Raw genomic sequence first — 288358 nt, 5'->3', positions numbered from 1 at the left:
AGCAGCTGTTGAGGCCTGAAGCCCTGTGGCCAGGGTTCTAGCTTGTGCTAAGAAAAACTAATGAGATGGCTTGGAGCTCACAATGGGAGAATATGCTCGTATATATTTAAATGAGCAGTTAAACATAAGCTGAAACAGACTGGCAGATCCAAAGTAGAGAAAGTGGCCTTGAGCAGCTTGCAAAAGAAAAGGAAGTAAGTGACTGTGGTGTAGGGAGTTATTTCAAGAAAATTAGGAGGAACCAAGTATTAATGAATATTTGTCCTTTATAGTATTTAGCCTTGCTATTCAAGGTGTTGTCCTTGGACCCAGAGTCACAGCATTAGCTGAAAGTTTATTAGAAAGGCAGGATCCCAGGCTCCTTACCAGACCCACTGAACAATCCTCTATCTGCCTTTTTATAAACACTGGGTGTGGTTCACATGCACAGTACTGAGAAGTACTGTTTTGTGGAGTTTCCTAGTTAACTCATTTGAAAATGTAGAACACTATATTTCCTTCATGTGAAGATGAAATGAGAGAGGATTATTTCAGCTGCTTACTAGCACAATGTCTGACACACAGTAGGTGCTCATTGTATAGTAGGCATCATTATTAAAAATCACCAGTTTTAAAGCAAAATTAGAAATAGAAAAGAAGTAAGCTATGGTCCTCTTCAGCCTGTCAGGATCCTCGTCTTTCAGGAGAGCTTTGGGAACTCTGTCTACCTCCTTGACGACAATGCTAAAACATTTCTTGTTCCATTGGAATTTCTTCTGATTCTTGTGGAATTACCAAGACATCCTCCTGTTTCATTGCAAATGGCCCATGCTTCTAGTTTATTGGAGCTTTAAAGAAGCATTCTTCTGCGGGTTGGCCTGGAAATGTAATTTCATTTATCACATATTTTTCTTCTATGGAAAAATGTATGTCGCCTTCCAAATAATTGACTTCGGAATGAACTTGGAGAACTAAGCCTGCCTATAGGGTAGAGGCTGCTGTTCGTGGATAAAAACCAAACCTAGAACTTCAGAGATGCAAATCAGAAATACTGGAAGGGCTAAAGAGACCGTTCTTCCATTGGTAAGGTGCTTGTTAGGCAAGCATGAGGGTCTGTATTTGATGTCCATAAAAATAGCCATGTGTGGTGGCCAGTGCTTGTAATCACAACACTGGGGAGGCAAAGGTAGGTGGCACTTTGGGGCCAGACAGGCTAGCCTAATCTGTGAGTCTGAGGCCTCAGTGAGTGATCCTGTCTCAAAAGTGAAGGTAGTTTTTTTTTTTTTTACTGTACTGTCTTCCTTCATCCCTGTTCCAATTTCTCCTGATCATCCCTGTTCCCATCCCTACTCACCTCCAGTCCACCAGCAAATTCTGTTCTATTTTCCCTTCCCACGGAGATCCATACATTCTCCACTTGAATCCTCCTTTTTACTTAGCTTCTCTGGTCTGGGGGTTGTAGCATGGTTATCATTTACTTTACAGCTCATAGCCACTTAAAAGTGAGTAATAACATGTTTGTCTTTCTGGGTTCCCTCAGTCAGGATGAGTTTTTTTTTCTAGTTCCATCCACTTGCCTGCAAATTTCTGGACATCCTTGTTTTAACAGCTGAATAATACCCCATTATGTAAATGTAGTACATTGTCTTTATCTATTCTTCCATTGAGGGACATCTAGGATTTTTTCTAGGTTGTGGTTGTTACAAATAAAGCTGCTATAAACAGTCGAGCAAGTGTCCTTGTGGTAGGATAGAGTGCCCTTTGGGTACATGCCCAGGAGTGGCATAGCTGGGTCTTGAGGTAGATTGATTCCCAATTTTTAGTGATAATTACAGAGCTTGGAGGGATCAGAGCTAGATCCTCTGCATATGTTATGGCTGTGTAACTTGGTGTACTTGGAGGACTCCTACCAGTGGGCATGGGGACTGTCTCTGACTCTTTCACCTGTTCTTAGCACCCTTTTCCTCCTACTGGGTTGCCTTGTGAAGCCTTGATATGAAGGTTTGTACCTAATCTCATTGTAACTTGTTGCGCATGTTCAGTTGCTAACCCTTTGAGGCCTGTTCTTTTCTCAAGGGAAAAAGAGAAGGAATGACCTGGGGGAGGGGAAACTGTGGTTGATGGCTCCTGAGAAACAAAGCCTGAGGTTTACTTTGGCTTCCACATCAATGCTCACACAGAGATGTACCCAGACACACTCAGTCACACACACACACACACACACACACACACACACACACACACACACACACACACCTAAAAGAAGTAGTAAATTGGGCAAACAGATCAATCTCAGTCCATTCAGAGATTCAGAGAGCTAATAGGAAGGGAGCTATATCTCAAGGTATTTTTAAAAGCAGGAACAATGACAAACAGAGCATTTTCTACTATATTTTGTAAGGGGCCCCTAATCAGTAGCTTAGGCTTTACAAATAGTACTAGAGGCTTTATAGGTTCAATCCCCAAAGGAGGCACCCTTTTCTTGCCATACAAGCAGCAGCATGTATGGGCAGCTACCCCAGTCCTGTTAACTCCATACTCTGGCATCCACCCTTCAGATTAAGTCAACTTCCTTCCTCCCTTAACCTGTCGCTTTATGGCACCTTGGAAAACCAGTGTAAATTTTCCATACAGAAAGGAAGAAGACTCCTATATTGGGTACAATGAGGCTGGCCAATAAAAGTGTGGTCCTGGGATGAAGAGAAAATGGAAAGCTAGTGAGGAAAGGCCATGAAAAAGCGAAGGAGTTCAGTATCTTCTCCCTGAAATTGGTTGTAATAAAATGAATTGTATCTGAAAGAGCTCTGTGTTAATGTGGCAGCAAGCGAGCAGGGTCTGACAACCATTATTTATGAATACCCATTAAAATAGCCATGAAGTTGTAGACAGACACTAAAATTTGTACTAGCTTAGGAAACATGGGTAAAGTAACCTGGTGAGGACGGGGTTTCTGCCAGATGCTGTAGGAAGATGGCACTGGATTGAAGAACATAGCTCTGGCCTACTTAGACTCTACTGTCTGATCAGAACATCAAACATACTGAAGAAAAATGAAGAACACTTTTGATTCACTTCTACCAACCTGCTTTCTTCAGCCTTGCAATACCAAAATTGTGCTGATGAGAACACCAGAGTCATGTCTTCGCAGAAAATATTTTTGAAGGCAACCAGAGTTCTGATCCACTTCTTTCATCATCAACTATTCTCTATAAGCATTTTTAGAAACTACTATTTGAGCATTCCATATGGCTGGTATCAGTGGGTATGGGCCAGAAGTTGTTATCAGCAAAAGCTCTAAGTATAAACACACTTGAAGGCATCATATCTGAAATAACGTAACATGACAAACTGCAGATTCAGACAACCCAGAAGAGCAAAGACAAAATTTTATCTCAATCCAGGAAAACCTAAATGACTATATTATTAACTGTTGCCATTTAATGTATAACTGTCATATTCTAGATAGCAAATTAAATACTTTATATATTATACATAATCTTACTTATCTCTCATATCAAATAAACATCATGAAATTTGTTTTAAAAGTTCAGGTATAATGACATGTACCAGCTATTGAACACCTACTATGCTCTGGGCATTAAGTTCTACACTCACTAGCTCATTACATGGATGTTTAAGAGGGATTATAAACTGGGCTGGAAATCCAAGAATAGTGATAAATATCTGTAATCCTAGTTACTAGGGAGATAAAAAAAAAAGGAGAACTTCAAGTTCAAAACCAGTTTGGACAACTTAGTGAGGCTCCATCTCAAAAATCATAAGGCTGAAAATAATTAACAAATGGAACTACATGGAACTGAAAAGTTTCTGCACACCCAAGGAAACTACTGGCAGAGTGGACAGTACAGAACAGAAGAAAATCTTTGCAAGATATACCTCAAGTTAATATCTATAATATATGAAAACCTGCAAAAAATCACACATGCACATACACACATACTCAAACACATAAAACATGCCAATGGACACATAGGCTTATTAAATGGATAGGTTTTTTCAAAAGAAGAAAGACAAACAAATGGGCAATAAGTATTTTTAAAAGTGTTCAACAAGCTTAGATATCAGAGAAATGCAAATTAAAACTATTTTCAAATTCTATTTCACCCAGTCAGATTGCCTATCATTAAGAAAATAAGTAAAGGGGGTTGGGGATTTAGCTCAGTGGTAGAGCACTTGCTTGCCTAGCAAGCACAAGGCCTCAGCTCAAAATAAATAAATAAATAAATAAATAAATAAATAAATAAATAAATAAATAAAAAAAATAAAAAAAAGAAAAGAAAATAAGTAAAATCAAGTGCTGGTAAGGTTGAGGGCAAGGAAGAACCTTTATTCACTGCTAGTAGTAGTACAGCCTAGTCCAGCTGCTATCAAAATCAGTGCTTATAGTACCCAAAGGACTACCACACAGACACTTGCATATCCATGCTTATTGCTGCATTATTCACAATAGAAAGTAAATAGAACCAGCATAGATGTCCATCAACAGAAGAATGAATCATAAAAAATATGCCATATATATACATAGTGGCATTTTCTTGTTGTAAATAAAAATCATCAAAATTTCAGGGGAATGGGTGGATCTGGAAAGTATTTTAGGCAAGGTGACCTATACACACACAGAAATCACATATGTGTACCCTAGTTTATAATATTTATATGTATGCAAATAAGGTGGAAATGAATGTGAGTATAGACTATGAATGTAGAAAGGAGATCACAAGAGAGGAAAAAGAGATGTTGAGGAAGCAGGGAGGAAAAGGACAACAGGATAAAAGTGACTCAAGGCATAAAGTAGTGGAGCTCTCACAGTGGTTGAAAAGTGGGAAAGCTTGAAGAGTATTGACAAAAACATAGTGCTTGAAAATGTATTAATTAGTAGTGGAACACACCTTTAATCCCTGTACCCAGGAGGCAGAAGCAGGTGGGTCTCTGAGTTTGAGGCCAGCCTGGTCAACAGAGTGAGTTCCAGGACAGTCAAGGCTACACAGAAAAAAAGGAGGAGGAGGAGGAGGAAGAGGAGGAGGAAGAGGAAAAGAAAAGATGAAAGAGAAAGGAAGGAAGGAAGTAAAAGGAGAAATGCCATAATTAAACATAATACTGCACGTACACATACTAATTAAAACTGTAAAAAGAAAAATCAGAAAGCTGGAGAATGTACTGCAGGGGTTCAGTACTGGCACCTGATTTTGAGCACCAGGCTGAGGGGATCGCTCAGTTGGTAAAATGCTTGCTCACAGTACATGAGATTCTGAGTTCAAGGCCCAGCACCACATAAAAGCAGATATGATGAAACACAGTGACAGGAGTTCCAGATCATCTCTAGCTAGCTAGCGAATTCGAGGGGAGAGAAAAGAAAGAAGAAAGAGGAAAAATAGATTCAAAACTACTTTAATCTTCCCAATTGATTCGATGTTCAATTCAATATTCCCCTTCCAAAAAGCCTTCCTTGAATCTTCCTATGTAGATTAGGTATACCCACTTCGTATTCTTTCTACCAATCCTTGTGCATCTTGTCATCACTATCTTTATTAAATATATGCTGTGAATGGTTCAAGAAAAGAGCCTTTGTTCCCACCCAGAAGACACACATACATGCGCGCGCGCGTGCGCGCGCGCACACACACACACACACACACACACACACACACACACAGAGAGAGAGACAGAGACAGAGACAGAGACAGAGACAGAGAGACAGAGAGACTCAGGTCAACACTAAAAGTTCCAGCATATATATATAGACAACAACTGTGTGTGTGTGTGTGTGTGTGTGTGTGTGTGTGTGTGTGTGTGTATACATATGCAATAACATTTAACCTCCACAAAACAGTTCCAGAGAGATCAGGATAAATGTGTTAATTTGCTTCATTGAAGAAAAATATTTCACATTTTGTATATATATAACAGAACATGACATGTATACTGTATATGAATTTTGGTCAATTATGCCAAAATAAAACATAGGAGAAAATAAACACGACTATGAAGGGGAAAAGACACACATGCAAAAAGTGTACTGATTCCTGTCTTACAGACTCAGAATTATGAGCTCTGAACCCATAGGGGACACGGATGTCATGAAGCTCTGAGGGTGTGGGCTGCTTTCTTCAAGCAGCTGACTCCGATGCCCTGCACTAGTGTCTCTGCAGTCTTTATCATGAAAAGGATGCGAACACTCCCAGGTACCCAGCCTGTACTTAATAAAAGGCAGGAGCCTCAGGTGTTAGAGTTAAGGATCAGGGGTGACCTGAGTGTGCCACCATACTAGTGGAGCCTCAGCAAGGGGGCTTTGTCATCAAAGGATTTGCTTCTGCACAATGTCTAGAGAACAGGAAAAGAGCTAAAAGCAGAGGCACTGCGATGTCAACAATAGCCGCCTGTAGTGGGAGTCTGTGTTCTCCACACTATTAAGTTTGTGTCAGGAAAATGCACAGACAGAAGGGGAAAGCTGAGGGAAAACTTGCTCTTGGATGGCAAAGTGGTGGGTGAGCTGTGAGGATTCATCATCCCATCCTACGCCATCAGTTTCCTAAAATCATCTTGTATTGCCTTTCCAATAAAACACTTCTTTTATATGGGTAAACCATGGTAACTCTGGCAAATGAGAAAACTTAAAAAAAAAAAACTCTCTCCTTTCATTCTTTTTCTCCGACACCCAATTTCCCCTCTAGAAGTGAGCACTATCAACGCTTTAGTTGGAAGCCTTCTACATGTGAGCCATGCCAACTTAAGCAACAGAAAAACATGTGTGAATTCTGCGTGGAGCAAACCTTACTTGTGATAGAAGGCTGAAAAATCACCAACTTTGGAGTAAAATGAAGAAATATTTAAAGATCCAAGTTTCTGGCTATGAGAGGCTGTGACTTCTCTGAAGTCTGCTGTCCTGCAAAGAGAAAAAGGAGTGGGGAGAAGACAAGGGTATTTAAAAAGTCAAAATTCTTGAAAAGAAGGACTTGATGACACTCTTACACTATGATTCTCATTACTACTTCTACTTTCATGATTTTTTTTGAGACAGGGTTGCAGCTGTACATTCCTAGCTGTCCTAACTATCTCCCCCTCTCCCTTCCCCCCCCAGACTGGCCTCAAACCCACAAAGACACAAAGATTCTTTTGCCTCTACCTCCTGAGTCATGGATTAAAATTGTACACCACCAAGTTCAGCTACTTTTATGATTTTAATCTATCATAATGGTAACTATTCGCTTCACTCAATGAGGAACGGAAAGCAGTCTTCAATAGAAAGCAAGAAATCTGATCTGCATGAACACTTACACACTTTTTATACAGTTTCCTCTCACCCATACAAAACCATATGCAAATGTCATTTCCCACATTTGCAATATCAACAAATGCATATCAAAATTAGGTGGCATATTTCATAGAAATATATCCACAACCCCAATAATGCAAATATTTTGTATATATTTAATTTTACCTCTCTTAGGCATTTTAACTTGTGTGTTTTTGCTCCGTGTGTGTGTGTGTGTGTGTGTGTGTGAGAGAGAGAGAGAGAGAGACAGAGACAGAGACAGAGACAGAGACAGAGACAGAGAGAGGTCTCAAGTGTCACTCCACAGCATCCACCTTGGCCGAGACAGGTTCTTGTGGTTCACCACTGCATTTGTTATTTGGCCTGTGGGCTCCTGGGGCTCCTGTAGTTTAGTATCTGACTCTCTTAGAGTTCTTGTTGATGTGACTGGAAACAAAGACAGTTTGTGGAGGAAAGGGTTTATTTTACCTTACACTTCCAGGTAACAGTCCATCATGAAGGAAAGTCAGAGCAGGGACCGCTGCTTACTGGCTTATACACCTGTAGTTTGAATGAGGATGACCTTCAAGTATATGGGCTCATATATTTGAATGCTTGGTCCCCAGTTGGTGGAATGGTTTGGAAAGGATTAGGAGGAGTGGCCTTGTTGGAGAAGGTGTATCACTGGGGATGGGCTTTGAGGTCTCTCTCTCTCCTCCCTCCCTCCCTCCTCCTCCCTCCTCCCTCCTCCTCCCTCTCCCCTCTCTCTCTCTGTCTGGCTTGTGCTTGTGGATAGATGTATGCTCTCAGCTACTGCTCAGTGCCATGCTGTCCTGCCAGCCTGAGGCCATATTCACGACTGATGTTTACGAATCCTAACCCTTTGAAATTGTGAGCAAGCCTCTTCACAGCAATAGAAAAGTAGTTAATGAAGGAACACCCATTCAGAGCCTGCCCCACATGTGGCCCTTCATATACAGCCACCCAATTAGACAAGATGGATGAAGCAAAAAAGTGCAGACCGACAGGAGCCGGATGTAGATCGCTCCTGAGAGACACAGCCAGAATACAGCAAATACAGAGGCGAATGCCAGCAGCAAACCACTGAACTGAGAATAGGACCCCCGTTGAAGGAATCAGAGAAAGAACTGGAAGAGCGTGAAGGGGCTCGAGACCCCATATGTACAACAATGCCAAGCAACCAGAGCTTCCAGGGACTAAGCCACTACCTAAAGACTATACATGGACTGAACCTGAGCCCAACCTCATAAAAGCAATGAATATCTAGTAAGAGCACCAGTGGAAGGGGGTGGGTCCCTGCTAAAGACTGAACCCCAGTGAACTAGACTGTCAGGGGGGGTGGCAATGGGGGAGGGTGGGGAGGGGAACACCACATAGGAAGGGGGGAAGGAAGGATGTTTGCCGGAAACCGGAAAGGGAATAACACTTGAAATGTATATAAAAATACTCAAGTTAATAAAAAAAAAAAAAAGTTAGACAACATCCTAGGACCACCTACACAGAGGGGCGACACCACCCACAATAGACTGGGTTCCACCACACCATCATTAATCAGCAAGTATCCCACAAGCTTGCCTTATGGGGGTATTCTATCAATTGAGTTGCCTCCTTCCAGATGACTATAGTTTATGTCAACTAACAACAACCAGAACAACAGCAACAAAAAAACCTCACTAACACAGACTCCCATTTTCCTGTAGGGTACAAGAATGGCAGAGGCATGCACTACTGAGTTAAGTTTTATGTGGGTTCTCAGGATCTGAACTTTGGTAGTCAGACTTGTATGAATAGTGTTTTCCCAACTCCCTAACCCCTCCATCCCTTTAAAAAGTAACATCTTGTGTCCACTCTTTATTTTTTATTTAATTTTGGTAATTTAATACACGTTTGAAATGTTTTGTTATGCCTGTGTTTATGTCTATGGGCCACCTATGTGCACATGTATCCTCTGAGGCCAGAAGAAGGCATTGGATCCCCTGGGACTGGAATTACAGATGGCTGCTCACAGCCTTGTGGATGTTGGGAATCAAAGCCCTATTTTCTGAAATACACCCAGTGTTCTTAACTACTGAGCCATCTCTCCAGCACCCCATCACTCATTTCTCTATGCAAGTAGGCCCTTTACTTTTAACACAAGCATATTTATTATACCTTTTAATTTTTATGTAAACACAGTAAAATTCTGAGAATTTTAAAAATGGGTGGACACTGAGATCATCTGGCTTATGCTTCTATCATGGATTACACTTACATCATAGTATTTGAGATTTGTCTATTTTCTATTTGATGTTCCCTAAGTCGTTCCGCAGTTGCCCATCTCCATATTTCATTTCTCCTTAGTCCAGTAATCAACAAATTTCTCCTTGAGCACTTGCCAGACCAAAGCACCATGCTGAGCCTGACAAACTCAGATGAGGAGGCTTGCTGCCAACCATTGGACTGAGAACAGGGTCCCCAATAGAGGAGTTAGAGAAAGGACTGAAGGAGCTGACGGGTTTGCAAACCCATAAGAACAGCAATACCAACCAACCAGAGCTCCCAGGGACTAAACCACCACCCAAAGAGTACACATGGACAGACCCATGGCTCCAGCTGCATATGTAGCAGAGGATGGCTTTGTGGGGCACCAATGAGTGGAGAACCCCTTAGTCCTGTGAAAACTCGTTTCCCCAGTGTAGGGGGATGCTAGGGCAGTGAGACGGGAGTGGATGTGTGGGTGGGGGAGCACCCTCGTAGAAGCAGGGGAGGGGGCAATGGGATAGAGAGTTTGCAGAGGTGAAACTGGGAAGGGGGATAACATTTGAATGTAAATAAATAAAATATCCAGTAAAAAAAGAAAGAAAAAAACGTGTGAAAACAATGTAAATATCCAATAATGGATGAACGACTAGCCAAACTTTAGAGCAGGAGGTAGAGTCCAGTTGGTACAATGCTTGACTAGCATGCATTAAACCCTGCTTCTAGCTCAACAGCCCATAAGCCAGACGTGGTAGCACATTCCTGTAATACCAGGAGTCAAGAGCTAGAGACAAGATGATCATAAGTTCCAGAATCAGCTTCCCAGTGAGTTCAAAGAGTTCCAAGTTGGAACTCCTAAGTCCCTGTTCCCCCCAAAAATGTGTATGTATTCACGTGAGTGCATGCTTGTATGTATGTGTGTGTATTTGTATGAATACGCGTATGCACATGTGTTTATGCTCACATGCACCACAGGGAACATGTTTTGATTAGAGGACAACTTGTAGAAGTGGTTCTCTCCTACCATGTGAGGCCTGGCTCTCAAACTCAGGAATCCAGGCTTGGTGAAACCCATCTTTACCTACTGATCTGCTTTCTCAGCCCCAAGGCCTATCTGACCTATTAATATTGTACAGGGGTGAGATGTACTTAGATGAAAAAATACTAAATCTTCATTTACATCAATCTCCAGCTTAAATTATATGTTTCACTTACAAAGGCAAAGAACAGATCATAGTGTTATTACCAGAGCTATGGTTTTCATCAATAAAGTCAAAAATAATTGCATGTCCATGTACATGTGTGTATTACCCATGTGTGTGTATGGGTAGAAGTCAGAAGTTGTTTTGTAGATCGCGTACTACTTTATCCCTGGTTCCCTCACTGAACTCTTGGTTAGAAAGGCTGACCAGAAAGCTTTGGGGATCCACCCTCAGTGCCTCCCTTCCACCTGGATGCTGGTCTCCAGACTGCACCCACCTCCTGCCTAGGATGAGAGTATTGTGGTAGCATGCTGCCAGGTTTGTTTGTTTGTTTGTTTACCATGGATGCTACCATGCTTGCGTTTTTATGTGGGTGTTGGAGATCTGAACCCAGGCCCTCATGCAGCAGGCACATTACTGACTGATGCATCTCTCCTGCCCCAGAAATAATTCACAGTTTTATGTCACATTACTATTATCTGGAGTATCTTTAAATATATTCCCATCCAGCATTCTGAAGTTATGACAGTTATTAAAGCTGCATCTAGAATATTGTGCTTGTTATATTAACAGGCACTTATATAATTTTCTATTTTGTTGTTTTTAAAGTCTGCACTTCAGTATAATTGATTTCCTTTGTAATACTGTGTGTTTTATTTTACCTAAAAACACTATTCTGACAAGGTGTTCATAAGCTTCCCTATCCTGTCATAATGATGTGTGGCACAAAATTGAAAAACAAAAATGTTATGAACAGCCTGATCTAGATTTTGTACCATTACCAATTTTACAAATCTGTGATACAAAGGTGTGTGGGTTTTAATGAAACTGATTTCCCCCTGTGAGGAGAAGCTAACAAAATTAAGTATTGATGATATGAAATGAACTTGCCTACAACTCCCTTGGAAATATTGATTTGAGCCTAACTAGACTATATGTGCTTAAAGGGGAGCTACTTACAGTCCAGGCGTGCTGCAGCTTCTCTTTCTAGCTCAGTTTTCTGCTATATTAAATGAGAATGATGGCTGCATCTAACTCAGAAAGTTGTTGGGATAATTAATTTGGATGATACCATATAAAGCACTTAGCATAATACCTGGCTCATGATGGCCCTTCAAAAATCCAGCTATCATAATGTTATACTAAGGTCATCAATTTCCTTCTTGGTGCCTCACGGTATAAATAAAGCCTTTCAATATATTACGCAGTAAATCATTGGATGCATACACACCTCTACAAGCTTCTTAAAGCAGATATTATAGTTTGTAAATCTTTGATAAGCCTTCATTTAAAAAGTCACCTAATGGATAAAGAACATAAGCTCTGAAGTTAGAAAATTGTAAATTCAAACCCTGACTCCATCAGGGATTCTTTGTGGAACCGGAGAGCATCTTTAATTTATCCAAGTTCACATCATGATCTAAATCATACCTACTTCATAGTATTGCTGTGAGAAGTAAATAATAGTATATACACATATGTATATGATTTGTGCTCATAGCATTCAATAAATGATATTTAATCTTTTCTTAATAATTATCTAAAGCAAGACAGATTTGTGAGGCAGATAGATTTGTGGTTCATTGATTTTAGTCAGGCTCTTTTACAGAGCCCAAAGTCACTTTGAGTGTGAGATTGGAGGTGTAAGGCACCACACTAGGCTCAGGGCAAAATTTTCTTTAGTGCTTCACGCTGGGTCCTCTAAGACATGGGCTCTGAATCTCTTTCCAACTCTCAATGTTTATCTCTCCCATTTTTATTCTCTAGTAACACAAAACACTTTTGAAATTCACACAGGATCACAACACACTATTCTCATGCACAGGCCTCACTCCACTAGTCCCTGGTTTTCATGAATTCTACTTAACAAATTTTGTGTTTTATGATGGTGCAAAAATCAATATGTATTCAGTTGAAACTTCCACTTCTAATTTAGAATTTGCATGATGGGCAGCTCCCAGTAAACCACAAGACTAGGAGGGTCATGTGGACTCCTGTGTTGCTAAACTGTGGTGCTCAGTGAACTACATATAGCAATTTCATTTTTTATTTATGATATTTTCAGTTCATGATGGATTCATTAAATTGGATCCATACTGTAGTTCAACCAAGGATCATGTGTGGATTGTCCTTCCATCCCAAAGAAAACCCCCCTTCACCTTCTCTAGCACAAATCACTAAGGGTCTATCATTTACCACTTGTAGTGGTAAGCTTGGGCTTTGTTTCTTATTTTTTTAAGGTGCTCGATTGGACGTAGAGCTTTGTTCACGTTACACACGTACTCTGCCATAGAACTCTATCTCAACCCTTAACACACATGCCTGCGCTGCAATGACCTTGAGAGAGATTGAGTCACTCAGTTGTCAGGATGGTCTTGAACCTGTGCTTACTGCCTTAGCCTCCCCAAAAGCTGGGGTTTCAGGTCAGTGCAACAAGACTCAGCGTGACATGTACTATTTTGTCTCTCTGTATATCTCTTTTCCCAGCTAGATTAGGAGTTCATGGCAGGAGTTTTGAGTGTGTATTTTATTTTTCTCTGAATTTCCATTAATGCTGTACCTGGCTCAGAACAAGTGTACAGAAAATGGCTGTTGAATTACTCTAAGAAGTAGATGTGTTTCTTCTCCCCCTATTTCTCTCCACCCAAAAAGCCACCATCTTTGTCTGCTAGTGTCCCAGACTCCTGCATCCTGTATTTATGCAAGAACATTTGCTTGGAATCTCTCCATCCAATACAGTGTATGACAATAAAGCAAGGCTTCACAGAGGAGAGCCCAAGAGGCCTGTCCAGTCAACCTTCCCTCACATAGGTATGCAGTCTGTCAACACAAGCTGGACTTGTGTGCACATAAATGCCAGCTCTCTGAACTCTATCTCTGTACTATTTAGACTTTGCTGTATCTCAACTATATTTGCTCTTGATCAGCCTTGATATGGTGTGCAGATCTGTCCCGAATTATTAACAATACTGCTTGAGAGCAAGGACTGCAACAGGGAAATGTCAAGGGGACAAAAATCTTGAATTTAATGGTGCCAAATGTCAAGAAGGAAATACTTCCACCAGGGCCTCATCCCCAAGGTTACACAAAGATAAGAGGGCTCAGGCAAACACAGAAGCAAAAGGCCTAGCTGTTCCCAAAACGCAAATAAACATTTATGGAACTAATCTATTTTATTATAAGAGTTAACATAAAATAATTATAAACAAGGAGGAAAACAATAAACACTGTAATTAAAAATCAATTCAGAAGGCTATAAGTCTACTCAATGCAGATGAAATTTTATATTCTACTACCTCTTCTGGCTTTTATCCAAGAACATTTTAAAAAGAGAAGAAAGAAGAAGGAAATACAAGAAAATGACGTGATGGGCTTTTAAGAAGAAAAAAATAGAAGTTTCTTAGTCTGTGGGGACGTGTGTATACTCTGTTATAGTGTTTTATGTAGTAGCCACCATTCCCTTTCATCCTGGGCTTTGGGAACGGGAAATACAGCAGGATTTGGGGTTTCTAGCCACTATAGCACAGAGTACTGCCTTCCCAATTACCCATATTTTGGCTTCCATGTAACAGCCCCAAGGGTGGGAACAGGAATTAGTTGGCTGCATTTGCTCCTAATTAATTTCAGGGTGGCTTGAAGTCTCGTTTTATATGGGTTGGATTTTTTTTGAGATGATCGATCTCACTGTTTAGTTCAGGCTGGCCTGACTCTAGCAAGCCAGCTTCTTTGCGAGTTGCTAGAATCATCAGTGCGCTCCGCCACGGTCGGCTAGGAAATTTCGGACTATTTTAGTCACATTTACCCTGGTTCAGGCAACTGGAAGTTCAATTTTCTTGAAACAGAGCGACACTTGCCCCTGCTTGGCATCCCAATGGATCCTTCCACCGGGAGCGGACACCTGTAGTATCCCGCTGAGCGGCGGAACCTTACACGGGGACAGAAAATAGTTCAGGTTTTGGGCAGAAGATGGCAGCATATACTGCTCTATTTCAAATGCCCTGGGTTCTTGAATGAAGCGAATGAAGGGAGTGGAAGGGGGTTGGAAGGGAGTAGGAATGAATAGAAATTTATTTGAGTTTTATACAAAAACTGAATCTTGTGAACAGGTTTTAATTTCCCCAAGAATCAAAAAAATGAGTGTTCCACACTCAACGCATTCTAAGTTCTGAGATACTGTAAAAAGCCGCCTTTCTTGGTCACCTTGGACGTCCCTGCAGCTCAGACAGCAGGGGCATTAACCCAGGGTGGCCCCTATATGTGCCCTTTCACTATACCTCCGCCCGGGGTTTATTCTCCCAGATCCCTCCGCCGCCATCACGGGACAGACGCATCACTCGCCTTCTGGCTCTGCGTGCGTGCAGACGGCTGGAGAAGTCTCTGGAAAGATCGACGGAGACCGATCACCTGAAGTAGCAGGTAAGGGGGTTCTTTCAGAGGCGGGAGGACGGGTTTGGGGGAGAGAAACCAGCAAAGATGAGTGAGGAGAAAGAGGGGGTGCTGACGCGAGGTGTGGGGAGAGAAATAAAATGAAGGAAATTAGAGGGAGGGGCCAAGGCCGGGAGCGGAGAAATGGAGCGAGGGCAGGTTAGACAGGAGGGAGCAGGAAAGGGGGAAGGGGACAAGATGGGGGAGAAGCAAAGGAACAAACCGACCAACCCTGTGAGGAAACTTAGAAAAAAAAAGGCGCCAAATGAGGAGAAATAGCGGAAGAGCGGAGACGCGCGGCGAGGGAGAAAGGGGCAGGCCAGGGGACGCCCGCAGCCCGGACAGCAGGCCCTGAGGAGATGTGGTGTCGAACGAGGGCACAGGGGGCTGAGCCAGGAAACGAGACGGAGCTCGAGATGGGGTGACAAGTGAGGGAGGAGCAGCTCGGGGGCTCAGGGGACATGGTTTGTGAGTTTGGAGTTGGGGCGTTTCTCAGGTGTTCTTGTTTTCTGGCACTTTCTGGGGGGCTGTCGCCGCCGGCGCTACCACTGAGTCCAGGGCTCTTCCCTCTCTTGGCACTTCCCGAAAAAAAAAAAAAAAAAGCCGGGCTGCGTGGCGGGCGGCGGTTTAAAGGGCCGCTCGGACGGCCGCCCGCTGGCTCGGTGGCTCCCGGCAGGCCGCGAGCGCGCCGCTCAGGAGCCACCCTGGGAGCCAGCCGCCCCTGCGACCTTTGGCCCACTCTGGAGAGCCCGAGACCCCGTGCGGTGAGGGGGCGGGGGCGCTGGCGCTGCGTGGGTCTCGGGCGCGGTGGGGGGCGGGGAGATAGCGAGAGACTGAGGGAGAGGAGACAGACGGAGCGGAGACAGACAGTCCTGTCGCCCGGGGAGAGACACAGAAGAGCCGCGGAGAGCCGGAGGCGCGCGCTCCTGGACGTCCAACCGCTCAGTCGGTGAGCGCCAAAGGCACCCAAGGCTGAGGCGCGCGCCGCGAGGAGCGGCCGAGGCGGGCTCCACAGGAGCGCGGGCGGGCGTACGGCCGGCCGGCCGTGTGGGAGCTGAGGGAGGAGAACTCCGCGCGCCAGGGGGCCCCCTCAAGCTCCGGCCAGGGAGGCGGCGGCGGTGGCAGAGGCGGCGGCAGCGGCGGCGTGTCCTCCGCCTGCCCCTCGGGGCTCATTTACATGCTGTCACGGCCCGGTGCGGACTCTGGGGCTCGCGGGTAGCTCACACGCTCGCCCTGGGCTGTCGCCACCGCGCGATCCGCGGAGCCCGCGGGCCGGAGAAGCAGGGCTGCCGCTGAGGGCGCGCTGCGGCTCTCCCTGGCCGCTCGCCCTTCCTGCCGCCTTGCAGGTCCGCCGGGAGCCACGCTCGCACTTGGGAAACTTGGGAGTGCGCTGGCGTTGGGGGGCACGCGCGCGTGGGAGCTCCGGGGGAGGGGAGCGGCGCGGGGGAGGGGGGCGGCCCGGGCTGCCCGAGCAGGGGGAGGAGGAGGAAGTGAGCCCGCGGGAGCCGCTGGGAGCTGTTTGTCCAGCTGTTTCTCTTCGCACCCTGAGCGCTACCACCAGAAGGGGGCCCGAACCGACCCGGGGCGGCCGGCTCTTTTTTTTTTTTTAGGCGCTAATTTCCAACTGTCCTCATAGCTTGTTTTTTCCGGGCACCCTGGAGTCCGAAAAGGCCAACTCCGCAGGTGCGCACCTGCCCGCCGCCCCTGACGTCCCTGAGCAGGCAGCCTCCGAGCCCCAGAAGATGGCCCAGCCCAAGATCGAGTGCCGCTCACCTGTCGGCCTCGACTGCTGCAACTGCTGCCTGGACCTGGCCAACCGCTGCGATCTCCAGAAAGGGAGAAGCGGCGAGAACAACCCGGGCAGCCCCACCGTGAGCAACTTTCGGCAGCTGCAGGAAAAGCTGGTCTTCGAGAACCTCAACACTGACAAGCTCAACAACATCATGCGGCAGGATTCGCTGGAGCCCGTGCTTCGTGACCCCTGCTACCTGATCAATGAGGGCATCTGCAACCGCAACATCGACCAGACCATGCTGTCCATTCTGCTCTTCTTCCACAGGTGGGTGTCTGGCCAGAACGGCTGCGAAAGTGGCCCTGATGGATATTCACCTGTGACTGGGGCAGGGAGGAGGTGGGGGCACTGCAGCAAGTTTGCAAGGGGGTTGGGGGGAGTCGGGCTCCTAGGCTGAGGCAGAAGGGCCCTCTGGGCTACCTAGAGCCCTGCAGAGCTCACAGCGTTCTAGCAGCTCTAAGTGTGATTTGAATGGAGCCTGGAAAGGCTCGCAAACCCTTGGGCCCAAAAGGTGGAGTGACTCCGTGGGGGTTGCACCCTTCACTTTCTATGGTCCTTCAGACGGTTCTGCCACAGGCTTCTCTTGGAATTTGAGTCTCACCCAACTCCGTGGGACTGAAACTGGAAGGACTTAAATTATTGAGTGGCACTGACAATTAGGACAAGTCGTTAACATGCTGGGCTTCTGATGGGGAAAGATCGGGCTAGCGGGATGGGAAAAATCAGAACCCTGTGGGGAGGTGGGGACCCGACACTTTGTAGATTATGGCCTTCCATTCTGAATGCAAGTGCAAAGCAACCCCAGAAAAAAAATAGTTTAGGATTATCACTTTGAGCACTTCGAGACCTCTCTACGGCAGGAGAGTGGAGGGACCCAGCTACAGGTCGGCTCTGTTGGAGTGTGTTTCAGATTGTCTGGAAACCTGGAAGGCAAGAATGGGGAAAAGGAAGAAATAAACACAGTGGGAATGCTCAGGGCAGCTGTTGTCTCCAGCAATGAGTTACTCTGCTATTAGTGACTTAGAACTCAGATAATTTAGGGGCAAGGACTTCCGGAAAACCTTCTGTGGGTTTTATGTTCTTAGAGACCGTGTGTGTGTGTGTGTGTGTGTGTGTGTGTGTGTGTGTGTGTGTGTGTGTGTGTGCGTGCGCGCGTGTGTGTATATGAGCATGTGTCTGCATGTGTGCTTGGGCACACAGGTAGTTTTTTTTCTTTCTTAATGGAGCAGGTTATGTAACAGCGTCATCCCTGCTGTGGGAGACCTGGGTGGTAGTGCAAGTTATGCTTCTATCTTTTTGTGTGAGCCTGAGAAAGTTATATGACCTCCATGCTCTCTGCACAGTGCTTTCTATCTCTCAGATTCTAGGTTGTGGGCAGGTAGTGTGCCCAAAGTGATGAGAAATGCCGAGCACTCGTTCCTTACCTGCATGGCAGTGAACTCAAATAGCACATTGTAAGGGCTCTCAAGAAATGCAGGAGGCACTCTGCTGAACTGTCAAGAATGTCTCCCAAGACAAATCCACTGTCTCCTCACTCCAGCCCCATTGATTTCTGGTGGGGACAAGCAAGGCTTAATGTTATATCAAGTCGTATTTCTGAGGCAATGCCATTGAAGCATTTTCTCACTTATTTCACGTTAGGCATTAAATTATTTCATGGTCTAGAATAAAGCCAAGCTATAGACAGAACACATTTGAAGAAAATCTTCCTTTCTGGTAAAATATTACTACAAGTGTATTCAACCCACAGACACTGAGATCCTGTAGAGCACAATCCTTAACTGATGTGTAATGATCTGCTTGCTGGCACAGCTCAGTTGGAGAGTGGGATAGGCAAGGGAGAGGGAAGAAACCTGAAGAGAGAACCTTTGCATTTGCTTCAACTGGGAAAGCAGAGGCACCTCTGGGTCTTTGGTGAAGTGAAAGGGTGATTTCTGTTTCTAGGCCTTAGGAGGGTCTGACCTAGGTGAGTGAAGTGGGAGGCTGAGTTTTGCAAGACTTCACATTGTGTCACACCTCTGGAGTGTCCTGATTGATTGGGTTTCTTGAAAGATTTCCTTTGTCATCTACTTCAGTTTTGGGTACTTGGTTCTTGACCAAGCCCGGAAATGGTACTGAATAGGAATATTAAAGGCAATGTATGAGGGAAAAGAACAAACTAGGGGATATGCACCTGACAATGATTCCTGTGACCAGAAGAATTCTGTCAGTATGCTATCTCAGAACAAGCTAGAAGGCTACCAGGCTTCATTGAAGCTCAGAAGGGAATGACATAATAATTATAACAGGACAACACAACGCTCTTTTCCTTAATTGGTATTGGAGATCCAAAATTCAGTCTAGGCTTTGCACATGTTCTTTGTGAACTAGAAGCCTGTTATTGCTGGCTGTAGGGCTTCTCCAATGTCTAGGCTGAACAGCCTCCTATATGAACATTTCCTTTGCTGCTTTGTTTGATTCCATGGGTTTCTTCCTGTATAATTCAGCCATAATTTTTATTCCTGTTCCAATTCACAATAATACATTTCAGGTCCCTGACTGACTGTGTTTCCCATTTTAAGTTTTCAAGGCCACATCTAGTGGAGAAGCCAATCTTCCAGCCCCTTGTCTTGTAGCCTCTTCTGCTATTTCAAGGCCTCCAACATTCTTGGGAAGAAGACATGTCATATTCTTGACTTATGTCTGTCCATGTGTTTTGATCTGTCCCTATCTCCCAGCTTAGGCCTTGATTTTCTTGGAACAAAGCATGTAAGCAATCTGAGGGTAGGTCTGTGTTTTACTTGCTTGCTTTCCTCTTGGTCTTGCAGCCACTATTTAGTAAAGATGTTATATTCTAGTGATTACAGATAACTACTTAATTGGTGTACTCTGGGGTAAAGATTTCACAACTTTAGCATTTTTTGTGCGCGCACACACATTCACACAATTGTGCAGATACTCATGGAAGCCAGAGAGAATATCAGAACCCCTGGAGTTACAGATGGTCATGAGCTTCCTGATGTGGGTTCTAGGAACCAAACTCCGATCCTCTGCAAGAACACCAAGCACTCTTAACTATTCAACCATCTCTCCAACCCCACCTCTTTAACCATGTGCTAGAAAATTCTTCCTAGTGTTTAAATGTGGATTTTTCTTTTTCAGTTTTAATCACATGTGATAACTAATAGTATGGTAGAAGTTCAGATGGAGTGTTTGTACATATAAAAATCAGTGAGAATGAGTATGCAGCCTTTTGCTGTATAAATGGCACCGCTAGGCTATTTGGGAAAAAGAAATGTATTTTTTTTTTTTATTTTTTTTTTCTTTTTTTTTTTTTTTTTTTTTTTTGGAGCTGGGACCCGAACCCAGGGCCTTGCGCTTGCTAGGCAAAAAACTCTACCCTGAGCTAAATCCCCAATCCCGAAATGTATTTTTAAACACCATCCCTTCAATCTTATGTAATGTAACTAATAATCATAAAGGATTAATAGTTAACAATTCTTCTTCAATTATAGTGTATACCAAGAACAGCATCTAATAGTTTCATTTAGTATTTATAGTGATCCAACAAAACTGGTATTACCCCAATTTTCAGTTTTGTTTTTTTTCGAGACAGGGTTTCTCAATGTAACATCTCTGGCTGTCCTGGAACTCACTTTGTGGACCAGGACAAAGTAAAAAAGTTTCCCCTGCCTTTGTCTCTTGGGTGCTGGGATTAAAGCCACAAGGCTCTGTTTGGTTTTCATTTTTAAAAGAAGGAAATTAGTCTTGGAAATTTTAAGTAATTTGCCCCATGTCTCTCAATAAAGAGCTATATCAAAACTCCAACTGAGATCATAGATTCTGGGTCTATTGAATGAAAAAATATTCAAAAACTAAAAATAAATAGATAAATAAAAACAAAACAAACAAATAAATAACAAAACTAACACTAAAGAGGTGCTTAGAACACTAAAATTTAGTCTAACACTAAAATTTTGCTGGGTGGTAGTGATGCATTCCTTTAAAAAGCACTCAGGAGGCAGAGGCAGAGGCAGGCGGATCTCTTGATTTACAGGCCAGCCTAGTCTAGAGTGAATTCCAGGTCAGCAATACTACACAAAAAAACCCTGTCTGGAAACGCATATACATACGTACATACGTACATACGAAGCAAAGAAAACTGTGATTCTAGAACCTTTACAAATGGTCAAAATGTCCAACTATTCCAGTTTTGCATGGAACACAGGGCTCTCTCTCTGATGATCAAACTGGAACAGTCTCAGGGAAACTGGGATGGTTGGTCACACTATTATTAGACTTGACTTCATTTATTCAACTATGCTTCTGAATACTAGAAAGTTTAGGAGAAAGGTGGAGTACACTGGGCAATTAATCTGACTTGTTCAGTTTAAATGCAGTGTTTAAAAAATGAACTAATTTAATTACCTGACTTTTAAGGTCAAGAAGAGTGACATGGTAACTGGCAATATTCTGTTTTTATGATTGTTGTTCTTGTAACCTCAGCTTTATTTCTAAGATTTTTTTTTGAGATACAGTCTCACACTACAACCCAAGATGACTTGGAACTCAGACTGAACTTGGCTGGCCTGGAACTCAGTATAGTCCAAAGCAATCCTTCTAAATCTGCCCCTCAAGTGCTGGGATTACAGGTATGAGCCACCACACCTGACTAAATCAACCTTTGGGCCCAGAGCATATCTGCTCAGTGTCCTCCCAAATACTCTGAGTCTTGATTCTCTTTATCTCCAAAGTTTTTCTAGGAGTCTACCTGTAAGCTAACCTGCCTCCAACAGGTTCTCACACACAATTTCAGAAAATATGAAATATTTATGATAGCTTTTATGTATGCTAATTCATTTAATATTCTCTGTTGAGCTGTTATGTACTAGCATGGAGGAGGAGTTAGAGTTAGAGATCAGGTTGTTTTTTCAAGAAAATTTTCATACTATTTAAGATTCAACACTGTCATTGTACCATCTTAAAATCCTCTCTCATAGCATCAGTGGTATGTAGACCACACTGTGAGAAACCCTGAACTAGAGATTGTAAACCTTTGTCAATTAATTTACCATTTGATTTCAAAGACAGAATTCTTTGTCATAGAGAGGTTTTGAGTTTCTATGTGCCTGTCATTCTTTACCTTTGTGATTTTTGGTTTTGGTATCATGCTTCGAAAGTCCTTCCTTAGCCCAAAGTAAATTAAAATAACTATTTCCCAAGTGTCTAGTAGTCTGACAAAGAATAGGCACTCTTGAATTAAGGGAAAGCCTCCATTAAAAATACAAATGCATTTGAGAGCTTAAGATTCAGGGTTTGGATTCCTCATGAGAACCCTACCATACAAAAAAACTTGTCATTTTGCCAAGGTACAGATGTGAATTTCGTGTGCTGGCAGGTTAGTATATTGAAGCCAATCCATATGCCATATGCTGATGAGTAAGCTTAGTGCCCTGTTACCCCTGCCAGTACCTGAGTAGCTCTGTGATATATGGTGTGTGTGCATACACATATATTTGTGTGGATATTGGTCCAATACTTATTAAAATTTACCATTTTAACCATTGTTCTCACTAAGTGATAACATCCCATTCTCTCTTCTCCCCAGCTCCTAATAACCTGGTGCTTTCTGTCTCTATAGATTTGCCTATTCTTGCTATGTCTCCTATAAGTGGAATTTGTGCAATATAGGATCCTTTGTGGTCATCTGTTTTCACTCACATGATGTTTTCAAGATTTATGTTGTAACATGTAACAGTACTTCATTGAATAATATTCCATTTTATTCCTGTAGTGCATTTTTTTATGCATCCATCTATCAGAAGACACATGGATTGTTTCTACTTTGTGTGGCCATTTTGAGGAATGCTGCTATGAGCACTATAAAAGTATGCGCTGCAGTGGCTGTTTGGGATTATTTGGGGTACATGCCTGGAAATGGCATTCTTCACTTATTTTTCATCAAAAAAATGTGATCACTCATTTACAGCCATTATTTGTCATTTATTTCCTTTCGTGGAATTGTTCCTTATCTCTGTGGACAAGGTAACAGTTCATAAAAAAGTAGAGTTCAATGAGACTAGGACACAAAAGCCAAGTTGTCAGAATCAAAGTGGAGAAACTGGGCTGTATTCATAAAGACCAGGTTAGGTGGGGTACTACAATGTGGGGCACTGAGCAACAAGAGAGCACAAGCAGTCTGTCTGATAGGTTCAGCTCTTAAAGAGGTTCAAAATGGGGCCTTGATTTTATTTTCTTGTCAGTATAGCCTGGAGAGGACCTATGTGAGACCACACCTTAGAAGATAACTCTTTCCAGGGTGACCTTATTTTCCCTCCCTGCCTGAAGAGGTAGTTAACTCCCTTGCTTATATTTTTACTTCCAGATAAACTGGCAAACTCTCAATTCCAGGTAGCTTTGGCTTCTTTCCAGACTCACTCCTAAAGGCCAAGGCCTCTAAATAAATGAAGATGGATGTGTCTGGCCAAGGTTTCCAGGGTCTCTGGGCCACCTGAATGATGGAGCACAGCAAAATACTAGCCCCCAACTGTGAATTGCTTCAGAGGAATGAGGTAGTCTATGTTTGTATGTGGTGGTAGTCACTGGACTGTGTTTGCTCATTGTGAATCTGCTCCTACCTGAACTTTCTCCTCTTATGTAAGGCATCCCTCAAGATAACTGCAAAGCTGTAATCTGCCATGGCTGGCTGAGTTTACATAACAAAATTGGTTGGTGTCATGCAAGTCTTTTTGAGCCCTTGAGAAACCAGTGTGCGGAAAGAGGCCAAAGCTTGGGCTCATTTGGAGGGGCACGTTGTGTGCTCAGTGTACTCAAGGGAGAGCATTCCATGACCACAAGGGTCAGAAAGATGAAGTTTCTTTTTTAGATGAAGAGAGTAATGATGACTCAGGACATACTGTACTGTCCCAATGCCTGCAATGATGGGGCAAGGGTTAGGGCTTCATTTTCTGCCAGAGCTTTGGAATTTCTCCATGCAATCACATAGGTTAGTGGGAGCCCCACGGAAGAACTGAAGGCTAGATCCCAACTTGAGCAACCTTCATCCAGTGAGGGATCAGACTGGGAAGTTACTGCCTTAATTAAGGAATAGGAATAGGGATGAACTAGGAGAAGAAAGCAAGCTTTTCCAAATGTTATCTTAGGAAGGAGATGATTTTTATCAGCAGGCAAGGTAAGCTCACTTGTACCTTCTGGCTAGGAGTCATCCCCTAAGTAGCTATTGAACTTTTAGAAGTGCTGTAAGAGGTATAAGGTCCCAACCAACACAAAGGAGTAAATGAGAAGTTTTCCAGTGTGCAAACACTGGTCCAAGAGAAAACAAGGGCTTGGAAGCGGGTTTGGTCAGTAATGGCCAAAGCATGTTATTGTATCCCTTTCTTGGGAGTAACATTTCTTAGATAGATCAAGCCTGAATCAGTCCCCTGCCTATTAAATATCATATTGACCTTCCTAAAAGGAAGAATTTGATCACAAAATAGCCTTGAGTAGTCAATATACTTTTTTCGTCTTCTCTTCAGAAGGGATGGCGAGCAACTGCTTACAATGTAGGAGTCTGGTGGAGATTCCCACTTTCCCAACTATCCCTGAGGAAAGGGGAGTAAGAAGTGAGAGGAGGGAATACAGATCCAGTGGCTGCAATGTAGCTTAGCCCCTTAGCACCTCTCCTACACTGCTGTTTAACCTCACTTTCCAAACTGGGCTGGGCCTGTGCCAGCCTCAGGGCCCTGACTCATATCTCATGCAGTGCCTTATGTAACAGTGCCAGGTTACTGAGACATCAAGCTTCTGCTTGCTCAGTGGTGGGCTTCCCCCAGGGCCAGGCATTCCGAAGGCAGCCTCAGGTTTAAATGGAGCTCATACTTTCCAAGGAAACACTTGCTATTCCCTATGTGAGGCAAACATTTGGCTCAGAGGGAAATACCAGACGTCAAGGTGTGAGTCGCCTTACTCCCACACTTAGAAGCAAATGTAAACAGACAAGCAAGCTGGGATGGATTTGGGTTTACTGAAGTCATTTCCGAGGGGTACTGCTACTTTTTCTGAATAGTGCACTACTAAAGGAATGATGTGAAGGGGCTTCAGAACGAGTCTCAGAAAAGCCTTTTCTATCTTATTGTCAGGTCAGGAACTTTTCTGGATACCTTAGTCGGATAGACATTTAGACAGAAAGATGTGCCCCAAGCTAGAGGAACCATTTAAAGAAAAGCCCCTCACATGCCAGTTTCCTGTCCATTCCTCATAAAGCCTCAAAGTTCCTAGGTTTTCCTGAATTCACAATGATTTTTAGGTTTATTGGTTTGTTTGTGTTGTTGTTTATTTTGTTTTTGTTTGGAGGTTTTCTTTTTGCCTATTTAGAAACTTACATTACCAGCTTGGCACAACTCTGCCTTTGTAAAATTAGGTTTCCTAGATTCTGACATTCTTTTAAAAAAAATAAGTTTATATACAACACATATATCCCCAGCAATGTAATATTCCGTTGGCTCAAAGTGTGTGACTAAGTCAGTAACTCCTTCTCTTCTCCTCCCAGTGTTTGCCCCAGCCTGTTCCATTATGTTGCCACCAGGTAAGTGGCTAACAGTCTGAGGTTAGCTGAGGAGACTGCTCTATAGTCCAAGGAAAAGAGAGAAGGAGGGAAACAAGATTTTGTTTTTTTGAAGTGGCTTGGAAATCAGTAGCGTGCTGTGTCCAGAGATAGTACTCATGAGTTCTTGGACAAGACCATTATCACAGGACTCAAGAGAGCTAGGCATTTCAAGTTCTCAAGGCACATCACATCCAGAATCAAGGAAAACTGTAAAGCCTTACCACAGTTGTCACTCCTCCCTCTTCCCTCAGCCTTTATGGTTCTTAGTTGTAAGGGGAAATGGAAAGGAATAAAAAAAGGAAGGGGAAAGCATAAGAACTGCTCAGTTTTAAGACAACATACTCCGCCTGCTTGGGTGCACAGAAAAGTGAATAATGGCAGTATCTCATTCAGCCTTGTATGGAGTGACCAAACACTATATTAATCAGTCCATTTATTGACCAATGTCCTGCTACTTACTGTGCTCTGAGTATGGATTTCTTGAATTCCTATCTTCTCTGCAAGGCATGGTAAAGGACACAGGGAAGTCAGAGGCCAAGGCCAGGTCTGAGGTTGTGACCATTGGGAGTAAAGAAGCTGCCACCAAGGACTCAGGGCAAGGAAGTGTTGCAGGTTGTGAGCCTCTAAAAGCTGAGTGAAGGCTATGTTCCTTGAGAGAAAGGTCTTAAGCTTAGTAGAGCTTGGGTTGTGCCAAAGCAAACTAGGAAGGGAGAGTCTCTTTATGGCGGCAGCTTCCAGCAGAGCCTTAACGAATGGGTTGGCTTTGGCAGGTGTTTACTGGCTGGCTGGATGGATGTAAGACTTTCTGGTTGGGAGAGGAGAGGAGAAACTTGCCAACCCTGCAGGGATCCTGGTAGGAAGGGGCTGGCCTGGGTGGAAGACTTTTTAGCCTTCCTGGGCCTGAACCCAGAGTTAGCAAGCTTCAGGAACAAGGGAGAAAGGCTTACTTTGGCATTCTCCCTCACTGTTCTTTTTTGCCTCAAAACAAGCCTGACTTCTACTCAGGAACTTGGACTATCCCCGCACAGATGGAGGCATCTAGAAAATGAGAGTAAGATGATACTTCTGTCTTAGGATCACTGGAACCAAGTTTAGTCATACAGTAGAGAGTAAGTCGCAGAAAGAAAACCTGGGGTGTGACTTCATATCTGGATCTCAGCTTTCATTTCTACAAGGACGCTTTAAAAGGAGGATACTACCATGTATGCATTCATGTGTGCATGTGCGTGCAAAATTTGCCCCTGTCTTTCTGAGAAAAAGAGGCTGATGGCCCAGTAGAGTGTCATTTTAGGCTTGTTTACATCTAAGCAAACTTTTCAGATGCTCTCTAAGTCAAGACCATTGAATTGGGATTAAGAAAGGTGGGAAACTTCAAGTTAGCAGGAAAGGAGAGGGAACTAAAGTAGCAAAAAGAACCAGCCTTGGGTCAAGTGAGAAAGTAAGATGTTGTTCAAGGTCAGTATTCCATCTTTATTTTCTAGTGCTCTCTACCCCAGTAGTGTCCTGGACACTTGTACCCACAGTCCTTTCTTACTAGTGATCTGAAGAATTCATATTAAAGTTCATGAAATATTTCCATCAACAAGAAATGCTCATTGCATATCTTTCATACTCTAGGCTCACTGAGCCTAGACACTCAGGATACAATGGGAAATACATAAAAGCCATTCATGATCTTAATGGAGAGAGTTAGACAGAAACCAGATGGTAATGGTAGTGTACAAATTTCAAACTACCAAGAGGGAAGAGTATAACAAAGGCTTCCTAAGGAAGTCATTATGTGTTAAAGAAAGGAGTCTGTAGTATTGAAATTCTCATTGTCAGACACAGGCCAAAGGAAGACGTGCAGACAAAAGACTTTCTAGGAACCCTTCAAGCTATACCATGCAAATAGTTTTCACACCTCTAGAAATATATCTAGGCCACAAGTGGCCAGCAAGTCCAAAGCAGGAGGAATATCAACATTCTGACAAGTACAAGAGATAAGTTTGAAGCCCATGAGGTAACTAGCATTTAATGTCATCCTTTGCTAAAAATAGTCCATGACAGTATGGAAATGTGTAAAGGCTAGCCCTGGGAACCAGTGATAAAGTGGGTGTAGCCTGTGGGGAGGAAAATTTGCTTTTGTAAATTATTTACTAAACGGCAGCAGGAGCAAAAGAATAAAACAAAACACCCCCCCCCCACAAAACCAAAACAAAGGAACAAACAACTGAGGGGAGGTATTTCTTTTTTCTTCCTTTTTTTGAGAGCAGAGCCTTCTTCTGAACTGTGGATAATTCTTACTCTTCAGGCTTCACTCCTTTCTAGGGCCCAAGGTAATATCAGATATTTGCCTAGGCTGAACGAAATAATAACTTGGATGTAGAAGAGAAGTGGAGACTATGGAACTTAAGAGAGCACAGAAACTAATCAAAGGGTCCCAAGTAGTTTCCTTTTGAGAGAAGTGACCTCATCGCAGTGGAAAGGCAGGTGACAGCTAAAAGGTCAGTGGGATCCAACGGAAATCTGATTGTGAAGAGTCAGGATTGGGATATATATAGTACTTGCAGAGCCAACAAGAGGTAAACCTGGGATTGGAGGCACCTGTTTTGCAAAGCTAAGAAACTAAGATCATTGAAATAAAAGGAGTTTAAGGGCGGGCAGGATAGTGGAGAATAATCAAAAGACAGAAGGTTGTTTTAAAATATAAGAAAAGTCACAGCTCAGGTATGTTGACTAGGGACAGAATAAGAGGAAACAGGCCTATACTATAGCATGAACAACTGAAATTAGATAGAAAAGAGAACTTCCTGACTATATGCATCTAGAGAAGCTAGACAAAATGACCAAACAGCATTATTTTATAATTTTAAAATATGGGACAGATGTAGTACTATCAGTGGATAGGGATGGTTTAATAAAGGCCATAGCAGAGAGGGACAGACAGTTAAGGGAAGTAAAGAGATTAGAAACAAGAACTTATAAAGAAAAGGAAAGCACATGATACAGAATGACAATGTGGCAATTTCATAAAAAGAATGTTTGACTGAAGTGATAGTTTGGCCATTAAAGGCTTGTACTGCTCTTGCAGAGCGGATCTGATTCAGTTCTCAGCACCCACATTGGGCAGCTTGCAATGGCCTATATCACCAGTTTCAGGGCAATCTGACAACTCTGGAATCCATAGGACCCTGCACTCTCACACATATGCATAATTAAAAATAGTAAAAATAAATCTTTGTAAAAACAAAAATTACATTTTAATTAAAGGCAAGTCATTACAGCTAGCATATGTTCTTGTGTGACTGAGTGGTATATGGAAATGAAATAAGGAACTATTAGGGCCCTAGCTAAAATAATAACAATGGGTCACTCCTATCCCCTAAACTTAATGATTTGGGAGCTCATTCTATCCTGGAGACAGTAGAATAAGACTACCTATACCAGCTGCTTGTGGGAAGGAGACAGAACAAAACATGCCAGATTTCCTGCCACAGGAAACTTAAAATTCAGTAGTATAGATAGGTATCAAATAATAAATACAATAAATGAAGATATTGCTGTGCTTGATCACAGAAAAGAGGGAGGAAGCCGGAAAACACAGCCTAAGAGGTCTTCACCTGGGACTAGAGAATCTCCCTTCTTAAGACCTTAGTAACTGCAGTGACCCAGGTGAACATGTCTTGCCGAAATCAGTAGCAAGAAAACTAAAAAGAAAATCTAGTCACCGTAATGCCCTCAAAGGTGGATTTTGAATCTCATCGAAGCCTTATAAAAGCAACCCTCTCCATGGAAATATTCTCACTACTGAGGTCACATAGTCTTGATTTTGCAGAGTGATGTCACACAATGGCCCATCAACTGAAAATCTGTGTTTTGAAGACTTTGAAGAGTACATTACCTGTCAGATGAGCAGGATGAAGGTTAATGAAGTGAATAAAATACTAACATGATGAAAGTTTTGCTTATAGGACAGTCATGGTGGCACATGCCTACAGTCGCAGCCCTTGGGTGGTGGAGGCCTGAAGATGAGAAGTTCAAGGTCATACTCATTTATGTATGTAATATATCCAGAACCTGCTTGAATTACATGAGACACTGTCTCAAAATAAGAAAAAAGAAAAGAAAGAAAGAAAAAGAAAATGAAATTGCACTGGAAGTTTCCCCACCCCCCAAAAAAGCCTTGTCTCTAAAATTGCTTTGTCCTCAAAGCTTTGCTAAAAATTACCTTGTTTTGACTGCATGATGGGTCCAGTGCTGAAGGGCAGGTAGCTTGGTCCTAGGGATTTACAGTCTTAGAGAGGTTGGGCCCCTTTTTGTAGCACTTTTTCTTGAGAAACTAATTGGTTCTGGCCTTTCTAAAAATCTAAAGGACTACTCATCTTTCAAAAGTGGACAACCAAGTGCTATGTCTTCAGGCATTGTGTGTTCATGAGACATAAGGGCTTTCCATACTATGGACAGTCATCTAACATACTGTGAGCTTGTCAGTTTTTCCAGAAGACCTTGGTGCCATCATGTAAAAATTGGTGGCAGTATGACTAGGGAAATTAAGGGAAAGATAGTCCTAGAAGGCACCAGTATCCCAGTATTCTTTCATTATCATTAGGCACACCATATATAATAATAGAACATCCTTGCCTCCCTTTCTCCCTAAATCCTTCTCTCCTTGGCTCCTCCCCATCTACTGTCAGTCACAAACCCTCTCTTGCCCAAAACTACAACTGAAATTCAATCTGTCAAGCTTTCTCTCTAGCAAGGCTTGCTCTTTCTGCCTTCCTTCACCTTCAGATATAAAAGACTAAGAATACTGTTTTCTCTCCTGCTGACAGCAGCATGGGGTTAGGGGATGAGTAAGCCTCACATACATTTAGCGCGCACATGCACGCACACACGCAACGCACGCACAAGGGTGCCTTCCGCCATATTGCCAATTTAGGATGGAGTTCAGAGCACTGTGAGGCTGGAGATAGATAGCATCTTTGAGACCTGAACTTCCTTTCCAAGATTGGCTGATATTATCTTCTGTACCTTAGAACATAGAGGCTTAGAACTGTAGAGACTTTCTTAATCATCTAGTATGATTCCTCCTACTATAAAGGAGAAATGTGAGGTTCCAAGTAGGGTGGTACCCACCTCAAACTGAACAGCCAATTAGTGAACAGCTGGATAAAGAAATTATATCTCCTGATTCTCTGATCCAATGATCTTCCAACTTTTCATCTTTAGATGGTTGTGCACATACCATCCCAGTAGGTACACAACATCTCCATGCCAGGAGACCAGTTTGAGACCCACCAAATGCCAAAAACGTGTTTTTAAGATTTGATTTTATTTAATGGATTTGACCAGTGGTTTGGGTGTTAGGGAGCCCCAGCCTTAGAATCCTACTTCTGTTGAGGCTGAGGCTGCATGCCACAGCCACAGTCATGCAAAGGGGACAGAAAAGCTTGCTGTTCAGTTTGGAAAAGAAATCAGTTGCTGAAACATTGGTCTTTTTGAAAGTTCCAACCACAGGAGCTGGCTGGCAGAGCCTCTGTCTGGGTTCCCCGGGAGGATCTGGCCCTCCTCTTTAGTCTGGGAGTTAGTTTAGGAAACTGGCCCAAACTCCACAGAAGATCCTGAGGGCAGCACTTGCCTCAGGAGCTCCAGTTTTCCCTCAGAGCTCAAAAGCCCCCAAAGCCACTCAGGACTCAGGGCAGGGTACATCTTCCTGCTTTCACAGCAGAGCCAGCTTAGGCTGGCCCTGAGGCTCCTTGAGCACTTTTTGTTTGGAGTCTACTCAAGACTTTCCAGTTGCTCCCACCCTAGCCAGGAAGCTACAGGGAGAGAGTGAGAGGAGATAGAACAAGAGGAGACAGAGGAAGAAAAATAAAACTCTATAAAACCAAAGTTTCCCTGTGCAGCTGGGAAATGAAGGTGAAAATGCTGGAGGAATACCAGCTCATGGAGGAGGACTCAGAGCCTGGGGAGGAGGCACAATTCCTGGAGGAGTTACAGCTCGAAGTAGTAGAGAGTGGGTCGGAGTTGGATCCAGAAGATCTGGGTTCCAGTCCAGACTTTGCCACCAGTCTGATGATTGAGCTTGAGTAAGTAACTCCCTGCCCTTCTATGGACTGCTTTCCCTCCTTGTACACTTGGGGAGGGAGAGATAGGATAGTCTCTAGGGCCTCTTCCAATTCAGATATTTGGGCAGAATATGTTTGTAAACTTTCTACATGTAGGGTTGTGTTGTAGAAAAAGTTGTACACTAATAATGCTAGAATGATGTTTAAGGAGCACAAGGGATTGAGTTGGTAAGAGAGAAAACAAGTGATGAATATAGGAGTTACAACCCCCAATATATAGGCTTAACAGAATATTAGCTTTGACTTTTTTTTAGGTCGAAGAATTAGCCTTGAAGAAAGTTTATAAGTAATGGGAAGTAGGGTGTTTGAGGTCTCCTTGATGTATAGTTGCTAATAAATAACTCAACCAAATGTCTCCCAGTGGCACCATCCATCCTAAAATGCAGATACTGAACCCAGATTGTGTTTCTTGTGCTTTTTTTCCTATGTAGCTTTGAAGGAATTCTCGGTTAAACAGGAGGGAGGGAATAATCAGTTATTTGTTCACATCCAGAACTCTTGGCAAACCACAACTGTCACCAGACTCATGTTGCAAGACTCAAATCAGACCCTTTACAGAATCTAAAAGATAATAGATGACAGAGAGAGACAGACAGACAGACCCCCTCCACAGTGTGTAGCTGAGCTTAAGCTGCCAAAACCTTATCTGCTTTAGGTGTATTAGAGTTTAGGAACATGGTACTGTGTTCAGATTCCTTAAATACTGGTCATTCTGTCCTGGGTTATAAGTTAAGTGCCATAGAAGGTTATAAGGTTATAGGTCATAGAAGTAGACATTTCACTATCGACCAAAGAGCTCCTTATTATAACAGGCATGATAGTTTAAAGTTTCTAATATTATCAAGTTCTTTATTCTTCACTGCTGGGAAAACTGTAGTAAGTAGAACGGGAGCCTCCTTCAACTTGTCCAGCTACTTGTCTGCGTCCCTAGAACCATTAATCACACATTTTTTGCCCTCACTCTCACCTTTATACTTGCCTATACTTCTGCCCATCTTGGCTGAATTAATTTCTTTAATAATTTCTTGGTTGATATCTGGTCACTAGATTAATCTTAATAGATTTCTAAGATTGGAAAGGATCTTATTTCCATAGAACAATGTGTTTTTTAATAGCTGCAAAATATAAAATCCATTCTGGCAACTTAGGGACTGTGGGAAGAAGAAAAAGAATAGGAGAGTTTTACTAAGGGAAAGAGAAATGAATTTGAGCTAGAGAAAGGGAGAAGGAAATTTGGAACAAATAGAAAAAAGAGAGGTAGATTATGCTACCACTTTCCCTAAAAGGAGATTAGTATGCATGTGTCTTTAATGCTTATAGGACTTCGGTCCTCAATTGAATTGGTTTTCTTTGCCAAAGGAATTTCATGCTCCCTATATGATGGAGGTACCACATGAGTGGTACATTGAGGGAGCTCTGGAAGGTAGGGGAACCAGGTGGTCAGAGCTCTCAGCCTCCCGTAGAGCAGGTCTTCTCTAAATTCCTTGAAAGGTTTTAGGTTAGATTAGGAAGGGGGTAGGGAAGAGTGATTATTGTTTAGCCATCACAAAGAGGCATATAAATCACCAAAGGACCTTAACTCTCTAATCAAACAAGAATCTTACAAATAAATCATCTTTAAGAGGTGGAGGCACTGCCTGGCCTTGGGCAGCAAGCACTAGCACAGCACAAGCCGATTCTCTTGTTGATCAGACTTGCTTGGTATACAGCCTATCTGTTAAATCAAATCAGCATACATCCTTCTTGCACGCAGAACAGTTTGGCCTTCCAGTAATGTTCCTACTTCAGGCCTCCTTTGTTTCTTTACCACCCTGGTAGCAGGCTAGGGGCCTGAAGTGTTTCTGGCTTCAGTATTCCCAACTAGGGGTATCTTGTGCTTCATGGGGCCTCTATATGTACCACATGGCACATGGGTGGGCAGATTAGCCACTGATGTGGGCTTGAGGCACTCCAGCCTATACAGCCCCTGGGACCAAGGTGGAGGAAATCCACTCGACAGAATGTATTGGTTAAGTGACTTCTAGTGTGGCATTCTGGGCAGGGGAAATAGCTCGAGGGAAGGAACACTTGACCAGGAATAAGAGCCCTGTGTTCTGCTGCAAACTTCAGATTTGGCTGGGGCTGTCACCTGAAAGGAGAAAAATAATAACTGGCTCTGAGAGGAAGGGGGGAGGGAGCCAGGCTTAGGATGCTATCCTGGCCATTTGAGGCAGTCTAAAGCCCCACCAGCTTTACATTTGGAGAAAGAAATAAAGCAGTGCTTGTTGGCTATGGGAACCATCTGTGTGCATGATACAAAAAGCACTGTTTCTTCAAGTGTGGTAAACATACACTGGTAGTGTTCAAGATAAATTTAGGTGGTATAAGGACTGTTTTTCTATTTTTATAGCTATTGATGTAGCATGTATTGCAGGTAAATATGGCTAGTATGTACACTCTGATTTCAGAAATACTATTTCTAAGGATGAGGCATTTGTAAAAGGTTAATATGCTTAAGGTTAGTTTTGAGAAAAATATATTGACAGTAGACAAATAAGTTAAGAATATTGTACTACTACACATTGTCTTTATCAGGTGTGTGGCAAAAAAACCCAGGGGAAAACAGCCATACAGTAAGGCCTAAGGTCTTCTTTTTCATAAGCACCCGGCTCAAAATCACCCTGACAACCTTACTCCAAGCATAAGATCAACCTGCTATTTTTATATCTTTGGTGTCCTGCTTTGCCCCATGACACTCAGAACTCCAGATTAGCAGTAGGCCTTTCACTCATGGTGAGCACCTTCTTGACCACCCTTTGGTAAACATGGCTAACAAGTATTGGAAAGCTGGTGGGACTGTCCCCACCTGCCTCTGTTGATTTCCTCTCAGTATTACCCACTGGCTTGTAGATAGGTGTCTTCAGGAAGCAAGACAAAAGATTAGTATTTCTTTGAATGTGCAAAACTGCAGGAAAGCAGGAACTGTCACTGAGCAATTTTGCATAGATTAGCACTGTTTGGACAATTAGAACAAGATCTTGTGGGAATTGTGTATAAAATCAAACTAAATGAGAGACTTCTCACTTCTGCTGAAATTCTGTAATGGGCTCTGGGTATATAAGTTAGTTCACTTCCTCCTTTCAATCACCTGAGACAGAGAACATGATGCTTACAGAACCTGATGTTTAATCCTAGTTTCTCCCAGAGCCCTTCCTGGCAGATTATAAGGTTAGCAGAAACAATGAAGATTGTGGACTTGGTATATATTTCCTTATGGTTAGGTTATATTCAGGAGAATTGTGTGTCTGTCTCCTGAACTAGCTCAAGTAGAGTTGAGTGATCTTCAGAAACATTCAAGCAAGGAAATACTACAATTTTCTTTGCTCATACATTCTAGTGGTTAACTAACTACCCCTTCTCTGAGATTTTTACCACTAGTTCTAGAAGTTTTCAGTTCTCTTGACATTTAAGTCATACTTATGGTCTTTGTTAGATTTTTTCATAAGTTTGTGAAATACATTTTCTATATTTTAAATTAATTCTTTGATAATTTCATACAATGTATTTTGATCATATCTACACCAACTCCTCACAGATCCTCCCCCTCCTTACTCTCCCCCTTATTTGTGTACTTTAGAAAAACAAAAATCACATATCCACTCTAATTAGTGCTGATACATACATATTCCTGGGATAGGGCCATCTAATGACATGTGATCAACCTACTAGGAGCCACAAATCTAAAGAAGACTGACTATCCTAGTCATCCCTGACATCTGGCTCTTTCAGTCTTTCTGCACCCAACTTCCACAATGATCTCTAAGCCTGAGTATGCCACCGAATTTTGTTTTCTGTTCTCTGAGCAGTTATGACTTTGTTTGCCACCATCCATTACTCAAAGAAACACTGATGAAGTCAGAGAGCTGCTAATCTATAGATAGAGAAAGATGAATTTAGATGGCAGTTTGATATGTCCACTTAAACAAATAATAGTAATGGGTTCACCCCTGGAGCCTATGAGCTACAAAACCTGGGTTCTTGGCTGGATTTACAGTATGAAATCTACTTTTTAATAAAAACTTTGAACTAATTTGTATTTCTGTATCCTTTATATAGTTTCCAACTTTTCCAGTAGATAATTTATTCTATCTTTTAAAAAGGTTTGAAATTATAGCATGAATACCTTTACTTTTAGATAGTCAACCCAATCTCACTTTTGATCAATGAGTTACACTTATAGGATGCCAGATTTGGAAATGACTGAAAGTAACTGACCTGTGAAGGCCCAGTCACCTGCTCTAAGCCCCTCAACTAACTGTCCTTCTGGAAACTGGAGCTATGTAGGATTTTATTAGTAGCTTAATGACGGAGTATAGAAGGAAAGTGACCTCAAAGATTCTACATACCTTCATATTCAGATCATCTAGGATTATGCTCTTTCCTTTAAAATTAGTAAAGTATATAGTAGCAATTTATTGTTTCTGTTTTTAGCTATCCACCCATATCCAATTTTATATGGGTAGCAACACATCTATACTATATTCATTTGTGATTCATCCATAGTAATTCCAAAATCTCAGGTTGCCCATTCCCATATTGTGTAGCTCAATTTTAGGAACCTAGGAGTGCTTTGACATTGGTCCAAGTAGAATATAAATTAAGGATGATTTTGAAAAAGATAAATTACATACTTTTACTTGAATTCCATACTGAAGCATGGTTGAGTTTCCCATGGCAGGATCACTAAGGTAGGATATGTGACAAAGGATTAATATGGAAGAAAAAAGGTGCACTATGAGTTCCATATAGTTTAGTATTTGTGCCTTTCTACTTATTTGAGCTGATATGAAAATGAGTTTCCTTGGAGTGCATAAAAACAAGAGGAAACTGGATGTAGGAAAAAAGGAAGCTGAGACCAAGTATTTACCACAAAATACCACCAAGAAACACTTGAAAGTTGATTTTCTAGCACACAGAAATAATTTGTTTGTCTTTGGAATGTAGTATGTGGCTGTTTACCCCCCACGACTTTGTCTAGAAAGATCTCAGGAACCTACCTATTGGGACTTAGTTTGCTTTGGGGAGATAGGACCAGGCAGTTCTCAGGAAATTGATAGCCCCCTTCACCATCCTCAACATAGCCCAGTGGCTATACTCCTATGCCTGGCCTGATCATTTGACCTGCATGAGTCTGCAGAAGGTGGTGTAATCCATCTTAGGAAAATCACGTCAGAGACAGGAAGGGGCACAGCAGCCTCTTTGCTCAAGGATTTATGTATCTGTCACAGGAGGGAAGTGTGAACTGAGAAATGACTCCCAGAAGTGCAAGAATTGGCGGGGGCAGTATTGCTACCTTTAGCAGTCAGTGGTGCATTCATTGGGAATTAGGGGTGCTTCAGAAGGCCAGCATATTGACACGTTCTCCCTTCCTTCCTTGAGTCCATTCTTCCAGCTCCCTGTTCTCTTCCCTTTGGCTCAGCACACAGTGAATAAAGCCACTGATGTGGTTTAGTGTATCCTGCCACTGGCTAAGCAGTGAGTGAAGAAAGGATAACAAGGCTTTGGACTGCTTTTTGTGTGGCAATTAGAGGCTGTGGGGACTGACACAAGATGTTTGGGTCAGCCACAGCAGGCTTGCAGCTGGTGCCATGTCACCATGGCTGGCACTAATGGCAACTAATGGGGTCCTGACAGTCCTCACAGCCTACAGAAAGCAGACTAGCTCAGTTGGACTCTATCTAGTCTTAATTCTTGCTGTCTTTGTGAATTGCTTTCTGCATTTTCACTAGCCATGCATATCATTGCTTTGGGCTGTCTGCTGAGCCTGGGACTAAGTCTTTGCTTTACATAGTTTCCCCTGCTGTGAGCCTGCCAGACTGGCTCCCTTGGCAACCTCATTAGGCATTAGTGGTGTCCCTGGGAATCTAAGCTGGGCAGCAGGACTCATCTTTAGGGCTCTTATCCCCCCTGATGGCTTGTAACATCTCCAATGCAAAGGGGTCCCCTTGGAAGTGCATCCAGCTGTCTTGGAAAAGGTCTTCTCTGCTCACAGTTCAGCCCAGCACTTACTAAGACAGACTGGAGAGATTCCAGGCCTCTAGATGCAGCTATTTGTTTAACTCTTCCTTATTCTTTCTTTCATAACGATTGTTGTCATCTCCTCCTTTCAAGAAGCTTGAGGTGAGTCTTGACAAGCCTTGAATCTCAGTAAAGAAAGTAGGTGCCACCCAGACTCTAGATCCATTTTCCCTTCTCTCCAACACATGCTTCCTGTACTACATGGAAAGAGATGAAGGAATACAGTTTGAGGGAAAATTCTTCAGTGTGAAAAGAGATTTTTAGCTTTTTGATTGTTGCTAAATAGAAACCATTTTCACCTGGGATGGAAGAAGCAGGCCCATCTCTCAAAAAGCAGCAAATGGTGTAATATTTTGTTTTAATATTATCCTTTCTCCCCATTTTTAACAAATGACCCCTCTGCTTGGATTTCTCAATAATAGGGCTATAGCTTATGTTATAGAACTCTGATCTCCTGGCCACTTAACAATCCATGGATTTCTACATCTTGCTGTCTGCCAATGTTCATGTGATACGCTGATGCCAGGTAAGCTGTAAGCAGCGAGCATGCTCTCCTACCCAAGTCACACTTTTGTTAAGCCTGGCCTTTCAACCAGAGTAATAAACCAAGTAAAAGATGCAGGCTCAGCAAGGGGCAAGCTTTTTTTGGGGGGGGTATGGTTGTCCAATCTATACCCTTTCAAATCAAATTGTACAGGCACCCTTTTCATTTGTATACAAGGCCATCCTTTGCCATGGTCTTACATAGCCATACTGGTTGACCCTAGCAGAAGGAACTGGGAAAATCTTTGGCTAGGTAAAGTCCTCATTTGAAGCTTCAAAATTCTGCCTGGGTTTCTAGGAGGATTCACTCTTCCCACCAGTGAGCCAGGCACTTATAAAGAGATGCAGAGAGAAGTTGCAACTCTTCCTTCCAGTGTACCTGCTTTAGTTGACTTTTTAAATATCTGGGAGTGCAATAGTGAGGCAGTTCTTGCAGTAGCAAACCCACCTTTGCTTGAGGAAGAAGATCTGAGCACTTACAAAGGAAGGGTTATAGTCCTCAGAAAGGTCTGCTGCAAAATGATTTTTACCTCATTTGCTTTTCTTTCCTTTTTGAGTTCTGTTCCCTTCTCAGCCCCTCATGAGATCCTCTCTCCACCTACTTCTCAGTGTCTGCTCACACAGCTTACACAGGGGAAGTAACCCCAAGCCAAGTAATTCTCTCATCCAACACATTTTCCGAGATTGTCCCAATGGTCCCTCTAGAAGATCATAGACAAAGACTGTCTGGGTCACCCTCTTCCCCTCCGCCCAAGCACGCCGGAATTCCAAATGTTCTCGTTTCCTTCAAGCTCAAATGGTTTTTGCTGCTGATCCTTTGCTCTGGGTTACCCATTTCCTGCTCAACCCTGGCACAGCAAATGTGTCTCTGTAGCAGCTACCTCAGGGTAATTTGAGAAGCAGCTCTAGGCCACCACATGTGGAAAAGGAATCAGGGGAAGACACATGTGGAATAAGAATCTCCTAGAGAAAGATGTTGGGCCTTTGCAAACAGCTTTAATAATGTAGAAATGCCAGCATCAGGTGTTTCTAGAATGCCAGCTAGTTTACTCTAAGGCGATTTTTAAACAATTATTATATCCTTCCCTAGGTCTAGTGACTTTGCCAAAATCTTTGACACTCTTCCTTCTGCCTCAACGAATCAGCTACTGACCATTTTCTGGCTGTGTGACCACTTGGGCACACATACCCCTATCCTTCTTGGAGCCTCTAACTTGTTCCTGTAATATCTGATCAGTTTCTGCCGAGTCAGTCAGATATGCCCTGTTGCTGAGCCTGTTTGGGTGGGGAGGATGGGAAAATAGAACAAGCATTCTAGGAGGAAAATTCTTCTCAGTTTCTCCTCTCCAGCTCCCTAAATTTGTTCTGTCTCCCGTTTCTGGGCCTCTATCCTGATCAGACCAATTTCCTTGCCTTATAACACTAGGTATGTATTGTTGGTCACTATATTCACTTTACCACTTTGGTGTTTCCACCACTCCGCTTTGGATTAACACCCAGGGATGGTTGCAAACATCTGCCTGCCTGGCAACTGAACCCACCTAAAGATATCTTCTTGGTCTTTCCTTCTCACCATGGCAGTGTTGCTCATTTGTGAGTAGGGCCACAAATTGGAAGCTGCTTCTTCAACAGACTTATCCTAGAGGGGCACCTGGTTTCTCCTCAAAGCTAAACAAGAAAGCAGATGTGTAACTCTTACTCACCTGGGCCATGGCTTTAGGTTCTACATTGTTAATAGACTTTTTGCATGGATTTCCAAAGCTGTAATTTGATTCTAGAATGATTGAAAAATTAAGATTGAGATCTAGGAAAAGCTAATGACTTTAAACAAAAAGTGATGTTGCATTCACCTTTGCCTTTCTGTAGCACTCTCTTGCCTATCTTTCTCATGGCCCATCTTCCAAGTCCTCCAGTACTCAGCCTATATCCTGGATGCCTTCGAGAACCCTGTGTTAATCAATGGTTCCTTTTCTACACTGTCAGTTGGTAGCCGTATTCCCTTTGGAGCCTGCGGCATAGGGAATCACTGGATGGATCTCAAGGATAAATTGGCCTATCCAGTGAGGCCACATACCCCTGCTCCTAGCTCCAACCTAAGTAATCCTGCTTTTGTCTATTTTATAAATAGAGCTTTGTGTATGAAGCTGTATTTGAAAGAAGAGGTTCACTGGTTTTTTAATCACCACTCTAGACCATTCTTCATGTCAAAGTTACCTATGCCTTGGCTTCCCTCTGGTTCCGAAGTCTGCTAGCAGACAATGAAAGGGATGTAGTACTAATCAAATAATGAACCCTAAGAATGCCTTCAGTGGCTCAGGCTTGTTAAAAATGCCAGTTCCTTCACCCAGTTAAAGTGGTGAGGAGAACAGACAGGTTGACACTCTGCTTCTCATTTCATATAACTGCCTCCCCACCCATCATTAATAATAATCTCTCACATTTACATAGTACTTGACAATTTCCAAAGCACTTTCACAGGCTTTATCTTATTTGATCCTCTGAAAGGCCTATGAGTGCTGCAAGGGTAGGGGCTATTATTTATATTTTACAGACTGGAAGACTTGAGACCATTTAATCATTGACCTTGCTGAAGAGCTTAGGACAGGGAACTAGTCAAGGTGAGATGAAGGCTTAGAGAAAGGGAACAAAATTTGGAACAAGGGTTATGAAAAGAGTGGCAAAGAAGGATGATGAGAAGGCAGAAGGTATGAAAAATCTACAGTACCTCAGATCCACCAGCCCAGTTTGGGAATCATTTCCAAAGCAATGTAGAGCTTTGGGATTGGCCCACCTAATGAGGCAGAAATATGATATCTCTTCTTGATGGTGATGGCTTCTGGGGCTAGCAAACCACTGTCTCACCTTGTCTCAATTCTATTCCAAAAAATACTGATCTTGTCACATGATTTTCTTAAAACTCCTGAAGCAAGCAGTAGTCAAGTTTCAGAACTGAAAAGGCCCCTCAGTTTTCCAGGAGAGGAAACAGAATCCCAGAGACAGAAAAAGTTTTACCCAAAGTCACAATAAAGGAAACAGATAGAGGAAATGGGGAGGGCCCCCGTTCATGTTCTCTCCTCCCTCCCTCTCTCTCCCTCCCCTCCCCCTCCCTCCCCCTCCCTCCCTCCCCTCTCCCTCCGTGTGTGTGTGTGTGTGTGTGTGTGTGTGTGTGTGTGTGTGTGTGTGTGAGTGTAGGAATATGAAGGACTGTGGACAGTGTTGGGAATGTTTGTCATGAATTGCAGTAACCTGGACCTTGTATATATATATATATGCACTAACTGCGGTTAAATCCATTTATAGGGCCTGGAGTATGACAGGGTGTGAGAAAGACAGGGTTCAGGGTTTCTCTACCAAGGGGATTCACCCATATAAACTGCTCCAGGTAATTAAGATCCCAGAAGAATTGGCAGCTGCTTGCTGAACAAATTAGACTCTGCCTTTATGGGCATGTTCTGTGCTGGAGATCAGAGGGCCCTCCCTGATGTTTGGTTCATTAGTCATTGTTCCCTGTCAGAGCAAGCACTCAGAAAATTGGATGTCTGGCAACAGTCTGTATTCAGAAATTCAATAGCAGGAGCAGCAGCAGCAACAGCAACAGCCGAGTGTCTGGGACAGTGCTCCATGCACAGTAGGTGCTTGAAAAATGCTTGTTAGCTGACTAATGAACTGAGTAAAGAAAGTCTTTAGTTTTCTGTGCTATTCAGAGTGAAACAGTGTCAATAACAGATCTGATTGCCTTTCAGCTAAGGCACAGTTGAACTTTTTAACAGACAGGCTGGTGGAACTTGAGGTGGGAGCACTTGCTAGAAGCACTTGCTTGATTTTCCTATGCTGACTACACTTCATGGATCATAGTGCCCACCACTTATATGTTGCATTACATTGTTTGAGTTGCATAAATTCACTGATGCCCTGAACTAGCTTATGATTTTCTTCTATTTGAATCCAAAAGAATTTTTTTTCTAGTTCTAGGCTTCTTTGGCCAGAACAGACTATGCTTGGCAGGAAACAAAATACGGCCTGAGTGTTTGTATGCAGAGAGAGAAGTGAGCAATCTTCAAGTGACATACAGGGCCATTGAGATTTAAAATCAGTTCTTCCTTCATCACTGGCTTGCAGTAGACCAGGCCTGCCAGGTTCGTTTAGTTAGGTAGTTTGATACTGTTCTTAAATGTCATGGAGAGTTTTTTTGGTTTTGTATAATTTTTTTTATACTAAATATTCCTAGTTCAAAATACCCAGGATTCCTTGCAAAGGTCAGCTAGCATAGCAGGACCAAGAGAATTTTAGAAGCTTTTGGCAGTCACTAAAGGTCATTACTTGTGTCTTGTCCATAGGCCAAGGGAGTGAACTCTGTGAGGGATTTCAAATGTCCCAATGGACTTTTCTGCCATGCTAATAAACTATCAGGAAACTGTTTCTTCAATTCACCTAGCTATCCAGTCACTATTTTAAATCTTATTCATTGAAAGTGAAAGCACTAAGAATTTATTTGACACAGACTCTTTAAGACTGTTTGTTGGGAAGGAGGGTGTGTGTGTGTGTGTGTGTGTGTGTGTGTGTGTGTGTGTGTGTGTGTACTTTGTGGGAGTAGCTTTTTGGTAGTAATGTAGATGTATACAAAGAATCTATATTGTGTGGATAAAAAGTATAGAAAAATAAATGGTGGGTATATTTATGTGGGAGAATACGTTTGATATAGGACAGCCAGAAGATAGGGCTGATGTTTCGATGTATACGACTTCTGTAGACTCTACCTTAACTTCTTGAATATGGGACTCAAGAGTCAGGGTGACAATAGTATATATGAAGAAGGTACATGTGTCTTCCTATGTTGGTGTATACATAAGCGGGGTGTGTGTGTGTGTGTGTGTGTGTGTGTGTGTGTGTGTGTGTGTGTGTAGATGCATGTGCGCACACCTGTGCATGTGTGTTTATGTGGTATAGCCATGTATGTCTAAATCCTCAGGTCTTCTGCTTTGAGAACTATCTTGACTCCTCTTTCTTTTTCTGTTACACACTCCCAGGCCTCTTTAAGTTTCCTGTCTCTGCTCCTCCTTCTTAGGGAGATATTTACTATCATGAAGTCTTTCCCTCCCACATTTCTGTTTTTAGCCTCTCCCAGGCTACCCTGAAGTCTTCTAACAAAGTAGGGGTGAGTCTACTAGTGAGAAAGACAACATTCAATGATTGAGAAACAACTTTCAAGCCAATGAAATGTCTGCCTAAAGATTGTTCTTGGATCAATGGAAATCCTGTGGGTCACTCTTGGATCAACTAACATTGTCAAGAAATGTAATATAGATATTCAATCCTTGAGTTTTAGTGAATTAATTAAAACATTGTTTTTAGTTCTGTTGAGAAGGAAAATCATTTATTATCTTTAGCCTGGCCCTATGCCTTCAAGAGAATTCTCATTCCATGAAAATAGAGGCTGAAGTAGGCAATTCACACATACTTGTGGAATCTAAGCACATTATCTCACCAGTGGCTATAACTGTAATAAATTACAGTGACCTGGGTTTAAATAAACAAATATTTGGAGCTGGCAATTGAAGTATAAACATAACTCTAATTAATGGTTTGGTTAATAGAGAGTAGTTCAATTTTTCGAGATAGTAAAAAGTTGTCTTTGGTTATAACATGGGTTATGGGGTCTTTGGTTATAACTCTACTTTGAAGTAGAGTCTTCCTTTTAGAAGCTAAAAATGTCTTTCCATTTAGTCTGTTTTACTCTCCTGCTTATGAAGCAGGTGAGAAGTAAAATGGCTGTCCTTTGAAGAGTGTTTTAGAGTATTCCTAAATACTCAGCTTTCATACCTATAAATAGGGTCATCGAAACCAGTTTCATACATAAAATCAAAATAGGAGTATACCTTATTAAGCATTATTGTAGCTAATTCCTAATGATTTCCTAATGTAACTTACTCTGCAGCCACATGTAGTCACATGGTTGGTTAGATTAGATTCAAAGGAACTACAACTTCTAGAAAGCACACTAAAATTTTGTTATCCAAGAGATAGATGCAACAGAGTAGAGACTGCTAGGAAATAAAATGTCCACTAGCTCCTGTGCTAAATGGATGCTTGGTATGAGGTAATCCACCCTTGTCCCAATTGTTTATTTGTTATTTCATGAAGATGAGATGGGGAAGGGCTAGTTAAGTCAACTGAAATGCTGGCTTTGGGTGTCCCTCTCTTCAAGAATAGCTCTTTCTTTGCTGCAAGGGATACATCCAGCTGCAGATTTCTGTCATCATTGGACACACTTGCAGATGAATTCAGAAATTATACTGGCCTCTCCAGTTGTTGCTGAGTTGAACAATCACCATTGAGACCATCCTCTAACCCACACCACTGTTCTGGGTGCCACAAGAGGAGGGGGAGGGGAGAAAACTACAGAAGGCTTGCTCCTAACCCTCAAGAGCTTTAGATTAGGTTAGTTAGATGAGATACACAGACATAAATCTCTCAGGAACAATAACAAGGATATATTGTCCATAGATATTAAATAGTACAAAACAAAATGACAGCTCTGTATTAGGTTAAATTAAGTAAGTTACTATGTACAATCTTGATGAGATTATCGTGTGTGTAAGGTCAAAGAGGACTTTGTTCTGTTACATGTGTACCACTGAACCTATTCTAAGGTATGTTCCACAGTATGTGTTTAAGTGCTCAGAGTAGTAGGCATGATTATTTTTCATGCTGAGTTCTTTATTTTAATGGAGCTTATAACAGATATCCAGATGCCCTTACCTCAGAACATGATGTCTACTATTTTCCACTGTCAAAGTGAAGGGCTGCCAGCTTACAAGAATGGAAAGTTGGTCATACCACAGAGGACAGGTTAGGGAGTGACCTCTGCTTCAGCCGGTGCTCAAAGCTTGAGCACAGACTCGTTTGATTATAATGTTGGCCTAGGCACACTGAGATCCTCATTGTAGACCTTTTGATCTGCTGCATTCTGACCCAGAACTTGCTCCTCATCCCTCCTGGTACTCCACCTATCTACGTCCTCTTCTATGCTCCATTCCAGGCTGCACACAGGCTTCAGTCAGTCAGAGTATATATATGGTAAGAACATACAAATTGGGCTCTGACTCTTCCCTAAAAGATGGTCAGAGTTACACCCCTGGGTTTGCTCCACATTGTCACTACCCAACCAGTGGGAAAAAAATAGGTCTGGCCTTCTACCTCTTTCCAGAGCTTGAGCCCTCCATGGGAAGAATAGTCCAGAAAGGATGAAAGAAGGAAAGAACAAAGTCCCTAATCCCATTCAGGTTTGATATTTTTTTTTTTAGTCAAAATACACTGCTCATCTGGCCCAACAATGTTGCCAAGCATTCCAATTGACAAAAAGTGTAAGGCTTTGAGTGCTCCAGCCCCACTATACCATTCTAGCCTGCCTCAGTTGACACTAAGTTGCACTGTCTACTTAAGCTCTATACATGGGTCTAATGCTTCTACTCCTGATATTCCTACTTGTTCTTACCTTGGTATATCTTTTTCCAGCTTTTCTGATAACTAGCAGAAATCTCATTTCTACTGTGGGATTCACTTTCCCCATATGGAAAATGTAAACATTGGACTCCATTATGCTTAAGGTGGCCTTCTAGCTCTGTCCTGTTTGTTTAAATGCTTTCTTTGTTTTCATGAGGTAAACATTTACAGGGGAGGTGTTTGAGAACTTCCAGTTTGGAAGCTGGAGCAAAGTTCCCAGGCTGGGTTTGTTCTGTGTCATGTTTGCTTCTTCCCAACTGTTTTTTCCCACTGCCAAGTATGAAGGGCCACTCTGGCTTGGGCTGCAGATGGGTGAGGTACAACAGCAGGTCCACCAGGTCAGTGGTTCAGGGCCACTCTGGGAACATACCTCTGTTGAGATCAGGTGCCAGAGCCCCTTATCTCAGAAGCATTACCACTGACCTGTGAGGTGGCCTGAAATCTTTGATAGTCAGTCAGGTAGCATTGTGGGGTCAGCTGCCTGTGGGACGAGGAGCTGTTTTCAGGGTTCCTGAGAAGCGAAGATTTCCATAGAAGATATGGAGATACCATACTGATCCCTGGATGGGATCATATTCATATCAAGAATCTGGAAAACTTGCATGGAAGCCCTGAGGGAGCCAAACTGTGGGCCTGGTTGGAGAAGTTCTGCCAGTAAACTATAAATGGGAGTGAGCAGGGGCCAGGCGACAAACATTATACACTCTGTTTCTCTGAGGGACCTTGAAGCCAGGCCTTGCAGCCTAGCTTTTCATATTTGAGAACTGTGGAGAATAAGGAAGAGAGGCCTCCATAAAGCCACAGGACTGGGGTTGCAGTGAGGGAAGATTTGTTCTGTGTGATCATTTCATGACACTAGGACTCCACTATTTTCATAGTCCTTTTGAAGAAAGCATTAGTAAATTGGAAAGAAACTAGGATGTAGTGCCACACAGAAAGCATTGTCATGTACAACAAATAAGCATAGCCTCCCAGACAAATATACAGTTTTATTTACAAACGCCTTCCTACTATACATACACATGCACACACTCAAATACACATGCCAACAAACATATACAGAGGCTTCACTGCACACTCATCCCACACCCTGAACATGGTTCTATCACACTAATTTTCTGTGAAGATGTCAGTGACCCAGGCAACATCAACCACAAGTAGAATTTCACTTTGAAAGTTGTTAGAAAGTGACAAGTTCCTTGGGATAGTAGGGACATTTTCTAATACTTAAAAAAAAGTCAGGAAGAAAGAAAAGAAAACAAAGAAAGGCTGAAGTCCTCCCACAGGCAGGCTTGTGCTCTGGGTGTGCTTTCGCAGGCCAGAAACTACAGAACTGGGAGTACTGCCAAGTGCTTTATCAAAGGAAACAGCCTGCCCAACAGCTGGAGATGGTCTTCTGCCAGCTGTGCGTGCCTCTTGGTCTCCTTCTTTTCACCCTTCTCCTATCTCCATCTATCCATCTCCTATAGCCTTTCACTTTGCATTGGTGAATGCCATATAAAGATATCCTTGGACCAGAGAGAAATCTTCATGCTAAGTACCTAAGCAGATCACAATCCCAGCTGGTCTAGAAGAGGCTGTTTTGAGAGGGAATGTGTTGCCCAGAAGCTGGTCTCTAGGAATAGAGCAACAGGTATGCACTGTGGGAGCTCCTTGCTACACCTGGAGTCCTGGGGAGATACAATCCAATAGTCCCTCCTTAGCCTCCCTGTCAAGCCACAGTGGGTGGTAGGTGCCTTGGGAGATTGTGTGTGCTGGCAGCAATAGAATATTTTCCAGCAACCTCAGCAACTTTACCATCCATATTCATTAATTAGTTACTTGGATTCACTTCTCTGAGCTTTAAGTTTCCCACTGAGAGAAGAGACAACAAAGCTCAGAAGAAAGGTGTTCTCTTTCTGGAGGTGGTAGGACTACTGCCAGACACTAAGGAAAAAAGGGTCAAAGGGGACCTCCTGTGACCTCACTTCTTTTTCCAGTCTACATCCACTTGAGACTTCTGTTTTGGCAGCTGAAGTGGCCAGCACCAAAAGATGTACATTGAGATGCATTTGTGGAAACAACCTCATGAAAATGAAATCCTCTGGGGCTGCTAAATTCAAAGACATTACCGATCTCTGTGTGCCGAAGGCAACAGTCACACTCTTAAGGGAACCATAGAGGATTCATTCTATTCTCTCACCACACAGCCTATACCTCTTGCCTTAGTCGACCCTAAAAATGACTCAAGAAAAACCTGATACCCACCTGGACATGCCCCAAGAGCAGGATCCCTGTTATGTTCATCTCTTTCTATCCTCAAGTGGTTTCCATATGCTGGCTGCTTAAGTAATCAATGACCTAAACACCAAAGATACTCACTTTAAAGCTTGGATTTAAATCAGTAAACTCGGTATGTGTGTATTGCTCAAAGTCACCACATTGGCCTTCTTTGTTCTTTAGCCAATTTTCACTGAGTACTGATGAACAAAAAATGTGAATGGTCTTGGAGCTGGCATCTCATAGGTATTCTACTGCCCATCATCCCTGTTGCACTTAACATTATGGTTCTTCTCTCTTGAATCTTCCTTCTCAGTCTTCCCTTTCTACTTCCCTGAAGCTTCTTTTACAAATGAGAGCACTCTTACTCTTAGTCACAAATGGCTCTGAAGCAGAATAAGCATACACTTTGGGGCCAGACCTGAATCCTTAGTCAAGTCACTTCCTAACCCTAATATAACTGTGAGCTAGTTATTCGCTCCTCTGAGCCTCAGCTTTTGTCTGTGTGAATTACAAATGGTACAGATAATATTAGCCATAAGACTTTGGGAAGGTCTAATTGTGATTACATATATATCATATATAAAGTGCTTTGGACATTATTCAGCACAAAGCAGACAATGATTACTAGCTGATGATTTTTATTACCATTCCTCTGTATTTGTGTAATAATGGACAGGGTTGGTCCCACTTAGATGGGATGATAGAGCTGACTTTATGAAAAACCAGAGACCCTGACTAGGATATTTTGAAGACCTTTCAGTAATTCCATTTGGCCAACCCTGGCAGCTATAATCTTGAATGAAGCAAGGAGTAATAAAGTAGGGCCTAACACTCAGTTCAGTGTTTGCCTGATCATGTCCATCCCAAGTAATTTCTCCTTGGGCTACATAGACTACACTGACTCCTAAGTTAGGGGTCAAATGTTTTCTAGGAATTTCGTCCTCCACCAGAACCTCTCTAACCTGGCTTACTTACTTCCCTCAATTTGGGGTCTCATCTGTTTCAACTCTCCATCGTGCCCTGTGTGCTAATAATAATACACATTACTTGCCACATATTTCCCAGTGTGTGGTTAAGTTTAAGTACATCTTAAAGTACCAGGAATAAGACTCTGAAGGACTACTGCTTCTATCCCAACCTGTTTATTAGAGTATGTGAGTGTGTGTCTACAGCATTGGAGTGTCAGTTCCTCCACATAGTAAACTTTGTGACAGCAAGAATTCTTGTTCCTAACCCAACTACAGATTGTTTAACCTGCCATTAGCAAGGGCCTCTGGAGAGATGAATGGTCAGAAGGAGGCCGACATAGAATTGATATGATTTGTCTTCACAAATGGAGGTTTGAGGGACTTGACTCCTCCACATCCCTCAAAGAGTACTTCTAATGGTTGGCACCGGCAGCATTCAGCTGTGGGGAGCAAATGGCAAGAGGGAAGAGATTTCAGGTCTGCCTTGGCTACCACTGATTTCTTATTTCCTCTCCTTTTCTAGTTTGAGAGCATTTGTTGCTGTCTGAAGGACTGGGCAATGCCAACACTACAATAAACAGCTTGTCCAGTACACACAAGCTCTTTGGACCCTGAAATGTCAGCTGGCCAACTGGCGCACAGCTAGACCCTGCTGCGTGCTGTTTGCATCCGGCCCCAACAATGCCACTCAGCACTTGTAGAACCATGTGTCATAGCAACAAGGCTAGGAGTAGGTTACCCACAGGGACCTGGCCATAGCTCTGGGAAGCCAAGCTCAGGGACCACACTTAGGGCCTCAGATAAAAATGACTGCCTTAATGATCCAGATCTGCTAGTCTTAGACCAGCAGTGTGGCTAATCCTTCTCCATCCTGTCCCAGGCTTGGCTCCATGGATAGCAGCCAGACAGACTCCCTATGCCCCATATGGCTGGACTGCTGACTGATGTTGAACATATCACCCAGTGAAAGCTTGTGGACTGTGGGATATGTGCCTCCAGGGTGGTGCAGACTGAGCATAAAGGGCATGAGAGGAAAGAAAGCAGCAATGGGGTCTGGTGGCAACAGTGCTAGGCCAGGATCCAGGAAGCCTGGGCTGTGCTCCCAGCCTCTGCCACCAACTCCCTTGGTGTCCTTGAGCAAGATCACCCAGAGGGTAGGGTTGGGGGACTAGGCACAGGGCCAAAGCCTTGCCTAGGAGATGAGCTACAAAACCTTGTTCATACATCTCAGAGGTGGAGGTTGGGTGTTCTATCAGGAAGTTTTATCCAGCTACTCCATTGCCATTAAGTAACTTGGATGTGTTTTGACCATTAACACGAGCAAGCTTGAATCAGAAGACATAACAGAAAAGATCAGGTAACTCCTTTCCAAATGCTTGTCCTTTGATTTTCTTTGGAAGTCAGCAGGCAGAGATCTTGCTGTCAGAACTTAGGGCAGAGAGTGCAGTTGTTCCTTATCCATGCAACTCTTTGATACTATCTTAACTTCTGCACATCACAACCAGACAAGACAGCTTCTCTGGGACATTAAACTTGAACCTGGTGCTGAGAATTTATATATAAGGATCATCTCCTACCACACCACTTCAAGTGCCTCTGTTCCAAAACTCAGGGACTCACAGCATAGCACATATTTAGTCCCAGGACCTGTTTGACATCTCATCTCTTTGAGTTTCCTCTCAAACAAGAGATCTGTTTATCAAGTCCTGTGGGTATTCTGTGGTAATGAACTCACGGGGTGCTCTAGTATTCAATTGCACAAAAGACAGTTGATAGCAGATACCAGTGTCTGACACTTAGTAGATGCTCAACATGTATTGTCAAGTGAATACAGTCTAAAATAAATGTGTAATATTCTCATGTAGAAAGGTTGTATCTATTGGTACACATTCCAGGAAGACAGGATTCTTTCTATAGCAGAACCAGTTAAGGGGGTCCAAGCAGGAAGAATAGGCCTGCCAGAAAATAGTATGGACCTACCCACCTTCTATGTATCTAGAAGAAAAGTGGGATATAACTATGTTATGGTGGGGAGGATGTCTGGGCAAAGGACTCACTGCAGTCTACTGTAGTCTGAGAGCATGTGACGCTTTGTATCATAGGAAGGCCACCATGATGGTGTCTAATTGGTTTTGGGCTCTCTTAGGGAATCGAAGTTTCAGTGTGACAAAGCTATGTTAAAACTGAGATTTTAGCTTTGGTCTGGTGCTTTGGGAAATTCACTATTATTATTTCCAACCAGATGTCAGGAAGTACCTTGGAGTTGGGAAACACTTCCTGGGGGAATCAAAAAGGTGTTTAGGTCAGGGTCCTCACCAACTAATTATAATAAACAGCATAGTCCAGGTCTTCATTGCTGCAGGACCTCTGAGAGCTGTTTTTCTGTATTTGCAGTTTCTTACACTAGATTTATGTGTTGTCTATACCTCCACAAAGTGATGGGTAAGAGTGACTCAAAAGGAGGAGGGAAAACAAACAGAAGAAAGGTCTCCTGGTCCTTTGGCGTTATAAGTGCTATTGATTTTACAAGAATTTTCCATTGGGAGGACAGTGAACTGATCTCATTTTGCAGCCAGCTTGAGTCTTGACACCACTATCTAGGCCATAAGCTGAAAAATCACAGAGGCTGTGAATTTATTTCAACACGGTTGATAGTCACTACTCTCCCCTACAAGGCAATACTGGGCCTCCCGTGAGTGGGATATAGTTTGTATGTGATTCCAGGCATTCCCCACTCCTTCTTGTTTCCCCAGAGATGTCATGTAAACCTAGGCCCACATGTTCTAAACTCTTTATCAGTGAAAGGAGATTTTTCAAGCATGAAGGAGCTGAAAAAAAATGATGTTGAGGCAGCAGAAAGACGCCTGAACGAGCATAGAGCTTACATTAGTGACTTGTACTTGTGTCCCTGCTATGCCACAGAATTAACCTGAATTTAGACAGTTTGCTTCTCCTCTCCCTGTCTGTTTATTTTAACTTGTTAATAAATAGGTAAAGAGATTCTTTCATCTCTAAAAGTGAAAAAAAAAACACAGAATCAGGAATGGAAAAAGTTTAAAGTAGAAAGGGATTCAGATTGAAAAATTTGTGGACAGTACAGAAAAGGGAAAACTGGGGAAGAAAGAGGTGTCATGATGGAGTGGGAGTGGCCCTGAATGGAAACTCCATGACCTAGATTTAGTTCTCAATTATATTACTAATGAACTTTATGACAATAGGCACGTGACTTAACTGGTTTTATATTTTGAATCTCATGCCTGTGGTTCCTTATTGATGATGGATGGCCTGCTAAAATCTGACACATAAGGAAGAACAGAAAAAGAACAGTGGTTCTGGAATCAGGCAGACCTGAATTATTTTCCTATTTGCTTGTATGACTTTGAACAAGTCATTTTCTCTACCCAAGTTAAAATTTCCTCATCTATAAATGGAGGAAATTAAGCTAGTTGACCACGAAGGCTTCTTTAATTTCTTTGAATATATAAGAAAACAAAACATAATGAAAAGAAGCCAGAAGATGCCAAGTAAGCCAGAGGTGGGGGAGCATTGTGCATTCAAGGAAGCAACAAGCCACTGTGGATCATTTATAGCAGGAGTTAAAGAAAAAGATGGCATTCTCAAAGCAAAACTTGGTGAAAGACAAGGATGCAAGGTCACCTCAAAACTGTTGGAAGAGATGTTGCTGCATGTTTAGTGAGGGAAGACTTAGCTGAAACCATGCTGATGAGGAGCCACCACCTGGCATTGAGATATGAAATGGGTTCTAGAGTCAGAAGTTGAAGAGGGTGCTGAGTGCTACAGCAGACTCAACAAAAAATGAACCTCAAATGGAAAGTAAGAGAGGTGGAACACTTTGGACTTAGCAGACGATCTTCCACGGCAGGAGAAGGGAGAGCATGCAGAACTTGTTCAAGGAAGCTTCATCATATATTTGACACTTTTAGATTTTATTCTTCTATTGATTGATTGAGTTTTGAGGCAGGCTCTCATGTAGCCCGTGCTAGCCTTGAATTTATCTATGAAGTTGAAGCTGACCCTAAACTTCTTTTTGATCCTCCTGCTTCCACATCCCATTTATGCAGTGCTAGATGTTAAAGCTAGGGCTTCAGGCAAGCATTCTACAAGTGAGCTACATCATCAGCCCACTATTAGCTTTTATTCCTATAGAGACAAAGTCTGTGTGTTTATGGGTGCAACTTACCAAAAATCCTGTAACAATTTCATGGCAGAACCAGGAGCAAAAGTTGTTGGAGTATTTATGTGTTATTCCTTTTCCATCAACTGGGTGTTCTTAAACAAACCCCAAGGTGAAATGTTAGCCTATCAGAAATAACAGTAAAGAAAAACACTTCCAGGTTAAACCCCCCCCCTCCTTCTCTCTCTCTTAGGCCCTTAAAAGGCCAAGATAGAAAAGCTGGAACTTGATGGGGTTTTTTTTGGTGGGGGGTGGTCACAAACCTGAGGCTGGCACAAGCAACAAGGGATAGATGAGGGAGAAGAGGGGAAGAATGAGAGCCTACAGTTAACTGAATCTTTAAACCAAAGCTCTGGTTTTGTAATCTTAGGCTAGTTAAACCTCTTTAGGTTTCTGTTTCCTTATTTATCATCTGTGTTTTCATTTGGGTAATTATAAATAAGTGAAATAATGTGTGAAAAACATTTAACATAATGCCTATTATGTTGCAAACTTTCAACAGTAGTAGCATTACCATTATCATCCTTTCTATGATTACTCCTACTACCACTACTGTCAATAAATATGACAGTTTATTTTCTATCTTGCCAACATCCTACTCACTTCTTCCCTTGTATTCTTCAAAATTCTGTCCTGCAATACATCTACAAGTCACAGCCCTGTTATCTCAGGACCACCTTTTTAACTCCACCTTCTTAACTCCTTTATGACACCAGCATTCTCAGGCAGCTTCTCTAGAGTGTTCTACTTCCTCCCAACCTGCCTGTAGTGTAGGCCCCAAAAGGAGGTCGAAGGTTGGAGACAGGTGGCAGGGGACAACCAAATGAGTTCATGTATTGACATCCTGTCATCAGTTTTCTGGCAAGACCTAGTAAGGTCACCTTTTGCTTCAAATTTCCTCCTTTGGGGAGAGGAAGGTTAAAATGTAGCCCAGAGGGAGCACAGATAAAAGCAAGACCTTTGTCCTAACGAGGTAGGAAGAGAATAGGGGCAACTCTCCAATATTTTCCAGTTCAAGAGACGTTTCAGACCAAGGGAGTGCCTTTAATAGGAGCAGGATTATCATGTCTTGTTGAGCTGTGATGAGACTCATTCCCCTATTTATCCCTAGGCCAAAACCCCAGAGCACTTAATGCTAGGTGAGAAGTCCTAATTGCTTCAGATGAGAAAGATTTGTGGATGTGATGCAGAGGTGTAGATGATTGCTTGTGCTGAGGAAACTCAAGAGTGTGCTCCATACTTTGTCAGCCTCTCAAGATCCTGGAGGAAAGGTGAAGTCACCAGAGAAACTCAGTCGACACTAGATCAGCGAGAACTGAAATCACATCGTAGCATGCAGGTCCTAGAAATTAAGTAAATTGTCCCATTCTCTGCCTTGAGAACTGAAGAGGAAAATAGGTGGGAAGGTCAGACAGGAACGTAAAGGTAGAGAATGCAGTTGTCTATGGCTGGCAAGATTTCAGAGAAACCAAAACAGTCTCTACCAAAATGTGGAGTCCCCCCAGCCCATGTAACCAAACCTGATGTGTTTCTTGAGCACATGCTGAGTGTTCCCCCATTGTGCTAAAAGCCTTTGTAAGGTAATTTTCCAGTCTAGTCCAGTCAGTACTCCCTAGAGTCCCTTCTTCTTTAATGCTTTGATAACGAGAGCCTTAGGTCAGTGCTGGGAAAGCAGGGCCATAAAGTTAGAGAGGTAGAGAATATGGCAAGAGGTTTTCACAAGGTAAAGGAAGGCCTGAAGGGACAGGATAGGTGGGAAGAGATGTGAGGGTCAGGCAAGAGATGCTCTTAAATAGAGTGGAGGTACACAGGAGATCAAATGTGCTAAGGCCAGCACTGAGACGAGGGAAAAGTTGGGAGAAGGACGAAACAGGCCTAGGGACATGTGGTAGGGTTTTGGTGCTTGTTGGTTTGTTTAAGCTACTATCGTGAATCATAGGCAGGGGGAGGCAGCATATCTGATACTCATCCAAGGCCTTGCCCTTTAGAAAATCTCTGGGTCACTTGTTCTTTGGCTGGCACATTCTTCTCTCTCTCTCTCTCTCTCTCTCTCTCTCTCTCTCTCTCTCTCTCTCTGTCTCACACACACACTCAAATCTTCATTTTCATTACAGCCCTGCTAAAGTGGATAGGGCAGAGATAATTATCTCCATTTCACAGAAGAGGAAACTGAGACACAGATTAAAACACAGACATCACACAGATATATATTTTTTTTCTTTTTTTTTTTTCGAGCTGGGGACCGAACCCAGGGTTTTGCTAGGGCTTTTCGCTTGCTAGGCAAGCGCTCTACCACTGAGCTAAATCCCCAACCCCACACAGATATTTTAATGGCAGATATGGGACCATAACTTTGGTCAAAGGGAAGGTAAGATTTGGTCTAATGAGTGGCCTCCTTCACAGTATTGTTTCAAGAATTCTGGGAAGGATGTCTGCTCAGTCAAAATCAATCTCTCTCCCACTCCTTTCCTTGAATATACTTTAATTTCAGTCCCAAGTGCTCCTTCTGTTTGGATTTAAACTGTAGCCCTTTAGAAATGAATGAGGATAGGTGAAGGCAAAAGTAGAGGTGGCAAGTGAGACTGTCTCAGTACCTTAGAATCTAGGGGTTCCTAGGGGTGGGCCTGAGCCATGGTTCCAGAGGAGTAAGGCAGGGGTTATATTGTGAGGGAAGGAACACAGTGGTGGCTGGCCAACCTCCACCCATTTGCATAAGGAGTGGAGTTGTGTCTGAGTAAATTCAGGCAATACAGGCAAGTCTGTCCAGAAGCAAGGCTGGTCTCTGGACAGCCCTAAAAGGTAACTGCACCAACCAGATAAGTCCCTGGAAAGAAATTTGGGGAAGACGTTTATGTAGCCTTTGTGTGGGGAAGGGGAAGGGAAAAAAAGCCTTGGCAGTGGCTTGAGAAGGAAGCAGATTGGCCTAAGAAGCTGGAATTATGGAGGGGCAGAGTCGGGGAGCTATTCAGGGAGCTGGCCTGAAGCCAACGGCCAGTCCCAAGAGGGTGAGCAGAGGCTTGAGAGCTCCGGGACCCCATCCAACTTCTGACCTTGAGTCACCATGCAACTGGGCACTTTTCCTACTTCAGCCCAGACACCCATCAGATCTCTGTTATCTTGGCTTCCCGTTTTACAGAAAACTATGTAGAAGTTACTCTCCTGGCTTTTGTTGACTGACCCCTGACTTTCCTTCAGCCCTTATATCATCCTTTCCACCTAGTCCAGCATCCCTCAAACTTCTTGGGCTGCTAGAAGTTTGTTCTTGTTCCTTTGGTTCCAAGAAACTATCCATGAACCAAATGGCACAAACAAGTCCTGCAAGCAAGGGCCTGACCATCTCACCTTATTTTGGACCTTTTGATTTAAAAGTATACCTGAAAATCACTGCATTTGAGGTCATGGCAGATAGATAGAGCTGCTGTCAAATTCTTTTTGTTGAGTGTATTCTGTATGCCAGATGCTGCTGTGGGTACTGAGAACATGCCTGAGTTTATAGATCTCAGTCTACATAGGTGTGCCATTTATGAAAGAAGCACCCAAACTGTATAAATTTGCAGCTCTGGCCCTCTCATCTCACAGTTAAAGGGAATTTGGACCCAAACTGGTTAAAGGACTTTTCAAAGTTGTTTTGGTAGCCAGAGACAACCAGGCCCAACTCAGCTCTCCTCACTACTATTCCAGCACTATTTGTACTATGTACTGGAACGAATATAGTACAACTGTAACAGAATAGTATTTATCCCTGTACATATACTTAGGCTTACCTTCTGTGAGAGTATTGCATGACTTTTTAGCAATATTTAAACATCCATTCATATGCACTCTTCACCATTACCACTCTCACCTAAATCATACCATTGACTTGCCTCTTGGATTAAAGCACCTGCAATCTGACCAGGGAGAACACAAACAAATTTCTTTAATTTGTTCTTTAGGGCTAGCCTAAATGCTAGGTACATTTGGTTTATGGATGGTAGACCTGGAGTTTTACTGGATGACAGCATTGCTGTGGAGAGGCCAGTGCTTCCTGAAACAATCCTGAAACTCCCAGACCTTGCAAAGGACAAGGACACAGGTTGCCTGGGGATAAAAGCAAGAGGAAGGTACCTGAAAAGGAAGCATTAAAGTTCTAATACAGGCTCCTACTTGAGTTTAGCCTGGGTGTGGGGGTAGCCCTGCAAAGACACTGTGATGGGTGACAGTTTGTTTCAAAGTACATGTTTACCTTTGCTCTTTCCTTATATTACATTTATACTCAATCATTTTCCCTTCTCTAATCTGGCCTTCTGGGTAATTTGCACCTGTTTGTCTTTACCAAGGGGCTGGTCGCTGCATTGAAATGCAGAGTTATTCCATCCTAGCCCCCTAGAGGGGCTCACTTGGGCTCACTTGTCCTGGGTGCTTAATACTTTGAGATTCCTCCCTGATCTTGATAAGGACTCCTTTCCAATCCCCATGCAGCTGAGATGAAAGAAATTTCCCAAGAAGTGACATTGGGTGTGAGTCACAGTCACTGCCAAGAATACAACTGTGCCTGAACACCCTCAAAAACAAGATATGAGGGACTAGAGGTATAGTAAGTTAGTCATACAGTGCTTCACAGCAAATGAACCAAAACTCACAGCGTGCAGTTAGAAACAAGCCAATGCTTTGGAATAGAAGTCCAGAGATTGTTAACTGGCCTATGCCCCTTACTAGCTCTACAATTCCAGGAAAGTCATTTAACGAGTTGACATCTCTGATTCTCATCCATACAATAGGCCTCAGATCATATAGTACCCAGCTACTAAGACTGTTTACAAGACTCAAAAGGCTGAGGGAATAAAATAGAGCCAAAGAGGTAATCTGGAAGGCAGAGCTGTTGCCTGTATGCTTTGGCCAGGTTAGGCTTTAGGGTCCCTTTAGGTCAGGGCCTTACAGATCTATTTACTCCTTATATCCATTTTGCTTTAAACAAGACCCACCTGCAGGGCATCCCTTTGCTGGTGATTCAGGGTGAGAAACATTCCACTCACCTATTTTAAGCTGTTCTACATTTTCTACCCCTGAGGTAGATGTGTTTTTGCAGAGGAGGACAGTCCCAGTCAAAACAAGATGAAAATACACTGCTGGCTGGGAGCCCCAGGCTAACTGGTTTCAGGTCCTCTCCCAGCTGTCAGCACCTCACAGCAGGGCCCTAGGGGTGGGAGGATACCCAAACTACTATTTGTCTCCTTCAGCGCGTCCATCTGGGTCTGATGTCTTCTGAGTTATCTCCAAGGTGGGTTCAAAAGACTATAAAGTTTATCGCTTTCACAGCTGCCCCTGAAAAGTAGTTTGGTTTCTTGACCACTAGTCTTGAATACTTTGGCTCACTTTGTCAGGTAAGCAGTATTCTTTCTAACTCGGACCAAGTTAGGATTATTACCTTCCTTCCTTGTGAAAAACTAAAGGTTTTCTTTCTGAAAGGCTTTTCATTTTAACAAAGTGCTTGAAGGTTTCAAAACCAAGGGTGATGTTAACAGAGAATTTCCTTTATCTTAATGGATGTTAGGATATATTTATCTAGATGGATTTTGTCTCTCCCTCCCATTCCATCATCCAAGTTATACCACTGCCTGCTAGCTCTAAATCCCTCTTTGATATTGGTGCCAATTGAGATTTGGCTTCCCTGCTCCTGAACTTTTATCACCCTCTACTGCTCCCTGTGGGTGACCTGTTCCAAACTGACTTAGCCCCTTTAGCTAAAGATGGAAACTGACCAGAGAAACAAAAGTACATAGTCAGGCAGTCTGTCCCTTTTATTTAAGTGGTTGGAACTTACAGGTATCAGTGGCCACTTACTCAGTTAAACTATGTTTTAGTTTGCTAAGAATGTTTGATTTGCAAAGATCTTTCAAGTATTAACAGTAGAATTATTCTGAGAGTATTTCTAAGTTTACATGCTAATGAAAGGCTACTACATTAATTTGCCTACATTTCTTCCTCACTGAAGCTATCAGCAACGTTCTAACTTTGCATTTGTATGCAGTTAGAATAGTCACATTAAATTTTACATTTTCAGTATTGAGAGTTTTATGCAGTTCTACATGAACAAAACAATCCGTGACAGAATTAGCACTAAGAAAACAATTAGCTTTACATCCTCTTTCATAACTTGTGTCTATTACCTACATTCAGTTCTTCCTCATCCCCCTTGTTTTTAGCCTTTCTTGTTCTCTTTTCTTCAGGTTACACTGTTCCCACATGTATGTTTGTTTACATAGATACATAATATCGTTGGCTAAGCTCTGTATATGAAAGAGGACTCGTGGGAGGGGGTTCCTTTCTGAAGTTAACCTTGGTTGATATACATTCTAATTTACATATAAATGCCATTTTCATATTAATTCCTCAAACCACTCCCCTGTGTGTAAGCTGTGCAAATAACTTCTGAAACCATGAGAACAAAAATATAAAATGAACAGAAAGTTTGAAGCAGCACTGAAAGGCTTGCACAATTACAGAGCAATTTTTCTAGATCATGGAGTATATCACATTCACATGTCCCTTTTCACTCTCCAACAAATTAAGGGATTTGACCACCTACACACACACACACACACACACACACACACACACACACACACACACACACACACACACACCCCTACCCCTCTACAACATCTTTGCTCTATTAAAAATAAGCAGAATTGTCTCTGTTACCAGATCTTAAGGTGTCCATAACATAGTCCCACGAGGCATAAAAAGTTTTAAGAGGAAGAATATAGTTTTGTTTTTATGGGTGAGGATCTAGAACACAGGGTATTTAGAAGCCATCTATGTAATCTTCCAGGTAGCCTGTAACCAGTATGGTAAAAGTACTCTGGTCTCCTGACAGAATTTTCTTCCTGCTTGACAAAGTTTATTTAGAATGGGTATTAGAATATCTCTCAAGAAATACATTAGGGGAATACTTCTTTACTCTTCTGTCATTGCCATCTGTCTGAGAGACCAGTATCTATATGTATGCAAATCTATTATTGCAGTTGCCTATAGAGGAATCATTGGTAATATGTACAGATACTTCTGTATTATCTCCTAACTGTACTTATACCCTGGTTTCTCAGGAAGTCCAGGGAGTAACTTTAAAAATCACTTCTTAGACATAGAGGTAATACTACTTATACTGGGCTATTCCTCAGTTTCCATATTTACTTTAGTTCTCTTGCAGCTCTGTCAACAAACTCCAAAGTATTATTAGTTTCAAACAAATACCAGGATACCAGAACTTGTTGACCAGGATTCATTAGGTTGCTGTTAGAGCACTATCACAGGATAAAGGGGCAAGTGTTCATCTTATTTTCAAAGTGTATGAACTTTGGCAAGAAACTTTTCCAGGTCAGGCCCACCAGCTCTGTTGTCTGTAGGTCTTAAAGATTTTGTGCCCCCAAAATCTCCACCCACAATGATCCAAGCACTTCTGGTTTTGCCTACTGGTACGAAAACAACTATAAATTAATGTAAAAAGATCTATGTGGCATTTTGAATTCTCCGTTTCTGTGCTTTATCCATTCAGCCTTCTTGTGGCCTTTAAAAGAACTCTGTACTTGATGAGATGACTTCTTAGCATGCATGTTGTTAGGAAGGGCTGAGAACTAGTTACAATAGTACTTTTCATTGACACCTCACAAAATACCTGAGAACAACTACAAATCCACAGTGTTTGGTTTTTTGATTCTGAATCTATGGCTAGTCAGAACGACATGGTGGCAGGAGCATGTCGCAGAGGCTACTCACCTAGTGGTGGACAGGAAACTATAAAAGAAATGGATGAGAAATGGGTATAATCCTCAGATGGCAGGCTAACATGACCTCCTTCTTTCCAGCTATGCCCCTTTTCCTCCTGAAATAGTGCTATCAGTTGGGTACCAAACATTCATTCAACATATGCGTCTGTTGGAGAAGTTTCATAGTCAAACCATAATAACTGGTATTTTAGGCTGGTCCTAAGATTTTCAGGGTTTTTGACCCAAAGTATCTCTCGTTTTAAGCCTCACCCACAATACTGTTTCAAGGAGCAACAGAAGAGAAAAGGTTAAAAAGATTACTGTTCCTGGCAAGCAACCAGGAAATCCAAGCCTTGGGGAAAAGCATAGCCTTTGCTTATTTCTAGGCCTCAAAAAACAGCAGTGAGAAATAAAAATAAAAAAGAAATACAGTGCCCAAATAAAGGTCACAGATCAGATGCATATCACAGAGAGCAATGAATTCCCCTCATTCTACTCCTTGAGAGGAAAGAGTTTGGTGAACAGTGGGGGCAGCCTCCTGGCCAGGGACAGGCTCATAAATAATAGCTTAGGGTGATAGTGATGATACAGGTGGGAAGTTTCAGCCTTGGATCAGGGTAGGGATGGGCATGTGTGCAGCAAAGGGTCCTCAACTATTATTTTGTAGTCATCCCTAGCAAGTTGCTGATTGGGAATGAGTTATATCCCTTCAGCAACAAAGGAAACACATTTGATTGGGTAGATGGCAAACATGGACCTTCAGTAGAGAAGGTCCATTCTGTAAATGGAGTTAAAGTTGGTTCATTGACTAGACTGATGTTCAAAAAAGTCATACCCCTCCTAACATCTGGCCTGAGTTCGCTCTTCCCCATTGTGATGCCCCATTTCCAACCTCAGCTTCATGGGCTGATAATTCCCAAAAAGAGCTGTGAAGTGCCTTAGAATCTATTTCTCGTAACAACGAGGCAAAAATTCTCCAACATTTAGATATAAATCAAAGTACTTCAGGAAGGTTGGCCATGGTGGCACACCCCTCTAATCTCAGCACTCAAAAAGCTGAACCAGAATGATCTCTGCAAGTTCAAGGTCAACATGGGCAAGTTCCAGTCAAGGCTGTATACCAAGAAGCTGTCTCAACACCCCTGACCCCCTTTAGAAAAAGACATAAAACAACAAAAGAGGGGAGTACGTTTGGGATTATCCCTCTAATAATAGCTCGGTCTGATGAAGTTTCTAAGAGTAGAAAACATGGAAAATTAGGCAACTGGCCATGATTTGAGCACTGACTTGATTTAAAGTGCCCTGTCTTGCTATATTGCCACATACTGTGGCCTTATTACCTTACTGAGAGTCATAAGGAAGTTGACAAGGCAAAAGGGAGATGAAGCCCCTCTCTGGCTGCTTATCTCTAGGAATCAGATTGTGTGAAAGGCTGGAGAAGGGGGTATTTGCATAAGTGGTTATATGTGTGCTTTGTGCTTCTCTTTGTTTCTGATAAGATATGTGCATTCTTTATCAGCACCCCTTAGAAACAGTTCCTTAGACCAGTGTAGGAATTGCATTGAAATCACATTAAAAACAAATAACCTGCCCTTTTCCTGAGAAGTCTCACTAGTTAGAGCTAGAGCAGCTAGAGCAGCTCACTGCAGTCAGTAGCCATCACTTTCCCTCCATGGCCACATCAGAAGACTTACTTGTGAGTCTAAATGGTGTTCTTACTACACACACACTGGATCTACAGAAAGTATTCTATAATTTACTCCTAGACTGAAGCACTTCTCTTAGTGGTGGCATGCAGCACATCTTTAGGGTTTTATTTCCATTGGTAAGGAACTTTTCTAGTTCCTCAACTTGTAACTCCAAAAGATATCACTGAGAACCAGACTCATGACAATAATGTTCGTCTTTAGGCAGCACAGTTGCAAGTCTGGAAAACAACTAAGACAAATTTTTTTCCTCTGGCCTTCAAATCACACTTAGAGGTAACCAGTCACAGAAGGCACTTACTTATGCCAGGACTAGCCCTAATTAGAACTGTCCTCAGTAAGAACCTGTAGAGTCATTCCTCAGGCATCCCATATGATTTATTGTGCACAAATGGCACCTGTCTTTATTTCTCCTATATTTCAAAGACTTCATTATATGTATGTAACTTTGAAAACTAGTCCTGGCAGTGCTAAGGATTTCCTGTTCCCGGAGTGTAGTGCTCAAAGATGGTTTCTCTAGTGACCATCTGAATGCTACGCCAAGTTTCTTCTAAGATCCTGTCACCTGTGACTTCTACACCACACATAGCTAGCTCTGAATATCAGAATAAAGGCCATGCATTTTGACACTGATTCAAATTCTAGAATTTGTCATCTTGTCATATCTTGTCATCTTACTACCTTTTTGAGGACATAAGGACGCTGGAAACCGCAGAAAAAGAACAGAAAAAGAGGAGAGGGATACTGTGGAAGGAATGTTCTTTTCCTGTGTGAAAGATACAGAAAGGGGTGTGTGTGTAGTGTAGTGTTGTGTGTGGGGGGGTGTGGGGGTGTGTGTGTGTGTGAGAGAGAGAGAGACAGAGACAGAGAAACAGAGAGAGAGAAATATGAATGAATGAATATGAAAGTTATATCATTTCTTAAAACAGTTGAGAGGCCTTCCTTAAGTGCTCCCATTACTCCTTTGAGTGTTCTCCAGCAGCACAGTTTCCATAGTTGGGGGTGGGGTCGGGTGCTGCCCAAAGAATAATTTGCTTTATTTCTTGCTTTCTGTTTTAAGAGAAGTGTACCCCTACTTTCCAAACGTTCTCTGTATTCCCACCACTGCCTCCCACTCCATCTGGACTACCTCCTCACCATCCAGGAAACCCAACGGTAGGGTAGGACAGATTAGACCCTTTGAAATCTGCATAGCCAAAGTTGTAGAGTTCCACAAAAGAAGCCCAAGGAGGTGCCTCAAGTGAATGTTGTTGAATAGCTGTTGTGATATAAAGGGGGCTGTACTGAACACAATGTGAAACCTATTATGGCTTCAGGAGCCAAAAGCCCTAAAGAGGGTGGCATTGTTAACCATCCTTATATTTCTGAGAGAACTCGTATCACTTCAAAGATCATCTGTTAAATTGTGGGACACATAGTGGAGCCTCTGCCCTCTGCCCTCTTCACAACTCCTTGCTTGCTAGCTCTGCCTCCCTGACAAAAGTCCTCTGCCTTGTTACTAAGCCTCTTGTCTGTTGGCTCTGACACCCTAACGAAGTCCTCTTCGGTTTTGTCTCCTAAACATTTTTACTAGCCTCACGTCCTTGATGTACCAATCAAAGTAACCTTGGCAACTGCTAGAAAAAATGATTTGGAATTTTGACTCTCAGGATTCCTTCATAGAGTTATGTGGGTAAGAAGAAGGCACTGCCATCATCTCCTTGGCCTGTATAAACTGAAGCAGATAAACAAACATGCTCATCTGCCATATTATACTCTTGTTTTCCCCAGTCCTTGTAAGGTTACAGTGGACCAAGATTCTCAGAGAGCAGTTACTTGCCTTTGTGAACAAGTCTCTCACCCTGGGGGTAGGGATTCAAACAACCCCCTTACCAACTTCATAAATCATATAGAATGGAAGTAAGACTGAGAGCTGGCCAAGGGAGAAAGGCCAAGCATAAGGCAAGGAGAGGTGAACTCTCTGTTGGCCTTGGATTACAAACTCTTCCTGGCACTATCAGCCACAGTGTCAGAAAAAAAAATAGGTCCTACAGAAACTTCATATTCACAGGCTCTAGGTAAGCAATGGCCAAAGAGAGGACAGGAAGCAAATAAGAAAAACTCAGCCCTCACTATGGAGTGAATTTAGACCCAGAGATGGGAGTGGTAAGGTTCCCATGAACTTCAAGCTACACTCCTGTGCCAAACACTTGTTCTTGTTTGGTTTGGTTTGGTTGGTTGGTTGGTTGGTTTGTTTGTTTGTTTGTTTGTTTGTTTTTCCCTTTAAACAAACCTTTCACTATGGTCTAACAATAGGGAAAACTTCTGAACTAGCCACAAACTTAAGATATTCTAGAAGGAAGCATAATGTATATCTTGTATTACCTAGTTTGCTTTTACCTGGGTTAATTTTACAAACTTCCTTTTTCAGGAAGTTTACAGATTGATTATTGGTAAGGGGGAAAAGGAGAAGACTTACAATATTGGTGGAGATTGATAGTGCCAGCCCCAAGGCATCAAGGGAAAGGAGACAGGCATAAACACTAACACAAGGTTCATGAAATTTAAGATCCACTGAGGTTAAACTGAATTCCTGAATAAATCTTCAACATTTCTAGTCTTGCTGACACTTAATACAAGACATCCCGAAAAGTTAGCCATCAAAGTTGGGGTAGTGAAGGTGGTTTGACAAGAGCAGTTTTTACTTCTGTGAATGATGGCCAGGGGAGAGCAGAATGCCTTTTTAAAATGGAGTTCAGTTTTGCCTACCATCCCTAGTGTCGCTCAAAGATTGTTTGTGAAGCTCACTCGGGACCCTGTCCAGGAGGGAGCTGAAAGGCACAATTCATTGCTTTTGCCATCATCCAGTGCCAGGGTGTGCCCCAAATCATTTGCTAGAGCTGCTTCTCCAAGAGAGTATCTATCTTTCTAGCAGGATTCTCCTTGCCCTTCCCCCACACCATTGCCTTCAGCATTTGCGTCTACATCCTCCCCACTTTCCTGCCCAACAAAGTTAGGGCTCTTGAGCCCTGGCCATGCAAGGCAATTCACAAGATCTACAGAGAACAGGGCACTTTCTCTGTCACCGTCTTTTCTTCTTGCTTCCCTCCTTCTGGACTTTGGGGATTTTCCATCGAGTCAAAATGCTATGTAAGTGGCAGTTGCCTTCCTGTCTATAGTCTCCCACATTGGAGTGGAACCAGAGGGGAAGAGAGAATATAAGAAACAAGGACAGATTATACCATGACATTTCAGCCTCCTTATTCTCCCAGCCTCTTCAGAAAAGGGGACAAGTAAGTAATAAGAACTAACTAGATAGAGCCTCAGATAGGAGGGGGTTGTGGTTGAAGAGTAAATGGGGAGGGATGGTTTTTGACCCATCCCATTAACACTGTACTAATGCTTAGGCGCTCAATATCCTTTTTATATTTCCCTTTCTAGCTCCTAACCCAGTGTTTGTTTTGTGGTTGATCCCACACCTCTCGCATCATGTCCTTTTCCGCCTCTCCTGACATAGGACCCTGTGTTTTGCTGGCAATATTGCTGAATCCTTGGGTGGAACATTCCCTGTAGAAAATACGGAAGACTTTCCTATAAATAGTTTCCTTCTGGCTATGTGGTACACAATGCTTCAAGTGTGACAAAAAGGGAAGTAAGATGTTCCCCCTCACTGCCTCCTCCAACCTACCACACCCACCCCAGCCTGCTCTCCACCCCTTTTCAGCATGCTTCGATCCAGTGTGAGACTTCTGCTGCTAGGATTTTTCCCAGTAACCCATCTACTGTGTATTGTCGGAACCCCAAGTAGCAGGAGCTCTTGTCCTGATGACTTTGGCTTTTAAAGTAGAACAGAGCAATGGGAATATGGTTGCATTCTCCCAACCCAAACAGTACACTACCTTTCAGGGGCTCCAAAAATGAAGTGAGTTGGTTTGGTCCTCACTACAACACTCTCCTTTAGGAGGTCATCCCTGAGGGAGGTATGGCCAGTTATGTCTGCTTCCTTGCAAAGTACTGTGATTAGAGCTAAAAGTGAAAGCCAGTGAAGGGCCTAGCTCATCAGCAAGTGTTGCTTGTATGCTGGCTCCATATCTAGGTTGTATTCATAAGTTGTGGGATATAAAAGGCTTAGAAATATTTCTCAGTATTGATGTTGCTAGGATGTTGAAGCCTTAGGTTACTAGTTCTTTTATGGAGTCCATTTATGCAGGACACAAGGATAAGATTTTCTCAGAAGTATTAGAGCAGATAATGAATATACAGTGCTGTGCAATCTCCCACCCTACTCCAAGGTTTGGTGCCACTGTTTTGAACAGAGGAATTTTCTAGTGTGCTGAGAATTAGCCAGAAAGTGAACCATTTAGGTTCTTTCCCCTCCTTCAATCTTTCTTGTCCTTGTTACTAGAAAATCTTTGAATGGAGACATCTAAGTCAGTTGTTTTCCTTCATCTAACCCTGGGATTCTGTCATTCTTTGGAAACTGAGATAAAGCCTACTTTTCATAGAGCAGAACTATGGGCATATACAAGAAGAGAGACTGGTCTAAGTGTGGGCTGAATCTACAGGATAGTAGATTTTTCAGAAAAAAAAACTAATTGGTATAAGCTTGCTCCTTCCTTTTCTCTCTCCCTCCCTTCTTCCTTCCTTCTCCTTTGACAAAGGTTTGCTATGTAGCTCTGACTTTGTTCACCAGGCTGGCCTTGAACTCACAGAACCCTTCCTGCCTCTGCTCCTGCCTCTTGGGGTTAAAATGTACCATAATGCCCAGCAAAGCTTGTTTTCTTACTGACCTCATTTTAAAGACTTGGTAATAGCAAGAATAAGAAAAAATAGAGATTTAATTGAGGATGCCAATGAGTAGGGGCCCAAAACTTTAAGGTTTGATTAAATTGTAATTGTTAGTATAAGACTACATACTTTATTTGGAATAGTATAGCTCTGGAACTATATATTCATTCCTTTCTAGAACTACCAAGTTAGATTAGTGGCTCCCATTTCTTAAACTGACATGATTTTGAGGACTCCACAACAACTGTGTTTTGAATTGATGTGAATGAACATGGCCCTCTTATAAAGCTCTTAGGGACACTTTGAATATTTTCCCCATCCCTAAATGTCAAAAGAGCTGGCTATGCTTAAAACTGAAACTTGGCCTTAGAACCTTTGTATACCACTGATGTTTGCTGGCATCCTAGAGGCATTTTCTCTTCACCCTTTCTTCCTCCTTACCTGTAGCTGACACCTCCAAGTCATTTCTCCAAGTTTGTAACCTCTTTTTTCAGTAAACCCACTTCTTGACCCACAATTATTCAATAGCTGGTAGAGTAGAAAATAAACTTAGTTTCTAGGTCAGTAGATTTGGGCTGCAGTGTAATTCACCATCTTGGGGAAGGTAGCCAAACCCTCAATTTCTTCATTTGTAAATGGTAGTGACCATGCCTGTAGTGCAGGGTTTGTGGTACAGCCAGCACAATGTCAACTCATAGCTGGTATGCTATTAATGGTAACTATTACAGTCAGTGAGTCTCAAACTCAGATTATTTTTTAATTGAAGTGTAATTAATTAGGGAGCAATTCAGTGCAGTCTTGTGGGCAATCCCTATTTCCTTCCTTCTCTTTTCTCCTCGAACTACCTAAGTTTCTCTGTCACCGTTTGCAAATGACAGAATCTGTGCCAAAATGATTATTTTACTTCTGTCCTTTACCCCATTTTCCTGGTGTTATTTTGCCTCTGCCTACCTGTCTTATCCCTACCTCCCACTGTCTTCCCACCATCTCCCTTGGAATCTTGAGGGGAGTAGCAGTAGTTTAAGAATAATTAACAAAGCAATAAAAAAATCAATTCAGAGGCCATCTCAGACCAAGAAAGCTCTAGGTGGCAGGGGGGGGCAGATAACAGATCCAGAACACCAAGAACAGCTAAGTTGCTCATTTAAAAAAGGGGGCTGGGGGTTGGGGATTTAGCTCAGTGGGAGAGCGCTTGCCTAGCAAGGGAAAGGCCCCGGGTTCGGGCCCCAGCTCCAAAAAAAAAAAAAAAGAAAAAAGAAAAAAAAAAAAGAAAAAAAGAAAAAAAAAAAAAAGGGGGGCTGGTTGGTTGGTTGTGTTGGGTTGTTTTTTTTTTTTTTCTTCAAGATGGTTTCTCTGCTTAGCCCTGGCTAGCTGTCCTGGAACTCACTCTGTAGACCAGGCTGGCCTCAAACTTCGAGACCACTTGCTCCTCCTTCCCAAGTGCTGGAATTAAAGGTGTATGCCACTACCACCTGGCAAAAGGCTTTTTTCTCTCTTCAGAAAACATTCCTGATGCCCTGTAAATACTATCTATACTTTGTTCTTCCTGCTGTATACCTCTTAGTTGCAAATACCAGGTTCAAAGAGCCTGAAGTTTTAAATGTCCTGAGGTTGGCATTATCTCCCACTTAAAATGGTCTGAAATGGGCTTATGCAAAAGGTTTCCTTGGAGAGTTTATTGTTCATCTCTTTGCAACTGCAGTGAGAATTGAATATATTACCGTTAAAATCTGAGCCATATTTCATAGCTGAAAACCGTGACTATTAAGTCATAATGTACTAAAAGCCAAGAAGAGGTCAAGGCCTTCAGATTGGGCTCGGCTGGGGCCTTGGCCAGGATGTCAGTACCAGGTACCTGTTTAAGAGAAATAACCTGAAGCAAATAATTACCTCCTTTGCTGATAAGAGGTCCCAGTACTTTTCCAATAGCATGATTGCACTAGAATATTTCATTGGACCATAACTTGTGGAGCACTGATTTATGGGTACTTACCTTAACATCATGCAAACTATTGTATATGTTGGTGGAACCTAATGTTCCTCTAGTTCTTGGTTGGTTGGTGTAAACAGTATTGGTTATTGCATCACTTAGTCCTTTCTCTGCCCATGCTGTTTCTTATGTTTGCAGTTCAGATTTTGTCCACCAGGTGGCCCTTCCTAGGAAGGAGCTGGAGAAAAGAACCTCAAGGCTCAGATGCCACCTTCTTTTTCATTCCTTCCTTCCTTCTTTTCTTTTTTACGCCAAAACAATGAAACTGTATTTTAATGCAAACATGTAATTTTTATTAGACAACAGTAACCTTGTATCCTTATAGTATCATTAACTCTTCAATGGTATATGTATAGTTGAACACATTACTATTAGACACATAGGTCTATAACATACCATCTTAGTTTGCTTATATTCTAGAAAAAACAGATGTTGGTAAATATAAGTGGATTTGTTCATAGTTTGGGAAATTTTCTTCCTGGGATGGAGTTTCTCTTTGGATTCTCTGTATTTTTCATTATTTCATATTTTATAGGAATAAGGAACCAAAAGTTAAAAGAAAATCAGGAAGTCTGCACATGTAGACAAAACTGTTATCAGCACTTTGAGATTCCTGGGAGGCATGTCCCTCTTGGTGTCGATACTTCAGGGTTTTCATTTTGGGAACACTTGGAGAAATCCTAAATCTTGCTTTCTTCGGGCTCCTGTTTACACTGTTACATCATCACAGGAAAGGATTTTCCTGAGGCGCAGTTTATGTGTCTCTTTGGATTGTAGTTTTCTTTTCAGCTTGCTGTTTATAAAAACTAACAATTTTGCTTTAAAAAATTAGTCCAGTCATGTTGCTGTATAGCTATAATCCCGGCATTTAGTCTTGTGTGGTCAGAGGCCAGCCTGAGCTATATAGACAGACCCTGTCTAGAAAGAAAGGAGGGAAAGAGGGGAGGAAGGGCTGGAGAAGTGGCTCAGCGGCAAGAGCACTGGCTGTTCTCCCAGAGGACTGGGTCGATGGCCGCGAGATTAGCTCACAACCTTCTGTAACTCCAGTTCGAGAGAATCTAACAAGGCACTCATATGGTGCACAGTCATTCATACCAGCAAAAGATCCATACTTAGGAGATAAAAATAAATAGGGGCAGAGCGCTCAGGTAATGGTGTTGAATGCATTTTCTTTGCAGCATAGGATAGAGAGATCAAGGAGAAAGGGAACAGTCTCTGTTGCCACTCCATTGCTAACTCCAGTACCCTGTCAGCTTTCAATACCCTCTTTCTTCCACCTACTGCTTCCTACTATGCGTCCATCCCATATCACATGCAGACCACCTATTATTCCCATACCTGTACTTTTCAAGGAAGAGATGGGTTGAGTGGGTTCTAGAATTTGGACCAGTCTGGGTAAGCATCTGGCTAGGTGAGGAGACAGATGCGTTTCTCAGTGAGTGAACGTGCACGTGGAAAATCTGTTTCCAAAGAAAGAAATTGACTGAGGGGTTAGTCGGCTGGAGGAAGTGAAGAATAGTGGGAGTAGGCATTCAGAGTGTGACTGGAGAGCACCACAGAGCCAGTTAGAGCTTGCTGACTGGCACCCAAAGAGCTTTTAAATGCAGTATCGCCCTCTGCTGAATGCTTTCTACCTCCTGTTAGAGCATTTCTTCTTTCTCTAGAAATCGGCTCTGGTTTGCCTTTTACCAGCCTCCAAAGTCCTCTTTGGAAATGCCAATTGGCACAAGAAAGTGCTGAACTGTTTACAGTCCCTGACTAAGGTTCAGGGAGGGGATGTGGTTTAACTGGGCCACAAAGCCCAGTACAGGACTCATTTGCATGGCCCCTGACGCCATGTGACGCAGCTGGCTCCTCCTATATAAAGAAGCAGGAGCCGAAATTATCTCTGAGTCTGGGTTGGACTGGCGGCTGTGGAGTTTGTGACATACTAGGTGACACCCTGGAGCCACTTCCTTTCAACTCCAGCTTGAAAGTGCCTGCCTGGCTCAGGGTCTGCACTGCAGCCTACTCCTAGCTCCAGGGTTTGACTGCAGCGCCAGAGCCTATCCTGTAGCAGCGCGCCAGCAGCCACTCAAACCAACCACAGCTCCCCGGCAACCCGAATCATGAACACCGAAATGTATCAGACGCCCATGGAGGTGGCGGTCTATCAACTGCACAATTTCTCCATCTCCTTCTTCTCTTCTCTGCTTGGAGGGGATGTGGTTTCCGTTAAACTGGATAACAGGTAACCACTGGCCCTAACTCGAGCGCTGAAGTGAGGCAGGGAGCCTGCGGGAGCTGGGCTCAGAGGTGGATCTCAGAGCTAGCTAGCTGGTCCCTGTTCCCCGCGGTGTAGCATCCTGGGAAGGGGCGGGGGTAGGGGACGCAGGAAGGGGGGTCACCTCCGCGCCGGGATCCGCCGGCGGAGCGTCCCTGCGGCTGCTGCGTGGTGAAAAACAGCAGCTGCAGCCGGGAAGGCAGAGGGCCGCTGAGCTAGTCAAGGCTGGGACAGGAAGAAGGCCAGAAGCTTCTGAATTGAGAAGGAATTCCTAGCTAGGTTCGGAGTTCGGTAGGTTTGCCGGGACCTTTGGGGCCCACAGTAGGGACTTCCCTTGGGCGCGCACTCCATTGTTTGCAAATCGCCCAAAAGCAGGCCGCTCAAGCCCGGGAGCCCCAGAAACCTCGAGGCTCCAATCCATTGGAAGTCAGGGCGGAGCCCACACAAGGCTTATGGGGGTTGGGGAAAGTGCAGCTTCCTGCAGGGGCTAGAAAGGGACTAAAAACTAAAATGCCTGGACTTCAGGCCAGGGAGGCAGAAGAGAGGAAGACGGTAGGCAGATGGAGGACTTCGGCCACAGCCTTCTTGTATGCTTAGAGTGACTAATGGGTGGCTATGTTTTTTTTTGTTTTTTGTTTTTTTTTTTTTTTTTTTTGTCTTTCCAGTGCCTCCAGAGCCAGCGTGGTGGCCCTAGACAACAAGATTGAGCAGGCCATGGTGAGTAGCATCACTGCGCCATTGCTGCCCTCGTACTTAGCTGCAGCTTATGTAACTCTGAACAGGTCTAAGGGCATGGATGCAAAAGTGTTTAGCCAGGATCCTAAGGAAAATAACTGCTAGCTTCCCATCCTCATTGGAAACCTTAAAGTACAATTAGCAGGATACTCCCTTTTCACTCCACCATCCCAGGGCTTTACAGCTGCTTCTGGCTCCCTCCTGAATGGTGCAAAGGGAGAGCTATGACTCTTGAATTTGTCTGCCTCCTGCAGTTGGCAGGGGCCAGAGCTCATTGGATGCAGTTGCACTGCAGTGCCTCTGCAGAACCTGGGCTAGGATCAGGAGTTGGGAGGAAACAAAAAGCAAAGCACCCCACCCTTTTGCTGGCCTGGTTCTGACTAGGTAGAGGTTATACTCCACCAAGCAGCAAAGATGCTCCAGAACCTTGAGACTTGTTTTCAGTAATGTCACAGTTTCCTATCCGTCAGTAGATTCAAAGGGTATAATGAGCTCTGTCCCTCCCCAGAACGAGGTTCCTGTGTCCTGTCTGAGTCTGCAAGACAAGCTGTAACTCTGTGTGCTGGGTTATGTGCAGAGGAGGAAATGCGGAAACAATTTCATATTCTTGGAGAATATTTGTAAAGCAGACCAACAATATGGGGGTGCACTATAGGCTTACCCCAGATTTGTGCCAGCACCACGGCAAACTGAGAGTCCTTACCCTAGTCAGAATTGAAAGACATTAACAATTTTGAGGGAACCTGCCTGGAACAAAACTGAGCTCCCAACCCTGGTATGACACAAATCCTGCAACTCTCCTGGACAAGAGTCTTAAGTGATTTGGAGAAGAGGGTGTGCAGAATTGAGCTTCAGGCATGATATATTGTAGGAAGGCTGCGTGATGGTGGCATAAAGACCAGTGCAGCAGCCTCATGGGGACAGTGCTGCAGACGGGCTGTGATGGCTAACGAATAGCTTTGTTCCTTGGCAGGATCTAGTGAAGAATCATTTGATGTATGCTGTGAGAGAGGAGGTAGAGGTCCTAAAGGAGCAGATTCGTGAGCTGGTTGAGAAGAACTCGCAGCTGGAGCGTGAGAATACCCTCCTGAAGACGCTGGCGAGCCCAGAGCAGCTGGAGAAGTTCCAGTCCCGGCTGAGCCCTGAAGAGCCAGCTCCTGAAGCCCCAGAAACCCCAGAAGCCCCTGGTGGTTCTGCGGTGTAAGTGGCTCTGTCCTTAGGGTGGGCAGAGCCACAACTTGTTCTACCTAGTTCTTTCCAGTTTGTTTTTTGGCTCCCCAAGCGTCATCTCATGTGGAGAACTTTACACCTAACATAGCTGGTGCCAAGAGATGTCCCAAGGACATGCCCATCTGGGTCCACTCCAGTGACAGACCCCTGACAAAGAGCAGGTTTGGAGACTGAGTTGCACGGGGCCTAGTAACCCCAAGCCAGTGAGCTTGTCGTGCCACCGGGCCCTGGGGGCTCCCAGGGTCTGGGCAACTTAGTTCCAGCTGGCCAAGGAGAAAGTAGTTTTGAGATGGAATGCCAATATGCTCCAGAAAGTGTAAGGGGTCTGTTTTCATTTCCATGGACATCTTCCACAGCTTCACCTGACAACGACTGTTCCTATGAAGAAGCCACTTGTGTTTTAAGCAGAGGCAACCTCTCTCTTCTCCTCTGTCTTCCAGACGGGGACAGAGATGGGAGAGATTGAGCCAAATCAGCCTTCTGTTGGTTAATATTGTATAATGCATGGCTTTGTGCACAGCCCAGTGTGGGATTACAGCTTTGGGATGACTGCTTATAAAGTTCTGTTTGGTTAGTATTGGCATAGTTTTTCTATATAGCCATAAATGCGTATATATATACCCATAGGGCTAGAACTATATATTAGTGTAGTGATGTATACATATACACATACACATACATGTTGAAGGGCCTAACCAGCTTTGGGAGTACTGACTGGTCTCTTATCTCTTAAAGCTAAGTTTTTGACTGTGCTAATTTACCAAATTGATCCAGTTTGTCCTTTAGATTAAATAAGACACGAGATATAAGGGAGGGAGAGGGAGACCAGCCTCACCATGCGGCCACAGATGCCTTGCTGCTGCAGCCCTCCCCAATCTGTCCACTGAAGACATGAAGTCCTTTTGAATGCCAAACCCACCATTCATTGGTGCTGACTACATAGAATGGGGTTGAGAGAAGATCAGTTTGGACTTCACATTTTTGTTTAAGCTTTGGGTCGTTTTTTTTTTTTTGTTTTTGTTTGTTTTTGTTTGTTTTTTTTTTTTTTTTTAAGTTCTTGTAAAACTTTGGGATTAGTCAAAGGATGGAGTCCTGTGGTAGACGAGAAGAGTAATAGTTTTGATCCCTTCGGGGCCTGGAAAATGTACCCAGGAAGCTTGTGTAAGAAGGTTCTGTGACAGTGAACACTTTCCACTTTCTGACACCTTATCCTGCTGTATGTCTCCAGGATTTGGATTTTGATTTTTCAGATGTAGCTTGAAATTTCAATAAACTTTGCTCTTTTTTCAAAAAATCAATTTGATGTCTGACTGTATAACTAAGGCAGATGAGCACCTGGTAGAAAGAAGCAGGCTCTTTTCTAGTCGATCCAATCTCTGTTGGCTACCTGGTAAGGCCAGACCTGTGCTACATTCACGATGCTTTGTCGTTCATATGGTCCCTACATGAAGAACATGCTTGTGCTCCTCTACCTCCCTGCCCCAATAAAGGAAGCAGAGACTCAGCAAGTTTAAGTAACTGTCCAGAGTCACACAGTTCTTACAAAAACTTGGCCTCAACGTGGCAGCCTTCCTACTCCGTCCTGCTCTTTTATAAGAAAGCTACAGAATGAATGACTATTAACACCTAACTTTAACTTGAGGGGAAATTTGAAAAAGATACCCCCCAAGAATGCTCCAAAGAAACAGGCAGGGCATACTTGTGACAGAACAGAGGAACCAAGTTAATACAGGTGGGCCTGTCTCTTCCTGCTTCTGAAAGGGTCAGCACAGACTGCATTTTAATAATCCACTTGGAGCTCTTGAGCTTGACAAAGAAAGTGTTTTGGTGGGAAAAGGGAGATAGTGTGAGGTGGAAAAGCTACATTCTTCCAGTCTGCTTTCCCAGACCCACCCTTAAAAGATAAGCCTCAATGCCTGCTTCTCCGTCAGTCCTTGGAGTTCTCTGACCAGCTGTGTGGGCAAAGTCTATTCCAGCTTCCCTCTGCACCTCTTAAGGACTACTTACTACCATCTTCCCTGTCTGCATTTAAATGCACTTTGTCTGACCAATTAATGAACATTAGTATCTCTTCTGACGGACTCTCCAATGGACATATACTACAGCAGGCCACTTCTGAACCTCACATGTTCCCAAGGATCTCATCCCATGTCAATTATTTCACTTCATCTGTGCTCCCTGTAGAACACACAGCTATCATTTGGACACATGCAGTTGAACAGAACTTGTTCTTAAACCATGATCCTCAAAGTGACCAAGATGACTTGGCCCAATGACTATCCAAACTAATTCAAAATGATTGCGGCTTTCTCCAGCAGATTCACACTTACTGGCCTTTTCCAATTGTCAAAACCTTTTAACCTTAAATACCTCTGCTTGCTGGCCACCTGAGCCCCAATTTCCCTACCTTATTTTGATCATGCTAATCGGGATGTCAAATTCATTGTGTACAACCTGTCAGTTTGGTCAGGGTACACAGAATGTGTAGGTTCTGTCATAGATCAGCCACTCTGGGTCAGCCCCCAAGCAGCCATCCCTCATCTGACCTGGCTTCTTAATCCTCATTCCCAAGCCCTCTAGCTTTACCTTTAAAGCGAGCTGAAGGCTTTTTGGACTTTTCAGGACAACTATAGACTTCACACCCCTGTGTGAAGCTGAAAAATAGCAAAGGAAGGTTTGGTCCATAGTGCCACATGATTGGGGGTGGGCACAAGTGGTATTAGCGAGTGGGGGTACATCTGTTATAATTTCAGCACCTGAGAGGGGGAGGCAAGAAGTTCAGAGGACAGCCTGGACTACATGAGACCTTGTCTCAAAAAGGAGAGGGGATATGAAGAGAGTAAGAGGTCTGAGGGTGGAGGGGCAGAAAATGGCCTATCAAACCCTCTGGTCAACAAGCACTTTCTGTACAAGAAAGGGGAAAAAAACTTGTCCCACAGTCACTTAGTGGTAAAGAGAACAACTTTGTTCCCTAGGCAACCACACCTAAACAGAGACAAACACTGCAACCTCTGAGGCCACAGCAGTTACTAGACCAGATAAGAGGAACTTTAGCGGTTCGCTATTCACACAGGAGCAGCTCTTTGTTATTTGTTATTGTTGCTCCACAGAAAACCTGCTATGGTGGAGAAAGGCAGAAAAACATATTGTCCGTAGACATTCATGGCTTTTCAAGATCTGGCTCAGCTGGTCGAATCCAGACCCAGATACAAGGGGGAAAAAAAAAAACAATGAAAGCTGCAGCAGTAATCTTTCTGGGCATGCCACCTTGCCGGGTGACCTATGATCTACTATCTCATCTAGTCTCCTCCTGGCAGTCCTACTGACATAACCAAAGGGATCACAAAAGCACTGCTCTGTAACCCTACTGAAGAAGGCAAAGCGCTGTGTTTCCTGCCCTTACAAAAAGGCAGTTACAGATTAGTTCCATTAAACAGACAAGAAAACTGGGAGCTGTGTTTCCTGCCCTTACAAAAAGGCAGTTACAGATTAGTTCCATTAAACAGACAAGAAAACTGGGAGCCCGAGAGCTCCATGCAGCTCCCAGAGTTCCCATGGGTCTCGGGAGACAGCAGGCCACCAACCCCCAATGTCAAAAATACTCTGAGAACCCCTCAGGTCCATGGTAGTTGAAGTTTTATTCTTTACTGAGAGGAAGAGGGAAAAGGAGAGGATGAGAGAGAAAAAACAAAAGTATTTAATTTAATGTGGCTTTTAAAAGAATTGCTTGTATTTGCCCTGAAAGCTGGAAACATCCGTTTGAATACTAAAGCAGTAATGCACATGTTAACTAGCTAGGTTTAGCTGAAAGACAAGAGAAAAAGCACACAAGAAAAGAAAGTGCAGAGCCCACCAGCCCTGTGGTGTTTGAACATCACCCTACTTATTCAGGAAACCCTGCCTTCTCCTCTTAGGCTAGAAATTGATGGGCCAAGGACAGAGACAGCTCAGTCCCTGGGCAGGTGTGCAGAGAAACCCACTCAGGCCGGGACACTGAACTTTTATATCACATACCACTAAAATCTCCCCAAACCTCTGAGGTATGTCCTATTAAGATCCCTGTTAATGGGGTTGGGGATTTAGTTCAGTGGTAGAGCGCTTGCCTAGCAAGCGCAAGGCCCTGGGTTCGGTCCCCAGCTCTGAAAAAAAGAAAAGAAAAAAAAAAAAAAGATCCCTGTTAATGCGCCACCTAGGGGTTTTTTTGTTTGTTTGTTTTTTCTTCCAGGAACTAAGGACCAAACCCTGGGCCTTAGTGCTTGCTAGGCAAGCGCTCTACCTGGCAAGCACTCTACCACTGAGCTAAACCTCCAACCCCCTTTAAGAGCCCTGTTTAGGGATAGTGTGCTCAGTGGTAGAGAGCATACCTCGTACAAATAAGGAAGGCCCTGGGTTTAATCTCTAGTTGCAAACCCACCAATAATAAATGTTCTCATGTTACCAATGAGAAAATGAGAACACTATGTGAGTTACAGAGAAGTTAGGCCCCTTGGCCAAAGTCATACAGCTAGTCCAAGGCCAAGCTTGGACAGATGCCTGAAGAAATAGGATAAAGGACTTCAATGGTTTTCTTAATTTCTCCCTTGTAGTGTAATGCTTCCAAATCCAATGGATGGTAGTTATAACTCAGAGAGGTGGGAAGGAAAGGACATCAGCCAAACTAGCAGAAGCTACCATTAAAAAAAAAAAAAAAATCAGTAAGCTGGGTGGTGTGGACCTCATGGTGACCACTGTTGCTTGACAAAACTCCAGAATATCAATATCACAGATCACTCGGGAATCTGAACCCCACTGGAACTGGACTCTGGCAGTTGGGGAAGGATGGAAGTGAACAGAGGAGAAGGAAAGGGGAAGGTGGGAAGCTGGCTCGGCTGGCCCCAAGCCAAATGCTTTTAGGTAGCATCTATCTAAGAGGTCTCAGGAAAGGGTCCGAGTAGGGAAATTATGTGAGCCAAGAATCAGTTGTAGACGATGGAGGCTGGCAGCTCTGGAGAACAGGGAAAAGCTAAGGGTAGGCCTGCTGCCGTTATACTCCAGGTGTGAGGTGATAAGGGCCAGCCCAGGGAAGGCTGAGAACAGAAGCCAGGAAAGAAAAGGATTTCTCAAGTGTGGTCTGTAAGCCAACCCCTGAGGACTCCCCGGAAGTTCCAAATGCCGATTGCACTCCACTCAGGGAGGCTACAGAGCCTACATCTTTCACAAGTCCATGTCGCTGGTGAGTCTCCACGGTGGAAAACTTTGAGGCTCTACCAAGTGAAAAGTTAGCATGGCCTAGGAGCAAAGGATCCAGGTAGGGAGGAGATAACAAAGCAGTCTAACTCAAAGATGCCATGGATGCTGGTTTTGTATGATTTTACATATATAAAATTATTTGCCAGTTCAACCAACTTTTTTTTTTACAATTATAACTCAAGGTGACCAAGCAATCGAGATGTCTGTGCCTACACTTTCTGAATGCTAAGACCACAGATATGCAACACCACACCCAGCTTTAAAATTAAAAATTATTCATTTTATGCATATGGGTATTTTGCCTATATGTATGTCTGTGTACCACACTTATACCTTGGATATTAAGACTGGTGTGCAACCATCACCAACACATCTCCAGAATGGATCAGTATCCTAAGTTGGCAGGCACTGTGTCCCCAGGAAACACTCCCCCCCACTTTACTTACATCCCACCATGAAAATGATGTCTGGTAGATTGAAAAGGCTTTGCAAAAAAGAAGGTGAATTCCAATTTGCATCTCCAGCTGAGCTAAGCATATTTGCATATGGAAAGATCCTGTAAGAAACTGGGAGGACAGAGAATTGTGAAGGCCAGGGCTGAAGCACATGACTTGCCCATGTCTACATGTCATCTGAGCTGAAATGCGGCAGTCATGTGAATGGACATAAGCCACCACCTCTGGGAGAAAAGACTGCAGAGGAAGATGAACAGAAGGCAGAAAGCCCAGGAGGGAACCAGGCTGGCTGTGATGCTGGGGAAAACACTAATGTATTTTGACCACCTCGCGTCTTTAACCCGTTGGTCCATTCTTTCTGATGTTTCTTCTTCAGAGGTCTCCTTATCATAAGCCCTGCCAGCCTGTAAAATTGAGGACATCTCTAAAGGTCACTTTGAGGAGCTCTGAAGCCACTGAGGTATTCCAGGAAGAGGCAGCCAGGAGTTCTGACTAGCAGTCCTTCCTTGTCTTTGCACAGCTAACATAGTCATATATGACTGTGGCTTTGCATTGGCTTCTCTAGATCCCAGTTTCACAAGCTGCACACAAACTGCTTCCACTGGATCCTTTCTAAACCCACTGCCCAGTAAGCCTAAAGACAGCTGTCTGGCTGCAAAATTTGTAAAATTTGTATGGATTACCAATTTGCTCTAGGGACCTCGGTTTCCCTTCCAGCCTGTACTTCCTATTCATTATATCAAGTTATCCAGTCGTTCAGTTAAGATCTCTTTAGAGCTCTATGCAACCGTATATATAGCTCCTTCCTTCCTTCCTTCCTTCCTTCCTTCCTTCCTTTTTTCCTTTTTTCCTTCCTTTCTTTCTTTCTTTCCTTTCTTTCTTCCTTCCTTCCTTTTTTCCTTTCTTTCTTTCTTTCTTTTCTTCCTTCCTTCCTTCCTTCCTTTCTTCTTTCTTTCTTTCTTTCTTTCTTTTTCTTTTTTTCTTCTCTAGGGTGCTGGGATTGCAGTGTCATTCACCATGCCTGTTTTATGTGGTACTACAGAGCAAAGTCAAGGTTTCACACATCACTGTATTTTCTTTTTTTTTTTTTCACTGTATTTTCTAACAGCACATAGGACAACTCTCTGAGCAATTGTTACTTCCTCACGATGGCACATACATTAATTCTGTACTCGAATAGACTAGGTTCTAGACTACATAGAACAGTGAAGAGTATTTTGGGGAGAGTTCGGGGTAGATATATTTTAATGGCCGACACAATACCAAGCATGGAGGTGAAGACCTGGATATCTAGGATTTGGAAGACTGAGGACAATCTGTGTAAAGCAAGCATGGGCTAAACAACAGGCTCTAAACTAGCCTGTGTTACACAACCAAACTCTGTCTCAAAACCAAACACAATAACAAAAACCTCTATTGCACGGCTCAGCCTTTGCCTCCTGAGTGTTGGGATTAAAGGTGTACACCACCACACCCAGCTATTTAATGGTCTTAAACACCATCCCTTGACAGTGGCTCCAAAATCTGTCTAGTGTCAGTTTTTCCTTTGAACTTTTGGAAATGGGTTTGCAAAGCTTTCCTTCTCACTTTCTTTCGTGAGTTTCATAATATCTTATAAGACCAAAATTGAAGTCTTGACTCCACATGGAAGTATGCCTCAACAGCTGTGATCCCCAACTACATAGCTGTCCAAGTCCCAATATATATGGAGGGAAAGGAGAGGAGAGAGAGAGAGAGAGAGAGAGAGAGAGAGAGAGAGAGAGAGAGAGAGAGAGCCGCGCTTCTCTAGCACCATTGCTTAAGCTCCCCTCACACAGCCTCAGACACTGGGGCTCCCTGCTTCCACGCTGGACTCTGTCCATCCCACGGAGCAGCTACGGCGACCTTCTTAATGCCAAATCAGATTGTGGCGTTCCCTTACCTTAAGCTTATCAATGGCTTATCATCATACTTAGACTAAAGTCCAAACTCCTTCCCAGGGCACACAAGAGCTACATGATCTAGCCTCCACTGACCTCTCTAGACTTTTCATGTGCCACTTTGCTTCTCTGGCCAACCTCCAACCCTGCTGAGCCCCCTCCTTCCCAGCTACTTCTCACACACTTTGGTATGTGCTTCTCTGTGCAGAATTATCCAGCCGTCTGGCAGCCTACTTGCTTATCACAAGGTTTCTTAGTCTTGTTTCTTAGCATTCTCTCTCTCTCTCTCTCTTTCTCTCTCTCTCTCTCTCTCTCTCTCTCTCTCTCTCTCTCTCTCTCTCTCTCTCATTTTTCCTCGATACCCTCTCCGAAGAAATGTCTCCCAGAGACGGCAGTTATTACAATTGCATGACATTATTTTGTTTGTGCCTCATGGCTCTGAAAGCTTTCCTTAGTAAAGACACCTCTTCTACAGAGCTTAACACAATCCGTGGTACACACCAATCGACAAAAGAAACCTCTGGGTGTTTTTTTTAGATACTTTAGCCAGTGATGGAGGTTGGGCACCTAAGCTTGATGGAGGTGGGCTGGTGGATGTCTCAAACCTTTCTTTTTTTTTTTTTTTTTTTTTTTTTTTTTTTTTTTTTTTTCCGAGCTGGGGACCCCAAACTCCAGGGCCTTTGCGCTTCCTAGGCAAGCGCCCTACCACTGAGCTAAATCCCAACCCGTCTCAACCTTTCAAATAACACAAGTAAACTGGTCTGTTGATGGTGTCAGGTATAAATTTCTTGCTCTGCTGACAACTTTTAATTGAGCTCATTCTATGAGTCTGTCAAGCAGCAGGCTCAGCACTGGGAATATGCTGTTTAAGCCAAAGAGTTATAGAGGAGGCTTTTTAAGGGGTTACTGCAAAGGGAGATGGCAGATGTCTGTGCTGTTACCCTAAACACTCTGTCATTTCCTCCCAATTCCATGTTTTGACCTGGAAAACTTCTGCTGTCTAGAGGTGTTGGTCAAGCCACACCTCTCTGGAAGACAGGGTCATAGTTGTTGGAATTGGCTCTGCCTATTATAACAAAAACAGCAGCCGCAATTGCATTTAAGGGATATTTACTTATCAATCTCATAATAGACGTCTGAAGGTAGGCAGCCTAGAGGGGTGGGTACAGCAGCTCCATAAAGTCACCAGACTTTACAGTAGCTAATTGTTTTATTGTCAAGATGGCTGCTCATGCTCTGGCAAATCTACCCACAGCAAAGGCAGTGGAAAGGGCAGGGAAACCACAGCTCATTTCTGAGAACTCTTTCTAGAATACTGCACAACATTTTTTGCTTACAACTCACTGGCTAGAATGTGATCTGCTCACTCTTCTTTATAAGAGAGGCTTGCTTTTATTACCACTGAATGTTTACACCAGAGAACGCAGACACTTGACCAGTGGCAAGCATTTCTGCCCAGGATGCATGGGTTGCACAGAGGTGTTCAGTTCTGGAAAATGTGTTCTCTGAGAATGTAGCTCCTGTGTGTGTGTGTGTGTGTGTGTGTGTGTGTGTGTGTGTGTGTGTGTGTGTGTGTGTTCATTTTGAGGTGGGATACTGTATGGCGCCCAGATTGAACTTCACACTCTGTCTCAGTTAGGGTTTTACTGCTGTGAACAGACACCGTGAACAAGGCAAGTCTTATAAAGGACAACATTTAATTAGGGCTGGCTTACAGGTTCAGAGGGTCACCCCTGTATCATCAAGGTGGGGAGCATGGCATCCAGGCAGGAGGAGCTGAGAGTTCTACATCTTCATCTGAAGGCTGCTAGCAGTATATGGACTTCCAGGCAGCTAGGATGAGGGTCTTAAAGCCCACAGATACAGTGACACACTTATTCCAGCAAGGCCACACATTCTAATAGTGCCACTCTGTGAACAGAGCATATTCAAACCATCACACTCTCTTTCCCTACTTTCTCAAGTGTTGGGATTACAGACAAAAGCCACCACACCAGGCACATGCTCTGAGGTAATATAGCTTTCTTTCAGATTTTAAAGATTTTCTCTGTGTATGAATTAATTATGCAATAACAGCCAGTTCCCCAAACCTAGCAGTACAAAGCAGTCAGGACCATACAGAGGAAGACAGAAAATAAGGTGTTATGGAAGGTCTGATGGTTCCCCATAATTTCCTTGTACCACTCCCTCCGGAAACTTCAACATGATCTTAGAAGCTTCAAGTCTGCAAGAGAGGCAGAAACATGTGCTTCTTTCACATTTAGAAAAAAGGCAAGAGGCCAAGTGTGATGATGCACAACTGTCATCCCAGTCCGTGAAAAGCAGAGGCAGGGGAATCACTGTGAGTTCCATGCCAGCTAGAATGGGGACTATATCATGAGTTTGAGGCCTGCTTAGTCTATGTAGTGAGACCTTGTCCCCAAAAAAGAAGTGGAGTTGGGACAAAATGGGGAGGGAGGTAAAAAGGTAAGGGTCAGCATAATGAAGAGAGTCCATGTCAGTACTGTAAAAGATAAAGCAGGTGGGTTATGGCTGCAGGCCCACCTGGACTGCACAGCCTCAGCAACAGTATGGAGTGTGTGTGTGTGTGTGTGTGTGTGTGTGTGTGTGTGTGTGTGTGTGTGTGTGTGTGTGTGTCTGTCTGTCTGTCTGTCTGTCTGTCTGTGTGTCTGTGTGTGTGTTTTGCAGGTCAGAGGCTCTTTAGCACTTGGTCTCAAGGTCTCCCAACTGACCTCTCTTCAGTACCTCCAATTTCCCGGCAGGGCTTAAAGCTTAGATGAGTCTAACCTTCCCTGTACTGCCTAGGAAATGGGACACCAGGGCAATGTTACAAAGGTCTGGGGAAACTAGGATTTCAGGAAGGTATTTACCCTGCCTCTGGGCAGGGCCCTTTCTGGTGCCAGACCTAGCTATGGAAGTTTGTCACCTGACCCTGTCTTTCCAGTGAGCAAGAATTACTCAGGCAGAACCCAACTCCCGCCCCTCCCTTGAATGCTGAACATTCTGTTTTTTGCCCTTCGAAAGGAACTGGTAAATAACTACATTCTCTTCTCCCAGTTGCATTCCCTTCCCCCACCCATCCTCCGCCTTTATAAAATCAAGGAACTGGGTCATGTTACATAAGTCTGTGTGGTTTTGACGGGCTGAACATCAGGCTTCAAATTGTTGTCCCACACACATGTTGGAGCACAGCCCCTGTTCTCCTGGATAACACGAAGAGAAGCTGCTGAGTTCCAAAGTTTGGTGAATTGTTTTTCCATACACTTCAGGCCAGTTTAACCCATGTGACCCATTTGTGCTTTTCTCCTACAAGGGTATTAAACCCTTAGGAGCAGTCACAACTCGCCTAGACAGGTACCCCATTGTGGGATGGGCAGGGGAAACTTACCAGAATCTGCCATCAAAGCATCAAGGCCAAAACCCTCCTTCTGTAGAGTCAGCCATTCCACCAGGCCTTTGTTCAGTGAACAAATCCTTAGAGAAAACCTCTTACATACATGGTGCATGGACAGGTTAGACTCCTGAACTCGTGTGGTCTATCCTAGTAGAGGAAGACAGAAAGAAAGAAAAGAAAGAAACAAGTAAGGAAAGCATCAAATGTTAAGGAAACCAAGGCTAGGAGGGATGAAGAGGACGGCTCTAGATCTCACAGCCCAGGTCTTATACTGTCCAATGTCTGTTTTCTGTCGTGTGTTGTTGTCGGTGGTGGTGGCCACATATACTATGTGTTGAACATGTAGTATCAGGCCCTGAAGACAAAAAGGAACACAGTTAAGTAACTAGGGTATGGTGGTGCAGGAAGTTTGGAGTTCCAGGCTACCCGGGGCATCATAGTGAGACCCTGTTTTTTCAAAAAGAGATAAATATTTTTGCTCTGGAAAAACTGTATAATCATGGAGGCAAACTGAATGAAGATACACACACACACACACACACACACACACACACACAGAGGAGTTCTGGTCTGACATGGAAAAAGGTTAGGTGGCTCAATGTGTGTGTGCACTTGTACACAAGCCAGGGAACCTGAGGTTGGGTCCCCAGAACCCATATCAAAAACAGGACATGGCCATGTGCCCTCCTATAAGCCCAACTGTGTGGAGGACAGAGCCAGAAAACTCACTGGCACTTGCTGGCCACTCGTGGAAAAACAATATCAATGACGATGACGATGACAATGATGACGAGGTTCAGCGAGAGACCCCGTCTCCAGAAAATAAGTCAGACGATGAAAGAGAAAGATACCTGAGTTTCTCCTTTTCTGTGGGCGCACACACACACACACACACACACACACACACACACACACACACACACACACACACACACCCCAATCTGGACATACAAAGTCTCCATACAGTCCTAACAAAAGAAAGGCTATAAAACCTAAAACTTAAAGACGTGCTTCATCCTTCTTTTGCATTTGAGACAGGGTCCTGCACAGTCCAGACTGAACTAGAACTCTTGTTTATCGCTAAAGATAACCTTGAACTCCTGATCTTCCTGTGAGTAGTGGTATTCCAGACAGGTGTCCCTGTCCTAGTTAGTCAACAACACAACACTTGTAAAATCCACAGGGCAAACCACCTCCACACTTATAATGACAACCTCTCAAAACAAAAACCCTTGCGCAGAGGCCAGTGCCAGGTCAGAAAAGCCCGGACTGTAATTGACAATTTGCTGGAGGCTGCGGACAAGCTTGAGAGTTCCAAATTCTCTCTGCAACCCTCCCTGGGTAGCACCAGGCGTTTGTTTTGCCTCCAGGAGCTTCACCAGCTCACAGCCAGTATCAGAAACACCCAACCCTGGCTTCTGGAAGGGGGCGGGGGAGAGAAAAGAAAACATTCTGAAATATGCCAGAGCATTCTGTTCTTCTTTTAAAGGCCCCAGGAAAAACAGTTTTACTAGAACTTAACTTGCTGACAGGACAGCAGCAGAGCCTGACCAGCCTTAGGGAAATGGCATACTCAAGTCTAGCTCTCTGGAGCCTGCTGCATGGATGGTGTGTGTGTGTGTGTGTGTGTGTGTGTGTGTGTGTGTGTGGGTAGGTGGATGGAAGGAGTAGGACTGGGAGACAGAGCCATCTCCAGGCTCCCCCAGCCATTCTGCCCTGCTAAAGGGACACAGACATTGAGAGACACTAGGGAAAGTGACATGATCCGCCAAAGAGAAAGGAGACTCTTCACTCAGCTCATAAGTTCACACTGTTTGAGAGAGTCGTTACCATGACAAAATGTGTACAAAAATCGACCTAGACACATACCTTACATACATGACAAAAATAGCTCAAATACAAACTACTGGAGGGCAACACTGAGTGATGTTATAGAAAGAAAGAGAGGAGGGGGATATGTTCTATGGGGTTCTGGGGGAGGGGGGTGCAGGCCCATGCTGAGACATCCCTTCCCCCTGAAGGACCAGCCACAGGATGGCATAGTATAGAATAGAGTTTATTTGGGGTATGGGGAGGAGAGTTAAGAGGGTAGTAGGGCAAAGAAAGAAAGAGAAGTAGAGAAGTAGAGGCCGGCCATGAGCACGTGGAGAGAAGTGGGGAAGGGAATGGGGAGGGAAGGGACGAAGGGGGAAGAGGATAAGAGAGTAAGAGAGCAAGAGAGAATAAGAGAGTGAGGAGGGGGCAAGCAGCCCCTTTTATAGTGAGTCAGGCACACCTGGCAGTTGCCAGGTAACTATGGGGCAGAGCATACCTGGCCGTTGCCAGCTAACCGTGGGGGTAGAGCTTAGACAAAAAGCTAACACCGAGAACACCCTCAAGGTTTATCCCATCTCTCAACACTGTGACAGCATATTATCCATAGAGCTCACGCACAGTAGTGTTACATAATTACCAACAAAACAAATCCATTTTTCTTTAAGATTAGAATGCTGGGAGTTGTGCTGTATCTATAGCCATCACTGCATGCAAAGATTGGGTGTGGGGTGACTTTTCAAATGTAACACCAAATACATGATTTGTGAAAGAAGTAGTTGATGAACTAAATTTTATTCAAATTAAAAGCCTCCAGGCATACATGCCTGTCTCCTCAGAACTGGAGAGGCTGAGGCAGAAGTATCACAAATTCAAGGACAGCCTAGGATACTGAGTTCCAAGTCAATTTCGGCTGCACAGTGAAAACTGCTCTCAGAAACTGATGAAGATTCAAGGGAAGGAAGGGAAGGAAGGAGGGCAAAGTGGGGAGGAATGCTAAGGTGCGAGGGGAGAACAGGAGCACAGAAAAAGATACAGAACTCCATACTTGTGAGGGAACTGCAAATCCAAGAGAAAAGGATAATCTAACCATAATATTCTTTAGAATTTGCCTAGATAACCTGAAAACTTAGATCTGTACAAAAGACTGGGAAGAGCTGTGTTTGTATCAGCTTTATCCATTAGGGCCCAAACCTGGAAGCAACCAGGACATCCTTGAGCAGATGAAATGGACAAATAAATGGTGGTAAATTCTGTTGGTGGATTCTTCTTGTTTTCCAGGTTGTAAAAAAGGAGCTGTTGAAACCACAAAAAGACAGCACAGCAGTTCTCAACCTGTGGGCTGTGACCTGCTTTGAGGTTGAACAACCCCTTTCACAGGGGTTAGCATATCAGACATTTCCAGTACAATTCACAACAGCAGTAAAATTACAGTTATGAAGTAGCAATGAAAAATGTCATGGCTGGGGGTCACCACAACATGGGGAGTTGTCATGGCATTAGGAAGGTTTGGAATCACTGACACAAAACAACTTTAGATTCCTTATGTGCAAGAAGCCAAAGTACAAAGGCTACAAGCTCTGCGGACCTGATTAGGAGGCATTATGGCTACCTCAGAACTTCAGGGAGGGTGAAAATAGCTAGGATTGCTGGGAGTTGGTAGGAAGGAGAGAGAATAAGTATCATACAGAAGATGTGTATGTGTGGTGGGGGGGGCAACAAAACTATTTAGTGTAATATTGTCAGGGAATACACAGCTCAACATTTGCTGAAACCCATAGGATACACATACCAAGTTTGAGCCCTAAGGCAAGCTATGAAGCTGGCCTTTGGGCAATGAGACTACATCAGTGCAGGCTCATCAATTTTAATGCATTTTTCCACTCTGGTAGGGAATGTCAAGAGTCAGTCATGGAGAGAGGTATGTGTGTGGGAGGACAGGGGATGAGTGACAATTTTCTGGACTTTCTCATAAACTGTGCTATGACCCTGCAAACTGCTGTAAAATAAAATGTAAGTAATGTAAGCTTCATTAACTATTTCCAGAAATATGGACAGTTGAGTTGTCAGGCACCCAGGAGACCATCGGCCACTACAATTTATTTGGTAGATAGAGCAGCTGAAGCTCGGGGAGTGGAAGGGACTTGCCCAAAACAAACAGAGCAAGTGCAATGCCAGGGTTAAAGGCATGTACTGCCTCACTGTTCTATACGGGTCAGACTACCACGAACCAATAATCACCCCCATTGTTTTCTGTTAGACTGTGAAGAGTGTATGCTCTTGTGGAGTAAGAAGACAGAAAAACCATGCCAGGCTTCCGGGCACACACCTGTAATCCTAGCACTTGAAAGCTTGAGGGAAGACGATCTAGGGTTCAAGGTTAGCCTGGGCTACAAGACCAACCAACATACAAAGCAATAACAGCACAAGCAGACAATAACAACAGTCCACAAATTCAAGTTGTTGGGAGTACCAGGCCTAACATCTGCCGTAAATTCTTCTACACCTTTAGGGCTAGAAGTGAGCTGGGAGGAAAGAACCAGGAAAGGAAACTAAGGCCTTTCCCTGAGGCCTGTTCTCCACCCTCCTGCTCCTGGCTGAGGGCCCGGGCAGGACAGAACATTAACTAAACTCTACGTAAGAGTGTGTTTATTCACTGTAAGATTCAGAGGGGTTTTGTCGCTGTTGCTGCTGCTACTGCTGGGCCACCATCATTTGTTTGAGAGTGATTCTTGGCATATAGCCAAGGCTAGCCTGGACTTTCAACTCTTCCTCCTTTCACCTCCCAAATACTGGGGTTCCGGATATAAGCCAACCCACTCAGTTCCTAAATATATATATTTTAATTGACATGTAATAATTCAAGGCTGGCTCAGTGGCAAAAAAAGCACTGGCTGTTCTTTTCCAGAGGTTCCTTGAACTTCATAGCGCCACAGGGTGGCTACAGCCATTGTAATGAGATCTGATGTCCTCTTCTCCAATAGAGTGCTCGCATGTACAAATAAATACATCTTTTAAAAAAAAAAGAAAAATAAGGATAATTCTACATACGCAGGGAGGACAGTGTAGCATCATGATAAAACAAGTATGTGCAAAAATGATCGATCATGTACTTACACTTTTATTGTGAGGGGAATATTTAAAAATCTTCTTTAGGCCAGACTTGTTGGCACATGAAAGGATCAGAAAAGTTCAAAAGCTGCTTGTCTACAGAGTACATTTAAAGGCAGTCTAAGTACCCAATATTGAGACCCTTTCTCCACTTTTTTAACCATCCAAATCTTCTCTTCTACGCCTTCTGAAACCTACAAGTACCCAGAACACTTTTTCTTATGTTCAAGGTTCAAGCCACCATCTTCTCCAGTCTGACCTCAGTGGTCACAGTAGCCTCTTAATGAACCTCTCTTACTGGTCCCTCATCCTGTGCAATCCACACCATACACGTCTCGCCAGAGGAAGTGTCTGCAACAGAAACTGGCTTGGATCGCCTCCCTGCTCAAAATACTCCTGTGGCTGGCTTCTCCTCTCCAGTGAAATTCATACCCTGGACCACTGCCTCACAAAATGTTCAGGCCGTAGTCCTGTCTGTCCCCTCCTGTGACTCTTCTCACAAAATACCCCCTCCCACGCAATGCCCGGGTCACCTTACATGCCAAGCTGTTCTACTTCTGGGCCTTTGCTCATAACAGTTCCACCTGCCAGTAATAATCTCTCCATTAAGGTCAGCCAACCTGGTGATAACATACTCATCTTTCAAGACAGCAATAGAAAACATTCCCGAAACTCCCCGGCTAAATAAACCATTCCCTCTAATGTGCCTTATAAAGCGCCAGAAATGCCTCTTTAATACCTATTATGTATTGTTTTTCCCTCTTCGTGTAGGTAACCAATTCTATTAGTTTCTGGCTTATTCTTCTGTTTCCTTCTGTATCTACACATAGATCTTTTTTTAAAACGTCTTTTCCTTAAGCAGAAAGGAATGTAACATAGACATATTTTTTGTACTTGTCTCTGTTTGCGATGTTAGGGATAGAATTCAAGGCCTCACACATATGCTGGACAAGTACTCTACCACAGAACTACACCCCAGTCCCATGCTTGTGATTTTATTAACAAGATACCAACTGGGTGGTGGTGGTACACGTCTTTAATCCCAGCACGTAGGAGGAAGAGACAGGCAGATCTCTATTTGATCAAAGCTAGCCTGGTCTACAAAGCAAGTTCCAGGACAGCCAGGACTAAACAGAGAAACCCTGTCTTGAAAAACATATATATTTCACATGTATAATCCAAGCACTTGGGAGGTGGAGGCAGGAGGATTGTAAGTTTCAGGCAGCTTAGGCTATCTAGTAAGAACCTATCTCAAAATTAATTAAACATGTAAGGAACTAGCCTAGAAATCAGTCTCTGTGTACACAGCCCAGCTTGCTCCCTTGAGCTCTCACACCAAGCATTTCACGGGAGCCAGTGACAAAACCAATTCCCTAAATTTCAAGAAATAGTTTTTCGTATTTTATCTTTTATGGTCCTTGTTGGGGAAAAACAAAGAAAAAGCAAATTGTAGTGATTTGAAGTTAGCAAAGCTATCAATCAGAAGACAACGAACCCCAAGGCCATTACTTTGAGAATCATGGAAAGAAGAAGAGGAGGAGGAGGAAAAAGAGGAAGAAGAGAAATTTACTGCTTTTCCAGATTCAACAAAGTACCAATTGTTTGTTCAAAGGGCCTATGGGGAAGATTGAGCGTCCCATCTACAAAACAAGTATGCCATTCTATTGAGAACTATAATAAAGTCCTTTACTGTGCTTCAAGGATTCCGGAGTGCTTTCACACACATATTATCTCATTTGATCCCTGTAGTGAAAACATCTACACAGGAACAATTGCGCTGCTGGCCAGTCTTTGATGTGTATTAAATGGTTTGAGAGTTTTAACTGTGATATGTCTACCCAGACTTCAAAGGGTTAACTAACGCTGAACTGGAAACAACCTGGACTTGTTAAAGGCACACTGTTGGAGGAGGCTTGGGAGCAGGAAGTGGTCAGGAAGCCAAGTGGGCCCCAGGCTCAAATTTCCCTGACCAGGAGCCTCAGATGAATGATGGTGGAAAACCCCCAACTGCACTGGATCCTCTCCCATTAATTTAGACATTTCATAAACAGATTGCATCGTTCTCCAGAAATGAGGAAAGTTAATCATTTCCTTGGATTGAGAGTTCCAAGAGGCCCTTGTGGCTTTGTGTGGACCTTCAAAAGAACTTTATGTAGACAGAGTCTGTGAAACGTTTTATACTTGTCTATTAAATATTCACTAGGCTCCCCTGCCCTCGTTAATATCTTTTGAGAGGAGGACCAAGAACCCATCCAAGGTCTGTCAGGCCTTGAAGAACCTAAGGACGCATCACAGGCCCCCTACAGCCAACTTCCCAGCTGTCCCTGCTTCTCTCTAGATGCCCAAGTGCGCCCCACCCACATGTTCCCCGCCCACCGCCAGCAGCCTGGCAACAGACCACCCCACCACCATCAGGAGAGCTTTGAAAGAAGCCTTCTCCTGACCATTCGGCTCCTGGCATGGATGTGTCCACCTGCTTCCAGTAATATGAAACTCTAGTACTCCAAAGCGTGAAGCAGGCAGACAGGGGGTCAGACAGGACTAGCTTGTCAAGATAGGAGACAATGTGGACAGTATAAAATTTCTAAAGACATCACTTACAGAAGAAACTGTAGGATGTGCAGAGTTAGATGGACCTGAGTCCAGGCCTTAGTTCTATATTTGGTAAGTTATGTGTTCATGGGTAAATCAGTCAACACAGTTCACTCACCTTTACAGTACTGATGTAGGCTCTCATTTCTGCCATTCCAGTACTTGGGAGGTAGAAGGATTCTAAGGAGTGCATTGTAGACCTCACCTAAGCCACATACCTACAGGTCAGTCAGGTCTGCGAAGTTAGACTCTGTCTCAACAAAATAAGTTCTTGTGACTGCATGATCAATACTATGTTACAATAGCTGTCGTGGAGAATAAATCACTCCTTAATTTTTTTTTAATTTGGTTTTTGGAGACATGGTTTCTCTCTGTCTTGGACTGGCTCTGTAGACCAGGCTGACCTCGAACTCACAGAGATCCACTTTGCCTCTGTCGCCTGAGTATTGGGATTAAAGGTGTGCGCCTCCTACTCCTTCCCAAAAAAGGGTCTTAAAGCCCAGCATTGACAGCCCCTTGCCTCTGATCCTCCCAGCACTTCAGAAACAGAGGCAGGTGGATCTCTGTGAGTTTGAGGCTAGCCTGGTCTATATAGTGTGTTCCATCCAGGACAGCCAGCTAGCGCTACACAGAGAAATCCTGTCTCGAAAACAAACAAACAAACAAACAAAAAAAATGTTTAAAGTAAGATGTGGAATGAGAATGTAGCTCAGTGGTAGAGAGGTAGTCTAGGTGTCCAAGGCCCCGAGTTTGATTCCCCACCACGACAACTCCCTCCACCTGAAGAAAAAAAAAAAAACCTGAAGTTTTAGCCTGACCTTGGTTGCTAGACTATAGCATGCCACACCTAAAAAGTGGCTTTAGAGCAAGGACTTTGCAATTTTAGATGGATAATAGTAAAAGAGTTCCCCCATCTGCACCATGCCCGTGTTTTCCACCACACCAAACAGCTGTTATGGAAAGGCAGACGGGTAAGCCAGTGAGGAGAAACCTGGAATGGTGGAACCTAGGTTGAGGAGGTGGCAGTAGCCAGTTTGGCTGGCGTAGTGTAAGTTGGTAGTAATGCCCACTTGAAGGCAAAGCTTCAAGCCTCGTGAGAGAAATATTTCTAAGATCTAAAGCTTGGCGGAAACTCCATTTGGTGATTTTTCTCCCTAACTGCTCCTCAGCCTCCTCTTCCCCTAAATAACACTCCCCCCATGCATCGGGAGAGGCACGGTGTTCATCTTCCTTGGGCTGCTAGCAGTGCGTGAGTGGTAATCAGTCGCATTTCTACAGTTATCTGTGACCAGGTGTGGCTGGAGGAGCGAAGAAACTTGTCTCTCATAGTGGAGGGAAGTTCTGAGAGGATCCTCACCACCCCCAACCCTATCCCACAAAGACAAGCGAGGGAGGGGCCAGCAAGAAGCTGCAAGGTTGCTGCGCCTCCTGTGGCCAGCGGGCTCTTGAAGTGGTGTGTCAAACAGTAGCTAACCTATTGCAGCTCCGCTCCTCTCCGTGCCCCGCCCCACTTGACCCTCACGTGCCCTTTCATGAGGTTTCCTGTTTGCTTGCTTTGGGACCCTAGGCACTGGGAGTTCTGCTCCAGCTCAGCACTTCACAGACTCCCCAGGCAGGGAAGGAACTGGCCTGCCCTTAAGAACAACGCAGCTCCTGTCTGAGCAAACTGCCAGACTAAACAGGGTTGGGGATGTAACTCAGGGGCTGGTGCTGGCTGGCTTTACTGCACCCTTACACTGTGGAAGCACAAAGCACTTTGAAGAACATATACCATATGAGACTCTTTTTCTTCCCTTTCTGGGCATCTCTGTTTCCAGAACTCCACATTTCACAGTGCACCTTCGAATTATCGTGCCACAATCCACTTGGCTTTTCCCTCCATAGTTCTCTTACTAGCTTTTTCTTTAATGAGCGACTAGAAACAGAAGTGAGATGACCTTGGGCGAGCCACTCCCTATTTCTGGGCTTCATTATCCTCATCTGCAAAATGTGTGGGCCCAACCCACAGTCCAGTTTCAATAGCCACCAACTTAGTGTAGTTCACCATCATAACCTCCTCACATATCTGTCCGGTCAACCCGGTACCAACCGACCCAGCAGCCAAGCTACCCTGTACCACTGAATTCCCAATTTCGAATTCTCCCTTTCGGCAATTTGCAAAACCCAAATCCCCAGCCTGATCCACAAAGTCTTATGGAGTCTGGCCTGTAGCTAGCTGCTTATGGTTACCTCTGGCCTCCTACTCCCGTGCTGTCAGAATATTGAGGGATGCCTCTATGGCCTTGAAAGCAATTTGGCTCACAGTCATTCTCGACCCAAGTGTAAAAGACTTTGGCCTCATAGTATCTTCTAGAATGGTTCGATTTCTACTGTTCAGCCCCAACAGTTTCTCTGAAGGTTTTCCACAAAGATCAAGCTTGCAGCTCCACAAGGGTCAAGCTTGCAGCTGCCTCTTGACAAATGGCTCTTCTGCTCTGCCTGAATACTCTTCTCCTTTTACTGGCCTATTTAACTCCTGGTCAGGCATGTGGTGTCATTTCTAAGTCACTTCCTTGGATTCTTGGGCAAACCCTTCTTGCAGTCCTGCTCTACTGCCACAAGCAAAGTGGACATTGCCCTTCTTTCAGAGTACTAGTTCCTACTGTACGCATTTAACATCCATCGCTCTTGCTAACCTGTAAGCTGCATCAGTGTGACTACACGAGTCACATATATTCTCTTCCTGTGTTTTGTCAAGGTGCAGGGGTAGGGGCAAATCTGACTCTGAAAAGGTTTCATGTAATCCAGGCTGGCCTCAAATCCATTCTATAGCCAAAATTGCCCTTGAACTTGTGCTCCTCCTTCCACGAGCTTGGAGTTCAGGTAGGAGTCACCAAAGCTGGCTAATTTTCACCCATGGAGTGCCTAGTAGATAAGAGGAACACACTCAAAATGAATGCAATGATGCATAAAGTAACAAATGATGACCTGTGCCAGCCTAGCAGTCCCTGTTTTGGTTATAGCAGGTCTTTGTGTCCCCACCTCTCTAGGCATATAAAACTGTAGTGTCAGGGAAACTAGGAGAACATACTTGTCCCTGTCAGAGACTCTAAAAGCCAAAAACATCATTCTGTAGTTTATATTATTCCCACATAATGCTGACTTCATGACTGATTCAATTCATTCAATATCAGCTGGCTACCTATGGTGGGCCTGGTTCTGACCTGGAAGCTGCTAGTCCAACGACAGCTTTAGTCTTCCCAAAATTCTAAAGCATCTTAAGCACTCGATATAAACAAGCAATTCCTAAATGAGACAGACTGTGAGAAATGCCCAGGAACACAGAGGAAAGAGCAGTTGGGAACTAATTGTCCTATGGAAATTTAATGGGGGAGGAAGGAGGGGCAGAAAATTGTGCAAGACGGTAATCTGATTAGTGGCTGGGCAGGGGTGCATTTCCTGACAGAACGATGAGCAAGAGAGAAAGATGCCTGTGTTGGGGGAGCATTTCAGGACAAGCTCACGGTCCACTAGTGGTCAGCAGGACCTGTGTGCTGGGGTGTCAGAACCACAAGCACCCTTCAGAGCAGATCCTGCATTGCTGGATATCAGAACCACCCACAGAGCCTCTGAAACATGTAAATTCCATGCCTTCCTTTTCCCCAGATTTGGAGGTTCAGTTGTGGGGCTCACCATCCAAGTGTGTTATCTATCTCCCGTAGAGACAAACAATCCAAAGAGAACACCTAGAGGCCCACTGGTGAGGGTTGGCAGGTGGCTGGCTGGTCTATGTGGGAACCAGTGAAAGCCTAGGACTTTAGTGGGTTCAGAGAATTTCCATTGCGTCACTGATTGATGCTGTCTGTGTGTGGCTGAGTATTAGGAAAGGGTGGAACTAGGGTGAATTCAGAGTTTATGAGAGGGTGAAGGTTAAATGGCGTAAGAGAGGAGTGCTGAGCCCAAGACAGGAGTCTTCTAGGTTTGGGTGACCATTAATTCTCAGGTGGCCTCCTCCACATCTAGGCACATCTGAGATGTCAGGAGCTGCACCATCAATTCACTTACATGCTTTCCCATTTGACCTTCTACCTATCTGTGGACTCCCGCCCCTCCCTTCCAGCCCTTTCCTTGATGCTTCAGTATTAGCTGGTCAACTCTTGTCTGGACTGCTGCAGAAATGTCTTGACTGCTCCCTCCACATCCAGGCTAGCCACTCTGGCCTATTCATTTCCCATACAGCAGACACAAAACTTGATATCACCCCCAAAATCTTTGCCTCATCTCTGTCATTGTTTTGAGGCAGGGATCACTATGCATCCTAACTGACCTTGAACTCACAATCCTTATCCTGCCTCTGTATTTTAAGAGCTGGGATCACAGGCGTGTGGCACTGGCTTCCCTTTAATTTTTTTTACTAGTGTCTTATTAGGGTTTCTATTGCTGCAATGAAACACCATGACCAAAAAGCAAGTTAGGGAGAAAAGGGTTTATTTGGCTTTCATATCACCATTCATTATTGAAGGAAGTTGGGACAGGAACTCAAGCCAGGCAGGATCCTGGAGGCAGGAGCTGATGCAGAAGCCATAGAGGGGTGCTGCTTCCTGGCTGGCTTCACCATGTGGCTTGCTCGCCCTGCTTTCTCATAGAATCCAGTGATTCTGCAGGTGAAATGAGCTGATTCAAGCTAGATTAGATTATACTAAATGCAGGTTCCAAGGAAGAATAACAGGCACGTCACTATGGGGAGAAGGCAGGGGTGGGGGTCTGGGGGGGGAAGAAAGAAAGAAAGAAAGAGAGAAAGAAAAGAAAGAAATGGCATGGGAGTGCACAGAGAGAGGTAGAGTGGGAGCAAGGGAGAAAGAGAGGGAGAGGGGCAGGAAGGGAGGACGGGAGAGGGAGGAAGGAAGGAGAGAGAGAGAGAGAGAGAGAGAGAGAGAGAGAGAGAGAGAGAGAGAGAGAGAGCTTGTGAAAATGTCTGAATTGTATTGGAAAGAGCCTCTGGAGAAGGGCAGCCCAGCCACTAGGATGGAAAGTTCAGGGTTGGGAGCAGGTTATGTCAGGTAGGGACTGAGGGATTCTGGGAGAACCTGGAGGCCAGGTCTGCTTTGATAAGTAAACTATGCACCACTCCCTTCCCTTGTTTCATCTGAAACCAAACATACTGGACCACCAGCACAGAGATGGCACCGCCCACAATGAGTTGGGCCTCCCTCATCAATCACTAATAAAGAAAATGCCTCACAGCTGGATTTCCTGGGGCGTTTCCTCAACTGAGGTTCCTTCCTCTCTGAGGACTCTAGCTTGTGTCAAGCTGACACCCAAAACCCGCCAGCACAACTAGATTTATTATTTTCGTTTATCTGTGTGCGTGTTTTGTTTGCCTACATATATGTGCACCATATTCATACTGGGTGCCCACAGAGGTTATTCGAGGGCACAGATCCCCTGGAACTGGGATTATCGATGGTTGCGAAACACCACGTGGAGCCGCAGATGAAATCTTGGTCCTTTGTAAGAGTAGAAAGTGAGCTAAACTACTGAGACACCTCTCCAGCCCCACATCTTTCTTATATGGAGTTTTATTGACGTAGAGTTTACATATCATATGTAACTGAACCACTCAAGTGTAGAGCTTAATCATTTTTATCATATTCGCATGGTTGTGTGATTATCACTTTGATTAAATTTTATTTATTTTAATTTTTTACTGTGTGAGAGAATGTGTGTGTTAGATGTGTGTGCGCACGTGTATGCACGCATGTATGCATGCTTCTGTACATGTGTACGTTTGTCACTGTGGAAGACATAAAAGGGAATCTGATGGCTTCTATCACTCATTGCCTTATTCCTTGAAGTCAGGGACTCCTTAAACCTGGCATTCTAGCTAGGGTGAAAACTAGCAAACCCTAGTGATTCTTCTTCTGCAACTCCATCCCTAGTGCTGGGGATACAGCTCAGTGTGTTAGCATTCTGTCTAAGTTCCACCTCACAGTTACCTGGCAACAGCCAGGTATGGCTGACTCACTATAAAAGGAGCTGTTCAGCGCCTCCCCACTCTCTTGTTCTCTGTTGCTCTTTCCCCTTTCTTCTTCCTTGTCCCTTCTCTCCCTCATTCCCTCCCCCTTTTCTTCACATGCTCATGGTCAGCCCCTCTACTCCCCCTTCTTCTCCTTCCTTCTCTCTCTCTCTCTCTCTCTCTCTCTCTCTCTCTCTCTCTCTCTCTCTCTCTCTCTCTACTACCGTCTTAACTCCCCTCCCCATGCCCCGAATAAACCCTTTTCTATACTGTATCATCCTGTGGCTGGTCCCTCAGAGGGAAGGGATGTCTCAGCATGGGCCTGTGGAGGCACCCCCCTTTCACCACACCTCCATAGAACGTATGCCCCTCTCTTTATCTTTTTACATCAGTAAAACCATGAGCAACCGGTACTTGGATTCCGGGATCTGAACTCAGACCCTCATGGTTGTGTAGCACGAAGCAATCCCTCCAGCCCTTAACTCAATTTTGAAACATTGTCATACTCAGTGGTAGGGCCCTTGTGTAGCATGCCTGAGGTCCTGGGTTTAATCCCCAGCACTACAAAAACAAAACTAAACAACAACAAAAAAAATGATCACCCCACAGAAGTCCCCCATTCCCACTAGAAGTGATTCACCACCGCCATTCTGAGCCACCCGAAACCCCTAAGCTACTTCTTCACTCTGTCGAGCTGCCTTTTCTGGAAATGTCATATGAATGGGATTTTAAAATATATGTTCTTTTATATTTGAGTTTTCTATTCTTTTAAAAATTCAATTAATCAATTCATTTCTGTGTGTATAGACTTTTTGCATGTCTATAAGTCTGTATATCCCATACATGCCTGGTGCCCACTGAGACTAGAAGAAGGTATCAGATACCCTGGGACTAGAGTTACAGTCAGTTGTGAACCTCCATGTGGGTACTAAAAATTGAACTCCGGGTCTTCTACAGAAGCATCCATGCTCTTTAATACGGAACTACCTCTCCAGCCCCTTGCTTTCCCACTCTCAATGCAGATTTGCTCAGTTAAAACCCTTGAATAGCATCGTTCACCATCCAAATACCTGTCCAAGGCCCTTCACCCTCAACTATGCTCTTGAACTTCCCATGTGCTTGCTTGCCACCATGTGTGCTCACACCCCCGGCCTTCTACTCCATAAACAGACATTAGCGCTGCTATATCGTTAATGTCCATTTCCTCACCATACGATTCTGTCCACCCTTTCTATTCTCTACAGGTCCTTCGCCCCCTCCCTGTACATGCTCTATACGCCACACCCTGTCACACTACATTGTAAGTACGAATCCACTGTGATGACCTAACTAGCTCGAGACTCCGACTCAGCCCAGAAACTTCCCTAAAGGAAGTTCACATGACAGGAGAAGCAAGCTATCGAGCAAACTACATCACTGAAGTTATGAAATGCTAGGAAGACGGACTAAAAGCCAGAGCATTGCTTCTGGCCCCTTGGAGCTTGTGGTCTGGTCCAGAAGACAGGCACACAAGACCCACAGACTGGAATGTAAAATGCTACCTGATCAAATAATATTAGGTGGAACTGCTAGAGTGTCAGCATTCCAGGAAAAGAGAAGACCGAGTAACTGTCAGCAAGATGCCTACAAAAAACATCATGCAGGGGCAAGTGGGGGGTGGAGAGAGGCAGAGAGAATGTGCGGAAGAGTGGGGAATAAATATATCATGCAAGACTGGCCTAAGTAGCATCTCAGGCTCGAGGGAAGGAGGGTGTGCATGGGTGATGATTGTTAATCTCCGTTGTCAATTTAGCTAGCTTTAAGAGTCACCATGGAAACATACCTCTGGGTATGTTTGTGAGAGCATTTCCAAGAAGGTTTAATTGACAAGGAAAATCTAGCCTGCCTTGGGCTGGGTCCTAGACTGAAGGAAAAGGAGAAGGCAATCGTCTTTGTTTCCGGACAGAGGACACAGCACGACTCAGGTTACCACGGCTGTTCCTTCCTGCCACAATAATCTAGATTCTCTTAAACCTTGATCCAAACTAAATCCTCCTTCAGTTCACTTGCTCCTTGTCAGGAAATTGGCCACAACGGTGACAAAAGAAACTAATACCAATGGTTTGGAAGAAACACAGCCTGGGGGGCTCCAAAGTCATTTTGGATGCTAATGTCGACATCCGAGACAGGGATTAAATGTTAAGGTTTAACTCAGGTTCTATAAGTAGAAAAGCTAGGATGTGTGGTGGAAGGACAGGTCAAGACTGTGTGAGGAACAACATGGGATACAATTCAAGGGACATCTTTCCATTAAAGAAAACGTTCTTTTTAGTCTGGCATCTTCACGGTGGTGGAAAGCAAGCTCCAGATGAACTGTGAAAGGGCTGAGCATTACACCCGAATGTCCACCCTGTCTTTTGGGGTGGTGAGAAGCCACTAAAAGGTTTCTCACTGGGGAACTGACAGGACCAAACATACTGTTCAAAGACATGGCTTGGGTAGTACTGAGGGGAGATACAGAACTTTGGGGAGAAAAGCTGGAGGCTATGGAGAAGAGGACAGGCGACTGGATTCTGGTAGAAGCAGCAGACATTGACAGCAAGGAAGGATACAGAGGCTATTGCATTTCAAATCAAGTGAGGCTACCTTAAAAGGAATTTCATGTTCAGAACCAAAGCATAGGAATTGCCTGCTGGAAATCAGCCTCCAGGAAGAGCAGAAGACTCAATGACAGTCAATGACAGTCTCCATGTTGCCCAAAGGAAGAAGGCCAGGCTTAGGTGGAAGTGTGCGAGCTGCTGCCACAGCAGAACCCCTCCCAGATTTTCTCTTGGCCTGTTGGTCCTGCGCATTTCCCTTTTCCCTTGGGCTCCGGCACCAGTCCAGAGCACACAGTGTTCTCCTGAGCAGATACAAACATTCTGAGTTGGGTGAATCACTGTCCCTGGCCAGAGGGGCCAGGCCGGAGACAAGGCAATCTCAAAGAACACTCTAAAGGCCTCTTGTGGGAATCAGAATAGAAAGGTTTGCACAGGAGAAAACAACAGGTGTCAAAACAGTACGAGCCTTTTCTAGAGTCTTCCAGCACAGTTCGTAAAATGACGTCCTATCTCAGCCCTGGTGGTCAGTAGTGCCTAGAACACCCATCTAGTTCAAGCTTCGTAGTCTTACGGGATATGAAAGTCAAGACCACAAGTTTCTGTGCATTGATTTACTGAGCTCTAGCACAGCTGCTCCAACTAGTCTCAAGACCCAGCGCTCTCCCAAGATACTCTGTGTTGCAAGGGATGTATCTATGCATGGCTTTGACAGAGACAGGAGGCTGAGAGCAGGAAAAGTTTTTCCCTACAGACTGCAGAGGTGAGGCATGACTCTCCCCAAGATTGTTTTGGCATTGCTCTAGGATCTTTTGTTGTGTGCAGTAGACCTGCAGTAGAGTTGCTAGCACCTTCCTAGGTAGCTCTGAAGCGATGCAATGAAGAGGCTGCCTAGTGCTGTGTTTCAAAGTAGTGGTTCTGAATATGTGTGGTTCTAGACCTCACGCTCTCTTTACTGACCTTAGACAAAGCTACCCAACCTCTCTGAGCCAGAATTTCCACTACCCAAGAATAACGTGGTGATAATGAAGACACTTAAGAGAATTAAATGAGATCATTTGTGTTAAGCATCTGGCCTTGCATCTGACACTTAATAAGCCTTTAATAAGAGTTAGCTATTAAAATTACTCCCCCTTTAATCCTTCATTGAATTCATTTTCCCAAGGTCCCAACTCAGACCAACCCCTTTGGCCACTGTTGCCAGGTTACATGCAACCTTCCTCAAATATCTTCCGTGAGGCTCCCAGTTCTTGCTCGATAGACAGTGGCTCTCCTGGGGCCTTTCTCCTGACCCAGAGCCACTTGCCATTTTTATACCTCTGCGTTTTGCCTTTCCTCTCTGGTGCCATAGAAGGAGCCAGAGCCAGGAGGCAAAGGGCAGGGGCTAAGAGCAAGCTGTTGAGGCTGGGTGGAGCGGCAGAGGTGCCGACATCCTGTCAGCAGTGGGAAAGCAGCTGCTGAAGGACTAGAACTTTCTGAGAATGTTCAACATTGACCCTGTCCAAAGTTGAGCTGCTCTAGGGTCACAGTTCCTCTCCAGCAGGTTCTTTGGCCTCTTGTGTGAAAGAGACAAGAAACTCAAAGATCCCCACCCTCATGGATCCCCCATATAGACTGTGACCCTGCAAAGATACCTACAGGCACCCATATGCTCCAATTGGCACCAAATCCTGAGAACACAAGGGACAAAGCTAGTCTTGAATAGAGAAGAGGCTGGTGTGTGGGGGGGGCAGGTGTTTGTTTGCTCTCCAAACTTTACACTAGGTTCTGGCACTTGCCACTGAACTTCAGAGGAATTATCAAAAGCAAGTGTGACAATATCCTTAGTGTTAAGTCAGTTAGGACACCTTCTGCAACCAAGCTCCCCATTTAACAGAAGCGTCTTTCCTTAGCTGTCACAGCTGTGGAGCGCCTTCTAGGTAGACTCTCGTTAATTGCCTTTGAAGCTCAAGGAAAAGGAACAAGTCAGAAGAGAAAAGGAAAAGACGCAAATAGTTCCATCCAAGGCGTCTTCACAGAGAAAGCAAGCAGTTGACAGAGGACCCTATGTTTACAAAAGCATCTGGGAGATGGTACAAGCACTTTCAAAGCAAGGCTGGCTGGCTGGGGGCCTTTCCATTGGCCCTGCCCAGCTGGCTCCCTCCCACTCAGTACGAAATGTTCTCTTTTTGTGGTTATAACCTCTTTTCCCTTGGAATGACTTGCCCACGTCTGGACCTCAATCAGGGCTGCTTGCTCTGAGCCACTCTCACACAACAATAAATTACCCAGGCATCTTAGCTGCAAGCTCTCCTCCCCTGTCCTGCCCACTTTCTTCCCCTCCCTCTGGCCTCTGAAAAGTCTCTGCGGTTGGTTCTTGGTGACTTCCAAACCGTGCTCCTGTTGGGCTGCCCCTCCCTGGTGACCGGCAGCACATGGCTCCCCACGCGGTTCAGTGGCCAGCCAAGGGCGGAAGGCATGTGGCTCTCCATGCGGCCGCCAGACAGGGCGGGCCTGGGCACTGGGTGGCCCGCCCAGCCTGCCGGCTCCTGGATAGTTCTGGATGACTGGCTGGGTTGGGGAAGAGAGGCAGCAGGGAAGACTGAAGTGCCTAAGATTTTTTCCAAAAGCATCCAACACATGCTCTCACTCAAAAATGCCCAAAGGAAACGAAACGAGATCCATGAATAAGGGACTTTGGGGACAGGGGAGTAATGGCCTAAATTCGGGATGTCAGAAGTTAGGATGGGAAGAGGCATTGAGCAGGGAGCCTCGCAGAGGCAGCCAGGGCTGTGGGACTCAAGTTGAGAGGTTTGGAACAGCCCTGGATCGGATGTTTACTTTCCAACCAAGACTGAGGGGGGAAACAGAAAGTGACCAGTGTGGATGTGCGTGGATCCCAAACTTGGCTGCAAAATAAGCTGATCTCAGGAGCTCTTCACGCACTCCACCCGTGTGCACACTACTAATAGTCCTTAGGGTGAGAATTTATGTGTCAATTAAAAAGACAATAGCGACAATCACACAGAGAAGAAGAGAAGATTTATGCAATGTGGCCACACCACACGCCCGGGACAGGAACAAACTTTTGGAGTTCTGATGTGGGATTTAGGTTTAAACAGAAAGCAAGAGATGGCTATGCATAGCTAAGCAGTCACTGTTAAGGAGCCCTTCAAGGCCATTGCTAACTCATTACTGTCTGGGCTCCAGTTTCTCTCTCGAGGTAGTTCCACAAGTTGTCTGCACTGTGTGAAACTGATTCTTCTGAAGCAAGTTCCTCCTCAGGCAGACATCAGGGCTTCCGTACTTCTCTTTCCCTAGCAGGATTTCCTGGGGAAACTGTTCTGGGTTCAGTGTTTCAATAGCCTGGTAGTCAAAAAGAGAGGCAGTGTCTGTTTTAAACTGTCTTCTCTCTTCCCAGGATACAAATGCCTCAAGAGGAATCTTGATGGATGATTGACAGAGGAGTTAGGAAAAAGAAACAAAACAAAACAACTGTCCAGGGGGTTTAGATGTGCTGCAAAAAGTAGAAACCAGCCCTGCATACCAGCGTCCTGCACCACATGTGAGAATTCATCAGAAATGCAAGAGCTTGCGTGCAACCCTAGCATACCTGAGGCACTAGATTTCTTTCATTCCCTAGCATGGGAAAAAAAGGCAAGGCTTCACCTCAGATTTGCTGGATCAGCAACTGCATTAAAAAAAAGACAGACTCAGTGGTAGAACGCTTGCCTAGCAAGCGCAAGGCCCTGGGTTTGGTCCTCAGCTCCGGAAAAAAAAAAAAAAACAAAATAACAAAAAAAAAAAAGAAAGAAAAATAGTTTTATTAAGATATAATCCATGCACCTTAAATTTTATCTTTGAAAATTACATGTCCACAGTGTTTAGCATATCTACAGCTTGTGCAAACAGCATTTCTACCATGTTTCGTTTGTAGCCTTCCAGAAAGACACCTCATTAGCAGCTGCTCCCCCATTTCCTTCCACTCCTCAGCCAGGCAGCCACTATCAGACTTCTAGTTCCAATGGGTTTGCCTCCTTAGCACATTTGCATCTACACGCATGACAGTTTGGCAACCTCAGTACCATCCCAGTCCCTTCCTACAACCAGTGTCCTGTGGATCCAGGATCCAGCATTACTAGATGCTCTGATTTTTTCAAGGGAGGCTTTAAAAATTGTGTATGTGTGTGTGTGTGTGTGTGTGTGTGTTCATGTGCATGCGTGCATTAAATCTTACAGATGAATAGATGGACAGTTTTACTATATACACCAAGCTGGGTTCAAATCGACAAACCTTCTGTTTCACCTTCCAAATGCGGGATCTGCAGGTGTGTCCCCCTACATTTGGGTGCAATTGTTAGCAGAGCTTTCAGGGTGAATGCTCAAATCCTAGCAGGCTCAACAAACTAAGGACAGCCATCCTCCTCCTGAAATGCCAACTAAGGAGAGAAAGAAGTAACAGTAAAAAACCAGCGATTTATTCAATATAACCACACGAGGAAGAGGAACAAATACAGGGGTCCAGTGACCACACAAGTCTGTCTTCAGGGTCCTGACAAGAAGTTTATATTTTCAGCAGAGGGCAAGAGGCACAAATAACTGTGCAATTACAGGCAAGGTGTGGTCCTGCCTGCTGTTGACCCATAAATGTCTGGGCTCCAGCGTCTCCTGCAAGGTGGTCTGACAAGTTGTGGCCACTCTGTGAACCGTCTTCTTTCCTCCTCTGGCTGGCGGCAGGCCTCAGACTTTCCTGTCTCTAGAATGTCTCTTCTTCTGCCAGGGCAGTTACAAAATCTTCCACTTTTCAAAAGGTGGCCAACTAGTTCAAATTTTGGGGACACGCTGTTCAGGCCAAACAAAACCTGCCCGAGGGCTAGTTTCAGCCTCTTCAGTGGCAGTTGGTAAGTTCTGATGATCACCGGTTTCCCTCCAGTGCCCACCCTAATCCTTCCTCTCCAGCTATATTTGTTTCCCTGTTCCAGTTGCTAGGGATGTCAGGAAAGGGCTGCTTAGCAACCTCCTCCTACAATCCTCTCACATCTTATTTCTCCTTCCCAAAGACAGACACTTGTTAAGGTTCTACTATGCACTTGGTATTTTATGTTTTTGTTTCATGTGAATGTTAATAATAACCGTGATGAGTCCAGGTATAGTGGCACACAGCATTAAAAATCTAAGCACTCAGGAGTCAGAGGTAGAGGCACACAAGAGGGCTGGACCTCTTGTGTGTTGGAAGTCAGTGTAATCTACATAGTTACATAGTGAGACCGTCTTAAGAAAACCAACATCTACCTGGACAGTGGTGGTGCACACCTTTAATCCTAGCACTCAAGAGGCAGAAACAGGCTGATCTCTGAGTTCGAGACCATCCTGGTCTATAGAGGGAGTTCCAGGACAGCCAGGGCCACACAGAGAAGCCATGTCTTGAAAATCCAAAACATGAAAAAAAGAAAGAAAACCACCATCATCTTTATAGTAATATTCATCATGGTGGATAGATAGTAGTATCATCCCAGTTTTAAAGACAAAGAAAGTAAAGCTCAAAGCAGTTGAGTAACTTTCCTGATGTTGCACAATCACTGGGTGTCAAAGGCTGAGCTCTTTTTCTCTTACCCCACTGCCTTCACTTCCAATCTTTGCAGAGGCCTTGTCTTTCCACCTCTTTCTTCCTAATCTTAACCTTGTTTGTTTCCCCAGATTCTGGACATAGCTTTCTCACGAAGACTAAACTGTCACCAAGCATGAGCACAACAAATCAAGGACCGATGGTGACTGGGGGAAGTCTCAGATACCCAGGCTTGTTTCCCCACAAGTACACTCAAGCTTGTCGAATATGTGGCCTCATATTTGGCGTGGAAAATGTGGTCCACACCAGTGAACTGTGCTGTATTTTGAAGCTGATTCGGATTCAGTTGTGGTGAGTGCTCTCATTATGTGGTGTTTCCCTTGTTTGTTTGCGTTGAGCCAGATGATTATGCTGTTGGGTTTTGTCGCTCCAGAATCTCTTGCATTAGTCCCCAGTGAATTTCAGCCTGGTTTCACAGGACCTCCCTCTGACCCGTCCAACTGGAAGTTGCTCCTATCTCTTGTGGACTTGGCCTCCTCACAACCTTCTCTAATTTCCAAGTCACATTGGGATTGGATAAACTGTTTCCACCCTCCCCAAAGGTCCCAAATGGTGCCCTCTCTTCATTGCTCTGGAAACCCCACGTATGCCTCCTGGGAGATGATGGTGGCTAGTGAAGAGAGGCAGTCTCGGTTCCCCTAGTTTGGGGGTATTGGCAAACCTGGCAGTACCTTGTGGCGTCTCTGCACAATGTCTTAGGCTAGAAGCTCTCTTAGGTCAGTCCCAAAGCTAATCTGGTCCCAGGAGGGTGTCAGAGGACCTTGGACCTCTTCTCCAATCAGAGGCATCTTTGGTGTTGGCAGACCCTGTGGCAGGCTGTCCTTTGACTAAGTCTAACCCTTTGGGATATCCCATTGTTTGAGTACTAAGGAATCCCAAGCTGGTTGCTAGGCAAGTCACTCAAACAATGTAGTGTGACAGTTCCCCAGTCTGCCCCCGGGGCCTCCCCAAGCCACAAGGGTGTGGTTTGAAGTCTGGGTACATTCTGTACCCTGGTCCCGGGGCGGGTTTGTGGTTGCTGGTGCTCTGCAGTGGAGCCCCGCCCATGCTTTCCCTCGCCAACCACAAAAACAAGCTTAGACACTGTGAGCTGGGAGGAATTGAAACAGACGGTGTTACTGTACAGCTGGCACTTAAGGCTCCAAGGTGGAGCCACACCTGCCCCTTCCCCCAAGGTGTTCCTGAGTCAAAGGTCAAGTGTGCCAAAAGCTCCCAGGTGTTGCCTCTTTCCCTTCTCCTGCCTTCTTGCACGACTACCTGAGACACAGGGTGTGGCTCAAGGGGAGGGGCCAAGCTGCCCTTGTCCCACAAGTTCCCAAACACGGTTTTCTTTTCTGTGCCAGTTCTCAGTTTCTCCACCTTCCTCAGCTAGGTTTCTGGCCTGCGTGCTTCCACGGTTACTTCCTCATTATGACCAGCTAGCAGCTGAGGGCCCAGAGGGTATGGGATACATGGAGCTTTTAATCATTATGATGACTTTGCTGCTTTATGGGGGCATTCTTAGCTGACATATTTCACACTCCTACATGCAGACACTGTGGTTGGCACTTGGCATATCTTTTTTTAAACCACATAATTCATAGATTAATAAAAGATTCGTTTTATGTTTGTGGGTGATTTGCCTGTATGAAAGAACTATGTGTGTGTGCCTAGTACCTATGGAGACCAGAAGAGGGTCCCAAGGGATACATGGGTCCCTAGATCACCTAGAACTGGAGTTATGTTTGGTTATAAACTACCATGCAGGTGCTGGGAATTGAACCAGGGTCCTCTGAAAGAGCAACAAATGCTCTTAACTGCTGAGTCATCTGCTCAACCCTCAGACTTTTTAAATTGAAACAGGGTCTTATGGAGCCTGAACTAGCCTCAAAATCCCTATGTATTTAATAACCCTGACCCGATTCTTCTCCCAAATCCTTGGATTGCAGGCACGCACCGCCATACCCAATTTCTGTGGTGCTGTATATTGAATGCAGAACTTATTGGCAAACTCTGCCAGTTGAGCCACATTGCACTTCCCAGTGTTTGACTTGCCTTGGTTTTGCTTTTCTTGAGATAAGGTCTCACTTATTCCAGACTGGCCCTGGACTCACTATGTAGCTCAGGATGACGATGAAATTCTAATCCTCCTGCCTCTACCTCCCAAGCACTGGGATTATTTCTTTACACCACCATGCCCAGTTTAGGCTTGTGTAGGGACTGAACCCAGCACTTTGTGCATGCTGAGGAAATTACCGAGTCACACCCACAGCCCTTCTTTTAGATTTGTGACTCCAAATTTTGCTGGGTAGAATTTTGCTATGTTGCCTACACTAACTCCTGGTGACCCTTTCCGCCTGGTCTCCTGAGCACCGTGATTGTGGGCTGGGGCTAATGGCCAGCTTGTAAAACAATTTTGATATAGCGGGAATGTTGTTCCTCCTGCAGGAACTGTTATTAACCCCATTTTGCAAACAAAGAAACAGAGAGATAGAGAAATATGGAGTTCAAGGCCATTCACTACCCTATGGTAGAATCAGGATTTGAACGTGTCTGCTGCTCAAGTCCATGACCTTTTCTTCAGTTTTAGACTGCTTTACCCTTCAGGCCACCTGTGCGGGCAGAACAGCACCCATTCACAAAGTTCACTGGGGAATACAAGGCTCTTAGCCTCAGAGAGAAGAGCACTCACTAGAGAAGCTGGAAGTAAATTTGCTCTTTTACAGGGATTCCCCAGGACTCCCTGGGAGCTTGGCCACGCCCAACAATTTAAGCTAAACAGACTTGCTTTACTAGGTCGCCTGCACGGGCGCACACAGTGAGGGGGTGGGATGAGGAAGAGGTTGGGGGGAGGGGGCAATATCTCACTGTCCCAGAGCTCTCTTGCACCCTCTTCAGGTAATTTCTGATTACTGCCGTTCTTATCCAAGTCACAAGTTTCTGTCATCTAAGGCTGTGTCTCTGGACTTAAAACCCCAAAAAAAGATTCAAAGCCAACAGCCAAAAAAAAAAAAAAAAACCAAAAAAAACAAAAAAAAAAACAACTGTTCTGTGGACCAGGCTGCTGCTGATCAATCTTGTGTGGTTTGGTTTTTTTGTCAGGTGTTAGGTCATGTTAAGTGCATAACTCAGGGGCATCGAATATTGTAACATCTGCCTCCATGCATCAACCAATATCTGAAAATTCCCAGAAAATGACACCTGTATTGAATATGTGCAGACATTTTGTATTATCCCCTAAAAAATACAGTAGAATGTTTATTTAGATGGTATTGACATTGTAATATGTATTATAAATAATCTAGGTGTGGTTTTAAAGTATACAAAAGAACATGCATAGATTTTTGTTTGTTTGTTATTGAGATACTCTATGTAGCCTGTTTTATACTTTATGTAGCTTGTTTTAGAATTTGCTTTGTAGACTAGGCTGGCCTCGAACTCGCAGCCTTATAGAGATCCTCTTGTCTCTGCCTCCTGAGAGCCAGGATTAAAACCATGCACCACCACCATGGCTAGGTGATGTGCATAGGTATATAGGCAAATGCTATGCCAAATGTATAAGATCTGGGCATCTTCAGGTGCTGGGAATTCTGGAACACTTTCAAGTAGATGTTCAGTGTCTAAGGTACATTCCCACAGTCACGCCACCATTACCACCATCCAGCAGTAGAACTCATCCTGCAAAACTAAAACTATGTATTCTAAAGAATATTTTCCCATAGCCCTCCCCCACCCCGTGTAATTACTACTGTATGTTGTCTCTATGGATTTGACAACTCAGGTATCATGTATTACTGGAGTCACAGAGTATTTTCCTTTGGTGTCTGGCTTACTTTACATAGCATAGTCTTCATGGCTCATCCATGTTGTTCCTATGTCAAAGCTGCATTGCTTTTAAAGAAAGGCTGAGTAATATGCGACTGCAATGTAATACTTTGTTCTGTCTGTCCTTCCATTTATTGGTGACCTTTTGGGTTGTTCCACTCTGAGGCTGTTGTGAAAAGTGCTGGTGTACAAGCCTATGTCCAAGTGTCTGATTTCAATGGTTTCAGGTTTAGCTCTAGGAATGTAATGGTGGAGCTACCGAAGCACCCCAGTGACTTGGCTTTCACAGTTTCCTACTTAACCTTGTCTTCACTTGTATGGCAGCATTGCTACACAGAGCACCTCCTTTGCCCTGTCTTTTCATTTATCATTGCCAATGATCCCCAGAACCAACCAACCAGTGAGCATCTCTGGGCCTCATCATTCATGTTTCTGCTCATTATGTGTGTATTATGTCACATCCTCTCCCCTTGAAGATATTGTCATACCAGGTTGCTGTCCTCATTGGCTCTCCAATGGGAGATGGTGTGCCGCAATGATGGGACACAAGGACTCTAGCTAAACGATCAGGATCCACCCTCCCCAGGATCCTGCTTCTCTTTTTGTGTAAGGCCAGGCAAGTCCACATGGTTTAGTCAGGTCTCAGTTTCTCCATTGGTAAAATGAGAATGATAATCAAGATACCTATCCTAAGCAGCTATGAGGACTGAATGACAAACATGGGGCTGTCAGTGAAGGGTCTGATCCAAAATAGACTGTAAAGAAACTAGAATGTAAGTCTCTCTGTAACTTTTGCTCAATGTCTGACAAAACTCATGAAGGCCATCCCAGCAGCTATCTCAGTTAGGAGGAATGAAGTTAAATATATGGGCTCACTTCTCTACTGCCCACCCTAGTACTGATGGCCTTCCTCGGACAACTCCTCTCCCACTGGGGCACGAAACAGTTTGGTTAAGCTAGTGTAAATAGTACAAAGAACGTTAGACCTTGGTCTGCTCTCGCATGCAGCCAGTACAGTGCAGTACAATACAGTGCATTCCATAACTTGGTGGTACTGTTGGGCTCCCATTAAGGGCCAAACTTGACTCTAGAAAGTTGCCAGCAATAGCTGGCTCTGAGAAACCACTCTTTCCGCTCAGGAACCTGTCACAGAGGGGATACATTGTTTATGCTAGAAAACAAGAAACCAAACACAGTGAGTTTCTCCTGCTTATCTTTACAGATAGCCATATTTAGTGCGTACTGTATCTAGTACGTGTGTCCTGTTGGTTAAAATGTCATATTAATAATGATTCTATTAATAGTGTCAAGACCATCCTGATTCAGTCTTACTGGGCTATTCTCCAAGCATTGATTGGGCACCTGTTACAAACTAGGTTCTGTGGTACACAGAGATAAGCAAAATAAAATGGCTGCCTTTGAGGCATCCAGATGAAGATAATGAGATCGTCTACAGGCTCCACCCCCCCCCCCATCCCCACCCACACTCCCCAGTGCCCACAAATCCTGCTGGAGTTTTTAAGGAAGACTTTTCAAGGCTGTTTTGACTTTTATGGTCATGATCTGAGAGCGAAGGCTTGACAGGGAGGGAACAGGAAGTTTATGGACTAAAGGCTAAAACTGGTGTGGAGGGTTGCTAAGGGAGATGATGCTAGTGGATGGCTGCAGCTGCAGCCTAGGGAGTGCACTGTGGTGGTTTAGCAGACACCATGCAGCCAAGAAGGGAGGCCCAGAGCATGACAAAAATCCTTGTTTTTGTTTCCTCTGGTTTGTAACAGTTTGAATATATCTTGCTGTTTTTCCACTGGGTTTCTTCCCGAAGAACTCCAGTTCAACAGAGCTGCCTCTGGGGAACTCCTCTAGTAGCTGCTAGTAGAGAGTGAAGGAAAGGGCAAGCAGGGGTCAAGGGACAGAGCAGACAAAGCTGCAGGACCTGCGCTTCTCTCCAAGTAGAAAGGTGTCAGCTTTTATCCGTGTTTATAAATTTGATCTTCTGAAAACCTAAACTCTGTATTGTCTTAAACACCCTCTCTTCGCATAGGTTTGAAAATGAATATTCGGTTGGGGATATTGCCAGTAGAGTGTATGCCTCCTATTCCTGAGGCCCTGAGTTCAATCTCCAGTACTGAAACATATACAATAAAACAAAATAAAATAAACACAGAAAATGTTTGTTGTAGGCAATGGGTGTACACTAAAGGATTTAGAGTTGGGGAGGTGACGTCATTATGTGTTTATGACTGACAGATGAAGATTGGGCAGAGGCTGAAGAGTTGGCTCAGCATTTAAGGGTACCTGTTGCTCTTGAAGAAGACCTGGGTTTGATTCCCAGGACCCACATGTTGGCTCTTGATGTCCTGTAACTCTCCAGTTCCAGGGGGATCTGGCTTCTTCCGACCACTGCCAGCACCAGGCATACACATGGTACCCAGGTATGTATACATGCGGGCAAAACACGCATCCATGTAAAATAAGAAAGTAAATCTAAATTTACAAATTCAGAACCCCAGTTTTTAAACAGGAGGATATAGAGAAACCAACTGGGAGGCCAGGAAAGAGAACATGGTGTTACCATGCTGTGAAATGACAGGAACGGGGCAATGCTTTTATTTTAATTCTGGGACAGAGTCCCACCATGTATCCCAGAGTAGTCTTGAGCTCTTTCTATAGCACAGGGTAGCCTTGATTTGGGGATAATCCTCTTGCCTCAGCTTTCTCATTGCTGTTGGGATTATACACATTAGCTGCCACATCCGGTTGGAGTAGAATTGTCAGGGACTTGGAGATGGATTGGATCCTCTAAGTGGGAGATGACAAGGATATTTCTAGATTTCTTTTTTTTTTTTTTTTTTTTCGGAGCTGGGGACCGAACCCAGGGCCTTGCGCTTCCTAGGCAAACGCTCTACCACTGAGCTAAATCCCAACCCCTTATTTCTAGATTTCTGATTAGGGACATTTGGTGAGTGCCATTTCCTGGGGTGGGAAGTCTAATTTGGGTATGAGCTTCAGTTTGGCTTTGTTCTCACGTGATGACATATCCCCAGTGGAAATGGCATGTAAACAGCTGACTCTGGGAGTCTGGGGTTGAGAAAGTATGTGGGGAGTAGATTTAATCAGCAAGGAACCTGGCTGAGCTAGCTGAAGGTTTGAGCACAGGGAAGCACACACAGATGCCTAGAAATCAGAATCATTAAGAAATCCTAATGAAGGAGACAGGAGGAGGACAAGCCATGAGGCAGGAAAAAATCCTGGCTAAGGCTGGTGGGGGCAGGTCTGTAATCTCCAGCTACTTGCAAAACTGGCCCAGAAGAACCACAAGTTCAAGACCAGCCCAGACTACAGAGTGAGAACCTATTTTACCACTTAATGGGGAGAAAAACTAAAAGAAGGTGCTAGAGAGATGGCTCAGACATAAAGAGCACTCGCTGTTCCTTCAGCTTTGCCCACCCCAGAGCTCAGCTGCTCCCAGCGGTCAGAATGGAGCAGAGTGGTAGAGCAGCTCTTGGTGGCCCAGGAGCTCTTGCTTTTGCATCAAGACCTAATTTCAATGTCAGTATCCCAGTGGCTCAGAGCTATTCTTAACTCCAGTTCCAGGGGATTAGACACTCTTTTCTGGCTTCCAAGGGCAGAAGGCACACATATAGTGCACATGCATATAGGTAGATAAAACAAAAAATATAAAACTTGAAAATCAAAACAAAACAAAGACAAACAAAAAACCTAAAACGAGGTCTACGTAAGGCCATGGCAGAGTGCTTCCTTAGCTGTGTGAGGCTCTGTGTTCAAATACAAACAGAAGATGGAGAGGACTCTGTGAAGCTGAGTGAGGGAAGGTTCAAGGGATGAGTAACTAACCAGAAACCTAGTAAGTTGAGGTTCACTGGGGTTGGTTAACTGGAGGGCCATTGATAAAAATAATATTGGTGAAGCAATGGGGATAGGATCTAAATTAAAGGCAATAAAAGATGAACTTATTGTTTTAACTGAGTGGGAAGGAAGCCATGGAAACTGTGGGCGCAGAGAATTCTTTTTGTTTTAGATAGGAAGGTAAGTTTGAAAACATCCAGATAGGTTATGCAGTCAGGCACGCAGATGTATATAGGTCTGGAACTCAGGGAGAAAATCCAGGCTGTATGTTCGTATCTGTGAGTCAATCATTAACTAGGCAAAACATTAAAAAGCTGAGGGCTGATGAGTTACTTGGAAAGAAGAAGGGTGAGGTATGAATAAAGATATAAGTATTTTTGTGCGTGGTCCAAAAAGAAGGAAGGTGGAGATGGGGTGATGGTTCAGCAGTTAAGAGCACTGGCCTGCCTTCCAGAGGACCTGGTTCAATTCCCAGAACCCACATGGAGGTTCACCACATCTGTAACTCTAGTGCCAGGGAATCCAACATGCTCTTTTGGCCTTGTTGGGCACCAGATATAAAAGTGTTACACCAAGAATACCCTTGGCAGGGAAGAGACAGGCAAAGATTAAAACAGAGACTGAAGGAACACCCATTCAGAGCCTGCCCCACATGTGGCCCATACATATAGAGCCACCCAATTAGACAAGATGGATGAAGCAAAGAAGTGCAGACCGACAGGAGCCGGATGTAGATCGAACCTGAAAGACACAGCCAGAATACAGCAAATACAGAGGCGAATGCCAGCAGCAAACCACTGAACTGAGAACGGGACCCCCGTTGAAGGAATCAGAGAATGAACTGGAAGAGCTTGAAGGGGCTTGAGACTCCATATGTACAACAATGCCAAGCAACCAGAGCTTCCAGGGACTAAGCCACTACCTAAAGACTATACATGGACTGACCCTGGACTCTGACCTCATAGGTAGCAATGAATATCCTAGTAAGAGCACCAGTGGAAGGAGAAGCCCTGGGTCCTGCTAAGACTGAACCCCCAGTGAACTAGACTGTCGGGGGGGCGGCAATGGGGAGGGTGGGGAGGGGAACACCCATAAGGAAGGGGGAGGGGAAGGATGTTTGCCAAATGTACATAAGAAATACTCAAGTTAATAAAAAAAAAAAAAAAAAAAAAAAAGTGTTACACAGACACACATGCAGGCCAAATATCCCTCTATATAAAAATAAAAGTAAAAATAACGAAATAGAAGAAGTTTCTGGCTAACAGCCCCAAAGGAGCTAGTTAGCTTGGTGCTGTTCCAAAATAAATCAAGCTAGTCCACTGAAAGAGGAGTGAGAAGATTGCCAGAACTTAAAAGAGTGAGAAAAGTTGCAGCTTTACAGTGAGCCTGGGTGGGACCTAATTGTTGACATCCTATCTGGAAACTGGACCACCAGTGAATAAGGCCAACCCATTCCAACAAGACACAAACTTATTCACAACTTATTTTTGTTGAGAAAATAATCACTTATTTTTAAAAAGAATGGACATTACGACAACTCTTATTTAAGCTTATTTATTTATTTTAAAGATTTCTTTACATGACTACACTATAGCTGTCCTCAGACACATCAGAACAGCATCATTTCCCATTACAAATGGTTGTGATCCACCGTGTAGTTGCTGGGATTTGAACTCAGGACCTCTGGAAGAGCAGTCAGTGTGCTCTTAACCGCTGAGCCACCTCTCAAGCCTATTTATTTAACATTTGAAATTCAGAACCTTTAAAATTCCACTAATACCACTGTTCAGTGATGAAGCACTCATGTCATCTGAACACCTCCTACTTGGGAGCAGAATGCTGTTGACTGTGTGGCCAGCCTGGGATCCATAACACGGCACTGTTTTTAAACTCAGCACTGGGAACCCGGTGGGGGTGGTGCATACCTTTAATCCCAGCACTAGGGAGGCAGAGGCAGGTAGATCTCTGAGTTCGAGGCCAGCCTGGACTACATACCGAGTTCCAGGATAGCCAGGGCTACAAAGAGAAACCCTGCCTCAGAAAAGAAATAAAAACCACAACAAACAAACAAACAAAGAGGCTAAAGAGATAGTTCAGTGGCGCGAGGAGCACATACTGTTGCACAGGACCTTAGCTTGTTACCCAGGTGCCTGTCACTCCGAAACTCCAGCGAATTTAACACCCTGCTCCATACCGGCGCACACTGACACACACATGTACACATAATTAAAAGGAAATCTTGAAAAGCAATCTCGTTAGAAACAAAGCAAAAATAAAACCATGGAATAGTTACAGAGTACGCACCGTGGGCTAACTGTTCGAAAGCATAAGAAACCCCACACTGACTGCCCACTTCCTGTTCCCAGTCGCCAACAACAAGAGGAGGGAACGGCGGCAGGAGGAGGGAGCATTGTTTCTGCAAGGGTTTCTTTCCTTTGTGGAGGCGAAATTATCCAGGGAATATCGAGCAGGTTGAGTCTGAGGAGGGGCTACCTAGGTGATTAGTAGAATGAGTCTAACCCCATCGCGTCACGGTGAGGAATGGGTTAATCCGTCTTAAGTGCTTCCGAAGGAGGGCACATTGCTATGACCGATAAACACAAACTATCTGAACCCACTTCTCTCATTTCTGCACATTGCTGTGTGAATAAAAACTTCATTTTTTTCACTCCTTTAAAAACTTCATTCTTAAAACATCTCTTCGGACCCCCAGTGAACTAGATTGTTGGGGGGAGGGCGGCAAGGGGAGGAGGATGGGGAGGGGAACACCCATAAAGAAGGGGAGGGGGGAGGGGATGTTTGCCTGAAACCCGGAAAGGGAATAACACTGAAATGTATATAAGAAATACTCAAGTTAATAAAAAAATGAAAAAAAATCTCTTCGGTACTCTCATGTGTATAAAATGGTGAGGCTTGTTTTTTTTTTTGTTTTTGTTTTTGTTTTTGTTTTTGTTTTTTTTTGGCAGTTTCACAATGAATGTAACAGACTTTGCTCATTTAACTCCCTCACTGATTTTCTTGACCTTTCACCTTGACTCCCTTTGTTGTTCCAAATGCCCTCCCTTCTGCTTCCAGGATTTCTAACATCTACACATGAGAGATGAAAACATTGAATATTTGCCTTTCTGAGTCTGGCTTACTTCGCCTAACATGATCTTCGGCTCTGTTTGTTTGTCTGACCACACATGCCATGATTTTGTTCTTCTCCATAACTGAATAAAAATGCTTTCTCTGTGTCTGTCTCTCCATCTTTGTCTCTCTGTCTCCATCTCCGTCTCTCTCTGTCTCTGTCTCTGTGTCTCTCTCTGTCTCTCTCTGTCTCTGTCTGTCTCTCTCTACACACATCTAGATGTGTATAAGAGACAGCACACACACACACACACACACACACACACACACTTCCTTTATCCATGTATCTGCTGATGACTCCTAAACTGATTCTGACTTGGCCATCATAAATACTCCCCAATAAACACTGACATGGGCCCGTTGTTGTAGCACGCTGACTTACAGTCCTCGCACATTACAAGCAGAGCAGCTGGATCATATGTCTGCTCTAGTTTTGTTCTTTTAAGTAACATCCGTACTGATTTCTGGAGTGGCTGCCCTGAATTTATATTCCCCTTTCCTGCATCTTGGCTAGCATTTGTTGTTTTTTTTTTTTTTCGTGTGTGTGTGTGTGTGTGTGTGTGTGTGTGTGTGTGTGTGTGTGTGTCTGTGTGCTGTACAAATGTGTGCATTGTAGAAGCCAGAAGACAACCCATGAAAGTCACTCCTATAGTTGGTGCCACCTTCTGCAATTTTTTTTTTTGAAACAAGGTCCCTTATTGGAGCTCATCAAGCAACCCCTATCTGGGGGCCTAGTGAGCCTCAGGAACCTGATGTGCTTCCACCTCTCCATTTCTAGAATTCCACTTAAAGAAAACCTTGGGGATTGGAGAGATGGCTCAGTGGTTAAGAGCACCGACTGCTCTTCCAGAGGTCCTGAGTTCAAATCCCAGCAACCACATGGTAGCTCACGACCATCTGTAATGGGATCCGATGCCCTCTTCTGGTGTGTCTGAAGACAGCTACAGTGTACTCATATACATAAAATATAAAAAATTTTAAAAAACGTGGGTTTTGGTCCTTGTGCATGCAAGGCGAGTGCTTTACTGACTGAACTATCTTTCAACCAGCTTTCCTGATGACTGTCATTGTCTTTAGACGGAGGCAGGATGTCAATGTAGTTATGGTTTACATTTCCCGGATGAATAAGGATGTTGAGTATTTTTATGTATTTACTAGATTTTGTATGTTTGAGAGGTGTTCGTATTCCAAAATCTAGCTTTCTTTTTTTAAACCAGATAGGGCTTCCCAAGAGGCCCAGGTTAAACTTGTTGTTTAGCCCAGGGTTATCCTGAACTCCTGATCTTCCTTCCTCCACTCTCTAAGTGCTAGGATGACAAGTGTATGTCACCAAGCCCAACAAAACACATCAATTTAAAATAAGACTTGCAGGCTGGTGAGATGGCACTTGGGTATAATGATATGAGTTTCATCCCAGGAACTCGCATGGTAAAAGGAGAGAACCAAGTCTCATAGATTCTCTTATGATTTCATGGGCTCCTCTGCATCCGCGCGCACGCGCGCACACACACCCTCGGGGATAAGAGAAAAATTTTAAATGCAAATTTTCTTGTATAGAGGTTCATTCCTACAATCTCAGCACTGGGGGGGCTGAAGCAGAAGGACTACTGGGAGTCTGAGGGCAGTCTGAGCTACCATGGCAGGTACAAAGCCAACCAGGGCTGCATTGAGAGATCCTGTAGATAGAGGGAAAAAGTTGCTGTCATCCTCTAACTTCTGAGCACTGTCGGGCTCTATTGCAGCTGGTGGCTATTAACAGGCAAACAGCGAAACTGCTTCATCCTGAGTCATTCCATCTGCTGTTGCTAAGGCTGTTGGCACCCCAGAAGGACAAAAGCAAACAGCTAAGTGCTGGTCCTATCAGAGCCTTGAGCTGGGCTTTCCTTAAACTTCAACTTGAATTTGGATCTGGGAGAAGTTACCAGTTTGGAAAATTTATAATTGCACAAAGCTCCCTTCTATGGTCAAGAAACAGAATCGTGAAGTTGTTTGGAGCCTGATCTTGCAAACAGATGGAGCTTGGGAGCTCTCTCCCCTCATAGCAGGGCCCAGGCAGGAATGGGTAGAGGCAATAATGGATTGATAGGGGCTACTGGACATGGCAATACCAGGACATAAGAGGTGAAAACAGGAGGATCAAAAGATCATCCTTGTTACACAGAGTTCAAGGGCAGCCTGGGATACATGAGACCCTGTCCCAACAACCCAAAGAATGGTATGGAGCATCTGTCTGTTCAGAAACTGTCAAAGCCAGAAGGGCCCTTGGTGATCCTCTAACTTTGTTTTGTTGTGGTGGTTGTTGTTTTTTGTTTGTTTTTCTGAATTAAAAACCCGAGGACCAGAGCTGGAGAGATGGCTCAGAGGTTAAGAGCACTGCCTGCCCTTGCAGAGGTCCCGAGTTCAATTCCCAGCAACCACATGGTGGCTCACAACCATCTGTAATGGGATGTGACTCCCTCTTCTGGTGTCTGAAGACAGCGACAGTGTACTCACATACATGAAATAAATAAATACATAAATATACCTTTAAAAAACAAGGGCCAGGGACAGAGAGGAAAGAGTAGATATGGCTTTGCTGCTCAGTGACAGGACCTGGGAACACAAAGAAATCTTAATGTTTCTATAGGATCTCCGTGCTCTTTTCTGCAGGGTACTTCATTTTATTCATCATTCTAACTTCAGTTTCCCTGGAATACAGTCCCTTTCAAACACTCACCTCAGGGTTGCTGGTTTGGACAGATTCTTGTTGTGAAATTCAGGCTGACCTGGGACCTGTGCTCCTCTGCTCCAGCCTTCTGAGACCTGGCATACCGTCGTGGGGATTAAATGCATATGGGTTAGGAAGTTAAGAAAACAAATTCATCTCTTCAGTATCAGCGGAAACTGGATCCAGCTTCACTCTGCTGTCCCTGTCCACTGCGGCCTGGCTGCAAGCTACAACCTTCACCCTTGGGTGGGTGGTAAATAATCCTAACCACTTGGGCGCTGGGGAGATGGCTCAGCAGTTAGGAATGAGCACTCGTTTTTCCAGAGGACCTGGGTTTAACTCCCAACAACCAAATGGTAGTTTCTATCATCCATAACTTTAGTTCCAGGGGGTCCAACATCCTCTTGTGACTTCTGTGGGCACCAGGCTCACATGTAGTGCATTCACATGCATGCAAGCAAAACACTCATATATGTCTTTAAAAGCAAAATTTTAAACGTGATCCTAATGTAGAGCCAAGCCCCAGAGTCTCCCTTCTACAATGATGAAAACAAGCACAATTGTGCACAATGAATGTGGAAGTGGGTACAGGGGTGGGGAGGGGACAGTGACAAACATAATAGTCCCATCAAAGCCTCAAAGAAGTAAAGGACAATTGAGATAAAATTTGGAGAGTAGATATCATAGCTAAGCAAGCCAGAGGGGAATGTGAAGAAACTGCTAGAAAGATATGGTGGGGTTAACGGAGGGGAATGTAGATAATGGTGGTAGTGAGCGAATAGCCAGGAAGTCATTTCATTATTCCAACCTCATCTCCCTTCAGAAAGTACTTCAGATACCTTATAAGGACACACATGATATGGCATAAATTCAAGGGCAGAAAACAGGAGGTGAACTCAGAGCACAGGCAAGCACAAGGCTCCAAACGCATACCACGCTGCCACCAAAGGGTGGGCCCAAAAGTTGGTTTTAAGCTTTCTAGCAGCCAACAGGAAAGGGGAAACCTTGCTGTTACACAATTCACAATGTCCAGGAGATAAAAAACAAACCTAATTGCTCAGAGGGTAACTGTTCTCAGTCTTAAGATCAGACAGGAATTCCTCCCAGGGGCCTCGGAGAGGATGCTGCGGGATACAATGAACAAGATCCTTGACAACATCCTCCCAATAGCAGCAGCAACACATTTCAAAGGGCTGTTTTTCATAAGGGCCTTTAGGATCAGCCACTGATCAGTAGTCCAATAAAAGCAGGCCGTTAGAAACTAAAAATAGCCTGTGAAGGTACAGAACAGAGACTCTAGTCCTCATATGGGTGGGAAAAAGAAGGTTTTATATATAGGCACATGCACACATACAATGTCTCTGGAAGAATAAATTGGCAATGGCGGTTGCCTGGATGGAGAGGAAGTAGAGAAATGTGGCCTGGAACAGGAGAGACTTCCTTTTCACCCCATACCAGCTCATATTGCCTGGATTTCATTAAGCATGGTTTATCTTTTTGTCAATAGGAGCATTGATTAATCACTAAAACAATAATGGCATTCAAGGGTCAGAGGGTCAGAGGCGTTTTATCCCTGGGCTGCAAGCAGGGTGAAGATGTTCAAATATTAGCTTTCGTGTTCAAATAAGGAAGGGAAGCGAGATGGGCTGTCAAGCATGCCTCTATTTTCAATGCTTAGGACACTAAAGCAGGATGATTGGGAATTCAAAAACCAGTCTGGACTGCGTGGTGAGATTTTTGTTGAGTAAGGGGAGGGAAGAGAAAGGAGAGAGGGGAGAGGGAGAGGGTGGGAAGAGAGGCAGAAGGAGGGAGGGACAGAGGGAGGGAGAAGGAGAAAGAAGGAGGGAGGGAAGGAGGAAGGGAGAGAGAGAGAGAGAGAGAGAGAGAGAGAGAGAGAGAGAGAACTCAGTGGTGTGGCTCACATCTAGTGATTATCTGAGACCCCACACTCAGAAGGCTAAGGTAGGCTAATCAAGAGTTCCAAAAGAAGATCTTGGCAGAGATGAAGAGAGGAAATTGTGATCAGAATATACTATATGAATTTTCAATTAAAAAGTGTTCCAGGAAAGTCTGGGGCTACACTAAGAAGGAAGAAAAGCCGTATTTATTGAGAAACTCTGGCCACGAAGGGGCTTTTAATAATTTTTGCTTTATTTCATTTCCTCCACATAGTAATCCTGCAAGAGACATTTACCTAGCAATCTTCCTTGGAGAAGTCACAGGAGTTGAGCTGCTTTTTGTGTTGCTGTTCTTCCCATAATTGATTTTTAGGATAGATGACCAAGAGGGAGCAAAATATGCATCTGCAAAGAATCTTAACAAGCTACCACGAAGGTGGAGGTACCCAGGAACTCCTCACTCGGTGCTGGCTCCAGAGAAACTTCTTTCCATTTCCTTGCTGGGGCTTGGAGTGGTGACAGATCACTAGACTTCAGGCTTAGGATCAGAATTCACTCAAAATTAGGAGAACCCAGTGAAACATTGAAAACAGGAGGTCCAGTGTTAAATGCATTTCAGGAAAAAAAAAACCCAGCAAAGGTAATGGGTATTGCCTGGCCTTGCTACTTAAAAGCTACCTGCATACAAGGCCTTTTTCTAAAACCTGGTGTAGGTGGAAGAACAGATCCTGGTTTCCTGACCAGAGTGGAAATCTTGGTTTGTCATTCCATTCATGTTGGCCTGCATAAGTTGGGGCCATTTTTCTCTGTGCTGCTTGGCTGCAGCAGGGCATTGGTGTTGAAAGTGTTCTGTCTTGCCAGCGTGCCTCTTTCCTGATCCTTTGCCTAGAGAAGCTGGATTCTGTTCGACATTCTTCAGTTGGCATATCTGGAAACCTGTCTAGCACCAAAGCCAAGATATATGAAGCAAAAAGAGAACCCGAGGTGTCCACATAGTGAAGTTCCAATGTCCCTAGTTAATCTTCCTTTTTCTTCCTGTCTTTAAGAATATTACATGTAAAAATGCATGATGCTCAGTGTCTTTATCTGTAAGTCCTATTATCTTTATTTTCCAAACCTAGCGACCCTACCCAGGATCCTGATTACTAGCTGAGGTAGTGAGAAAAATTTGGGGATTTTAGAAGAATTTTCAACCACTAAGAGGGGAACAATAAGAACGTTCTGTACAACCCCCATTGTCCTTTTTTTTTTCCTAAACGGAATTGAGCTGACCAGTCAATTTTCTTGCCCAGTTCTGTTAAAGTTTTACTGAGCTTTCAGAACCTTGGCTAACTTCCCTTTTCATGTATTTTGCCAGTGACATTGAGTTTGTGCTAATGAGGCCCTCTGCTGTCCGCAGAGAGTAGGGCCCCGCCATAAATCCTGAAGCAGGAGCATTTTTCTCTGCAGTGAAACAAGTTCATGAATTATGTCCAATTATTAGAGTAGCCGATTCCCAAAGTCAGGAGATTTCTAATGCCCTGGTGCTACTTAATTTCACAGCATTAGTTCCTTCTTCTCACAGAAGCCTGTAGTGACACAGTTTGAAAATAAACATTATTTCAAACTGTGTTTTAGACATTAAGTGACAAGTTCTTCCCTTAATATCCAAATGAGGATCTGGGGGGCACTTTGGGGTCTCACTGAAACATGACTGGGTATGGTAATCTATACTGTTGGCCAAAAAGACGGGAACACTCAGAGATATAAAGCTAGGGAGACAGATAGCTCTGCTTGCCTGCACCTTTCTGGGACGTTTACTTCAGCATACCAAGATGAAAGTTGAATGTAGTTCAAGCTCAAGGGCAAGGCAGGCTTCAATCTATTTGGAAGGGCATGCTTTTCCAATCAGGAGCCTCTTCTGATCCACTAACGCCTGCACAGCAGCTGGAGGAAGGCAAGGGTAACTAAGTGTCAAATCTCAGAGGCCCTGATAAGGACGCCAAGATACAGGCACTCTTCCATACAAGCTTCTGCCCATCTTCTGCCAACCTTCAGAACACAGTTATCATTGACGTTGACTCCCTGTTGTTCCTGAATAGGGAGGACACAAGGGAACTAACACTTACTCTGGGTAAGGAATCTTATCGGGTCCTCTACACGATGTTTTATTATTTACAACCATCGTAGTAAATAGTACAAATGGAAAATCTTCCAGGGACTCTTGGCCTGCTTCCACACTAGTGCTTCACATTGGTTGCATGTAACCCTTACAGCCTTGGGAAGGTCCTCTTCTCCCACCTTGGGTTTCTGATCTTGAACCTGGGCTTGCATGGCACATATTTTTACCTGCTGAGCTATCCTGCTTGCCTGCGTGTGTCTATTGGTGTTTGACATGTTTGCAGTGTTTACTCGCCATCTTATATCATTTTTTTCCTGAAGTTTCTCTGTGGGAGCTCTTATCTAAGTCTTGAGTTTTAGCTGGCTTTCTCTGACTGTTCCAGTGAGGGAAGTAGGGTAATGCTTCAGCTTTTCCACGTTCACCTGTGGTGGGATGAGCACTATCTAAAAACTTCTCCGCAGGAGCACCGTGGCTCATGTGTGTATGTGCACACATATGCCATCTACATAATCAGCAGCAGCAGCAGCATCACCATCATCCCATCATCATCATCATCATCCCACCACCACCATCATCCCATCATCATCATCCAACCACCACCACCACCATCATCATCCCATCATCATCATCCCATCATCATCATATCATCATCATCATCATCATCACCACCACCACCACCACCACCACCACCACCACCACCATCACCACCACCATCACCACCACCTCCCCCACTACCACCACCACCCCGCACCCCCACCACCATAATCATCACCACCACCACCACCACCTAAAGGTATTTAGGATTGGGAGTGATGCGTTAGCAGTTCAGAGCATCCCCTGCTCTTCCGAAGGACCCAACTTTGCTGTCTAGTACCTCTATTGGGCAGCACCCAACCTACATTTCTATTTCCAATGGATCTGATGCCTTCTTCTGACCTCAGTGAGCAACTACACACAAGACATACACTCACACAGACACACATATCTGCACACAGATGAAGAAACCAGACAATTATTTAAAAAAAATAAAAGAGAAAGACTTGAAAAGTATCCTGTCAGCTCTGGCAGTTAGAGTGAAATAAATAAATAAATAAATAAATAAATAAATAAATAAATAAATAACTTTAAAAGCGAAAGAGCTGAGGATGTAGGTCACACAGTAAAGTGTTTGCATGGAGGTAGAGGCAGGAGGATCAGGAATCCAAGGTCATCCTTTGCTAATAACCAGTTCAAGGGCAGCCTGGCTACAGGAGACCTTGTCTCAGAAACCCAAAACAAATCAAAGAAAAAAACCTAAATTGCAGTGAACTATCACTCCACCCCTGCCAGGACAGTTGCGATGCACACAGTGGCCATAGCCCATGGAATGAGAATAGGAAGCAAGAGCAGCAGTCTCCCTAGCTGGTGGGAAAGCACAGTGGTACTTCCACCCCACGAAAGTCCAGAAGTTTCTGAAACCATGCAAGCACCACATGAGCTGTCACCGGCACTCCTGAGCTCTAATCCCAGAGAAACATGACATCTTGGCAATGAATTCTCTTAGCAAGGTTTCATCTGTTGAGACAAGGTCCGGGGTTGGGGATTTAGCTCAGTGGTAGAGCGCTGCCCTAGCAAGCGGAAGGCCCTAGGTTGGTCCCCAGCTCGAAAAAAGGAAAAAAAAAAGAGAGAGAGAAGGTCCCGGAATGCAGCCCAAACTCTTCTTCTGATCTCAGTGATTCCACTGCCTCAGTCTCCCACCTTGGAATTCTGGGATTATGGGCATGACCTTCCTTTCATGTTTAGCTTCTCTCTCTCTCTCTCTCTCTCTCTCTCTCTCTCTCTCTCTCTCTCTCTCTCTCTCTGTGTTGTGGTGTGTATACATGTGTTTCCACATGAGCATACTATTCTATTACACTTTGCCTTATTCTCTTGAGACAGAGTCTCACTGAACCTGGAGCTCAGTGCTCTAGTTAGGCTGGCTACCTGTTGAACTCCAGGATCCACCTGGTTCTGCCCTCCAGTGGATCTCTCTGGATACCAATGTGCTTTGTGTGTGTGTATGTGGGGTGGTGTTGAGGATTTGAACTCATATCTTCATGCTTACATAGGAAGAAATCATATCATTGTGCAATCTCTCCAAGCCCCTTTAAAACTTGACATATATTCTTTGTACACAGAAATGGGTTCTATAGACATTTACAGAGTCTCTTACAAAAACAAAATTAAAACGAGAACTAAAACTAGACTGGGTTATGGTGGTGCATGCCTTTACTCTCAGTACTCAGGAGGCAGAGGATCTCTGAATTTGAGGCCAGACTAGTTTAAATAGCAAGTTCCAGGAGAGCCATGGTTAAACAAAGAAATCCTGTCCCCCCCCCTCCCCCCCCAGCTGGCGACCGAACCCAGGGCCTTGCGCTTCCTAGGCAAGCGCTCTACCACTGAGCCAAATCCCCAACCCCAAATAGTAGGTGGACCCAGACATTTCATTTTTATTGTTGTGGTTTTTTGTTTGTTTGTTTTTTTTTCTTTTTCTTTTTTTTTCTTTCTTTTTTTTCCGGAGCTGAGGACCGAACCCAGGGCCTTGCACTTGCTAGGCAAGCGCTCTACCACTGAGCTAAATCCCCAACCCCAGTAAGAAATCCTGTCTTAACAAAATATAGCAAAACAAAATGTAAAAATGGAACTACCATATGACTCTGCTATACAACTCCTACACATATACCTGACGGACTCAAAAATCAGCTCACTACAGAGAAACTTGTGTATCTATCTTTTTAAAAGATTTATTTTATGTAAATGAGTGTTTTGGCTACATGTATTCATGTGTACCACGTGTGTTCCTGGTGTCCACAGAGATTAAAAGAGGGCGTGAGATCCCTTGGAAATAGTTACAGAGGTTCTGAGCCTCCACTAAGCCATCTCTCCAGCCCTGAGCATCCAACTTTATTGCTGCACTATTCCCAATACAGAAACCAAGGAATAAGTTTAGATATCCTTCAATAGATTGAATAAACAAACTATGATATGGTGGCTGGAGAGACAGCTAAGTGGTTGAGAGCACGTGATGTTCTTCCACTGGATCAAAATTCAGTTCTCAGCACTAACACTGGGTGACTGAAAATAGCTAATAGCTTTGTTCTAGGAAACTGACATTAGCTTCTGAACTCATGAACACCTGCACTCACAACACACACACACACCCCCACACACACACACACACACACAAATACATATATATGTATAATCTTAAAAATTAAAATAAAAATGAAAAAGAAAATGTGGTGTGTACACATAAGAAAGCTTTGTTCAACCATGAAGAAAAAACTGTCCATTTTTTTTCTTTTTAAGGAAATGGACTTATGATCATTGTCTTTGTCAATTTCACACAAATGCAGACGTACTTGGGAAGAAGGAAATCTCAGTTCAGTCATTGCATCAGTCAGCCGGGGCTGTGGGGCATTTTCTTGATTGAAAAGCCAAGCCCTTTATGGGCAGTGCGATCCCTTGGCTAATAGTCCTGGGTTATAAGAAAGCACGCTGAGCAAACCATGGGACGCAAGCCAGTAAGCAGCACCCTTCCATGGTCTGTTTCAGTTTCTGCCTTCAGGTTCCTGCCCTGACATACCTCAGTGATGGACTGCGACCTATAAAATAATAAACCCTCTTTCTCCTAAGTTGCTTTGGGTTAGAGTTTTATCCCAGCAACAGAGAGGCAAAGTGGAAGGAAATCCTGCATGTTTTCTCTCATTTGTGGGCCATTGATTTTATAGGCACATAAAATTATGCATGTTTATAGACCATAAAAGTTGTATTCTCAATTGCCACAAACTGGAAACATGCATGTTTGTCAGCAGGTGGATGTTTGAGCAGACTGTGGTGCACTCACATTATCCCGCTCGTTTAGTAAAAGAACAAACGACTGAAACACACCCCAACTTCAGTGTAGGCCCAGACAATCAGGCTGGGATGTAGCTCAGTGGCAGAGCACTTGACTAACATAAGCAAGGCCCTGGACTCAGTCCCTCACATTAAACAAACAAACAAACAAAGACACAAACCAATAAAGCTATCTCTCAAAAGTCACGTGTTGCTCGATTCAATTCCGATGATTATATTTAGAATTAAAGAAGGGCAGGCAGGTGGCTATAAAGGGATCTTTGTGTCTTTTTCTTGTTTGAGATAGGTTGCTCTTTGTAGTCCTGGCTGTTCCGGAAGTCATTATGTAGATTAAGCTGGCCTGGAACTCACAATGATCTGACTCCTAAGTGCCAGGATCAAAGATGTGCCCCACACTATCACCCAGCTCTGTATCGGTCTTTTTTATGTCTATGTTCTACATGTGTCTGGTACCCAGAGAGTCTAGAATAAGATGATAGATCCCCCTGGAACTGGAATTATAATTACAAATGGTTGTGAGGCATCATGTGAGTGCTGAAATCAAACTTGGGTCCTCTGGAAAGAACAGTCACTGAGCCACCTCTTAGACCTGGGTATCTAGTATTTTGCTTATGCCATTTGCATAGTGCTCAATAATTCTTCAGATTAGTTACTATTTAGCCCAAGAGTCAATCAATGGGACTACATGATATTAAAGTTATCATGGAGGCACGGTAGCACACACCTTTAATCTCAGCACTTAGGAGGCAGAGGCAGGTGGATCTCTTAAGTTTGAGGCCAGCCTGGTCTACAGAGTGTGTTCAGGACAAACAAGGCTACATAGAAAAACCCTGTCTCGAAAACCAACCAACCAACCAAACAAACAAACAAATCTTGATCTCAAAGAATAGAGGATCAGCAGGCATGATGCTTCCTGCCTGTGTTTGAACCTGATGCCGGAGGATTGTCAGATGGAGGCTAGCATTCACTACATAGTAAGGTCTAGGCCAGCCTGGAATACACGACAAGAACCTGTATCAGAAAAAGAAAGAAGGAAAAACCCAGGAGAAACTTAAGCCAAGAATGTCTCAAATTTAAGGACATAAAATGAACAGGACAGATTACCTGGGAAAGGTATGGGGGATTGAGGATGGTTAACAGAAGAGGGACCAATATAAGGAATCGCTTTTATTGTTCTGAAGCACAGTGACTTTGGTTGACAACCACTGTTGACTATTTTTAAAAAGCTAAGAGAGGACTGTAAATGTTCCCAGCCAAAGTAATGCTAAAGCTCTGAGGTGGTGGGTGTATGTGAATTACCCTGGTGTGACCGGTACACATTGTAGATCACCTCACACCTGATAAATAGGTACCAGGCTTATATGTCAGTTAAAAAAAGTAAAGAATGTCTCCCTTTTGCAACAAGAGTTCCTGTTTGCCAGTCCCCATTTGGTTCCTGGTGGCACCTTCTAAGTGTGGCTCTTGACTCTGTCAAGCTGTTACTTTAGATTATCTTTCATTTCCTCGCTGCTGCTGTGGTCTCAACCATTCATGGCTCCCAAATGCACGGAAACCATCATCACTGTGAGATGACAGGTTCTGAGAATGGCTTCTTAGCTTCCCTTCCCAACATATTTTTTTTTTGTGACAGTTAAGTTCGGCATTTTGAAATGAAGGGCGTGTTTTTTTTCCTTTAGAGCCTTCTCCATTGGTCTCTGTTTCTCCTTTTCTAGTAAATACCTCATAACCTCAGTTTTTAATCATGCTCACTTAATATATGCATTTAAAACAGTGCCCCACATTCCCTTGGTTTCACAATTTTCCTGTCCTTTCCAGACACTTTCTAAAGCCAGGCATGGTTGTATACACTCATACTTTTGAGAGGTAAAGGTAGGAAAATGTGTGCAAACTCATTCCCAGATACATAGCACGTTTTAGGGCAGCCTGGGTTTCATGGCATTCTGTCTTTAAAAAGGCACAGACAGAGGGTGGGTGATGGCTCAGGGGTCAAGAGCACTGGCTGCTTTTTCAGGAGATCTGGTTGGATTCCCAGAATCCCAATGGTGGCTCATGACCCTCCATCTGTACCTCTACTTCCTGGGGATATTCTCTCCTCTGGCCACGGAGGACGCCAGGATTGCATGTGGTATTCAAACATGCATGCCGGCAAAACACTCATATGCATAAAGCAAAACAAACACCTACGGAGATAAGGTAAAAACAATAAAACTGATAATCACCAAGTATACTTAAGGTTGGCCTGGTTCAGTAGCTCAACTTCACCTTCATGAATATCTGTGTGCATAAGCTACCTGGACAAATATGGACAGCTATGGTTGCCGTTGTCCCAACACTCCAACACATGTATATGGCTTGCTGTCTTTCTCTCTCTTGTCCTTGTTTTGTTATCAGACCCTAAGTCATAATCTTCTTGCCTCAGTTTCCCAAGTGCTGTGCAATGCAGGCACACACTACGATGGTTATTTTTAGCTACGACTTTTGCACCTTCAGTTCCAATCAATCTCTGATTAAAAATATTTAGGGGGGTAGAAATTATTCTAGAAAAATGCTTCTCCACAGAGCATGACGGTGTATATACTTTTACAATGCCAACCCTTGGAAAACTGGAGCAGGAAGCTTGAGGGTTCAGGCCATTTTGGGCTACAGCATGTAACTCTGAACAAACAAAAATACAAAACGAAACAAGCCACCCCCTCAAACCAACCAACCAATCAAAAAACAACTTGAATACTGAGTAGCTCCTCCCCACCCCTGCCATAAAACCCTCCATCCTGTAGGGATGCTCTTTAGCCTCAGGAAATAAGACACTCAAAGGCATCAAAAGTTCTGGAAGCTGACTAGATACAGTAGTAGGCCCCTCCCTCCGCAAGCGTATATAAGCCGGACTATGAAAGACATTCTCAGACCCGGTGAGCTGCCTAGATTAGGCTCAGACCAATCTAGTTTCCTCACCAGCTAAACTGCCTCCAAGAGTCAAACTAGCCACACAGCCGGAAGAAAAAGACGCTCTCCAGCACCTTTAGCTGCCTGCACACTGTGCAGTGTGCTCCAGAGTTCTAGCTTTCATAAGCCATGACACATGCTGGGGTGGGCTTTTGTGATACAGCTATCTCTGCCATTTCTGCTCCTGTAAACCCTGACCCTTATTCCTGTAGGTAACTCCAATAAAACTCATTGATCCACCAACTTGGATTTTGGTGTATCAAGTTGTTCTGTCATTGGTTCCCTATCCTGGATGAATAGGTTGTTTTCTTCATGTCTCCACAGGAATAGTATTATTACACAAGAGCCAACAAGATGATTCAGCAGATAAAAAGCACTTGCCTTTTGTCTGGCGATGTGAGTTTGAGCCCCCAAACCCGTGTATGCTTGCTAGTTTTGTGCACACTTGACAAGAAGCTAGAGTTACGTTAGAAAAGGGAACCTCAGGTTGGACAGATGGCTCTGCAGGTAAGAGTACCTCCTGCTCTTGCAGAAGACAGGTTCAGCCCTTAGCACCACATAGTGGCTCACACCCATCTGGAATTCCAGTTCCAGAGGATTTGATCTTTATGAGCACCAGGCATATATGTGATTCACATACACAAATGCATATCAACACTCATACACATAGAAACAAAATAAATAAATCTAAAAGAGAACCTTAAAAAAAAAAAGGCTCCAGACCCCCACATGCACTTTTGCTCTCCTTCCCCCTTTCTCTCTCCCCATGGTAACTTCCCTGGCTTCTGTCCTTGGAGCCAATGAACTCGCTCACCCAAGAGCAGCTTACCATCAAATCTACATTTAATATAAAAAAATAAAAGCGGAAATCTCAAGAGAGAATATACCCCTACCAGATAAGCCTATTGGCAAGCCCGTGGTACGTTTTCTTGATTATAATGTTTGATATGTGGGAGTGCCCAGCTCGAGGTAGATGGTGCCACCCATGGGCTGGTGGTCCTGGGCTGTGTAAGGATGCAGGTTGTGCAAACCGTGGGGAGTAAGCTAATAAGCAGTATCGTCTATGGCCTCTGCTTTAGTTCATGTTCTGATTTCCCTCAGTGACGAACTGTCACCTGGAAGTGTAAACTGAAACAGACCCTTTCCTCCCCAAGTGGTTTTGCTTTTCCAGACAGGTTTGTCTGTGTAACCCTGGCCATCCTGGAACTCACTCTGTAGACCTGACTCAAACTCACAAAGATCCATTTGCATCTTGCTGGGATTAAAGGCAGGCACTGCTGCTGCCCAGAAGCCATAGTGTTTTTTTTTTTTTTTTTTGGTTCTTTTTTTTTTTGGAGCTGGGGACCCAACCCAGGGCCTTATGCTTCCTAGGTAAGCGCTCTACCACTGAGCTAAATCCCCAGCCCCGCCATAGTGTTTTATAACAGCAATAGACACCCTAAGACACCAAGTAAAAGTAGAAAGCAAAACATATACTCCATAAGGTTTTCCTTGGTCATGTACATCCCGCACACACACACACAGACACACACACACACAGACACACAGACACACACACACACACCATCCACATACATACAATAAAAATAAAGATAAATAATTTGTAAAAATTTATGAGTGCTTGACTCCTAGCACTGTTGTGAATTCTGACAGAAAAAAAAAGTTTGAGGGGGAAAATAAAATAAAAAGGATAATGACTTGGGAATCTCCATCACTGAGCTGAGCAATGATTCCCCCAATGGAAAATCACCAAGGATTATGGATGAAGTCCAAGGCTTAGATCGGATTAAGAACCACACAAGAAATGGTAGCTGACGAGCAAGCCAGAGACAAGGGAGGCAGAGCACCAAAGGAAAGGATGAGGAATGTTGACAAAAGTGCCAGGTGATGGAAGACGGAAGCAGGAGGGTTGAGGGTCTTGAGTTCAAGATTCTGTCTTGAAAAAAATGGGGAGCATGTCAAAATAATTGTTTCCCGGAAGCAGGAAGTCTTTCCTGAATCCTAAGGTTTAGGTATCTTCTCCAGGGTTTCCATAGCACCTGGTTTGCCCATCACTGTGTTCCGTATTATGGCAAGTCCTAATAATCCATTTACTTCTTCGTAGACAACAGCTTTGTAAACTGTGGGTCTTGTGATCAAATTCAGGGTTGTGCAAGGTCTGGCAGCAATTGTTTAGTGAACGTGCAACAACCCCAAATGAATTCCAAAAGGCCAGTGAGCCTGAGGTGCTTCTGGTGACACTTGTCTGTGGTGCATTCTGTACCCTCACTGTAATCTTGGCACAACACCCACAAGTACACTTTTCACTGCTGCACAGGTCACCATGCCACACAATGCCAACAAACACTGCCTGAACCATTCGGACTCAAATCTGAGATCACCGTAGGATATGAATTGCAATGCTTTTACTGGACAGTTTTCTGTTCTTCCAGAAATGCAAAGGTTTAAATATGAAGAACAATGTTTTAATATTTTCCTGCCCTCATTCCTTAAAATGTTAAGTATCATATTAGAGGGTTTTTTTTTTTTGGTTGTACTGGTCAAAACACTTGATTTTTAAAAAAAAGTCCTTTGAGGCTGGAGAGTTGGCTTATCACTCAGTTGGGGTCACTGTCTGTTCTTCCAGAAGTCTGGTTCAATACCCAGCACACATATGGTGCTCCCAAACACCTATAATTCCAGTTTCAGGGACTCCAATGTCCTCTTCTGGCCTCACATTGCACCAGACATACATGTGATACATGAAAATATATGGAGCTAAAACAGCCATACATGTAAAATAAAAAATGTAAAAATTAAAAATTGCTGTCTAAATTTCTGACTTGCGTTTTATAAAACCTTATTAAACAAATCTGGCTCGGAATTAGAACAGAATTTCAGGCAACCTCTGAAATGGTATCAATACACTTGTCATTTTATGCTACATATTTAAGGAATGTGGCATTCTCAGTGTGACTAGCGTAAAATCTAAATATCACCCCTGAAAAACCTTAAAGGTAGTCTAGATTCTGTAGTACCAAATATTTAGTTAAGTTTAATTCATGTAAAATAAATGAGCAATCTACTTCATTAATATTTAAATGTTCTTTCATCTTTAATAAATACACATGCCTTGATCCTAGTACTCAGGAGGCAGAGGTAGGCAGATCTTTATGAGTTCAAGGTCAGTCTAGTCAGAACAGACAGAAATACCCTGTCTCAAAAATGAAATAAAATTGTATGTAAAGAAAAATTGAAATAAATTTATTATCATTATTACTTATTCTTAGTAAATATTTGATTTATATACTTATATACCCAGAGTCACCTAAAATTATTTTTCAGGGGCTGCCGGTAGAAAAGAAGTTTAAATGACCTGCTGTTAAGTCACCCCATCCACCATCCTGCCCAGTGGGTAAAGTGATGGTATAAGTGCATCTCTCTATCCTTGCCAGAGAAGCTTCTTCTTAGCTCGTGACTAAATACAGAGACTCACAAATGTACAAACTGAGAGACTACAGAATATTCAGCCTTAAATAGGGCTTACATTATCATACCTCTCCTCAAAGCCTCTGCATCTTCACAGAAGAGGGGGCAAGAAAGTGTCCCAGACACAGGTGGTAACTTCAAAGAAAGTGTTTCCAGACACAACAGGCAGAGATGCGCATAGGAACTCAGTGTTTGTGACACCATGCAGAGGTGCTGCACAAGCTCAGGGAGGCCAGACCAAATCTCAGCAGTGTGTGTGCAAGCGTGCGCGCACACGAATGTGCATCAGGGGTGGGTGGGCATGAATTAGCATTTTCTGGCTGCTAGGAGAGGGAGGAGTCAGTTGTCATTAATAGTATGACCCTTGGTAGTCAATCACACTCCAGGACAGCCCTCACACAGAAGGCAGTGCAGTGTTTGATAGTGGACTTGAATTACTTGTAGATAACACATTGCTAACTCTGGCACAGCCACTAAAAATGTTGTAGGCAGATTTAAGTTCAAGGACAGCCTGCTCTACATATTGACTGAGTACCAAGACAGTCAGGGCTATGCAGAGAGACTCCATCACTACCACCCCCTTCCAGGAAAAGAAAACTTGAAGATTGGTGGGTAATGAAATGAGAGTGGAGAGGGCGGACTTGGGAGGAGGGGTGGGTGTGATTAAAATATATCAAATCCTCAAAGTTAATTAAAATGTTATTTAGAAGCCTCTTGGAGACTGAAGGTGCCTCAGGATCTGGGACCCTGTCACACTCACGCATGCTTATCAGCCAGCACACAGCCTGCTTATGAGGATACTTTGAGCTATTCACCTAAGGTGTTTGCGCTCAGTGTGTGTTCCCAGTGAGCATGCACTGGGCACTGTGTTGTTACCATGACTACTGGGGCCCTGGAAAGCTGACAGGTGCTTAGGCTATCTTACATCCCACTGCTGAGCCTCCAGTCATAGTGACTCCAAGTTGTCTGTCTCTTCCTTCTCTAAAACGGCTGCTTTACTCCCCCTGGTGGTAGCAGTTTTTGTTGCTTGGTTTGGTTCGGTTTTTAGAGGTAGGGTTTCCTTATGTAGCCTTGGCTGTCCTGGAACTCACTCTGCAGGCCACGCTGGCCTTGAACTCAGAGATCTACCTGTGTCTGCCTCCCAAGTGCTAGGACTAGAGGTGTGCACACTACTACTGCCCAGCACATTTCTTGAATGCTGTAAATGCAGCCAAGGATGACCTTGAACTCTTCCTGTCTTAACCTCCAAACTGCTAGGACTATAGACCTCTGCTACCGTACTCAATTTTGGCGATTTTCCTCCTATGTTCAAACCCAGGGCCTTGCGCATACTAGGTAAGCAATGTACCCACTGCACCATGTCCCCAGCCTGGAAGTTTTAAATAAGCAGTGTCCAGTTGCTCTTGTCACAAACAAGCATATATGAGACAATGGATGTGTTAATTTGCTGTACTGTAGTAATTTTAGAACTTATATGCATTTTATAACCTATATGTATCTGTATGCTGTAAAATTCAAATATATACAAATTCTTTTTAAAATTAAAATCTTATTTATTTTGTGTGGAAGGGCATATGCTATGGCCTGTATGTGGCAGCCAGAGGACAATTTTTGGGCACAAAACAGCTTGGGAGCAGACACCTTTACCTGGTGAGCTATTTTGTTAACCCTATGAGATCATTTGAAAATTACACACATTTTGTTTTTTGACACAGGGTCTCCCTATGTAGCTTTAAATGTACTGGAACTTGCTATAAATACCAGATTAACTCAGAAACCTGCATGTATCTGCCTCCTGAGTACTTGGATTAATAGTATGGGCTACCACAGTTACCTTAAAAATAACTTTTTTTTTTTTTTTTTTTTTTTTTTGGGGACCGAACCCAGGGCCTTGCGCTTCCTAGGCAAGCGCTCTACCACTGAGCTAAATCCCCAACCCCAAAAATAAAAAATTCTAGAAATTCCGGGCCAGATGCACCCTTTTTACCCTTCTTAACCAAACTAAAAAAAACCCCGGCACAAAACACCCCAAAAAAAAAAAAAAAAAAAAAAAAAAAAAAAAAAACCAAAAAACCCAATTAAGCCAGGCATGGTGGGACCAGAGGAAGGATTGCCAGAATTTGAGATCCTACCTCAAAAAAGTTGCCCCCTCACGAAAACCAAACAAAACAACCCGAAAAACCCAAGGGAAAATTTTTATAATAATGAGAAAACTTTTATAAAGAGTTATATCTTAACATGATTTCATTGAGCAGCATGCTTCTACCTGACATATTACTTGGCAGGATTTGCTTTTTCCTTCTCTATCACCTCTTCATTCTGCCTCTCGTTTGTAGTTACCTTTTTGTTTCCTAAGCACCAGAACACTGGAATTACAGGTGTATGCCACCGTACCTGGATATTCTTAAATAAGGAATCTCAGGTGAACAGATTTACAAGAGCAAAATAGATCTCAAGGCATGGAGAGAGGAAGACATCTCAGCCATTCAGATGCTTGCTGCTCTTGGTACCTATCACTCCAACTCCAGGGGACCAGATGCCCTCTTGTGGCACCCATGGGTATCTGCATGTAAGTATGCAAACCGACATGCTCACACAGGTACATATAAATTAACATCTTAAGCCAGGTGTGCTGCCTTGTGCCCTTGATCACAGTACTCAGAAGTGGAGGTAGGCAGATCTCCAGGGAGTTCCAGGCTAGACAGGACTACATAGTGAGACCGTGTCTTAAAAAAAAAAACAAAAAAACCACACCTTCAAAAAATGTTTTAAAGAGACAATCATTAGCTGTAGTCCATGTCACTAATGCCCCACTGTCTCAATAGCAGCCTCTCGTTAGGTACAAGACTATCAATTCTTGGCTTGGAAATGTGACAGGAATTAATTTCAAGTGTGTGCCTGCCTGTCACTGTGTTATCTGTTTCTTCTCCCATTTGCAGTTCCCAAGCAGTCAGCACATAGATGACTAAGGTGACATTACTACAGAGGACTCCAAAGATGCATGACCCTCTTGTATCCAAACTTGAGGCCCTAATATGCATGGGTTGCAAGAAGCCTGAGGAGGGTTAAGTCTTCCACAAAGCCGAGCAAAAAGCCAGGTGTTGACTTCAGGATGCTAATCAACTGAGGCTTCTGTAAAGACTGAAATAGAGACTAAAGTAAGACTGCACTTCCGCTCCTCAGGTAATGGGTTCTCCACATAGAGCACTGTATCCCAATGGTCTCTAGACTGAGCACTTTGTCAGGGTGTGTGTGAAGCCACCTTCTCCAGCCTTAATTCTGTGTGCAGCGGGGAGCACCCATCACTGGATTCCCTTCTGCAGACCACTTCCTCAGCAGGGAGAGGCAGGAAGGCTAGCCAATAGATAGTGCTTTTCAAAATCTCAATTCTTGGATTTCATAATAACCCTCAGTTTAAGGGTCATATAGTATTAACTGACCCTAACACTTTTAATAGGGAACACCTTTTTTCTGAGGTAGAAAAGATGGCTCAAATTCATGGGAACTTTCCTATCTCAGCCTCTCAAGACTAGGCATACACTCCCACCTTTGTCTCCAGCAGAATACTTCCAGATCTGGAAAGAATACTTGGGAGCAGGAGCCCCCAGCCTTATGTCTTACAGAGAAGCATTGGCTTTGCAACTTGTTCAATAGTTTAGGCACCTTTTCTCCTGCCAAACAACCAGTTAAGAAAGAACCCACTGCCAAGCCAGGGGGAGCACTGCCCCCTGTAATCCAGGACTCAGGAAGCTGGAGCACGATTGCCACAAAAATTCCGAGACACTGTTGTGTTCTAGGCCACTCTGGACTACAGACCCTGATTCAAAAACCCAAAGGGGCTGGCCAGGTGGCTCAGCTTCGATGTGTGATGACCTAGTTTGATCCCCAGGACTCACATGGTAGAAGAATTCATCGAGAGAGCATCATTCAAAACAAAACAGAGTATAAATGGGAGCTGGGTACAGGATACACACACACACACACACACACACACACACACACACACACACACACACACACTTAATCCTAGCACTCAAGAGGCAGATCTCTCCCAAAGTTATAACTAGCTTGTTCCTGGCCAGCCAGGGCTATAGTGAAACCTTGCCTCAAAAATATGACAGACCCCACCAAAATAGGTGTTGGGGTGGATATAGGCACTCGCTGAGGAGCCTGACTTGAGTTAGATTCCAGAGACCCACATGGTAGGACAATTTTCAAGTTGTTCTCTGAGCTCTACACATACACGGCATTTCACACACCCACGTGCACATAGATGGAAAAATGTAATGTTAAAATAAATTTAAAAACAACCATATAGTTGGGCACAAATGGTACATGACTTTAATCCCAGCATTCATGAGGAAGAGGCAGGAAGAACTCAGAGAGGCGAGCCAGCTGAGAACGTATCTCAAAAATCAAAGAACAAATGTCCAAGTCACTGGCACTCACCCTGCTCTTGCTTACAGCATTTCCCTCATTGTCCTAGGCACGGGCATGGCTCCAGGCATGTTTCAAAGTTGACGAGTGATGCTTTCTCCTGATGACCTCAAAGCTTCACCCTAAGTATTAGATTACAGAGTCCTATGTCTTATGTCAAAACCCCAAACTAAAGCAATTCTTAACATTTTAAATTGTGTTGTATGAGGTGTCATGCTATTGCAAAATCCTGCCCAGGACATAAGGATCCTTTTGTCCCGGACAGGCACAGTACATATGCTAACAGCCTATTAGTTATTACACCAGCCATCTCTTACTTCACTTAATGGTCCCAAGGTGACCAATAGTCCCAATGGTACAATAGTGATCTGGGCAATTTTACTAGTGGAGCTATAATTGCTCTTACCAGTACCTAGTTTATAAATATCATAGATATGCCTGTGTAGGGAAAAACCTAGTTTATACATAGTTATATATTACCTATGGTTTCAGATATTCAGTATAGTCTTGGATAGTATTTGTGGATAAGTAACTACTGTATACTAAAATGATGAACCTTGACCCACTGATCCAATACTTCAGGAAGTAGCACAATTACCTCCCTGAACTCTTTCCAGGAAAAAAAAGATGTCATCCTTCTTGATTCACTTTTGTCAAAAAGTCTAAATAACACAGCTATCCCCATATTCAACAAAAGCACAATGAAATAAAGGTAAATCTAGAGGTAGGGTGTGGTAGGTAGTGTATGCCTTTAAACCCAGAGGCACAGTCAGGAGAATCTCTGAGTTCTGGGCCAGCCTGATCTACAGAGTTCCTTGATAGCTAGGGCTGGTGCACAGAGAAAACCTGTGTCAAAAATCAAAAAACCCAAAACAAAAATGCAAAACAAGAAAACCAACACTCCCTGGAAATATAAAAGTAGATCCTAGTTTAAACAAGGGAGTACTGTCCAAGGTCTATAATTAAGGAATCTGAAAGGAAACTGTACATCTTATCCAGGCATGGACGAAGAACCTGAATTATGGTCTTGGAATGCATTATAATTTATGCTTAAATTCTGCATTCTTACAATCCCCAAAGTTTTATTTAGCAATTAAGCACTGGTGAAAGAAGAAAATTATCACATTAGACAAAATCAGTTTAAAAGAAATAGGAATTTAGATTTCCAGGAATAAGTGGCAGAAACCCAGAAGGCATTAATTATGCTTCATATAATTCAAGTATACTATACAGAATTAATTAGTTCTAATTCTCACTAAACCTCGGATACTTTAGTCTTGCTTTCTCTTAACAAGGTGGCTAAAATGGTTGGGAAAGAAAAAAAAACACCTAAGACAAATGTCAGCAGGGAAATCAGCAGATAAGACAGCACACCCAAAATTGTACACATGACAGACATTTTATTAAGTTTCTTCTACATGAGACAATAAGATCAAATCGTTAAGCCAAACAGATCGAAGGAAGATAAAAATTAAATACTTAAATTAATCAAAAGGCACTACGACACACACCACCTAAAACCCACTAACTCAGAGAGAGCGGGCTAAGGAAGATTGTGCTATAGCAAGTTACCTAATATCAATGTTAGCAGTTACATAGCAAGAAGCAAGTCTGTCTTACAGAAGATTTTGTCACAAACAATGACCACTGAGTTCAAGATATTTGTCCAGGAAAGAGTCGAGATAGCTGAAAGTGAAGCCAACAGGAAAGTAATAGGCGTAGAGAATCCAAGCTACAGAGAATTAAACAGATGATAATAGATCAGGCTTCTTCCTCCCAAAAATTAATTACTGCATTGAGCTACCCGCCCCTGCCGTACAGGGTGCTCAGCAGGCGAACTCTGTTTAAGGATGCACAGGGAACTTGCTGGAGTGTAGCATAGACCTCTGAAAATGTATCACACGAGGGCTGGCTTTGTTGCTAGTTATTCTGAAACTCCAAAGCCTTCACATGCAATGGAGTATGAGCTCCTCAATTCCATCCTAAGGGCCTTGGGGAATACTCTCTCTTTTAATAGTCTATGCATCTTTCAACAGTGGAGCTCAATTTAAAGCTGCAAGGATCACAAAATAAACAAGAAAGCCAGGATGCAACAATGCAGGTAGGGTGTCTTAGCAGTTAATAGCAATCTGTCTTTCTCCAATTAGGATAAATCCTAATGTAGCTAATGTGGGGTGTAAAAAGCTACACTGAAGCAAGCTGGCTCTTCTGCCCAACTCACCAATACAAGAAAAACAAGGGGTGGGGGTGGTTTCATTTTGAAAACGCTTCAGAATTTATTATATTATAGAGGAACATGGCTGAACAGGTAGGAGACAGATTCTCCATTGTGGGTTCTCCTGATGGCTTCTGCAAGGATCATAGAGATGTCGATCACCTAGAGAGGCAAAAAAAATGCACGAGGTTGGTATGCAAGAACAGAGTCCATGGGCCTCTCTGCAGCCTATATGAGCAGCCTGGAAAGCAAACCTAACTAAGGATCTAGCACTCACCTCCGCCCCTTTACCATATCACTTAGGAAGGAGTTAAATGCTTAATATTACAGGACAGACCCTGACTCAAGGTCATTAAAAGAGTGATTCTATGCAGGCCAAGTTTATACTCTTAGCAGCTGACGAAAATGAAGATGGTTCAGCAGTTAAGAGCACTCACTGGCTGCTTGTCGACATGACTAGAGTTCAGTTCCCAATACATGTCAGGTGGCTCACAACCACCTTTAACTCTAGCTCCAGGGAATCTGATGCCCTTTTGGCTCTCTGCAGGAACCTCCCACACGTTGCACGAGCGCACACACACACACCCACAAATCAGTCGGGTGGTGGTGACCCACACCTTTAATCCCAGCACTCAGGAGGTAGAGGCAGGCAGTTCTCAGAGTTTGAGGCCAGTCTGGTTTATGGAGCAAGTTTTAGGACAGCCAGGCTACACAGAAAACCCCTGTCTCTAAAAGCAAACAGATACTCACAAAAAAGAACATGCCTAGAATCTTAGCCCTTGGGGTAAGAGGTTGCAGTGAGTCTCAGGCTACCCTAGTCAAAAGCTGCCTTGTTTCAAAAGACCAAAGCAAAAGCAACAACAAAAATAACAAAGAGCCTAGGGAGGGGTAGCTCAACATTAAGACTGCTTACTGCTCTTCCTGAGGACCTGAATTCAGTTCCCTGCATTCCTGTGGAAGCTCCCTCACTACTACTACATTTAGCTCCAGTTTCACACAAGCACATATATACAAATACTTTTTAAATGGTAATTAAAAAGCTTTCAAAATATACAAAGTTGGATGTGGTTAGGCATACTCTTGATCCCAGCATTCAGGAAGCAGAGGCAGGTAGATTTTGAGTTTAAGGCCAGCCTGATCTACACACCAAATTCTAGGTCAGTCGAGGCTACATAAAAGGACATTATATCAAGTAAGCAAGCAAAAATCCAAAGAGAGAAGCCAGGCCTTTAGCTACTTTAGAGGCTAAATAAAGTACAATGATTTCAAGTTCAAGGCCTGTCTGTGTTATAGAATGAGTTCAAGGCCAATCTGGGTAACTTTTGAGACTATATCTTACCTACAGAAAGAAGACTTTGGGTTCCATTCCCAGAACAAAACAAAGGAAAACTCAAAGAAGTTAAGCTTCAGTATTGACATATCATCATCAAAACACCTAATGGAAATGTGCTTTTGCAGCAATGTCATCTCACCTGGATTTTGGAGCAGTGTTTCATCTTGTCCTCCTGAGGTATGGTATTGGTAACTACTACTGCTTCAAAGCATGCATTGTTGATGCGAGAAATGGCTGGGCCAGAAAAGATCCCATGCGTCAAAATGGCATAAACTCTGGTAGCTCCAGCTGAGAGAAGTCTGGAGGAAAAAGATCTGATTAATCTGACATTTAAATACAGAATCTGAATTAGGAAGAAGGAAGAGTATTAATTTGTCATAGCAATATCACAGACAAGTTTGTTTCACAAACAAGGCTAAGATCAAGTATAGCCAAGTATCTCACAGGACCTTCTAGTATATGTGTAAATAAAGTGTATCAAGCATTTTCTTCTAATAAGGTCACTAATCTTATCATGAGGGTTGTGCTCTCAAGATCCCACTATTTAAGTCTAAATACCTACCCCTCCAGGGTGAACCCACAAAATCACACCTGGGGCTAGAAGTCAACATGAATTTTGGGGGACACAGTTCTGGACTTATTAAAGAATAAAGCCTGCACTAAGCCTTATTGTGCTAGAACCTATAAAAAAAATTCCCAGGGGTAATCTGTGTCTTCTTTCTGGATGGCAAAAAGAGAAATGCTCTTCAATACGATCTGGAAAACTATATGATAAAAACATGTATGGTACCACAAGACTGAAAGCTTAACCCTGAAAGTAAGATTAATCAGAATACTTTGTGCTTGCTGCTCAGCCTGCTGACCTAAATTTGATCCCTGGGACCAACAGGGTAGAAGAAGAGAGCCAGTTTCAAAGTTGTCCTCTGACTTCTGCCTGCTTGCCATGGCATATGCACATATGACACATACAAAATAAATAAATATATGTAAGGGATATCTAGGGATTCCTAACTCATCAAAACAAAAAGTGAGCAGTGTAAATATAATTAATGTCATTGAATTAGATGGTTAAAAGGGCAAACTTTACCTGCTTTACCTGAACTTACGATTTTGACTTTCTAATGACAAGAACATACTATGTATTCAGTAGAAAGCAGGTGTAGAATTTTGATCTTTCTCTGGTCTAGCATTCAATATGCAATCAAAATACTGTCTCAGCACAGCTTCCAGGCAGCCATGTGATTGTGAGGGGAGACAGCTCAGTCCATGGGAGATTTGTGTTACTAAGTAAGGGCTTTTCAAAGGTAAAGTGCATGTGACGGACTTAACTTTTGCTAAGTTATTAAGGATACCCTGTATGTAAAAGCAGTGTCTGTTTATAAAAATTAAGAATCTGAAATGAGAAACACTTATTAACACTTTATATGCACTTAAAGCTAGCATGATCAAAATATCCCAAAGCTATTTTCCCCTTCAGCTGCGTTTCAAAAGGAATCAGTAAAGCAGTAGTTTAGCTATTTCTAAATACTGCCCCCTATCCTGTACTCACTTGTCAGCAGCATGACAAATTGTACCACAAGTGTCAGCCATGTCATCCACAAGTATAGCCACACGATCCTTCACATCTCCTACTAGTACCATGCGGTCCACTTCATTGGCCTTCTTCCGCTCTTTGTGAATCAAAGCAAAATCCACATTCAATCGGTCTGCAATGGAGGTCACTCTGGAAAATAGGAGATGTTCAAAGTTAAGTTAAGGACAAAATCCAAAAGAGGCAAAAGTGGCTTCCAAGGCTGGGAGGAGTGTCTTTAGTGGTAGACAGCTGGCCTGGCATGCAGGAGGCCCTGGGTTCCATCACTTGTGCCCACTTGTACAAAATAATGGAATGTTTTTCCTAGGGGAGAATACTTCTTGAAACTAAAACAGATCCTAGAGCTAGAAGAAAGCAACTATCATTGACATCCCCAAAAGCAAACATTACAAACTGGATTTTGTGGATTAATACTTCTCTAATGTCAACAGTAGTATAGGAATATAATAGTTAAACTTTAACCATTCATTGTGTGGATGGGGTAGACATACCCTTCACCCGTCCTGAGAAGCAGTATATACTAAGGTATATTAGTTTGCTAATTAAAAAGCAGAAGAGAAATCTTAGTAGTTAGTGCAGGGAGTGCAGATTTCCATCATGGGAGACTTGTGAATCTAGAAGTAGCAACATGTGAACCTGAAGGCAGGAGGAGTGGATTAAACCCTACCCTCTCCCATAATGGTGGTAAAACCCACCACTGATGGTACCTGGTCACCAACCTTGAGATTCCTTCTAGAAGGAAAATTAAGCCAATTAACCAGACAAACAAGGGCATGTTATTATGTTGCCAAAATTATCATCAATTGAAGAAAACTTGTTTTCCAAAGGCAGGTTAAAAGACAAATCTGACAAAAGTACAAGACAATGCACTTATGCAGAAAGTCATTCAGTGGTTTTTGCTTTTCTCTCTCTCTTCCCTTTCTGTCCCTCCTCTCCCCATTACCCTCCCTGCTCTCCCCATGTGCTCATGGTCACTCTCCTCTCCTCTGCCTTTCTGTCTTTACTACTCCTCAACTCCCCTCCCCATGCACTAAATAAACACTATTCTATACTAAACTAAGAAAGCCATTCAGTGTAAATGACAATAGGCTACCTATGCGACATGTGTGCCCAGGCACCACTGTAATTCCTTGTCATAAAGAAAAGATTCATGCTTTACATGCTTTATGTTTTGTGGTATTAAGTGTAGCATTGATCAAACTTTAGCATTATGTCGTATTTCCCTTGTAACCATAGTTTTTGTTGAACAGGTCAAGAACTTGTGACCATATAAGGTTCGAACCACAACCCTAGGCAAGATTTCTACCTGGTTCTCAACTAACCATACCTTGTGTTCTCTATTACTACTGGTTAGGCACCTAACATCAGAGGTAACCAGTTTACTTGGAATGATGACAAAACAAATGCATCTTATCAGTTACCTTAAGTGTTCCAAATTATTCATGCTCACTGGCCAAGACTCGAACACAGCAGAAAAGGGTTGGAAAAATACCCCGACCCCCTTGAGTGGAAAGCTGCTGTACAAAAAAAATAATCCCACTAGGGACCTTACCTACTCCCTAACTCTGCCAAGATACAAGTGAGTATCACTCACTTGGGAAATACTCCATCACTATGAAGTAATTAGAATTTGAAAGAATGACAAAGAATAAATAGTAAGTCATTTGCAGAAAATGGCATTCTTGGGGCTGGAGAGATGGCTCAGCAGTTAAGAGCACCCGACTGCTCTTCCAGAGGTCCTGAGTTCAATTCCCAGCAACCACATGGTGGCTCACAACCATCTGTAAAGAGACTCTTCTGGTGTATCTGAAGACAGCTACAGTGTACTTATATATAATAAATGAATAAATAAATCTTAAAAAAAATTCTTATCTTTAAAAAAAAAAAAGCCATTCTTATACCAAGCTTTAAAAAAGAGCAAAGCTGTTTGATTATTTCAATTTAAGTAATTTTTAAGTCCTGAGAAAGACATGAAGACAATGCTTCAGAAGTTAAACCAAATTGTGACAACTGTTGTTGACACAGATGGCAACTGTGGATTAAACACCGAGTTATGCATCTGGCTGGATGAACTAAGTTCTCAGTTTATTAATTCTACTGAAGTTACTGAAATGAAAGAGATGGTTGAGAAAGATTTGAACTGCTTGAATTCTTCATGGTTTCTTATTACTTTGGAAAGGTCTACGCTGGTTTTATCTAGTTTATCTGAGTTTTGTAGCCCTTCACTCTATTTCCAAAAGAACATGTGTTGTATTTCTATGTATTATTAACACACAATCCACTAAGAAAATCAAATTTGCACTATTTGAGCTATTTTAACTGCTAAACCCTGGCAATAAGTTTGGTTTAAAAGTTTAAGGTACAAGCTTTAAATTCAAATACCATACACTTTACTTCCCTTTTTGTTTAATATTTTAATCCAGGGATCAAATGGTCTAACCAACAGCTTTGTAAAAGGATTTTAAACTTTAAATTTTTTATTAATCATTCCATTCCTTTATATCAAATGATATCCCCCTTCCCAGTTACCCCTATACAACTGCCCCCCTCCATCCCATCCACCCACTTCCACCCCACTGCTCTCCAGTATCTACCTACGCTAGGAAGAACACTGGGTGGGCTGACCGGCCCACCCAGAGCTTCCAGGGACTGGACCACCAACCAAGGAGTGTAAAGCTTCCTTATCTATTAATATTGGGTTTAATAATAAATGCCTTTCATTGCAAATCCCAATAAAATCCAGTAGTGTTGTTTTGCTAATGTGGTAGTCAAGCATAACGCAAGGACTGTTGGTTTAAGAAAGGCTTTTTTTTTTCTCTCTTTAACAGCTTCGCTGTCCTCAAAGCCACTCTGTAGAGCAGGCTGGCTTTGAAAGCAGACATCCACTGCCTCTGCCTCCCAGGTGTTGAGATAAAAGCCTGTACTGCCAACGCCTGACACAGTCCATTATTTTAAGAACAACAGTAATCATAACCATACCTCTTGGCCCCGCCAGCGTCAGGGGAGACAATAGTACAGTTTCTCCACTCAGAGATGTTCTCCCGAATCCACTTCAGGACAGCTGGCTCTGCGTATAAATTGTCCACTGGGATATCAAAGAAGCCCTGCAGAAAGAAAGTGGGTTAAGTTTTGTCTTATTTTTCTTTCCTTCCACTTATGAATGTCTAACAATCAGATCCAGAGAGATGGCTCATCTGACAAAGGTATCTGCTGTTAAGTCTGATGTCTTGAGGAGTTTGCTCCCTGGGACTCACACGGAAGAAGTGACTACTCAAAGTTACCTTCCCAACCTCCATACACACGCTTTAGCATATGTGCACCCAATCAACAATCAGTTAGTCAGGATAATAAAAAGGGGGGCTAGTGAGATGGTTTAACAGGTAAAGCAGCCTAAGTTTGATGCTGAGGACCCACTTGGTTAGAGAGCTCTTACAAGTCATTCTCTTACCGCCACACAGCATGCATGTATCCATGTATACAACACGCAATATACAAATGTTGAAAGAAACAATAATTTATAACTTACTACAATATTCAAAGTAATGGAAAGCCACACCCAAAGTGGTACCTATAAAAAGAGCCTCCTTCCTGGCAAATTCAGCAATATTAGCCATTAGCCAACTCATACCTGATCATAGGAACAGACATGGGCCCTTGTAAAGTTAAATTCAGCGAAGTACTACGAACTGCCAAACCAATAATGATCAGACTCCCAGTTTATATACGGTTTATACCACTTAGTGTTTGTGCTGGTCCAACTGGTAAAGCAGCTAGAGTATGGCATATAAACTCAGTGGCAACTATTTATATTCAATGATTCTAGGGGAGAACTAGAAATCATGAGACATGTGTCTTAATTCTAGTCTACACAAACAAGTTGTATTTCTCAATGAAGTTGTTGCTTTTTTATAAGACAAGTATATCCCTCTAGCCTATAAACGTTATTGTATTGCCACAAGATCCAAATGGTATTAACTGGGAGTTTATATATATATATTTTTTCGGAGCTGGGGACTGAACCCAGGGCCTTGCGCTTGCTAGGCAAGCGCTCTACCACTGAGCTAAATCCCCAATCCCTGGGAGTTTATATTTTTAAAATAGGTTTTACTCTCTCCCTGCCTAGGTCTTCCAGATGATAAGTATACACTACCATGCATATCAGAAAGTTTCTTTATATAATATAAAATAAATGTGGCAATTGATTTCCTGTGCTCTGGGCTTGTATGAAAAATCCCTAATGTCTGTAGCTCTAAATTTAAGACTTCTAGGGGGATAATCCTGATAATAGCTACCATTATTAACAGCTACATCAACCAAGTGTATCACAGAGTTAATATTTTATAACCATAACATTGAACATACATTATGCTCAGTAGCAATCTACCATGGGAAGTTAACGTGCTAGTATGTTTAAGAAGAAGCATCCAGACTCGTTCTAATCTTAAAGCCTATGCTCCTCCCATACTAGCAAACCCTAAACTTCTTGCTTCATCTTTCAGCCTCCAGTTGCAGCGCCCTTCTAACTCTCGGTGTTTAGCTGTAACTTATACCTGGATCTGAGATGCATGGAGATCCATGGTGATGATATGATCCGCACCTGCTACAGAGAGCATATTTGCAACAAGCTTAGCTGAGATTGGAGCCCGGCTCTGAATAGAAGGAAAGGAAAAAAAATCAAAAACCAAGATGAAGACAATTCATTTGCTTGAGAAACATTATCACTTACCTATATGCCACATATGGCATGTAAATTCAGTGGTAACTATTTATATTTAATGATTATACAGAATAATTCTAATAATAATAACTAACATTATTCTACAGAATAATAATTTATACAAACTAGTTGTATTTCTCAGTTAAGTTGCTTCTCTTTTTATAGGACAAGTATACCCCTCTCCCTTATGCACATCATTGTATTGCCAGAAGATCCAAATGGTATAATTAGCTGGGACTTTAGACTTTAAAAACAGATTTTACTCTATAGCTTTTGTGTATTTCATGTATCTGATTTATTTACAGGATGAGGTATATACATAAAGCTTTCAAGCTCTTTCTAATTCATTTTTACAAATGATACATACCTAGGGGGAATGCTATAGGTTTTTTTGTTTACTATGACAACTATAGAGCAAAAGCATAGACTCTGTAGTAGTCTCATACTGCCAAAGGTATGTTGAGGTTAATATGAAGCTGACCTTCAGATGAGTCATATTTAATAATTTTATTGTGATATAGGTTTTTAAACTATGATGTTTTAGGTGGTATAAGTACTGATATGTACGCATTAAAATATTTCAATAAAACAATTTTTAGAAATAGTGTGATTGAGCTTGATTGAGTAAACACTTGAATACATTGAAAAAAATGTTTAAGAAAACAGCCAGGGACTGGCATGGTGGCACATGCCTTTGATCCCTGGAAACAACAGATCTCTTATGAGGCCAGCCTGATCTACAGAGTTCCAGGACAGCCAGAGCTACATAGGGAGACCCTGTCTTGAACAACAACAACAAAACAAAATAGTAGAATAAGACATGAAGTGGTGTCCCATACCTTTAGTCCCAACACTCTGGAGGCAGAGACAAGAATTCAAGGCCATCCTGATCTACCCAGTGAAAAACAAAACAAAACAACAACAAAAAAAGACTATAAAGTCAGCAGTAGAGGGATGAGGTCACCAACCCATCTTCAAAAACTCTGACTAATCTATCTGGAAGAACTGCAGGGATAAAAATGAAGATAATGAGAGAAAGGAGGTCCAGTGACCTGCTCAACTTGGTTGGGATCCATCCCATGGGTAGGCACCAAACCCTGACACTATTACCAAAGCTATGTTGTACTTGCAGAGAGGAGCCTAGCACGGCTGTCCTGAGAGGCTCTACCAAGCAGCTGACTTGAGACAAATGCAGGTGCCTGCAGCCAAGCATTGGATAGAGGTTGGGACCCCTATGGATTTAGGGGAGGGACTGAAGGGGGTGTCAACCCCATAGGAAGAACAACAGTGTCAACTAACATGGACCTCCGGGAGCTCCCAAACACCGAGCCACCAACCAGGCATCATACACAGCTGGACCAAGGCCCTTGGGACATATATAGCAGAGAGTTGCCTTGTCTGGCCTTAGTGGGAGAGGATGCCCCAGGGTGGGGGGATACCCAGGAGGGGACATGCTCTCAGGTAAAGGGGAGGGGAGATGGGGGAAGAATTCTACAAGGAGGGACTAGGAGGAGAGGCAACCTTTAGGATGTAAATAAATAAAATAATGTATAAAAAGTAAGGCCATGCACTCCAATGTCAGTCATTTAACAACATTTGCTTACGAATGGATTTCTGTGGGATTTGAATTAAACTATCATACTTTTAGCTATGAAAACAATTCTTGTCATCTAACTGAAAGTTAAAATACTTAAGTAAAATATATAATATATTCGTACTGCTTTTAAAATCAATTATATGACATTGATGTAAAGATAGGGAATACTTAAGGAAATATTTTGGAAGGCAGCAATATTCACCACTGTAACACCAATGGTGCATCTAACAAACATGTATATATAACTGATATCTAGGGATTTTGTGACTTTGGAGAATATTCCTCTTTCCCCTACATTAGAAAGAGTCTGAGCTGAAGGTATAACTCAGTGGCAGAGCACTAGCCTACCATTAAGGACTAGGTCTGATCAACACCAATAAAAAAATTCATTCCTACCTTATCCTTCTTATCTTGGCGGGCATAAGGGAAGCATGGGATGACTGCGGTAACCCGGCTGGCAGAAGCAATCTTGCAAGCATTGATCATGATCAAAAGCTCCATTAGATTGTCATTTATCTCACCACACCCACTCTGAACAATGTAGACATCCTCTCCACGAACACTCTCCCCAATTTCCACGCTAAAATAGAAAAAAGGAGAATGAATATAAACAACAGATTTTTCTAAGCACCACAGTCATAGGATCAGCATTAATATATGCTATGGGTGGGTTACGGCTACATGTGGGTATCGATTACTTCAGACTTTGGGAGAGCACCTAAAGGAACCTGCATACCAGAAGCAGCTTACCATCCAGTTCATTACAGTTCACTATACAAATATTCTGAGTTTATAAGTGTGGCACAGGTTGAAAAAGACTGGTTGACTTTACACATACTAAAGTATTTATAAAGATGTAATTGCATTGTAATTTTTTATGGTGGCCATCAGATATAATACCAAATCTGCTATTAATAGTGACTATTATAGTCCACACATAAGGAAGAAAATCCTCAGAAATGAATCACCACTGTTCTGTAAAAATGCTGCATATAGAGAAGACAGTACCCCTCTTATCATAGTGTATGTTTGCTAAAGTATTCAATATTCACGTCAAACTAAGTACTCTACTAGGAATATGTAATGGTGAATGAAACAGATGTGGGCCCTGCCCTCTTTGTGCTAACTACTCTGAATTAAGAAGAAAGTCTTGCTAACTACTATGGTCTGGAGGGATGAGATTAGTCAGTCTTAAGAACAGGAATTGGCTGGATGTGGCGGTACTCCAGTACTTGGGAGACAGAGAGACGCAGGCAGATCTCATTATGAGTTTGACACTGGCCTGGTCCACAGAATTCTAGGACAGCTATAGATACATAGAGAAACTATCTCAAAAAGCCAAAACAAAACTACAAAGTTGGGCCAGTGTTGGTGGTAAACATCTGCAATTCCAGGACTAAAGAAACTGAGGAAGGGTGATGGTGATCTCAAAGACAAGGTAGCTACATAAAATTTTCTGAAAAAAAAAAGTCAAAGACTTTGGTGTAAAATGAAGAAAAACCAACAAAATAAAAGGCTAGTTTATACATGAGTGAAAAAAATCAATACCATTGATAGAGAACCCTCTAAGATAACCAATGAATACAGCTTTGTAGGTAGGGAGGTGGGAGGATCTGGGAGGACTTGGGTGAGGAGAAAATATGATCAAAATATATTGTATCAAAAAAAAGTAGGCAACAAAACTAACACCCAGCTTAATCTGAGAATTCTACCAACATTTATACAGAATTAATGCTAATTTTGCAGTTTTTTCCAGAAATGGATAAGAAGGAAACAGGTTCCAACTCAGTTGTATTGAGGCCAGTAAGTATTACTTACATACTAAAACCTGCCAAAGGCAGTATTAAAAGAAAACTATTGAAAGAAAAAGAGCAGGAGGAAAGTAGATGTAATCACCTCAAAGCATACAGAAAAGATCAATAGGGGCGCTTTATATATCTTGACTTTTGTTTGTTTTTTTTTCTTTCTTTTTCCTTCTTGAGACAGGGTTTATTTGTTTAAAAGAGCCCTGGCTGTCCTAGACTTGTTTTGTAGACCAGGCAGGTCTCAAACTCAGAGATCTGCCTGCCTCTGCCTCTGTGATTAAAAGTTTGTGCCACCATTGCCCAGCCTCTCTTGACTTTTATCAGTGTAAAAATACTTATTGTTGCATTATACCATAGCTTTACAAGAAAACTATAGTTTGCAGAAAAAATAAACTATAATCAGAAAGTTATAAAACACAGTAAGACATATATTTTTCTCCTTTTTTCCAACTGCTCATACGTCTACAACTCAAAATTCATTTTTGTGACACTGGGAATAAAACTCATTATTTTGTACCTGCTGGGCAAGTGATCTACCACTAGCTATACTGTCTACTCTCAAAACTCAATTTTTTTATTTTTATTTTCTTTTTGGGGAGATAATAAAGGACCCATGTAATTCATGATGGCCTGCAATTTACTATAGAGCTGAGGATGAGCTCAAACATCTGATTCTCCCAACGCTACCTCCTAAGGCACCACCATGCCTGGCTCCAAATTCAATTTTGATGGCACACACTTATAATTAAGACAGAGTATGCTGAGGGCGGTTTAGGATAGACAGGGAGCTCCAGGGCAGTCTGGACCAAGTAAAAAAATAAATAGTAAAGAAAAGAATATAATTGTGTGCCATTATACCTGTGTATACTCAAGTAAACCATTACTGCATCTCTCAATTAAAGCTGAGGTAACAGAAGTATAAAAAATGAAAGACACTTCTGTGGTCAGTCAAAAGAACCTACTTTAATTCTGTATTTTCTGAGAAGTTGTAATGCTATGAGGGAACCTAGGAAACTTCCAATTTCTAGAGTTAGCATAAGAAATTGTCCATCTCTGAACCAAGTTTGGTGGTACACACTTAGACTTCTATCCTTTAGGACATTGATGAAAGCCAAGGTTACATACCTTTTCTCAAAAAAAAGGGGGGGAGATAGTTGAAAATATTTTCCTCCTAGCTTGTCATGCACCATTCTGTGTGTTTTTAATATTCCTTGGCCATATCCTTTCACCTCCTGGCCTCTCTCTATGCTTCTTGCCAGTATCGGGAATGTCCTTTTCTATAAGTACTTACCCATTTTTAGGTCTCCAATTCCAATTCCTTCTCTGATAGTTCTTATTAAATTGTATTCAGAGAACCATTAAGAATAAAGATTCCAGCTAAGGTTGTAGCTCAGTTGCGAGTGTTTGCCTAGTATTTAGGAAGTCTTGGATTAGATCCTATCTAGGTGTCGGTACAGCCTTTAATTCCAGGTTGAGACAGGAAAATCAGGTTTTATAAGGAATTTGAAGACATCCTGAATTCTGTTTCAGATCAAAACCTCGTGTGTTGTGTATGTATGCATGCATGAATGCCTGCGTGTGTATGCCAGTCTCAGTGGATAAGAGTACTTGTTCCCAGCTCCCACATAGTGGCTCACAACCACCCCTTATTTCAGTTTAGGGTTTCAATGTCTTCCTCTGGCCACCATAGGCACTGATGGGCATAGCATGTGTTGCATAGGCAGGCACGCAGACAAACCCCTCATATGTGGAAAATAAAAGTGAAGAAAAACCCTAAAACTAATATACTCAACAAGATCTTAATTTCATTCTAGTTCAAACATATTTAAAAATATACATATTTGCTGGGTAGGACAATATATACCAGTAAATCTAATACTCATGGTGCTGCAGCAGGAGGATTGAGTTAGAGGCTAATCTAGGCTACAAATTAAAGACTATCTTAAATCGAAAGCAACAATAAAAATGTTCAACAAAACCATGGTAAGATGGTTTAGCAGGTCTGCTGCAGAGTCTCACATCTTGAGTTCAATCCCTAAACTGACCTGGTACAAGAAAATAGCCAAATGCATTATGTCCCCTCCTCAATAAATAAAGAAAACGTAATAAAAGTTTTTAGGTGTTAGCAATAAAGAACTGTTAGTATCCAGCTGAGAAAGGTGCTTGCCATAAGCACTTCAATTCCATTCCTGGAACCCAACTTCCAAAAGCTGTCTTCTGACCTCCACACTTTTATTGTGGTACATGACATTCACACTGCCAAATATTTAGACTAAATTTTTAATTTAATGATAGAACTGAATACTGACTAGCTCTTCAACTAGTATTAATTTTTATGTGTATAGGGTGTGCATGTAGTCAGGTCAGAAGACAGTCTTTTTGCTGTTCAACTGCTATGTACATGAGGCAAGCTAGCTATAACCTTCCAGAGGTTCTTAGGTCTCTTACTTTTCCAGAGGAGCACTTGTGGGTGCACTCAGCTTTAAGTGGGCTCTGGGGATTCAAACTCAAGCTATGTATATTTGGAGAGTTCTACCACAAAAAGTTAAATAGGGGATAGGGGGATGGCTCAGTCATTCTTAAGAAGGACTGAAATCAAACACCTGTAGCTCCAGTTCCAGAAACATTCATACTCCCCCTCAGTTATTCTTACCACTCTGGCTATACCCTTCAAAACATTTGATCAGCGTGCAACTCTTATTAATAATTTCATTTAACAATTCTGGAAATCAGTCTGGAGGTTCCTCAGAAAATTGGACATTGAACTGCCTGAGGATCCAGCTATACCTCTCTTGGGCATATACCCAAAAGATGCCCCAACATATAAAAAAAACACGTGCTCCACTATGTTCATCGCAGCCTTATTTATAATAGCCAGAAGCTGAAAAGAACCCAGATGCCCTTCAACAGAGGAATGGATACAGAAAATGTGGTACATCTACACAATGGAATATTACTCAGCTATCAAAAACAATGACTTTATGAAATTCATAGGCAAATGGATGGATCTGGAAAATATCATCCTGAGTGAGGTAACCCAATCACAGAAAAACACACATGGTATGCACTCATTGATAAGTGGCTATTAGCCCAAATGCTTGAATTACCTAGATGCCTAGAACAAACGAAACTCAAGACGGATGATCAAAATGTGAATGCTTCACTCCTTCTTTAAATGAGGAAAAAGAATACCCTTGGCAGGGAAGAGAGAGGCAAAGATTAAAACAGAGACTGAAGGAACACCCATTCAGAGCCTGCCCCACATGTGGCCCATACATATACAGCCACCCAATTAGACAAGATGGATGAAGCAAAGAAGTGCAGGCAGACAGGAGCCGGATGTAGATCTCTCCTGAGAGACACAGCCAGAATACAGCAAATACATAGGTGAATGCCAGCAGCAAACCACTGAACTGAGAACTGGACCCCCGTTGAAGGAATCAGAGAAAGAACTGGAAGAGCTTGAAGGGGCTCGTGACCCCATATGAACAACAATGCCAAGCAACCAGAGCTTCCAGGGACTAAGCCACTACCTAAAGACTATACATGGACTGACCCTGGACTCTGACCTCATAGGTAGCATTGAATATCCTAGTAAGATCACCAGTGTAAGGGGAAGCCCTGAGTCCTGCTAAGACTGAACCCCCAGTGAACATGATTGTTGGGGGAGGGCAGCAATGGGGGGAGGATGGGGAGGGGAACACCCCTAAAGAAGGGGAGGGGGAGGGGTTAGGGGGATGTTTGCCCGGAAACCAGGAAAGGAAATAACACTCGAAATGTAAATAAGAAATATTCAAGTTAAAAAAAAAAAAGAAAAAAAAATAATTGCATTTAAAAAGTTCTTTAAAGTTCACATAGGTCAGAGGTCCAAGGAAACCTTTCTACGAGAAGTACTTGCATATTTTTCAAATAAGACCTAGAAAGTCATGGTTATTGTGCACTTGAAATATGGCTAAAGTAGCATTTAAGGGTCTGAGGCAAAAGGACCCCTGGACAACCAGCCTGGGCTACACAGCATGTTTGAGGCCAGCTTAGACTACATGAGACCTTGTCTGAAGAAGAAGAAAAAAACAGAGCAACTCCAACAAAACAGGACTCATATTACTAAGGAATTGAATTCATATGTGCTTTAAATGGAAAATACATACTATATCTTAAGGACAATGATACAAGGGAAAGCATTTCCATAATTTCTATAATGAAAATTTCTGAAGTTATAGGTACGAATGAGGGTAAATAAAATATATTAAGACTAAAAGACCTTAGTGTTGTAGTCCACCACACCTATATTCCCAGAACTCGAGCCTGAGGCAAGAGGATCACAATCTGGAGTTAATCTGTGCTAAGCAGGAAAATAAAAAGCATTAACCAGGAATGATGACACACACTCTTGAGGCCTAAGTGTGAGACCAGACTGGGCTACACATAGTGGAAGAAGGTGGTGGTGGTGGTGGTGGTGGTGGTGGTAATGATGATGATGATGATTGTTGATGGCCAGGACGGGTTTAATAAATAACTCAAGGAAGGAATATTTTCTAAGTTACCCAATGTACTATGCCCCAAAGCAGCAATGACATTTTAAAAATTAAATAAAATTATTTTCTTTTACTTATTCACTTTACATCCTGTTCACTGCCCCCCCATCACCTCCTCCCACAATCCTTCCCCCCACCTTCTTCTCTGGGTGATAGGTATCCCCCCCCCCAGAACTTCAAGGCCCTTCGAGGTTAAGGGGACCAGGGGCTTTTAAAAATAAATTCCCCGGGTCTTTTGGTTTTCCTTTTCAGAGATAGTGTCTCACACAAAATTCTGGCTGGCCTGGAACTCCCTATATGGACCAGGGTTGACTTTTTGCATCGAGATCAGATCAGCCTGCTTTATCTGGCTGAGACTAAAGGTGTGTTTTTTACTCTCACTTTCCTTGAAAGATTTCCTGATTTAAAAAAAGTGTTTCTGTTTTGTGGCTCATGCAGTCTAGGCCAAGTATTTCCAACAATTGAGCAACTTCAAACAAATGGCTAAATCTGTCTGCACTTCTCTTAACACATCTCACCTCTTTGACCCAGATCTCTGTTCTCCTGGGGAGAGTAGAAGTTGGGTGCACTGATTTCCAATAAGGTCAGGTTTGTCTTCTACATGGTGTCAGAGGTCTAGCTACAGAGGTAGTTTCAGTAAAGGGCAGAGTAGCATGTGCTTCACAGATTCACTTCCTAGTGTCAGGTTGTTTGATTAGGAGTTAGAGAACAAATACAGAATTTCACAACTGACCCTAAAAAGCCTTACAGGCTTAAATTCCTCAAAGCATTTAGACCAAAGTGGCTTCTCACCTTATACAAAACTTCAAATGAGCTATAAAAAACCCCTAAAACATTATTATATTTTGCTCTCTATTCTTTATCACTGTGTAAAGGACCCATCCATAAAAACTTTAGGAGTTTGTAGAGTCTCTAAACAGCTTTTATTGATTATATATAATATGCCTCTATCTTTCAAAGTACTAGAAGAAGAGATAAGATAACTCTAAACTTTAGCTTTTTTTGCGAAGTTCTTGGCAAAATTACTATAGTCCTCAGTTTTGTAAGATTTACCGATTTAATATATAATTTATATATATATATAAATTTATAAGTATATATATATATATAATATACCGATATAATACGATTTTAACAAAGTAGTTGCTTTTGTAACTACAGATTATATATATATATATATATATATATATATATGTATATTGTATGTATGTATATGACCTCACTATGTAGCCTGGAACTACTTCTGGCTTCTGACTCAGATCCTGCCTGTCTCTGCCTGGAAAGAGTACTGAGATTACAGGTATGTGCCATCATGCCTGCATCAAATCTTTGGAGATCTGTGAGTTGAGAGGTCAGCTTTATCTACAGAGTGAATTGCAGGACAGCCAGGGCTAGAGAAAAATCTTGTCTCCAAAAAACACGAACTATTCTGAGGTCAGGCAGGGTGGTGCAGGCTTAATTATACGGAGGAAGAAGAAACAGGTTTCTAAGTTCCAAGGACAGACTGGTCCACATAGCAAAGCACCCAGGTATACTCACCACCCCCAGCAAAACACTTTAGCAACTCACCCAACTGTTACGATTTTTAAAAACTTTGCTTAATTACCAAAATTTCAGCCGTTTTTCAAAGCCAAACTTAGAGCTAAAACTTATATTTAGGGTTCGAGAGCCTGTTTATCAGTTAAGATCACAGGCTGCCCTAGTAGAGGACTGGGGTAGCACACAACCATCTGTGATTCCAGTCCCAGGCTAACACCCTCTTTTGACCTCAACAGCTAACAGTCGTGCACAATATGCAGGCAAAATACCCATACTCGAAATAATTTTAAGAAACCGTAAAAAGCCTTATTATCCAAGTTGGGCTTAATCAAGATAAATCAGTAGAAAACTATGTTGTTCTCTTCTCCCATGACCACCAACACAAATGTAATCCCAGTTTCTGGTGTGTTGCATTATGCGGAGGGCAGAGGATTAACACAAGGACAAAACAGTCCTCACATTTTTTCCCCAGAAAACAGAAGACTTAATAACCAGAGTGGTCAAAAAAAAAACAAAAACAAAAAAACAAAAAAAAAACCCTCTAAATGGGAAAAAAATTCTTATCCCTTAGCTAAGTTGTTCTTAAGGTCTGGGGCTGTTCTGCTTTCTTTATTGAGGCCCAGGAGTAATAACAGTATACCAGAGATAAAAACAGCAGCTTGCACACCTCTTTTGACTAAGGTATTGCCTGGTTACAGATGCTATCAATGTTTGCCCTACCATTTGCATCACAATTAACAGCGTACTAATCCAGGAAGAAGCCACCATTACAGACCAACTTTAACTAGCTACTACACACACATTTACAAACCACTTTAAAGGAAAAACACGAAACGTTTAGAAATATCAGAAAAATAAACCTTATGTAATTTAATTGGTCGTTGGCTTAAAAAAATTTGACCTCTAACGGGGATGACTGTAAAATTGTAGGCTGTGAAAGTAGTGGTGGCTCATGTCTACAACCCCAATACTAAGCAGGCAGAGAGAGAGAAGAGGATAAATGAGTCCTTTCGGAGATTGCCCCTCAAAAAAGAACACTCAAACTAATAGAAGAAAAAGTGGGGAAGAATCTGGAACACATGGGCACTGGAAAAAATTTCTGAACAAAACACCAATGGCTTATGCTCTAAGATCAAGAATGCACAAATGGGATCTCATAAAACTGCAAAGCTTCTGTAAAGGCAAAGGACACTGTGTTGAGACAAAAGCGGCAACCAACAGATTGGGAAAAAGATCTTTACCAATCCTACAACAGATAAGGGCCTATATCCAAAATATACAAGAACTCAAGAAGTTAACACTTGGGGAGACAAATAATCCTATTAAAAAATGGGGTTCAGAGCTAAACAAAGAATTCACAGCTGAGGAATGCCGAATGGCTGAGAAACACCTAAAGAAATGTTCAACATCTTTAGTCATCAGGGAAATGCAAATCAAAACAACCCTGAGATTTCACCTCACACCAGTGAGAATGGCTAAGATCAAAAACTCAGGTGACAGCAAATGCTGGCAAGGATGTGGAGAAAGAGGAAAACTCCTCCATTGTTGGTGGGATTGCACACTGGTACAACCATTCTGGAAATCAGTCTGGAGGTTCCTCAGAAAATTGGACATTGAACTACCTGAGGACCCAGCTATACCTCTCTTGGGCATATACCCAAAAGATGCCCCAACATATAATAAAGACACGTGCTCCACTATGTTCATAGCAGCCTTATTTATAATAGCCAGAAGCTGGAAAGAACCCAGATGCCTTCAACAGAGGAATGGATACAGAAAATGTGGTACATCTACACAATGGAATATTACTCAGCTATCAAAAACAATGACTTTATGAAATTCATAGGCAAATGGATGGATCTGGAAAATATCATCCTGAGTGAGGTAACCCAATCACAGAAAAACACACATGGTATGCACTCATTGATAAGTGGCTATTAGCCCAAATGCTTGAATTACCCTAGATGCCTAGAAAACATGAAACTCAAGATGGATAATCAAAAATGTGAATGCTTCACTCCCCTTCTTTAAAGGGGGGAACAAGAATACCCTTGGCAGGGGAATAGGAGAGGCAAAAGATTAAAAACAGACACAGAAGGGACACCCATTCAGAGAGTGCCCCACATGTGGCCCCATGCATATACAGCCACCCACTTGGACCAAGATGGATGAAGCAAAGAAGTGCAGGCAGACAGGAGCGATGTAGATCTCCTGGGAGAGACACAGCCAGAATACAGCAAATACATAGGTGAATGCCAGCAGCAAACCACTGAACTGGAGAACGGATCCCTGTTGAAGGAATCCAGAGAAAAGGACTGGAAGAGCTTGAAGGGGCAAAGGACCCTTATGAACAAATAATGCCAAGCAACCAGAGCTTCCCAGACCAGCCACTACCCAAAAGACTATACATGGACTGACCCTTGGCTCCAACCTCATAGGTAAGCAATGAATAACCTAGTAAGAGCACCAGTGGAGGGGAAGCCCTGGCCCTGCAAGACTGAACCCCAGTGAATGTGATTGTTGGGGGAGGCAGTAATGGGGGAGGATAGGGGAGGGGAACACCCTAAAAGAAGGGGAGGGGGAGGGGCTGGGGGATGTTGGCCTGAAACCGGAAAAAGGGAATAACAATTGAAAAATGTAAATAATAAATACCCAATAAAAATGAAAAAAAGAAGAAAAGATAAATCTAAAAACAAAATTAAATTAAGCCACGGAAAATGATTATGGCCAGTGCTCTGATTTCATCTACTAAAGGAAAACAATAAAATACAGTGCATGAGATCCAGAAAATTCTGAATACAGCTGGAAGGGGTACTGAAGAAGGACGACCAACCCTCTCCACATGGTCCAATAGTGCATGTGGACAAGGATTGCGGCTAGGAAGAGAGTTTTGTTACTAACTTTACAGAGACCATCTCACCATGTAGTCCGGACTAGTCTAGAATTAGCTATGCAGTTCAAACTTGTGGCTGGCTATCCTCCTGCTTCTGCCTAGTGGTCTGTGACATCATACCAGTGCTGGGCAACGAGTTTTAAGGCAAAGCATCAAAAAGAGGACATTCAAATTTCACTTCGCTGTTTGAGCTAGCTCTTTCCTTGCGTGTATTTTATCTTCCGTTATTAACATTCACGTATAAGCCGTTCCCTAAATCCTCACGCACTTAACACTGAGAAGCGGCTACAATGGAGGAGGGGCGGAGCGCGTGTATTATCTGTGCTAATAACGGCATTGGAAAAAGGTCAAAAATTCCAATTCTACAACTAAGGTTTCCCTTTTCTTTTCGGGCTGACTTAAGCTGATATGCTGCTGAAAATAAAGGATGATGAGCTAAAGCAACCACTTTACCCCATCAACTGGATTTAACTTAAGGCTGGTTCAATTCCTCGACAGACAGGACAGGAACAGCCGACAGCGTGTCAATCTAAGGGACCTGGTTACACATTTTCGCGCCTTCAGAACACAATGTTACCCTTAGGGCCAAACCAGAACGCTGCCATTTCCAACCACAAAGCTTCTCAAGTCTAGAAAAAAGAACGCGATAGGTTCCCTGATGAACACCAGTCGATGCGCCGAAAGCGAACCGAATCCAATCTACTGACTCCACAGTGAAGCGACAAGCCACGTGTCCCCACGCCGAAAGCTAAGCGCCCATACCCCTCCAGACATCCCAGGAGGCCATTTCCCCTCGACATTAGGTCCTCCATCCCCAATCTTCAAACATAGCGGCCTCACGTCCCCCCTCCATCTTGGCTCCACCTAACCGCGCGTGGGGAGGATGAAGGCGACCCTCCTGGGAGGTAAAATAACGGATCAGCCCGCTGGGCAAGCTGCCCCTTTCTACCCTCCCCCTGCGCCGGGAAATCCCAGGGTCGCTCCATCCCTCAAGGTGCCACTGCTTGGGGAGGTCAGGTACACTCAAGGTGCCAATTGCGTCCTTACCAGGTCTCCTGGTTGCTGAATTTCTTAGTCACCACCTTGCCTAGCTCCAGGCCCAGGCGGTCAGCAATTTTCTGGGATAAGTCCTGGTGGGAGCTCCCGCTGAAGATTTTGATATTCGGCATCTTGGACAACTACCCAAACGTGCTCAGTGCTTGCCGCTGCCGCTGCCGCTGCCGCCGCTGCCGCCGCCGCCGCTGCCACTGGAAGGGAAGTCAGCAGGGAACCTGAACACCAACAGAACCGCGTTGCTACTCCGCCATCTTACATTCCCGCCCAGCGCGCGGCATTAAATTACCCAGGGGGCGGGATTACAAAGGAAGTTCTCCACCCAGCCTTTCCGGATTGGCTGGACGCGGGTGGGGGCGGAGTCTTCCAGCAACGTGCAAAGGCACGAGAGGGGTTAAATTAAAGCACTTTCACATCACAAAGACAGCCACAACGCAGGCGCAGCCCATCCTGAGGGCTTGTTTACTGACTCTAATTACCAAGTGTACGTCTTACCTGGAGGGCAAGCCCCAGGGGAAAGTGACTGAAGGTGAGTCACCCTGGAACAATGCAAGAGAAAGTTACGTTTCTTTCTTATCACTGGAATCTAGTTTGTTGAATTAGGGAAAGTGTGTGGCTTTCCCCCAAATATCTGGGTGATAAAATTCTGATGACCTAATGCCTGGAAGAAGTAAAAATAAAGTATTATCCATGAAGAGCCCTGAAAGAATCAGCATAGTGTTTAAGTCTTCCACAATCACAACGTAATATTACTAACGTAGCCTTTTACACATGCTAACTGGACCAGTGCAAACCTGTATTTTTAGACTCCGTTTTCTTTAAGAGTATTCTAGACAGCCATGAATTAGATGTCAAGGAAAAGTCACACAAGTTTAGAATAAAAATAATATCGGGACCAACTGCTGGTGGTGGTATATACCTTTAATCCCTAGCACTGTGAGGGGGTGGCAGTCAGATCTATGTCAGTTCTAAGCCAGTCTGAAGTTCAAAGGGAGTGAACTGAAGTGCCAGAGATAGATAGCGAGATCTTGTCTCAAAACAGCAACAATCCACAAAATCAAAATAATGACTATGAGGTATGGTGGTTCATGCTTATAATCTTAACACTGTGGAGACTGAACCAGGGGGATCAGGAGTCCCAAGCTAGTCTCATACACATGAGACTCTGAGCCACGTGTGGTGGCTCATACCTTTAATTTCAGCACTCTGGAGGCAAAGTGAGATCCAGGGCAGTCAAGGAGACACAAAGAAACCCCAGTTTCTAGAACTAAAGGCATAGAGCACCACCACCCACCTAGAAATGAGGCTTTGAGAATTTGAGAGGCACATTGGAATTACCAGCACTTGTGAATTGGGATTATCTCTGTGAGTTCAAAGCCAGTCTTGTCTAGTGAGTTCCAGGACAGCTAGAGCTACATAGAGAGTCCCCTGCTCTCTCTCTGTGTGTGTGTGTTATTGCTCTTAAAACTGTCCAGCAAGGAGCTCTCCACAGGGCTGAAGAGATGGCTCAGCAGTTAAGAACAAGTATTGGTCTTGCAGAGGACCCACATTTTGTTCTTAGCACCCACAGGGCAAGTGGATCATAACTGCCTGTGATATCTCTGCCCACCAAGGACATCTGTATTCATATGACATATTGAAAACAATTTTTAAAGATTTTTTATTTATATGAGTATATTGTAGCTGTCTCCAGACACACCAGAAGAGGGCATCAGATCTCATGACAGATGGTTGCGAGCCACCATATGGCTGCTGGGATTTGAACTCAGGACTTCTGGAAGAACAGTCACTGCTCTTAACTACTGAGCCATCTCTCCAGCCCTGGAACTAATTTTTTAAAAATGAGTCTTAGAAAAAAGTGGGGCTGAAGAGATGACTCAGTGGTTAAGGGCACTCGCTCCTTTTCCAGAGAGCCTGGTAGTCACAGGGCAGCTCACAACAGTCTGTAATGCTAGTTCCAGGGAATCCAACAGCCTGACCCAGACATACATGAAAGCAAAACACCAACGCACATAAAATTTTAAAAAGTAATTTTTTTTAAAAAGAAGCCTTTGTGAAGTATAACAGTTATAGGTATGTTTCAGTGGGTTTTGTAAATTTACATAATTCAGAATAAATGCTCTGATCACCTCTGGAGCATGGCCCTCTGGAGCATGGTGACATAAAAAAAATGAACAATGCACAATCCTCTTCCTCTAGAAGGCACAAGATATGAAAAGCTTGATAGCCTGGTGTGGTGGTGCACCCCAATAATCCCAGCATTTGGAGGTAGGGAAACAAAATCAAATTGAGGATTTGCAGGAAATGGGCTGGTGTCCTGAAGAGAAATAACAAAACAAAGCAAAAACAAAATCAAAGAAGAGGCTTGGCAAAGGCCAGGCATGGTGGATGAATGCATGGAGCGGAAGTGGGGAAGGGAAGGTGTGTTGAGAGCTCAGGCAAGATGAGCAACAAGAAGCATGTATGACAGCTATGCTGTACTTCCTGTTACTAAAGCCAATGTAGTCTTTTTTTTTTTTTTCATAGCTGGGGACCGAACCCAGGGCCTTGTGCTTGCTAGGCAAGCACTCTACCACTGAGCTAAATCCCCAACTGTCAAAGTAGTCTTAAAAGTAAGCGTGGTGGCCCATATCTATAATCCTGCTGGCGAGAAGATTGAGTTCCAGGCTGGACTAGGCTCTATATAGTAGTGAGACCCTGTGTCAGAAGGAATGAGGGAAGCAGCAAAAGAGGAAAAGAAGAAACAAAAGAGGAGAGCCAAACAAGTTGGGTGTGGTGCATGTGTTTAATCCCTGAGGTGGGGGATTCTCGAGTTCAAGGCTACTCTTGGCCTCTTAGCAAATTTGACACCAGCTTGAGTTACATGAGACACTGTCTCATAGAAGAAAAAGTACCTGTCAGATGGCTCAGCAATTCAAAGTGTTTGCTATGCAAACCTGTGTGATGGCTACTCCTGGTTGTCAACTTGACTATATCTGGAATGAACTACAATCCAGAATTGGAGCGCTCACATGTGATCCAGATCTTGAGGCTGGAAGACACAGTTTCTGACCTGGATCTTGGCATGGAGATCTTGAGGCAAAGTGGCCATAAAAAGCTTAGGCATAGGCAAGATAGTACAGGCATTTACTCCCAGGAGATTGAGGCAAGGAGATCTCTGAGTTCAAGGTCAGCCTGGGACAAAACAAGTCCGGATCCAGGCGTGGTGGTACATTCCTTTAATCTGGGCCACACCTTCTGCTGGAGACATTGGAAAAAGGCAGATTCAATCTTCTTCACTTGCTTGCGTTTACTTGCTAGCACATCTGTGGAACCTCCTTCTATAGAAGACCAGCTGAAACGATTAGCCTCATGGGACTGAGCAACAACTAGAGTCTTGGACTTCCCATCCATAGCTGCCCATTGTTGGGGTAGTTGGACTACAGGCTATAAATCATCACAATAAATTCCCTCAAGATAGAGAGACATTCCATAACTTCTGTGACTCTAGAGAACCCTGACTAGGACAACCTGATTCTGCATTTTTGTCCTTGGAGCTCAGGGTAGAACTCCCAAAAGTTGTTCTCTGACCTTCACCCCACACAAATATGTCTGGGTGTACGTTTGTGCATTGAGTACGGTGCTGATGGAATCCAGAGATGTTGGATCTCCCTGGAGCTAGAATTACTGGCAGTTGTTAGCTGCCCAGCGTGGGCTGGGACTGGAACTCTGACCCTTGCAAAAATCCACTTAACATCTAACTAAACTGCGTCTCTAGTCCCTAAAATTAAAAATTAAAAAATAATTATAAAAACATATATGGGTGTTACAAAGGTAATTTATAAGTATGACTAATGACCAGGGTGGTTGGACATTAAGAAAAGTTTTCCTATTTCTGAATGGACCTGATTTAATCAGTTGAAAAGCCCTCTTTTAAAAGAACTAAGGTTTCCTTGAGGGGAAAAGCAAAACTCATGTCAGGATTGGAGGTACATGCCTTTAGTTCCAGCACTTGGGACACTAAGCAGAGAGATTGTTAGTTTGAGGCCAGCCAATGCTATATTGTAGCTCTCCCTCTCAAACAAACAAACAAACAAACAAACAAACACAAAACAAAAAACCCTGTAAACCCCTTAATATACATCTATCTGTCTCTGGCTGACAGTAGTTCATAAACCTAACTAGTGAAAGAGTTTGGATGGTTTTGATAGTGTGAATGGTTAAGAACTGGCATTTTTATGAGGGGAGATCTGATCTCTGACCTGGAGGGAAAAGGAGAGAGGCAGCGCAACTCATTTTATTCTAGAAAATGCTAAGGGGTCCCCTCTAGCCTACATTTCATATTTCCAGCTAACTGCAAAGCTCAGGGCCACTGAGAGAATTGTGTAAACAGGTTTCCTTGAAAAAAAATCTCTAACCACCCCCACCCAAAGGAGTGTTTTTGTCTGGTTTTACTTTGCTCTGGGTGTCAGATACCAAGGAGAGTCTGAATCCCTCTGCTCAGTCATTTCTTTTTTCTTTTTTTTTTTAAAACCTCATTTATTCATTTAATGTATATGAGTACACTGTAGCTGTCATCAGATAGACCATTATAGGTGGTTGTGAGCCACCGTGTGGTTGCTGGGATTTGAACTCAGGACCTCTGGAAGAGCAGTCAGTGCTCTTAACCACTGAGCCATCTCTGCAGTCCCCAGTCATTTCTTTTATAATCTTGCTGTTGCTGTTCTTTTGAAACAGGGTCTCAATGTGTAGCTCCAGCCTGCCTGAAACTCGCTGTGTGGGTCAAACTGGCTTTGTACCACAGAGATCCATTGCCTGCCTCTGAGCCTGGAATTAGGTGTGCACTGTTATGCAGGTATCTGTGGAGGTCAGAGGTGTTGGGTCTCCCTGGAGTTGGAGTTCCAGGAGGTTGTGAGACAGCTGACTCAAGAGTGCTGAGAACTAAACTCAGGTTCTGTGGAAGAGTAACAAGTGCTCTCTCTTTAAAAAAAAAAGATTTATTTATTTATTATTCATAAGTACACCGTGGCTATTTTCAGACACACCAGAAGGGGGCATCAGATCTCATTACAGATGGTTGTGAGCCACCAGGTGGTTGCTGGGATTTGAACTCAGGACCTCTGGAAGAGCAGTCAGTGCCCTCAACCCCTGAGCCATCTCTCCAGCCCCCAGTCATTTCTCTTTTAGGCATCTCGTGAAAAGTTTTGGATAGAGTACAGCTGTCAATCTCTGGACTACAGATATGAATAAAACATAGCCTTCAAACAGAGCACTGTGATACATGCCTGTATTCATTCCCCAAACTCAGAAGGCAGAGGCCAGAAGATCACAGGTTTAAAGCCATCCTGGACTACATACATGGTGAGACCTCATATAAAAGAAAACAAACACAAAAATGAAAACCCCACTACCACCAACAGAAAACCAACACCAGGGCTGGGGCTATATAGTTCAGTGGTAGGACACTTGCCTAGTATCTGAGAGGCCTTCTTCCCAGTCCTGCAAAATCAAACAACACTAAAGCATGCCACCAGGGGCTGGGGAGATGGAGGGGTAGGGAAGAGGACAAACAGGAAGACCTAAATTTAAATGACCATTTTTCCATGCAAAAACCTGGAAATTTGTGATTAACCCCTAGATCAGATGCAGGTCAAAGGGCAGACCATTTGCCATATACCAACTTTACTGGAACAGTGAGGTTCCTGTTAAGTGAGGAGAGCCCCTGCCTAAGGCAGCTAGGCAGAAGGCAGGCGATAGGGATAAAGACACCTGAAACTCCCCCAGGGGTCCACACGTGTTTGGTGGTCATATGCACTCACACAGTGATGTCCATAACCATACATACACAAACAGCTCTCATAGAGATAATGTTGAAAACAATCCCATCAAGCCGAGGCATCGCCCTTTCCCTTACAAAGCTTGCCAAACAGATTTGCAAATGAGCAACTTTAACAGCCAGGCGAGAGTGAAGAAAGCAACTCGCTACACTTTGCAGGACTAGGAGGGGGTTGACGAAGAACTTTCCTTTTCTGCTGTGGCTCTGGCTCCATGGTACAGTGCTTGTCTAGCATGAATAAAAGCTCTGGGTTCCATCCTGGACACCCTCAAACACACACACACACACACACACACACACACACACACACACACACACACACACACGTGATGATTTCTCCTGCAATTCCAGTATCCAGGTGAAGGATAAGGATATGGCGGACCAGCTTTAGCTCTATGAGACTCTGTCTTTAAAACAGGCAAACAAAATAAAATCTCCCTTTTGGGTGTCTGGTCTTTTGGCCCGAACATGCTGTCCTTCTTCCAGAATGTACTGTACTCGCTGGACTTTGGAGTTACCTTCTGGTGATTATTTCTAGCTTCCTCTGGTATCAGAATTCTTCCTCGGTTGTTCCCACATCTAGATCCTGTCTATATCTGATTTCTCACTCCTGAGGCTGACATGACCTGACCATTGTCAGCCATCTTAATTCAATGACCAAACTAAGGTGGATGTCTTACTTTAGTAAACTGGGTGTGGTGGTACACAGCTTTAATTCCAGCATGTGTGAGACAGCAGCAGGTGAATCTCTGAGTTCAAAGCCACCCTGGTCTACATAGCAAATTCCAGGACAGCCATAGCTACACAGGGAGAGTCTGTTTCGAAAACAAACAAGCAAACAAATAAAAAAGTAAACATCCTAGAAAGCTTTCAAAGGACACAGTCACAAAGCCTATCACATTTGTGGAAACAAGGAAACTTCAAAGACGCCTTTGAGTGTGTTTTCTGTTGGCCATCTACCATTGGGCATGTAGCCTATACTTCGGAGTACTTTCTTTCCCCTGTGAGACTCTCTTAGAAAAAAAATTAATTTACATTTGCAAGTGGTTATCACAGGGAGATAGCTTCTAGTTTAGGGATGGGGTTATATATCCTTTTCTATTTCAGCTCTTGGACCTATTTTATTTTGTCACTGACTCTCAGAAGCCTGTTTGTTTTATAAGGAGAGACAGAAATGGGGTGGAACTAGATGTGAGTGGAGGTGGGGAGGAACTGGGAGAAGTAGAGGGAGGGGAACTCTAATGAAGATGTTTACCTGCTACTTAGCACAACCCTAGGCTTCTTTCCAGGAACTCAGAAGTTCCATCCCCTACAATGGTATGTGTGGGGGAAGTACAGAAGTTTTTTTTCTAAATAACAACAAAAATCATGGTTTTACTCCTTTTCTTAAAATTACTCCTGTTCTGAAATATTTGTCTCATATGCCTAGTTTTTTTTTTTTTTTTTAATTAAAAAGTGTTTATCTCAGTTGGGATTTAGCTGAATGCATTTTGTTCTAGGTTTCATGTGAGTTCATTTTTCATGTGTCTGGGGCACTGTGTGTGGTCAGGGAGGGAGAGGCATCTCAGGATTTAAGGGATAACAGCCATAGTTAGGTGAAAGCAGCAGGAACAAGAGAGCTTTGCAGTTTGTTCTGGTGTTTTAATTTTTATGAGCTGAAGGATTGTCCCGGGATAATCACTGACCTGTGGAATATTTGAATGATGTTCTTCTGACCTACCCTGGCACATGTGTGAACAAGGTTTATCCATACATTCAGTCAGGTACCACAACATATACATAAAAAAAATAAAATAAGTATTAAAAACAAAATTAAGCACTCAACTAAGCAAACACAAAGACGTTAAGAGCCATAGAGAAGTTAATGTTCAAAGCCACACAACTAGTCCTTGGAAGAGCTTCAAGGATAGATGTCTGGGATTGGAGAGTTAGCACAGTGGCTAACTCATCTGAGCCCTCATCATCTCCTTGGCCGCTTACTTATTACCCACAATTTCCTCTTCTTTCTCTCTCCTCCAGCCAAACAAGATGCCCAAATAAGGGCAAGGGGAAGAAGGTGGCCTGGCCCCTGCTGTCGTGAAGAAACAAGAGGCCAAAAAAGGTGGGTGGTCAATCCTTTGTTTGAGAAAAGGCCGGAGAACTTCAGCATTGGACAGGACACCCAGCCCAAAACATACCTCACTCGCATCATCAAATGGCCCGGCTACAGGGCCCACTACAGGCTGCAACAGCAAAGGGCCATCCTCTAGAAGCCGCTCAAAGTACCTCCTGCCGCTAACCAAGTTCCCCCAGGCCCTTCACAGGTAAACAGCTACTCAGCTGCTTAAGCTTGCCCACAAGTACAGGCCAGAGACAAAGCAAGAGAAGAAGCAAAGGCTGCTGGCCCGTGCTGAGAAGAAAGCTGCTGGCAAAGGGGACATCCCAACTGAGAGACCGCCTGTCCTCTGAGTCCTCGGAGCAGGGGTCAATACAGTCACCACCTTGGTGGAGAACAAGAAGGCTCAGCTGGTGGTGATTGCCCACTGAACTGGTGGTTTCCCTGCCTGCCCTGAGTCGAAAGACGGGGGTGCCCTACTGCATCATCAAGGGAAAGGCCAGGCTGGGGCGACTGGTCCACAGGAAGACAAGCACTGTTGCCTTCACACAGGTTAACTCGGAAGACAAGGGGTCTCTGGCTAAGCTGGTGGAAGCTATTAGGACCAATTAAATGACAGATAAGACAAGATCTGCCAGGGGTTGGGGATTTGGCTCAGTGGTAGAGCGCTTGCCTAGGAAGCGCAAGGCCCTGGGTTCGGTCCCCAGCTCCGGAAAAAAAAAAGAAAAAAAAGAACCAAGAAAAGACAAGATCTGCCGCTGCCGCTGGCGAGGCAACGCCCTGGGTCCTAAGTCTGTGGCTCACATTGCCAAGTTGGAAAAGGCAAAGGCTAAAGAACTCGCCACTAAAGTGGATTAAATGTACATTGCTAAGTTTCCTGTACATAAATATAATTACAACATTAAAAAAAGAATGAGCCGGTTGTGGTGGCGCACGCCAGTAGGATTTGCTGAAGGAGGCAGAGGCAGGAGGATCACGAGTTCGAGGCCAGCCTGGGCTACACATTTGGGGTTGGGGATTTAGCTCAGTGGTAGAGCGCTTGCCTAGGAAGCACAAGGCCCTGGGTTCGGTCCCCAGCTCTGAAAAAAAGAATCAAAAAAAAAAAAAAAAAAAAAGAATGAATTCTGCTCTTGGAGAGGACTTGAATTTGGCTCCCAGCACCCACAAGTGCCAGCTCACAACCACCTCTGTGGACACTTGCTCTCATGCTCACACAAACACATTTCTTTTTTTTTTTTTTAATTCTTTTTTTTCGGAGCTGAGACAACTCAGGGCCTTGCGCTTACTAGGCAAGTGCTCTACCACTGAGCTAAATCTAACCCCAACACATTCTTTAACATTTAAAATATATACAGCAAAATAAAAGAATCAAAGTTTATTTCTGCTCTAGGACTCTTCCAGGTCTGTTTCTGAGCTAAACTAGCTGTGGGCCAGCACTACAATAGCTGTGAATCAAATCAGTCTCTCTCAGCCAGGTATGGCCATGTATATCGTAAGTCCTGCCTAAAACAACAACAACAACAACAACAACAACAACAACAAAATCTGTCTTTCCCACTGCTCAACAAATGAAATCTGTCATTTTCTACTTTGTTCTTTGAATGGAGGCCTTGTACATATCCACTGTGCTAGCTTGGTGGTCAAGGCCATGTAGCAATTGAGGCTTGTAGGTCATAACTGGAAGTAGGAATTGCATTTTCCTTCCAATCATTGCAACAGCTTGTCCATACTGAAAAGTGGCTGTCAAATGTGTACAGTAAAAGGGTGAAGCAGATGAGAACTTAAAATCATTTTTATTTTTAGGACTTACAATTTTGGGGGGCTGGAGAGATGGCTCAGTGGTTAAGCGCACTGGCTGCTCTTCCAGAGGTCCTGAGTTCAAATCCCAGCAACCACATGGTGGCTCACAACCATCTGTAATGGGACCTGATGCCCTCTTCTGGTGTGTCTGAAGACAGCTACAGTGTGATCATAAAATAAAATAAATAAACCTTTAAAAATAAATCAAAGGTCATAGGGCATGCATATTAGTTAAAAGATCAGATTCAAAGCTGGTGTGTTGGTGCAGGCTTATAATCCCAGCACTAGAGAAGCAGAGGCAGGTGGATCTCTGTGAGTGGGAGGCCAGTGTGGTTTGTCTACCTAGTGAGTGCCAAGTGTTCTACATAGCAAGTTCCAGACCAGACAAGGCTGTGTAGTGAGAAACCTCACTAATAACAACAGTAGTGATGATGAGGATGATGATAATAATAATAACAATAACAAATAATTGCACTGTGTAGGAAGTTCTTTGTCCCAGTTCCCAAATGTCTTATTTAGCTAATCTTGTGGCTCACAACCTAGTGAAATTCTCTGTGTTTTGCTCAGAAAGAGAAAATGGAGACATAAATCAGCTTAGAGGGAAGATAGGCACAGAAGTTTGTCACCACAATGTTATTAAGAAGTTAGAGGAATGTCCGATGACTAGGAATGTCCTACTGAGGTAGGAGTAGAGAGAGCAACCAGTGGTTCTGAACTAAAGCTGAATTTGCTATCTAGGAAACTTGGCAGTGATCTTAGAAACAGAATTTTCCTCCTTTCCCTCCCCCCTTTCCCCATAATTCCTTGAAAATCATTATCCTACTACCATTTTGCATAAGGCCATTTTGTTGGTAAACTGCCTAGATGAAAAGGGAAAAGATTTGAGGTAAACCCTGACAGAGTGGGTAATCTCAAGAAGTTGCCCTCTGGGAAGCTGATACTGATTTAGAGTTTAATTGGGTACAGAAACGCATACCTATAATTGGTGAGGCTAAGGGAGGAGGATCACAAGTTTTTAGGCTAGCCTGAGCTACAGAGTGAGGCTGTGTTGAGAGAAAAGAAAGAAGGAAGGAAGGAAGTAAAAATAATGGATTTTGAGAGGTCTTTTTAATCCGTGTGATTTAACATTTCTTCTTCTGGATTTGTAGCAGAAGGAGTTGAGTGATCGTACTGTAAGAATACTACATTTCTGTCTTCCTTACAGCCCTGTTCACAATATCCAAGATATAGAACTAACCTCGATGTCTACCATTAGACAGATGTATAAAAATACGCTGCACAGGCAAAATGGAGTGTTATTCAACAATAAAGAATAAGGATATTATGTAATTTATAGGAAAATTAATAGACACAGAGATCACTACATTTAAAGACACAGAGATCACCATGCTAATTGAAATAAGCCAGACTCAGAAAGACACATGTCACACAAACATACTCATTAGTGGAAACTAAAACAAAACAATTTACTCCCAAAAGATAAAACTAAAACAGTGATTGCCAGGAGTGTGGAGTGGAGCAGAACTGCAGAGATATTGGTTAGAGATAATATAGGTAATATGTCAGATGAACAAGTTTAGAAGTCTAATACACGGCTGGGGATTTAGCTCAGTGGTAGAGCGCTTACCTAGGAAGCATGAAGGCCCTGGGTTGGTCCCCAGCTCCAAAAAAAGAACCAAAAAAAAAAAAAAAAGTCTAATACACAGCATACAGACCATTTAGTTAGTAAAAGTATACTGGGGTCAATAAGATGGGTCAGTAGGTAAAGGTGCTTGCTGTCAACCTGCAGACCCAAGTTCAGTCCACAGGATGCATGAGTTGTCCTCTGACCTGCACACACATGTTGTGTTATAAGCATGCATTCACACACAATTTTTTAAAATTTTTCTTTTTTTATTGGATATTTTATGTATTTCCATTTCAAATGTTATCCCCTTTGCTGGTTCCCCTCTCCCCCTGCTTCTATTAAGATGCTCCCCCTCCCACCTCTACCTCACCCTGGCATTCCTCTACACTGAGGAAAAGAGCCTTCACAGGACCAATGGCCTCTCCTCCCACTGATGCTGGACAAGGCCATCTTCTGCTACATATGCTGCTGGAGCCATGGGTGCTACCATGTGTACTCTTTGGTTGGTGGTTTAGTCGCTGGAAGCTCTGGCGGGGGTCTGTTTGGTTATATTGTTGCAAACCCCTTCAGCTCCTCCAGGCCTTTCTCTAACTCCTCCATTGGGATCTCTGTGCTCAGTCCAATGGTTAGCTGCAAGCATCCTCATCTATATCAGTAGGGCTCTGGCAGAGCCTCTCAGGAGACATCATATCAGGCTCCTGTCCGCAAGCACTTCTTGGCATCAGCATGAGTGACTAGGTTTGGTGGCTGCATATGGACTGGATCCCTAGGTGGGGCAGGCTCTGAATGGCCATTCCTTCAGTCTGTGCTCCAAACTTTGTCTCTGTATTTCCTCCTATGAATATTTTTGTACCCCCTTCTAAGAAGGACTGAGACATCTTCACATTGGTCGTCCTTCTTCTTGAGTTTCATGTGGTCTGTAAATTGTATCTTGGGTAATCTGAGCTTTTGGGCTAATCACTTATCAGTGAGTGCATACCATGTGTGTTCTTTTGTGACTGGGTTACCTCACTCAGGATGCTATTTTCTAGTTCCATCCATTTGCCTAAGAATTTCATGAAGTCATTGTTTTTAAGCACACATAATTTCTAAAACTAATAAAATACGCTATTTCAGAGAGGTAGATTTCATTTACCTGACACACACACACACATACACACACACACACACACACACACACACACACACACTCACAAATGTTTGAAAATGTGAGTACTTGGGGCTGGAGAAATGGCTCAGCACTTCAGAGAACTTGCTTGCTTTCTTATTGTTTTGGCCTGAGTTTGGATCCCAGCGCCCACACTGGGCACCTCAATCTGTTTTTGTTTTTTGTTTTTTGTTTTTTCTTTTTTGCGGAGCTGGGGACTGAACCCAGGACCTTGCGCTTCCTAGGCAAGCGCTCTACCACTGAGCTAAATCCCCAACCCCCATCAATCTGATTCATTCTTCTGAATTCCTCAGATGGACACACATACAGACACACAGAAACACACACACACACACACACACACACACACACACACACACACAAAAATCTATTTTAAATGACTATTCTCTTTTTAACTAAATTAACACCCTTCTCTACTTTGCTTTTCTTGGCAGTGCTGAGAGTTGAACCTAAAGCAGCACTTGTGCTAGGCAAGTGCTTTGCCAACTGAGAAACCCTTTCCAACCCACCCTTTGCTTTAAACCTCCATGTTGAAGTAGGCTAAGAAATTCAAGTCTCCTTCCTGCTTCTAGCAGAGGAAGAGGACGAAGAAAGAGCAGGGGTATGGGTGTCAAGGAAACGAGTCAGGGTGTTGGCCAGGGGCCAGGAAAAGCCTGCAGTCTGCCTGCCTGCTCCTGAAAGGTAGTAATACTCCACTGGGCTGGAGCCCCGGAGCTTCATGGTTTCAGAAGAAAGGCTGGGAGGATGCAGGTCATGCATGTTCCATTTGAGGGGAACTGATAGAAGCCAGTTTTGCCCGACAGGAATGGATATGTGAAGGAAACAGGCCCTCGGTCTTGTTCTGGCCAATTTTCTAGTTCCAGGCATTTAGTGGAAGCGTAATTAGTTTCTGAGGTCCAACTGCAAACGGGGAAGCTTGATTTGCACTTGTTAAGCTTGTACCACTAGGAAGGAGGATTTTTAGAGCTGCTTTTCAGCACCACCTCATTAATCCTCACAACCGCAGAGGGAGGCTGAAGACCCAGACATCTTCATTTTAAAGACGAGTTCCAACGAGGTAAAATGACTTGAACCCCATCATACTACGGCAAGTCAGCCAATGTGCTGAAAATAGAGCCAAGCTATGATTCCGGGGTGAACTGCTCAAGTTAGTCTACAAGTCATCCTTGCTTTGTTCATTGCAGATACCACAAGCTCCTTGCAGGGGACCAGTATCACCCTACTCTCTGCCCCCCGGCTGACCCTCTGCTTAAGTACATCATAGAGCTAGCATGTTGGCTATATAACCCCAGCATTAAGGAGGCTAAGGCAGGAAGGTCAAGAGTTTCAGGCTATACTCGGCTACATAGAAAGAGGGAGATCTTGTTTCAAAAATGGGTCATAGGTAACACTGGGGTATGGAGCAGTGGTTCGCAACCTGTGGGTTGTTACTCCTTTTGGTGTTGAATCACTCCTTCACAGGGCTTGCCTGAGACCATTGGACAATGAAGGTATTTACATTACTACTGTTAAGTAGTAGTAGCAAAATAACTTTATGGTGGTGGTGGGGTCACCACAGCACGAGGAGCTGTATTAAAGGGTCGTTGCATTAGGAAGGTTGAGAAGCACTCACCTGGTCTAGAGAGTGGAGAGAGGGATGCTCGCTCTGTCTTAGCATCTCTTGCTGGCTCAACCCTCTAGCCCCCGTATCTCTGAGGTTTTTGATGTCTACTTGGGTCCCGATTGTCAGAAACAGGACAGTCCTAGACAGCCTCCCCTTGGGGTTTGTGCCACTGGCTAATCTCATTCATCTGCTAGAAACAGAGCATCTACACCATTCCTGTCAAAGCATGTCTAGGAGTTGAGAAGAAAAAAGGCGGATGCCAAGTCGTAAGGAAGAAAATGTAGCTGGAGTTAGGTAACACAGTTGGGGTATATTTGAAATGCTCAGTAGTCTTTAAAAGTATGCAAGGTAACCAAAATGAAACAAAAGGAAGAAAGAAAACCCAAAATCGGTCAGGGTTTGCGATTTCCTCCATGATTTTGTTGTCGTTTTTAGTATTTGCTGGGTGAGTTGTTAGTGGTGACTGAGTCTCGCTCCTGCGTCCACTTCCTGAGTACTAGGATTATAGATGTGAGCCACATCTAACTTTTTTTTTTATCTCCTGTTACTTTTGGCATCATGGTATCTCTATCTATAAAAATACTTAAGATGTCACATAAGTGATCTTTTCCTTCTAGATCTTTTGAGACAATCTCATGTGTTAAGACTATGAGCTACACTGTGGTGCTTGAACATGGCAGCCAGCATGTACGTACCCTTGGAGACTCAGAGCCTAGGTTGAGGATCATGAACTCACATGCATATTTTGAGTGTGGCTTTGGAGGACAGAACTATTGAATTCATGAAAGAGCAAGTCTATAAGAAGCTCACATCATCCCTGGCTCTGTGAAAGACAACTGGCACAAGCACAGGCTGGTGGACAGGGCTCAGGGGCACATTGGCTCCCAGCAGTCTGCATTTCACAGTCTGGCTATCCACACCCGCTGCAGTCTGCCTGGACCCAGGACATTAATTCCACTTCCAATGACAGTGACTCTGCATCCATGGGAAGGAAGTACTTTGAGGCTGAGTACTGTGGAGTAACCATTGAAAGCATGGACTAGGTAGAAAATCACTGGCTTGTTACCATCTGCGGGATCTTGAGATAGTGACTAAACCTTTCTAGGATTCAGCTTTCTTCGCTGAGACGTGGAGGTAGATGATGATCATCACCTCTCTCCTCAGAATGTTGTGAAGATTAAAAGAAATCATGCATGTAAAACACTTAGGTGAGTGACCAACATACGACAAATGTTCATACACATTGTTTTTTAAATTTAAGGGGAGGGGTAATTTTGTTACGTGTGTGTGTGTGTGTGTGTGTGTGTGTGTAAGAAGGAAATAAGAATAAACCATCAACATCTAGAGGATACGGTGTCACAGACAAGAAAGCAGGGAAACTGCAAGTGAGCTCACCCCTGAGGGCTAGGTCTGACTGAAAACTTCATGCTAATCCACCAGACACTTGGTACGTGGGTATGTGGGTGCCTTTGGTAGTCATGGGCAGTACCAATGCCAGTAAAATAAGGAGTCTGTCCCTATGAGAAGACATACCTTCACCATTCCCACCTAATCGTGGCATGCAGCAGGATAGAGTTGTCCACCTGAGAAATCCTTGTAGACCTATAGTGCAGCCCTCAAAACTCACATCCTCCTACTTCAGGGAGAATGTCCTCCTTGTTTCAGATGCATCCACAGTCTGGCTTTCAGGCTACAGGATGAGGAAGGGGATAGTTATTTCTCCTACCCTCTTGGCTGCCGGGAAATATTTGATCCTAAGTTATAAACGTCCACCCCTTTCCAATGCTGGCAATTGATTTTCTCCTATCCCATTGGCAGCAAAAATTCTGGCTGAGGCAGGTCTCTTCGATTTCTAGCTGATGAAATTGCCTATTACCCACAATGTCTTGACAAAAATGTGATTGTGCCAGGCCCACCAGCACTCTGGGCTTATGCCAACAGTCCGAAGCCATTTTCAGTTAATGGGCTGAGGTCAGAAAGGCTCTGGGGAAGTTGCCTTGGGTGGTTGGAAAATATCAACACCAGGTTCCAGCTTCTACCAGAGATGGCCAGAAAGATGCTACTGGGGATATGGCCTCTCTCAGTGCTCCATGTTCCTGCAGGGAATGGCCTTGGGTCCACAGAAAAGAGAGACCAATGACATCTCGGGAGAGCTTCAGAAGCTTAGGAAAAATACTTGGTGAAACTCAGCTGAATTGCTGGGCTGCTGGGTTCCAACACCTGTGTTGTGTTTTCAGCAGGGTTAGCTATACATCCCTGATTCACCGTTTAAACTAGGCTAGCCTCAGGTTTGTGGTTCCAGCTTCCAGAGTGCTGGGATTCCAATTGTGGTCCACCATGCCTGGTTTCCAGCTCCTCTCCTCTCTTCTCCTCTCCCCTCCCCCTCCTTTCTCCTCCCCTCCTATCCCCCTCCCCTCTCTCTCTGAGACAAGGTCATATATGTTCCAAGCCTAGCATACTTCCTTTGTCAGGATGACCCTGAACTGATTCTTCTACCTCTATCTCCCACGTGTTGAGTTGAGATTACAGGCAAGCAACCACCACACCCAATTTTTTTTAAAGATTTTTTTTATTTCTCTGCATGCCCCCCTGTATGTGTGTGTGTGTGTGTGTGTGTGTGTGTGTGTGTTGTGTGTGCTCTCGAATGCGCATGCATGCACCCCCATGCCCCCACACCCTGTACCCTCACATCCCCGCACCCACGAATATACAATAATGTCCACAGAGGCAAGAAGTGGGTGTCAGATTCCTTGGATCTGTAGTTGCAAATGGTTGTGAGCCACCTTACATGGGTGCTGGGAACTGAGGTTCTTTGGAAGAGCAGTATTGTGCTCTTAACTGCTGAACCATCTCTCCAGTCCCTATGCCCAGTTTTTATGCAGTGCTGATGATTTATCAAACCCAGGGGTTTGTGCATAGTAACAAGTACTCTATCAACTAAGTCATAACTTTAGCCCTCCCCTCTTTTAATAGGATGCCAGGCTGCACAGCCATGCCTCAATGCACTACCCTGGATTACTGATTCCCAGAAGAGAGTGTGCCCTTCTTACATTGTGTAGAAGACTGAATGGGGTTCTTTCATGATACTCTTCTAATTTGACATCCATTTACACGACAAACATTTTGAAGACTCACTTTGTGTCATCTCTATGCGTGCAAATACCCAAATATAGAGCCAAGTAAGGTTATCAGTTCCTAGCAGCATAATTGGTGTAGGGCTCCAGCGTGTGTGTGTGTGTGTGTGTGTGTGTGTGTGTGTGTGTGTGTGTGTGTGTGTGTTGTGTGTGTATAGTCTCAAACTCTGGATTATTCATTGTGTCATTTTGAGCATCAGCTCACTTCACTTTATATGAGCATCCCAGTAAACTCAAACCCAGAAGAGTTCTGCATTCGGGGTCCATGACTTCGCCCATATATGCATTGGGGAACTTGCATAGTGGCTCAAGGTGACTTAGCCTCTGGCTCTTCCTCTCTCAAGCTTTTTGCTTCCAAGCTGTTTAGCTGAGACCTTTGCAGACAAAACAAAAGTACATCATTGTGAGAAAGTGACCCCTTGATGAAGCAGTGGGGCTGGATGGAACTGAAATTACCGTCATGTGCCCTTAGGGTTATCATGACCCAGGATTTTTTTTTTCTACCTCATCATGAGTGAGTGTGCAGAGAAATAACTTGCCTGCATTTGCACAAAGGCACCTCAGAGACTGCTGGGAACCTGGGTTTAATGAAAGAAATGAAGAGAACGGGAGGAGGGAGGGAGAAGGTAAGGAATTCTTAATGTAAATAGCTCTGAAAAGCTAGAGAGGCTGACCATGTTTGGGATCCTGATGTTTCTATCCTCTCTAAATCAACCTCACCACCACTGCACAATCCGCCAGAGACTGTTGCAGAGGATTCCCCATCCTAAAACATCAGAAGACCACACTAACAGTCCGTTTCAGAACTGGCGCCCTAACTCCCAGGCCCTCTGGCGCCCTAGAAACGGAGCACATTGTGATTTTTGTCTAGCCTCAATCCTTCACTTTTGAGGTCACAGCCATGGTGTCCAGGTAACCCAGAAGTCCCATGACCAATAGAAAGGGATAAACATCTCACCCCATGTGGCGGGTGTTTTCCAAGAGAAGCAAGGAGGATCCTCTGTGTTGGAGGAACATGGGAGAAGTGGAATCCTTAGCTCTCATCACCCCTATGAGCCCATGTATCAGGGAATGAAGGCGCAGGTGGAGCGAAGGACTGCTACTAACCAATAATTCAAAGACACAGGGACATCCACAGAGAGACACTCCAAAGACTTATTGGGAGAGTAAGATGAATAGATTTAATCATTCTTGTTCGAAAAACAAGACATAAATTAGTGTAATATATAATTTATATATTTATGTAGTATATATACTATATACAGACATTAGAAAATGTATCCTCTCCATGAGGCTGAGGGAGAGGTGAGTAAATGACAGCGATGAAATGACAACAGGCAGGGTCTGAGTGGCGAAGGTGTAGGATCAAGAAGTTGGGAGAAGAGGAAGACCATGCCAACATTCTGAGGGCAGTGGTCGTGGGGGAAAGGGCTCCCCACTGGCTGCATCTCTGGCCCATTAAACATCTTGGTCCTGTGGGAGGAGAGGCAAGGAAGGGGGACTGGCTTCTGTAGAAGGATACCCCTCCTCCTTGCTGGGAGACCTTGCCACTCAGGAGGCTTTATTGCACTTAGGATCACCAAGGATAGGCAGGGGCTCTGCACAGTGTACATCTTATAAAACTCACATAAGAACGAGAGATTTCACACAGGCCTCTCACACAGTGATGAAAAAGAGACCAACGCTGGCTGGGGGGTGGGGGTGGGAAACAGGCAGCTATGGAGAAGTGGACAAGAAGCAATCTATACAGAAGAAACATTGGCTTTCTTTGTTCCCTACAGTGGGATAACTGTAGGGGACTCCGTGTCTTCACTCCCAGAAGGGCTGGGTAAGGGGTGGTGGTGGTGATGGCATCAGTGGCAGCAGCGGCGGCAGCGGCGGCAGCGGTGGCAGCGGTGACAGTGACGGTGGTGGTGGTGGTGGTGGTGGTGGTGGTGGTGGTAGCAACGGCAATACATGAGTGTCAAAGAGGATGCTAAACAGTGTGAATTCCCTTCCAGATGGTTCCAGAGAGGGAGAGAGGTGCAGGACTGCACCGGGTAAGGCGCTCAGCTTCTTTTCTTAGAGAGACAAATCCACAGGGTCAATACACAGCCAAAAGCATATACTCAGGATTAACATATCACGCTAGCTTCCAGAAGTTTAAGATATAGTCATCAACACCCCACCCCCCCCCCTCCCCACCCCATCCCAATCCATAGCTACATAGAACTCCTAAAGACAGTCTATCTGGTAGAGATGTTGAGAGAGGAGCCCATGCCTCTGACAACAGCTCCTGCACAGGGCTGGACTGAACCGGGCAGGCTCTGATACCTGCGCTGGGTCTTCCCAGAGCAGACATTTTCACCAGGTACCTTACCCAAAACACGTGATCTCAGAGGCTTGCTCCCTAGTGGACTGAGCTGCCCTGCCCATCAGTAAGGGGCAGGACACTTTGGGGATGGCTGGTGTGGAGCTACTGAACCTGGGGGCAAGGGCTCCCAAGGCTGCCAACTGGTTGAGCCAGCCACTGACAGCCGGACATGGCTGTATTCTGCGCATATCCAACCTGGGCATTGGCCCTTGAGGTGGCTCCTGCCAGGTACAAGGGAGCCCCTGGTGGGTGGGCGCATCTGGAAGGAGCGCCCTCTCTCCTTGCCTTGGCGCTATGGCCTACCGCTACTGCTACTGCCCTCCTTGGGGCAGCAGATGCTAGGAGGAGCTCGAGGTCCTGGCTCCCCCGGTGCCCAACTCAGAGCAGGAGGTGAACTTGATGTCACCTATCAGCCCCAGAGTAGAGATAGATAAAATACAGCTCTGTGGTGGGCGTAATGGCAAGGGACCTTTGCCCTCACAGTGACGCCCAGAGGCCAAGAAGGGGTGAGGACACCCAGGGCGGCAGCTAAGCCTGCAGCCCTTAATAAAGAGCCCAGTCTAGGGGTTAGCCTTGGAGACTGATAGGCTCTTGGACCCTGACTGGCCCAGCAGAAACACACACTCACCACGAGATGCAAAGACCACAAAGCTCAAACCGGGGACTGTGGATGGGGGGACAAGCCTGGGCAAGGCCTACTTAATCAGGGTTTTAAGGAGCGTGTGAATGTGCTCATAACAGTCGATGACGGGGAGCCGGTGGGTGCCCTGTGGCTGCTGGCAGCGGTGGTGGTGGCAGCGGTTGCTGCTGCTGCTGCTGTTGTTGCTGCTGCTGCTGTTGCTGCTGCTGGTTAAGGTTCCGGGCTGTGGACTCTTCAGCGCACGCAGCAGGAAGGTGTAATTCCTCACTACCTCTTCTACTTTGGCCAGCAGCTCCTGGCGCTGGGCCTCAGAGCGCACGATGAACACTAGCCGCACAAAGGTCTCAATGAGGCTGCTCAGCACCTGGAAACTGCCTGTAATGGCGGCCAGCATATGAGTCGGACTCTTGTCCACATTGGCTACCCGGCGGCAGGAGGCCCGGAGCTCCTTGAACTTGAGAGCTAGCTCTAGCTTGTACTCGGAAATCTGAGAGACGTACGGCTTGGGAGCACGAGCCTCGGGGCTGGCCACACACTGCCGCAAGACTGTTAGCAGCTCATTGGTATCCAGACGGGCAGCCAGGAAGCCATCAGGGAGGCCGTAGGCATGGGCCCGCAGGGCATTGATCTTAGCCAGGCTCCCCTCAAAGGTGGATACCCGAAGGTCGATCTCCTGGGTGTGAGGGGCCTCAGGGCTGCTGCTGCAGGTGGCAGCATCCAGTACCTGCAGGGTTCTGCTCACCACAGGCACCACCTGCTCATCCAACTTCATGCCAGGCAGGATCTTCATGGGGATGGAGTAGGAGAGCTCATCTTTGCCATCGCTGGCATCATCTGCCATGTCGCACTTGCGGTAGTAGAAGCAGTAGCGGATGGAACAGCACTTGCTACTTTCACTGTCCTCATCCAGATCAGCTGGCCTCCGGTACACCTCCTCTGGGAGTGAAAACACAGCCATTTGTCTGGGGCCTTTGCTCTCAGGGGCCACTTGGACGTAGGAGGGCTCTCCTAGAGTTGGTGACTCTGCACACTTGACTTTTGGACCCAAACCTAGTGGGAAGCCTGACTCTATCTCCTTGACCTCTCTTGGCAGCATTCCCAGGGGTGGGTGTGGGTAGACATCAGAGGTCAGCGACACCGTGTCACCCTGGTCCAGCTCACTGATACTGTAGTGGCGCATCAGTTTCCTGTAGTTGGGATCTCCCAAACATTCACCCCCTGAGGCACACGTGGTCAGGCACGAAACCCCACTTTCAGGGTCTGACCGGCACTCACGGGACTCCAGACTGGTGGAGCGGATGCGTTGGATGTTGATGGGACTATTAAGGCTCAAGCCTGGGCCAGCCTCTGGCTGCCTCTGGGTAGGGGCGACCCTCTCTCTCTCCCGGAGGCCAGGTGCAGGGGTCTGGGCAGCCTGTGGCCGTCCCCCTCGGCAGATACGCTTGCAGTCACAGCTGCGTCTCTGTTCGCGAGACATCCCTGGTCCCTGCTGCACGGGGCTACTGCGGAGCTGGCAGCTGCAGCGGCCAGGTGCTGGAGGTTGCAGGAACTCTGTGCCTGGAAGTTCCCCCTGGCTTTTCAGGCTTTAGAAGTTCCTCAAAGAACTCCAATTCATACTGTTTACCTTCTGCAGCTGAGCCTGTAAACATCTGTCTCTTTCTTCTGGCGGGTAGGGAAGGTGGCAGAAAATAAGTTGCGTAGTCTGAAAGGACCTCGGGATGACTTGGGCTTTGTGGGGCCTTCAGAGGCCGAGTGGGCTCCATCCAGGGTCGTTTCAAGCTTTCTCGAGGGCATGGTGCTAACCTGCCGGCTGGTGGCCAGAGGCCTGAGTGGGCTCTGGCTTCTAGGTTGGCAGCTGGGGCTCTGGCCTCTGGACTGGCTGCTGGGGCTCGGCCCACGGGGCTGGCAGCTAGGGCTGTGGCTTCGGGACTGGCAGCTTGGGCTCTGCAGAGCCATGGGATAGCCAGCTCGGGGAAGCAGGCTGGCTTCTTCAAGCTTGCTGCTTTTAGATATGCTCTCCAGCTGCCCTTTCTCCCCCTGGCCAGAGACTGTGCTCTGCTTGTTTGGGGGAGGCTTAGCACCCTCTGGCCCACCCTTGCCTGCCACATCTCCAGTAGCTTGCTTGCCCACGGAGTCTCGACTCACTCTGGATAGATAGCTCTTAGGAGGGAAACTTTGAACAGGAACCCTGTCCTCTTGTAGGGAAAGGTGGAGGTTATCAGCCCTGCTGCCTGTAGATGCTCTGGGGCTGGCAGAGACCTCTGGGCCCAGCTGCTGCTGAGAATTTCGTGTGGTCTCCAGAGCACCAGGGCTCATTTTAAACTTCAGATTCTTGCTGGCACTGCTGCTAACTTCTGGCCTGCCCATGGTGACCTCAGGCCTCACCATGCTAGCCTCTAGCCTTCTCTCCCCCCTATTGGAGGGTGTTGCCAAGGCTGTGCCAGGAGTGGCTAGACTTTTACTGTGTACCACCTGCTGTAGGGCAGCTGAGATTATGGCTGGGGTCACACTGCCTTTTGGGTCCAGGATAAGCTTAGGGCTCAACCTGACTTCCTTGGGCAGGTTTTCCCTAAGCTCTGAGACCTGCTCTTCACTGAGGGATGGTGTGGCTGACCTCAGTGACATCTCTAGGCCAGCCCTACTGTGGCCTGGCCCTCTGTCCTCAGGAACTGGAGGAAGCAGGCTCAGATTTTTCTGCTCACTAAGCTGTGGGGACAGCGCTCGGTGCACTGCCAAGGAGTATGTTCTGTCTCCCTGCACCTGGGCTTCTGACTGAGGTATCTTTCTGCGAGCGCCAGCAGGGGCAGGACTCTGGCCAGTGACAGCTGGCTGGAGGGACGGGTTGGGATCTGGGGGCCCGAGAGCATACGGGGCGGTGAGAACAGCCTGAGCTGCACAGCCCTGGATCCTGAAGGGCAGGTCCTTTCGGGCCAGGAGGCTGTCCTTGTTGAGGTGCTGGGCCAGGAAGTAGGTGGTGTTTTGGTGCTGCTTCATGGCCGACATCATCTCGGACATATCTGTGAGCTCTGACGAGTTGGTTTCATGGCCCGAGTCCAGTGATGACTCAGGAGTGATTGTGGCCAGCACAATCAGACCTGGAAGAACAAGAGTGGGGCTTGTTACGACATCAACGTCTTCTCCAATGTATCTAGAGTGTTCAGGGAGAAATGTTAGGTAGCGGCGGTATTTCAAAGCTGGGCAAAAGTAGTCAAAAAAGGAGGAGAAGCCAAGAGCACAAAAAAAGGAACAAAAGATGTGAGAAGGGGGTGGAAAGGTTGAATCCAAAAAGGAATACCAGAAAAGAAGATCTGGGCTGTTTTGGTGGGAAATTAACATGTAAAACAGCATGCCAATCAACACCATTTTTAGATTCAACAGCTAGGAAATTTCTGTTAATTGTCCTGAAGAGAGCTGGCAAAAAGAGGTGCTGTTCTGTTTCTCCTCATCTGGCCAGCCCTTGCAGCTGAGGCTATTTAGCTGCGCCTCTTCTCTCTCTGGCAGCCACTCGGGCCTTGGATGTGAAAACAATCAGTACTGGAGCACCAGATGATGAGAGAAGACAGATGCCAGCCTGGGTAGGGGGCAGACATACGGGGGTTGCCCGATGAGAAGGCATCCCTTTGGTATAGAAAAGACAGGCTTCCTTTGAACCCAGTCCCTTTTCTTGCTCTATCCTTGACCCGGACTCACATGCTTGCAAATATTCCTTGTGCTTCTTTTTGATTTTTGTCATTATTGTTGTTGTTGTTGTTTTGTGTGTGTGTGTGTGGGGGGGTACATGTTGTGCCTTTCAGAAGATGGATTTTCATGCCTCTATAATAGAGAATAGCAAGCATATTGCATGGTTCTATTAATTAACAGGTAAGAGAATTACTGATTACTGGGCTTTCGCTGTGTGTGAGGTAGTGCTTAAGTATTTTGGCTGAGTGATGTCATTTAATCTTCATGCTGTGTGATGTGAGTACTGTTATAAGACCAGTTTTCGATGACAACAGTGACCCACAGAAAAGCGTGTCTTGCCATGAGTTCCACTGCCTGTGAGTGAAGGACTCTGGTGTATCTGCCCAAGAGTTTATGTTTGGGACTGGTTAAGAGCACTGGCTGCTCTTCCAGAGGTTCTGAGTTCAATTCCCAGCAACCACATGGTGGCTTATGACACCTATAAAAGGGATCTGATGCCCTCTTCTGGCCTGCACGTGTATATACAGATAGCACTCATACATAAATAAATTTTAAAAATTATTTAAAAATGAGTTTATGTTCTCAGATAGCCTAAAGACCCCAGCTCCGAGTAGAGATGGCCCATGGCTGTCCTGATCACAGGCCATTTTGGAAGTTAGTTGGCTTTTTGGAGCTGAGATTCTTTGTCTATTTCCATGTCTCTTCTATATTCCTATTCCTCAATCCTGACCTTGATTTATGTTACGGCTCCAAATCCTTGGATTTCATCTGCAAGAACTGTCCAGAGGTATGGAATTATGAGGAATAGAGCTCTAACTACAGACGAATCACATCTTTGCTGCACAGCTTCCTTGTTCCTGAGCCTTACTGTGATCTATTGCTGCCCAGTTATTGCCTTTGATATAGCAGTCACTGTAGCAACTGCTTGAAATGAAGCAGTGCCGCCTAGTGGACATTCCTGGAGGAGAAGAAGGAAGAGGGCGAGAAGGAGGAGGAATGGGCTATTACCTGCAGTCTGTGGGGGTGGGGGATGGGGTCCATCCTCTGAAGCAGCCAGGGCCTCCAGAGCCTGCAGAGTAGACACGAGAGCATCATCCAGCTCCTGGGCATGATCTCGTACTGTCCGAGTCTGTACACTGTCAATCAGTGTTACAGGAATCTCATCATACAGAAGTCCACGCAGGTGACGTCCTTGCTCCTGACTTTGAACAGCTCTGCGCTTGGGATCATCCTCATCAGAGCTGTTGTCTCGGAAACCAGGGGGTGGAGCAGCGATGGCAGGCAACAGAGAAGTTGTCTCATCTTCCTCTTCCTCCTCTTCCTCACTTCCTGGTGGTGGGAGGGACATTAAGTCTACCATGTTGTCCCGAGAAGAACCAGGCCTCCCACCTTTGCGAGGCCCCATCTGCTCCTGGAGTTTGACTTTGCAAGAGCCACAGTAGAAATTCAGGGCTTCCGCCCCAAGAGAATTGTCCAAAGTATAAGACCTGGCCCTGCTGGCACAAGGCTCATGGTCTAGGCTGGCTGCATCAAAGTCATCAGGAATCACCTCGTAACCTTGGCCAGAGCTTTTGGATGTGGGGTCAGATTTGGTCCGGGCCCTGGTTTCTTCAAAGAAGATTAGGTTCTCATTGACATCTGTCCTGCTTTCTTGCTCCTTCCTTTGTTCCCGCATGTGGAGGTAGCAGAAGCTGACAAGCTCAGAGTCGGCAGGTGGGGTCGTGCATCGGCTCGACTTCCTAGGGCTGGTGCCCATGCTGCCCACATAACTACTCTCCTTTTTCCCCAGGTGGCCCCCAGTGACAGGGCGGTGGACACTGTGCATGTGATCTAAACCCAAAAACAGAATGCACAGGTAAACCTGCTGCTGAGGACTGGAGCAAAGCCCCTTTGGCATCTCTGGCCCATAGGCAATGTGACTGGGAGACAGATACCAAGAGAGAGCTTTTCCTGGGTGCTAGAAATTAGGGGGAGGGGAGCCAATGAACCATTCCACGGCTGAAACTGCAAGCAGAGTGAATAGAATGTGATGGCCAGAGATGCAAAAGCCTTATCACCTCTGAAAAGGGGAAAGCATGGTCTGATGAGGTTTGTCTTGTGCTACTTTGTTTCTTCCTGTTTCTGTCATTGTCCCCACGCCTTTGTGGCCAGTACTCTGGAGCTCCTATGTTACCTTGGATCTCTTCTAGTCCAAGAACTTGATATGAGAAATGACTGTGTTCACCAAGAAGGTGTTAAACTGGCTCGTGAAGCCGAGCGTAGTGGCTCACACTTAGAACACATGGAGAAGGACTGAAGGTGTTTGAAGCTAGCCTAAGCTACACCTTAGACTCCAGCCTGGGCTATAGTTTGAGCCCGGGTCTCAAAAAATGGACTGACGAAAATCAAAATTAAACAGACAAAACCCCAACCCAGCTAGTACAATTCCCGAGAGTTTACATTTCAAAACTGCTTATTGCCAGGAGCACAGCGTTTCTAAAAGGAGAGTTACCTGCTGGGCAAATTTTAGGCATCTGAATGTGTAGTGTGTACAAGAGATATGGTGGATGTGCTATAGGGAATGAGCATGGGACATGATTCTTATGACTCCTCAAAGCCGGCTGCCGTCCCTGTATCCATACGGGTGGCAAAACGCTCCTATCAACAGCTCTTGATAGTGGATGTGTACATCTGAGCCCTGACTACAGCAAATTTCAGCTTCCTTGGAAGCTCATCTCATATCATCTGTGAGATTATACTCAGACAATGCCAGTTTGATCTGCTATTAGCAGACAGACCAAAAGCCAGCACAAAGCTGGGCATGGGAGCCTGTGCCTGTAATCCCAGCTCTGGTGAAAGTGTAGACAGAATGCTTGGGGGTTCAAGGTAGTTCTCAGCTACAGAGTGAGTTTGAAGCCAGCCTGAGATTCAAGTGACCATGCTTCAAACAAACACAACAAACAAAATAACAACAAAAACAGCCAGGATAAATTCCATATAATCCCATTCTATTTTCACAAACCAGTATTTGCAAAATAGTATCAGTATGTGGACAGGTATCAGTATCCCTATTTAAAGAAACAGACATAAATAGTTATATGATTTCCTTAAGGTCATATGGGTTGTAGGTGGCCCCTGGGATTGAGTCTATGTTGGAGAAACCATGGTGGCCAAGATATTGGAAAACAAGACTTTAAATGCTTTCAACCTCCAGTTTGACAAGGCTAGATCAATGTGTCAGTGTTACTTTTCACTAGCACTTAGGGCTAGGACAAAAACCACAGCACTGGCACCCAGCAACTGAGTTCCAGATACATGACGTAAAACACCAGTCTGAATTGAAAGAAGTATATGCAATTCAACCATGGTTAGATCCTTAAGTATACCACTTTCTTGAAGACATAACCTGACCATATTGCCCTGGCTAGCTTGGAATTAATAAGGTATGTCAAGATGGACATAAACTTATGGTGATCCTCCAGCCTGTTTTCTAAGTGTTGGGGTTGCAAGTATGTAACGCTATGTCTGACTCTAATACTCTACCTTTTTATTTGAGACAGGGTGTCTTATAGCCTAGGCTACCCTCTAATTCACTATGTTCTGAAACTGGCCTTGAACTCCTGACCCTCTTGCTTTTAGCTCCCAGAATTTCAGAGATTGAGGCAGGAAGATCACCATGAACCAGAGGACAGGGCAGTCTTGGCTATAGCAAGGCACTGTTTTCAAAACAAAGAGACAAGAATACATTTCAGTTCATTCGGTGGCCAGTATTATCTTAATATAAAAGAGAAAGGAAAGACACCACATTAAAAATACAGACAACTGGGCTGGAGAGATGGCTCAGTGGTTAAGAGCACCGACTGCTCTTCCAGAGGACCTGAGTTCAATTCCCAGCAACCACATGGTGGCTCACAACCATCTGTAATGGGATCTGATGTCCCTTCTGGTGTGCTGGAGACAGCAACAGTGTGCTCCCTATCTGAAATAAATAAATAAATCTTAAAAATAACCACAGACAACTGGGCCTGGAGATGGCTCAGTGGTTAAGAGCACTACTGGCTCTTCCAGAGGGTCCTGAGTTCAATTCCCAGCAACCACATGGTGGCTCGCAACCATCTGAAATGGGATCTGGTGCCCTCTTCTGGTGTGCCTGGAGACAGCAACAGTGTGCTCATATACATTAAATAAATAAATCTTAAAAAAAAAAAAAAGGTGTGTGCCAACTTGCCCAGCTAGCAAAAATAAAAAAAATACAGACAACTATCTTATGATTGCAACATCTATAAATATAGACACAAAACCCTAACAAATGGAACCCAGAAACACATAGAAAGATTTTCATACTAGTAATTACATACAGTGGTGGATTTGCTACATTCATGCAAAGTTGTTTTGACATGGAAAAATTATTTAAAATTTTTACTTTTATTTTAAGTGTATGGGTGCTTGCCTGCATATGTGCCTGTGTATCATTTGAGTGCCTGGTGTCCATGGAGGTCAGAAGAGGTATTAGATCCCCTGAAACTGCAGTTACAGATGGGCTTAGGATGTAGATGGTAGGCAATCGCTTTGCATGTATGAAACTCTGGGTTTGATTGCTGGCATCACATTGAAAAGAAACAGATAGGGGCTGGAGAGATTGCTCAGCTGTTAAGAGCACTGACTGCTCTTCCAGAGGTCCTGAGTTCAATTCCCAGCAACCACATGGTGGCTCACAACCATCTGTAATGAGATCTGATGCCTTCTTCTGGTGAGTCTGAAGACAGCTACAGTGTACTTATGTACACAAAATAAATAAAATAAATTTTTAACAAAAAAGAAGAAAGAAAGAAAAAGAAAATAGTTAAGGTGACACATGCTTGAAATCCCAGAAGTTGGCAGATAAGAGGCAAAAGGATCAGGAGTTCAAAGTCATCCTGTTATCTTTGGCTATCTAGAGCAAGTCAAGTTCATTTTACAATATATAAGACTGTTCTCAAATGGGGAAATTAAATTTTTATACCCCCATTTGTGCATATGCATGTGTGTGCGTGCGTGCGTGTGTGTGTGTGTGTGTGTTTGAGATGGGGTCTTTGTACATGTCCTTGGCTGTCCTGGACCTCACTAAATAGTCCAAACTGGCCTCAAACTCAGAGATCCCCCTGCCTCTGCCTTTTAAATGCTGGGGTTAAAGGTATGAACCACCACACCTGACATTAAAAACAATTTTTAAAAGTAAAATATGTGAAAGTATTTGGTAAATTCTTAAATATTACACATGACCCATATAACCATAGATATTACAAGGCTAGTGGAGAGGGAAGGTAGGTTCGTGAGACTTTGCAGGTGAGCAAAGAACTCAAGTTAGGAAATTTGGCCTAGGTCATGAGGTGACTTTATTGGAGGAAGATTTTGCTACTCTTGGTGTTTGTTTATGTAGTTTAGGCCAACCATGAACTTGCTGTAAGGCAGAGGATGGTCTTGAACTCCTGGTTCTTCTCTCTCTTAATTGACGAGCTCACTGGCATGCATACCTATTTTTGCTTGATTTAGGATTTCACTTCTCTCTGACTCCTAAACCTCTGTGTGTTTACTGTGCCCCTTCATCATCCCACAATTATTGACAATGATATTATTGTTGCCAGTTTTTATAGTCTGCTATAATTTCTTTTGAGACAGTGTATCATTATCCAACACTGGCTGGCCTGGAATGTGCTGTGTAGTCTACCTTGGCCTTGAATTCATGCAGATCTGCCTGCCTCTGCCTCCTAGGTGGGGGTATTAATGTTGTATCCCATCATTTAGAATCTAAAATATATTATTTATAAATTCACAGCAATATAAGAAAATGATTTTTGAACTCATGGTTCTATGAAACTCTGAGCTCAAAAGTTCAGAGGATAATTAAATGACTTAATAGACACAAAAAGAGTTTCAAGCACTAAGTATAAATTTTAAAAAGAAGAGCAAGACATGTATACTGAATTCTGTAAAACATTTGAGAAATACATTAGATTCTTAAATAAGGGAAAGACTCCATGTTCGTGGACTAGCAGGCTTCATACTGCACACAACTTATGATCGCAGTATTTCTCACACTGATCTATTGGCTCAACATAATCGACATCAGAATCCTGGCTGACTTTGTGGAAAATTGCTAAGTCCATTATAAAATTCACATAGAATCTCAAAGTACCCAGAATAACTAGAAACCCTGAATAGGAAGAAAAAATAATGAAGATAATTTATATTTCAAAGTTTGCTACAAAGCAGTAATAATAAAGATAGTGTAGTATTGGTATAAAGATAGGTGTATAGATCAATGCAACAGAATTAAATGTGCAGAAATAAAGTATCATGTTTATGGGTAAATGGTCCAGCTTAAAAATGGATTTGAATGGGTATTTCACTAAAGAAGATATACAAAAGGTCAATGAGCACATGAAAGATGTTCAATATCATTGGCCATTCATGAACTGTGACTAAACATCAGGAGATCCCTCTTCTACCCACTATGATGGATGTAACAAGACAGGTAATAACAAATACCGATGAAGCTATACTTCTCCACTATTGATGGAAGGAATATATAAAATGGTGGAGTCAGTTTAGAAAATAGGCAGTTCCTCTAAAAATTCAACATAATTATCATTTGACTGCTCTACACCTAGGCTTATAATGAAAAGAAACAAAAAATCTAACAAAAATGGGATATGAATGTTTACCATCATTATTCATAATAAGCTAAAAGGTAAAAACAAACTCAAATGTCTGTCACCTGATGAACTGATAAATAATATGTATTCTATACAGTAGCATATTATATGGTAATTAAAAGAAACAGTATTTCTATATGCTATAACATGAATAACCCTGGTATATTTTTATAGTGTTTTGTTAATTGGTCATGATCATGATATAGAGGCCCGGTGAGGACCTCCTGATCTTTCTGAATTATAAAAAAGAAAGAATGCTATGCTCAGTCTAACTTGTTGCTGGGTGTTTTTGGGGGATGGGGCAGGATCTCATTTTGTATTCTATGCTGGTCTTGAATGTGTAATCCTCCTACATCAGCCTCCTAGGTGCTGTGATTACAGACATGAATCACTGCACTTAGCTTGCTAGCTTGTATGTACATGAAAACTGGCAAAGTCTGCATATACATATATACATATGTATATATGTATATAAAATAAGAATATTCTGTTCAGTACAGTAAACTGTTCCTAAACATGGTAGACTATGTATAGTTTCTCTAACTGAGGTCGTAAATGGGGTCAGCAGATACAGGGAGCTCATGGCTGGGGAGAAATTGCAGCTGCTACTGGATCCTTCTTGCTGTCTTCTTTTCCTGTTCTTATTTCTTTCTACTATTTATTCAGTGTGTGGGTGTGTGTCTGCCTGTCTGCCTGTCTGTCTTTGTACATACATGTGTGCATTCATGTAGTTATATGGATGACCATATATCTGCATGGTGGGGGTTGGCTCTCTCCTTCCACTTTGTGGGTCTTGGGGGTTTGAGTTCAGTTATCAACCTTGGTGGCATGTTACCTGTACTTACTGAACCATCTTGCTGGTCCTGCCTCTGGATTTTTTGCTACCTCAGGGTATGTTTGCTTCTCGAATACAGGTGCTATTATGACTGATGCACTTTCTCCGTGTTAATGACATGCTGCTTTACTATACTGGCATCATCGAGGAATTATCTGTCCATATTTCCCCTACTAGACTATAAGCTATGTGAAGGCAACCACCAAAAGAATCATAACTGTTATGCCCAGCTGAATTGCCAGTATCTGTCATGATGGGTCCTTGAGAAACATCTGTTTAGTAAATAAAGTAAAATACTTGCTTTGGTGAAGCACTGTGAGGGCAAGGTTCCCTTCCCCACTCCCACCCCCATTCTCCTGTTTTCCAGGTTTGCAAGACATGGTGCCCTTCCATTGTTGCTGGTTTAACAGCATTGCTTTGGCCTGATAAGCTGAGCACTGAGCTGGGCTACCAGGCAACAGCTTCCATGAGGCAAAAAATATAGCCCTGACCAGATGTCTTCTTCCTTTCCATGGAGACTATGGCTGGAGTGGATTGTGGCTTTGGTCCCTGGGAAAAACTCGGCTGAAGATGTGAGACACCCCTTTTCTCTATAGCCCTGGTGTTAAGGCAGACTTTGAACCTTCAACCTTTGTGCCTCTACTGTCCAAGAAGCTGGGATTTATATGCCTGTGCCACCAGGATGGCTAGATGCCTGTCTACTATGGCTTTAGCTAAAGGACTGGAGCTCCTGTTCTAGAATGAAAGTGAGATGTGATGGAGGAATGTCGTCTCAGCTTTGGATGGTGATCAAAAGTGGGAAGGGACAGGTAATCCACTACGGCTTGGGCTGAAGCCTCTTCAACGGCACTCTTCTATTCTTAGGGGGCACAAGAACAGATGTGTTTATCAGCCCAGCACTTTGCTGAATTTGAGCCAAGCCAGGAGGGTTGGTTACCTTACACAGCAAGAGCATTCTGTCATGGGCTGCTATCAACCTGGTACCCAGCAGTTCAGAAGGCCACCCCCCCAACACCTATATAATCAGCCTCTATAGAGGCAGTATCAAACTCAGAAGAGGAAAGAGAAACAGATCATTTTTCTAGTAGCTTCTGCCTCCAAGCCGATCGATTGTTTCCACGTTAAGAAGCAGGTGTGATCGGCAGTGACACTACAGTGGTCCATTTGGCTCCTAAATGGAGACAGAGACCCATTTGCTAGCTTCTGCCACTCTGCAGGTGTGTAAGGAGCCTCTTGGGGCCTGGAGCCTTGGAAACGGGTTGTGAAAGTCATGCCTAGCTTCAAGAGAATATAATAAAGCAGACCTAACTTTGAAAAAGCAACAGGGGGGCTAAATGGAAGGCATTAAGTGAGGCCTCAGGAACACACGCAACCCATGTCTTGGGCTCCGTGCCACAATCTCCACAGTAAGGAGGATACTTGCAACCAGCATTGGCTAGGATGCTGCTGGCATGGCCGATAATTGTCCCACAGAGTGGGACTACACAATGCCTACTGCTCTCTCAAAATGGACTCCCAAATAGCTCTCACTGTTTCACCTGCTCTTTCCTTGACCAGCTCCAGGTTCATCCTTCTGCCTTTTACTCCCCCCCCACCGCAGCCCCCCACAACCCAGTAAGAGGTACAGTTTACTTAGATGTGATTAGCCAGAAGATCACAGGTGACACTGAGAATGCTAATACAGGTTTTTCTAACATTTGACCATCTGTAAGTTTGCAAAGCACAGCTGCGTCTTTGAGTTAGTCATCTGGAGCCAGGCGAACTCTCACCCCCTAGTGTCTTCCTGTTCCAATTCAGTTCCTTTCATCTACTCTGTGGCCAACCCTTCCTTTGGGACCACCAATCCTTTCTCAAATCTGCATAGGATGAACTGCCATTCAATTGCTGAGAACAGTGTTGGGAGGTCAAAAGTTGGGCCTGCTGTGCATGTGATTGACTCGTTCCTGATAAAGAACACTGCTTAAAGTGGGTGTTACTCAGCTTTCTGAGGGCTGTGTCATCTGCCAGGAATGTGTTTCTGGTGATGCTACAAACACGAGACCTTCAGGGAAGCTGTCCAGCCTAGGTGCTCCTGCCCTGAGGGTGCAGATGATGATGACATAGATACCATAGTCTCCATCAGATAGAGTGACCCGAAGCCAAGAAAGTCTAGCATGGGTCTAATAATGTTGTCAAGTGGCAAGGGGCACGTGGGTTAAGTGTTCAGTTTATGACAAGGGTAAATCCTGGGTGCTGCTCCCATTCGGTGTGTGATGCTTGGGGTTAGAGAGACTTCCTGTGCGTAGTTGAGCCTGAGAACTACCACATGAAGGATACAGTTCTCTGTCATCATCATCTGCACCCTTAGGGCAGGAGCACCTAGGCTAGACAGCTTCCCCTGAAGGTGTCTGGTTTGTAGCATCACCAGAATGCTTTTGAGTAGTCACACTACATAGACTAACTGGGAAGCCATTTGCTTCACGGCTGCATTTGCTCTTTACTGGCCTCTCCCGTTTATATTCAGGCTTTCTTTTGGGCATGCCCAGTCTCCCTCACCCCTAGCCTTCAGTGAGAGTCAAATTTCAGACCCTCTGCCAATCCTGCATGTGATGAACAAAAAAGGAAGTCTTATTTTCATTTTCAACCTTACTTCAACAAAGCCAGAACAGGCAGAAATCTCTCCTAGACCACCAAAGCTCTGCCTTAGAATCAATATAATCCTTTTCAAGAAAAGCTTTTTTTTTTTTTAAAAAAAAATGTAGCCTTGGCTGACCTTGAACTCTTTCTGCTGCTACCTCCTTGGTAGCTGGCATTGTAAGCATGTGCCATTACAAGTATGTGCTATCATACGTGGACAATGCAATTCTTTAATTGGCTCTATCACGTGATTGTTACTTTCATCTTACATACATCCACTGACTCAACTGTAGCGTGTTCTCATAGGCATCCTTTGTGGAACAGGGGCATGTGGATGCTATACGTGCTCGCCAGTGAGGTGTGTCCATAGGGTGTATGTCACAGTTCTGGCTGCTCGCACAGACTATGAACTAGGGTGGTAGAACCCCTTCCTCTATGACTTCAGAGTCCAGAGGGCCTCAGAAACACCAAAAACCGAGGCTGAGCCCTACCTGCCTTTATCATTGGCGGCGGAAGAGGCTGGCTGGCAGGCCTGGAGAAGATCATCTTCCTGGAATCCAGCAGAAGGCGGCAGTACCCCGCAATCAGGCAGGCAAAGTTGGTGGCTTCAGGCCACTCCATCAACAGCACCAGAGGCTGTGGAAGAGATGGTTCAAAACATAAAGACATGAGAAGGTAGAAGGGAGACATTTCTGGGAGGAGAGGAACAAAGAAAAGTCAGTAGTTCTAGTTACCCAAACCATACATTCCCAACCTACTTGAGGTCCATGGCCAGGCAGTTTCCTCTGACGTGGACATTCCTTTGTAGTATTGGCATTAAATAAACCTTTCCTTGAGCATTTAATGAGCCACCTTTACTGAAAAAGACTAAAATTATGTAACATCATGTGACTGCTCTGTGGCTCTTTTTGCATTTGTCAGAGCTCAGCAGATGTGTGGGCCAGCTGGGAGAGTGGGGGTGAAACTGCGAATCTAGGCTAGGCTGAGGGATGGCCTGGAATATCCTTGAATGTAAGCACCTTGGCTGCATGAAGTCTCCTTTGCTCTTCTCCATATGTCCTGACAACATCCAAATGAGTTCCCTGGATACACACTCCATAGAATGGAGTCCTGTGACTTTAGGGACAAAACTGTTCTGGTAAGCCCTGCTTGGACATTCCAAAGTGGCCTGGAAATGGCCACTGTTTTTGTTTGTTTCTTTGTTTCTGTTTTGTTTTGTTTTGACACAGAATTCTCAACTCTGTAGCTCTGGTTAGCCTCGAATTTACTTTACTTTTTGCCTCTTTTTTTCATTCATTATTTAATTTATTCACTTTACATCCTGATTGCAGCACCCCCTCCCCTTTCTATGAAGAAGGGGAGGCCCCTGCTCAGTACAAACCCACCCTGGCACATCAGTTCTCATCAGGACTAAGCACATTCTCTCCTACTGAGGTCAGACAAGGCAGCCCAGCTAGGGCGAAGAGATCCAAAGGCAGGCAACAGAGTCTGAGTTCGAGACTTTATAACCTAGGCTGTCCTCAGACGCCTTCTGTCGTCATTTTAAAAGTGCTGTAAGTACGTGCATGAACCACTGAACCAGTTTATTGATATTTTTATAAACAATATTTATGTGTGTATATGGATGCTTCTTCTACATACCAGAAGAGGGCATCAGATCCTGTTACAGTCAGTTGTGAGTTGCTATATGAGTTCTTCAGGATTGCTAAAAGAGCAACCATTCCTCTTAACCTTTTCTGTCTGGTTCTCTCTCTCTCCCTCTCTCTCCTCTCTCTCTCCTCCCTCCCTCCCTCCCTCCTCCTCCCCTCCCTCCCTTCTCTGTGTAACACTGGCTGTCCTGGAACTTACAGTGTAGACCAGGCTGGCCTTGAACTCATAAATCCACCTACCTCTATGCCCCCCAAGTGCTGTGATTAAGTGTGTGTATGACCACTGCCCTGCTGTATATTGGTGCCTCTTAAAAGAACTTCCTTGGTCTGGAGTTAAGGGTAGTAGGTTAAACAAGCTATGTAGATAATTTTGTTATGGGAATTACAGATCCTATGGTATATTAACTATCATACTCCATGCAATGTCAAAGGAAATTTTAGTATTCCATATTCATTTGGCCCCAATGATTCATTTTTACTGAAAATCTCATATCAAGAAAGGTCTTGTTATTTCTTTTTCAGTGCTAGAAATGGAATGTAGGACTTTGTGTATTCTGGGCAAGCACTACTATTGAAGTAGTTCTCTGGTCCCAAATGTTGCTGTTTTTAATCCACTTTGGGAAATATTATCACACTCTGTTGACTGATCCTTGGGTTCCCTGCTTAACTGTTTCAGAGATTCCTACAATGATAAACAAAACAGAAACCTTCAGATTTCTTCTATCATTTTAAACATGCCACTTAGGTAAGTTGGAACAAGTTGAAGTGAGAGACTAATTTGTGGAGACTGACTGACAAGGGAACCATGGACTATGGGGAGATGTGACCTTTGGGTTACTAGTGGACTTTCCTAAGGGCTAAGCTGGAGAGATGGCTCAGTGGTTAAGAGCACCGACTGCTCTTCCAGAGGTCCTGAGTTCAAATCCCAGCAACCACATGGTGACTCACAACCATCTGTAATGGGATCTGATCCCTCTTCTGGTGTCTGAAGACAGCTACAGTGTACTTATGTATAATAAATAAATATTTTAAAACATGAAGGGCCTTCACGAGCATTCAATAAAACTCAAGCAACAAGTAAACCATCTGCCTTTGGCTGTTACTCTCACCTTAGGAACAGTTCTGAATCCAAACTAGTTCAGCTGGAGCCTGAAATCAGATCAGTTTTCCTTGCTAATTCTCAGGGAGTCAATATATATAGGTTGAGTTGAACATATCCTAGTTCATTCAGACCAGAGATCAGCACTTGTTTGTATGTTATGTTTTATTTATAGATTTATTTAAATCTTTCCTTTATTTTATGCATTTTATTGTTTTGCCTGCATGGGTATCTATGCACAATGTGCTTGTCTGGTATCCTTGGAGATCAGAAGAAGGCTTTGGATCCCCAAGAACTGGAGTTATGAATTCATTTTAAGCTGTCATGTGGGTACTGAGAATCAAACCTGTGTCTTCTAGAAGAGCAGCCAGAGTTCTTAATTTCTGAGCCATGTCTCCAGTCAATTTGTATGTATTGTTGATACAGGATCATAATTCAATCTTGTTTCTGAACTGAGACCCTCCTACATCAGCCTCCCAAATACTAGGACTACAGCCTTCCACCACCATACCCTACTTCATGCATATTTTTTTAGGGTTAGAGTAAAATTATTTTAGCACTTACAGGCTACTCAGGTTTTGTTGAAACAGCACTGCCACCACAGTGTGGTGGAACTGAAATTGCAAGCTATGAAAATAGCCATAGATAATCTGTAAACCAAACAAATGGCTATGATTGTGTTATAATAAATATTTATAGAGGCAGGTGGTGGGTTAAAGTCAGCTTACAGGGCATAGTTTGACCTATTCAACACACCTTTTAACTTGCTACATTTTGTTTGTTTGAGACAGTGTTTTGCTATGTAGCCCAGGCTAGCCTCGAAATCCTGGTAATTCTCATACTTCAGATTCCCAAGTGCCGGCACTAGAAGCATGCACAATCATTTGTGGACATGATACATTTTTTGTTGGGTTTGGTTTTGAAAGAAGATTTCACTATGTAGCCCAGGCTAGACTGGAATTCATAATCCTTCCCCTTTAGCTTCTTGGGAACCTTTTGCCAACAGTGATTACCCTCTGCTTTCAACCATCTTCTCCTGGCTTCTGTTTCTGTGAGGTGTTACTACGCTTTGGTTCTGTGATCCCTGGCCATCATTGCATGGAGCTCTTTGTTTTTAAAATTTATATCTATATGTCTGCATGATAGTATTCACTCATTTGTGCAGGTGTCCAAGGAAGTGACAGAAGATGGAGCTAAAATTACAGGTGGTCATGGCCTGCTGCCTGGTGTGGTTGCTGGGAACTGAACTCAGGTCCTCTGGAAGAGCAGCGAGTACACTTAACCACTGAGCCATCTTTCCAGTCCAGCCTGCATTGCTTTGAAGCTGGCTTTTCTCATGTAGCTTTCTGCCTTCTGTCGCCAGCAGGCTTCATTTCCATTTTGATTCTCCCCAAAGGCGTAATGAGCTTTATTTCTGGGTTGGGGGTCCCTGATCAGTGTTTCCTTTAACCACCCCTCCAAGCTCTTACCCTTTCTCACAACACATATAATGCCACGAGTCAAATACCTTTATTTTGAGATAAGGTCTCATCTTGTAGTCTAGATTGTCCTGTATTATGTTGCCCATACTGGTCTGATATTGCAGCAGTCCTCCAGCCCCAGCCTCTAGCTTGCTACCACATCCAGTTCATTTTATTAAATAGTTTTTGAATATCCAGTTCCAATGCTTGTCACAGTAAGGCATTTGTACTGTCACTGAAGCAGCAAGTTAATGACTAATGATGCTTCTATTAAATTCATGAAATACCATGGGGAGGAAAAAGGAACAGTCTATATACATGGAGAAGAAATGGCTCTTTTCTCATGAGAGGAACCACAGATTAAATGTTATCCAATCAAGTAGAAAATATCATCCTGAGGGGGTAACCCAGACCCAAAAGGACATGCATGGTATGTACTCCCTGATAAGTGGATGTTAGCTATAAAGTACAGAATACCCAGGATACACCCCATAGACCCAAAGAAGCTAAACAAGAAGGGAGTCCAAGCAAGGATGTGTGAATCCCACTTAGACAGGTGGGGGGGGGAGAGCGACAAAATAGTCATGGGAGGGAAGAACCTGGGTAGGAGGGGGAGCAGAATAGGGGGACAGGATCAGGTATGGGAAGAGACAGGAGAGAGGCCCAGAGGGTCAAGAGAATGAATGGAAATCTGTACCTGCTGGGGGTGGGAGTGTGGGGAGGAATCTCTAGGTACTCCCTGACACCTGAGATGGGGAGGCTCCCAGGAGTCAGTGCTGGTGACCTTAGTAGAGATGTGTAATAGTGGGGACATAGAACCTGAAGAGGTCACCTCTTTAAGCCTAGCAGGACCCCCAAGTGGAGGAATAGGGACACCAATCCATCCATAAAATGTTCAACCTAAAATTGGTCCTGTATTATGCGCCTGAGTGGGAGCAGATGTGCCTAAGCCTGCAGTGACTTCATATGAAGTTTTGATTAACTGAAGGAACAAACATCACCAGAGTCCCTTCCTAATAATGACTGGAAAACATAAGTGAATGGGAGGGGGTGGGGGAGGGACTCTGTGACGGGGACCAGAAAAGGGGGCATATATAATAAAAAATAAATAAATAAATAAATAAATAAATAAATAAAAAAACATAACAAACTAATATTTTCCAGTCAGAACAGAATGGTCAGCCATATATAAGACAGACAGAAAAAAACGTAGAATGGGGCAGGGGAGCCAGAAAGACTTGAAGAAGTTTGGATGCTGACAACTGCTGCCATCATTCCTGGGAGGACAGAGGAGGCACTAGGTCTGCCTCAGGGTATTCATGAACATCATGGCAAGTCCCACTGCTATGACTGAAGTTTAGGACTCCACTGACTTCTCCATACTGCTCAAGATATGTGATGATGCTGAGAAAAGGGGCAGGGGAGGCAGGCTTTCAGCCTTGCATTGTGTCTTCGGTCTCAAATTGCTTCGTCTCTGTGTGTTTATGCCTCGTGTGTAGGTGTGTTTTGGCATTTCATACTCTGGAAGAGGTTGGATTATGATAAGTTAAGGATGTCCAGTAGCCCCCTAATTGTCTTTATCTGCCTCTAGTATTTTCCTATTTTACTTCCTTACTACCAGTAAGGGGTTTTTCTAATGCACAAGAACTGAACACAGTCAATAATGATGACATCCAACTATCTTACAACAGGATGTGGACCTCCATCTTCCTACTACATGGGCCCTACCGCATATGTCTTAGCTTGGCTTATGCCTTCTTCCCATATCACCAGCACTCACTTTAAGGTCAAACAAGGACATATAATTTAATTTGCCAAGCTATTTCATCCCTTTCATACTGTAACCTGTGCTGGTCCCTCCAGCTAAAATGTACCTCTTACTAAAATGTACCTGTGTTTTGTCCTGTCACCCAGCAAGCCATGATACGTTGATGAGCCCCTCCTGAAGAGCAAGGCCAGCTGCCAGCTATAGCCACTCATTCCAGAATAGAACTACACGGTCTCTGCCTTTCTGGAGCTTATGATGTAACTGGCAATAAATCATATGTCAAATAATCTCAAAAACAAATATGACCACAAGGTATGAGAAGAACCGTGAAGGGAAATTACAGAGCTGTCAGAACATAGATTGTCCTAGAGCAATGTGGGGTGGGCATGAACATGTGTATATGTGACATTTGGTTTTAGAAGCTAGAAGAAGCTTCTTTGAGGAAATGATATTGACTGATGATTAGAATATAGAACTATTTTGCCCAGGATGAGGGACTGACTGATGGAGCGACGAACTGATGTGTTTCCTGACCCTGGCTGACAAACTGGCAGCAAGAATGCCAGACAGCCTCACAGTCCCCCCACCCCCCACCCTCTGTTACTTGGCTGGTGGGTTGGCTGGCTATGGACAGAATTACTGACTGGAGTTTGACTAATGGTTTAACTGATTTCTCTTCAGTTTCTCCTTACCCCCAGGTAGTCCAGTAGCATCAATAAAACAGCAAGAGGCCAAAATCTTGTGCTTTAAGAAGGCCGAGCACATCAATAGGTGGCTTGAGAAGCAATGCCTGACCCATCAGTAGCTTTTCTTCCAGATACCCAACTGGGCCCCACTGTGGGCTAAGCGTGGCGAATGAAAAGGAACAAAGATGAGCTTTTGCCAACAGGTAGAAATTGAATTAAGGGATGCTAGAGCGATGGCTCAGAGGTTAAGAGTACTGACTGCTCTTCCAGAGGTCCTGAGTTCAATTCCCAACAATCAAAGGCAGCTCATAACCATCTGTAATGAGACCTGGTGCCCTCTTCTGGCCTACAAGCATACATGCAAGCCAAACGTTGTATTCATAATACAGAATTTTTTTTTAAACAAAGAAAGATGTTTGTAAAATAACATTGAATTAAGGGAAGGTGAGCAGAGGTTGGATGGGTTTCTTAGAAAAGTTTGAAAACAACCATTTACCTTTAATAGGACTTCAATGATCATGATACCTCATGTAACACTCGTCCATACAGAAACCAGAGCAATAAAGCTCAAGCAGGAGAACTGGAGAAGTGCTGGGCCACAAGAGGCTGCACGGGACATTCCTCTGATTGTTTCCTTTTTGACCTTATGTGCTTCTATAGTAATAGAGTACGGTAATGGCCCAGAGGTGTCTGTTTCAGTGTGTCGTCTCTGGGAGAACAATTTTTGAACACTACCTCATGTTCTCTCTACTATGAACAAGGAAGCTGAGGGAAAGCTGTAACTAAATATGCCCAGGCCATCTTCAAGTGGAAAATGAGATAAGGAGAATGGAGTTTAAGGCATTAGGCAGCCAGGAGAAGCTACAGCAGGGATTAATTTGACATGCTCCAGCTGTATCTTCTTCCTGGGGTGCCCTGGTATAGAATTGGCTCACTCCAGCAACTCTGACAAGAGAAAAAGGATGGGAAGCCAAGTCCTGAAGAGGCAAGGGTACCAGATGGGGGTCCTTGACTGGTCCCTCAGGGGACCAGTCCATTTGAGTTCTTTCCTCCACAACACTAGGGAAGGCTAATTGGGCATAGCCAGACAATTTTGGGGTGAGGCAGAATATTACTTTAAAGCAATGGTTTCCAAGCTGGCTGTACAGCAGAGTCACCCGGGAGCCTATAAAGACTTAGCTATCCCTGCATCCACCTCTAGCAATGCCAACTTAAATGGTCTGGAGGAACAGTAGGAGTAGTCAGAGATTTTAAATATTTACAGGAGCCAGGTGTTGGGGAGAAAGGCCTGCCCATGATCCCATTATTTGAGAGGGTAGAAGAAGTAGGATCAGTCATCCTTTGAGGCCAGTGTGGATTACATTTCAAAAACCAAACCAAAACTAAAATCTTTGGACATGATTCTTACAGTTAGTTATGGATGAGAAGTATGGCTTCAAGTGAGTAATCTATTTTAGCAGACCCTTCCAGAATATTCTCAGGCCAGAGTGGGAGGAAATGGGCCAAGTTTGATTTCTAACTTCCATCTCCACTGCTAAGGAAATTCAGGCAGCTGAAATAGATGTGTAATTGATGTTTCATGGGTAGTAGTAGTGTACTGGTCTTCCAACTGTCTGCTCTCCTGTTTGTTTATTTTACATTTATTGATTATGTATGTATATGACTCTTTGTGTGCCAGGACATGAGGGTGGAGGTCAGGGGACAACTTACAGAAGTTTGTTCTCTTTTTCCATTGTGTGAGATCTGAGGGTTAAATTCAGGTCCCCAGGATTGGGCAGAAAGCTACTTTACCTGCTGAACCATCTCACTTGCCCTCCTTCCTTCCTTTTGAGCTAGGATCTCCCTATATAACCCAGGCTGGCCTTAAACTCCTGATCCACCTGCATTATAACCTAAGTGCTCCATTGGATTCTAGGCATCTGTTCTCATGCACAAAAGCAACCCACTCTTTTAAACTCTAATAAGTGCATGTATTAATTTCTGAGGTATCTATACTCCAACCAAGCTATTAGTATGATATGTCATTCATTTTTCATTATCCTGTAGAAAAAGATTGAATGTTGTTGTGTCCATTTTTTAGAGCATGAGTTAGTAACCCACACCACAGATATCACTGATGCCTTTTGGTAACAAAAGCTGGCATTGAATGGCATGCTTATCAGTCAAATAATATCTTTATGGTATCATATGAGAGCTGGGAATGTACCTCAGTTTGTGGAGTGCACACACAATTTGCCTAGCATACATAAGACCCTGGGTATGGTGGCACATAAACTGTGCATTGTGGCACCCACTATGATCATAGCACTTGGGAGGTAGAGGTAGGAAAATTATCACTTCATGGGGGTTTTGTTATCTTGGCTGTATAGCAAGTTTGAAGCCAGCCTGAGTGAGATACATGAGACCCTGTCTCAAAAGTAAAATAAAGGAAGGAAAGGAAGAAAAAGAAAAATGTAATGAGTACTTGCTATTTTAAAAATTTCCTGGCATTAATTTCTTATTGTTGCTATAACACATGACTCCAAATTTAGTAGCTTGAATAATATACATCTATTCCTTTACAGTCTTGGAGGTCAGAGGTCCAATACAAGTGTTACTGGGTTAAAAGTCTGCTTGTATCATTTTTGGTGGTCTAGAGTTGAATCTATTTCCTTGTCTTCCCTGGTCCTGGAAGTCACCCACACTCCTTGGTCCTTGACTTCTTCCCTAATCAAGGCCAGCAAGGGTGAGCTGAGTCCTCTCATTACATCCCTCCAACTTTCTTTCCAGATTCTCTCACATAGAGCAACTCTATTGACTACATTAGTCCCCCTTGACTAATTCATGCTAATCTCCCTATTTTAAGGTCAGCCGATTAGCAATCTTAATTGCATCTGCACTTCTTATTCCATTCTGTCATAGCATATTCCCAGGTTTGGAGGATTATGGAATAGACATATTTAGGAGGGGATTATTCTACCTATTGTATGTGGTAAATCCTATTACAACTTATAACAATAATGACACCTAGTGGATAATTTTCTCCAAGTTTTCTTTTGCATTATGTTAATTGTTCCTAATAGGGCGTACTGAAGCATTTATCCGTGCTACTACGCCTTTGAGCACTATATCATCTACCTGGCCATTGCTCACAGCTGACTCCTAAACTACAACCTTTTAGCCCCATCTACTCGCCAGTACAATCTTCGATTTATCCCCAAAGGTAGTGTTATCTCACCACCTACTCATGCTCTGTTGGTGTTCTTGACACTGGGACTCTGCTCTTTCCTGTCCATTGGATATGTGCAGTAGGCAGTAGTGCTGGGAATGAGAAAACACAACATTGTGTGCAACAAAGAAGGAGACTGCCCATGCCCATCCGGAGTTTCACATCTGTTCCTTGGCCTCGCAGCTGTCTTGCTTCTGCTCATCTTTCATGCTGGTCCAAATCAGCCTTCATTCTGTTACCCCTCTGCTCAAGAACCTACAGGGAATTCCTACTAATCAACCACATTGAATCGAAATTCCTCAAACTGGCCTGGGAGGCTTTTAACTGACTTGCTCTGCCTGCCCCTAATCTCTCCAATCTCTTCTCTCCTTATTTTCCTCTCCAGCCAAGCAACTATGCTTATCGACCTGCACATATGGCTTGCTTATTTCCGTGCTTGCTCCTTGCCTTTGAACACATCCCACTTCTCTCTGCTAATTCATGCCTATCACTTCAAGATCCAGCTTAAAACACCCTGTCGAGGGAGCTAGTTCTGGTTAACTCCTTCTTGTTCTTTTCCTTCTATATTCCATACCACATTTATCTCTGACATTTACTTTGTACTGCTTTTTTAGAAAGAGACTTTAGTTTTTGTTTTTTTTTAATTTGTGTGCATGAGTGTGAGTGTGCCTGTGTGTGTCTTCCCCGAGAGGGTGGACCTTGTTTGATTCTAGAGTTATGTAGGTTCTGATGCTGGGTCAAGTTGGGTCATGTGTCCTTATGATTCTAGAAATATTCATTCATGCTCACTGATATGGGTGGATCACCCCACATAAGCAGATGGCTCTTCATTCAGGAATATATATATATCATGGTTCAGCCTCTTTCCTCCCAGGCCTCTGGTCATATAGGTATGCTCATTCCAATTAGTTATATTACAAAGTCATTTAGAGAAAATGAAAAATTAAATAAATCCTGAAAGTCAATGAAATCAGTGTTTGTTGAGCAGTGGTGGCATGCATACACCTTTAATCCCAGAACTCCAGAGGCAGACTCAGGCAGATCTCTGTTGAGTTTGAGGTCAGCCCGGTCTACAGAGAGAGTTCTAGGACAGCCAGGGTCACACAGAGAAACCCTGTCTTAAAAAAATTGGCACTTTTCAGAGTAGGGCACAGGTGTGTTTATTTTTTAAAAACCTCTTATGGAATTTCTATTGTGCTACTAATGTGGAAAATTCACTCATGGAATATTGAAAGGTAAAAAAAAAAAAAAACAAAACCCAAAACCAACCTCTGTTTTAACCCCCTTCTATATCTCTCTGAGCCACACTCCCCTGCTCACTCTATCTTTCCTCCCCTTTCCTTACTAGTTCATCTGGCTTTTTACCCAACAAACATCTGAGGAGAGTAGCACCAAATGGTTGGGAGAGTGGCCACAGCCAATTAAACAGCAGCACCAGGCAGGTTCCCAAGCCAATGGGAGGCCTGAGAATCACAGGTGGAAAAATTAACATATTAAAGCTTCCTGGGTTTTACAAACACAAAAAAGAAATGATTGGTTCTTTTTAGAAACAGCAAACACTCCACCTCTTAATCTGTTAACAACATGTCCTCCTGGGAGACCCTTTAAGACACGAAAGCTGTCCCTCCTCCTGAGTGTTTTTGCCAGCTGGCAGGCCTGCCCGGGCCCACAATGGTCACTGTATTCAAACAGGAGAAGCTCTGGAGGGGGTGGCTGACCATTGCTGCCAGACTTGCAGAGGCAATGACAGCTGCCTGCCAGTCAGAAAGTCTCAGTCTATGGCAAAAATGCTGAGGTTCTAAGAGAGCTGGGCTCTGGGAAATGAAACCGGAAGTTGGCTCGGATTCTTCCTCCACTCCCCAGACCCCCTGAGTCTATGCTCAGACACTCCTCTTCCCTAGTTCAAAGTGGGTGTTCCCCAATCAATATACGTGTGGGATGGGCAGAGGTGGGTTAAGGCATTCATTTCTTTAATTTCGGAGGCAGACTGGCAGGGTCTAGGGGTGGTCAAATTCTCTAAGGCTGCTCCATTTATCTTGAAGTTCCGTGTGAGTGGGATTGTCTTTTTTTTTTTTTTTTTACTTTTGGCAGTGCTAGGAATGGAACCTAGGGGCTGGCTCAAGCTAATTAAGTGCTCCATTATTGAGCTTCCTCGCCAGCCCCAAGAGCTGGGAAGATGGCTCAGTTAGCAGAGTGCAAGCACAATGACCCAAGGCCCATCCCTAGCATCCATGCAAACAAATAGTTCAGTAGCAATGCACCTGCAAGCCAAGCACAAGGAAGAAAAAGACAGGATTTCTGAGCCTTGCTGGCCAGAAGTGTAGCTGATTAGGAAAGCTCTTGGTTTGGTAAGAGACCCTATGTCAAAAAAGTAAGGCAGAGAGCAATTAAGGAGGATACCTCTGGATTCCACTTGCATGTGCACATACACCAGTATACAATAAATGCCCACAATCATTTTGAGACCTGGACTCCCTCCTTATGTAGTCAAAGAACGCTGTGAAATTTAATCATTCTCATGGCCTACCAAGTGGTTATGAATACAGACAGGTACACCATACCATGCCCAGTTATATGAATTTTATTTTCTTCCTTTTTTTTTCATTTGAAACATGAGCTAGCTACATAGCCTAGGCTGGACTTGGACTTACTGTGAAGGCAGTCATGCTTCTGCTTCAGCCTTCTGAATACTGTGTTTATAAGCACAAACCACCATGATATGAATAAATTCAAATTTCTCTGCGTGGTGTGACAAGAATCATTGCAAAACGATGGCTTGCGTTGCACCCAGTGCTCCATTTCTCTGTGGAGTACTGACTCAGGTTGACCTGAGAGTTCTTAGTACTACATAGTGCTGTGTGGTAGTTTGAATGAGAATGGTCCCCCTATGTTTGAATACTTGGTCATTTCCAATTGACAGAACTGTTTGGGAAGGATTGGAAGGTATGGCCTTCTTAGAGGAGATGTGTCATTAGGGGGTGGATTTTGAAGTTTCAAAAGCTCACACCATTCTCACTTAGTTCTCTCTTTCTTGTTCTTGTGTCTCAAGATGTAAGTCCTCAGCTACTGCGACAGTACCACGAAGGCCTGCCTGCTGCCATGTTCCACGGCGTGATGCTCATAGACTCTAGCCCTCTGAAACTGTAAATCCCAAGTAAATGAATTATTTTATGAGTTGACTTTGTGATCGTGGTGTCTTAATCACAGCAATAGAATAGTAACTATGGCATGCTGAGCATCTTAGGTGGGCTAACTGAGAAGGGACAGAGGAAGACAGGGAGTTCTAGGGAGAAGCCACTTCAGAATCTCCAAGCCTCACACATGCTCCAACTCTTTTTCCTTGCCCCTTGGGGCTGTTTCTGGAGAGAAGCAGCACATCAAAGCAGGGCTCACCTTGGCATCCATGATGCTGGTCTCCACTCGGGCCACTCCCTGGTTCTCCCGGAACAGCTGGATCTTGCTGATCTTGCTGAACTCGGACAGCACAGTGGTGAGGTTGGTTTTGAGGTCAATAACATGGCTGATGCCGTGACGGGGTCCCACCAGCAGAGTGGTGGCTGACTGCTTCTCGTCCTAGTGCCCAAGTGTGCAAAGCAGACAACATTCACAGTTAGAAGTGGAGGGAAAGTCCAGTAGCAGAAGAGGCAATGAAAAAGAGAAAATATGTGTTATGTTGGTTCTTATGGGGTATGTGAGGAGTGAGAGTAAGGGAGGAGGAATACCTGGGGCTCAGTGCCAGGGTATAAAAGGTAATCTTGAGGGGAAAATGGTCTGGAACTTCCCTAGTACAGAATTCTAGATCCTCAGTCTAAATCACATCTTAGCTACAGCAGTATGTTAAATGAGCTGCATCAGGGCTGGCTCTAACAAAATTGTGAGGTAGGTGAAGTAGGCTTTATTCTGGTGCCTTTGGAGAACTTTCTCTTATCAAGCCTGGAGGTTCTTTCCACAGTTGCTGTGAGCCAGTGCTTTTGCCTGGCTAGGCAGCATTATGCCTGCCTTTTTCTCACCCTCCACCAACTTGTCCTAAGGCCTTCACTGGTTGTTTAGTTGCTTAATGAACCCCAGATTTACACTTTAATAGGTGGGCTAGCAACTTGGACTCAAAGGAATGACCAATAGGCATCTGAGCAACGGCAGGATGGTGGAAGAGAGATTTGAGGGTGTGTGTGAAGGGAGGAGCCAGGGGGCTTTTCAGTGTTCTACAAATTCCCCATGTTCAAATGGCTGCTTCCAGGTCTGACACACTGGATTCCCTTCAATGGAGCTGACAAACTCCCTGAAGCCATCAAGACTGAGCTTTCTGCTGGCCAAGTCCCTGCAATTAGCATCACCCCAGGAACCTCCTATGTCTGCCTACAGGCACTTCCATAAGCAGATTTTCTCCAGTATGCCACGCTAGCTCGACAGCGTGTTCCACAGAGCATGGCAAGTACCTGGAGCCAATCAGTAAGATGATTTGATTTTCTTTTTACCAGGGTCAACTAGACTGGAGCAGTCTTAGGGATTGTGCCAGCTGAGCTCTGCCCCAGAGCATTGCTCTGCAGTTCAGGTGCTGGGTAGGCAGGGGGCAGTATGGCCACTCAGGAAACCTGGGCTAGAGGACTGTGGAAGGATGTGTATGTAGAGGCAAAGAGACAGAGCGAGGGTTGGCACGCTATGGGCCATGGGTCAAATATGGACCACATCACCTGTTTTCTATGTCCCCATGGCTAAAAAGATTTCAAAACATTTTAAGAGGTTGGAAAGAGGTCAAAAGAACCATATTTCTGACACATGAAAATTCTAGGGAATTCAAATATTTTTTGTGCCTTTAATTAGTTACTGGGACAGGGCAACACACATTCGTTAATACAGTGTAGTTGTTTTCATGCTAAGACAGCAAGGCTGACTGGCTGTTACAGAGATCCATTTGCTCTATCAACAAAAGGCAAAAAAATTTACTATCTGGCCCTTTACAGACAAGGGTTATCGAAGTCTGGAATATAGGAAGAGGGTCAGAAAAGGATGGATAAGGGTCACTGAAAGCAGATTTATCTGTAGGGGATTGGATTCAGGACTCTGCTGTGCATACTAAAATCCATGGCTGCTTAGTTCCTTTTATAAAATGACAGAGTATTTGCATATCATCTGCACAACATCCTTGTGTACTTTTGAGACACAGTCCTATATATCCCAGAATGGCCTCAATCTTGAACTCATAATCCTTGTTCTTCAGCCTCTAGAATGCTGAGATTCCAAGCATGCAGCATCACATCTGACTCTAATGTATGCTTTAAAATCACCTCAAGATTACTTACTAAAGCCTAACGCAGTGCAAATATTGTGTAAATAGCTGTTATACTGTTATGTCTAGAGAATAATGACAAGAAAAATGTCTATACATGCTCAGTAGGAACACATCTTTTTCCTTAGACTAATTTTGACTTGCAGTTGGTTGAATCCATAGATGTAGTGGACGCTTTGAATATGAGAGCTGACTGACATCATCCCTCCAACAAAGAGCTGGTCCCCAGCCTCAGCCCCCACCCCATGCAACACAGATACTTTGTCCCTCCCCCATCCCACTGTCTCACTGACCAGGCCTACAGTGTTGAATAAAACACCAGTGAAGGTCGGAAGTTCATTCAGAATTCGAAGGTACTGGAGCTTTGCTTGAATTGCGGAGCCCTGTGGAAACAACCCACCCTGTAATGAGAATCCAGAGGAGAACAGAGAAGGAAACCCACCGCCTCCAAGTGGAGTCTCAGCTTCTTATACGGTAGGTACCAGCCATCAGCCTACTCCATAGAAATGAGAAAGGGCCTGGGTAAACCTGAAAGGAAGTTCCAGTTTGGGTGGTTCTACTTCTAGTATTCTACCTGCCTTTCTAAGCCAGCCTCACATCTCTGGATTCCTCATGCCTAAAGCATCAGTTGACTTCATTTATTCCTGTATTAATTCTATCATTTTCCCCAAACTCTGACACCCACCTAATCGACGCATCTCTCTTAAGATCCTTAGAGTCCTACTGACACTGCCACATGCAATCTTGGGGTCCCACTCTGTGCTTACATACCGAGCACTCTCGAGCCTCAAGTCTGTTCTTCCGCTGGACTTCCAGGTTTCTGGAAGCACCTGAGCTTGTGTGGGGCAACTGAGCCAGAAACCTGTGACCTCTTCCTTTGTCCTCTCATCTGAGGGCCACCAGTCACCAAATCATGTTTATTTTACCCCTTGGTTTTTCTCGTGAATGATCTGTCTGTATCATTTGTCCTATACCATTGCTTTGACATTCCTTCTTATGTCAGAGCTTTGGGTGCTCTGTTTCTTTCCCTCAGTTACCTCCACCTAGTGCTAGTAGAAGCATCCTAAAACATAGTAACTTCAGTCACATCAGCTTCCTGCTTCAACTCCTCCATGGGTCACTGCTGCCTGTTAGGATTACATGGAACCCTTTCTATGGTACAGAAAGTCCTTCAATAACTGGTTCCTGTGAACCTCCCTAGTCTCCTCCCTGTCTCTACCTTCACCAGCTCCATATCTAAATATTCTGTAGCTTCCATAGGCTCAATTGTCTTGTTTCTTTTTCCCCTGCTATCATGACTCTCATTTCTGGGCTTCAATAGAGATGGATGTCCCAGCTCAGGGACATCTTCCTTTTAGTACTGTTTCTAGCAATTCATCTAGACAAGCTCCTATCTGTCCATCTTTCAAGTCTCAGCTCTGGCACTAAATATACCCGTTCTTCCTCTCCTAGCCTGGGCTTGGCACCTGTCTCTCCTGAACACGTTCAGAGTGCCAGTGCCTGCTGCTTTGGGTAGCGGATGATAGTTTTATTTCCCTGCTTGACTATGTCTGACTCAAGGGCTAAAGCCAGGTTTTCTTCAGCAGAGCACTGGGGATGCATAGAAGAAAAAAAATCTTTGCTATGGAGATGGTGGTGAGCACTGGTGCTCTCAGCCAAGGGGGTGGGGGTGGGGAACCAATCTGATTAAACATGCACAGTAAGGTGGGAATGGCTTAGCTCTCTGGGGAAATTTGCATCTTAAAAGGGAAGCTAGTTGGTAATTCAAGAAATCTGGAATGGGTGGCAGATATGGGGGTGATTGTGTCTCCTGTCTACATCTGCATGCTGATTCTAGTATTTGTCACCATCCTCCAGCCTCTTGGGCAGGAAGCACAAGCAGATGGAGTGTTAGCAGCCTAAGAAGGCTCAGCAGGGCCAGGAGAGGTGGGGAAAGAAGCCCCTAAAGAGGTAAAGACTTCCGTGTCCGTGTCCTAGAATGCAGAGGACAGTGCAGTAGTGGCCCCAGCTCTGTGTTGGGCTTTTATCTCCTCAGATTTCTTCCTCTAGGACTGGTAGACTTGAAAACTAGGGAGGGACAGTGCAGTCACTCGCATGAAAAGCATGTGCATTCCTTTGGCCAATGCCTTCCACAGGACAGGTGTTAAATTGGCACTAATTGGTGAAAGCCCCCAAGGAATGACCTTCCTCATTGCTTCTTTGCTTCAAGGACACAGTGGCTTGCAGTGACGTGCTGCTAAGCCTATTTGGGCTAAGTTTGGATTTGGAGCAAACTCCTTTCTATAACTGCCCCATCCCTGGCTAACCCAGATATGTACCTGAGTCAGAAAGAAAAATGGATTGTTCACCTAAGTAAGAAAGAGTGACAGAGTGTGTACTTAAGTCAGGAGTGGTGGGGACCCCCAGAGTACCACCCAGGACCCTTCTGAGGCCTTTAGTTTTGATCATGGTACTCGATGGCTTCCTCTGGATACCTTGGTGCTGCAAGAAGGATGCATTTGGTGGGCCTTCAGCTGTTGAGAGAGAGACTTCCGAAGGTTCTTCTCTTTGATGCCCTGCAGGAGGGAGGGGGGAAGAAAGGGTTCCAAGCCCCACTCCTTCCTAAAAACGGAAGAAATTCAAGAGATTAGTGAGAGAGACAAAGTGTGATCAAGGGAGGGAGATGGTCAGAGAGATGCTGAGCAACTCTGAGAGGCAGGGATGGAGGAACAGAGACTAGGAAAAAGAGAAAGAAGGATAAAGACAGGCAAACTGTGGCTCTGTACACAGTAGAAACTATAGCTCTAAAGTATGGGACTTGGGTAGGGTAGAACTCAGGAACTCGAATTCCTACCCCCATAGAATGCCCATGACTTTGAAAAACAGAACACAGCTCAATAATTGCACCTTCTTACGCAAAGCTATTTGTCCCCTCCAGAAGGACCCTTTCGCAACTCACTCCACATTCTTGAGTGTGATCTTCTGACTAGGCCGAGTGGCTGAGACAGTGATATAGATGTGAAGGGCAGCAAGACCCAAAAGCATCTCTGGCTTAGGGTCCATTCCAAAGCGTTCTCGGATAACATCATTACGACTCTGTGAGAGAGGGCAGACCAAATCCATCAGTTAAAGGCAACATCCCTTCCCTGACTGCTTCCCGGCTATGCCCTTGGATCCCAGCAAGGCATGGCAGATAAAGGAAGAGGGGGCTACTGCCCTTGGGGAAGAGACAACAGGGTAGCCTTGGGCCACAGGGACATTATTTGCTTGGTTTAGCAAATATTAGACACTTTCTAGTGGCAGGTCACATAACAAGACACAGAGTGCAGAAAATTCTAGGTTACTGTGCAAGTGGGACCTGGTTCATTCCCTTTCATTTTTCTGTTATAAGAGATACCTCACCTTTTCAGGGGTCCTGTACTCAATCGTGAACCATACCAGGCTCTTCTACTAGTCCAGATGAGAATAAGGACAGAAAGACACTGGGAGAGTGTCTCGGTGGGGCTCTAATTCAGAAGCCCAGGGTGAGAGGTTGATTGCAGGGATGGAGCAAACATTGTTTCTTGAGGTCCAGAGGACAAAAATATTGATGAGTCAATATTTCCTTATACTGACTTAGAAGGAATACCTTGTAGTTCATAGTCAAGTGAATGACAATGTTCTAAATTCTAAGGGTCAGTACCCTAGCTATCAATGACTCCAACTTCACCATTGTCCTTTGGTTGAGGTTGTAACACAATGGGCAATGGGACTAGGGAACCATAGTACTACTGCTATAGCAAAGGAAAGACACACACACACACACACACACACACACACACACACACACACACACACACACACACACACTAAGGATACTTCAACTGAGAGTGAAGGCTCATGCCTGTAAATCCAGTAATTTGGAGGCTGAGGCATGAAAATCAGAAGGTCAGCATCCTGGTCAAGATCAAGACTGTATCCAAAAAGGGGAGTGAGAGGAAAACCAGTAGTCAATATTCATCTATACAGAAAATCCAGTAGAGTCCACAAAAACTTACTAAAACGGTTCACTGAGTACAGCAAAGTTGCAAGGCATAAAATTACAATAAAAGTGTATTTCTACATGCTACCCATAAATGACTGGATATTGAATTACAAATCTAAATTATTGCTGGGTATGCTGGCTCATAGCTATAATCCCAGTACTTAGAAGGCTAGGGTAGGAAGGCACGGATCTCAAGTTCAATAGTAGTGTGGACCAAACAGTTCCAGACCAGCCAGAGTTACAGAATCAAACTGTTCAAAAACAGCAGCAGCAGCAGCAGCAGCAACAAAAATAAAAAAGTCATTTATAATGATATCAAAATGAATAATAATTTGGTATAAACCAGACAAAATATGTGAAAAAATTATATGCCACAAAACTTAGGAAACGTCACTGAGGAAAATTAAAGACACGAATCAATGTAGAAATACTTTGCTCATGGGGTATTTTGATTCTATCTTAATCAATGTACAGCTTCTGTGCAATTCCAATCCAAATCATATTAAGATTTTTAGTAGGAAATCAACAAGCCAGCCCTACAATTCCCATGAAGAAATGCAGAGGACCTCGAATAAAACCAATTTTCAAAAGAAGAGCAAAATTGGGTACAAACGCTACTTGATTTGAAGACTTATTATAAAGCTTTAGTTATCAACAGAATGTTTTGTTGGCATTGGGGTAGACAGGTAGATCAATGGAATAGAATAGGGGTTGGGCAATAGATCTACAGATACACAGATAAGTGTTTTCTCACTAGATTTAGGTGTTTTATTACTTATACAGGCTGCTTTTAAATAAAGGTATGAAGGGAATTCATTGAGAAAAAGACAGGGTTTTCAATGAGTGGAGCCTTAACTCTCTCTCTCTGTCTCTCTGTCTCTGTCTCTGTTTCTGTCTCTCTGTCTCTGTCTCTCTCTCTGTCTCTATCACACACACACACACACACACACACACACACACACACAAATACACACACATACACTGAATGACCATATATTTCCTAGATATGACACTTGAAATGCTATCATAAAAGAAAAGAATAACAAACTGGACTTCATCAAAATTCAAACATCTGCTCTGTGAAAGACACTGTTTAGACACCAAAAAGGCCAGACACAGACTGGGAGGAAATAATTGCAAATAACATATCCAACAAATGACTTGTTTCCAGAATACATAAAGAACTCTCAAAACTTGATAATCAGAAAACAAATAAGCCAATAAAAAGACAGGCAAATGAGTTGGACACACATTTCATCACAGAAGATACACAAAAGTGAACACATGGAAAATTATCCAATACCATTAGTTACTAGGATAATGCAAACGGAAAGCTTAGAGATACTACTATATACAATTAGAATGACTAAAGTAAAAGAAAAAGACTGACTATACCAAAAATTGACAAGATCGTGGAGAAGCTAGAACTACAACTACTTCTATACCTACATGATGGGTAGCAATGTTAGATGGTACAGCCACTTGGAAAAATAGTATTGACTTTTTTTTCCCAGAAAACCAATCACATCATTCTGTTATTAGCTATTTACCCAAGATCAAAGAAAGCACATGTCTATGTGAAGACTAGGACATGAATACTCATACATGTTGCATTTGTAATAGCACAAATCTGGAAACAGCCCAAATGTCCATCAATATGTGTAACAAATTCTGGTACCATGAGTATTACTCAACAAGAAAAATAAACTACAGATACATTCAACAATATGGATGGATCTCAAAATCTTTATACTGAGGAAAATCAGCCAGATCAAAATAAGTAGACATATTGTATGGTTTAATTTACATAAACTCTTGGAAATGAAAACAAATCTATAGTAACAGAAAGCCAATGAGAAGTTGCCTGGGGGATGAATTACAAAGGACCCTGAGGAAATGTCAGTGAATATTGGAATTTTCAATATTTTGATTGTGGTGATGACTGTGGGTGAAAGTTTATCACAGTATTCACTTTAAACATGTGTAGTTTATGTGCTAATTAGACTTCAGTAAAAAAAACACCTGATTTTTTTAAAGAAGGAAAAATCCAGATGAAGTCCACATTATCACAAAGTGGAGAAATATGCTGGGCACAAACTTGTCATCAAATTCCAAAATATTAGAACCAAGGCAATCTCCAGAAGGTTGAATGAATAAATTCAAGGCAAACAAAATGAGAACTAAACTATACAACCCATTGTCCCCCTAGAGGTTTGGCAAAGGAACTTGAGGCTGAGAAATGTTCCTAACATTTTAGGTTGCCAGAAAGGGCAGAAAGGACAATCACAATGTCCCTCATCACACAGTCCCAGGTGTCACCCTCAGAGACAGATGAAGTTGAAGTTTTTCTCTTATCAAGTGCTGCATATGTTCTGTGTGCACCTAAAACCCAACATGCCCTAAAATGAACTTATTTGAGCTCCAAATTCATGAGATTCTATTCACTTACATGATGACGGATACCATCTCTACTGATACTCAGGAAATCAAACCTTTAAACTTCCCTGGGACCCCACTCCATATACCCATCAACCCCAGCCTTGATTCTGGACATCATTTTTCCTTGGGATGATGACCAGGTGACTCTCCTTTAAGTCTTCTTACCTCAGCGTGATTTCTTTACCTTGACTGTATATATCCTAGATATTCCCTAGATATGTGTGCTTTGCCTGCATAATTGTTTGTTCTCCACATAAGCTAGGCCTTGGATCCCCTGAAATTGGCATTACAGATAGCTGGGCACTACCGTGGTGGATACTGGGAATTGAACTCAGGTCTTCTGGAAGAGCACCCAGTGTTCTTAACCAGTCAGCTATCACTCCACCACCCTCCCAGGTAATTCTGATGTGCAGGCATGGTTAAGAAACCACTGTCCTGGGGGTTGGGGGATTTAGCTCAGGGCAGAGCGCTTGCCTAGCAAGCGTGCAAGGCCCCTGGGTTTGGTCCCTAGCCCGAAAAAAACAAAAAAAAGAAACCACTGTCCTGAAGTAGTTCCACCATCTCAAAGGCTTTGGCAGGGAGAGTACAAAACTCTCACAGGCAACTGAATGAGGCGATGCTTGCCTGTAGACCCAGCACCTGCACCTGGTCTACCTGGTGGCAGGAATATCAGAGGTTCGAGGTTATCCTCAAGACACACAGTGTATTTGGGGTCAACCTGAGATACATGAGGCCCTGTGTTTTGTTTTGTTTTGTTTTTTAATTTCATTGAGATTGTTAAAACAAACAACTAGGATAAGGACCAAGATTTTGCATCTCTAACTAGTATCCAATTGATGATGATGCTATTGGTTCAGGCCCCACATTCTGAGAAACACTGCCCAGCTTCCAGAATAAACTCAATTCTCTCCATGGCCTACCAACCATTCACTCCCCGTTTCCTAGCTCTCCAATTTCATTTTCTATTGCTTCTTACATCCTGTACTGAAGCTGCAATAAATCACTTGCATTTTTTTCTTGTCAGCATTGCCTTTGAAAGTGCAAGGGCTCCTGCTTGGAATACCTCCCCTCTTTTCCATCTTACTACACCGCAAACATTTACCTCACAGCTAAGGGTATACACATATCTTTCCTTCTGTGACACCTTCATTGCCTTTCTCTCATGTAGGTCTGGCAGACTGCTTCTTGGATGTCATTGACACCAAACCCTGTTGAGGTTATATTTATAGATATATGAACGGTAGTGAAAGAAGTCTATCCTTTCTTCATCTCTGATTCTCAGGACTTAACCCAGAGTGTGGCTTCCATAAATGTTTCTGGATTGACTAAGCTCAAAACCATCTCCTTCCTCAACCTAGGTATTGGCAGTTAAGGGTTTCTGAGCCCAAAAGAACTTGTCAAACCTTGGAATTCTGTGGAAGTACCAGAGTTACTGGGGTTGCTTGTTTCTGAAAACAGATGGGCTCTGGGTAGACAAGTAGACAGTATTTCGACAGTCAAATTCAAGTCAACAGATCAGCTAACTTGACCATGGACCTTCAGAAAGGAAAGGGCCTTTAGAGCAAGCTCAAGGTTGTACTTACATAGCAACTTCACTGTGACGGCAGAACATAATGTTTGTTTCCTCACTGGTCTAACTTTGTGTTCCCAAGTTACACCCTACCTGGATGTATAGGTACTCGAAAGCAGCAGGATCCCGACGTAGCAGCTCCACTGGGTCCTTGGGAAAGAAGCTTATTCGGAAGAGGCATTTCATTCCATGGTAGTGTGTCCGCTGCACGACCTGAGACCCAGTGGGGAGAGGGTGGGGGAGAAACCACAGAATCAGTAACTGGGAGGTGGCAGGCAGCTTGGTGGTTTCTTAAAGCTTATAGATGAGCTGGGCTATTGTTTCCTACTCTTATCTCAAGCATGGCAAATTCATATTGAGCATTCTTTCATCCTGGGTTTTACTTTCCCAAGTTTGAGTTATCCATGGACAACCTCAGTCTAAATAGGAAATTCATAACTTTTATTATAGTATAGCTTTATAATTACTCTATATTTTATTAACTTATCAATGAAGGGGCTTTTTTTTTTTGCTTGTTTGTTTTGTTTTTTGGACAGGAACTCACTTTCTAGGACCTGGTTGGCCTGGATTTTGCTCTGTAGATTGGCTGGCCTTGAACTCATACAGATCTCCCTTTCTCTGTTTCCTAGGTGCCAGAATTAAAGGTGTGTTTTACCATGCCTGGCTGTGCCTAGTATTTTTTTAATCGTTTATTTAGCACATGATCTTTATCAAGAATGGGGTCGATGTGGTAGCTCATGCCTACAATCCCAGTACTGGTGAGGATCATCACAAGTTTGAGGGCAGTTTGGGCAAGAGCCTGTTGTCTCAGTGCCCCTAAAAAAGAACTGAGTCTAAGTGCCAAGATGAGAGGTAGGAAGAGAGGGCTCCTGAGAATTTATCAACTTCCTCCTGCAGATATGCTTAGTGTCTAACAGACTATTTGATTTCTAGAAAGTTCAGAGTGAAAACCACATTTGGAGATACAGATGAAACCTGCTGTCAACACACTGGTAATTGTTGAACCTGGAGGTGGATGATATAGTCCATTATACTATATTCCATATATAGTGTTTATATACAAATTTTCATAATGAAGAAATGTGAAATCCCGTTTGGAACAGGAAGCCAATTTGGCTCAGAGGATTATTTATTGGGTATGATAGGAGGTGCTTCAGCTTTCTAGTAAAGCCGAATCTTTCTTTGGAAAAATGCATTCTTTTTCTGTGTGTCTCTGTCTTCTTTGTCTTGAGACAGGCTCTCATGTATGCCAGGCATGCCTTTCGCTTAAACTCAATGTCTAGTCAAGGATGACCTTGAATTTCTCATCCTCCTGCCTCTACCCAAGGGTTGAGCTTAAGGTATGTGTCACCATACCCAACAACAGGAAGATCAATAGGGTCTGGTACATGCTCATCCCACAATGAGCTTGGCATCCCAGCCTTGTTTTCTTTTTTTGTAGTTCAGGCTGCTGTAGGTAGAGCCTAGGCTGACTCCAGATGACCCTGCCTACTTTCTCAAGTGTGCTATCGTGCTGGGCTGAGTTTATGAGTTTTGTTTGTCTTCTACACTTTCTAAATGGTTTATCTATATCTTCCTAACTTGCCCCCTTCTGCTCTTTCCCACCCTACCACAGCATACTGACTGGCCCTGCTCACCTCTGTGATGTTTCCTGGTGGTTTGCTATAGGTGCAATCCCAGATTTCAACAGTCTTTTCCCATACAGTGTAGCTAGGGGGATGAGATAATTTTTTTCTCTTCTACTTTGGAAGATGATGGAGGCCACCTGTTCTTGATACTACGCAGTCCATTCCTAATTACCATTCTGACCTTTCTATCTCACAACCCTCATCTAAGAGGCCAAGTTTCTTATTAGGAATCAGAAGGGTCTAGGAGGCAGTATTTCTTGGAATAAGGACAGTGGCCAATAGAGACCAAGACAAATGCCTTTGTTGGGTCACAAAGGGCATCAGAGGCTCTCTGGAGATGGATAATAACTCTCTCAGGTGAGGCTAGGTTGTAGCTCAGAGGAAGAGTGATGTACAAGTCCTTTGGTTCCATTCATAGAAGAACACATACACACATAAATACATACATACATATACACACATGTATATATATACCATACATAGGCACATACATACACGCATGCATACACAAATATACATACACACACATGCACATACATAGCACACACACATACACACTCATACACACATATCCACATATATGTATACATACATGCCTCCCCCTCAGATTGGAACTATGACTTCTGGGAGCTGGCTAACTACATCATGATAAATTTTCCAGATAGGCAGTGCCATAGATGCTAGAATAAAAGGGTGACTTACATAAGCCAGGGGCTGCTTGTCCTGGAGAATCAGGAACTTGTGATTCTGTTCTGGTCCAGTATACTCAAGCACAAGAGCAAAATGCTCAATGTACCTGAGGGAGAGTCGGTCCTGCAGAGTCGCCATCACATCCTGTAGAAGGAAAAGAGTCTTGAGGAGGGGATCTTTTCTGACTCTAAGTCACTCAAAGGAAAGAATAAATGAGGAAATATTGGAGATGAAGCACAATAGTCCTGCAGAAGCTTTTGTGGTGGCCCAGCTACTGAGTTATGGGACTAGTAAATGGCTTCATGTTACACAGTGGCCTGGGCCCTGAGGAGCACCAAAAGTTCAGGAAGGGCAAGTATGTGTTCCTGAATCCCCCCATCCTGACATATGGTAAATAAAGGCTGCTTCCTTCCTCCTTCGGTACCCTCATCTCTCCATCTTCCCACTCTCTCCTCTCTATTAGATAAATAATTTCCTGAATGCTTATGGTGGGGGGCTGGCACTGTGATGGTTCTCCACTCACCTCTCTTAGGTCAGAATGTCCATTTGAGTTCATTTGTCAATGCTTAGGAATGAGCAAAAGCCAAAGCTACATTTCTGTGATTAAAAAGTATACTATTTCCAGATTCATAATCTAAATCAAATGACTTGAGCTACTGGCAAAATGTTCATTTTGGGCCATAGCTAGCTTTTATAGACGATCAATTTAGCAACTTGAAAAATGTGTCCACAAAGAGGAACAATGTCACGTGTCTGGAGCACAGTCATAGATCTGACTACTTTTGGGCTCCGTCTGCTCTGCTGCCCTACTTTTAATACTAGGGCGTCTGAGAGCGTATTCATGGGGGCTGCTCAAATGTCAGTTTTGAGGCTCTTGCCATCTATTTGCTGTGGCTTCAGCATACACACTGCAGTGTGTACGTTTACACAGTCAGCGTGTCTCAGTCCCCAAAGGCTGGAGGGAAGCAGGCTTGGGAGTTCAGAGCTCTCTGATGGCCAGAGCTGCCAAAGCATCCCTTCTGTGTGAGATGCTCAGTCATTTGAACAGAGGGCTGCAAAGTGCTGGGTACTTGAGAGGATTTCTTTGTGCTATTCATGTAGTTACAGAGGCTCAAGTGTTACTAGAACCCTGGCATAGACAGACGCGATTTTCTTTGCAGTTAAGTTGCATTGAGATTGTGGACAGCCAAGCCAGTGATTGTCAACTGGTATTAAATGAGTAACTGCCACCATACCAGACTGTCATTTCATCCAGGCTCTTCTTCAGGACAAGTGGCTTGGAAGACGGTCAAAGTTCTAATGAATAGCCATGCACTTTTGCTGAAGTTCAAAGTAAGACTGAGTGACAAAGGTTGGCACTGCCTAGATGCCACAAATGTAGTAGCATTGTGAGGTAAGGAGTGCTCTGAGCTCTATGACTAAAGAAAGGTTGGTCAGTGTACTTAAGGTATTGACAAATTGACAATGGGTATAGTAACCTTGAATGAACACCAAGGGAGATTCTGGTACCTGGATGGCCTACTTATGTTTCAATGTTTCCTTTCATAACTTAAGATGTTCATAACCAAGAGACCAAGTCATAGCTTCCTAAGGAGTACATTTGGGTCTTACTTAGGCTCCTTAGAGATTCCTACATAGGTCTAAGTCTTTCAAAGAAACTTTGGGCAGGACAATTAATCATTCAGGAACTGTTCTGTTCTCTAAAGGACACTTAGCATCTCTGACCTTGAGATACTAAGTGCCAGTAGCATGATACATCATGGGATGACCCCAAAACAGACTTAGCTATTCCTCAAACCAATATAAGAATGAATGGTAAGGCCATTCAAGCACCTGATCATTCCTCCAAACAAGAGTTTTCTGGCTAAGATTGTTCCTTCTCCCCCTCTCTCTTATTTCCTTCCAAAAGGATCTCCCTTTGTAGACAGGCTGATGTAGAACCTGTAATTCTCCAGATTTAACCTCCTGAGTACTAGGCTTACAGGCCTGTGTCCCCATACTTGATGGTATACTTTACTTGTAGTGTCATCTTGACCCTTGCATGGAACCACAGGACAACTGTGGAAAAGGTAAGTTTCCTGCCCAGCAATGTGGGCAGCCTTGGTTGCAGAAGAACATTCATTCTTGGAATGGTGTTCTCCTTCTGGCAAGAGTCCAGAAAAATCAGGGATAGATATTTACATCCCAGTGCAGAGTTAACCTCGGGTAAAACATATCGCCGCCTCTACTCTTCAGGACTGAGAATTGCTAGGACTTTTTGACGCCTGGCTGAGCTGTTAAGAATCACAGTTCAGTAATTGCTCTTCCTGTGAAAAGAATAGCCAAAGGGCTGTGACTGGACTTCTCAAATCTTGCTTCAGTGCCTAAGATTTGGTTGTTATTTAAAAAGCAAGACGTGGGTAAGCTAATCTCCCAAGAGATCACATTTGTTTATTTCTCTGTGTAAACTTGTGTAGGTGTTATTGTATCAATATAAATCACTTTGGCTTTATAAATGGCTTAATGATCTTCCCATTGCTTAGCTCCTAAGAGTACTGAAGGACCCGGTGTATGAACATAAAGTAGTTGACCGGCAGATGTGCATTCATGTGCACGCACTTGCCCGTGTGCGGGCACACGCATTTTTACAATAATTAGCACACAGCTGGCCATGCAATTACCTACTACCAGCCTCATCTGAGGATTATGTTTGTGCAGCCGTGCACTCCAGAGCATAGAGAGATCAAAAGCAATCCTGTTCCAGCAGTGAAGCCATTGTGGGCCATCTCAGAGGAACACAGACAAACAGGTACCCCAGGTGAAGGGATTCCTTATGTACCTTAACAGTGGTCCGGCCATCAAATGTGAATGACTTGATCTGCCCATTTTCTAGGAAAACCTTCAGGACATTGGGGATGAGGAGGAGAGCTTCCTTCTTCATCATTTTCTATGGATACATAGGAAAGCGGGAGGAAGACAGGGGGATTGTAAAAAGGAAAGGAAAGAAGGTGATGGAGGTAGGGGGCCAAGAGGGTATGAGAAGAGACAGAGGAAGGACCAGATCAATAATAATGCTATATACAGACAAGAACAAAATCCCCAAGATGCTGAGCCTTATCCAAAACCATTCCTCTTTTTTTCTAGCATGATATATTTGCATTCTACTGCAGTTTGAAGCTCTGGATCAGTAGAGACCATCATACTTAGTGTGGATTACTTAGGGAGGGTTTTCTTTGGAGACCACTTCACACACTCCAGTCTATCTCCAGACATTTTTCCCTACCAAGCCCTCACACACCCATCCTTTGCTTTACTTCTAACATTCTCTGATGCTTGCGATGGTGTTCAAAGCCTCTATGCTAGGCAAGCACTCTACCATTGAACCGCTTTGCGAGCCTCTTTGGGTCCTTTTCTTTCTTTTCTGCCTTTTGGAGACAGGTTCTTATTAAGTAGGCTCAGTCTGGAACTCACTGAGTGGAGCAGGCTAGCCGGAACTCACAGAGATCTACCTGCCTCTGCTTCTCCAGTGCCGAGATTAAACGTGTATATCGCCAGCCTGGTTCTTTAGGCCTGATTCTCTGGCTTCACGTCTCACCATTGCTAGAAACCTCACTTCTTCCATTTCCCCACATCTGACAGTTCGTCATTCAGGGACTGCCTTACTAGTTTCAGGGCTCTCAGTGTCTGTGAGACACTGAGACGCTAAGTGCTCATATCCTACGCACACAAAAATCATTGTGATAACCAAAAATACTCTGAAACATTTCCAAAAGCTCTTTGAAAGTGGGCTGCATTGATCCTGGTTCCAAAGCACTCCCTGGCCAAGCTCATTTTTGAACGACTGAGAATTCCTTAGCGGAAGTGTTCCTGGAAATGGGGGTTCATTTATAAATAGTGAATGTGAATTTCTCGATTAACAAAAAAATCAATTAAATAATGGCCATTTTTTCCTGTCTTCTTCTTTCTCTTCCTGGCAAGCACAAATGGGTGTTTTATAAAACTGTGAATCTAGTCTTCCCATGTTTTTCTATAGTAACCTATATACTCCTTTCTTGATCTCTCTCTCTCTTTCTCTCTCTCTCTCTCTCTCTCTCTCTCTCTCTCTCTCTCCACACACACACACACACACACACACACACATACACACACACACCCTCCTTTTTTGGTTTTTTCAAGGTAGTATTTTCTCTGTGTAGCCCTGCCTGTCCTGGAACTCACTCTGTAGAACAGGCTGGCCTCAAATGCACAGAGATCTGTCTGCCTCTGCCTCCCAAGTGTTGGGATGAAAGGTGTGTCCCACCAATGCCCAGCAACACACACATTTTTTGTGAGTGTCACAGGGTCTTCCAATGTTGCCGGGGCTAGCCACCAACTCACAACTCTCTTTTTTCTAACTCCCAAGTACTAAGATAAAACTATTTGCTACCAGGCCGGTTTCTGTTTCCCCCTCTGAATACTAGGACTACAAACAAGCATCACTATGCCTAGCCGTCAACAATATTTAGAAGATCTGTCATTTAGAATCAAACAATAAACTCAGAGCAGAAAGACCAGCACATCTAGTCATCGTTATGGTGCCAACAACGAATAGCATGGCTGGCACATGGTGTTAAATAAGTGACTGCTAAATGAATGAACAGTAGGCTCTTACTATATGCTTACTTGAGTAGACTCACAAGGAGGATGCACACGTTTCCTGGGCCAGCATCATCTGTTTTATGGGTAATTGCAGTGTATAGGTGGCCACAGTCTTTAACTCAGTGGAAGGGACGGAGCCTCTATTGTACACTTAGCTCATGCTGAACATCCAGAGAGCTGCAGCAAAGTTAAAAGTCCTAAGATGGTCCTGGTGGGTGGCATACATCCTTAGTCCCAACATTGGAGAGGTATAGGCTGATAGATCTCTATGAGTTAGAGGTCAGCCTGGTCTACAGAAAGAATTCTGGGACAGCCAGGGCTACAAAGTGAGACCCTGTTTCAGATAGATTGATAGATAGATGATAGATAGATAGATAGATAGATAGATAGATAGATAGATAAGTAGATAGATAGAGTCCAACTTGCTGCTATTCCATGTCATATATGAACATTATGAACCTCAAACAAAGTGCCTGGTATAAGGAGGGTAAGGCTACTGTGCAAGGCCAATTGTGTTCTGAGTTTTGAATGACACAGATTATCAGAGAAGTCTGAGTAGGAAAGTTCAGAACCAGCAGCTGTTGTGGACAAAGCATCAGAGATGCAATTCCCGAGCTTGGGTGTGGCTGACAGTGATGGGGAGCTAGGAGGCAAGTTGGATGGGATCCAATCAAGGAGGAAAGTCATGGATGTCAATTTGGAAAGGTGTGATGATGATGATGTCCAGGCCTTGCTGATCCTAAGGCGCCCCACTCCTGCCAGGCCCAGGGGCCCAGGCTCCCCAGGCTGATGAGGCTCAGCAGTGGCAAGTTTTATTTAGCACACTGGTTCGGACTCAGATAATTACTTAATTGATTTTGCTTAAAAATAGAGTTGGCAAGGAACGCCCACAGGATTTATTTTTGTTCTGGCTGCTTAATAAAGCCTTGGAACAAAAGGGGAAGGGGACGATGGGGCAGACTGGAGTCACCTGGACTTGGACTCTCCGGGTTTGAACAGACTGCTATGGTCCACACAGGCAGCAACTGAGAGGGTTGGAAGATGGATGTGTTTTCTCTCCTAGACAAAGAGTCTCAAACCAAGCTTGGGGCCTGTCCGAGAGATAGGTGAACTCTGGGTAGGTTCTAGCTGCCCTGGGGCAGTCAGTTGCTATTCTGGTTGAATTGGAGATAGCTTTCCAATCTGCCTGTGGCCTGTGAGGTATGGAACTTGAAGGCTGGTAGGAAGAAGAAGGAAGAGACAGAGAAGAGAAAAGAGGTAAAGGACGGCAGGGCATTGCGTGTCCTGGCCTTGACTGTGATTTCGAGGTGGGATCACATACATCTGTCCATATTCTGCAAACTCAACACTTATGTCCTCAGAATTTTCATCAGTTCAGGACCCCAAAGTCTCACTGGTGACTTGGACCTTGTGATCTGTTTCACTCCGAGCCACAGGAACTCAGTCCTGTTCCCTCTTCTCTCTGAGCATCAGTCCTTTAACCATTTAACGGTCTCTTTAACTGTTTCTCTTGGGATTGACATCGAATCCTGAGGTTTAATTATTTAGACAGGCTTCTAGGCGTCATTTGAACTTCCTAGTCTTCCTCGCAAAGGGATGCATGAAGGCACAAGCTGGGTTTGGGGAAAAGAGGCAGGGAATAGATGGAAGACGCCTGTGTTCTTGCTCCTTTTTTCCGGGTGGCTCTACCTCAGAGAACTACAAAACTGCCTGGCATCCTGTTGACTTCTCTGCTTAGTCTGGGATTGCTGCTATGTCTCACAACTGCAGCTGTGTCTCAGTACATAAATGATCAGGCTTCCTGACAGCCCAGCCCATTCTAACAAAAACACACCAGTGCCTTTTTATCTCTACTCCCACTAGGACATCACCAAATTCTGCAGATTTCTGCCTGATCAGAATTCATGACTGCTCTACACACTGACTTCTGCTCTCCACCTACCTCTTCTCATCTGCACATCTAGCTAGGGTAGGGCTCACTGCATGCATTCCTGAAGAACAGCAAGAAACCTGTGGCCTAGCCAGGAATCCCTGGATTGGCAGTTGCATGGCATGGGGTGACCTAGCTGCTTTTTGAGATGATATCACACAGCAGAAGATTTGCTATAGTCTCAGTCTATACCAGTAGGCCCTGTAACTCCCACACCATAGAAAGGTTGCCAGTAGCAAGGAGCAGGTATTTCTTTTAGATCCCTTCTGGTGCCTGGGGAAAAGTGACTTAGAGCAGAGTCTGTATCATTGCTGGCAAAGCTACCCATCAGCACAGTCTTCTTCAGTCAAGATGTGAATTGCAGGGCCACTTAAATGAAGAGAGTTCAATTTCACCAGCCACTTGTTCTCTGGGTCTTCACAAAACCATTACTTCCTCCCTGACAAGCAGCCAAAAGATGTTTATGGAACACTTGCCCTGAGTGTACACTATTGTGCTAGGGACGGAAATTTCTCTAAGTACCGTGAAGATCCAGAAGGAATCAATATGTTGTTTTTGCTTCTCCCTCCCAATCCACTCTGGATGTCACACACTCTTCTCTCCTCGGTACCCACTCACTCAGAGCACCAGGATCCTTGTGCTACAACCCTTTATAAAAGCATCCACTGCCAGAAGCCCCTGATTGAGACTCAATAGCCAGGTTGATTCTGGCCAAAGAGAGAGGAGGGAAGCCAAGACAGCACTTACTGCATCTGTTTCTCCAATTGCCACCTGCTCAGAGAATCGGACCTTCACAGGATTGGACCTCAGCTTGGCCTTCTTTGCAGCACTGATGAAGGCAGATTTAGGGGACTGGAAAAAGAACAAAGGACTGGTTAATTCTTCATTCCTATGGAATATTAGAGTTAAGATGTCTCTTTCAATATAACTGAATCTGGTAGTTCGCACCTGTAATCCCAAGACCTCAGGAGTCTGAGCCGGTACATTGTGATTTTGAGACCAGCCTGGACTACCACTGTGAGACACTATCTCAACAAAAATAATATACCAGTACAGAGATATTTGGATTTACTGATCAATGAGTCAATAGACAAGTATTGATTACCTGTTAAGTGCAAGGCAATGTGCTAATTATCTCCCTGTATGATTGGTGTGTTGTGTAAAAGCTGGGCATGAATTGAATTTGGTTAAAGTGAATCCCATTATAAATTCTCTAAGCTTAAGGTGGTTTGAAAAAAAATCCTCAGTAATCATATACATTAAAATTTTACATATTCAGTTTTCTTAATATGAGATTGACTTGAATAGTAGACTTCGTTGTATGTGAATACAAATGTCCCACAGGATCTCCAGAAATAATCTTATTGTCTCACAAGTATGCCCCTAGAAAAAAGACTTATAACTAATATTTTTGAGATCTGAGTGAGAGTAAAGCCAGCCCTCTGAAATGACTCATCCATACTTTCTGAACTATTCAGGAATAGAGCAATGAGCCCCTGGGTTTAGCTCAGTGCTCCTGGCTTTCTACTTCCAAATGCTGCATCACTTTGTGGATTCAATTCTGCATGAAATGCCCAAAGAATCAGTCAGGCACTCTTATTCTTGAAACCTTTCCCAAAATTCAGCAGGAAGCATGATTAGCAAACACTGTAAACTACAGTTAGCCTTTGTTACCCACAGCTTTGCATCCGTGCATTCAACCAAGCCCAGATTAAAAATACATGAACAACAACAACAATACCAAACCCTCTGTCTCCACGGAACGTGCACAGACATTTTTCTCGCCTCCATTTCTTAAAGAACACAGTGTAACAACTATATGCATGTAGCGTTCACCATGTATTCAGAATCTTAAGTCATCTAGAAATGACTTGACGTATTTGGGATGACGTGTATAGGTACCATGTAAATACTATGACAATATATAGATATATAAAGAACTGGAGAATCCATAGATTTCGGTATCTATGGGGGCATGCTGGGCCCAACCCTCCTATGGAAAACAAGGGAACGGTTCTTCTGATTCTAGTCTTCCATTGAGCTGCAGACAGCCTAGCACTTAGGAAATGCAAGAGTCATGCTGAAGTCTCTTGTCTTTAGGAGGACTTATTTATGCATTTGATTAATTTAACAGTGGTTTACTGCATGTCTGGCAGTGTTCTAGATTATGAGGGATACAGGAGCAAAACTGACCAAATTCCATGGCATTTCGGTATGTCTATTTTATAAGGAACAAAGAGACAATTATTAAAAATAAGGTTTTTTTTTTGAGATAGAGTCTTGCTATATATTCCAGGCTGGCCTTGAACTTGTAATATTGATACTCTTGTCTTAGCTTCCCAAGTGCTAGAATTACAAATGTGCAGCACTGTGTTGGGTTAATAAATATTTTTTGTAGCACATAACTACAGTAGTACTCTCTTCTGTAATTTTACTTTTTTATTCAGGGCCTCATGTAGCCCAGACAGGCCTCGAACTCATAATGTAGCCAAAGATGACCTTGAACTTCTGGCCCTCCTAACGCCACTATCCAAATTCTGGGATTATAGGCAAGTGCCACCATGACCAGCTTGCAGTTTTACTTGTGGTTTCATCACTGATTATTAACTTTAGTTTAAGAATGATACATGAACAATTCCAGAAACAAATAAATGCATTTTAAAATAAACTTTATTATATAGTACATTGTTATAATTGCTCTCTCTGTCCCTCCCTCTTTCTTCCTTCCTTCCTCCCTTTCTTTTTTTTTTCTCTTCCTGTTTTTCGAGATAGTTTTTCTTTGTGGCCCCACCTGTTCTGGAACTAGCTCCTTAGAGCAGGCTGGACTTGACCAAAGAGATCAGTCTGCCTCTGCCTTCCCAATGCTAGGATTAAAGGGGGGTGCCACACCTAGCTCTTTAATCGTTTCATTTTATTATTTTATTGTTGTTGCTCTCTTACTATGCCTAATTTAGAAATAAAACCTTAATATATATATATATATATTACACACATATGTGTACATATATATATATGTATATATATATCAGTACTATGCATGAGGTCTTGGAATATCCCTGCAGATCAGAGCGGGGCGGGGGGAGGAACTACTGTAAGAAAAGAAAAGCATGGTAAAGGACTACACAAGAGAATGACAAGGATGGACTCAGTAGGATTATATTTTAGCAGTTTTGAAAACTCCAATTGCATTATTATTAACTAGTAAAATGTCTTTGCAGCAGATCTAAAAAGTAATGTATTCCACCCGTCTAAACAACACTTTTGGAGCTGGAGAGATGGCTCAGTGGTTAAGAGCACTGACTGCTCTTCCAGAGGTCCTGAGTTCGATTCCCAGCAACCACATGGTAGCTCACAACCATCTGTAAAGGGATCTGATACCCTCTTCTGGTGTGTCTGAAGACAGCTACAGTGTACTCATATACATAAGATAAATAAATCTTAAAAAGAAAAACACCCACAACACTTTGTTCTCTGAACAGCATCTCCCCACCCACCCACTCTTCTTGCCCCCAGCTTTTGGTAACCACAATTCCACTTTGCTTTTGTAACTCTGCTGCTTTTGGATTTCATTTATCAACGAGATCATGAGGTTTTTTATCTTTCTGTGCCTTGCTTATTTCGTGTAACACAATGTCCTCCAGGTTCATCCATGTAACAAATGACAGAATTTGATTTTGATTCTCCTTGCAATGCTGGAGACTGACCCTCGGGTCATCTGACAGTTTCCTTCTTTTAGAACCATAATAATATTCTGTTGTATGTAGGTACCATATTTCCTTTGCATATTCCTCTGTCTATAGACTCTTAGATTGATTCCATATCTTGAGTATTGTCAACAATTCTACAGGGAACATGGGTGTGAGTATCTCTTCAAGACATTGGTTTCAATTCCTTTGGGGACCTATGTATTGGTTACAACCACATATGTACACACACATACACAAACATGTTTTAGGGGAGGAGGAAGTGCTTACATATTATAGTTAGGGAGTGCCTATCATGGACCCAAAAGAAAATAATGCTAATGAGGCTATCTAGAGAGTGAAGCTTCTGGACAAAAATAATGATAAAGGCCTTAGGGCAGGCATAGGATTGAGGTATAGGAAACTCCTGTACCTGGAATACAGTGATAGAATGGGGACCAGAGGGCGTGTGCTCTAAGAAACAGCTGAGAGCTGAGTCATGTAGGGCCTTGGAAGTCATGATGAGGACTCTGGAATTCATTCCACTCATGAGTTTCAAGTAGACAGGTTTTGATGTGTGTGCGTGCCTCTGGCTGCTGTGAGGAAAATAGAGTGTAGGAGGTTAATGGTAAGACCAGTTAGGTGTGTCTTAATGCAGTGTTTGTGATTGCAGTGAGACACTTAAAATAGAATGCTGGCATGGGCTAGGAAGATGATGGTAATGACGATGACCAAAGTAAGTACATTCTGGAAATACTTTGAAGACTGAATCAAGATCATATACTGATGGGTTAGATATGGGAAGTGAGGAAGAGAGAAGTCCATAGGAGAATCAGGGTTGCTATTTACTGAAAATGAGCTCTGAGGGATATAGTAGGTTTGGGGGCATTTTAAATGACCTCCTCTATGGGCCTTGCCTTGCCATAAAGCCTGTGAATCCTTCAATCAGGAATTCCTTTGTATTAAGCCCCTGAAGGTTCAGACTAGCTGGAAAAGCAGTGCATTATACCACTATTTGCCATTTACACTGTGGCTAGGATACTTTTACTGTATCAGCCACAGGAGGGCTGGGCCCTGAGATAAAGACACATCAGAAACAAATTGTCCTCATCAAGTCAGCCTTGGACCTAGCTCCGTCTGATGGGGTCAGCAATCACATCTCCCACAGAGTACAGATTATGAAAATTCAGTTGTTCTACCTGAGTCCAGCAGGAACTCCAGCACTGGGACTTGGTTCTGGCTGCAAAGAAGAAATACTTGCAAGAGCTTTTAAAAGCCTCCAAGGACCAGGCCCCTCTGAGGCCAATTACATAAGTCAGGTGGGGCATCAGTGTGCGTGTGTGTGTGTGTGTGTGTGTGTGTGTGTGTGTGTGTGTGTGTGTGTATGGTGTGTGTGTGTATGTGTGTGTGCATGGGTATGTGTGTGTATGTGTGTGTGTAGGTGTGTGTATGTGTGTGTGTAGTGTGTGTGTCATGGTTGGGTGTGTGTGTATGGTGTGTGTGTGTGTGTGTGTGTGTGTGTGTGTGTGTGTGTGTGTGTGTATGGTGTGTGTGTGTGTGTATGGTGTGCGTGTGTGTGTGTGTGTGTGTGGTGTGTGTGTGTGTGTGTGTGTGTGTGTGTGTATGGTTGTGTGTGTGTGTGTGTGGTGTGTGTGTGTATGGTGTGTGTGTGTGTGTGTGTGTGTGTGTATGTGTGTGTGTGTATGTGTGTGTGTGTATGGTGTGTATGTGTGTTATGGTGTGTGTGTGTGTGGTGTGCGTGTGTGTGTTGTTTTGTGTGTGTGTGTATGGTGTGTGTGTATGTGTGTGTGTGTGTGTGTGTGTGGTGTGGTGTGTGTGTGTGTGTGTGGTGTGTGTGAGTGTGGTGTGTGTGGTGTGTGTCTGTGTGTGTGTGTGTGTGTGTGTGTGGTGTATGTGTGTGTGTGTGTGGTGTGTGTGTGTGTGTGTGAGTGTGTATGGTGTGTGTGTGTATGGTGTGCGTGTGTGTGTGTGTGTGTGTGTGTGTGTGTGTGTGTGTGTGTGTGTATTTTAAAACAGGGTCCATATCAGGATTTTATTAAACCTTCTGATGGTTTTAAACTACAGTGAAGACTGAGAACCATCAAGCTGAAGGAATCCTGGACTTCTCCTCATTGGGCACAGGGGCGGGGCCCAGTTTGTTGGCAGCAGACAATATAAAATCCAGGACTGGAGATCTCTGCCGAAAGCAATTACAGTAGTGATTGTGGTGATTGTTTAGGAGGTCAATGGCTTTGTAGGTCGCACAGCTGGATGCTCAAATCCTGGGTGGGGGATTCAGGCAGAGATGGAAGCGAAAGGAATGGGTCAGCCAGAGCTATAGCCCTCTCTGTTTGGGCAACTCTGCTTGACTCAAGTTTTCAGTCAGATATTTTTTCACTAATGCACCACAAACACAAAGCTGGTGGACTCTTTGTTCAACCTGATAGTCTTCCATTCACCTTTCTTCTCTATTGTCATATTCTGTCAGTTTTCTCCATGGCTTAGTGTGGAGCAAGGCATCCTAGGGACTTGAGTGGGCCATGCAGTCCTCCATTCAGTTTTACCTGTGAAACAGGGGCTCAGAAAAGGAGGATAAGGCTGCCTTGGTATAGCCAAAGAAGCAGAACTCCAATGTTCTGAATCCTGATTTAATGACCATCCTCCCTACAGCAGGCTGAAGTTGGCAGTCCACTCCTGACCTTTCATTCATAGATTCCGGTTCTACCTTAGTCCTAGGCAAGGAACAAACTGTTTTACGTATATATACACTGTGGAGATGACGACAATTTTGCTGTACCTACGAGAATCTACATCCAGTCCTTGAAACATTTATACCACCACAAGGAAAATATTCAGGTATTTACAGCCGCAAACCCACAAAGGAAGTAGAACGGCTCAGGCTTTCAGGGATTACCATCATGTCGCTGTGTCTGTTTCAGAGTTATTTTCAGCTTGTTTATGCCTCATTCCTCATCGACCTTTGTCTTCTCGGTCTCGAAGCCTCCGTCCTATTCTCAGTCTTCAGTCTCCGCTGCTGATGGTGACTCACTCATTGCCAGCTGCTCTCTGCTAGATGTCACAGAGTCATGTCTAGCCTGATGCTCAGATACAGGTGAGGTCTGATTTCCAGACCAACACAAAGTGGCTCTAAAAGGTCTCCATGACCCCAGTAGAAGAGTTAGGGGAAGGACTGAAAGAGCCGAAGGAGATTTAAACCCCATGGAAAGAACAACAATATCAACCCCTCATAGCTCCCAGGGACTAAACCACCAACGAAAAGTATATACATGGGTGGGATCCATGGCTCCAGTTATATATGTAGCAGAGGACTTCCTTATCTTGCCTCAAATGGGAGGGGAGGAGCTTGGTCCTACGGAGGCTTGTTACAGAGAAGGTGAGCTGGGAGTGGGTGGGTGGGTGGGGAGCACCTTCTTGGAGACGCAAAGGGGAGGGGGATAGGTGGAGTGGGATGTTTGTGGAGGATAGACATGGAAGGGGGACAACATTTGAAATGTAAATAAATAAAATAATTAATAAAGAAAAGAAATAGAAAGGGAATTTAAATTGACAGTCTATGAAACAGTAATATTTATGACTATCATAAGGACTGAGTTAAATCGTAATATACCATAACGAATTTCCTTGATACACGTAGAAATCCATTCCACAGTTTTTCACACCATAGACACCTGATGTGGAAACTTCTACTCTCTTTGGAAAGTCAGTTATGTCAAATGATGTTTTACTGGGGCATGCACTTGAAGGGATGTCTTGCTAAAGCAGACACGGGAAGGGTTGTCCTGATGCAGACACAGGTGAAAGGAACTTTGGATACAGCAGACATGTGAAAGGCTACATGATGAAAGAGTATAAATGTTACCCCACAGACAGTGGGGGCAGGATCATTGGTTTGATTTGTTCAACCTTGCAATTCTTTGCTAACACCAGGTATGTATTGGCTCTGCTGTAGTAACATCATTGAGAGGAACTTGTCCAAGAACAGTTCCTGAGGTTCCTTTGACTTCTTGCCACTTCAGTGGCCTTGAACCAGTTGGTTAGCCTTGTGGCTCCTTCAGCATTGGACTATAGTTGCTGGTTCCTGCCTGGTGTCTGCCTGCCTAGAGGACTGGTCTGCAGCTGTTAAATCATATTTGTTGTTTGCTATGGGACTGAACTGCTGCCAAAGAAGACCGAGTTTGCCTCCCCCTTCGAAGAATGATTGCTAAATATGTCCACTTCCCCCATATCCTAATAACTTTTCTCATCCACTACCTCTGGTAGTGAGTGGTGGGCAAGAGGAGAGGTTGAATGTTTATTAAAATAGGCTGTAAAAAATTATGTCTACAAACACCAAAATCTCAGATGCTGAATTCTCTTAAATGAAATCTCATAGTAACTGATTATAACTTCTGGACATCTTTCTGCCTTCTTGAAATACTTTTTTTTAACTCACTTATGATAACTAATGCAATGCAAATGTGATAGAAATGGTTATGCTGCTATATTCAATTAATAAAAAATCTGTGAATCTTCAATATAGAAAAATAAATAAATAAATAAATAAATAAATAAATAAATAATCTCCCTGTCTAATGTCATCTTCAAAGCTTAGTTGTGGGGCCTGAAGTCTTTACTAGTGTGATCCCTTTGACCTAAAACACTGCAACATGTAAACCAATGCTTTAGGGCCCAGTGAATTACAGGCCTGCCTGGGCCAAATCTTGTCTACTACATGTTTTTGTAAATAAATTTTGATTTACAAAGTCATGATTCTCATTTATGTACTGCCCATGGCTGCTTTGGGGTTACTATGTTACAAATATGAAAATATTTACTAGATAGTTCTTTACAAACACGTTCCTGCCTTTAGTAACATTAGCATGTACTAACTCACCACTTCTAAAACTGTACCCCCAATAAGAACCACTGGAGAATGGTTATTAAAATACAAAAGCCTAGGCCCATTCCCACACCACTTAGAAATCAGAATCCCTCAAAGATTGGGGCCCAAGAATCTATACTGGTGAAGATGTCCTAACCCATTAAACATAGATTAATTGAGTACCTTAAAGTTGAGACATCTGATCTCTTCACTGACCCTATTTCTCCTCCTAGCATCTGGGAGTGTAATTTTGCAACAAGCACCCTTTCTGGCTAAGATGAATTTTGGCTTGAAACACGGGACTAGAATTGCTAAGTACCTCTGGGGCTACTGCAGGCCCCTTGAACCACATATGAAGGCAGAAGCTAGGTGAAATAAGGAATCGAGAAGAGAGCCTGCCTTTCCCTCAGGGCTAAATTCAGCAGCTGCTGATTCTCTGAGCATTTTTTAATTTGGTGGCTCTATTAGCACAGATTTCAGGGCTGTGATCACTCATATTTTGGTCGAAGTTAAGTATATAGGGCCAAACATTAATATTCCATGGCAAGATAGGGCCCCAGTCTTGTAAAATTTTATTCTACTTGATGCATAGTAGTTATACATATTTAGAAGAGCCATGTGATAGTTGATGCGTGTATATATTATATAATGATCAGACCATAGTAGCCAGCACCTCAAACTCTTGTCATTTCTTTGTGGTAAACCTATCATGTATTGTACTGTGTTGCAATGTATATTATTATTAACTATAGTCACTCTGTGCAATTAATGCCAGAACTCATTACTTCTGCATAACTACAGAATCCAAAAAGGTTGCCGTCATAGGAGTAGAGAAGAAAACAGTGGCTACCATAAAGGCTATTTCCATACTTGCTTCAGGTTCTTTACTGGTTTCCTGATTGGCCTTTCTCTTGCCTCATTGTCTTTGACACCCGAGCCTGCTTACAATCAATTCCCATAGCAACGGGCTGTGGGCTCCTAGGATAAAGGAAGGCCATCTAGGTTTCCCCAGATGGGAACCACAATGCCAGCCTTTCAGCATCCAGGATAACCTAGTGATTAATATACCCTCTCCTGACCTGCAAGCTTCCTTCAAGCTACATTTTATCTAGCCTCATCCCTCACCTACCTCCAATATCAACACTGGTGGTACTTGGTAATTCTGCTCAGCTTCCTACACACAGTGGGCTTGTCTCTACTTCTAGTCTCACTTCATACCATCCTCTACTTATCCCTACCTTTAGAGCATCCAAATATTTTTTTTTTTCTTTTTTTTTTTCAGAGTGGGGACCGAACCCAGGGGCCTTGGCGCTTGTTAGGCAAGCGCTCTACCACTGAGCTAAATCCCCCCAACCCCAAATATTCCTTTTGAGCAGCTAAATATGATCCCTTCATCAAAACCTGGTTCCAGCAGAGTATGAAACACATACCTGTAACTCTAGAATTTAGGAGGCTAAGGCAGGAAGGAGGGTGGTTAAGTTTGAGTCCAGCCTGTGCTACATAGGGAGAGCCTAATCTTAGCAACCAAACAAAATTGGAAAACAAGACAAGACAAAACAAAACAAAGCAGTAGTGATAAAAATCATTCCAATTATATGTTCTGGATTCTTCCGTGGTTCATCTGTTTACTTCAGTACTTTGGTTGATACACACTGCCATAGTTTATCTGTTCAATCAGGTTATAAGAGGTAGTTCAGGTGGACTCAGCATAAAAATATTAGTTTGATTGTTTATTATTAATAATGAATTAGTTCATGAAACCAGAAAGTATGGTCTGGGTGCTCACCATCTTTATACCTTAAAAACAGGTAAGTCCCTCAGAGTGCTCTGTGGGAAACCATTTCTACAGTCATTTTCAGCCTTCCAAGTTTTCTTGGGAAAATGGCTCTAAGCAAATGTAATTCTTGCTCTTTGGGTTGCTCTGATTTGGCCCTGCTTCGGAGGGAACTCTCTTTCCTTGTGGCAGCTTATTTAAAGTACTTTATTTAAAATCTAACATTTGTTGAGGACCTACCATGTGATAGAGTCAACAGATACCATGATTAATAACAGTCATGGGGATATAGTTGATTACCAAAAAGGTAAAGAAAGCCTTCATACATGGCTATACATGCAGACTAGGTGGAAGGGTGGTGGTGGCTGAAACTACTTCCCACAATGGCCTGTTGTAGTACAATTCATTCTGTTATTCTGTTAAGAGGAAAATGTCAAATGAACGAGATTAGAATCATTTGGGCAGCCTTTTCAAAAGTCCAATATCAAGGCCCCATCCCCAGAGCTTGTAATTCAATTAGTCAGGGCTAAAACTTGAATGCAAATGTTTTAAGAGCTTCTCTTGTAGTTCTAATGAATAGTTAGGGCCAGGAACCATTACCAGGTACCAAATGAAGGAGCAAGCATTAGACCATTATCATCTGGAGCAGGGAGGATCCTTAGAGATTATCTGGTCCACTGTTTCCTAAATCCCATTGACCATCAGAATCACCTATGGGATTAGTAAAAGTACTGAATTGTCTGCCACATCTTGATCTATTGGGGAACTGTCTCCTGGAAGATTTGGTCATCAAACTTTTTTTTTCTTTTCTTTTTTTTTTTGGAGCTGGGGACAGAACCCAGGGCCTTGCGCTTGCTAGGCAAGCGCTCTACCACTGAGCTAAATCCCCAACCCCTGGTCATCAAACTTTAACATGGCAAGATTCCATTAAGAAGCAGTAGCCCCCTGCATCTACAAAATGCTAAATGTCTGCTTGATATGGGGGTATAATATTGAGTATATATTGGGGTCTCTAAGAAATTTTCTTGATAGCTTGAGAGAGGATTCTCTTAGTTGAATATTGTTACATATACAGTTCTATACAGCTATAAACACTGAATTAGTACATGGCAAACAGTTGCTCCAATATTTTAGAGATTGTCCTCTTAAAATCTTAAAATAACTCATTCTGGTAGAGTCTATTTTCTTTATTTCAGGAGGAGAAACTGGGAATTAGGACTGTTAAGTTTCTTACTTGAGGCTACCTCACAGGTTCCTGACTTAGGATGCAAACTCTGATTAAGAAGTCGTACAGCAGAAGCATTTCCCAGGATGCACTGTGCCCTTTCTTCATCCTTTAGAAACTCTCTCACTCTCACTCTCTTTCAATGTGTCTCTATTCCTATCTCAGGGTCTCACTTTGTAACTCATGCAGGCCTAGAACTATGTAGTGAGGGCTGACCTCAAACTCAAAGTGATCATTCTGCCTCAGCTTCTCAATACAAACCAATGTGCCTAGTTTCTCTGAGTACCTCTGTATGACAGCTGACTTAAGGAAGAAGAATGTTCATTGCCTTGCTTTACCTAAGTTGGGAACCATGTATCAAACAACTCAAACTTTTCGTGTCCCATGCATGGTCACAAGTAACCAGGAAAGCACCATGGATATTTGGGAAGTTACAAATAAAATCCAAGCACTGGACAATTTTATGTACACAGAGTCTTTAGGAAGGATGAAATGTACATGTATGTATGCAAGGCTGCCATTCAGTTGGGATGTACTAATTTGGCAATACTGGTTGTCAGATATTTAGGTATTCTTTTACACTGGTTGGTAAGTAATAGCTTCCATAAGATTCCTAGGCGTCACTTGACATTTCCCATGAGAACATTTTAAAAATGCAAACCAGATAAAGGGTTAACAACTGACCTAACTAGGAGGCTTCCAAGACTCGTTGGTTCCTAAAGGTTTTGATTACTATACCACCTGTGTATGTGCCTTCCCACTTCTACGCTCCAAGGATCTGGAGAGAACAAAGCAGAGAACTAGAATGTGAGCTACCCAAGGGCAGGAGCTGTGCAGCCATGCCTGTTTTATGAACCACAATATCCCTATCCTATACAAGTGGCCAGAATAGCAGGAATTTGATAAATGCTTCATGAATTACTGAATGAGTTAGAAGCTCTCAGCAGGGCAGGTAATTCTGTTTGGAAGATAGGCATAATCAGCTAGGTTTTAGAGGAAATGGACATTATTAGAAGGCATGTCAAGTAACATTAAGAATGCTCCAAAGGCAACAAGAACTAAGAAATGCACGAGGAGAAAGAAAGCAGCCCAACCATTACAAAGGGGCCATGAAGTGGAGAAGTTGTGCCATTAGATGTGGGAGGAATGGGAGGGCAAGTTTAGGATGGATATGACGAAAATGCTAGTTTCTTTGTTCTGCACATCGGTCTAGTACTTTTTGAGTTTCGGTTGTCTAGACGATTGGAACCTGGGCTTCCTTCCTTCGAGCAGTATTTATGAATACCTCTTCTGTGTCAGCTGTTGTTCCAGGTACTTGGGAAACAGCAGTAAAAAACAGTCACCACCCTTTTTGAGGTGATAGTCTAATGAGGGACATAGATAACAAACATATTAACATAATGTTTCAAGGGAATTTGAGATGATAAAGGCATTCTGGGAAAACAATCTGGCACTTATTTAAACTGAACACACACTTACTATATGACCCAGCAATCACGCTCTTGAGCGTTTATCCCAGAGGAATGAGGACTTACGCTCACAAGAAACACAAATGTTTATAGCAGCTTTACTCATAATAGCCTCAAATTAGATGCAACCCAGATGCCCTTCAATGGTGGATGATTAACTAAACTGGTGCATTCACACCATGGGATACTATTCTACAATAAAGGCAGCAAAATATTGCTACACACAATTTGAATGAATCTCAAGGGCAATATGCCGAATGAAACAGAGCTAAACCCCAAAGGTTCCACGTAATTTTATGCCATATTGTTCCATTTCATAGTATTATTAAAATAACACAGATATGGAGAACAGATTAGTGGTTAACAGGGATTTCAGATGGAGTGGGAGGGGTGGGTGTGTCTGTTTAAGGACATCATAAGGAATCTTTTTTGGTGGTAGATTTTTCCAGTGTTTTGATTGTATTGATGGATGTGTACGTATACTGCTGATAAATTCACATGAAATTGTGTATATGTATAAGATCAATGCTGATTTCTTGAAAAAAAAACTTATGTATATATTCTTTTTGACACAGGGTCTCCCTATCTGTGATGACTACTATTGGCTGATAACTTGAGCTCATCTAGAATGAACTAAAACACAGGTGGTTGATTACACACCTGGGAGGTTTCTTTCCTTAATGAAATCTTTTGAGGTGGGAAGACCCCCCTTTAGTCTGGGCTGCACCTTCTGTTGGCAGCCTATAGAAATGACGTGGAAGAAGGAAACTTCCTCTTTTTGCCTGCTTGCTCTCACGGCAAGCCTGTTCCTTCACTGGCATTACAGCCTATGTCTTTTGAGATTCCAGTGTATACTGAAGACCAGATGAGACATCCAGCCTCAAGGGTTGAACTGAATATGTATATTCATATATATTATATATGTATATGTATTCATTCTATTAAGTCTTTTCCTCTAGAGAACCGTGACTAATACATCATGCTGCTCGCATGTTACTCAAGATTTCTTGACTTTTGAAGTGCTGAGGCTGCAGGCATGAGACATTGCTCTGATTTCCTGACTATGATATTACGTTCTATACTTACGGAAGATGTACCCATTACTAACAACAGGCTATAGAATACACATGAAGTGTCTCTATACTAATTTTGCAACTTTCTGTGGCTACAATTAGTTCACAAGAAAAGCTTTTAAAATACAGTTGTTTGAGCTTTGAGGAAAAATTAATCAGTAGCTAGAGATAATGATGGATAGATGCTGATTCAGAAACTGGAGTCAAGCCAGGCATGGTGGTGCACACTTTTAATCCCAGCACTCTGGAGGCAGAGGCAGGGGAATTTCTGAGTTTGACAACAGAGTGTCACACTCAGTGTCACACAGGGTGAGTTCCAGGACAGCCAGGACTACACAGAGAAACCCAGTCTCTAAACACCAAAAAGGGTCAGGGGTAGTCAAGAAAAGCATTTTCGAAAAGGTGACATTTGAAAAGATCACATTAACAGAGCAACTCTGCACCTCTAATTGTAGACAGGGCAAATGGATACAAGATCTCATGTAACCCAAGCTGGCCTAGAAAACACTATGTAGCCGAGAATGCCCTTCAACGGATCCTCTTGTCTCTGCCTTCTGAGTGTTGGAATTACAGGTGTGGCCTACTATGCCTCAACCATCATAATAAATGTTAACCTTACAAAATGCCTGTTTTGAGTCATTATTTTCAAGACAGGATAGGTAGGGATTGACTGCCACTGCTCACTAGGCAATACACATTGTGCAGTAAAGTGGGGAAAGGACTATTCTTAATGTTCACAGAGGCCCAGGGCTTGTTTTCTCAGAGGTAGAGAGATGCAAGAAAGAAAAGCCTGTTTGCCTGGGGTATTGTGCACATTGTTGTAGTGTGGGAATGCTATGTGCAGGTGCTGAGTGAGTGTGTATATGCAAATATGTGTGTTCACATGTATGTGTAAGCCTGAAAAGAGCTGCATACCATAGAGCAAGGTAGCGGGTTCCAGGTTCGAGTTGAACCATGCTTCTTGACTTGTGAGCCCAGGCTTGCCCCAGTGCTCCATTTCTGGCTTTACAGAAAAATCCTCCCCCCTGCCCCCATCTGTATCTGGTGCCTGGATATCTGGGAAGGAAATTCTGCTCTTCTTTCATGGTGCAGATTTGGTTCTGTCTCCTTCAATGCGGTGCACCATCAGTGCTGTGGTACCAGAGAGTTTTGTGACACTAGAAAAGGGCATACAGGCTGGAGGTACAGTGAGGTTTAGAAGTTTTGCATCTGGGTTGATTTAAGTCAAGGTTGCTATCAAGATATATGGACACTGATCTAATCCAACGTCTAGGAGAGGGAAATTGGAGCTTTTAACTTCTAATAGCAGTAGTGTTGATTATTATTATTATGATAATGCATGCTTAGGAAACATTCAAAACTTCAAACCTCAATTTACAGATTAGAAAAGGGGACTCACAGAGCCAGTTCCTGAATGTATCAGGAGAAAATGGAAGCTCTGGCCCAACTCTGTCTCACTAGATAACTGTGGCTGGCCTGAAGTTGGCTATGTACACTAGGCCGGCTTAGAAATCCCAGAGATCCACCTTCCTCTGACTTCCAAGTGCTGGGATTAATGGTGTGAGCTAGCCCATCTGGCACAACTTTGGTTTTTAATTAATTGTGTGGTACCAGGAGTCTAACCCAGGACAGTGAGCGTGGTAGACAAGTATTCTATTGTTTTCATCTCCAGCCATCCCAACCATTTTTATGAAATGCTTCAATGTAGTATCAGCTCTCACACATCATAGGCCAGCCACTCAGTCTTCATGTGGATGAATAAAAGTAGTACCCACTGCTTGCCAGGACATTGTGGGAGATGGGTGCATTCAAGTGGAGCATAGCAAAAACATGGTGGGAAACAGACTCTAAACAGTGGCAGTGAGCAATTTAACTTGGCAAAGCAGAGGACATGTTTCTAGAGCACAGCTCTACCCAGCTCTTCAAAAATCTTCAGCCTTGGGTATGGGAGTAGATAAGCATGTTTAAGTTCACTCCTAAATCCGTGCCTCTCGTGTCTGCCCTACTTTCTGATCCCTCTTCCTTCCTAGATTTCTGATCTCTCATCCTTCCTAGGTTTCTGATCCCTCTTCTCACCCTAGAGTGCTGATTTCCATGATGGGGTCATGTCTTCTTAGGCAGGAGGCAGGATGAAGGGCAGATGGCACAGAGGCTCACTCACCTGATGAGTGTGCAGAACTGTAAGAACGATGGATTCATTAGCACTCCCTACGGAGAGAAGAGAGAACAGGAGAGCAGTATATCATGCACTAGGTATTCATCTAGTACAAGAAGCAACACCAGAATGTTCCCTTGGGTTGCATTCAGGTATATGGATTAGGACAGAGGGTAATCTGAGGATCTGCATGGATGCCTCACTTCTCATCATTTGTGGAGGCTGACACAAAAACCATCCGTATTGGTTCATACGGGTGCTCAGCAACGGTATTAGCATTACCTCTGGGCTTGACATTTCTCAGGTTTTCTTTTCATATTCCTTCTTACATGCTCTGTAGAAATCACCAAACCTTAGGTACAATTTTATCTGTAGACTAGAAAAATTCTCAAGGAAAACTACAGGCCTGAATTATAGAACTCAAAGGGCACACAGCCAGAGAGTCCTGGGAACCATGTACGATGGTTATTGGCAATTTGGTATTTAAGTGAGAAGAGAAACTCAAAGAAAAAACCCAAAGGAGGTCATTTGGTCATTGTGACTCATACTCAGCAGATTTGTTTTAATTGAGGGATGAAGAAATGAGAGCCAGGGAGCAACAGATGGAAACCCAGACTCTCCACATAGCAAATATTCAAAAGGATGAAGAATCCAAAACTCTTCCGACAAGAATTATGCCAACGTTCAAAGAGGCTGTGGCTTATGAAAATTATCTCCCAGGAATATATAATTTTTTAAAATAACTGAGTGAAATGGGACTATTTTTTCCTGAAGGAGTTTTCCCTCTTCTTGTTGGCCTTTTTCAAATGTTTATTCAAAGGCATTCGAGGAGAGTCATGCGGGGTCTAACCCATACACCTTTAATTCTAGTACTTAGGTGGCAGAGGCAGGAAGATCATGAGTTTGAGGCCAGCATGGACTACACAGTAAGACCCTCTTTCAAATACCATCACCACCACCACCAGCAGGAACAACAATATGAAATCTATCTTGATTTTGGTTATTCATGTTTTGCCTACGACTCTTGTCTAAGGACTTCTAGTGAACATTTCCTACATTTGTTGAGGCAAAGTCCATTGACCAAGCAACTCTGAGATCTAGAAAGTTACCAGAGCAAAGATCTGGATTATAGGGAGAATCTTCAGGAAGCAGTTCATCTTGAATAGAGAAGGGACATTTGGTCACCTGCTCCAGTCCTTGCCAGGTCTCCCCATTCCATTACAAAGAAAAACAGTTTTTACAGTGAATTATAGGACTCTCCACAATCTTGACTTTTCTTCCACAATGTTTCATCCTTTATCTTACCAGACTCCTGGGGCATCTCCCCTGTTCCTCCTTCAGGGATGACATAGTACTGTCTTAAGAACCTTTACACTAGCTCTTCTTTCGCCAATGGCTTTGCCACCTCCAAGTCTTTCTTCACATGACACCTCCCCACCCCCCGGAGCTGAGGACCAAACCCAGGGCCTTGCGCTTGCTAGGCAAGCATTCTACCACTGAGCTGAATCCCCAACCCCAACACCTTCTCAATGAAGCCAATAGTGGACACCGTTTAAGTTTACATTCTTCACTCTTGTGCCCAGAAATCTGACCTTCAAAATCTTTACTTATTTCTTATATATTGCACATACAATTACTTACCCTGTTCCCTGTTAGTGGAGTTTCTTTTCACTAGATTGCAAATGCTAATGAGCCAAGAGGTTTTGTCTCTTAGTCACTGCTGTGTCTTCAATGCCTAAAGTAGTATCTGGTGCATAGTAGACAATAATGCATATTCATTGGGCGAATGGATGAATGAATGAATGAGCCATTAGCACCTGAGTTATCAAAAGAGTAAGGTTTGTTTTTACACTGAAGGAGCTCCAGAATTCCTCTCAAAATTGGACTACTTGGCTCTAGGATATGACGATATCTACTAGAAACAAAGAAGGACTTCTGAGGGGCCTGGCTGAAAGAACTCCAGCATACGTAACAATGGGGTAAAGGGGAGTTCTTGCTGTCCTGGTGTAGTAGTGGAGGGTGAAGGGGATAATGTGAGGAGTAGGGCAATATAAAAGAGAGTTGAACTTGAAGAAGAGACAAACAAGGGTCATTAGGGACCAGAGGTATTTGGAGCTACAGGGGGTATATGACAAAGAAGACAGAGCCCAGAATTCCAAAACCCATCAAGCAGATAGGAGCCTGTTGTATTGTACACAGAGTGCAAAGTCAGCCTCTGAAAGTTAGGGAGTGTCTCTGGGAACAGGTGGGCTGTGGAGACTTTCGAAAAGATAGAAGAGAAGAAAACACTCTGAACCAAGTACAGGAGAAGAAGGCAGATGCAAAGATGAAGGAAGATTACATACGGCAGAGAGAGAGAGAGAGAGAGAGAGAGAGAGAGAGAGAGAGAGAGAGAGAGAGAAACCAAAGTTCTCCAAACTGAAGTTAGTTCACTGAATTTAGTTAGTCCTCACTTTTATCCTATTTCTTATGAAGAAAACTATGCAAAGGTGTGAGCATGTAGTATGGGACAAGGTGTGTGTGTGTGTGTGTGTGTGTGTGTGTGTGTGTGTGTGTATCTGTATGCACATGTGTGAATGTAAGGGGTGGGCAAATAGATTGATTACTCTGAATTCATGAATGACTGAGACTTTTTCTTTCTCAGTGGCTCCCATCATCTGTTGAAGACATTACAGTGGCATGAATACTGAGGACAGAATCAACCAACCAACCAACCAACCAACCAACCAACCAACCAACCAACCAACCAACCAATCAACCAACCAACCAACCAACCAACCAACCAACCAACCAACCAACCAACCAACCAACCAACCAACCAACCAACCAACCAACCAACCAACCAACCAACCAACCAACCAACCAACCAACCAACCAAAACAACCAACCAACCAACCAACCAACCAACCCCCAACCAACCAACCCCCAACCAACCAACCAACTAATCCAACCAATCTCTCTCTCTCTCTCTCTCTCTCTCTCTCTCTCTCTCTCTCTCTCTCTCTCTCCACCCCCCTCTGGTGTGTGTGCATGTATGTGTGTGTGTGTGTGTGTGTGTGTGTGTGTGTGTGTGTGTGTTGGATTCTCATCAATCACTTGGCACGTCCCACTGCACAGTAACTCCAAAACTTCAAAACTCCAAAGCAAAAGGGCTTGGGTGCAGAGAAAAGTTGGGTAGGACAGAGCAGCAAGGCACATCATTTTGTCTACTCATGTCACTGGCAGAGTATATGAGGCCTGTGGTGACTTCTATTGGCTGATACCCACAGTTGTAGTTGGCCAGAAGCTCTAGCTGGAACTGTTCTTCCTCAGAGGGTTCTTCCCTAAGGCCTTGAAGAATACGGGTAGCCCTTTGCTACTGGTGGGACCGGGGTAGAGACACTGCTCAGTTCCTGTCAAGGCCCCAGAGGCCCCTGTTACCTGATGAGTTCTATGAACCTCTCCCTGGGGGCTTCACTCACGTCCTCCTCATTAATAGCCACAATCTGGTCACCAGCCAGGAGCTTGTCCTCAGAGGGGCCTCCTGCAGAGGAGAGGAGAGAGGCATGAGGGCTCAGAGCTACTGCCAGGAAAGTGCACATCTAGGCAAAAGCCATGGTGCCTGAGGGAGTCAAGCCAATAAAGAGAGAGAACTCCAGTGGAGGAATTCTGAGGTGATGATGGAGACTGAGGTGTGGTGGCAGAGCTGTTCTACTTCTGGCTTCTGCCCATAGAGGACAGAGGGATGAAGAGAGAGAATGGAGTATAGCTCCTTTAGCAAAGCGTGGTATCGGAGCCCACGTCTCCAAGCTCACACATGGTTGGTAAGTGCCTGACTGGCTCTAAAGAGGAACAGAGACTTGTGTCTCATTTGAGAGATTTACTCAGGTACAACGAATGGCTTCCAGACTGCTGGAGGTGGGTACAATGACAAGAGCAGAGGGAAGAATATTCTCACTTCAATATTATTCATATTTATTCCTATGCTTGGAGAGGGGGAATGGATTTTGAGACTTATAGGGTTTAACATTTTCCAACATTGAGGGACACTATCCATTACAAATGTGTAAACAAAGTACAGGTCCCTTAGGCAGCAGGGAATCCGCTTGCTGCCTTTCCCAGTTTCCCTTCCCATCTCCTGTGGTGAGGTTAAGAACAGATCTGTGGGGAAGCTATATGCCTTGGTTAGGGTAAAGGGTGGGACAGAGAGGTATCATGGGCTGTGCTGCCTCTGCTATCTAGGAAAATGTTCTTCCTTCCTTCTTTTCCTTCTTTTTCTTTCTTGAAAAAAAATCTTTTCAGAAACTGGGAGAGAGTAAGGAGTCAGATCCAGCATGACCTTGATTGTTATTTATGGCCATTTTAATAGGCCAGCTTCCAACTTTACTCTCTACAAGGAAATGTGCTGCCTATTTATCCCCCCAAAACATACACACAGCAAATATGTCACTCAAGACCAGGTGTGATGGCACAGGCCTACAATCCCACCTGCTAGGGAGGCTGAGATGGGAAGATCTGAAGTTCAAGAGTGCCAGAGCTACTAAAAGTAAGTTCAAGGCCAGTCTGGGAAAATTAGCAAGACCCTGTGACAAGACCCTGTGTGAAGACAGTCGAGAAGTAAGGATTTGTTCTAGCCCAGCATACGTGAGGTCCAAAATACAAGTACAAAAATAAAAAGAGTCACCTGAGCATATATCAATGGCTCTGGAGCCAGGGACTCATGTGCTGGCACAGCAAGAAGGAGTCACCAAAGGAACAGCGAGGGAATTTAGTAGGGCATGCGTCCTGCCAGCTCAGTGACTTCAGGAATTGTAGGCGTGCGGTTGACAGTCATACTCTTTCCAGCCACTGAACTGGACTCTAATCCTGCAGTTGCTAACTGTGTGACCTTGAGTGAGACTTTGAATTGTCTCCTAGTCGCTTATCTGTTAACTGAGAAAATGACAGCACCCATACATCATAAGAATGGTGGGAAGATAAATGAGATGATGAATGTCTAGTACTTAAAATAGCTGACTAAGCCAGGTAGAGCGGCTCACACCTGCGATCCTAGTACTTGGGAAGTGGAGGTAGGCAGATCAGGAGTTGAAGGCCAGTCTGAATCCCACATCATGTTAAAGGCCACCTTGGGCTGCATAAAAGGTTGTCTCACCAATAGAACAAAACAAAGGTTACAAAACAGATGATCACTGTTCGTGAGAAATGGATAAATGGTGGTTATTGGATCTTCCATTTGGTCTATTCCTTCTATCCATTTCTGTCAAAAACAACTATTTGTCTAGGGATATAAGTCTGTTAGTAGAGTGTTTGTTTAGCATGCACTGGGTCCTGGGCTCACTCTGCAGGACCACATAAACTGGATGTGGTGGTGCATGCCTATAACCCTAACACTGGAGAGAGACTGAGGCAGGACAATTATTTAAGTCCAAAGCCAGTCTGGGCTACATAGCTGATATCAAGTCATCCAGGGCTGTGCAAGACCCTGTCTCCAAAACAAACAAAAAGCCAATAAAATGAAAACCACAGTCTCTTAGGAGGAGGCTACTTTACCTATTTCCTTTCCTTCTTCAGGGATGGGATTCAGGGAGGGCTTTTTGCCAGTCTTGAAATTCTGTTAACTTTGAAGTTAAAGTAGGGGTTCCTTGTGGTCTGTTGTTATACTAAGATTTACCTATGCCTTCTTTCCAAGACAAATTTGATTTCCGATCAGAAGACAAAACCATTTTTGCCAAACTGCATGACTGACTCAGGAGCCTTACGTTACCACAAACTCCTGTATTGAATTTTGTTTGCTTGTGCCCTCCAGTTGAAGAGAGTTTACAGAAAAATATTTTTTCCTTTTCCTTTGAGGATAGTGAAATTCATCAAATTTCTGCAAGACCGGTTCGTACTCTGGCTGCTCCTTTTGACTGAGTGAGAAACCATTGTAAACATCTCAAGCCTCGGGCCTAGCAAGGGAGAAATAAAGGTCTTTTCTGTCAGTGCATAGGAGATTCAAACAGAACCGTGCTCTGGCTCTATTTCATTCATGATAGCAGGGCTTTCTGCTTGTGGGCAGGGTGCTCATTCCTTTTTCTATCCCATGTGGTCCCTTTCAAGCCCAACTTGCCCCTCACCTACTAGACAGACTCTGAGCAAACACTTGTCCAGCTGCTCCCTAGGTGACTGACCCTGCTCTGCCTCAGTTTCCACATTTGTAAAATGGTAGTGGTGCCTCTTACCTTGTAGATTTTGCCCTGAGAACTAAAGAAAAAGAAATAAAGAACATGGCTCATCTTTCTCAGTCTTCACAGCCTAGAGACTCCTCCTCACCCATCTGAGTCTCTGTCTCTCTCTCTGTCTCTCTGTCTCTCTCTCTCTGAGTGTGTGTGTGCATCAGAGAACATCTTTGTGGAGTTGATTCTTCCATGTTTATGTGGGTTCCAGAGATCAAACTTAGGCCATCAGCCTGCACAGCAAGTGCTTTGATGCACTAAGGCATCTCTCTGGCCCCCAGATTCTTGAGGACAGAAGCCATGTCTTGCGCTTCCCTGCAACACTGCTGGGCTTAGAGTAGGCATTCTATAAATACTCATTGAATTAAATTGAATGGTACTTTCTCGTCCAAGGTATGACATCTCTCCTATGCATATTCAGTGCCAAGGGAAGGTTTGTTTTGTTTTTTTTCCTCAAATTTTCTTAACTGCAGTTTTCGTCTCAGGCTCCAAGTCACCTCAGTGGTTTGTCACTAGTTGGTAAATCTTTACCTACTCTTGGTAAATTACCCTGTAATCCCATATACTTGGATGCTCCGCTTTCTTGGAAGATAGGTAGGTATTGAAGATAAAAGCCAGGGGCTGGAAGTACCCTCTGAGGGACACCTACCTGGCCTCACAGATCGAACCACCACAGGCCTCTCACTGCCAGCCACGAAGCCAAAGCCATTTATAGGGTCTCGGTGAATGGTCACTTGTCGCAGTGTCTTTGCTGGCAGCTGCACACATTCCATATCATTTGCGCTCTCTTCCTGCATCACATGACTGGGGGGAGGGGAAGATAGGAGCAAAAAAGATGCAAAGGGAACTAAGCCTCAAAACCAGCTGGGAGGGACATCAATTATGGTTCTGGCTATGATACCTGGGAGATCACAACTTAATTCCCTACATGCTTTGGGACAAGCTGAAGCGATGACTACCATCATAGCTCATACTGGAGTAAGAGGGAGCTAGGAAGGAGAAGCTACTTGTCTTCAGGAGAAACTGGTGCCACAGGAATTACAAGTCACACTCATTCTCTATGGTGTTGGGACTCTAGAAGAAGCCCACATGCACATGTATTGTTCTGAAGTTAACTGGTATCACCTATCTTAATTGGCTATTAACTCCCTAAAGAAATCTAACCCCCCCCGAGGGAATAGGCCACAAAAGCAGGCAAATAACTGGGGAAGGAAATGTGAAGTCATTCGAGAATAGGGAACATTTCATGAAGTCCTTGTGCAATTTTAAACTTTAATGTCTATTAGGTAATATATAAAAAGGAACTATTTAGGTGGCATATATAAACAAAAAGCGTGCTAATGTTGGGACCATTACTTTACACAATGGTATATAATGCCAACTTATTTCACTTAATGGGACAGCTGGAAAATGGCTCCTGTGGGCCAGAAGCGGAGCTTCTTGAGGCTCCCTGACAGATCTGAAACCCAGCCAAGGCTGGGGAAGAGGAAACACTTCCCTCACAGCTGGGGAAGATTCCAGGTTGTTCTCTTGATGCTTACAACGTAAGCTCCTGGAGGTTATCACCTCACAAAGCTGAATAAAAGCTTCTACACCAAGGGCTAGAGTGACCGTACTTCAGGCTGATAGGCCCAGGTGTAGCATTTGGATGAAGAGCCCTGAGGAATGTGGGTTTAAGGACAGTGGAGTTTGTGGAACACTGGGTCCCAGGGACAAGGGAGTTAGTAAGACAGGAAATGAGGGTCTAGGAGAAGGACAAATCAGGCAGAGATGGAAGAGAGAGGGCCAGAGATGGAAGAGAGAGGGCCAGAGAGAAGGGGCTCTGCATCTTAGCAACCTGATTGGTTCCCCTGTATCCTCAGAATTTCAGGCATAGCAGATGAATCTAGGTTCCTTACCTCAGTATAGCTATTCTCTAAAATTCTATCCAGGGTCCTTCAAAACAGAGGAGTAGGAGTTAATTAATCAAAACTAGTACAAGGTCTGTAAAGGATGTGGGAGGCTTTGACATTGGAAGAGCGATGCATTGTTGACTGAAAATACCAAATACTTCAGTGGCAGGTGGGTTCAAGCAGTTAGGTTGTTTATCAGGAACCAACTAATTAGAGTAAGCTTTTGACTATTTGTGGAGGAGATGAGATCTGGAACAGTTGTATACAAGATAAATGATAGTCCAGCAAAGACCTTGCAGCTAGTTCTCTCCGCCACCAGGGCTGATACGATTGCAGCCACATGTACTCTAACTGTACCTAACATGGCCTGGAGACCATGGAGGTCTCTTATCCCCTATGGAGGTAGAAAGGGATGCTAGGACAGGGCAAGCCTCTACAAGGCAAATCTAGAAGCTGGCTCCCTCCTTCCTTCCTACCATTGTAAGACGAAATGAACTCTTTCTAACTGAAAGGCACAAAGCAGCAGTGGTTTGGCTATTGTCCTGGATAAGGACGTTTTGGAGACAGGAACTCTTTGAGAGTGTGACCTGAGTTGTTTTTCTGACTTCAGTTTCTGCTGGTAGGCACAAGTTTGGATTTAAAGTGAGCCAGAGAACACTGTCTTGGGCTACCATCTTGCCTCAGTCTTGAGGTTGCTGCTCAAATGAGCCTTTGTCTCCTGTCATCCAGTCTCCGAGACAATAAGCAGCCTCTTCCTGGGATGACATAAACTGGTTGCCAATGTGGGTACCAAGTGGGGCAGAGTGGATGATTGAGAACCTGTTGGGCTGCACAGACCGTGGTGTGGGCACCAAAGAGGCTGCAAGCATGACAAGGAAGTATTTTGTAGTGTTCTCAACTCAGCTTCCCATCCCAACCACTAATAATCCAGATTCTCCCCACTTTTCTTTTTCTGAAGCTGGAGACACTTCAGTCTTCAGTGGCCCTTGAGGTACCACACCACCAGTACTGATGAAAACATAGTAACAGCTGTTGGAGCCAGAGCAACAAATGAGCTGAGAGCCTTTAGTGACATGTTTTGCTTTATTCTTCTCACCCACAATTTTCAGTCAATGAGTATTTGTTGAGTACCTACTCAGACAGCCCATCCCTGAGAACACTGAGGAGCTTTAGGTCTTTGGCTATGAAGAGCTACAAGTCTCACCAGTCTAGCTGGAAGAGAAAGGACAAGCATCTGATGTGTAGAAAAATTAGAGTGCGATTGAGACCAGTGGATAAATTTGACCAGTGGATAAATTTGACAACTAAGTCAACCTTGTACATTCAGTGAAAGGTTGGAAAGGGTGGAGAAGGGGCCATGGAGGGTATGGAAGATGTTTCTGGCTGGCCAGAAAAGGACAGAGTGTGGAGAGAGATGGGAACCCAAGCTCTCTCTTTCTCTCACAGGGGACAAAGCTACTCTTCATCACAGAAGTGATGGCTCCAGGTGAAATGTAATCACATTTCATTCCTCATTAAGGTTGTTCCAGAGCTGAACTAACTATCCCTAACTGGATCCTTCCCAATTCTACAAGTATGTGATGCCTCTCAGTACCTACGCCTTCCCACACATCTTGGGAAAAACCTCTATTAACAGACCCAGGAGGCCATTTTAGAATCCACATGGAAGGTCTTCCTTTCCTCCTAAGGTTTGCATTTTTTAGTGTCTGAAGCCCAGTCCCTCTGAAATTTGCTAAGTGTCTGGAGACTTGGGAGTGTCACTGAAGGCAAGCAGTGATAGATGAGAGGAGCTTAGCTCTCCAAAGGCCATATGACTGCCTTCCTGTGGAAACTAGGCAATTTGACTTGGCTTCTGGTGTCTCCAAACAGGGTAACCCTGAGAAAATTATGAAGCAACCAGAGCTCATAAGCCCTTCACTGCTTTATTTCTGGCATAGGCTATTTACTTCTGTCCTTTGCTCCCAAACATGCAACACCTTCATTCTGTCCCTTTTGCTACCCAATGTCTCTAAGTACCTGCTCATCTTACACTAGGGTAGTCGTCTCCATTCAGTGATCCAAGAACAAGTTCTAGCCTTTTCCTTCTGTTTCATAGTAACAACCTTTTAACCCATGTGCTTCTTTGCATATTGACACCTATTACCTCATTTGAGAAAAAGTACTTTCACATCCATTATCCCCTCACAGCTGCTATCTGTCCTGCCAAAGAGGTGAGGTGTCTGCTCCTCCCCCAGCCCTCAAGGTAAAGGAGCAGACATCCTCAGAAGCTGAGCACATCCGTGATCCAGCTGGAGCCAAATCTCCTTGGCAGGTCCCGAAATCCCAGCACTACCAGCTACATGCTGTCAGACTTTGGTACCCTTGACCACCCAGAATTTCCATTGCAAGACGGCTCAAACCCAGTAAATAATAGAATGCCACATCTTGGCTAGGCCTGGGTGCTCAGCATACATTATAATTAACCTGTCTCTGATCCTGTTCACTTTGAGTTGTTGGGGAGAATGAAATGAGATCATGGTCACAGACAAGAAGCACTTAGAAGGTTAAGTATATGACATGAATGTAGAGGTGACAATATTATGGGTAGCATTATTCAGGGTGACCAGAGGAACAGAGAAAGGGAGCCAAAAATGAATCTTCACCCAACGTCATACCCTTTCATTTCAAGAAACAGCCTCACAATGCATTCTGCTTCTTCGTTAGCCAGGTAGCCCATTTCTTGGTCCAATTATCAGTCAATCTGACTGCAGTTGAATGCCTTGATTCCTCTGCAGACCAACCTGACCTCCGTCACTGACCAAAGAGAAACCAAGAGCTGGAGTTCAAGCTAACAACTGGATGGATGAGGCTAAAGACAGATGAACTGACAGGGCAATGAAATGGTTCTGAGCGAATGCTCTATCTTTTTACGCTTTGGGGCATGAGAACTAAAATGTTACAGTTACATTTCCAGGCATTGGCTTTTACTTCTCCATCCTTCCTTGCCTTTGGCTCCTTTTTTCTTTACATTTGGTTGGCTCCTTGGGGAGCCTTGTCATTCTCCTTGAAACTGGCAGGATTTGGAGCCATGTGGCGCCAATTAGCCCTCTGATTCCAGTAACTGGAGCCTGACTCTTCTGGAAGCTCCAACAATCCAGCACAGCAGGTAAGCAGCTGGGTCCCTATGAGACGCCACAGACTTCAGGTGGCAGTAATGGGAGTCCTATCCCTGGAGCTCTGAAATAGTTCCTCTGGGTGTAGAAGTCTTTCCCCTTGTAAAGGTGCCCTCACCCCTCATTTCAGCTGACCGCTTCTTACTGTGGATTGCTCTTCAAATTTTAACGTGCACATGGGTCATGTGTGGGTATTACCAAATTATTCTGAGGCAGCAGGTCTGCAGTCAGCTCTGACAGTCTGACATTCTCCAGGGCGATACCACTACTAACTATAATTTGGGATGCAAGGACATTATCCTTAGACAATAGGAGGACCCCAGTCAGGTTGGGGGAGTTGAGGTGTTTTTATTCTGTTTTGTTGCACCATTGAAGGTCCCAGTTACAACACGACTGTCGCCAGGGGTGGTGGTACACGTGTACAATCTAAAGAACTGGAACAAAGAAACAGGAACAAGAGTTCAAGGTCATCTTCAGCTACAGAAGCCAGCCAAGTCTACACGAGACCTTCGTTCAAAAATACTAAAAACCATATCAGTAAAAAAAAAAAAACACCCATTATCATCTCTGAGGAACACATTAATTTATGTAAACAAAGCTCTGGATGGCTGAGTCAGATTTATCTGAGGGATGAATATGGAGAGCTCTAAACAGTAGTGAAATGAGACAGGCAAGGGTAAGGAGAAGAAAAGTAGGGATAGATCTATTTGGCTCTACTGGAGAATTTGCTCAGTCGAGGATTAGCTCAACTACTAGAGACGTCTGGGAGTCAGGTAAGTTAGATGTTGAAAGGAAGGATACGGTAAAGCATTAGGTGTTTACTGAGGATTTGCCATGCTCTAGGGTCTAGCCACATGTTATCCCCGTCCATCTTTATGGCAAGCCCCTGAGCTAGGCAGTAGTATGACTATTTTACAGATAAGGAAACAGACAAGAGAGATACATACAACCTGCTAAAGAATATACACTTATAAGCCACGTGGACCTGCAACATGAACACAGCTCTGCCAATTTTGCTATGATTTTTTTTTTGACAAGAACCTATGGACCTAGTAGCTTCTCAAATTGTAGTGAGGTCAACTCAGTGGACTGTTCCTTCCAGGTTGAATCAAGGGCTGTTCAGTGCTGTCTTTAAGAGCGGCCATCTTTGAAGCCACCATACCAGTAAATGACATCAGGGACATTGGGCACAGAACTGACTTCCTCTTACTCACAGGATATATTCTAAGGCAACCCCCTCATCCAGTGTTACCTTAAATCAAAGATAATATCAAACTGTTTATTGTAGTTATTTTCTTGTACCTACAACCCTATGATGTTTAATTTAAAATGTGAGGCACAGTAGAAGATTAACAACAATAAAAGAGAAGATGGTTTTATCGGTGTCCAACTGTAATCCCAGTACTCCAGAGGTTAAGGCTACAGGATGAGGAGTTTGTGATCACTCTGCGCTACCATAACAAGTTTCAGGCCAACCTTGGGTATACAATGAGAATCCTGACTCAAGAAAAGAAATGAAATGAAACCAGATAACTGTAACAATGTATTTGCGGTGGTTTGAGTGAGAATGGCTCACACAGGCTCATATATTTGAATACTTGGTGCCCAGTTGGTAGAACTCTTTTAGGGGCTGTTTAGGAGGTGTGGCCTAGTTGAAGGTGTGTCACTGCGGGGTGGGCTCTGAAGTTTCAGAAAGCCTTTGCCAGCTCCCCACCCTCGACTTGCCTCCGACTTGTAGAACAGATGGAGAACTCTCAGGTATTTCTCCTGCACCATGCTTGCCTACCTGCTGCTATTCTACCCGCCATGATGGCTGTGGACTCACGCTCTGAAACTGTAAGAAGTCTCTAGTTAAATCATTTACCCTGTATGCCACCTTGTTCATAGTGTCTCTACATAGCAATAGAACAGTAACTAAGGTGGTACTATCATAAAATTATTTTGGGAATTGTTTACTTTTAGAATTTTTCATTTAGTGGTGTTGGGCTCGAGTTGAATGAAGAACTAAAACTGCAGAAGGTAAAATCATTGACTGAGAGGGGTTTCCTGTCCTGACCTCTCTATGATTGAGTACCACCTGTCTTCTCCCTTCCCTTGTGGCTTCTGGAGCTCATAGTTAACAGCAAAGTCTCCTGTGCTCTCCATTTCACTTTTGAAACCATCTGCCGTCTTTCTGAACTGAGACCTGGTCCTTCCCACCCATCCTTCCAGTACCGTGTAAGTGGGCAGGGGATGAAGAAATCAAAATCCGACCCCTTTGGTGCCTGGAAGTTTCAAGTGTTTTTAGTTGTCTTGAATGGCTCCCCATCCCTCATTTTGGACTGGTTAGCTTTGACAAAGAAAGGTGAAATGGCAGACCAATGGCTTCAGGTAAACTTGTTTAGGACTGGTCAGTTGGTGGGGTCAGGGTGGTGAGGTGGGAGAATCTCCTGGTAGAAGGAAAAGTCCGCCAGGTCTTTATCTCAGATCAGGAGGCTGAGGAAGAGCTTAGAGGTTTGCTATCTTTCTTATGTTTCTATTTGCTCATCATCAGAGATCTGTCTTAGCTCCTAGTTTCTCATTTTTTAAGTGGAAGCTGCTTATATTTTAAATTATTTTTTGTTTCTTTCTCTGAATCTCATGTCCTTCCAGGCCTGCAGAGACGGTAGGCTCTCTGTACTTATCAGTATTGTCTCTAGGACATTAGTTCTTTCTTCTGAAATGCTCCCATCTTCTGAGCCTTCACACGTCTTCAGTGTCACCTGCAGATTTTCTATGTAGGTCCCAAGGTTACTGAGGACTTTAGCTCCTAATCATATGTCGTCTCCAACTCCAGTCTTTTAAAAAAGAAATCTTGGTACAATATGCATAACATGAAATTTACAAGTTCAGCCATTTTGACTTGTATAGTTAGTTCTGTGACATTAAAATCACTCACATTGTTTTGCATCCCTTACAACCATCCATCTCCAGAATGCTTTCCTCTTCAGAAACAGAAATGTATGTGTTTGGCATATTTTAGGGAGTATAATGTCTTCAGGATTCATCCATATTGTAGCCTGTGTCAGCACCTCCTTCCTTTTAAGACTCAGTAATATTCTATGTATGTGCCACATTTTATTTGTCTGTTGATGGACACTTAGATTGTTCCTAACATTTGGTTACTTCGAATAATGTTGTTGTGAATACAGATGTATAAATATCTGCTGAAGCTTTGATTTCACTTTTGGGGAGGATTATACCCACGTTTTAGTTTCTCCTAAAGGCTCATACCTCCAGGACTTGGTTGCTTTTTTGGAAACTAATTGAATTCCAGGAATCAGAATCACTCAATGGATTGATCTCGTGCTGGATATATAATGTGATGGTGTTGCTGGGAGGTGGTAGAAAGTGGGAGGAGGGGCCTTGTTTGGATAAATAAGGATGTCAGTAGAGTGCCATGGAAAAATTCAATATTGTCTCTTTTCTGTCTTTGTTTCCTGGTTGCCACGATGTATGCAGTTTTCCTTTGTTGTGACATTCCTCCACGGTGTTTCTGCTGCGCCATGGAACGAAAGTCAGTGGAATCAGCCGATTGTGCACTGAAATCTATGAAACCATGGTCCAAAACCAATTCCATCCTCTTTTAAAATTCCTTCTCTGAGATATTTGGTACAGCAATGAACAATGGACTAATTTAACTTAGAAATGGGATTGCTAGACATTATGAGAACTCTATGATTGATTTTTTTGAGAATTGGCCATGAAGCTTCCTATAATGGCTGTACCACTTCCTTTTAGATAACATTTTATTTTCTCTTTATGTTTTGTTTTTATAATAGCTATCCCAATGGTGTGCCCACTCCTGCTTTTGATGTCACTATTAGTGAATCCAACATCTACAAGGTGGTGAGGATGTCACTGAAAATAACTCCCTCCACTTAACATACTTCATTATCTTACCTAGATATTATCACTTATTGTACGAACTCGAGTGCTAACACTCCACTACATACTATGCTATCTACTAGACCTCCAACTTCCTTCCAAAAGGTTCCCATTGCAGGAGTCACCAGAATGCACGATGATCACCTATTCATTCCCACATTCCCTGGAAATTTCTTTATTCATTGTTCCTGAGTCATCTCTACATTTTTTTTTTAGCTCTCTAAATATCAAATTGTCCAGCTTACTCGCTATTTTTCTCCTCCAAGCACTTCCTTAGCTTCAAGTCCCCTCTTCTCCAGATTGTAAGTTCTTGGTCTTTCATTATGACCATGTAGTCATTCTCTCCAATCCTCTCTCTCTCTCTCTCTCTCTCTCTCTATATATATATATATATATATATATATATATATAATTGCCAGATTAAAAACCCACCCTTGATGAACTCAACCATATGTATATAGTCCTATAGAAGTTGGAGGAATCTTCAAATACACTCTACAGCTGGGTAGCTGGATTTCAGTGTTAACCTAATGATCGCAGATCTGCCACACATTTTCATTGATGTGTGGCCACTATGTTCTCACCCTCTAATACGCCTATGTTACAGTTCCTCTTCTTTTCTCAGTCTTCCCATCAGTTCGATTTGAGACTTCATGGCGTCTCAATGGATGAGACCCAAAAGACAAAGTCACCAGATAAGATTACTCTCATCTCACTACCACTAAATGCAAAGAGCACCACATGTATAAAACTTTACCTTGCTAAAGTAGAGGATGAGTATTTTTTTTTTCACCAATGGAAAACCTTGTCGCTTATGTTCTGGTACCAACCTGCCTTACCTTATCCAGCATTTTACTCCTTTGGGCATCCACTCTTTTCCTTAAAATATCCACTTCCCAAACCATGTTGCCATACTGATGGAAGCTATCTTTACAAAATAAATGGACCACAATCTCTTTGGAAGTTACTGATCTATTCTCCTGCCCCCTTTCACAGAAAAAAAAGTCAAAAAAAAAAACCCCACTATGTAACAAATTTCTACACCGTTCTCCTCTCTCATTTCCCAGTTCGATCACTTATCCTTATGGCTTTCCTCTCTCATTCTTTGCTCTTTTAAGGACTCTTTTGTCTTTTGTGGATATAAACCCCCCAGTCCTGCTCTTGTACCATGTCTACATTTACCACTAACCAAATGTAGACAAAGATGACTCCTCTCTTCCTCTGGAAATACTCTCTTGCTCGTTTTCTGTGAATATCTCCTGTTTGTCTTTCTACTTCTTTGGTTACTTTCCACAGTCTCTTCTATCGTTTTCTTCCTTTCGTCAGCACTAGATATTTGGATTCTGGGGCTCCCTGCCTGTATTTCTCTTATCGTCCTCTTCTCTTTCCTGAGGTGGTGCTATGCTTTAAATACAACCAACATGTAGATATTGTCTCCAAACTTACATTTCCTTTCTCTTCTTCAGGAGTTCCCAAACTCTTAGACATTGACATTTCTATTTTTATATCGCTCAGGAATCTCAGACTTAACATGGCTGAAACTGAACTCTTGATTTTTTCCCCCGTCTAAAACCTCATTCAGCATTCTTCATTTTAGTACATGGCACTGAGTCAAGCTGAAAAACACAGTCCTTCTTGAAGCCTGTCTTTCTTCCTCCATCCTTGACATCAATTTCTCAATAAGTATTGTCAGCTGTCACTTCAAAACACATCCAGAATCGGTCAATTCTCTCCATCTCCATGGCTGTCACTGATGCAAGCCACCATCCACTTCTCCTGTGGATTGCTGCAGCTGCCTCCTTCATTGGCCTTCCTGTATCACTTCTAAATTTGGCATCTATGAGTGCTGCAATAGTTGAGATTAGAACCAGTCTCTCCCTTGCTTAAACCCTGCAGACACTGTCCATTGATGGTAAACAACATTGAAATGCATTTTCCATGGCTCTTAGGTCCTTTGTGATCCCCCAGTTCTATTTTTATTATTGACCGTTACAATCTGGCCCCATTAGCTACTTTTGAGTTTCTCACTATACCAAGTTCTTTGCCCTCTCAAGGCTAGCCCACTTGGTATTCTATTTTCCTGGAAACCTCTTTCCTTATTTTCCACATGGTTGATCTTTCATCCTTTATGTCTAGTCTTAAATATCACTCTCCAGCAAAGGCTTTTTTTGAAAACTGTCCTATTATTGTGACCTATTATTTCCTTTATGAGACTTATCACAATTTGTAATTATGTATTCTGTGGCTATTTTGCTATCTACTCTATGAGTTAGGACTAGGTCTCTCTTGTTTATTAGTATACCTACTATGGTGTCTGGCACATAGTTGGTGCTTAGTGTTTTCCAAGTGAACCAATGCATAAATGTACAGGAGAATTTTGAGGTACACAGAAAAGAGGTCTCTGGCCATTCTATGCAAGTCGTTGTCAAATGGCTACTGGCTGTAGTTCATCCTGGGTAAATCATATTTATAGTTGGTGATTGTATTGGTCAGACTTTTGTTCCTATAAACAGATACCTGAGAAAATCAGCTTAAACAAGGAAGACATATTTTTGGTCCATAGCCTTGCAGGTTTCATTGTATGTTCACTTGGTATTCCATTATTACATGGAAATCTCTCTCTTCATTCTTTACATGGATGCTCTTTCACCATTTAAGCTCTGAGTAAATATCACCTCCTTACAAAGGCCTTTCCAAGAAACTCAGCCCTGCTGCTTCTAGGACTGTGTTGAGGAGAGGCTTGTGGCAGAGAATGCATAGCAGAACAAAGCAGCTCTCTGATGGCAAATAAGGAGAAAGAGAGGAAGGGACAGACAACAGGACACATCTTTGTAGCACATATACCCATTGATCCACTTCTACCAACTAGGCCTTTCTATTTGTCACCTTCTCTTAAACGATTGATTTATGAATCCATCAGGTATTAATGCATGGATTAGAAGAGATAATTTATGATTCAATCAGATCTTCAACACATGCATCTTTGGGGGATGTGGTGTTTTGAATATGCTTGGCCCAGGAAGTGGCACTATTTGGAGGTGTGGCCTTGTTGGAGGAAGTGTATCATTGTGGGGGTGGGCTTTAAGACCCTTGTCCTAACTGCCTGGAAGACAGTCTTCTCCTATTGGCCTTTAGCTTCTCCTAAACCATGCCTGTCTGGATGCTACCATATTTCTGCCTTAATGATAATGGACTGAACCTTTGAACCTGTAAGCCAGCCCCAATCAAATGTTGTCCAATCAAGAGTTGCCTTGGTTATAGTGTCTATTTACAGCAATAAAACCTTAACTATGATAGGGGACATGTATCATATCCAAGCCATGGCAGTGTATCTGACCCAAGGGAGATACTCAATGTATCTGGCCAAAGACCAATGTAGGTAAAAAATGTAGTCCAAGAAAGGGTCCAAGACTACAGTACAGGAAGGAACAGGAGACAGTAGAGCTCCAAGTCCTTTGCCTTATAGGGAAGGAATTTTCTTTAAAGGATACGCAATCATCTTTTTAGAATGGCCAAAAGCAGTAGAGTGGGTAGGAAAGTCAATGATTCTTTCCACTCCTGAGTATCTCTGGATGACTGAGTTGGTTACTTTCATTGGGCTAGCTCCACCTTTCTTCTTAGGTCTTTATGGCCCTGAAATTTCCTCTTCAGTTGAGCTTAAAGAAGCATCTTTGGGAACACTTGACAGTATCTGAATTCTTTGATCGTCTCAACTAGCTTTCTCCCAGTGGGGCAGAATGCAGGTGCTGTCTCCTGTCAGAAGGGGGCAAGCATAGAGACTAAAGTCATCTGTTCTTCTACAAAGATTTGTCCAACACCAAGCCTAAAGTGTCTCTTAAAGGAAGCTGTAGAGAGCCTTTTCTGCAGCTGCCCCCACTTCCCTTGTTTTCCTCAAGGGCTACACATTCAGTAGATTCCGACATGCTGTCTAATAGGTCCAGACACCTCCTAAACCCTCCTTGCTGGGCCTGCCAGTCTGGTGACAGATGTTAGGGCTGTTCCAGATGTGAGGCTGATGCCATATGGCATTCTGGGTCACAAGGTCTGAGGCTGCTGCCATTGAGCTGTGGCAGAGTTAGTAGTGGGGAGAGCCTTTCAGTTTTGCTCTCACTCGCCTGTCACTGGCTGAGGCAGTGAGGAGGAACTAGAGCAGTAGAATATTCCTGGGGGCTTAAAGAAGTTGTCATGTCATTCTAAAGTACCCTGGACATCCCAGCCCCCACCTTCTATCTATGACACCAAGTATTTCTCTGAAGGAGGCCAAGATGGATTGACTGAGCCAGAGGGAAAGGTATGAGGAATGAAGGGAAAGATAAGCAAAAAGGGAAGATAGCTAGACAGGAAAGAGGAACTGCCAAAGCCAAGAGGGAGAGAGGCAATGACAACAAGACAGAGGAGAAATAGAACAAAAAAGCCTTGGAGACCTTGAAGGGAAAAAGACAGGCTCGAGGAAGGCAACCACTAGGTACCAACTCTAATCCCTTGTCCTCTAAATGCCTGTCAGCTGCCCTCATTGTTACCCTTAGGGCATCCACCATTGCTCAAGGACCATATGGTAATGAGAGCCTTCAGATAGAGTACTTCTGAGGACAGAACTCTTCTGGGAGGAGGATTGCTCTTATGCCATACAGACAGCATGATGCATCTTCCCAGTTCCCAGATAGAGATGCACTGGGTTAGTGACAAATGGGAAACATTATGAGGAAAAGGCCCGGGACACTTTCCTGATTAGGCCAATTTTCCAGTCACTAGAGGCTGGATTTTTGTTGTGAAAGAGGAGATCAAGGAAGCCAAAGAGGACTGGGAGAGACCCTTAGCAAATAGGAGAACATAACCATGTTAGGAAAAGTAGAGGTGGCAGGGAAAGGAGCAGCAGAACTGGATTCTTCTCCTCAATACATTCTCTCTGAGTCCAGGCTGGACCATAGGACTCTGGCACAAAATGCCAAGCCAGAAGAGGGTCTCTTGCCACTCTTCTCTTGGATCTTAGCCTGTAGTCTGTCAAAGGCTGAACTGTAAACAAAGCTTGAAGGACAGACTTGAGGAGCAGGTGGGCCAGGAGTTTCTGGAACTTCCCAAGTAGCTGTTTCCAGCAGCCAAAGACCCAGTAGCATCTCCCTAGGGGCTGGTTGGCAGGCACTGACTGCATAGCGCTCTAGGCAAAACCTCTTGAAGCCAAAAGAGGGCCTATTCAGCTGTTGGGCTGTGCCAAGACCTTCCTCTTTATGAAACTGCTAAGCATCATGGCCTGAGCCACCAGCCTTGGATGACCCCAGCCTTGGATGACCCCAGCCTCTGATTTTGGTCAACTCTAGAACATTCTCAGAGTTGGCAAGAACCATGCAAGTTATTGACTTGCTCCTGTTGCACCCTTGCTGATTTCCAGAAACAGGAGGAGAAGGCTAGGACTGCAGCTGGGTCCTGGATGAAGTGCCAGACTTGGACCAGTTGAGAGGGAGGGGATGAAGAACAGGTCCAGAGACCAAAGCATCTAGGAACTACTTAGCCAAAGGCATGAAGGTGAACCCAAGTACAGGCTAACAGGAAAGAAAAAGGGTATAGATAAATCAGACTGTGAGGAGGACTTTCCTACATTCTACCTGTCATGTGTGACTTTGCATGGGGCACAGGATCCTTCTTCCTCAGTGTTCTCTTGGAGACCTCCTGAGAGGACAAGAAAGTGCATCTATCCTACTTCCTTGCCTTAAATGTCTGAAATGGGTCTCTTCATCATAGGATTCATGACCAACAGGTACCAGGCTGATCTGGGAGAGAGAGAAGCCCCTATCTCCTTCCTGTGTGTCATCTTGGACCTATTCAATCAGTTCATCCCAGATGCAAGGCAGAAATTAGGTCAAGAAGCCACTAGACAAAGGAAAGCGAGTGAACAGAGGCCTAGTTAACTCATTACACCCTGCCAGGAGGTGTCCAGAGATGTTAACTGCGGTTTCAGGACAATGAGATACCTTTTATTCTGCCTAATTGCATCTTCCTGCTGAGACAGAAGAAGGAATTTTTAGGTCTTTCCCAAACTTGGGTCAGAAAATAAGAGTGAGGTTGATGAATTCTCTACCTAAGAATTAAAGCCACAGGCAGAAAATAACAGGCTCAAGGCTAGGATGCATACAGAGGTTAGGTGTAGAGTAAGGGACTAGAAAGGAATGAAACATCTCCTTAGAAAGGAGATATAGAATATATAGTTATGGAGAGACAGAAGACAGACTGGAATAGGAGGATAAAATGGGGGAAAGGGAAGGAAGAGGAGGGTAGGGAGGAAATACAAGGAGGGACAACTAACACTAAGGACCATCTGAAGGCCACATAGAAGCCTACTACAGTAGAAGCTTCTTAAAATATATACATATAGGGGAGAAATCTAAAAGGAGTTACGAAATAATGGGGGAGGCAGTGCTCCAATTAGACATCTTTCATCAAGTGAAACCTCCAATACCAGAAATGGGTTACATCTACTTGAGTCATTGGCCAAACGGGAACCCGGGGGAACCCCCAAACAACCTACGCTATTGCCAAGGCTACTGGTTACTCTACAAATTGATGGTAAGGTCCTATTGCTAAAGAAAAGAACCTACACAAGTCATTGAACACAGAAATGTTGAAGCTGATGCCCACCTAGAGCCTTCACCCTTACTGACTAGTGTTCATGGTATTGGAAGGTATTCTACATGCTACCCAAGGAGAACGGTAACCACAAATTTAGCCACAAACCCTGTGACCTGCCCGCAATTGTGGCACAAAAGTTGTGGAATTAACTAACCAGAATCTGATTGGATTTAAGGCCTACTCCATGAAATGGAACCCATTCCTGACACTGCTTTGGTGGCCAAGAACTTGAGATTAGATAGGGCATGGACCTGGGGGAAAACGAAATACTACTATTCTGCTGAGGGAACACAGCAATAAAATGACTCCTACTGACATTCTGCTATACTCATAGATAAATGTCATGCTCAGCCAACATCTGAGAAACTTCTCCCTGAGGTAGATGGAAATAAATACAGAGATTCACAATACAACTGGACAATGTTCAGAGAAAGAGACCTTGTAACAATAAGTCCTAAATTGAATGTCTACATCAAATCTCTATCCTCGGGGCTCAGGGAACCCTGCAGAAGGGGCAGGAAGAGTCTACGAGCTAGAAGAGATGGAGAATTCCAATGAAACAAGGTCTTCTAGACACAGCAGGACTGATACACATATGAACTAATAGAGAGTGTGGCAGCAAGCACTGGGTCTGTATAGGTTCAAGCCAGATGGAGTCCCAGCACTGAGAGTGAAATGGACACATACCCCACCTCTAACCAAGAGGTTATCTAACTGATGACAGGAGAAAACACAAGATTTCTCTAATGGAGTCTCATTGTGTATATCATCTACACTTAAGATAAGTCCCATGACAAATTCTATGGTGGTTTTATAGATTATTTTTACCTTACGTTGCTTTGTTGGGGGCATGTTTTTATGTCAGTAGTCTTTTGCATAATATATTATGGCTTCCGGTTTTGTGGGGGTTGTGTGTGTGTGTATGTGTATATGTGTGTGTGTGTGTGTGTATGTGTATGTGTATGTGTGTGTGTGTGGTGCTTCTTCGCACGTTTTATTTTATGTTTTTATCTGCTTGTTTGTTTTCTAAAGAGATAAAGAAGGGTGGAGTTGAATATGAGGGGTGGTAGAAAGGATGTAGGAAGCAATGAGAGGAGAACTGTGATCAGAACATTGTGTATGACTTTTCAATTTAAAGAAGATCAAGAAAAGTGATCATTTTTGAGAACTTTTAGTTACTGTACCCCAAATAACTCTATTAAAAAGCAAAGGCCCTCCTTAAGCTTTCAGGTTATGGCATTATAGTGTATTTTATTGTGGTTGATTAAAACCCACAGAGCCAGGGTGTTCTTGGAGAACAATGCAAGTTCTCTTTCTGCTCTACCTTCTTATAAAGGGAAGGATGGCAAAGTCCATTGCTGTGAAGGAGGGGCTCTCCTCTGCAGCTTTTGGATAGCATTAACTAATTCCTTCATCCGTATATGTACTGAAATAATCTACTGTATACCTACTATGTACCCAACCGCTCCCTCCAGGGAGATTGCAGTCAAATGTAAACAAACACAAAGCCACATGTCACCTGACTGCACAGAGGGCAGCAGAAGACGCTGTGGGAACACAGAGGAAGGTATCTCCCAGCAGATCTCCCTTACCCTTGCAGAGTAGTGAAGGTGAGAAGGACATTCCAGGAAAGGAATGTCAATTTTGACAGCAAATGAATAGTAAGGAAGAGTCAGCACAGAAGGACACCCCTGGGTATTTAAGCCACTGCAATTAGGACGAAATTACAGAATAAATTTCAAGCAAAAGTTTCATTTGAGCACAGTCCCCCACTGACTCCTTTCATGTGGCCTTATGAAACGCTGCAACATACTCTGATGAGGCCATAGAGATGAGAGTCAGAGCCCTGCAAACACTGGGGTGACCAGAGCACTTCTCATGTACCACTCTGAAACTATACTTGGAAGCCCCCAGTTACAGGAGTAGCAGGAAAGGTTGGCTTTCAGCAGGTTCAATAAGATCCAGCCATAGTCCCAGACACTAAAGGCACGGAGCTCACTTGCCCCACTTTGTCTACATTGAAGAGGGTCTATTAAATGCCAGCTCTCTCAATGGGCTGGGGAACTAGGAAATTACAGGGACCTCATTGAAGGGTTAGATATAACCTAGGAACAGCCCAAAGGGGTTTAGTTACACATAGGTTTCAGCTCACAGGGATCATTCTGGAATGGGCACAAGAATATTATGCATATATGGGCTGCAGCTTCAAAACAAGTCCCCTTCTCTCCTTTGGGAGTACAAAGAGAGTTTTGCCCATCATTGCAATTTTTTTTTAAATTAACTCCTAACAGAGGTACTCAGATAGAGCCATAATACCGGATTAACAACTCCAAGCCAGCAAACCAGACACTTGTTTAATTAATAAAACTTATAAAGCATAACAACTTATTCATGTTATAGGCACGGCGCTTAGTACAACAACAAAACCTGAATCCATCTGAAACACTGTCTTCTCCTAGAAGCCTGCTCTCCACCAATCTATGCAATTTGGTCTTTAGTGTAAAGGGAGCAATGAGTAAAGAGAAAGATCATGTAGGTTTTTGGGTATAGGCTGGGGACTGTGGTAAATCCAAATCACTCTTTTCGTGAACAGATCTGTCCAAAACAGCTATGATTTTGGAGTTATTGGATGTGGGTTGGAACTGCCATGGAAGTCTCATTTCTTTACCTATAGAGAGAGACTCATTACAGGGCTCATTTCAGATTCCCAAACAAAGATTTAATACATGATACATGCTGGCAAAGTAACTTCTCACTTATAGGATCTACTAGCATTTATTATTACCATTGGGCATCCAGTAATAGAAACTCATATGTTCTAACCCACAGTTTGTCTTTCTCCACTTTGTGGATAATTTGAAAAATTGATTCAACATTCTTTGGGACTGGGCCCTGACTTCAGAAATACAGAATTAAAATGAGTTTTGCCACAGGGAAATCAACCTGGTTTTTATTAGCCCATTAAAGCCAGCTTGTTACCAATATTTCCAATAGTTACCAGTGGGGATATGTATGAAGAAAGACTGGGTTGAATTCCTAGCTCCACCCCTCACTAGTTGTTGGAGCATAGTCTTGACCTGCCTTTCTATGCCTCGATTTCTTCATTTGTCAAACATAAATATTAGTATTTACCCTACAGGAGTTTTGTGAGGAATGAATAAAATACTACATGTAAAGTACTTAGAACTGTGCCAAGCAAATGACAGCCAGTGTTGTTTTTATTGCATATGACTTGTTAGTACTGCGAGGTAAGCTTAACCAACACAGCTGAGGGTGGAAAAACAGAGGGGAGATACGGGTCTTGTTATGTCAGACCTAACACCATCTGAATTTTACACAGACCAGAGAAAATAATCACCAGAATGTTCCTGCCAGTCTCCCTTGCTAATGGATGATATTTCTGTAAATAATGCACCACCAGGTGGGTACAGTGATCATGTTTCTCAGCCTGGCTGTGGCTCGGAGAACACTAAGGTCTCAACTGCCCCCTCCTCACAATGCAACAGCACGTCAGCATCCCCTGTGCACCTCCCCCACCGTCAAGGAGCACAACCTAGCCACTATGCCCCGGGAACGGAGGAGGGAGGCTAGAAGCCCAGATCTTTTCCCACTGGACTCAGTTGCCCGCAGGGGACCAAAGCTCTCACCTGGAAGGGATCCTGGAGGATCTGGCTGCTGGCAGGGGGCTTTGGTTCCAACCCCCAGAAGCGCTGCCCTCCCTCCCCTCCAGCCTTCTGCTCTCCTCGCCTCTCTACAGCGTCTTCGCTCCCCGCCCCCCACCCTCAGCAGGAAAACTTCCCGCTCCTGCAGCCACTTTGCCATCGTTATCCAAACCTCTGCCCCGTGTGCATCTTCCTTGCCATTTCCTCGTCCGTGGCACCGCGAACCGACCCGAGGACCGCTTGGCAACTAAAAGGAATTCTTGGGGGCTCGAGGTGGAGGATGGAGAAGAATGTCACCCCCCCAAGCTCGAACTCTGTAATCCTCTGTCCCCCCCCCACCCCTCCCCGCCCCGTCCCCCCTCCGTCCCTGTAAAAAGCGAGGAAGGGGCACTCACCCAGAAGGGGCGTGTGCTAGAGCCGCCCCCAAGTCACTCTGAGACGCCAGTGAGGACCCTAGCAATTTCTGCGGACTTCACAACCCTACGCAGGGCCAGCTATATGACCCTTTCCCAAGCCAGCCCTAGCCTGGCTGCTGGGGCACAGTACTTACTGTCGGGGACCCTTTCCAGGCCGGGTCTGCGTGGTGGCTGAGCCGGGAACCCTCCCGCCGTCTCTCCCGCGCACTGCCCCTGCCTGTGCCCAGCGCAGACACTGGCGGCAGCGGCGTCTGTAGGAAGAGAAAGATCACGCCTGCCTTAGAAACCCAGCCCCTGCTGTGACCAGAATCTTAAAGAACGAGGCGACTGGCTCGGCCCCAGAGCTGAGGCTGAGGTGATGGACTAAGCAGAGAGCTGAGAAACAGCCCCTCTTTTGCACCTGGATTCTGGACCTCGTGAGCAGTGTGGTGTCCCTGGGGGATCCCTCCCTCTGGGAACAGAGGAGTATGGATAATCCAGCTGCCGCTTGGCTGAGCACTTGCTAAGAGCCGGACACTGTGCTTTGCATGCGTTTTCTCATCCAGCGCCCTTTCCATTGTACAGAAAACAAAACCAAGGCTCTGGGAAAGCCAAACAAATCCCCCTGGAGATGCAGGAGAGAACTGGTGGGCTCAAGAAAGAAACCATGAGGATCTTAAATTGGGGGGTACCCGGCACAGATGCTGCTTGTATTACTGCAAAGTGGCATCTGAAAACCAGCGTCTCTATCTCTCCTTTCCCCATTTTTCTAACTGGACTTAAAAAAATTGCAACTCCAGACATTCTTCTTTAGCAGAGACAGCTCATTTCTTAATATTTGATAGGTACCTACTATGTGCTAGGCTCCAGGGGAAATAGAAAAGGGAGGAGGAGGAGGATGTTTGGATTCAGTTTGTCCTCTCTGAGACAAGTTCAGAGTCCCTGAAGCCTGGGTTGTTATGCTTGGAGTTCCTCAAGGGGAGGGGAGTGCTCAGGTCCTAAATGAGAGAGCAGTGTTCTCAAGTAACTCTCAACAGCAGAACTTCAGAGAGTCACTGATGGGGGACCAGAGTAAAGCTTGTAGAGACAACTTGAGGAGGATCTTCTGGTAGTGGGGCTGATGCTGACTCCTCTCTGCTAATGGTTTAAAGACCCATGGGATCAATTCCTCTGAAGGATGAGCTAGAAGGCAGCTTTGTTAGGAAATCAAGTCCCATTGGCTTCTCTGTGGCTGTCACCCTAGCCTTTCTTTGGCATTGACATCTGTGAATTGGGAAAGATCTCATAGTCCTTCCTTCCTGGCCAAAATGATCAAATAGCATAGCACTCGTGTCCTATTTTAATTACTTAAAAAGATCAGAAGAGCTATGTGTGGTTGGCCTTATCTACAATCTCTGACATCTGCGAAGCAGAGTATAGAAGATCACTTGAGCCCAGGAATTCAAGAGCAGCCTGGGCGACATAGTGAGGCCATTTTTCAAAACAACAATTATAAACATCATTGTAGAGCTTGTTTCTTCCTTCCTTGCAGCAAATGTTTATTAGCATCTATGTGTGTTGGGTACTGTGGTAGGAGTCCATGCTTCCACAGTCCTGTAGGAGAGTCTATCTTGCAAAGCAGAAAGATCACAAGACTGGAAGTTAGAAAACGTTTAAAGCCCTGTTCTTTGACTAAACGGCTATGTGACCCTGAATGAGTCATGTGTCCTTTGGTACCTCAGTTTTCTTGTTGGTCAAACAGGGATGATAACGCCTTCCAGTCCTACTTTCTGGGGGTGTTTGTGATGCTGGAGGGAGGTAATGGATGTGAGGAGCTTTGACAAGTATAAAGTCACTAGACAAATGTCAGGGATTAGTCTGTCTCCGAGGTGGGAGGGGGCTACTGGGAGGTAAGGCAGAAAAGAAATCCTGGCTGACTCTCCTAGATTGATTGCACTTAATTTCATCTTGCCAGAACTACTGAGCCTGCACCTAAGCAGGCCCTGCTCTGTGAAATAGCATTCTCCCTCAGTGGTGCCTATGACGCACTGGTTAGTGATGGCTTAGCATTAAGCTGAAGAGATTGTTTTAAGGACTTGAATGGAACAAGCAGAACTGTCTGGGCTCTGGGTCTCTGAAGCAGCCTCCTCCTCTCGAGAGATTATCCAATCCCAGCATTGCAGGTGTCTGGGTCAAAACCTCCTGAGGCCCCCATGACACTTCCCTTCAGAAAACACAGATCCTCAGACAGCAGAGTGTGGTCAAGAGGGGAAAGGCTTCCTTGTGCTGATAGCTGGGGTTCTGCCCACGTTGCTGAGATGGGCAGCAGAACTAGTAGAAATCTTGGGAGAGTCTTTGGCTGGTTTAGGCATCCCACGGACCACCCCAACTATCTTTACAATCTACAACACAGTTGTCTCTTGGTATCCACAGAGGAGGTTTCAGGATCCCAGGCAGATACCAAAATATAAGGATGCTCCTCCCCCTTATTTAAAACAGCCAGTGTGCGCTTATATTCTATGCAATCCTCTTGTATACTTTAAATTATCTCTAGATTATTTAAAAAATCTAATACAATGTAAAAGTTATATAAGTACTTGTCATACCATATTGGTTAGTGACTAATGACAAGGAATAAAATTCAACACAAACACAATTCTCCTCAGAATTTCTTTTTTTGGAAAAGAAGCAAGATAATTATATTCCACAGAATATTTTGATTTACAGCTGGTTAAATCTGAGAACATAGAACCCAAGGGTACAAGAGAATGACTGTAGTATGCTTGCTATGTAACTGTATCTTCAAGACAGTTTTCCAAAGTTCCAGAGCACTTACCTTTACCCTCAGCTACCCGAGGGAAACACTCTAAGGAAACACAGGCTCCTGATGGGCAGTTTCTAGACAAATCTCATAGCTTTCCCCCTTCCAGGCTCACTTTCAGTCAGATCGTTTTTGTTGTCAAGAGTGGCTCTAAGAGCGTCGGAGCTGATAGAGACTAAGGAAAGTCTTAGGGACCTAGGAAGCAGAGCTAAGCTCTGAGCTGCCATGAACAGCTCTGGAAGAACCAGAAAGAAAGCCAAAGGGAGGAAGAGAAGCACTTTGGCCTTGGGCCAGGGCACCTGAAGCAAGTAGGTCTCTAGAGAAGACATAGAAAAGACACATCCCACACCCAGCCTTGCTTGCCAGCCATAGAGCCCATCCCTCTTGTGGCTGGGGCTCTTCTTGATGTCCTCAGAGATTCCCTTGTCACATCCATCTCACCCAGACTGCTTCTCTTAATAAAGTGCCCTGCCGCCACTCCAGACAGCCTGATGTTATCCTTCACTCTCACATCCTCCCTAGCCTGGACCACCCAGCAGACATTCCGGCTTCCTGGGTCAGAGTATAGTTTTCTGGCTGAAAAGCTTCTTGAGTGTCCACGCTTGGGACTTGATGGTAGCTTTGGGTACATTCATAATCATATCCTCTTTCTTTGTCCCACGGGGGTGGTCTAATCCTGATTCAGATCCTTGCCCTGAGTTTTTCTCCTTCTCTGCCTGGTCTATATCATGTCCTCTAGACCAGCTGCTGCTGCTCTCTTCAAACATAAAGCTTGGCTCTAATTTACAATGCCGGTTGGTCTCTTGGTTGTCAATAGACCTCCCTGACTCCCTTGTTTATACCCACCCCTAAAGAGCAGAAAGCCCAAAGCTCCAAAGGAATGAATCATGATGGTAAAATTTCAGGCACAGTGACAGGCAATTGTGGAGACACATTTGATCACATGATGTTTACCTATGTGTAAGACTGGCCCTCAAGATATTCTGCATTTTTCTCTCAAATATAATGAAGACTTGGGATAATAGCAAATAAGGAAAGAGAAAACACCCTGGACTGAGAGCAGGGACAGATTGCTGTTCACTTCAGCTCCTGCAGTTATTAAACCTATGTGGCCTCATGCCTTCCCAGCCTCAATTTCCCCACACCTCGAATGAGAATGCTGTATTCATGGATTCCGTGGTTCCTTCTTGTTTAGATCAACAGACTTTAAAGTCTCTGAGACTGGAACTGCTGTTCTTCAAAGGTTAGGTCCTGATAGCAGGGCACAGGTATATTAGCATTATGTGTGCAGAGGAGTTAGACAAAGAGTTAGCACTCTGGACATGGACCTGATACTGCTACTCAACAGTATATGCAGTATCTAATGCACCCTTTGCTATGGGAGCAAAGTGAGAAAACAGGACTCCTATGGTTTCCAGAGGTAGCTGTCTGCTTGAGTATCCCCTAGACCAGTGAGTGGTTCTTAACTTTCCTAATGCTATGACCTTTTAATAGAGTTCCTCATGTTGTGGTGACCTCAACCATAAAATTATTTTCATTGCTACTGCCTAACTGTAATTTTGCTACTGTTACAAATCCCAATGTTAATATCTGTGTGTGTTTCTGATGGTCTTAGGCTACCCCTGTGAAAGGGTCATTTGATTCCCAAAGGGGTCGGGACCCACATGTTGAGAACCATTGTCCTGAGCCCTCAAGACTGGTTCCACTGACGGAGGATCAGCTGAATTTCTCCAGAAAAAACAAATAACACCATCTGGCCTATTAAGATCTTACATTTCTTACTTAGGGACTGGTGAACAACTGCTTCCCCCAGGGCCTCTGAGGGCCTCATTTCTTTCCTGGCATTGTAGATTGGCTTCTGACCCATTCAGATTCTTGGAGCTGCTCTCTTGGATGGGTCAGTGCCCTCTGAAATGGAGGCCATGCAAGAAGTTCGTTTTAACGTTGCCATGATCTAGGATTCCACTCTACTTCACTGGACCTCACTTTCCAGTTTTCTTCCTTCTGAAGATGGGCTTGGGGCTTCTGTGAACTGAGGGACGCTTGATTGCCTCTGAGTCCGGTGGACTCTGATTGTTTGACACAATGGTGAGAAAGGAGATGCATGTGGTGGGAGGAGGGAACTGGTTATGTAGTTTGCAGCTCCTGCCTTGGTGACCCTCTGCTTGGTGACCTGAGTCCAGTTGCTAGAGGATGAGGTCAACCATGTTGACATTGGAAGGATATGACTTCCTTGCTACCCTGCTGCCTTCCCCAGGCCAGATGTTCCCATTTCTCTCCAGCTCCAGGCGCGGATCTTTCCCTCCTGTCTTTTTCCTCATCTCCTCGTATCCTTCCCTCCTTGGTAGCTGACACCTTTCCCTCTGCTTCCAGCCAGATAAGCTCCATGGCACTGGAAATCCCCCTCACTGGGCCCCTCTCCTTCCTCCCTCTGAGATCCTATTTCCTTCTCCTTGTCAAGGCCTAGCAGCTCCAATAGGTGCTTTGCCCCCGTTGTGTGAATGTTCTGTTCTCCCTGGGCCCAGTATGAATTTGCTCTCATTTGCGAGCTGCATTGTTAACGTGCATGGCCTTTTCTCCATGTGTAATGCTGCTCCTGCTGCCTCTGTTGCCTCCCCCCCCACACCCTTCTTAACCTTGTAATCGCAGGCCCTCTCTTGTGGAGAGGGGGCTGGGCTTTTGTAAAACAAACTCTTATACACGATGCAGTGGGTGAGTCACTGCATCCTCACAAACACCAGAGGAAACCATTCCTGTAGGATGGTGAGGAAGCCAAAGCTCAGAGAGGTAAGAAAGCTTCTGTGTGTGTGTGTGTGTGTGTGTGTGAGAGAGAGAGAGAGAGAGAGAGAGAGAGAGAGAGAGAGAGAGAGTGTGTGTGTGTGTAAAGAAACCATGATGTACAATAGCCAAGAGGGCCTAGAAACACAGCTCCCACACATTACTTTCTGAGGGCCAGATAGAGTTCTCAGAAAAGTACATACTCAGTTACAAATTTAGATTATGATTGTGTGCAGTGGGGTCACAGAATCTCTGGGACAGGCCCCTATGTGGATAGTTTTGAAAACCTCCTTCAGGCAAATCCTATGTGCAGCCAGGGTGAGAGCCAAGGCCTGAAACGAGGAAGTTGGGAGGAGAAGAATAGAGGAAAGAAAGGAGAGGAGAAGTGAAAGGGAGACAGGGGCAGGAGTCAGGGGGCAGGGGGCAGGGGAAAATAGTGAACAGAAGAAAAAGAGAGAGAAGAGATTTGGTTTAGCAGCCAACAGCTTTCTCAAAAACCTTGGGCATCTCTAGTAAGAAGTGAGGGTAGAGTGGGTATAAATTATGGCCACAGTCTCCCCCCTGCATTCTTCCTAAAACCATTCTTCAGGCCTATTTAGTCCATCCTCAGCCTTGGGCTGACTTTGTACATCATGGTACAAAGAGTAAAGGAACCCCTCTCCGTGCATGTGCTATCCAGGTGTCTAAGCGTGTTTAGCATCTTTTGTCTGCAAGCTAAATTGCCTGGGTTACAACCTATGGGTATCAGGAGCTGAAGGGTCAAGTCTTCCCTGTTAGTCAATTAGAACAGCTGATCTTCATATTATAGATTGAAAATCCTAGGAATAATAATCATCTAAATAGTTACAATGCATTAATCACTTATATGTGACAGGTATCCCAGTGACATGACCTCAGCATGTTCTCATAATTATCTTCGAAAGCAGGTAGTGCTTTTATACCTATTTTACATATTGGCGAAATGAGACACCAGTTACTTTATTTAAAGGTCACTCAGCTAGGCAAGCAGGGGTACTTTGTTAAGCTTACTCCATGTTTTCAATCACTTTTAAATTATTTATTTAAAAAATGTACATACAATATATTTTGATCATATTGTCCCCTCCCCCAACTCTTCCCAGATCCTCCTTACCTCCCTAACCATCTAACTTTACATTCTTTTCCCTTTCTCTTCACTCCCTTCCTCCCATAAAACCACCACAGCAAAAAAGGTCAGAACAAACAATATGTGTGGACTTGTCTGTTTGTATAAAATATGTGTATATTGCTCACAGAGGCCAAGGAAGGTGTTGTATTCCCTCGATCTGGAGTTACAGATAGTTGTGAGTCAGCCACTGCCAGTGCTGGGAATTGAACCCAGGTCCTAGGCAAGAGCAGCATGTGCTCTTAATCTCTGCTCCATCTCTCCATTCCCTTGATGATATTCATTCTCCCCAATGAATTAATAAATCAACGTTATTTAAAAATTTAGAAACCCTCAGATCGCGCAAGTGGATCCAGATTTTTGGCTTCTCTTAAAAATATGTAGCAGACATAGCAGATGTGCAGCTTGGCCTTCATGAGGGATCCAAACAACTGGAGCGGGGGCTATTCCAAAAGCTGTCGTCTGCACATGGGATATATTCTACTAGCTGGGCTGCCTTGTCTGACCTTCGTGGGAGAGGAAGCAGAGACTTGAAGTGCCAGGGTTGAGGGGATACCTAGGGAGCCCAAACCCACTCAGAGGAGAAGGGGAGGGGAGAGGGGGAAAGGATTATAGAGGGGACAGAATGGGAACAGTGAGTGGGATGTAAAGTGAATAAGAAAAGAATATTTTAATTAAAAAATCCAACTGGTAACCCGGTGTTTTAAGGATCCAGCAAATAACAATTTGATAGAACTAAGTGGTAGTGTCCCATTTGGATGAGAGGCTCTCTGGGTCACCCCAGTACCCAACATGCCTTCTGTAGCCTCATTATAGGGCCAAATGTCAGTTTCCATTTAATATTTCACCTAGACTGCTGGCTTGTTTTATTAAAAGAACAATACAAAAAGGGAAAGTGAACATTTCTTGGCCATTGCATCAGGTATTCTCCTAATGAGTCCACTGACTCAGATTTGGCCCTGTGGGCATCTGAGCTTATAATCCCATCTCTCCCCTTGGCTATTTCTTTAACACAGTGAGAAGATGAGCTGAGTGTCCTTGTCACATACTGGTTCAGAATTTCTGTGATGGAGGCAACACCCTTGTAGGCACTTGGTGTTACAGACAACCTCTGGCCCATGGAACCAGGAAGAAAATCGAGTCTCCAGAGCCTCAGCAATGGAAGACAGTTGGTTCTACCTTCTAAGACTGACTGACTAGGTCAGCTTCCTGTTCATCATCTGTGAAATGGGTAGAGCAGGAGTAACATTACCTATTATTATTATTTTGTTACTAAATTCTGTCGCTAATGTAGACACTCCATGGGATTATTATGAAGAGTATATGTATACTCACAAAGGTGCCTGGCTCCAAGGAAATGCTTAATAAATGCTAGCTAATTTTTAGTCCCTTTATTCTTCATATTGGTTTCCTTTGTTGCTGCCACCGAGCTGCTTTTGTCCCCTCTCTCTTCTCTATGGTTTCTATTGTACTGAGGACAGATCTCAGGGACTCATGCATACCCAACCTACACTCCTGCCTTTAACACATGGTTTTGTTTGAATAAAGTCATTTGTAGATAATGGTGTCCGAGTATCCAATGACTCTGTGTTGGGTCAGTGTTATCGAAGCAGGGCAATGTTACAGATGCTTCTTTCTGGGACAATCTTCTTTCAGGGCCACTTGTGGAAATTTGGGGTGATGTTTATAAGAAGAATGGCATTTTCTGCTTTAGGAGGAAGGCAGTATTACAGTGGGGATCATACTAAGTTTTTAACCCTCTCATACTTATACTCCCCTTGCTATTTCTTCTCTTAGAGTGTTCACTGCCTGGCAATGTCCAACTTCGCCTCTTGGACTTAACTGAAGTCACCTTGCCTGTGGAAGCCTCTGAAACCCGTCTTCCCTTAGGCAGAATTAACTTAAAACTCTAGCCTCCATTAGAATGTGTGTCCATGGAGGGTAGGGTAAGACCTTTGGTGTGTGTGTGTGTGTGTGTGTGTGTGTAAAGTTTTTAGACAGGGTTTCACTATATAGACCTGAGTGGCCTGTAGTTCAACATGTACCCAAGGCCGCCTGTAACTCACCATCCTCCTTCCTCACCCTCACTATTGCTGGAATCGCAGGCATGAACCACTATCCTGCTCAGTTAAAACTTTATTTTTTAAATTTAAACTTACTTATTTTATGCTATGGGTATGAATGTTTTCCGTGCATGCGTCTATACATCATTTCTTTTTGCCCTGTGCTCTTGGAAGCCAAAAGAGGGTGCTGGGTTCCTTGGAACAGCATGATAGGTAGCTGTGAATCACCATGTGGGGGGATGGGAATTGAATGGGAGTCCTCTGGAAGAGCAGCCAGTTCTCTTAACTGCTAACTCATCTCGATAGCCCTAGTAAATGGCGTTTGAATGAATGGGCAGGGGAGATTGTGGTGAAGAAAACTGCTGAAAAAGACGCGTTAGCAGTCCCTTTCTGGGTCTTAGTAGCCCTGTTAACTGTCTCTATGCGCACTCCATGTTCTTCCATCTAACGTAAGTTCTCTGTTCTAAGGTTTCTTTGTAGGGTCAGTAAACAAAACCATTTTGGAGCCTTTCCAAATGTTTAGCATGTCCTTTTTCCTTTGGGTAGCCACCACTGTGATGACAACACCTGCTTCTCCCACCTAGCTTTTTAGAGTGTTCTCTGAAGTATTAGGAGTTTGCTGAAGACTCCCCTCCCAAACCCACCCAATCATCAAAGAATGGGCATTTCATATCCCCATCCTCTTTAAAGTCTCCTCCTAGGTCTTTCTTCTCAGAAACATATTTGAAGCTCCCAAGCTTCTACCCAAAGATTTGTCACCCTGAGAGGTCACCTACTGACATCTTCAGTACACTTCTGAGTGGAGTTCTAATACCCTTTCAGTCACACCCTACAGCTTGTCCTCAAAATCAGGAGAGAATTTTCTTTAAATGGTTGCAGGCACTGGTCTATTGTGGAGAATAGGCTCACACAGTTTGGGTCACCAGTCATAATGTAGGATAGCCATACTCAAGAGTTGTCCCATCCTCCAGGGTGGTCTGGTCACCATCACCAATCACAATGCAATTTTCCTATCTTTTTTCTTCCAGACACAGACTATGAGCACACAAAACCAACTTGAGAGCCATTAACCCAAAAGCCAGATAATTTGGAGGCATTAGTAGTACCTTGGTGCTTCTGTTTCAGGAGGAACTAATGTCCTATAAGGTGGCTGGCACTAGGCCAAGAAGTATTCTGTGCAGGAGCTCTATAAGTTGAAGAACATGCATTCTAGGACCCAGGGTGTGCTTGAAGAGCCAAGATTGGGAGACATCAGGAAAACCCAGGAAGTAAGTTTCCTAGGTACCTATCCTAGTACTGTGTGTATGCATGGTTGCATGCACACACACAAGTGTGCATGCTCACATACCGAAACACAGGCAGGGCCACAAGTTGGCACGAAAACACCACCTACACTCTTGCTATAAGACCCACATGTGATTTGCCAACAAATTGCAAATTAACCTCCTAGTGAACAGATTAATGGTATTCATGGTAATTTACGCTCCAAGTTTCATAGCAACAGACTTTGAACATTCTGGTTGCATAAGAATTCAAGGATTTTTAAGTTCCTGGAGACATTGTAGTAATTAACCTGATAAGCCTATGCAAATTAGCCCCAATTTGACACTGTCATTTCTTCAGTATCCAAAGTATTGGCTCAGAAGGTTGACGATTGCTGCTCCCGATCCTTGGCTTGAGGTGCTAAGCTGACAGATGCCAGTCTGCATTTGTAGATGCAAATGAGGCCACAGAGCAGAACTCCCTATCAGACCAAGGAAAGGACCAGACAATTACAAATGGTCTACTGCATGACAAGGAGGATGGAATTGATGTTTTGGGAAAAATGATGATGGGTCCCCAGTGAATCTGGACAAGACTGACAGGGATATCTTTAAGGTCCTTGGTTTGGGACACAAATTCCTGATGTGTTCAGGAGTTTGGACTGAAGGTCAAGAAGAAGTAGCCTTTTTGTGGCATATTGCCATGTGCTACTGAAGGTGTTTTTTTCCCTCAGAAAGATCAGTTTCCTAAAATAAACCCAGAAGCTGGGATTCCCAGTTTCTTCCCTAGGAAGGTGAGGTTTAATTGGCTCTGTTGCCCATTCTGAGGGAAAAAAAAATCACAGAATATGCTCAACTCCCTCATCAAATTAATCAGCCTAGAGCACAGGTTGTGAGCTATCTCTGTGGGTGAACTAGTTCCTATCCAATAATATGTAGCTTCAGGGGGTGGCCACTTTTCCATACCCCCATGGGTCTCCACCCTTGACCTCCTTGTTGGATCTCTTGAACCTTCAAGACTCGCCGGGTTCCTTGATTAATCTATCCTATGATTTGAGCTCTTCAGGGCAGAGCAATGACAGACAGAGGAGAAAGCATCACTGCCTGTTGACTACCAACTGCAGCTGTGTAGCTTAGCAGTCCAGGACTTTTTCAAAAGCTTTCTTGAGTTTTCACTTGGGGTAGGAGGTGAGCAGAGATACGTTGAAGAGAAACTGTTCAGGTCACTCATAAACAACCTTCTAGCAATGGGCTACTGCCTGGCACTAAGGCTTCTTTCTACAGTGCAATGCCAGATAAGGTGAAGATCAACGCAACCTCACTACAGTTGAAGAGCTAACACTCCAGAGTGATAAGATACTTGCAACTTACAGCAAGGGCCTTCAGTGATAACTATCTGTGACTGTCTTCCTCAACAACTGTTAGCTAAGTCTATATTTGAAAAGCACTGGAAGGCCTCTTTGTAGCTTTTGGCTTTCTCTCTAAATGTGTACATCTAGCTAGCCTGAAATGATGCCTATCACCACCCTTGCTCTGATATCTCTCCATATTCTCACTATGTCTAGGTCCTCTAGCTAGACAAGGCTTAACCCACTCTTAAAAATGTTTTATAATGTGGCAGTGCTGGTGGGTTACTATATAGTCCTAGTTGACCTGGAATTCACTGTGTAGCCCAGGCTGGCCTAGAACTAGCAATTTTCCTAATTCAACCTCTCGGGTGCTAGGAAGGTGCTACAAGAGGGATGCAAATTTAAATATATGGAGTTTTCAAATAATGACCAACAATAGTGATGATGATGATGCTGGCAAAGACAATTTTCAATTGGGAAGCATTTACTACATGCCAGTCACTTTATAGGAGCTGTCCATGCAGTGTTTCATTAAAATTTCATAACACATCTATGAACTTGAGTCTCTTCCTAGCGTCCTTCTAAAGATAAGGACATACATTGAGGCAAAGGTTTAATTAACTTCCTCAAGATCACACAGATAATAAGAGACAATACCACAAGTCAAACTCTGGCCAGGAGATGCCAGACACTTAAGCGTTTATCCTGAGACATAGCACCAAATTACATATCAGTGTTTCCCAAGCATTAGGCCAGTGCCAGAATGATTAACAAAATCTATATTTATTTTAAGACATGTCTCAGCGTGGTAGCTCATACCTGTAATCTCAGCTTTCAGGTGGCTGAGGCTGAGGACTGCCTATTTGAAGTCAGATTGTACTACACAATTAGACTGCTTAAAAATATATACGGCCACAAATTTAGATTAATTCATCATCACTACTCATTTCTCAACCAATAGATGGTAAGAAGAAAGCTGCTGTGAAGAGGAAGTAGAATATGGATCCTTGGCTTTTGTTATTTTGTATGTAAAATCCTCTTCCTCTGTGTTTTCTCACCTGTGAAGCTGCACGTCTCCTATCTGATCACCTGCTAGTTTATCTCCAAGGCCATGGCTGACTCTGTAGATATGACACAGGCAGGGAACCGTGTCAAAAGCTGACTTCATATTCAATCACTCATCATACAAATATTTATTGAGATTCTACAGCATACCAGAGGTAGTGCTAGACCCTCAGGATACTACACTGAATAAAAAGAGATTCTTTAAAAACCCTGCCCTTGGGGTTGGGGGATTTAACTTAATGGTAGAGCGCTTTTAGCAAGCAAAGGTCCTGGGTTGGTCCCCAGCTCCGGAAAAAAAAAAAAAAAAAAACAACAACCCCCTGCCCTTGTATAACCTTGCATTCTAGTGAGAAGACACAGACAATAAACACATTTGTAGGTAAAATTCTGTGCTAGCTTAGAAAGTCAGTCTTTGTGGGACAGGGGATACAAAGCAAGAGAAAAGAGAACAGGTTCAGGAACGGACTGTTCCTATTTAAAGAAGGTGCTCAGAAAAGATACCACTGAGAAGGTAACAACTGAAAAGTGCTGAAGGAAGAGGGGAAGTGGGTGCTGTAAACATAAGGAGCAGCATGTGTAAAGGTTCAGGTGGAGCATGTCTAGTGGGAGCAAGCACTGTGAAGACAGGCATTGCTGGATGACGGGGTATAGAGGTAGATTTAAGGAATTAACTCTGTTGGTAATTCTTCAAGTGGGCTACCCAGGTTACTGTAGTCTCAATTGCCTTTAGGGCTATTTCCTAGGTTAGCTGATGAGGCAAACCTAAGTCTCCAGTAATCTCCAAGGTTCCCGTCCCTCCTTTTAGACTCCGGTGATTTTGGGGATCTTCCAGCCCAAGGATTAAAGCGTATACAACTTGAGACGTCTACAAATTGGGGCTCCCAGGTTCTGCCTCTTACATGCTGTCCAGCTTTCTACTTCTCTGAACCTTGGCTTTTTTATCTGTGCATAGAGATGATAAGACATTCTGAGAATTGGATGATAACATAAAGTGATAATATAGAAAAAAATGTGCCAACAACAATGTCAAGTATGCAGAAAGTGCTCAGTAGAGAGCGGTTACTAGTATTTATTCATACCTAGGAATGGATGACAGATTTCCATCAGTGTGACCTTGGTTACTTGAAAGCTGTGGATTTCTAGCAGAGGAAAAATTCTTTTTTTTTCTTTTTCCTTTTTTTTGAAGCTGGGGACCAAACCCAGGGCCTTGTGCTTGCTAGGCAAGCGCTCTACCACTGAGCTAAATCCCCAACCCAGAGGAAAAATTCTTAATCCATCTGTAATGGTTTGTATATATGCATCCCAGGGAGTGGCACTATTAGGAGGTGTGGCCCTGCTGGAGTAGGTGTGTCACTGTGGGTGTGGGCTTTAAGACCCTCCTCCTAGCTGCCTGGAAGTCAGTATTCTGCTAGCAGCCTTCAGATGAAGATGTAGAACTCTCAGCTCCTCCTGTACCATGCCTGCCTGGATGCTGCCATGTTCATGCCTTGATGATACTGGACTGAACCTCTCTCTGAACCTATAAGTCAGTCCCAATTAAATGTTTTTATAAGAAGAGTTCTGGGTCATGGTATCTGTGCACATCAACAAAACCTTAACTAAAACAGAAGTTGGTACCAGGGACTGGGGGTATTGCTGTGATAAGCCTGACCAAGCTTTTCTTTGGAAGAATATGGATTTGGGGACTTTGGATTTGGAGTGCTTTAAATGGGGCTTAATAGGCTACCCTAGTAGGAATATGGAAGACTTTGTTACTAAGAAAGGTTTAAATTGTGTGGACCTGACCTAAGAGGTTTCAGTGGAGAATTTCAATATGTGGCCTAGAGACTGTTTTTGTTGTATTTTGATGAAGAATGTGCCTACCTTTTGCCCTTGTCTGAAGAGTCTGCCTGAGGCTAAGGTGAAGAGACTCAGATTAATTACATTGACAAAGGAAGTCTCAGACATGGCCATCATAGACTTTGTTCTCTGGTTAAGTCTCCTAAAGAGCATTTCAAACAATTATAACAAATTAAGAAATGGAAAAATATAAAATATATGGTTCAAAAATTAAAGGGACACCAGGAAGTGGAATGGAGCTAAATCCTGTGTTCAAGGATATTAAATTGAATTAAGGGGCAAGATCCCACCCAGCTAAATTTAGGTCCAGGCATGGTAGTACAAGCTTTTAATCTCAGGAAGCAAAGAAAAGCAGATCTTTGAGTTCAAGACCAGTCTAGAACAAGTTCAAGGTCAAGAAAAACTTAAATTCAGGCTTGGTGGACCACACCTTTAATCCTAGTGCTTAGGAGATACGCATAAAACTCTGAGTTGAAAGTCAGTCTACAGAGCAAGTTCCAGGACAGCCAAGCTTAGGCAGTGAAGGAGTTGGAAAACAGAAAGCTAATGATAATGTAATAGAAAAAGGGGGCCATGTTTCAGCCCCAGCAAGCAGCAGAACTCATCAGCTTTGGTCACATGGTTCTGGCTTTAGAGTCCAGAATAGAAGGGACTACTGGGACAATTGATGCTGGTTTGCTGGAGCTAAGAAATTAGTAGTGATTAAAAAAAGACCAGCATCACTGAGGTAAAATCTTCTAGGAAGTGTTTCTGAGAGCACTAAGAAGCTGTGTTCTGGAGATAGCCAAGGGTGTACCTCGTGCTGCAGCTGTACTTGGTAATTTGTAAGAGTCACCTATGTGGTACTGGTTTTGAAGGCATGAAGGGGCCATGTGAGCAGCAAAGACCTGGCAGTGTGAGAGGCCAGGAAAGGCCATTAGTAAAGGTACAGCCTCAGTTGCAGTTGAGGGCCCAGGACTGAAGGGTTTATGCAAAGGAGTTGAGGACTGGCACTATGAAAAGAATCTTTGAGAGGCTGTTGGTGAAGCCCAGTTGTGGTAGAAGACCCCAGTGTATTGGAGATGCCAGTACCATGGGATAATCACCAAGAACAGCTGCAGCACTGGAGTGAATCAACCTGAGCTTAGAGTGCTACAGAGGGCAGAGCTGGAGAAGTGACACCAGCCCTTTGGGGGAGTCCAGAAGATCATGTGTGGATCCCAGATATTGAAACAAAAAGCTGTAACATTGAGTTGCCTTGGAGACCCCAAGATATTCCAGAGGCCGGAACTGTGGGCTACCTGCTGAGGAAAGCTGCTAACAGGGAGTGGAACCAGCCCAGGAGAACGAAATTTGTTGCAGTCAACAAAGATGGAAAAGGAATTGGAGATCTGAAGACTGCTTTGACATCAGACATGGAGATGCAGAGTTTAGAGTGTGCCCAGCTGGTTTCCTGTCTTGCTTTGGGGATTGCAGTTAAGTGATTGGATGAATCTCAGAAGAGACTTTGAACTTTGGACTTTTAACATTGTCAAGACTGCTATAGACTATGAGGACTTTTGAAGTTGGACTAACTGTATTTTGCATTGTGCTATGTTTAGGTATGGTCCCCATAGATTCATATGTTTGAACAAGCCTATGGGGGTCAGGGAGTGGAATGTGATGGTTTGTATATGCTCAGCCCAGGGAGTGGCAGTCTTAGGAGGTGTGGCCTTGTTGGAGTAAGTGTGTAACTGTGTGTGTGGGTTTAATACCCTAGTTCTAGATGCCTGGAAGTCAGTCTTCTCCTAGCAGCCTTCAGATGGAGATATAGAACTTTCAGCTCCTCCTGAGCCATGTCTACCTGGATGCTGCCATGTTCCTGTCTTGACGATAACTAAGACACCATACCAGCTGTGGATTATCAGTAGAACAATCCACACCGATGGGTTAGGAATTACTGCCATGCATGATTACCTCTTTCAGGTAAGTTTGCATCTCCCTTTAAAAGAATGAGATCGTGGACCATGGCACTTCTGGTATCATTGACCTAGTGAGAAATTCAAATGAAGCCTCAGATCTCCTGCATCATGAGGAGTCTCTCCACACTCTTGTTTCTGCTTAAATGGGAGTATGAGACTGGTCAGTCAGTCAGAGTATGGAAAAAGTCAGAAACACTGTTCACCCCCACATTGGGCACCCTCAGGGGTTGGCAGTGTTCCTCAAGCTCAAATATCTCTAAGTGCTAGCCTTCTGTCATCTTCGTGGGTCTACCTGGTCTCTAAACACACAATCCTGGCCGGCAGCAAAAAGTGGCCAAAGCAAAGATACTGAGTGAGATGCTAGACCACTTCTTGTATCATTGACTAAAAAACTAATTTTCACATTACCAAAACTGAGTTTTCTTTTAACTTTTGACATAAAACTGGAGATGTTTTTGCCCTCTGAGGGAGGAAAGAAAAACAAAAGAAAACCAAAAATGGGGCCCCAAGATTTAATAAAAATCATGTTTATGAATGCAACAGAGCAACACACTTGAAAAATCACAAATATGAATGGAAAAAAAGGAGCATTTTCTTATAAAATATTAACAATGCCCCCAAATGAGTTGCAAGATCTGAATATAAAGTAGCTAGTGTTATTTTGATGTTTGGCACAATAGCTTAAAGGCCTAAAAGAAAAACAACGACAGCTTAACTGAACAGAACACACCAGACTAAAAAGTTGCCTAGCTTTGGAGAAAATTGTCTTTGTAATGATTTACAGCAGGGGATCATGGTACATTCTTTAGATGCTCTGATTCTGAGCTTGGGTACCCAGGAGAAGCTGCTGGGTTTAAGAAATGAACAAGGTGATCTGGGCCAGAGAACAGGCCAAGAAGCACAGCCGTGGCACTGCTTAAAATGCCCCGGGAAATGAGTTAATTGGGAACAAGGGGCTATGGAAAGATTTTCTAGTGACACAAGATTCAGAGGCTGTGAAGGTACTCTAAAGCATATCTTTGGGTGCTGTACAACCAACCACTGCCCCAATTTATAAATGTGTTAGCTCCTGTTCCTTTAGAAAAAAAAAATCTATGAAGGACTTTCTAGCTTTGGTATTTCTCTGAAGAATGTTCCAGAAGAGAGGGTATAAAGGGGTACTATGGACTATAAAGGTTTGAGAAATTCTATGCACTCTACATTGGTGCCAGTCAGACTTTAATGCACAGACAACTCCCCTGATGATCTTGTCACAATGCCAATTTTGGCTGGGAAAGTATGGGATGGAGACTTGAGATCCTGCAAGTCTAACAAGCTCCCAGGTGAGGTCTATTCTGCCAGTCCTCAGACCACACTTCAGATGGAAAAACCTCTAAATGTCCTTTTGGAGATTCATGATGCTCATTAGTGTATTAAAAGCTTGGCAAAATCCTGTAGTAAAACTTAGCTTATCTAACTCAGTACTTATCAAAGTCATTTGTACCCAGAAACCCTCTTCTCCCTGTGGTACCTATTAATCCCTCACAAGTGGAGTACCATAGAAGTCAATTTGGGAAATGCTAATCCAGCTAATACTACCTCACCTAGTGTGACTTTTCACCCCTCCTCCCCACCACACCCAAGAACTGTACATTTGGGGTCATGGTCACAACCCCAATCTACAGTTACCCAATAGCTCTGTAAACACAAAGATATGCCAGGGCTGTGAATTTCCAATGGTTTACAAAACCCAATAAAAGAAAAAATATCCCCAAACTCTATTTACCAACTCGCCATACTCACTACTTTTCAAAGTGCTTCTCAGCCTTAATGTGGCTTGAGCTGAAATAAAAGAAGGGGGAAAAGTAATGAGATTTGCAGTGGAACGGAGCTGGCATTTTCAAAAAGAGAAAAATGGAAGAATGAACAAATAACATTGAAACTAGACAGGAGGTAAGGGATTCAGGTGAGTTAGGGTAAGGCATAAGGAGGCCCCACGAAGATATGCTAATGAGCAGAGCATCTAGCCATTGTCATGAAGATAGTTTGTATTCACAGAGTTGAACTAAATCAAGTGCAGAGGAAGAAAATACAGAGTCATCTTGTTTACCAGGCTTACACCTACAGGTCTTAGCTACTATATTTTTTCCCCAAAGTTCTTTTATACAAATCGATTGGCCCAGAGGCCCTC

General features: G+C 43.7%; 3 protein-coding genes across 3 annotated transcripts; 1 reads left to right on the top strand and 2 right to left on the bottom strand.

Annotated features, from left to right (window-relative positions):
- The first annotated feature begins 70376 nt into the window (after positions 1-70376).
- Positions 70377-74892, top strand: Tsc22d3 (TSC22 domain family member 3). The gene is made up of 3 exons (XM_032889928.1): positions 70377-71596; positions 72295-72346; positions 73338-74892. The coding sequence occupies exons 1-3, from the start codon at positions 71475-71477 to the stop codon at positions 73566-73568; spliced, it is 405 nt and encodes a 134-aa protein (XP_032745819.1). The 5' UTR covers positions 70377-71474; the 3' UTR covers positions 73569-74892.
- Positions 74893-139892: 65000 nt separating this feature from the next.
- On the bottom strand, positions 139893-162061 carry Prps1 (phosphoribosyl pyrophosphate synthetase 1). The gene is made up of 7 exons (XM_032890061.1): positions 161785-162061; positions 150362-150545; positions 148202-148300; positions 146631-146755; positions 143610-143783; positions 142200-142359; positions 139893-140889 (listed from the first exon to the last, which is right to left on the bottom strand). The coding sequence occupies exons 1-7, from the start codon at positions 161904-161906 to the stop codon at positions 140797-140799; spliced, it is 957 nt and encodes a 318-aa protein (XP_032745952.1). The 5' UTR covers positions 161907-162061; the 3' UTR covers positions 139893-140796.
- Positions 162062-182065: 20004 nt separating this feature from the next.
- Positions 182066-260175, bottom strand: Frmpd3 (FERM and PDZ domain containing 3). The gene is given in 21 exon segments (XM_032889455.1): positions 182066-182186; positions 182189-182266; positions 182269-183604; positions 183606-183648; positions 183650-185120; positions 186715-187536; positions 196323-196467; positions 209095-209274; positions 211282-211371; positions 213463-213589; positions 213927-214063; positions 219094-219213; positions 221331-221462; positions 224137-224244; positions 228613-228717; positions 244133-244187; positions 247547-247649; positions 250970-251124; positions 255220-255373; positions 255732-255798; positions 260110-260175. Coding segments are annotated over 21 exon segments (5592 nt in total). The 3' UTR covers positions 182066-182088.
- Positions 260176-288358: the final 28183 nt, after the last annotated feature.

This window comes from Rattus rattus, chromosome X (genome assembly GCF_011064425.1).
Source record: "Rattus rattus isolate New Zealand chromosome X, Rrattus_CSIRO_v1, whole genome shotgun sequence".
NCBI classification, from domain to species: domain Eukaryota; kingdom Metazoa; phylum Chordata; class Mammalia; order Rodentia; family Muridae; genus Rattus; species Rattus rattus.
This window is presented reverse-complemented; position numbering and strand designations above follow the sequence as displayed.

Excerpts from the sequence above, each read along its gene's own strand:
- Tsc22d3 (XM_032889928.1), top strand. The coding sequence starts at position 71,475 with ATGAACACCGAAATGTATCAGACGCCCATGGAGGTGGCGGTCTATCAA. Across the intron at positions 71,597-72,294 it reads TCCGTTAAACTGGATAACAG|TGCCTCCAGAGCCAGCGTGG; the intron begins GTAACCACTGGC and ends TTGTCTTTCCAG. Across the intron at positions 72,347-73,337 it reads ACAAGATTGAGCAGGCCATG|GATCTAGTGAAGAATCATTT; the intron begins GTGAGTAGCATC and ends GTTCCTTGGCAG.
- Prps1 (XM_032890061.1), bottom strand. The coding sequence starts at position 161,906 with ATGCCGAATATCAAAATCTTCAGCGGGAGCTCCCACCAGGACTTATCC. Across the intron at positions 142,360-143,609 it reads ATTTGTCATGCTGCTGACAA|ACTTCTCTCAGCTGGAGCTA; the intron begins GTGAGTACAGGA and ends TTTTTCCTCCAG. Across the intron at positions 140,890-142,199 it reads AACACTGCTCCAAAATCCAG|GTGATCGACATCTCTATGAT; the intron begins GTGAGATGACAT and ends TTGCCTCTCTAG.